Source organism: Eulemur rufifrons, chromosome 8 (genome assembly GCF_041146395.1).
Source record: "Eulemur rufifrons isolate Redbay chromosome 8, OSU_ERuf_1, whole genome shotgun sequence".
NCBI classification, from domain to species: Eukaryota; Metazoa; Chordata; class Mammalia; order Primates; family Lemuridae; genus Eulemur; species Eulemur rufifrons.
Genome location: NC_090990.1, coordinates 93,588,638 through 93,876,995, shown reverse-complemented (window position 1 = coordinate 93,876,995; position 288,358 = coordinate 93,588,638). Strand labels below are relative to the sequence as shown.

The 288,358-nt window shown below is 40.7% G+C and overlaps 2 protein-coding genes across 3 annotated transcripts; both read left to right on the top strand.

Moving 5' to 3' along the window:
* Nucleotides 1–54,108: 54,108 nt before the first annotated feature.
* Nucleotides 54,109–184,213, top strand: DDR2 (discoidin domain receptor tyrosine kinase 2). The gene is made up of 17 exons (XM_069478408.1): nucleotides 54,109–54,137; nucleotides 127,236–127,344; nucleotides 149,245–149,347; nucleotides 150,462–150,693; nucleotides 151,000–151,147; nucleotides 151,512–151,617; nucleotides 155,957–156,140; nucleotides 161,754–161,997; nucleotides 168,353–168,415; nucleotides 169,245–169,375; nucleotides 172,654–172,864; nucleotides 174,362–174,585; nucleotides 175,815–175,942; nucleotides 177,956–178,147; nucleotides 178,443–178,677; nucleotides 181,327–181,476; nucleotides 184,079–184,213. The coding sequence occupies exons 2-17, from the start codon at nucleotides 127,263–127,265 to the stop codon at nucleotides 184,211–184,213; spliced, it is 2,568 nt and encodes an 855-aa protein (XP_069334509.1). The 5' UTR covers nucleotides 54,109–54,137; nucleotides 127,236–127,262.
* Nucleotides 184,214–192,878: 8,665 nt separating this feature from the next.
* HSD17B7 (hydroxysteroid 17-beta dehydrogenase 7) lies at nucleotides 192,879–212,457 on the top strand. 2 transcript variants are annotated; one of them, XM_069478407.1, is made up of 9 exons: nucleotides 192,879–192,981; nucleotides 194,831–195,034; nucleotides 198,506–198,598; nucleotides 199,667–199,781; nucleotides 201,402–201,596; nucleotides 204,940–205,044; nucleotides 206,128–206,184; nucleotides 206,906–207,004; nucleotides 210,996–212,457. In XM_069478407.1, the coding sequence occupies exons 1-9, from the start codon at nucleotides 192,947–192,949 to the stop codon at nucleotides 211,095–211,097; spliced, it is 1,005 nt and encodes a 334-aa protein (XP_069334508.1). In that variant the 5' UTR covers nucleotides 192,879–192,946; the 3' UTR covers nucleotides 211,098–212,457. The 2 variants fall into 2 exon arrangements, with proteins under 2 accessions (XP_069334508.1, XP_069334507.1); XM_069478406.1 differs by having other exon boundaries at nucleotides 192,889–192,981; nucleotides 194,903–195,034.
* The last annotated feature ends 75,901 nt before the right edge of the window (nucleotides 212,458–288,358 follow it).

Genomic DNA, 288,358 nt, shown 5'->3' with positions numbered 1-288,358 from the left:
ACTGAATTACTTTAAAATTAATTCTATTAATACATGTAGGATGTAATACCTCCGTGTATATCTGAGAGATAAAATTCTTATGTATAGATAGATAGATATAACCACAGTATCTTTAAAACATTAATACTTAACAATAATTCCTTAATATCATCTAATATCCATCCAGGGTTCAAACTTCCTCAAGTGTCTTATAAATATCTTTCTAATATTGGCTTGTTTGAATCAGGTTCTAAAGTCTATTTATTGCCTTTGGCTAATATGTCTTTTAAATGTTCTCTTAGGTGTTTTTTAATCTGTATAGATTCTCCTCCCTCTTCTATTAGGATATTTATTTTTTTGGAAAAAAATCTTGTTATTTTTCCTATAGAATTTGGCAGATTTTGAATTTTATTTCCATGGTGTCGTTTTTTTTGTTTTTTTTTTTTTTTTTGAGACAGAGTCTCACTCTGTTGCCTGGGCTAGAGTGCTGTGGTGTCAGCCTAGCTCACAGCAACCTCAAACTCCTGGGCTCAAGCGATCCTCCTGCCTCAGCCTCCCCAGTAGCTGGGACTACAGGCATGCGCCACCATGCCTAGCTAATTTTCTCTATATATATTTTTAGCTGTCCAGCTAATAGAGATGGGGTCTTGCTCTTGCTCAGGCTGGTCTCGAACTCCTGAGCTCAAACGATCCACCCTCCTTGGCCTCCCAGAGTGCTAGGATTACAGGCGTGAGCCACCACGCCCGGCCCCATGGTGTCCTTTAATACACTTTTTCATTGCCCGTATTTCCTGAAAACTGTAGTTAGTTATAGCTGAGGTTTGATCAAATTCAGGCTCAATATTTTTTATTCAAAATATTTCATAGATGGTGCTACATACATTCTACTGAATCTCCATTAGAAGGCACATAAATTCAGTTATTTAACGAAGCCTAAAAACATGTCCTGCATAAAAAGCAAAACCTGTTTAAAAGCATCAAATTGTTTCCAAGTAACTTAATGGTCTCTATTTTATTTTATTTTTTATTTTATTTTTTTTCTGTATGATATTTCTTTTTTTTTATATTTCAGCTTATTATGGGGGTACAAAAGTTCAGGTTATATATATTGCCCATGCCCCCCCAACCCCCTGAGTCAGAACTTCAAGCGTGTCAATTCCCCAGACAGTGCGCATCGCACTCATCATGTAGGTATACACCCATCCCCTCCCCCCACCCCCCACCTTTGTCTGATACCCAATTGGTGTTATTCCCAAATGTGCACTTAGGTGATGATCAGGGAAACCAATTTGCTGGTGAGTACATGTGGTGCTTATTTTTCCATTCTTGGGATACTTCACTTAATAGAAAGGGTTCCAACTCTCTCCAGGAGAACAAAAGAGATGCCATATCACCGTTATTTCTTATAGCTGAGTAATACTCCATGGTATACATATATCACATTTTACTGATCCATTCATGAATTGGTGGGCATTTGGGTTGTTTCCACATCTTTGCAATTGTGAACTGTGCTGCTATAAACATTCGGGTATAGGTGTCTTTTTTATAGAATGACTTTTGTTCTTCTGGGCAGATGCCCAATAATGGAATTGCTGGATTGAATGGCAGGTCTACTTGAATCTGTTTAAGGTATCTCCATATTGCTTTTCACAGGGGTTGCACTAGTTTACAGTCCCACCAGCAGTGCATGAGTGTTCCTGTGTCTCCGCATCCATGCCAACATGTATTGTTTTGGAATTTTTTGATAAAGGCCATTCTCACTGGAGTTAAGTGATATCTCATTGTGGTTTTGATTTGCATTTCCCTGATGATTAGAGATGTTGAACATTTTTTCATATGTTTGTTGGCCATTCTTATATCTTCTTTTGAAAAATTTCTCTTCATGTCCTTTGCCCACTTTCTGATAGGGTTCTTTGATTTTTTCTTACTGATTTTCCTGAGTTCTAAATAGATTCTTGTTATCAGTCCTTTATCTGATGTGTAGTATGCAAAAATTTTTTCCCATTCTGTAGGTTGTCTGTTTACTCTCGTGACTGTTTCTTTGGCTGCGCAGAAGCTTTTTAATTTAATCAGGTCCCATTTATTTATTTTTATGGTTGCTGTGATTGCATTAGGGGTCTTCTTCATAAATTCTTTGCCTAGGCCATGTATGGAACCAGAGAAGACCTCATTTAGCAAAAGCAATTTTAAGCAATAAAAACAAAATGGGAGGTATTAATTTGCCAGACTTCAAACTATACTACAAGGCTGTGATTATTAAAACTGCTTGGTATTGGCACAAGTGCAGAGACACAGACCAGTGGAACAGAACAGAAAATCCAAATATAAAACCATCCTCATATAGCTATCTAATCTTTGACAAAACAGACAAAAACATACTCTGGGGAAAAGATCCCTTATTCAATAAATGGTGCTGGGAAAACCAGATAGCCACATGTAGAAGACTGAAACAGGACCCACAGCTTTCACCTCTCACAAAAATCAAATCACGGTGGATAACAGACTTAAACCTTAGGTGTGAAACTATTAGAATTCTAGAAGAAAATGTAGGAAAGACTCTTATTTTATTTTTTTTATTGCTGAATAACATCACATTTTTTTTTACACTGTTTTTGAGGATTAGGAATCTAGGAGCGGCTTACCTGGATTGTTCAGTCTCAGGTTCTCCCACGAGGTTGTGGTCAAGCCATCAGCCAAGGTGGCAATCATCTGAAGACTCGCCTGGGGCTGGAGAATCTGATCCCAAGCTCACTTATGAGGCTGTTCACCAAAGGCCTCAATCCGTTCCTTGGCCAGGTGGGCCTCTCCACAGGGCTGCTCATGACATGGAAGCTGGCTTTCTCCAGCGCAAGTGATCCGAGCAAGAGAGAGAGCAACAAGATGGAGGGCACAGTGTCTTTTATAACTAATCCCAGAAATGACACAGCATCACTCCCAGAATACTGTATTGGTGAACTACTGTACAATAAGGAACTATTCAAGGATATATACACCAGGAGGCAGGAATCATAGGGACCCATCTTAGAGGCAGGCTATAACAAAGGTGTAAAATCCTATTTTTATTATCATTTCAAAATATTATAGGGGTACAAATGGTTTTGGTTACATGGATAGTTTTGTTATGCTTCAGTCAGGGTTGTAAGTGTGCCTGTCACCCAGCTAGTGTTCATTGTACTCATTAGGTAGGTGTTCATCCATCCTCTCCTCTCCCCTCCCCCCTGCTTGATTTCCACTGAGTTTAACTTCCCTCTGTGCACATGTGTGCTCACTGGTTAGTTCCAATTTAATAGTGAGTACATGTGGTTTTTGTTTGTCCACTCTTTAGATACTTCACTTAGGATGATGGTCTCCAGTTCCATCCAAATTGTTGCAAAAGGCCTTAATTCATGGTTATGTAGTATTCCATAGTATAGATATACCAAATTTTATTAATCCACTCATGAACTGATAGGTACTTAATTTGATTCCACATCTTTGCAATTGTGAATTGTATTGCATTAAACATTCAAGTGCAGGTGTCTTTTTGATAAACTGATTATTTTCCTTTGGGTAAATACCCAGTAATAGGCTTGCTGGGTCAATGGTAGATCTACTTTTAGTTCTTTGAAGAATCCCCATAGCATTTTCCATAGAGGTTGTACCTATTTGAAGTCCCACCAATTGTGTATAAGCATTCCTTTCTCTCTGCATCCACACCAGTATCTATTGTTTGTGGACTTTTTAATAAAAGCCATTCTAACTGGGGTAAGGTGATATCTCATTGTAATTTTAATTTTCATTTCCCTGATGATTAGTGATATTGAACATTTTTTTTATATGTTTATCAGTCATTAGCCTCTTGAAAAGCCTTGTCTTTTGCCTACTTTTTAATGGGGTTGTTTGTTTGTTTGTTTTTGCTGATTTGCTTGAGTTTTTTGCAGATTCTAGTTGTTAGCCCTTTATTGGATGTATAGCTTGCAAATATTTTCTCCCATTCTGTAGTTAAACATAAATTTAACATATTGCCTAGTAATAATATAGGAAGAAAGAAGCCAGACACAAGAGTACACACTATATTATTCTGTATGTAATGGTCAAGAGTTAGCAAAACTAATCTATGGAGGAAAAGGTCAGAACAGTAAAGTCCTATGGAAGGGATATCTGTAGAATGAAGAGCAAAAGGGAGCCTGCCGAGTACTGGAAATATCCACATATTGACCAGCAGTGATTACAGATACATTTGTAAAAATTCATCAAGCTGAACACTTAAGATTTGTTTGCTTTCCTCTTTGAAGTAATACCTTAATTAAAGAAAAAGATATCTTTCTCCCCCATGCATTTTGAAGTTTTAGAATACATTTTAAAATAAGTCAGTGGTCAAAGAAATAACTGACCTAAGATTTCATAACTAGCACATGGCAGAGTAGGGATTAAAATCCAGGTCTGTCTGGCTCTGCTTTTAATTATTTTAAATTAATTTAATTATTATTTTTACCTGCTTTATTTACTTTGCTGTGCTGCTTCCTTCCACATCGTCACCTAATCCCAACAACATGCTAAAAAATTCTATTTGCACCAACTATAGCTTTTGAAAGAGTAAAGGAATGAAATAGTTGTGCTTTATAATTTTTAAGCTATCAGAGTGGAAGAATGGAAAAAACTAATCATGAAGAGAAAGCACTGTTCTCAGTGAAGTTCACGATTAGCAGTTTGAGGGAGAGGCAAGTTGGTAAAACACAGGTTCAGCCTGCAGTCTTAAGGGAGAAAGGGTCATAAGCACAAAAATAGAGAGGGCCAGATGATGATCAGGGCCAGATGGCGGTCACCAAGGCCACACTCAAGCTAGTGTGAAATAAGGACAATCACAGCAAGGTTATTCAACACCACCAGCCCCAAACCAATTACTGTTCTTGGACTTGGGCTACATTTCCTCTTTATTTATAGGAAAGTGTATGTTTGTTTATGTGTGTGTTTGTGTGAGAGTGTGTGTATGCACGTGGTTGCAGGGAACAGCATAGAGTAGTTCTGGGAATAACTGATCAACATTTGAGAGTAGAATTGGGCTATAATTAGGTGAGCATAATTGTTTTAGTGGAAAAGCTTTTTCTCACACTCTTTCCCTTCCTTTTATTATATTCTCAGAACATACTGAAGGGCAGTGCATTTGGCAGACTGAATTGGGCACTGGTCAGATAGTCTTAGTAGAGAAAAGTGCCTGAGGATACTAAATTCTATTCAATCCCGTTTACTGAGCTGTGGGGAAATGGAATCATGATAACTTGCTTGTAGAGGGTGAGAAGCAAAAATCCACGACCTACAATTTGTGCCTCGGGTTGCAGGTGAAGTTGAAAACTCTACCTTTGCACAGAACAAAGTTGTCAGACTAACTGCTTTTTTTATTGGCTTATTCTCACAGAGAGACAAGAATATCCAAAAGGCTTTCAAATCAAAGGCCCATAGTACTCTTTCAATTAACATTTATTAGTAAAGAGCTATTTTTGCCTCATCCTTGTATCGAAATATTGTTGGACTTCCAACAATCACACTTCAGGGGTCTTGTTTCAGGAGCTGTCTGGAGTTCTCTGGAATGTGCCAGCAGCCCTTGGTTCCACTGCTTGTCCTACCCTAATGTTGCTCTGCTATTGGGGGGCTGGCATAAGCAAAACTTGAGGGTAGTGATGAGGTAATATCTGAAGCCCTGGGGAAGAATGTATTTGCTTAAGCAGTTTTTTATGGCTTGATTTTTCACTTATTTTCTGAGTGTACTATAGGCTAGTTCCTGTGAGTCAGCTCCCGCCCTGGGGGCCTCATACCGGCTGGCCATGCTTACTGGAGTCCTTTATAACCTTCCCAGCAGGAATATTTCTGTGCAGTAGAGGGTAGTATTTTCAAATGCTCGGGCACTAGCTCCCCAGCTGTAGGAGAACCTGGAACTAGAGGCTCTAGAATGTGGAGATAAACATATGGAGGCCTGACATTTACTCTCAATATTTGACAGATATTTCGACAGGGTAGAGAATTTTAAATGTAAAACAATTTTTCTTCAGAATTTTGATGGTCTTGCTTCACTGTCTCCAAACATTCATTATTGTTAATGAAGAGCTTGATGCCAATCTGATTCTTATTTGTAGATAAATTAGTTTTTCCTTCTCTGGAAAGCTTAAGAATCTTCTCTGTATTCTGGGAGATATGAAATTTCACAACGATATGCTTAACAGAGGGTGTGCATGTATTTTGATAGCTTCTCCCCCTTTTTTGGCAGACTCTTTAAAAATTAATTATTTTTAAATTTTTTATTATGGAAAATTTAAAACACATACAAAAGTAGAGAAAATATTTTAATAGTATAATGAACTTACATATATTCCTGTATCATCCATCCTGCCTCGACAATGATCAATTTATTGCCAATCTTCTTTTATCTGGACCACCCCAAATTCCCCAACCCAAGTATTTTGAAGCAAATATAAAACATTTTATTCACAAATAATTCATTATATTTCTCCAAAATATAACAGATTGGGCCAAGTACAGTTGCTCATACCAATAATTGTAGCACTTTGGGAGGTCGAGGCAGGAGGATTGCTTGAGGCCAGGAGTTCAAGACCAGCCTGAGCAACATAGTGAGACCCCATCTCTACAAAAAAAAAAAAAAAATCAAAAAGTTAGCCAGTTGTGGTGGCTTGTGCCTGTAGTCCCAGCTATTTGGAAGGCTGAGGCAGGAGGATTGCTTGAGCCCAGGGGCTGGAGGTTGCAGTGAGTGAGCTATAATGATGCCACTGCACTCTAGCCTGGGCAACAGAGTGAGATCCTGTCTCAAAAAAAAAAAAAAAAAAAAAGAAAAGAAAAGAAAAAAGAAAAGAAAGAAAAAAAGATAAGACATTAAAAAAAACATAAACCATACTAATCATAATCCTTAGCATCATCAAATATCTAGTGTATGTTAACATTCTTTTGATTTGCTTTTTTGTGTGTGTGATTTCGATCTTATTCCAATCAGGATTCAAATAAAACCCTTATATTGCAACAAATTTATATGTCTCTTAAGCCTAATTTAATCTATGAACTTCCTCTCTCTGTTTCTCTGTCTTTCTCTCTCTCTTTACTTCCTTTGCAATTTATTTTTTTAAGAACATGTGGGAGATGTTTCCATAGTTTGGCTCTTCTTGATTGCATCCCCATGTAACAAATTCCTTTGTTTCTTGTATTTTCTGGGAATTAGAGTTAGCTGTAGAGGTGTGATTAAATTCAGACTTGATTTTTTCGGGGTCAGAATATGTCATGGATTGTGTCTGTATGTAAAATCTAGTTGTCTTTTTTTGGGTGACATTAGTGGCTATTGCTGAACATTGTGCTGCTAGGATTTTTTAATTTGAATATGTGCTGGGGGATATTCTTGTATTATTTATGTGGTAATTCCTTTCCTCTAATTCCTTGCTCTATCTTTCTGGAATGCCTTTTAGTTAGATGTTTTCCCTTGTGGACTTTGGATTCTTTTAAATATTCTCTTATTTTCTGTCTCTTTGACTTTTTGCTTTGTGTTCAGTTTTCTTTTTTCTTTCTTTCTTTCTTTCCTTTTTTTTTTTTTTTTTTTTTTTTTGAGACATAGTCTCACTCTGTTGCCTTGGCCAGAGTGCCATGGCATCAGCCTAGCTCACAGCAACCTCAAACTCTTGGGCTCAAGTGATCCTCCTGCCTCAGCCTCCCGAGTAGCTGGGACTACAGGCATGCATCACCATGCCCGGCTAATTTTTTCTATATATATTTTTAGTTGTCCAGATAATTTCTTTCTATTTTTAGTAGAGATGGGGTCTCGCTCTTGCTCAGGCTGGTCTCGAACTCCTGACTTGGAGCAATCCACCCACCTCGGCCTCCCAGAGTGCTAGGATTACAGGCTGTGAGCCACCATGCCCAGCCCTGTGTTCAGTTTTCTTAACTTTATTGTCTACAGAGTTCTATTGAACACAGTTCTCCTCCGTTCTTTTTTCATGGAGTCCTATTCTTATTTTATTGGATGCAATATCTTCTCATATCTCTCTTGAATTTCCATTTTTTTAAAAAAAACTCTCTTTTATTTTCCAAATTATATTGGATATTCTGGGATCAGCCTTTCTGTATGTTTGACTTGATCCTTTTCTTTCATGCTGCAGATATTTCTCAAATGCTGTTAGCTCGTGGCTATTGATTTATATTTAAGGGGAGGCAAACCATAGCTGCCATGGAGCTCTGTGATTGTTTCTTTCCCTTGGCAGGCTTCACTTCAGTGTGGATGGACAAGAAACAAGCTATTATCATAGTGCCTCCCAACTGCCAGAACATGGAAGGCTGTGTTGATTACTGTAGCTTTGTAGTAAGTTGTGAAATCAGAAAGTGTGAGTCTTTTAACTTTGTTCTTCTTTTTCAAGATTGTTTTGGCTGTTCTGGGTCTCTTGCATTTCCACTGAATTTAAGGATCAGTTTGTCAATTTTTGAAAATTAAAAAATACTGCTGGGAATTTGATAGGAATTGCTTTGAATTTGTGTGTATCATTTTGGGGAGTATTGCCATCTTAGCAGTATTATTATGATCCATGTACATGAAATATCTTTCTTTTATTTAAGCCTTTTAATTTTTTCGACAATGATTCACAATTTTCTTTGTAAAAGTCTTATATTTCTTTTGTTAAATTTATTCTTAAGTATTTTGTTCTTTTTCTTTTTTTTCTTCAATTGCAATGACTTTATTTTAGTGGCCTTTCAAGCCCCAGAGAGTCTCTTTTGATGAGGCTGTGACCCAGTCAACCATTTTCACTGTGGAGTCCTAATCACTGATTCTGTTTCGTAGATCACAAACATTCCTTCAGATGATCTCTTTTCCATTCTTCATATTAGGTTACACGTTCTGAAAGTATATCCATCTTTCTCTAATACCCTGAGGTGGCATATTCTGGTTCCTCCATTGTGTTCAACCCAGTTTGTTTCTTCTCCGTCATCATTAATGCTTTCATTATCTTCTTATTTCTCTTCGCACAGTCAGGGCATAACATATTATCTTCCATGCCTGGAGATGGGAAATGGCAGGCTGGTAACAGGAAGAGAGAAATCATCTTCCTGAGCGTGGCAGGCACCCAGGCCTGACCCGCATGAAACTGCAGGCGAACCCAACCCTTTGTGTCCGCCGGGAGGGCTTCCCCATGGACCACACACCACCTGACGCCAAAGGCTTGTGTCAAAAAGGCCTCAGCAGAAGCGGGAATAGAACATGAATTTGCAGCCTTTGGCTGCAGAGCTTTTGCAGCAATCCTTCCCCACGAAGCCAAGGAAGATTGCTGAGGTGACGATATCCCTTCAACAGCATGAGTCTGTTCTGGTCTCTCACTCATCCTGCAATTTTCCTTAAGCTTTGCTCTCTTATTTGCTGTCTTGTGTGTCTTGAATATGGCTGTAATCTGGCTTCCTTTGATGTTTTAGGAATTTATTATTTCTGCTCTGGGTATGCATACTGCTGAAGCCTCCAAAAAACTTCTGTTTTCTTCCCATCAGTACTCAAATTGAGTTGTTGGCACCAGTTCCGTAAAGTGTCTCTCAGTACACTATTAATGGAAGGCAAAATGGTTGGCAAAGGAAGAATTGGTGCTTTACGTATCACTTTTGGGGGAGCTTCGAATTGTTCATTTGTTGGAGGTAGATGAACTTCACAGTGTTTCCCAGGCTTGTTTGATTTTACATCAGAAGTTGAAGAAACTGTGGATTCTAAATGTTGTTCTGTATTTGATTCGTCCAATGGAACCAATGTCAGGATCACACTTTCCTCGTCAACTATTTCCTCCTCAGAGAAATTCTTCGTGCTGCTTTCGTGATGTGAGTCTGACATTTTCAGCAACACCTAGGGGAAGGCAAAGCCAGCAATATTCAGGATATATGCAGGTTATTTTTTTTTCCTTTTTTCTTTTCTTTTCTTTCTTTCTTTCTTTTTTTTAGATGACCCTGCTGTGCGCCGGTGGACCCGCCTGCCGCCGGCTAGCGAGACAGAGCACCCAGGGCCAAATTACTTCTTTTAATCTGATTTTGTTCTTTTTGATATGATTATAAATAGAATTGTTTCATTAATTTTATTTTGGAATATACACGGTTCATGTATAGAACTACAGTTGATTTTTTAATGTTGATCTTATATTCTGCAATGTTGAAACTGTTTCTTAGTTCTAATAGATTTTTGTTGTTGTTGTTGTTTGTTTGTTTGTTTTTTTTTTTTTTTTTTTGGTGTGGACTCTTTAGGATTTTCTACATACAGGATCATAGAGAGAGGTTTTTTTCTTCTTCCTTACTAATCTGGATTCCTTTAATTTCTTTTTTCTTATCTAGTTGCCCAGACTAGTACCTTCAGTGCAATGATGAATTGAAGTGGCTAGAGGAGACATCCTTGTCTTGTTTCTGATCTTAAGGGAACAGCTTTCGGTCTTTCACCTTTGAATATGTTAGCTGTGGATTTTCATAATTGCCCTTTGTCAGATTGAGGAAGTTCCGTCTAGTCCTAGATTGTTTGATGTTTTCATCATGAAAGAGTGTTAGATTTTGTCAAATGCTTTTTCTTTATCAATTGAGATAATCATGTGTTTTTCACCTTCATTCTATTAATGTGGTATATTACATTGAATAATTATAAAAATACGTTTAATAACCCATGTAGTTCTAACAAAAATCTCACTTGATCATGGGATATATTTTTAATATACTGCTGTATTCAGTTTACTGGTATTTTGTTGAGGAGTTTTGTGTCTATATTCATAAGGGATATAATGTTTCTTTACTGTGATATCTTTGGTTTTAGTATAAAGGTAATGCTGGCTTTATCAAATCAGTTTGAAAGTAATTTCTTCTCTTCTGTTTTTTGGAAACATTTAAGAAAAATTGGTATACTAAGTGAAGTATCACAAGAATGGAAAAATAAGCACGACATGTACTCACCATCAAATTGGTATTAATTGATCAACACTTATATGCACATATAGTAGCAACATTCATTGGGTGTCAGGCAGGTGCTGGGGGGGGCGGGGGGGGGAGGAGATGATGGGTATATTCACACCTAACGGGTGCGGTATGCACCATCTGGGGGATGGACACACTTGAAGCTCTGACTCAAGTGGAGCAAAGGCAATATATATAACCTAAATATTTGTTCCCCCATTATATGCTGAAATAAAAAAATAAAATAATAAAAAATAAAATTAAAAAAACATTGGTATAAATGCTTCTTGAAATGTTTGGTGGACTTCATCATTGAAGCCATCTGGGCCTGGGCTTTTCTTTGTGGGTAGATTTTTGATTGGTAATTCAGTCTCGTATTATTGTAGGACTATACAGACTTTTGATTTGTTCTTCAGGCAGTTTAGGTACTTTTTGTTTTTTAGAAATTATCCATTTTATGTAGATTATCTAACTTGTTGGCATATAATTGTTTGTAGTATTTCCCTTATAGCTTTTTAAAAACATGTATTTTTAAATTTGCTATTAATATCCTTTCAATTCTGATTTTAGTAATTCAAGTCCTGCTTTCTTTCTCTTGGTCAGTCTAGCTAAAGGTTACCAATTTTCTTGATCTTTTAAAGACTCAAATTTTGGGTTTGTTGATTTTCTATATTATCTTTTATTTCTCTATTATATTTGTATCTGTTCTAATCTTTATTATTTACTTACTTTTGCTTGCTTTGTTTGCTCTTCTTTTTCTAATTTCTTAAGCTGAAGCTCAGGATATTGATTTGAGATATTTCTTTATTTTTAATATAGATATTTACAGCTACCACTTTTCTTCTGAGCACTGCCTTAGTTGAATCCCATAAGTTTTGGCATATTGTATTTTTATTTCTATTGAGCTCCCAGTATTTTCTAATTCCTCTGTGTTTTCTTTCTTGACCCATGAATTATTTTGGAATATATTATTTAATTTTCACGCTATATAAATATATCCAAATTTCCCTCTGTTATGGATTTCTAGTTTAATTCCATTGTGGTCAAAAACATATTTTGAATGATTTTAATTCTTTTGAATTTATTAAAGCTGGTTTTATGTTGTGATATATGATTTACCTTGGAGAATGTTCTATGTGCACTTGAGAAGAATGCATATTCTCCTGTTGTTGAGTGGACTGTTCTAGAGATGTTTGTTAGCCCTGGTTAGTTTATGGTGTTGTTTAGGTCTTCTATTTCCTTGTTAATTTTCTATCTAGTTGTTCTATCCATTATTGAAAGTGAAATACTAAAGTCTCTAGCTATTGTTCAATTGCCTATTTCTCCCTTCAACTCTGTCAGTTTTTGCTCTATGTATTTTGGGGGTCTGTTGTTAGGTGCATATATATTTATAATTATTATGTCTTCTTGATGGATTGGTTTTTTTATCATTACAAAATGTACTTATTTATCTTTAGTAACATTTTTGTCTCAAATTATATTTTGTTTGATGTTAATATAGCTACTCCAGCTCTCTTTTTGTTACTGTTTAAGTAATGTATCTTTTTCTGTCTTTGTACTTTCAACCTATTTGTGTGTTTGAATCTAAAGTGTATTTCTTGTAGATAGCATATAATTGGATCAGGTTTTTAAAATCCATTCCTCCAATCTCGGCTTTCTAGTTGGGATGTTTAATCCATTTACATTTAACACAGTTACTAATAATGTCAAATTTACATCTGCCATTTTTTCATTATTTTCTATATAGCTTGTGTTGTGTTTTTTTTTTGTTGTTGTTCTTCTTTTCCTACATTAATATTTTCTTTTATGTATAGGTATTTTTTAGTGTATCATTTTAATTCCCTTGCTTTTTATTTTACAATATAGTTTTTCAGTTATTTTTAAGTGGTTGTCCTGGGGATTACAATTAACATGTTAACTTAAAATAATCTACTCCAAATTAATACCAATTTAATTTTAATAGTATATAAAAATAGTATTCAATATAGCTCTGTTCCTTAATCTCTCCTTTCTGCTATTATTATCTATACAAATTATATCTTTATACATTATGAGCCCTTCAACACATTTTTCAATTATTGCTTTATGAAGTTGTTTTCCAAGCGAGTTAGGAGAAAAAAGGTCAAAACAAAAATACATTTATACTGTTTTTCACATGTACTTGTGTTATTACTTTTACTAGTGCTTTTTATTTCTTCATGTGGATTTGACTACTCACTGTCTAGGATCCTTTCATTTGAGCCCGAAGGACTCATTTTAGTATTTCTTGCATGGAATGTCTGCTAGCAATGAATTATTTCAGTTTTTAAAGTCTGGTGATATTTTAATTTCTTCTTTATTTTGAAGGATAGCTTTACTGGCATAGAATTGTGGATTGGCATTTTTTTTCTTTCAGCACCTTGAATATGTCATCCCATTGCTTTTTGACCTCCATGGTATCTGATTAGGAGTTAGTATTTATCCTTATTGGGGATCTTTTATGATGAGTGCTTTTTCTATTGATGCTTTAAAGATTATCTTTCAGTTTTGGACATCCAGTAGTTTAGCTATTATGAGTCTAGATGTAGATCTTTTAAATTTATTCTACTTAAAGTTCATTGAGCTCCTTGGATGTGAAGATTAATATTTTGGCCAAATATGCGATATTCTTGGGCATTATTCAGTCATATATTCTTGCTGCCCTTTTCTCTCTCCTCTTGTTCCAGGATTCTTATTATACATACACTGGTACACTTGATGGTATCCTATAGGCCACTGTTTATAATGGTTTTTAAGGTCTTTGACTAGTAAGTCTGTAATCCTAGCTTCCTCAGGGACAGTATTTATTAACTGTTCATTTGTTTTGTTTTGTTTTCTCTTATATGGGCCATACTTTCCTGGCTGTATGCATAGTTCATTTTTCTTTTGAACTGGACAATTAAAATAATGCAATGTGGCAACCCTGAAAATCAGTTTTCCTCTCTTCTCAGGGCTTGCTGTTATTACTGTGTGTATGCTTAGTGACCTTTCTTCAGTAATTTTGCAGTCTGTACTCTACATATGTGGCCACTGAAATCTCTCCTAGGTTAACTTAATGGTCAGCTAATGATTAAACAGACATTTCCTTAAAAACTTTGAACTAAACAGTCTCTACTCTTTTCTGAGGGGTTCTCTGTGTGTGTTGGGGTACCACCTTCAATACATTGGCTGGCAATTTACAACTTTTTCATAGTCTTCACCTTCTGCTTGCACAGATGCTAAAGGTCAGCCAGAGGTGAAAGTATAGGTCTTTTTCAGGTTTTTTCTGGACATGCTCACAGACTTGTGTTTGTTTTTATTCTTCTGGATTCCCAAGAATATGTTGAGGCTTTTCAAAGTTCTAAATGGACATATTACTCTCCAGATTTTCCTTTTCAGATTTTTGGCCAGCTTCTTGCTTACCCCAACTGGTATTGCTGCCTTAGGCCACTGAAATTTTAAGCCATAGCCATTGATTGTTTCTGATAAACATCTTAAGGGTAAGGTTTCTTGCTGAATGAGATCTGAGTCAAGTTAAATAAAGAATAGCCCTGGAATAGAGTTTTGTCAGAGAGCTACTAGACAGGTAAAATAGTGACAATTTTCTGGGGATGGTACTACTTTTTTGGGGAGCTTCAAACCCTCTTTTTTTCAATAAACTCTCCTCAGAATGTTGCAAGCCTTTTGTTAATTTTCAGAGTTCTGAATAAATTGATTTTGACAATTTTTCCAGTATTCTTGTTGTTTTACAGAGGAGAAGATTTTTGGAGATGCTTACTCCACCATCCTAGAAGTGCTTCTCCTTTTGCTGACATTTGAATGCAAATTCAGGTGAAAGGAGGTACAAGTGCATGTAGATATGTTATCTTGAAATGGTTAAATTGATTATTAAAAATTGAATTTAAATATTTCTTTTCTTCCCACAAGAACTGGCTACAACACATCTCACAGAGGCAAACTATTTTATAATCATGTTTCAAAGTTTGTGAACATGGAGTTTTAGCTTAAAAAAGAACACATCTCATGACTGGTCCAGCGACTTTAATTTTTTAAGAGAACTAAAGCTGGTGGATGGTGATGTACTCATATGCCTTATTTTTTTATTTTTCATTATTTTGAGTACCTAATAGTTGTATATCTTTCAAAGGTACATGTGATGTTTCGATACAGGCATACAATGTGAATTAATCAAATTAGGGTAATTGGGATATCCATTACCTCAGGCAGTTATCATTTTTTTTGTGTTAGGAATATTCCCATTCCACTGTTTTCATTATTTTAGAGTATACTCTACCTTGTTGATTAAAGTCATTTTGTTGTGCTATCAAATATTGTTCATTCTATTGAACTATCTGACTATATTTAACTATCTAACTATATTTTTGCACCCATTAACCATCCCCATTTTGTCCACCCCTCTGCAATACATTTCCCAGCCTCTGGTAACCATTCTATTCTCTGTCTCCACAAGATCAATTTTTTTTAACAATTAGCTCCCACACATGAGTGAGAACGTGTGAGATTTGTCTTTCTGTGCTTGGCTTATTTCACTTAACATAATGTTCTCCAGTTCCATCCATGTTGTTGAAAATGGCAAGATTTCATTCTTATTTATGGCTATATAATATTCCATTGTGTGTATGTACCACAATCCCTTTGTCCATTCATCTGTTCATTGACAATTAGGTTGATTCCAAATCTTGGTTATTGTGAATAGTGCTGCAATAGACATGGGAGTGCAGATATCTCTTCAATATACTGAATTCCCCTCCTTTGGATATACACCTAGCAGTGGGATTGCTGGGTCATATGGTAGTTCTAGTTTTAGTTTTTTGAGGAACCTCCATACTGTTCTCCATAGTGTTTGCACTAATTTACACTCCACTAACAGTGTTCGAGGGTTTCCCTTTCTCCACACCTTGCAAGCATTCATTATTGCCTGTCTTTTTGATAAAAGCAATCCATTTAACTGGGGTGAGATGATATTTCATGGTAGTTTTGATTTGAATCTCTCTGATGACTAATGATATTGAGCATTTTTTCATATACCTGTTGGCCCTTTGTATGTCTTCTTTTGAGAAATGTATATTCAGATCCTTTGCCCATTTTTAATTGGATTATTTGATTTTTTCCTATTGAGTAGTTCAAGCTCCTTACATATTGTAGTTATTAACCCTTGTCAGATGGGTAGTTTGAAAATATTTTCTCCCATTTTGTGGCTTCTATCTTCCCTTTAATTGTTACCTGTTTCCTATGCTGTGCAGAAGCTTTTCAGCCTGATGTGATCTCATTTGTCCAATTTTGCTTTGGTTGCCTGTGCTTTGGAGGTATTACTCAAGAAGTCCTTGCCCAGACCAATGTCCTTTTATCAATGTCTTATAGTTTTTGCTATAGAGATCTTTAATTTCTTCGGTTAAGTTTATTCCAAGGTATTTATTTTATTTGTAGCTATTGTAAATGGATTACATTCTTGGCTTCTTTCATATTGTTTACTATTGGCATATAGAAATACTACTGACTTTCGTACACTGATTTTGTATCCTGCAACTTTACCGAATTTTATTATCAGTTCTAATAGTTTTTGAGTGGAGTCTTTAGGTTTCTCTAGATATAAGATTATATTGTCTGCAAACAACGATAATTTGACTTTTTCCTTTCCAGTTCAGACACCCTTTATTTCTTTCTCTTTTTTGCTTGCTCTAGCTAGACCTTCCTGTATTATGTTGAATAACAGTGGTGAAAATGGGTATCCTTGTCTTGTTCTAGACATTAGAGCAAAGGATTTCAGTTTTTTTCCCATTCAGTATACTGTCTGTGGCTCTGTCATATATGGCTTTTATCATGTTGAGGTAAGTTCCTTCTATATCCAGTTTTTTGAGAGTTTTTTATCATAAAGGGATATTGGATTTTATCAAATCCTTTTTCAGCATTAATAGAAATGATCATTTAGCTTTTGTCCTTCATTCTGTTGAAATGATGTATCACATTGATTGATTTGTGTTAGTTGAACCATTGTTGCATCCCTGGGGTGAATCCCACTTGATCATGATGAATAAACTTTTTGACGTGCTGTTGAATTTGGTTTGCTAGTATTTTGTTCAGGATTTTTGCATCTATGTTCATAGAGATATTGGCCACAGTATTCTTTTTTTGTTTTGTCTGATTTTGGTATCAGCATGATACAGGCCTCATAGAATGAGTTTGGGAGTATTCCTTTCTCCTTGATTTTCTGGAATAGTTTAAGTAGGATTGGTATTAGTTCTTCTTTGAATGCTTGGTAGAAATGAGCAGTGATGCCATCTGGTTCTGGGCTTTTCTTTGATGGGAAACTTTTAATTACTATCTCTATCTTGTTACTTGTTATTGGTTTATTCAGATTTTGGATTTCTTTCTGGTTCAATTTTGGCAGGTTGTATGTGTCTAGGAATTTATCCAATTCTTCTAGGTTTTCTGATTTATTGGTATATAGTTTCTCATAGTAGTCTCTAATGATCCTTTGCATTTCTGCAGTATCAGTTGTAATGTATCCCTTTTCATCTCTGATTTTATTTATTTGGGTCTTCTCTCTTTTTTTCTTAGTTTGGCTAAAGGTGTGTCACTTTTGTTTATCTTTTAAAAAAAAACCCAATGTTTTGGTTCATTGACCTTTTGTATTTTTTTGTTTGTTTCAATTTCATTTATTTTTGCCTTGATCTTTATTATTTCTTTTCTTCTACTTATTTCACATTTATTTTGGTCTTGCTTTTCTAGTTCTTTGAGATGCATCATTTGTTGTTTATTTGAAGTTTTTCTAGTTTTTTGATGCAAGTACATACTTATATAAATTTTCCTCTTATTACTGCTTTTGCTGTATCCCATAGGTTTTGGTGTGTTATGTTTTCATTTTCATTTATTTTGAGAAATTTTTAAATTTCCTTCTTAATCTCCTCATTGACTCACTGGTCATTCAAGAGCATATTACTTAATTTCCATGTGTTTTTATAATTTTTGATATTCCTCTTATTGATTTCTAGTTTTATTCCATGGTGGCCAGAGAAAATACTTCATATAATTTTAATTTTTTGAATTTTTTAAGACTTGTTTTGTGGCCTAACATATGGTCTCTTCTTGAGAATGATCCATGAGCTGAGGAGAAGAATGTATATTCTGCAGCTACAGGATGAAACATTCTGTAAATATCTATTAGGTCTTTTTGGTCTATAGTGCAGATTAAGTCTAATGATTCTTTGTTGATTTTCTGTCTGGATGATATGTCTAATGCTGACAGTGGAGTGTTGAAGTATCCAATGATTATTGTATTGGAGTCTATCTCCTTAGCTGTGATAATACTTGGTTTAGATATCTGTGTGCTCCAGTGTTGGGTACACATATATTTAGAGTTGTTATATCCTCTTGCTGAATTGCCTCCTTTGTCATATATAATGACCTTCTTTGTCTCTTTTTATAATTTTTATCTTGAAATCTATTTTATCTGATGGAAGTATAGCTACTCTTACCCTTCTTTATTAATAGTTTCCATTTGCATGGATATCTTTTTCCATTTCTTTATTTTCAGTCTATGTGTGTCTCTATAGGTTAAGTGTGTTTCTTGCAGGCAACATGTAGTTGACTCTTGTTTTATCTATTCATCCATTGTATGTATTTTGATTGGAGAGTTTAGTTCATTCACATTTAATGTTATTGATATGTAAAGACTTACTACTGCCATGTTTTTATTTGATTTCTGGTTGTTTTGTGGTCTTCTCTTTCTTACTTCCATCCTGTCTTCTTTATTAAAAGTGATTTTCTCTGGTAGTGTGTTTTAATTTCCTTCTTTTATTTTTTACTTATCTGTTGTAGGTTTCTTTGATTTGAGGTTACCAAGATACTTGCAAAAAGCACTTTATAACCAATTATTTTGAACATATGACAACTCTGCTTGCAAATAAACAAACACACAAGCAAGGAGAAATCTAACAGAAATTCTACCCTTTAACTTCATCCCCTCACTTTTAAATTTTGTTATTTCTATCCATATCTTTTCCTATTATCTATTTCCCAAAAAGCTGTTGTAGTTATTTTTGCTAGGTTTGTCTTTTAGTCTTCCTACTCAACATATAAGTGGTTTATATACCACAATTACAGCAATAATGTATTCTGTATTTGTGTACTTACTGTCACCAGTGAGTTGTATACCTTCAGATGATTTCTTATTGTTCATTAATGTCCTTTTCTTCTATATGGAAGAACTTCTTTAGCATTTCTTCTAGACTAGGTCTAGCATTGATGAAATCTCTCAGATTTTGTTTGTCTGAAAAAGTCTTTATTTTTACTTCATATTTGAAGGATATTTTTGCAGACATAATATTCTAGAGTTAAGGTTTTTTTTTCTTCAGCACTTTGAATATGTCATGCTACTCTCTCCTGGTGTGTAAGGTTTCTACTGAGAAGTGTGTTGCCAGACATATCATAGCTCATTTAATGTTATATTTTTCTTTTTTCTTCCTTCCCTTAGAACTTTTTCTTTACCCATGACTTTTGGGAGCTTGCTTATTAAATACCTTGAGGTAGCCTTGATTGGGTTAAATCTACTTGGTGTTCTATGACTTTCTTGTATCTGAATATTGGTATCTTTCTCTAGGTTTGGAAAGTTCTGTTATTTATTTCTTTGAATAAAATTTCTACCCCTATATTTCTCCCTACCTCCTCCTTAGGGCCAATAACTCTTAGATATGTCCATTGAGGCTATTTCATAGATCTTATAGACATGCTTCATTCTTTTTTTAATCTTTTTTGTCTTCTGTGTATTTTCAAATAGCCTGTCTTCAAGCTCACTAATTCTTTCTACTGCTTGGTTAATTCTCCCGTTGAGAGATTCTGATGCATTTCTCAGTTTATGAATTGAATTCTTAAGCTCTAGAATTTCTGCTTGATTTTTCTTTTATTATTTCAATCTCTTTTTAAAATTTCTCTGACAGGCTTCTGAATTCCTTCTCTGTGTTTTCTTGAAGTTCACTGAGCTTCTCCAGGACAGGTATTTTGCATTCTTTGTCTAAAGGGTCACATATCTATATCACTCTAGAATTTGTCACTGGTTCCTTACTTAGTCCATTTGGTGAGGTCATGTTTTCTGGGTGTTCTTGATGCTTGTGGATGTTTGAAGGTGTCTGAGCATTGGAGAGTTAGGTATTTGTTTTAATCTTTGCAGTCTGTACTTATTTGAACCCATCCTTCTTGAGAAGGCTTTCCAGATATTCAAAGGGAATTAAGTGTTGTGATCTAAGTCTTTCTTCAATGCAACCATATTAGCACTGGGGGTACCCTAAGTCCAGTAATGTGAATCTTGCAGACTCCTGGTGGTACCTCCTTGGTGGACTTGGCTCAGAAATGGGAAAATTCCCTGGATTACCAGGCAAAGTCTCTTACTCTTTTCCCTCACTCTCTGTGCTTGGCTACTGGAGTTGGGGGAGGACTGATGTGGGCACTTCCTTGTGGCCACCAGCACCAGGTCACACCTGAAACCAGCCCAGTCTTACCCAAAGCCCATGGTGACTGTTGTCTGGCTACCTCTGATGTTTATCCAAAGCCCAAGGGCTCTTTAGTTAACAGGTGGTAAATCCTCAGGACTAGGTCCTTCCCTTTAGGGCTGCATGTTTCCTTCTGGCCCAGGGTGAGTCCAGAAATGCCTTTGAGGAACTAAGGCCTGGACTTAGGGGCTTCAGGTGTCCACTTCATACCTTATTTTCCTGTGGTTGAGTTTGTGCTTAAGTTGCAAAACAAAGTCCTCTGAGCTCTTCCCCTTCCATTCTTCAAGTGGAAGAAGACTCCCTGAGCCACACTGTTTGTAGTTGGGGGAGGGGAGTGACATAGGTACTGGCTTGGCCACTACTGCTGGTGTTTCACTGGGTCATGTGCACCCCAAGTCCGCTGGCTGTGAGCCAGCACAGCCTTAGGAATTACTCAAGGGCTGCATCCCTTGTGGCCAGACTGCCTTAAGAATGGAGTTCAGGCCCCAGGCAGGTTTTTGTCAGCTGGTGGTGGGGCTAGCCGGAACTAGGGATTTCTTTCTGGCTGTGCTCATCTAACTGCTTCCTCCATGAGTGCAGGCAGAATTCTCCCCTGTGCTGTGTTCCACTGTGACAGGGCAGCCCTGAGTTTTAATTCAAAGCCCACAGTCACTTCCCTTTCCCTCCCCAGGACACACAGATTTTCTCTCCACTCCACAGGCTGGTGTGGCACCTCTGGGGGAGGGGTGGTGCAGGCAGTGCAAGATTGTCTTTTCTGCCCTCTTCAGTGCCTTTTTCCTTGATATAATGTAAAAATCAGGTAGTATGATTACTTACCTAATTTTTGGTTCTTTCAAAGGTGCTTGTTTCAGCAGATAGTTGTTGAATTTGGTGTTCGTGTGGAGGGACCATCACTGGAGGTTTCTATTTGGCCATCTTGCTCCACCCCTCTCCCAATATGCCTTATTTTTAAAGGATGCCACTGAGCAGATACAAATATTTTTCTCCTTTGACAATTCTCTTCAACATGCACAGGAATCATTATTACAGGGTTATATTTATTGGTAGATAAACTGAAGCATCAAATTTTATGATTCAGATCAAATAACATATAGCCAATGGTTATCTAAGGCTGTGATTCTCTGAGCCTTTGTTCATCCTGCTTAATTAAGGGTAAATGAACCTAAAAAGATCTGGTAAGTGATGACATTGCATTCAGTAGCTTGCTACTGCTTCACAGGAATACAAGAGATGAGGCCCAGAGGCCTCAATTTCTGCTGTCTTTTAAAAGTCTCCTAACATATTCTGTCTTTTCTTACTCCCGAGAGTCTCCAGCATATTCTCTGCAGGAAAACACTGTTTAACTTATGGAGTGAAACCCTACCTAGTATTTACAAATCAACCCTTGACTGAACATATAATGAAAATATCAATTTTCAGTTGTCAGGCCAAATAAAGTTCTATTTTAGACATTTTTCCTTATTTTTCTTTCAAATGGGCAACTGGAATTATGATGATAGTTTCATGTTTCCATAATCTATTTCTTTTTTTTTATATATTGAGCCTGTCTAGGTCCCCAAACCCAGAATACCAATTTTATTTTCATTTGATTCTTCTTTTCTTCTGAAAACTGCAAATTAAGTCCCTTTATATTATTCCAAAAACAGGCTTCCTTTCTTTCCTCCACCCCTAGTTTCTCAAATAATTATTCCTTTGTGAAGAACTGAACAATAGCAAACCACTGGTAATCTGTTGCTGGTTTAAGTCCTATATTTAACCAGCAAGTTTTTTAATCAGAAACATAATCTGACCTATTGGTTAACCAAAATTTTGTTTAATATATCTGAGAGTAAGATATCTCCATGTCTGACTGAGACAGTCTCATTTAACTTCCCATATATAATAGAGACTTTTAAGTATAAAATAGGACACACCAAAATTATATCATTTGATAAAATTTGAAAGTGGAAAATTAAAACTTTAACCAATATTTCATTTTTATTTTTATCATTCACAGAAGGTTTTTGGAGTGGTCGCTTTTTCTACTTTTTCATTTTCCTTGAAGTACAGAGTTCTTCATTATTGTCAAATGTACATTTTGGATATGATTATGATTATATAATATTATGTTTCAAAATTGCTTTGTGAGTTGTTTCTAGAAACACTACCTTTCAAATTGATTCCAAAGTAGAAATAAAATTGCTGGAGAATTGAGCATGAGAGATAGGAGCCCAGGTGAGTGCATTGTTCCTCAGCAACCTTCGTCTCTTAACTTCTATGGGTTTCCCTCCTGTTCTTTTTACCCCTTGGTGAATCACTTCAGATTTTGGTCAACTTGTTGTTTCCTCTTTACAGCATTTTCTTTGAGAGGGTTGCTCCCAAATGGACTGGAAATCAAGGTAGATGGGTTCTCATCCTGCCTAGTTATTAACCAGTGTAGCTTGAGGCCAGTCATTTACTTTTTGAGCCTCAGTTTCCTTCTCTATAGAATGGAACCGGGAGTGTATGTGTGTTGGAGGTGGGTTGGACTTAGTGAGCTTCAAGACCTCTTCAGGCTCTTACTTTACAATTTTTTGTGACTCAAAGCAGAAATCTTTCTGGTTATGCAATCTAAGCCTTAATTATCCAGTGCTTTTGACTTTTCCTAATTTCCTGATAGTCATCATTTTTCTATGTATTTCCATATGTGTAAATATAATTAATATATGTGCACACACATACATGTGTATGTATATATATCGTGTCTTCTATATTCTAGTTAGTTAACATTCATTCAGTGGTTAGCATGAGGCAGCTACTATTGTAAATGCTTTACATTTATAAACTCATTTAATCCTCACAACAATCACCCAGGGTATGTATCAGGGAAACGAGGCACAGAGAGATTAAGTAACTTGCTCAAGATCACACTGACAGCCAGCAGCTGAACTAAGGTTCAAATTCAAGTGGCCAGGTGCCAGAATCATGTTCTTAACCTTTGCGCTGTACAACTTTTTATGTAAGAATTCTATGTTCCACTTTTGGAGAAGTCTTGACCAAATTCTCATGGTTAATAAGTGGCAGAACATGGATTAAAGTCCTGTAATTCTTACTCCTTACCATACTGCTCAGTTCCCTTTATTTCTTGCATTCTTCTTGATGCTGGTGAAGTAAGGAGACTTCTCAGTGCTACACAGCCACCAGCTTGCTTCCTCCCTCGTCAGGATGCAACACACGGCAGGTGGGACAGTGAAGTGAAGTTTTGGGAAGCAGAGAAGGCAGGGACAGAGGGTGTCGTGAGCCCCATTAAGGAAGTACTGAGGGTGTCGTGAGCCCCATTAAGGAAGTACTAGGACCGGGCTGGCCCTTAGTTTGGGTTCCTCCATCCACAGGAGTCTCAGTTACTGACCAAAGGAGGGCACTTCTTCAGTACTGCTGGGATTTAAGGCCCCACGAGCACCATGTTTTTCCTCAAGCCATCTTGACTCACCCTCTGGTGGTGGAGGCAGATCAGAGTCAAAAATGATTGCTGAAATTCTCCATTCCTCAATGTCAAAATCATATTCTCCCCACCCATGGAAGCACAACTTGCTTTGAGGCAAATATCAAAGCTCATTGCTAGCCTGAGCCTGGACTGGGGTTTCTGAAGGGATGGATGCCTTGATGCCTGCCAAGTTCCAAAGTTCCCATGCCCTCCACATCCTGATGCCACCCACATGTCCCCAGTTCATCTTCTAGCAATTTGTCTTTCTCTATTATGAGATTTTGGCACCCCATGTTGGATAAGCTACAGTGCTACCAGTTTATTGCAGTAAGAACTGCTGAGAGAGCTGAGTACCCTGCATCCCCTGTATTTTCCCCACTTTGTTCTTTTTAGTCCTCATTCCAGAATGGCCCTGAGAGCTCTAGGAGCTTTTGTGTTTGTCTCTTCCCAATTGACTCCCAAAGGTGACTTCCAAGACAGGCAAGGGATATTCTCTCTGGTCTCCTTTTGTCTTCTTTGTTTAGGACACAGACATTTCCAGCTTTCTCGGGTAGGTCTTATCTCAAGTATGTTCATTCATGCATTCATTCATCCAACATTAAACAAATATTTTATGAGTTCCTACTATATGCCAAGAACAGTTATAGACATTTGGAAATATGTTAGTAAACAAAAAGTGCTTACATTCTAGTGGGTATAAAGAAGTAAACTATATAGTGTGTTAATAAGCTCTAACATGAAAAAAATATGGGAAAGGGGAATAGAAAGTGGTAGTGGGGATAAAGTATTAAAAAGGGATGTCAGATTTCACTGGTAAGATGGCATTTGAGTAAAGCCCTTTAGGAAGTGAGGGAGCAAACGAGGCAGCTACATGGGGAAGAGGGAGTAGCTTGTGCAGAGGGAATAGCAAGTGCAAAGCCCTGGGGCTGATTGTCTGATTAAGGAGGCATATGGGCATAATCTGATTAGTAGGAGCTGGTTGGAGCTGCCTGAGAAGGACCATGGTTTAGGAATACTCTGTGGAGAGGAACTCATGCCTGGTACACTGTACCAGGCCTGGCAGTTGATAGAAGATTTAAATGGCATAGCAAAGCCTGGAATCTAAGGAGGGAAGACACATGTGGGTGGCAATCTGGGCAAGAGGTTGGTAATGCGTGGAGAGAGTGTGTCCAACAAGTGCATAGCAAGAGTGGTGGTCACTTCGTATTGTCTCTCCGCTGTAAATATCCTCCTGTGCTCTGCTCTGTGCTGTCAGAGCTGGGTCTCTGCAAACCACATTCAGAAATTCCTTTAACAGCTGGCTTCCTCTTCGGTTCTGCCAATAGAAGGCAGGAGACAGAGATTGAAAGGTGGGAGGAGGAGAGAAAAGAGTCATTTTCTGTTTCTTGATGTCGATGTCATTGCTGCGGAAGTACTTTGTCCCAACAGTGGCATTTCACACCACTGCGGCAGTTTGTTACAGCTTCTAGTTTCTTTCCTCATTTCCAGAAGCAGGCTTGCCTTATCTCCTCAGTGGTACCAGTGGAAGCCACACTAGAAACCACCACAAAGATCTGAGCTCTGGCTTTGTGGGGCCCACTTCTTTTAGCTCCTAAAGCTAAAGCCCTAACCCCTCCCATAGCCCCAACCCCTCCCATTTTGATCTCCCTACGTGAGGATGGTAACTGCTTTCTGTAGATAGTATTTCTGCTCAGCCAGCCCTCTATCACCTGTGTAACCAATTCTTTATATTTTTTTCTATTATAATACCTAGTGTAGTGTCTGTTTTCCTGATAAGATCCTGACTGATACAGAAGGAGAGCTCAGAGCACAGAACTCAAGAGGGAGGTATTACTCAGAAATCCAGGCAAGTAAGTAGTTGGTCAACTGGTAGCCAAAGAGTTACTGGGAACGCCAGTAACATAAATCTCTGAGCTGGTTTCCTTGTCTGTCACAAATGAATAACAGTACCCACCTTCTATTCTTGTTGAAATGCTAGTTAATTTACCAGAAGAGACACCTGAACAGAGACCTGGCAGGTGTCTGATTTCAAGTCACAGAAACTCACAAGATACAGTTTAAGTGACAAATGGAGATGTATTATAAGGATACAGAGTGTCATATGGAATCCAAGAGCAGGAAGAGCATCTTGACCCCAGGAAGAGCTTGAGACTGGGAACTAGAAAACTGTCGGATTTCTCCCTTGCCTTCGCATTTTCCTGCACATTGACTTTGTTCTTTTCTCCCTGCAGACTAGCTTTCTCTGCTTCCACAGTCCAGAGAAGATTGTCACTTGTGTTTTCAGGGTTGATATCTCCTCTTTCTAAGAAACTAGTCCAGACTGGACTTGCTCCATTTTCAAATTTTATAAAACAGAATTTCTTATAATCTATGAAACGAAATTCAAAGAACAGCTTGGGTCAGGTGTCTATTCTTGATTCCTTCATTTAGGGTTAAGGAAGGGGAGATTATGTAATCCAAGTGTGAATTCTGGTAGTCCAACCCGAGGGCAGAGGCCAGTACCAAGGTTACTGTGGACTGAGCAGAACTGCAAACATCTACTATTCTGGACGGAGCTTAGAACTGGGGCCAAGATCCAATGTAGGTTTTTCATCCCAGACAGACTAGCCATAACTGTACAGATCCTCCAACCTCAGGCTCAGAGCAATTCTAAGAAGGTGGGGGAGGGGGATGAGACAGGGTCTGCAGGGGAGGATCAGGGGCCTCTGCAGGAAGTGGGAGAGATGTGGACTCAGAACCTGTCTCTATGCACTCTGCCAGATCCCTCAAGTATATTCCAGATTTCTCATGAAAAAAAATCAATTTTCCCTCTAATCTTCATTCCATTGAAGAAAATGGGCTCCCATGGGCTAAGGAAAGAACAAGAGATTGCAGGTCTTGATCTGTGTTCTCGGTGACTTCTGACATCCCCGGGGGTGATCTTCTCCAGACTCCATTCTCCTCAAGCCTCTCCCCTAACCCTTGTTTGGTCTAGGGATACTTTACCTATTTTTTTTCCTATTTATTTTCTTGGCCTCAAATCTCTTAAATGTTTAAAATACAAACATTTTGTGCAACTGGGTTCTTCTCTGGGACATGAAGGGCCTTGGAGAATATAGATTCTACCCACAAAACTAACATCTGAGCCTTCCTAGAAGCAGACAAGGATGACATAGAATCTGGTCTTTATCTTGAAAGGCAATATGAGTGCTGCTGGACATCCCAAGCTGGAATTGTACATGGAAAAAATAACATTGGTACTATAAATTTCTTTCGGCTTTGAAATATGTTGTGTATTAGAAACAGAAAGGTGATGTTTATGGTGTAACTCAGGGCAATGAATAGAGTTATGCTTTAAGAACTGAACAATGTAACATTATGCAAACAAAGCATCTAATGTGAGATGTTTTAGAGCATAAAATAATTTTTAATAATTATGTAGATGTTTCCTTCCAATAAGCACTCACAGATATTAGCTTCTCAGACTTCCAGTGCCCTCCAGAGATAGATGAGAAAAGTATGGCCAGTCCCTAAATATAAAGTTCAAATAACTAAAAGTCCTTTGATATTCCAGACTTCTTGGATCAAGACAGTCAGTGGGGACTATGTTGTTTCCCTCACAGATCTGGAAAAAACCCCAGCCTGGAAGCAAGGCAAGCTGAGGGTCTTCAAGTTTCATAAGGAGGGTTTTCATTATGTATAAGATGATTGCTCCAAACTGAGCTCGGCATGGAAAATAGCACTGCTGCTCAAAGTCCACTCTGCTCTGCCATATAGGGGTATGAGGAGCTGGGAGATGGTTTCCCTAGCTGAGGGGGGTTTCCACTGAGAACAGATAAGGTAGAACTGGCAGCAGAAGAGATTCAGGATAGATAGAAAGCAGAACTTTGGCTGTGGAGAGATCCTGTTCTCTGGAGACCTTTAAAAGTAGGTTGCTTTCTTATCTGACAAGGATGGTTTAGGGTTCCAGACTGTAGCCTGGAGAAAGTTAATACCCTCCCCCCCCCCCCAGGATGATGATATGAAATACAGTGTTTTAAAGACTCTTTTTGTAGCCCTCACTCTCCTCAGGGAATCTAAAGCTGAGTTACAATTCTGAGTTTTCTGTGCCTATTTTTTCACACTTCATCTCAGAATTTCTGCCAAGGTGAGGAATGATTACTCTTTCTCCACAATGAGAAAGGAAATGAAAGAACAGCATCGCGGTGGGGAGACCAGATAAACTCATTCACTAGAATTAGGTGTGATTGAGAGTCCAGAGGGGCCCTGTGATTTGTTACTGTTGCCAAATGGGCAGAAGGAGCCCTGAGAGTCACAGGAACTGGATTCAAACTCAGATTCTGTCATTTACCAGTGAAAAAATGTCGAATAACTTACCAATTCCCTGGGTTTTCTTTTCCTTATTTGTAAAATGAAGATATAAATATCTGCACTGAGTACATATTGGGGCTATCTGAGGATCAGATGAAGTCATGTCTGTGAGAGCGCTCCTTCAACTGTGAAATACTATATGTGGCATTGTTAAAAACACAGGCAAATAGCAATCTTATTTTGGCCATTAACCTCAACTTCCTCTTTACTCAACTTTTTGGTTCATCCATGGGAGAATCATTAGACATGATTTGAATTTTCTTCTTTTGATTTCTTATTTCTTTCTGGTAGAAGTGAAAAGGAGCAGTGACAGAATCAATAAAGGGCTTCTGGAGAAAAAAGGATGGGAAGGAAAAGGACTTCGATGATTCTCCATCTGAACAAGACTCTGATCCCTGCAAAACTAAGAATTAACTATTTCCCAACTGCTCTGAAATTGTTCCTGTTCACCACATGAGCACACAACACTTTATTGTCAACACACACACACACACACACACACACACGTATTCTAGCTCCACCAGGTGTGATCTTGGACAAGTTAACTTCTCTTTGCATTAGTTTCCTCAAACAGACATCGGGGAAATAATAGTACCCACCCCACAAAATTCTTATGAGCATTAAATAAACTAATAGTGTTTAGAGTTAAAATTATCTTTGAAAGAAAGACTTTTTGATCACTCATAATGATAGTATCCATGCTTTTGTGGATACAGCTTCATGAGATGATTCTTAAACACACTAAGATTCGAAAATCATGAGCTAAATTCAGGAAGAAACCAAAGCAAAGTCTGTGTGCAGCTGTCTGGACAGACTATTCTGCTTTTAGGAAAACTAGAGTGTTTCTATTGTTTATAAGAGTTCTTACATAATGATTTTTTTTTAAAAATATTAACCCTTTATGCATTAATATATGTCAATGGATTTGTCTATATGGACAGATTAACCACTAACTAGGAGTCTTATTTTAAGAATTAGGTTCTAAAATTGGTGCTTAAGATAAATGTGTATGCAATGTTTTCTGGCTTTGTGTTCGTGAGGCATAATTTCTTTAAAATCCAGGGATTGTTTAGCTTGGTTAACTATTGGTGCAGCACAGAACTTGGGGGTGTCTTCTAATGTACAACACTTTTCTGAGAATTGACTCTCTTATGAATGTGAGCCCTTGGAGCCATATTCAAATCATGTGACCCATCACCCTCTACAGTTTAGAGGTAGAAGATGAATATATGAAACTCATCTGACCAATCAGATTCTTCATCTTTAGTAAAACCTGCCATTCTCCCATGTTCGCTTGATGTGAAGAGATATGAATTTGAGAGCAAAGGCACCATTTTAGGGCAACCACCTACAGTAATGTGTAAAAATAAGCAGAACAGCCTGGTTTGTTGAAAAAAGATAGGTTAAAGAAAGATGTGCAGAGACAGGAAGAGGAGAGAGAGAGAAGTGAGAAATGAATAAATGAGAGAGAGAGAAGAAATAAGAGAATGAGGAGAGAAGAAGAGAAGAGGATAGGAGAGAAGAGAAAACTGTTAACTAGATTACTGATAGTTAATTTCTGGTTTTAATTCCTTGTGAAGCTTAAACGTACCACATGAGTTGGTTTCTGTGAATATCCATATATCCTTTTAAGGGGTGTGTGTGTGTGTGTGTGTGTGTGTGTGTGTTTCTTAAACTAAGTTAGCTAAATTCCTTTTACTCCCATACTTTATTTTATTTCCTAAGACATCACAAATGTGCCTTGCTCTTAGCTATTTAGAGACAGAAATACTATAGTGATTTCAATTTTCAACTCTTATAAATTTACTTGAACCTTGGTTTATAGACAAGAAAAGATCCTGAAAAGTCATCTTGCACATTTCCTTACTTCTGATTAACAACTGCATCTTGACCAGTCCAGATGGAACTGTCCTATTTTTGGTAAAATCCCAGTAATGGAATTCTACGTTGTTTCTCAGTCATTCATTTTCAGTGTAAAACAGTCCTCGTAACTAGGATGTATTATTTCCTATGGAGCATAAATAATTCTGATTGTAATGACTCACGTTTCCCAAGCCAAACCAACCAGGGAGTAAAATCTATCCACAAGAGTAATAAAATGGTATTTCTCCACATCTGTCCCCACATTATAAGGAATTCTAGCCTTGCTCAAAACTCTATCAAATAGTTCTGAGAGTCCCTAGGAAATTTCTTCTGTGTGATCTATGAATTAATCCTTTCAGCTTTGAAGTACCTTTTGTCATTTTCTTTCTTTCCAGCTCTGGCTTCCTACAGGCTGAAGAAACACAGCTCTCCCCACCCAGCCGGAGCTGTCTTGGAAAACTGACACTCAAATATAATGATTTCTCCTAATGCTTGAAATATGTCTCCAATATTTTAGTAAAATATCACTTTCAGTTTTTTCTTGCGCATTTCTTGGTAGTACCTTCTTCCTGGAGTTCAAGATTAGACCCTGGCTGTGGCCGAGCATAGCCCGAGTGATAGAGATGGTATTTTGAGTGATAGACATAATATTTTCAGTGATAGACATGTTATTTTTCTTTGACACAGCTCAATTATACTTGGGACTGTCTTTTACCCCTCAGTTCTCTCTCTACTTAGCAAGTTCTTCCCCAGAAGTCTCCTTGGTCTGTGTACAAACAGACTCTTGACTTGGCTGCCCATTCTTCCTCAGACAAACCTAGGGGTGTCTGGGGTTTGGAGTCCACGTCACTGGCTCAAGCTGGAATCCTAGTTATACACATACCCAGATAAACAAACAACCCTGCCTATGGAATAGAACTACTTTAAATAATAAAAAGGAGGACACACACCTACACCTATATGTACCTGCCCTTTATGAGGTTCTGGTTTTATGAAGCCATTATACTGTTTTCCACAACTGACATGTAGTCTCACCAAATCTGTGAAATTATAGATCACATTTTTGGTACATTCTTTATAGTAATGCCAAAGGGGTAAAGTACTATAGGCCTAGATATTTGAGAAGGATTCTAGGGCTGTTTCTAAAACCAGACGTCTGTGGTTCTCTCCAGCGAGCACCCAGTTAAAGAGCCTGATAACTGCTCAATACATATTTATTGAATTACACTGAATGTACTGGCCTCAGTCACCCTCAGACCTTAGTTCAGATGCTGTAAGTTATTTGATGAGTCTTCTAATGGGTTTATCTCTGTAATCACCTTTCTCTTTGTGCAATAATCCTTGTTCTAGTTTTTTCTTGTTGGTCTTGTTTGCTGCCTTTAGTCATCTCCGTGGCTGCTCTCTGAAGAGTGCCAGTGTTCTCCATGTTCCCTTGTAGTGTGAAGCGCAGGTGTTAAAGGCTGCTTTCTGATGCTTGGATGAGTGCAGAGCTTATGAGCCTTTCGGGGACTTAACACTGGCAGTTTGCCTCTTAATTTTATGGCCACCCTGATTACCGATTTCTGTGCCTCCGATAACCTTTACGAAGCTTCTCCTGCTCCAAACTTGCTATGGGCATGTCCCTCCACGATCCCTTGCCAGCTTCCCTTTCCTGTTTGCTCACCTCTCTTGCTCATCTTGGAGGCTGTGCAATCCCAGATTGATGACAAGCAGAGAAGAGTCAGTGGCAGCTCAAGAGCTGGAGGAAAGAGGTCTCCTTACGGGAAGGTGAGCTGAGTCATTTTAGCCTCCCCTTTGCCATCTACCTTTCTCATGGATCTCCTGCCCTGCGAGCCCCTGACTGCCCTGCATCCCCCACATGCACAGTGAACCAGGACCTCTAGGGCAGCCCAGCCTGTGCTGCTTGGTCAGGATGACCCAGGCTCTGAAGGGTTAAGGCTAGGGCCCCATGGATGGAGAGGATTATTAGTTATCCTTTGGAGAACCCAGCAAGGCTTCCTCCCCTGTTGCCTATTTGCCCCTTTCACATGATCTCTGGCTGTAGCCACGGAAAGGGGGAGGAAAAAAAAGTTTACAAAATAATTTAGAAAGTCCTTGTAAATGCTTGTGTTTTCATTTAGCAGCATGAATCCGGGACAGCAACAGACCCTCAGAGGCAGCAGCCAACTGGGAGTTGAGTGGAAAAGAAAATAGGAATCCTGGACTCTGGAACTGTCCAGTTTTTTTTTGGCGGGGGAAGGGATTAAATCAAATCTTTTGGGGGAGGGCTCAGCTCTGGGCTTTCATGGCCAAAATACTAAAGATCAACTCCATGTGTGTGACCCAACTGTCCTGGAAGCTTCAATTGGAAGAAATTCCAAACTTTAAGTTGTGCTTATAGCTTCAGCCAAGTAAGAAAAATGAGGTGTGGGGCGGGCGGGGGAGTCACAGGATGGGGACCAAGTCTGAGATGGAGGGGGAGTGGGTGGGGGTGCATGCGGGTGGGGATAAGGCCGAAGGGAGCTATGTCTTTAAGTCTGTCCTATGGTTATACATATTTTTTTTTCTTCTATGAATGGGTTTTGCTGTAAATTATAGCTTTGCCCGTAGTCCCTTGGGTCAAAAGAAATAGTCTCTAAACAGAAAACAGCCCTGATTGGTGACTTTCCTTCTTCCCTCCCCAACCCCCTTCCTAATTGAAACCAAATGTGCAATATATTGGATGCTGGGATCCCTGGCGCTCTCCCAGGAATCCTCAGAATGTGAGGTTTCTCTCAAAGGCATCTTGCATCAGCCTGTGGATGTATGCCTAACACCGGGCTCCTTCACCGGCAAAGTGGTAAAAGAAGCGTTTCACTACAAATTCTTCTTTTTGGGTTGGGGGAACGCAGTGGATTATAGCTCTGTTTGCTTCTTTCCAAAACTGTGCACCCTTGGATGAAAGTAAGTTATATTGGTCTTTTCTTTTTCTTCTTCTTCTTCCTTTTTTTGCTTTTTCGAAAACGAAAGCTCTGAACATACTTTTCTTGGAGTCTCAGGAAAGTTCTAAAAGGGAGACGGGGGTTTCAAGTCAGGCAAGGAAGGAAAAGGAATGGGGCGCCACAGATTCGAGAAATCAGATCCCACGTTTTGGGGGTGGGGGTCTGGATTTACGTTCTGGAGGGAAGAATGAAGAGCACTAATAACCAAAGAAGGCTGAAGCAAAGTAAATGTATCCATAGCAGCCGCAAGATACAATAAACAGTGTTAGCAGAGTTTAAACTGTTGGCAGGCAAGACAGGCCGATTGCAGAGTCAGTTTCAGGATGGAGACGCTGGAGAAGGGGAGCTAAGGTTTTGGGCATTTGGTAGTGGTGTTCGAGGGTGCTGAGTTTTGGAGAGAACGTAGACCAAGGACTTTTTGCTTTTCAGGGGAGTTGCTGATTTAATTGTGAGGAGGGTGCCTCTGGACGGGGGGCGGCTCGCCCCAAGGTTTGGGGTGGCTGGGCGCGAGGCCGGGTGTATGGAGGATTTTTCAGTTGGCGGCGATGAAATACAGCTTCCCAGACCCATCTCCTCGCTGGCTTGGGGTGCCTTCCCCTTTGTTATCGAATGACTCGGGGCAGTTTTCAGTGGGGACCTCTGAGTCCTGGCCTAGGTGCAAGAGTCGCATCTAACGGGAAAGAGAATTTTTCCAAGTGACTGGGACTCTCAGGCCAGCCATTTGAGGCGAGAGTTCGCACTGCTCGAGCCAGTAGGGGGTTCAGCACCATTTTGCCGACTGTTTGCCTTCTGCATCCTGTTTGTAGAGGAACACAGGGTTAGAGTTCTGAACAGGGCCTTAGATGTCTCATCTGACCCCCGCATTTCGCAAATGTCAAAACTGACAGGAAAGGGACTGACCTGTTCAGGGTCTCACAGCCCATTAGTAGTGGGGCTAAAAATGAAATCGAAGCTCTCTCTACTGCTAATACAGTGCCTTTTCCACTCCGTACCTCTACTTTCTTGTTCCTTTTTAAGTTTATTCTGGCTGAGACAATAGAGACAGTTTAATTAACAAGTTACCCCAAGGACATTAGTTATCTGCAAAGAAGAGGCTAATGGTGGTTCGTCAGCTAATGGATCTGTGGTTGTCTTTGGGGATGTGTGCATACCATAAAAGAGAGCTAACGTTTGAATACATACTATCCAGCAGGCATCCTGCTCAGAGCTTTACACACGATTGGATTAGATTCTCAAGCTCTGTAAAGCATATTTCTATCTTTTAGCTAAGAATATTGAGAGAAATGAGTTGTTCAAGGAAATGCGGCTGATACATTTGAAACTCATGCACATCTGACTGTAAAACCTGTGCTGGGAATCGCTGCTCCACGCGTCCTCAGTTCTGTGTTTCACTTGGTGACCAGGAGGTGAAGACGTCAGCCTAGGAGAGCAGCATGAATTCTCCCTTGGAAGCCACTTCTGCCCTTGGATAAGCATTTATCTGAATATCAGATGTGGGCTAATTTCTGGGTGCTTGGTATATATTAATATTATACTTAGCCTTGTTGTGCAAAGAGCCTGGGATTTGCAGTCAGATGACCCAGGATAAGTTCTGGCTGTATGAATAGTTGATGTATGAATAGTTCTGTATGAATAGTTCTGGCTGTATGATAAGTTCTGGTTGTACCTTAGCAAAGTTGCTTTACCTTTCTGCACCTTGGCAGAAACACCTTCTGTGTTTATTATATGGGAATAATAGCAGTGTTTTTCAGTATTACTGTTTTAAGAGATATTGGACATGAATGCATTCTGAAGGCTAAGAAGGACTTAACCGTATCAGCTCTTATGGTTATGGTCACTAAACACCACAGTGTAATGCGAGGCAGCCTCTGCCATGCTGGGTCTGGCAGTCAGTGCTGATGCTGGCCAGCAGAGGACAGTTGGATTTGGCTGTGTGTGAAACTCTGAAACAGGCGGCCTCAGTCTTAGAGCCCATTCCTTTGCATGGGAACGATCCCTCCTTCATGGGGAACGTTCCCAGGTGTTCTATCTGAAACTTTCCTCTGGTGGCCTGGTTTGTCCATGATTCCTCCCCCAAAGCAGCAGAGGCTGAAGGACACTATTTAAGCACCCCCTATGTGGCTCTGCGCCATCCCCCAACAAGGAGGGTTTAGTCAGGACCAGTCCACCAGTTTCTTCTGCAAGAAGATTGACATCTGAGGAGCTTCATATCTAGCTGAGGACAGATCCTTGACCCAGGACCTTCTCATCACTGATGGGCATCTCTCCTCTCATCCTTTACCTCTGTGGCCCCCTACCCCTGGGCCGGGGACTGGTACTGGTTCCTGGCCTGTTAGGAACTGGGCCATACAGCAGAAGGTGAGTGGTGGGTAAGTGAGTGAAGCTTCATCTGTATTTACAGCTGCTCCCCATCACTTGCACCACCACATAAGCTCTGCTTCCTGTCCGATCAGTGGTGGCATTAGATTCTCACAGGAGCATGAACCCTACTGTAAACTGAGAATCTAATACCTGATGATCTGAGTTGGAGCTGTGGGAGTGATGCTAGTGTTGGGGAGCAGCTGCAAATACAGATTATAATTAGTAGAGAGGTTTGACTGCACAATATATATAATGAACTTGAATCATCCCCAAACCATCCCCCCACCCCCATCCATGGAAAAATTGTCTTCCATGAAATCGTTCCCTGGTGCCAAAAAGGTTGGGGACCTCTGCTTTATCTAACATTCCCCAATCTGTGCCTATAGTCAGAACATATGCCACTGCCCCTGGGGGTGGGAGTGGAGAGGCAGCACACTGCAGGGAGGCCCCCACCTCTGTTTCTGGCTAAGATCTATTTACTTTTTAAACCCCAAAGGTAAGGGAGGTAGGGAAGGTATTTCCAAAATGTCTTTTATTTAGAATCCTCAACAGTCTCTGTGTCCAAGCATAGAGTGGGAACAACATGCAAAGTAGCTTCCTCGCCTACCCATTCTCCCCTAGCCTCTCTGTGAACTCACTGTTTTCTTCCCTTCTCGTTTAGTCACTCCCCAGTCTTCAAGTCCTGTGAATTCTCTGTCACATACAATGCATTTAGTTCAAACCTTTCCATGTATTTGCATTTTTAAAAGACATGCTAAAATTTAGAGTGGCCACCCCCCATATATTAATGTCATACCATTTTAAATTAGCATTAACCCTGAGACATCCTTCTCAAGTTCCTTTACAAGATCCACTTTCAAGCACTTCACATCACTCGCACCTGAAACACACGTCTCGCAGGCATCCAGAAAGCAAACACCCGTCTAAAAACGGACTTCCACAGACATGCTAGGATTCTTGTGCCTGTCCACAACACAGACACACTAGATTCTTTATACCTCTTGCCCTGTTTGAAGTTGTGCAATGTATGAATTGATCTACTCTCTCCTAACAATGACTACTCAGTCCAGAAATGTGTCCAACATCCCTAGGTATTCCAGACCTTCTCTTAATTCAGCAACCATTCGTAATGAGGACTGCTCACCCGTAAGTTAGGAACGCAGTAAATTAGGAACTTAAGGTAGACCTTAAGGATTTCCAGATCAATAAATCAGAATATTTAAGAATGGGGAATGGGAATTAGTACTTTGAAGTGTTCCCCAGGTGATTCTAATATGAACCAGTGTTAAGTACCTCTGCTGATAAATCTCCAAGTGTGTTGCCTTAGGCAATTCAGTTCTATTCCATTTGATTAATTTTATTCAACAAGTATTAATTTACACTGTGCTTAAGAATTTTTGATAGCATGGCTTAGTAAAGGCAATGAGATGTCCAGATACCTGTCCAGGGATATTCATTGGAACACCAATTACCTAATGGCTAAAGTGATGATCTCTCTAAACTTTTTCTATCTCTTTTCATTGTATCCACATACATTTAAATACATTATGGTTAGCCTGCATTATTCATATATAACTTGGCTGAAAATAATTCTCTTATTTTGATTTCTTTTCTGATTTTTGCTTTCTGTTCTTACTGTTTTGCATAGAACTATTGCTGTTTCCTAATTTTGTAATTTTCCAAGCAATGGAGGATCCCAGCATTTGGCAAATCATGTATTTATTAGCTGGAATCTCACTTTGGCCTCTCAGTGCTGAAGAAGGTCAGTTCTGAGTCAGCCCAAGAATTGCTAAGGCCTAGAAGAGCAATGAAAAGGCAGACAAATTCTAAATGTTGGTTGAGAATTACTCCGTAGCTCCTGGGTTTAGCTGGGCTTCTCCTGCAGATCAGGCATTGCCTATAATGGATCCACTAATTCACTTGTCTTGTGGCTTATGTTTTGAGACCCCTGAGAAATCTTTGAGGAGCCCTTTGGACCTACTGCTCAGAGGTTAATACTGCCTGGTGCTCTGTAGTGTGAGTGAGAGGGAGAAGGCATGTGATAAATGGAACTTCATATGCATAATATAGTAAGAAGAACATATGGTGAGGTTTCTAGATTTTTGACCTCACAGGAGTCTTTTGTTTCCACACCTGTCTCCCTCATGAGTTTTAACATCTTTTTAGATTCAGAGAACATAATGTATAAGAAACTGGAAAGCACCATACCTATGAAGATGGTGGGGGGGGATGCCCTTTGGGGCTATTAGGTAGCTAATCCACCAGATTTTGCTGTAATGTAAGATTATCCCTAGGGTCTTAATGGCATAGGCAGCCAAAATAAATTGAAATGTGAGTTGGATTAAAAATGAGGACAAATAATCTAGTATCTTTTTTAATTTAAAAAAAATTTGAATGCATATGAATTCAGAAAACATGAAACAATAAAAATCTGAGTGAGCTCTTGTGTTTAAGATAGTTTCTCACTGAATTTTTCTTTCAAATGGTGCTGATTTTTTAAAAATCATAAGATGTATTTTTTATCCACTATGAATTGTATAGGATCCTGGTGAACTCTGTCATAATTTTGTTTTTGCTAAATTCACTTATTAATTCTGCAGCAAACAGATATTAGATGCCTATTCTCTGCCAGGCACTGTTCTAGGTTTTAGTGATTATGAAGACCAACAAGGTTGTGGACATTTATGATTATTCATTGCTTTAGACAATCATTAGTTTAGAATCTATGGCACATAATATGAATTTGACTGGAAAAAACTTGATTTAGAAAATTGGTATCCAGGATTGGGTTAATAAGATTTTGCTTTTTAAAGTTTGCTGCACTGTAATTTAGAAATAGTTCTCGTATGGTGATTGTCAGTAGAGCCAAGTGTTGTACAAAAAAATAAGAGCTCAAATTTTATATTTTATTTTCTATAACTTTTTAAAATTAATAGATTTTATATTTTAGAGCAGCTTTAACTTTATAGAAAAATTGAGAATAAAATACAGAGAGTTCTTATGTATTTCTCTACAAGTTGCACAGTTTCCCTATATTATCATCTTGCATTAGTATTATATTTTATTTGTTATTAATTACTCAATATGTATTTATTACATATCCATTGTATACCCTTTACTAGATATTATGGAGGTAGAAAAGAATAAATCATATATTTGCCTCTCAAATTATTTATGATGTTATATATCTACAGTGTGAGGTCTCTTATTCATTAAAAAAATTTGCTGTGCACTTAGTGCATACCTAACTCAGTGCTAGGGCTTAGTACAATATGTGGACATAGTAGACATTCAGTAAATATCTGCTGAATACATGAACAAATGAAAATGAAGGATCCAGAAATAAAAAACATAACCCTTGTCCTTAGGAACTTTGGAAACAGCAGACATATATAACAGTGACTAGAGAAAATTTCAAAAATACACAAAATATTACTAAATCTCTGATAAAGGAAATGTCAGTATAGACAAGTAAGGTATAAAATCGTCACCAATAGTTCCATCTTCTTTATTGGGCTTGTATTCCTTATCATCACCGTAGTCTTTGTTGCCATGGTCTTCATCATTATCATCATAATTGTGGCTATCCTTCTATGTCTAAATACAAGCATTAAGAAAAAAACTCCTACATCCCTATGGTAAGGTTGGAGAAGTATGTGTGTATATGTGCATGTGATTATGGTAATTTTAAAGTGCCATCACACCAATACATGCTAATGGCATGAACAAAATAAATTATTATATGGGCTTTGTAGAAAAAAATCACACTTTGAAAGTCTTCATGGGAACCATACCACAATGTCTTGCAGTACTGTAACTTCCCAAAGGTATATAAAAGTTGGTGGATTGGTGAAAGTTTCAAAGGCTGCTGGCAATTGTCCTTTAGGATGTACCCTCTTGAAATTCAGGGGAACAAATTGATCTAAAGAAGAAATAGTTAACTGTTCCTCAGACAGATGCAGCTCTAATTTTAGAGTGTGTACGTTAAATAGAGTTTTAAAATTGAAATAATAATGCTACAGTAGTATCAAAGGAAATTAAAAATAAATGCTAATATCAATCAAAATCTTAGAAAGTTAATTTGTGAATATTGGCAAATTGATGCTAAAGTTTCTATGGAAAGGCAAAAGACCAGACTAGCCAACTAAATATTGAAGGAGAAAAACAAAGTCAGGGGATTGACTCTACTTGACTTCAAGACTTATTTTTTTTTATTTCAGCATATTACAGGGGTACAAATATTTAGGTTACATATATTGCCTTTGTCCCACCTGAGTCAGAGTTTCAAGCATGTCCATCCCCTAGACAGTGAGCACTGCACCCATTAGGTGTGAATATACCCATCCTATCCTCCCCCGCCACCTGCCCAACTCTGCTGAATGTTACTACTATATGTGCACTTAAGTGTTGATCAATTAATACCAATTTGATGGTGAGTACATGTGGTGCTCGTTTTTCCATCCATCCTTATGATACTTCTCTTGGTAGAAGGGGCTCCAGCTCTATTCAGGATAATACAAGAGGTGCTAGATCACCATTGTTTTTTGTGGCTGGGTAGTACTCCATGCTATACATATACCACATTTTATTAATCCACTCATGTATTTATGGGCACTTGGGTTGTTTCCACATCTTTGTAATTGTAAGTTGTGCTGCTATAAACATTCTAGTGCAGATGTCTTTTTTATAGAATGTCTTTTGTTCCTTTGGGTAGATGCCCAGTGATAGGACTGCTGGATCAAATGGTAGTTCTACTTGTAGCTCTTTGAGGTATCTCCATATTACTTTCCGCAGAGGTTATACTAGTTTGCAGTCCCACCAGCAGTGTGTGAGTGTTCCTATCTCTCTGCATCCACTCCAACATTTATTGTTTTGGGACTTTTTGATAAAAGCCATTCTCACTGGAGTTCAGTGATATCTCATTGTGGTTTTGATTTGCATTGCCCTGATGATTAGAGATGTTGAGCATTTTTTCAGATGTTTATTGGCCATTAGTCTGTTGTCTTTTGAAAAGTTTCTGTTCATGTCCTTTGCCCACTTTCTGATAGGGTTGTTTGATTTTTTCTTGCTGATTTTCCTGAGTTCTATATAGATTCTAGTTATGAGCTCTTTATCAAATGTGTAGCAGGCAAATATTTTCTCCCATTCTGTAGGTTGTCTGTTTGCACTCGTGATAGTTTCCTTGGCTGTGCAGAAGCTTTTTAATTTGATCAGGTCCTATTTATTTATTTTTGTTGTTACTGTGATTAGCTTTGGGGTCTTCCTCATAAATTCTTTCTCTAGGCCAATGTCTATAACAGTTTATCCAACATTTTCTTCTAGAATTCTTATAGTTTCATGCCATAGGTATAAGTCTGTTATCCACCATGAGTTGATTTTCGTGAGAGGTGAGAGATGTGGATCCTGTTTCAGTCTTCTACACATGGCTATCCAGTTTTCCCAGCACCATTTATTGAGTAAGGATTCTTTTCCCCAGTGTATGTTTTTGTCTGATTTGTCAAAGATTCGATAGCTATGAGGATGGTTTTATTTCTGGGTTCTCATTTCTGTTCCATTGGTCTATGTCTTTGCTCTTGTGATGTTTTCATTACTACAGCCTGTAGTATAGCTTGAAGTCTGGTAAATTGATGCCTCCCAATTAATTTTTATTTTTTTTATTTTTTTTATTTTTTGCTTAAGATTGCTTTTGCTATACGGGGTCTTCTCTGGTTCCATATGAAGAGTAGAATTATTTTTTCTAGATCTGTGAGAAATGATATTGGAATTTTAATAGGAATTGCATTGCATCTGTAAATCACTTTGGGTAGGATAGACATTTTAACAATGTTGATTCTGCTGACCCATGAGCATGGTATGGTTTTCCATCTGTTTACATCCTCTGCTATTTCCTTCCTCAGTGTTTTGAAGTTCTCCCTGTAGAGGTCTTTCACCTCCTTAGTTAGATATATTCCTAGGTATTTTATTTTCTTTGTTGCTGTTGTGAAGGGTATTGAGTCTTTGATTTGGTTCTCAGTTTGACTGTTGTTGGCGTATAGGAGTACTACTGATTTGTGTACATTGATTTTGTAACCTGAGACTTTGCTGAATTTGTTTATCAACTCCAGTACTCTCATGGCAGAATCTTTGGGGCTTTCTAGGTATAAGATCATATTGTCAGTAAAGAGTGATAGTTTGAACTTTTCTGCCCCCATTTGGATGCCCTTGATTTCCTTCTCCTGTCTGATTGAGCTGGCTAGGACTTCCAGCACTATGTTGAATAGAAGTAGTGATGCAGGACAATGTTGTGTGGTTCTAGTTCTAAGTGGGAATGCTTTCAATTTTCCCCCTTCAGTATGAGGTTGGCTATGGGTTTGTCATATATGGCTTTTATCAGTTTCAGGTAAGTCCTATCTCTGCCTATTTTGTGAAGCATTCTTATCATAAAAGGGTGCTGGATTTTGTCGAATGCTTCTTCTGCATCTATTGAGAGGATCATATGGTCTTCGTTTTTACTTCCATTTATGTGCTCAATTACACTTCTAGATTTATGTATGTTGAACCATCCCTGCATCTCTGGGATGAAGCCCACTTGGTCAGGATGGATTATTTTTTTGATAAGCACCTGAATTTGGTTTGCTAGGATTTTGTGGAGAAGTTTTGCATCTATACTCATAAGGAATATTGGTTTGTAGTTTTCTTTTTTTGTCGTGTCCTTTCCTGGCTTTGGATTCAGGGTGATATTGGCTTCACAAAATGTTTTGGGGAAGATTTCTTCCTTCTCCAGGTTGTGTAATAATTTCTGCACGATAGGTACCAGTTCTTCTTTGTAGGTCTCGTAAAATTCAGGTGTGAAACCACTTGGTCTGGGACTTTTTTTAAGGGAGGTTTTTTATTGCTGCTTCAATTTCAGTACTTGATATTGGCCTGTTCAGAAATTCTATTTTTTCCTGATGGAGCCTAGGAAAGCTGTGTGTTTCTAAGAATTTGTCTATTTTCTCCACATTTTCAAGTTTATGTGCATAGAGGTTTTTATAGTATTCATAGATGATATTTTGTATTTCCCTGGTATCAGTTGTAATTTCTCCTTTTTCATTCCTGATTGAGCTTTAATTAGAGTCCTTTCTTTTATGCTTCTCATTAAGCTAGCACGAGGTGTGTCAATTTTGTGTATTTTTTCAAGGAACCAACTTTTTGTCTTATTAATCTTCTATTTTTTTATTATCAATTTAATTTAGTTCTGCTCTGATCTTTCTTATTTCTTTTCTTCTGCTGGGTTTGGGGTCGGTTTGCTCATCCTTTTCCAATTCTTTGAGATGATTCATTAGATTGTTGATTTATGATCTTTCTGTCTTTTTGATGTAGGCATTATGGATTTAAATTTTCCTCTCAGGATGGCTTTAGCTGTGTCCCACAGATTTTGATAACTTGTGTCTCCATTGTTATTTAGTTCAAAGAATCTTTTGATTTCCATCTTAATTTCCTCCTTAACCCAATAATCATTCAGCAGAAGGTTGTTTAGTGTCCATGACTTTGTGTAGAGATGAGAGTTTCTGTTGCAGTTGAGTTCTAATTTTATTGCACTGTGGTCTGAGAAGATGCATGGTATAATTTCTATTTTTTTAATGTTGTTGAGACATGTTTTGTGGCCTAGGATATGGTCAGTCTTAGAGAATGTCCCATAAACTGATGAGAAAAATGTATATTCAGTGGTTTTTAAGTAGAATGTTCTATAAATATCAGTCAGGCCCATTTGTTCTAGTTTAAAGTTTAAACTAGTCTAGTGCAGTTTAAAGTTCTAGTAATCAATACAGTGTGGTATTGGTGAAAAAATAGACAGAACAATGAAACATGATAGAGAGTCCAAATAGACTCACATAAATGTAGTCAACTAATTTTTGACAAAGCAGCAAAGGTAATACAATGGAAAAAAAAGGTAGTATTTTCAAGAAATGGTGCAGGAACAACTGGACATTCACATGCAAAAATAGTGAATCTAGACACAGACCTTAGATGCTTCACAAAAATTAACTCAAAATACACATAGATCTAAATGTAAATGTTAAACTATAAAACTTATAAAAGATAACATAGGAGAAAATCTAAGTTATCTCAGGTATGGTGATATGTTTTTAGACACAGCACCAAGACACCATCCATGAGGAAAGTAATGGATAATGTGGACTTTATTAAAATTAAAAATTTCTACTCTGTGATAGATAATGTGAAGAGAATGAGAACACAAGCCACAGATTGAGAGAAAATACAGATGGCCCCCAACTTAAGATAGTTTGACTTACAATTTTTTGACTTATGATGGTGCAAAAGTGATATACATTCAGTAGAAACTGTACTTTGAATATTGAATTTCAATCAACAAAACTATGGAGACAGTAAAAAATATTAGTGGTTGCCAGGAATTGGTAGGGAGGGAGGGATGACTAAGCAGAGCAGAGAGGATTTTTAGGGCAATGAGACTACTCTGTATGATACTATTAATACAATAGTGGATACATGTTGTTATACATTTGTCAAAACTCATAGAATGTACAGTACCAAGAATGAATCTAATGTAAACTATGGACTTTGAGTGTCAATGATGTGTCAATGTAAGTTTATTGATTGTATTAAGTATACTACTCTGGTGAGGGATGTCAATGGTCAGGGAGGTTGTATGTACATGGGGACAGCGTATATATGGGAACAATCTGTATTTTCTGCTTAATTTTGCTATGGACCTAGAACTGCTCTAAAAAAAAATAAAGTTTAACTTAAAAAAAAATTCTCCCCTAAATCCCAAAATTTTAACACTTTGATTTCATCTTGGCTACTTCTTTCTTATTTGAAGGCAGAGATTGTAATACAGTTATAATCATGAGCATTTATACTTTAAAATGATTTCTTTTAAGTTTTACTATTATATTCTAAACTTGAATAATATTATTTTATTTAATAAAGGTCCCTGACACAGAAACTGTTAAAATTATTTAGAAAGACTAATTCAACAGATTAATAGCAGATATATGGGAAATGTTTTCCCATATCATTCAAATTACAACTGCAGTGGTCCCCAACCTTTTTGTCACCAGGGACCACTGATCACAGGGTATTAAAATACTTTCTTTTGAATAAATGAGTGTTAGATGACAGTGGTGACAAAGCATCAAGATAACTAGACCCATGTCATTTCCCGTTATCAGCAGGTATGTATGGGTATGTATCCAGAGGATGCGAAATCAGTATGTGGAAGGGGTGTCTGTACTCCCATGTTCACTGCAGCAATATTCACTGTAGTTAAGATGTGGAATCAACCTAAGTGTCCATCAAGGACAAAATGGATAAAGAAAATGTGGTGTCTATAAACACAGTAGAATGCTATCTAGCCTTTAAAAAGAAGGAGATGCTGTCATTTGTATTCCTCACAGACGAACTTGGAGGACATTATGTTAAGTGAAATAAGCCAGGCACAAAAAGACAAATATCACATGATCTCACTTATATGTAGAGTGTAAAAATGTTGAACTCATAGAAACAGAGAATAAAATGGTAGTTACCAGAGGCTGGGGGGTTGAGAGGACTGAATAAATGTTAGTCATAGGAAACAAAATTTCAGTTAGATGGTAGGAATAATTTACAAGAGGTGTATTGCACTTCATGGTCACTGCAGTTAATAACAATAGATGAAAATTGTTAAAAAAAATAAATTTTAGTTGTTCTCACAACAAAATAAGTATGTGAAGTAATGCGTATGTTAAATAGCATGATTTAGCCATTTCACAACATATGCATACATCATAGTATCATGTTGTAAACCATAACTATATACAATTTTTGTTAATTAAAAAAATTAATTAAAAAATAAAAAAAGAAATATGCAGTCCAGGCCTCACTCCAGACCTTCTCAATCAGTATCTGATGTAAATATTAAAGTTTAAGAAGCAGAACAAAATTAAACAAAAACAAAAACAACTCAATTTTTACCCCCACCACCAATCATACTCCTTAAGGCCTGGCAAATAGCTTTAGGTATAAGGTAAATGTTGTTCCACATTCAAAGAAGATACTCTCTTGATCCTCCCCTCCCCTACCCCAGTAACGGCTTTGCTAGTGGTTGTGTCAAGTGCATTGAAGTCTGTATGGAACGGACATGCTGCAGGGGAGGCTTGATCACAAGTTGCTGACGGGGCAGATTCTCTGTCACTCATCCTGGTGACCAGGCTGGGACAGGCTTCTTCAAGGAGACAATTGCTATTAGAAATTACATATCAGCTCTCAAAGAAACTCACTTGGGATTTTCCAATTTGATATTAAGCAAACCTGAATAATACATGGACCTATTTTATAGAAAAAATTTTTTTCAGCCCCTTAAGTGATTATTAGGATGATATAAAATATGCACAAACATAAAACTAGATATATACTTTTTATGCAACTGTAAAGCCAAAGCAAATTTTAAATAAAATAAAACATAACTATAAACTCAATAAAGTTTAAGTTAAAAACATTATTTTAATATGACAGGTGATGTGGTTTTGTTGAAACTAATCACTAACGTGAAAGTTAAAGACAGAGTGGAACCATGTATCCTCAGGGTCTGGTCTATATTTAATATGAGTCTGTTGTTTAAACATATTAATATACATGCAGAGAATGTCAGTTGGTGTAAGTATGTTGAAGAAATTGTTGTTAATAGCCTCAAAGTTCATAAGTTCAGGAAAATCAGGCCTTAACCAAAACTCTGTAGTAGGCAATCATTAAATGTCAGTTTTAATGAGGTATTATTTGATAATTTGTTAAATTGTCTACTCACTTGACGATAAGGTTGGCATTGTGGTGATATTGAAATTGATACTAAGTGGGTATCTAATCCAATTACTAATAGAATCAGGGACAGAACCATTCTGCTTTGTGTATTTACGACTCAGGTTTCTGCTTATAAACTGGTACGTGTCAGTATGTAAAATGTCAAAGTCCACATCACACATCTGCCTGCAGCATGGAGATGGCAGTGACTGCTATGACTAAGAAGATTAAACTGCCACATGTCATGCAATGACTCAGTTATCCCACCATTTCCTCTATTTCTAGACTGGTTCTTGACTTGAGCTGGCTTTCATTTGACATTTGTACAATCGTAAACACAAAAGAAAACTTAGGCACTGAAATGACATGATGGTTCTCAGTTAGCACTTGAATTAAAAATGTTAAATTATAGAATTGAAGTTACAAAATTTAAAAATTTCTAGAACTTTTGTGGACCACAAGAATACATTTACACTTTGAGACATTGCTTTAAAACTAAATTTGGGCTCCGTGTTTCTTAGGAGAACTTTTCTAATCTGCTCTCTGCCCTTTGACTTTTACTGATAATTTAAAATAACAATCATGATGACTTCCAAGTGATGAGTGTTTATTATGCACCAAGATTTAAATTAAGCATTTTACATACGTAATCTCATTGAAACCTTATACTTGTGTGGGGTGGATATCTCTCCTATTGACATATGAAGACACATGATCCTAAGAAAAGATCAATCACATGGGAAGTAAGTGGCAGCACTAGAATTTGAAGCTATTTCTTTCTCATTGCAACACCAGAGGCTTTACCCACCACTTAGTCTCCTTGTGCCCCCACCACACACTGTGAATATCTCTTTTACTGCAAGTAGGCACAACTGTTCTATAATTATCCCCCTATATGCTTGCCTTTGCCATTGGGTCAGTGGGTCTTACACTTTAGACTGAATCAGAATCACCTGTAGTGCTTTTTAAAAAATTCAGATCCCAGGCTCCACTCCAGACTTACTGAATAAGAAATTTTCTGTGCAATGTCCAGGGAACCTTATTTTCTAAAACAACCTCCCTTAGGTGATTCTGTTGCAGGTGTCCCTCTGACAACATTTTGAGTAAAACTATTCAACTGTGAGTGTCTCAAGAACCATGATTTTTTTTCTTGTGCCCATCCTTGTATCTCAAGGACTTGCTCACTAAATGTCAAAACTTTAAAAGAATGAATGAAAGAACAATTGTCAAGAGATAATGTGTTCTTGGGAAGAATAGTCTTTGGCCAGACCCTTGGAAAATTTGGAGATATGTGTTTAAAAATCACTTTATATAGTCTATCTACACTCTCTCTCCTGGAGGCTGAGTGTGACAAGGAGATGAAGAGAAGGTGGCAGAAAGCACAGCTCTGTCTATAAAAAGGAATGAAAATCCCCTGGGCCCTCCAGGATGAGATAGAATAAATCTTCCCCTTTCCTAAAACTAAGGTCAATTAAACTGGAAATATCTAAATGCCTTTGAAGACAAGGAAGAGTTAGTTTCCATAGTGTTTTGAAGACTTGAAATTTTCTGCTAAACTCATAATTCTAAGGTTAGTATGGATTAATTCCTTTATTTTGCAAGGTTTTTTTTTTTTTTTTTTTTTAGTACCTACTAAGTGCCTTGTACTTAATAACACATAATCCTTTCCCTTTCTGAGTTTATTATCAGTTAGAAAATCCAGGAAGCAGTAAAAGAGCAATGCAATTAAATGTGGGGCCAGTTGCTCAGCATCTGCAAGTGGAAGGGTGCATGGAAGGGTTTGTATAGTAAGGGACTGGTGCTGGATGCTGCAAATTGAGTAAGAATTGGAAGGAATTGAATAGGCAGGAAGCAAAGAGCAGTGTAGAGGCTTGGCACTGAGATTGCTATGGCTGGCTGGCTCACTTAATAGTGAGGTAAGGACATGAGCCTACGGGGTGGGAATTTGCCTGGGGGAGCACGGAGAAATAGCATTGCATAGGTGTGTTTTATGACATTAATGGGAGCTTTGGATGTCGTGGAGTCTTGAACATTTCCTTTATCTGAAAGCAGGTGAAGTGGCCGAAGATCAATGTGTCAGCAGCACGTAAGGTAAATTGCAGGTAAGAAGGGATCAAGTCAAAGAGACTCATTTCAGATGTGAGGCAATGCATTTCAGACCAGGGTGGTGGAATGTGCTAGGAAAAGCTCGAGTGGATATGGAAGGACACTGTTGAGATGGCATCACCACCAATGGTGGCAGAAGCAGAATGGAACTCGTACATCAGCTGGTATGGAGTGTATGAGAGCAAAAAACCGGATTTTCCCATAAGAACCTTTAGTGGGAGATGAGTGCCTTAAGCTTATAGTAAGGATCCCGAGTTGAAATTTCCCACATGGTTGTGGCAGCCTTTGTTGTTGGCAGAGCAGATGGCTCTGGAAAAGACCGGGACTACTTATTGTTTCTGTTCCTTCTCTCATCTCTCATCTCTCCCCCTCCTGGTCCCCACAGTGAGGACCACTTAGTAGTGACACATCTGCTTGGGACCTACAAAGGAAATCTCACTAATGAGACCTTGGTGCTTTTTCTCAAAGTATAATCCTTGGAAACCTGTGGATTTTTTTACTAGATAACAACAGGGCTGGGGAAAGTGTCAGAGTTCTGTGGTCAAATATGTTTGGACAATATTGTTAGAGAAATAAACAAGTTTTTTACTGCAGGACATCTCAAAGTCTTTAATGTGGTGATAGACATTTTGACTATCCCAGGGAGGGGTAGCTTACAGCATTCCACAAACTCATTGGACCATGGAGCTCTTCTTCAAGGAAGCACCTTGAGGGAGGAGGACTGCACACCATATATTTGGAGAAATTAGGGACTAGAAAGTTTGTCTTAAAAATAAGTCTCTTGCACTAAAGGTTGTTAGAAACAAAGTCTGGGATTTGGGTCCAGGCTCCACCACTAACTGTTGATCTTGGGCAAGTCACTGAATCTTTCTGAGCCTCAGTTTCCACAGGGGTTATACTAATACTAGATGAACTCTTCCGTTCTTTTCAGCTCCAAAAGTCTGTGATCACATGCATATTCAAAAGAAGAAAATAATCTGTGATTTCTTTCTACTCTGGTGGTGGAGGCAGGTGGTGGGGAAAGGGGCCGTAGAGGGGCTGTGACAATAAGATGAATAAGGTGTGGTTTGAACCCCTGAGCTGATTCAGTTGGGACAGTAACAGTGCTGGGCTGACGTAACAGAGATAAATGAAGTTTCAAGTTTGTTCTCAGGCTTCTCTGAATCCAACCATGTCATGTAGTACACATGTAACTATTCAGTTGCTAAGGCAATACAAATTCCCTGTGGTCACTTAATCCATCTACTATCAGTTTTGCTACTAGGAAGCTGGGAGGCCTTGGATAAATCAGTTAACTCTCTGGGTATGAGTTTTCTTCTTCTGCGAAATAAGGGAGTTGGGTTAGCTCTGAGATTCGTGATATTTTATGAGGAGGAATTATTTTTAAGTTGTCCTGTGTCTTAGCTGGAAGGTGGCAAAGGAAACAGAGATGTTCTCCTCCCACCCATACAATGCGGGTGCGCCCCAAGGTTCTGTCTTCAGTTTTCTCTTTCTTTTTCCCGGATCATCTCATCTGCCTTAGACTTTAATTATTGCCTTTATGTAGTTGAAGTTCAAATATGTATCTCTAACACCAAACTCTCCTGAATGCCTGACTCAAATTTCTACCTCTCTGCTGATGTGTCCATTTCCATTCTGAGGAAACCAAAATCCTTATGTTCAAAACCAAAGTCACTATCTTCCCTTGCAAACCAATTCCAGGGTTTAAAAAATAATTTTTTTTTTTTTTTTTTTTTTGTTGAGACAGAGTCTCACTTTGTTGCCCAGGCTAGAGTGAGTGCCGTGGCGTCAGCTTAGCTCACAGCAACCTCAGACTCCTCGGCTTAAGCGATCCTACTGCCTCAGCCTCCCGAGTAGCTGGGACTACAGGCATGCGCCACTATGCCCGGCTAATTTTTTCTATATAGATTTTTTTAGTTGTCCATATAATGTCTTTCTATTTTTAGTAGAGACGGGGTCTCGCTCAGGCTGGTCTCGAACTCCTGACCTTGAGCAATCCACCCGCCTCGGCCTCCCAGAGTGCTAGGATTACAGGCGTGAGCCACCGCGCCCGGCCAAAAAATAATTTTAAAAAATAGAGCTTCTGGTCACATGTAGGGTGGAAACCCAAGCTTCTTTGACTCCTTCCTTCTTGCCTCCTGCAGCTAGTCACTGCTCAATCCTCATTCTCCTCCGAATTTTTATTGTATCTCCACACTGTTTCTTTTCCCTTCCTGATGTTGTTATTGTGGGTCAGGTTCTCATTGGTCACTCTGGCCTGGTCTCTCCTCTAACGCACCCCACACGGAGCTTCCCTGAGTGTGCCAGCCCTTTCCCCCACAGCTTTTCCTGTATCTCCCATGCTCAGCCCTTGCCAGCACCCACAGCCCTGTGTTTTCCTGCCTCAACCATCTTGCAGCTGTATCTTCAGTCACCTCCATGCTCCTGTCCTCCAGCCAACTGTTTATGCATCTCCTCATCCCATAGCTTCCCTGTTCAAATTGCTCCCTTTTCTTAGACTTTCATCTTCACCCTTTCTACCTGGCCAAATCCTAGTGATATTTCAGGAGTCAGCTCAAATGATGCCTCCTCACTCCTTCAATGAGGCTTCACGGCACACTCAGCTGGCTTGATTTCTCCTTCTTTTAGCACCGTATTCTCTTCTATCTTATTACCGCCCCCCCAACCCAAAATATATATGTGGTTTTGTGTGTGTGTATATCTATAAAACCACATGTATAGTTATATTCACTATATCTTATGCACCATCTCTTATTTGAGGCTAAAGATGAACATGTTTTCTTCATCTTTATGTCAACTGTAGTACATATTACATACTAGGAGCTCAGAAACTCTGTTGTATAAATTACTATTAACTTTTTTTTTCTCCATTGCACTGGCATCATCTGCCATTTGCTGTTTCCTCCGAGAGGAAGGAAAGATTTCTTTTCTGAGACAGAGTCTCATTCTGTTGCCTTGAGTAGAGGGCAGTGGCATCATCACAGCTCACTGCAACTTCAAACTCCTGGGCTCAAGAGATCCTCCTGCCTCAGCCTCCCTAGTAGCTGGGACTACAGGCATGCGCCACCATGCCTGGCTAATTTTTCTATTTTTAGTAAAGACAGGCTCTTGCTCTTGCTCAGGCTGGTCTTGAACTCCTGAGCTCAAGCGATCCTCCTGCCTCAGCCTCCCAGAGTGCTAGGATTACAGATGTGAGCCATTGTGCCTGGCCTACTATTAAATTATTAAGCTATTAATCAAAACAACAATCTACAAATTGAAGTAATGTACTAATCTTAATAATTAATCTACTAATAAAATAGTAAGTAAATTTAAATTAAATAATGTACAATAATCCAAAATTAATAAAATCTTCATTTTGGTGTTTTACCATTCTACTTTTATGTCAAGTTCAGGAATAATTTTCTGAAGAGTTTTGATTTTGATTTCAGTTACAAAATTGGATTAGGGAAACCATCAACCTACAGTTAAGGACAATTTGTCTCTCTTGCGAAATCTCACCGTCTCCACGAAGCTGTCTGGCCTTGCTATGTCATGGCAGGGGCATATCCTTTCTGTCGTAGCTTCATAAGAGAATGTGGTTGAAAACATGGGCTTTGGAGGACAGACTTAGTTTCCAATTCTGACTCTGCCCTTGTTAGCAGTGCTGCTTGGGGAATTATTTAGTGTCTCTAAACTGTAGTTTCCTCATTTGCAAAGGAGGTAATGATTCATCTGTGCTGTAATTGTCACAGGTGCTGGTCTTCCTCCTGGACTGGTTCAAAAGGAAATCATCCTTTCCTGAGGGGCTCCTCCAAACCTGGGTAGATATTGTCTAGGTTCTATGGGCGGACACATGCAGACCACATTGGGCAATGTAATTTCAGAGGCAGATCGGAAAGCAGAAAGTAAATGCAGGCACTGTGGGTACCCATCTTCCTGGTGAGGTGGAAAAGGGAAAAGCAGACTTTTGCCTCTCATTTTCAATCAGGCAGATGAGAAACATTTCAGAAAATTCTTTTTTGGTTGGAAAAATTTTTTGCCATCTTTTCTTGCTCCAGTCTCCTGCAACTCCATATTTACTAAAAGACTGGACTGCCAGGGTGTCCTGAAAAACCAGCTGAGTCCAGGACATAAGATTAGTCCCACAGCTCATTTCTGTTCATAGACAATAAAGGGAGGAGACAAACAGTTACTGAGTGCCCAGTACTTAACCGTGTGGTAGGAACGTCTTATATAAAATTGCAATTATTCTTCTCAATAACTTTATGAGATAGGTATTGTCTCTATTTTGCAAGTGAGTAGAAGCTATAACCTCCTGAGATTGCTCAGCTAGTAATCTCAGAGTGAGGAAGTGAACCCAGATGGTTCACTTTTCGTGCTTGAGGCCTTTGATGTGATCAGACCAAATTATTAAATAGCTGTGTGGGGTGGGGTTTCCCTTAGTTTCTATGCCAGGCAAGCTGTGAAACAACAGGATGAACCTTTTTCACCTTACTACTGCAGGAAATAGCTTTCAAAAATGCTGTTTGGGGACATTTGGGCCCTGCTTTCTTTCCTGAAGATGATGTGACACTGATGATAGTGACTGTGTTTCAAGAATCCGGAGAGCCTGGTGTTTGTGAACATCCCTATGAACATTGGCTTAGAGATAGTTAATGCAAGTGTTTTGGAGTAGTGAGGCAAGCCCCAAGTGAACAGTGGAATGAGTATAGTAGAAGTGTGGGTGTTTTCTCAAATTTGGAAGACTTCTGCTGTGTGCCTTGTTAGGAAAGTAGAAGCCAGAGGAGAACGGTCCTAAGATACATAGCATTTGTTATTGCTCAGTGTGGCCACTTTATTCCCATGAAGTTCTGTGTCCTTCACTAGAGAAACAGCAGCCATTCAACAACCCTCCTGAACACTGTGGCACTGCGTATTGTCACATCTGTTCGGTGGAATGCAATAGATCAGTGGAAAGGAACGAACCAGGGAACTAAGTGTACTGAAATGGAACTATCTACCCCCAGCACGTATAACAGAAATGTAGGGTATGCTAATACTTGATTTCTTAAAATTAAAAAAAATCTATGCATCCACAGTTTTTTATATATGTGTAGGTATTTCTAGAAAGCTACTGAGTACATGATAACTAGTTACCTCTTAAGCAGGGAGATTCCCTGAGGAGCAGTGGTTCCCAGTGTTGTCTGGGATCCCTGGGAGTCCTTGAGACCCTTTCAGGGGACCCACAGATCAAAATTATTTTCATAGTAGTACTAAGCTATTTCTGCTTTTTTCACTGTCCTTCTCCTGTGAGTGTATGGTGGAGTTTTCCAGACGTTAAGTGACATGTTATACTGCAACAAATTGAATCCAGAAGCAGATATGATAATCCAACTGTGTTCAGTGAAGCCAAATATAAAAAAAATGTAAAACAATGTCACTCTTCTCACTAAATTTTTTTCAAAAGTTATTTTTTGATGAAAATTACTATTTATAATTACTATTATTTAGTGAACTCATATATGATAAATTTAAAATTCTCAGTTTTAATTTCTAACTGGGTAAATCTCAGTAGGTATAAACAGAAGCCCTTCAAGGTCCTCTGGGATGTGTCCGACTCCCTCAGTTCCCAGTGTGCTTGGAAGGCTTCTGTTGTATACAGTGGTGGATTGGAGTGCCAAGGAGGAAAGAAATGTGAATGAAGCAAAGGTTTGTAATAAAATATTGCTTTCCCCTTTTTCCCCTTCCATAAAGGGAGATCTACGAGTGGTCTGGGGTTCAATGCTCTAGAAAGTCCTAAGGCTTGTGGCTTGAATTATTTTAAAGAAGCTGAAATAATTGAAGAGAAGCAGAGGCGAGCTGTTTCTGAGGATCCTGCTCCACAGAGAATGTCCTGCACCCATTGACGTAAGTAGGGCCAGTCGCTGAAGCCCTGTCACTGCATGAGCTTGGGGGTGGTGGTAGAGAGGTATGGCTCCCCTGGAACCCTTCCCTCATCTTGGCTGGTGTCCCAGGGAAAGTTGAGCACTCAAATTCTGTGCCTAGAGCTGATATCAAATGAGGAGGCAATGTATTTGATCATATAAGAAACCTGATGTTGAATGTCAACTAACTCATTCTACTTCCATTGATCCAGTTGTGACAACCCTAGATTAGAGGGCAGTCCTGGGGTGTCTTCGCTCAGGGAATCTTATCCAGCTCTGAGTGAGCCAGGGTATCTGGCCTTGTTCTGGGACTTGTCTGTCCGTACAGGGCCCATTGGAATCTCTGGGGTTCCTGGATTGATACGTCTTCTAATATTACAATCGTATTTTAAAATGTTCTTTTATAAATTGCTTCCTTCTAGCAATAATTTGAGGTGATTTAGAGTAAAACATTAGTTAATAGAACCACTAAAACCAGGATCACAGAACAAGCATCCTATAATAAATTTCTGGGGGAGTTAAAAGTACAAGGAAACATAGCCCAGGGCTAATTACTGCAGATTAGTATAATACTTAGCTAGGAGTCAAGGCAAAAAGAGAAGCATGAACACTGCAGAACCTTTATTAGGAAACCAGGAAGCATTCCCACATACCAAGGTGGTCTGCTGTAGGTGGATTTTGATCTGAATGGAATTTCTTGGTTCATCCCTTTGGCGGGCTCAAATCCCACCAACAGATCTAGAACTGTAGCAATTTCATGGGTCTGAGACCTTCCTAGCCTAGAGCTGAGTAAAGGAAGAAGCCGTCCCTCCTTCATGCCTGCGTCGCCAGCATCTGACACATGGAAGATGCTCAGTGAGACCCCACTGATTTGATTTAGACTTTATTTCTCACAGCTTCTGGAATACTTGTTGAATGAATGAACGATTGAGTAAATAATGTGGACCTGTGAGTTCTTGGGAGTGAGGAAGGATTATAAGGATAAGGGCAGGGGGTAAAGTAGCATTTTCTCACAATCCCCAGAAGATTTCTTCTCACTGTCAAGGTGCTCCTTGTATTACATACTCTTTTCTGTTTACCATCTAGGGAGCTCCTTATGACTCCTCAGTCCCCTTGTGGTAATCATTCATAGTTTAATCTCTTGGGTTTCCTTCCCACAAATTGCATTGAAACCTGCCCTTCTGCGCCTCCTTCCTTCCTTCCTCCCTCCCTCCCTCCCTCCCTTCCTTCCTTCCTTCCCTCCTTCATGTTATGACAGACTCTTGGTACTCCAGAGAGCCTGGAGAGCTAAGAAGTCTTAACTGGAGCTTCCACGGTGTACATTTAGAATGAATAATTCATAGCTACACTTAACCACTAACCAGAAGTTATTACAGGGTTTCTCTATTACATTAGATTTCTCAAACATTATTTATCTATGAATCATTCTGCTTTACCTTTCAGAAACTATCATTGTGGTCTTTTCTTCCCCTGCCACGCGATCTTAAATAACTATTTCCAGAAATCATTATTTCAATATCTAAGGCAAGTGCTATATATAGCCTTGTCATATGAAGTCTGATTTGGGTGTCCTCCTGCACCCCCGCTATCACAGTATTATACCTGGAACTGTCTCAAGTACTTCAGCTTCTACAAGGAAGAGTCCTCTGGTCACTAATCCAGGCTCACTCTTTTTCTGAGAATGATCAGACTGAATATTTCAGTCTGTTTGGAAGTTTAATAAGTCTCAGTTTCTTGTGTTTCTTATTAATGGGAAGACCAAATAATTTAGCATCCAATCTGGAGTGCTTGTGAGGAAAAGGGGAAGTTATTAATAGGTAATCTAGACCATGAGGCTTAATCTGTATGTGTGGCCATCTAATTTTCAAAGATCTTGCATCTTCAGTGGGTACTGAGAGCAGAAAGGTAACCACAGCCTTTGGAGATTAACCCCCTGAATTCTGTTCAGTCATTTGGGGGCTAGGGAGCTCTGGCACAGATTGTGTAGCACTGAATATTAAGCCAGTGGGGAGCCTGTCCCCTCCTGGATGTTAGAGCTCCCAGAGGGAGAGAGTCATGATTGCCACAGCCCCAGTGGCCGATGACTGTGAGACCCAGCAGTACAGCCCGCCAGGCTTCCTCTGCCCTCGCCTCCCTTTTCCCCCTCCCCTCCCACTTCTCCCCTCCTTTTCTCCATCCTGCTCTGCTCCCTTCTCCTCATTCTCTCCATCCCACCTCCTTTTCCCTCTTTCTCCTGTTTTTTTCTCCTTTTGTCTCCCTCTCTTTCTCCTTGTTCTTCTCTCCATTTGTCACTCACACTCTTTTCCTTTCCTCCTTTCTCCTAAAATGACTCTTTCAAAATTGTTGGGGGGCAGCTCAAAAGAGCAACTCTGCCAGCATTAATTTCTCCTTTAAAGAAGAAAGTCCGTGTTTCCGATTGTCACTTGATTTTCTTCCATTACATAGAAGCTGTCTCTTTTCCACAGCAAGGGGCCTAGGAATGGTCTGTTTCTCATGAGTTTCTGATCGGAGCTTCTGGTTTCATATGTCCTGCCAGGCATGCTTTCCAGGGCGTGAAGACAGCACATCCTGGGTACTGGGGATGGGGGTGGCAGTGAGGATGGTGGAGGTTGGGGCTGTGACTGGAACAAGCCTGGGAGATGTCTGCTTGTCACTGAATGGATTGCAGCCAGAGACTCAGTGATCATGTTGCTGTGTAGACCTCAAGGTCTGAGATTTTGGAACATGGCTGTCCAGGATTATTTTAGAAAAGGTAAAGTCAAGATCAGTGCCTAACTAACCAGAGAGCCCACAGCTATTGTGGGTGTACCACCACCAGAGAGGGACAGAACCCATCAGAAATTGAGGAAAGAGCCCTTCAAAGCAAAATGGAGGGGAGGAGTTGAAGGTTAACCTAGACATTTCTGGATGAACAGGGCTCCAGAAACATTCTGAAAAGCATAAGCTGAGAGCAGACTTCAGCAACATGAGAAAAGAACTGGCTGAGAGAACAAGCTCCTTAATGCGTTCATGGGGTTCAAGAACTTCGGACAATATTTTTACTTACTAAATAATAACAAACTTTATTGAACAGCTATGATGCATAAGTGACTCTGGAAGTGGTTTGAAGGGATACAAATATAAATAAGAGATAATCCCAGCCTAAGTTTTTTATGAGCTAATAGGAGAGGAAAGAAACAAAAAAGAGAACTACACTTAGGGGGCTAAGTGTGAATCAACAGAGTGACCAGTGATCCCGGAAGGAGAGAACATTTGTAGCTGGGATGCTCAAGGAACAAATGCATTGGGCATAGGGGGTGTGGAGCTTGGGCCAAACCGTGAAGACTAGGAAGGAATTCAGTGTGTAGAAGGAAAGGTGTAGGGCACTCATTCTTGCTGGAGCTGACCTAGGCAACAAGGACCCAGAGTGACCTGGGGAACAAGGACTGTGCTGGGCATTGGGGTAGGGGGGAGAGAGGCAATAGTAATCTACTTGGAGCAGAGGGTTGGGTTGCAGAGTGGTGGAAAATGAAGCTGGAAAGAAGGGTAGCTGCCAGCTTGAGGAGAGCCCTGACTGTTGTCTGGGTTGAGACATCTGGATGCCATCTTAGGGATTCAGCATCTGTGTGGTACATGCTCTAGGAGGAAAGGATGGCTTCACTTTTGCAGATGTGCATTTCTAATGTTCCTCTTGCTGAGTGTGGGTGCTGTTCTGAATCATATTTAAGGTGTCAACAATAAATCATTTGGGGACCTAAAATACATATATGCATGATATACTTTGAGCCAGCATTTTCTAAGATCTCAACCTCTTGTTTTTGCTTTGCTCTTCATAGTTTATAAGGGTAGATTTAAGGGTCAACCACAAATTCTATTGCTCTCAGGGCAAATCTTGGGCTGCTAGCAAGAACCTTATTTTCATTGTTTCAATTCTCTTTATAATTTTTCATATTATACTAGATAGTTTAACCTCAAATTGTGGGCTTCAGGAATAATGTTGTTAAGTATTCCTGGCTGGCAGTGCTCACTGAATTGCCTTGTGAGCCTGAACCTGCTCCAAGTTCTTGCTTCTTGGGGCACAGAGCTCCTGCTTCCTCCTTGATGATGGTTGAGAAGGCTTAGATGTTTCCTTTCTATATGCATAGAAAAAAATGCATAGAAATTTTTGGGATTTCTCACTTACATATAATTGTCTTATAAGAAATATTGATACAATCTTTTCTATGATAAATACTTTATTTATAGGAGATTTTTTTCCCCATCAAAAATTATGATCCCCTCTTAGTTAAGGTCTGAGTCTCTGTCAGGTATTTTTTTTTTTTTTTTTTTTTTTGGCACAACATTTAGCATAGTATTTTATGTGCATTCTTTTGTTTGGGTGTAGAAGAACTAGGTAGGTGGTGGTGGCAGAACCGCTCCCATGTTCTACTCCAGCAGTGGGTTTTGTAGAGAATAGTCTAAAATAGATCTTTGCTATTTGAAGTATCATCAGCTGACAGCATCAATATCACCTAAGAGCTTGTTAAAAATGTGGGATCTCAGACCTCAGACTGCATCAGAATCTGGAATTTGATTAGTGTTTGAGACTTATTGATCTCCAGATGTAATGTATACGAATGACTTAGGGCTCATGTTAAGTGTGGATTCTGACATTATTCTAAGTTCCTTAGGTAATGATAGAACAACTAGGCCTCAAAATTGTCTTGTATCAAAGCATCAACTTCCTTTTTAAGAATGTCACTGGACACATTCTCTCTTCAGAGTGACACTCCTGCACAGAGCAAATGGTTTATGATGGGAGTTGGCAAAATATGACCTGCAGGCCAAATCCAGCCTGCCACCTGTTTTTGTAAACAAATTCTTATTAGATCACAGCTACGCTCATTTATTTACATATTGTATATGGCTGCTTTTGTGCTGTATCTGCTGAGTTGAATGGTTGTGACAGAAATGTATGGCCCGCAAAGACTCAAATGTCTGAGCTTTTATAGAAAAAAGTTTGCCGATCTCAGCTTATTAGATGGACCCTAAATACTTCCTTAAAGAAATGGAAGTAGCTATAATATTTTGCCCCAGTGGCAAAATCTGCAAGCCCCTCTCAATTCATCTCTATTCATGGAGAGGCTGAATCATAAATCATAATTCCCAAGTGGCCAAAAAAGGGTCTTGAACCCAAAATTGATCCAGGTAATGGTATCACAGAGTCTTTGACTTTCCAAAGCCCATTTAAGACCTCCTTTCTCAAAGGAATGGTCATAATTTTGTTGAGCTGATGACTGTCTCCTCCATAAATTAAATTCCATTCATTGCTCAAGGTAAGTTTGACTTTCCTCAAGAATTGGAAAGAGCCAAGAGGAAATTCTGATTAGAAATTTGTTTGGGGCCAAGGAAATAAAAAGCCTTATATGTGTTGGGTATAATCCACATTTTACTCCTAAAAAGGTAGGAGTAAATAGCCCACCTCTGGGCTATTCTCTGGGCAGGCAGACTCAGACAATGTGGGCTTGGAGTCCTTCTTTTAATTCCCCTGTAGAATCAAACCACCTGTCTCTTATTTGGGGTTTCTGAACTGTGAAATGATGGCACACTCAGATTCCAAGAACAGCTGACTGTGTAGGCCAAGCATACAGAGACAGAAGGCAGAGACTTGGGCCAAGAGCAGGAAATACAGAAGAGGGGCTGGCATGGAGCATCTGCCCCACAAACACAGTGGAGCCGGAGGTTGTGGGAGGAGAGGGGGGCCCATGCAATCACTTGAGGATGTGGGCACTCTGCTCCATCCTCCAAGTCTTGGAGATCCTGGCTCTCCTTCCAGAACCAAATTTCAGAGGAGGTGGGTGTAGGAGAATTGAGATTCTTTTTCCTTGTCCAGAGTTATCTGAAGCCAAAGTGTTTTCGTGTGGGCTTCTGTGGGAATCTGCTGTAGCTCTAGGAGCTTTATTCTAACTTAGTTCCTTTTCCCTTTGTCTGCGTAGCCCAGGACACTAAAAGGGTTTTTTTAAGAGCTGGGGTAGGCATATGTGGTGAATCTTGTTCTCAATTCTAGAGTCTATCTCACCTCCAACCAATTCTTGGAGATTGTAGGGGTAAATTAGGGTGCCGTATATTGAGAGCCACCTGCCCTGTGGCTGGGGAATCCTCCCTGGAATTGCCTAAGGTGCATTAGCTGATTAGCTCAGTTGTCAGAATGTGAGGGTTTTAAAGCCAAAGTTCCTGTTTAGACTGACATTTCAGCCATTCTCTCTGTTGGTAGAAGTACAATGTATTCATTCATTCATTCATTCAGTGAACAGCCACTGAAAACTTACTGTGTAGATGGTGGAATAACATGAACGAGAGAGTCAGACATACCTGAGTTCAAATTCTGGTTTCCCCATCTATGAGCTAACTCACTCCTCACTCAAGTTCCACTTTAGGTGTGTGATACTCACCCCTCCCTACCACACACACACCTTCCCTGAATCTTCCAGTTGGGTTGGTCCTTCTCTTTGCTTTTGTACCAAAATTATCCATGTAGATATCTGTCTCTGTCCCCAGATTGTAAAGTCATTGATGGAAGTCATATGTTTTTTTTTTTCTTAGTGGCTGGCACATATTAGAAATTAAACATAGGTTTATTACACTGAAAATGACCCGGTTGTGTGGCTTAACTTCCCTAAGCATGGTTTTCTTATCAGTAAAATGAAAGTGATTTAAAAAAACACACCTTGCGTGTTTTTTTGTGAAGATTAAATCAGATAATGTTCAGAAGAGTGTTTCATCAATATAAAGTGCTCACAGGTATTATTATGATTGTCCTAACATCTAGATTGATTAGGATTCAGTAGAAGATGAGTGCAAGAGAATCAAGATAATATGCGGAGAGGTCTTAAGTCCACTTTTCCTAGACCAAATGACTGAATGGGGGAGGATCTGGAGATTTGGGCTTGTGAGGCACAATTTGGCTGTGTGAGTTGACACTGGACAGGGGACACCCTCCAGCAAGCTCTGTGTCTCTGGCACTAGATTGTACACTCACAACAGCAGGGATATGTTTTATTAATTTCTGTGTCCCTTTAATGTCCTAAGCACAACTAAGAAAGTGAATAAGTAATAACCGTATTTTGATGAGCACTGCAAGGCCAAAATCTCCTGCCCCTCAAATCTCCCCATATCCCTTGCCTGTGTATGTCTTGTCTTGAGAACCTGGATCGTGGAACTATCAGATTGAAAACACAGATTTGGGGATAAAAGAGTGAGTTGAATTTGAAACATGTTGAGGGTGAGATCTGGCAGTCAAATATGCAGGACTGGAGTATTAAGAAGAGACAGAAGCTGGAGCCTTGTTATTTAACTTCTCACGAGCCTGTTTTAGGACACAGAGCTCATTGTACAGATTCCATAGTGCTTAATACTGTGGCTTACCCGTTAAAAAGCACATAGAGCTTGCTGGAGGGGTTCCCCTGTCTAGTGTCAACTTGATAAATAAATATGCATTGATTCATTGCAAAATATTGGACCTTTTTCCCACGTAGGTAATAAAGAAGCACTGCAGATGTTTGGGCAGAGTTGTAAGATGATATGAATTTTGCTCCAGGAAGACTTGAACTTGCTGCAGCGTATAAGTAAGATTGGAAGGGGAAGAAGCTGGGGATAGGGAGACGTGTTAGGAGGCCTAGCAAAGGAGCAGGTGAGCAGTGAAGGAGCCTGTGGCAGAGCCGTGCCAGGTGGAGCTATGCCAGGTAGAGCGGAGAGGACTTTGACTACACAGAGGCTGGCAACTTGGCTTGCTCCATAGTATCAGTCCCGGAGAAATCTCCTTGCTCTGGGAGGAGCAATGATTAGGCTCATGTGGCTTTGGAACAAAAGCCAAGGATTGCATTCAAGGGAAGATAATGAGAAACATAAAGGCCATGAAGATCAGGAAAGCACCATTAATCTTTTTGTTGAAAAACTTGACTTTCCAAGGCCCTAGCCAAGGGTGCAGAAGCCTCAGCACATGGACTTGTGCCCTGTACTAGGAAATGCAGAATGGAATCTCCCTTAATAAATCGCAGAACTGATAAGCCAGGAATCTGAAAGGCCAGAAGAGTAAGGGGTGCGGTAGGTTGTGAGGCAAAGGGAGGAGCTGTAGTACTGATTAGAAGACAGGGGAAAGCAACAACATAAAAAGTGGTCGAGGAGAGAGTGGACATTAAATCTAATCTTCAGCCCCTTTTATAGATAATAAAGCACTCTCTCAGCTGTGAAAAAATATTAAATCTTAAATTATATATTTATTAAATAAAATGACACAAATTTATTAAAATTTTAATTGTAATAAATTTAATTTAATTTAATGTTTTCCCTCTACAAACTAATTTTCTGGAGATTTCTCTTTTTTCCAAATATGAAATATATTGACTAATGTAAAGCTATTAAAACAGGAGAAACTACTTTCATTCAATAAAAACTAGTAATTTTCCCCAACCCCAGAACTGTGTACACATTTTTTAAACCTATTAAGTAGTAAAAAATAAAAATCAATCAGATAAAATGTATGAATGACCTAAAAAATATCCATACTATTTGATCTAGGGATTTGACTTTTATGAATCTACTCTAAGGAATAGCCTGAAAGGGACAAAATTTATACAAAAAGACATTTATTACAGAATTATGTATATGTATGGAAAAAAGTCCTAAATGCCCAGCCTTAAGGGTATGGTTAAGTCTTTAGGTTATAAGCTTTTAGAATGATGGGTTTTGAGATTTTGAGATAACACAGAAGGTATTTATGGTATTGTATTAAGTGAAAATAGAAGTCACAAAATGTATAAAGATATGAAATCAATTATGCAAAAGTGCATAGGGAAAACACTCAAATGAAAATATGCCAAAATGTTAACTATGTTTGCCTTTAGGTGAGGAGAATTTTGGTTCTTTATACAATTGAAAGGTCATAAATGCACATGTATTACTTTTATATCAGAAGAAGAAAGAAAAGAAAGTATATAATTTTTTTTTAAAAAGGACAATATTATAAAGGAGTATTTATTGCTTTTAGAGTAAGATAATCTTTCTTCCCTGGGATTCTGAGTTTTTTTTTTTTACTCTCAGTAAGATCTTTTCTTGCCCCTACTTAAATTATTTTCATGTCAGTCTGTTCATGGGGACAAAAAATAGCAAGTTTGCTATTTGACCTCTGCTTAAACATATGGAGTAGTTCTCTGTTACCTACACGGAAAACAAGGTCCAAACCACTTGATCTGATATACAAGGTCTTTCTGAATCAAATCCCAACTGATCTTTCTACTTCACTTCCCTTAGTTCTCTACATATATTTTCTACTCAAATCAAAAGCCCTTTCAGATTTGCTATTTCTTGTACATGTACATAACTTCCCTTTTCTGAACCTCTACTTGTTCATGGGGACAGCATGTTCACAGAGCATGTATTAAACATCACAAAGTGGTGGAGGATCCTCTTTCAACATGAGCAGGGTGGTATAGCTGTGTGGTCTTGGCAAGTCAGTTCACCTCTCTGGACCTCAGATGGCACACCTGTAAAGCGAGGTACTGTAACAGGTGGTTGCCAAAGTTCCTTGTAGCTCTGTGGCTTGGTGAGCCTCATTCCCTCAGTGTCTCAGGTGTGCTCATTCATCTGTCTGTTCATCTTTGCAGCTCTTTTGGAATGAAGTATGGTGCTAAGCCCAGGGTAGGCATTCAGTAAGTACTTATGGAATGAATGAATGAGCAAATGAAGGACAGACATAGCTTTGATGGCAATAGAGGCAGTGTGAACTGTGGCAAGAGTCTGGAGTTGTAGTCAGAGAGGATGTTGGGACATTGCTCGGGTTCTGACTGCTGCCATTAGGGGCCCCTCCCCTGTCCCCCATCAAATTCTACACTTTCTACCTCATGTTCCATTTCCTTCATAAGGCTGTCCTCAGTGGTTCTGATTAACAGGGACTTGCATGTGTGAATCTTTTGGCTACTCATACATGCTGTCTTTTATCAAAACTATGGCACGTGCCAGGGATATAACAGATATTATCATTTGAACAAAAATTCAACTCCATAGGAAGAAAAAAATACTACTTAAGGGGGCTTTAGAGACAAAGGGACACACTTCTCTAAATTCTTCATTTATGGTCTAATAGAGCCCAATCTGTGATCCCCAGATAGGTAAGGGGACAGGGACATAGAAACCATTTACAATATTTCCAAAAAGCCTAAGAAAAGTCACACGTACTTCCATAGTAAGTCTGCCTTTCTTTATTCTGAGTCAGAGGATTTTCTTCTTCTAGAGCCAGTGTATAAATGTGAACTTTACAGCACCTACCAGAGAGTACTTTCACCTTCTAACAATCCTTGGTTTAGCCTTCATTTCTTGAATAACTCCAGAGCCCATCTCTCCCTTCAAATTACTACAAATACATTGCTTCCCTTTTTTCTCGTTACCACTCAGATGTCCACGTTGAACAAAAACAGTGGAAGAGGTTGAGAAAGCTGAGTGTGTACCCAAGTGCTGAGAGTGTCGTTGCTGTTGTCCGGCACAGAGGGCACTGTTCAAAGGAGGTGATCAGAGTCATCTTCTGACTCAACCTCACAAGAGTAGCCAGGGCAGATGGACGGTTCCCAGTTGTTTACTCTCTCTCTCTCTCTCTCTCTCTCTGGAGCATTTTTTTTCCTTCTGTTTCTTATTAACAGGACAAAAGACCTTGAACAGCTTAAGGACAGAAATCTTGCCTTGTTCATCTTTGCAGCTCTTTTTGGAATGAAGTATGGTGTTAAACCCAGGGTAGACATTCAGTAAGTATGTGTGGAATGAATGAATGAGCAAATGAAGGACAGACGTAGCTTTGATGGCAGTAGGGGCAATGTGAACTGTGGCAAGAGTCTGGAGTTGTAGTCAGAGAGGATGTTGGGACACTCCTCTGACTTGCTAGTTATGTAACCTTGAGCAAGCCTTTTTATCACTGTGGGATTAGTTCCCCCAGCTGTTGAAAAAATGTGTATAGTGGGGAGATTGTGATTAAAAAGGTGTGCCCTAAGGAGAGTATAAAACCATCTGGCTCATGGTTGCAGCTGAAGAGCTGGCATTTATGTGGTGTTTTTATTCCCTTAATTTTTTAAAAAATTAAAAACCTGAAAATCACTAAGTAATATTAATCCCTAATCCCACCACTTAAGAATTATATAAAATAAGAAGTAAAATTTCCCTTCCTAGCCATCTCTTCTAATGCTCCAGAGACAACTAATTTCCTCAACATTTAGGTTTGATGCTTATCCTTCCTGACATTTTCCCAAAGTTGCTTAGATGGATCTATATGCACATACACCATTTACAAAATGGAACTATTCACATCTGTTTATTTATCCATTGATCATCTTCAAATCAATTATTTTTTGAATGAAAGCAGAATTACTCATTGTTTGAATATACCAGAATTTGCCACTGGTCTCCCAGTTCTGGTGTTTTGTGATTATAAACGATACTGTAATGTATCTCCTTGTACACACGTATCTATAAGCTTTTGTGTAGCACTTACTTTAGTACCAAGGCACTTGAATGCTTATTATTCTCTTGACTCATAACCACCATGAGAAGGAAGGGCACACATTGTTACTCCATTTTACAACAGAAAAGGGAGGGTGAAAGGAGCCAAGTGGCCTGCCCAGAGACACACACAGACAGACTGGCGGAGCCTGCATTTCCTAGTGGCTTGAAAGGCTTCCAGAGCTCCTCCTGTTGCACTGCAATAGAGTGGGAGTCAAGAGGGAACATCTACAACCAGGCAGAGAGGGGTGGATCAGTGAGCGAGCAGTTGCATTAAATTATACTAAAACACACACACATACAAACAAAAAACTCAAGGCCAAGCACATTTAAAAAATAGTTTGGAAGAAATACACTGGTGGTGAGTAAGGGACCAGCATAAGATGAGTTGCCCTTTAATTAGCCACCATTTCTTTTGTAATGTTTTTAATATGATATCCAAATGGCGGGGATGGCTTAGGTTGCATAAATGTGGCAGAATTACAAAGGACATCCCAACAATCCCAACAATGATACTACCCCTCTCCCCCAAGGGAGTGTCTAGGGAGGGCCTGTCTGTTGGCATCTGGTTAGGATTGGCCTTAATCGACATCTTCCTCAATTATCTGCAGGAAATATCAGCTATGTTATTAAAATTCACAGATGCAATCAATTGTCAGAGTCACTGGAGACCAAGAATTATTACTCAGAGCATTGGAGAGAGGCTGGCAGGAAAGAGAACAATTCAGCCTGGAAAAATGCAAACTAATGGATACAGCAGGAAAAATCTTAGAGGGACGGGGCTGGGACTGGGGTGAGGCAGTGAGGCACTTGCCTGAGATACAAACTTTAAGGGAGTGCCAGAAAATTCAATGATCAAGATAAATGATATTTTAGTGCAATACTTAAAAAATCAAATTGGCAAACTACAGCCCCTGGGCCAGCTGCCTGTTTAGAAATAAGATTTTAATGCAAGCCACTGAAAGTAAAGGTACAGCAGCACGGGTGATCTAAGCTAATTCTCTGACATATGAAAATCCTGGTTAAGCATGTGAATGTTAGGCATGTCAGACCTTAGCTTATGACTTACGGGAAAGATACTGCTGCAGAAAAAGAATAATAGATTTGATTATTTCTATTAGTTTCCTAGGGCTACTTTAACAAATGACTACCAACTGAGTGGCTTAAGATAACAGAAATTTATTGTATCACAGTTCTGGAGTCTGGAAGTCCAAAATCAAGATGTCAGAAGCATTGTGCTCCATCTTAGCGTTCTAAAGAAGCATCTTTCCTCGACTTTTCTAGTTTCTGATGGCTCCTGTGATCACTCCCATCTTTGCCTTGGTGGTTACATGGCCTTCTTCCCATGTATGTCTCCCTATGTCCACATCCCTATTTCCTCTGTTTTCTCTTATGAAGGTACCAGTCATTGGATGGCACCCTAATCCAGAGGATCTTACCTTAGCTTGAGAGCATCTGCAAAGACCCTGTTTCCAAGTAAGATCACTTTCATAGATAATGGGGTTTAGGACACAATTCAATCCCCACCTCTATATACTGTTAAACGGGGGGGATTTAATTTAGATGCAGCAGAAACATTATTCCCAGGAATCTGGCAATAGAGTGAGGGGCAATCCCCTACCATGATTTAAATACCTAAGGAAACATTTAAGGAAATGCAGTGTAGTTCCTTTGGGGTGCATGTTATAATCTTTGCTAATGGACATGGTGACAAATAGGTGCAAGATTTTTAAGGGTAGTCCTGATTTCAGATATTCAAATGATAGTGACTAGAAAATACTTTGCCAAATTTTATATTCCTTTTGTTGATATTCTTCTCAATAGAAACAATTTACTAAATTATTACTAATCCCCAGGAAGCCACTGTCAGTAAAAAATAAAAAAAAATAAATAAAAAAAAAAATAAATAAATTATTACTAATATTACTGAATGTGATAACTTTTAGAGATTTTTTCACATAAATTCACCAACTAAGGGGAAAATGCTGTTTGTCAAATCTGGCACCCTGAATTTTAGTTCATGAAATATAGCTATCGTGCTCTGGGTCCTGCTGAAAGGCTGTGAAAAAAAAAATGGGGATTATTGAATACCATTAGAACTTTAAATAAATTGAGATTATTACTGAACCAAACTGGGGTCTGCTCACCCAGCATAGCAAAGCCAGAAGTCAAGAGTTGCAGCAGGAGAACAGGGGCATTTTTATTACATGGTGCCAAGCAAGGAGTACAGGCAGCTAAAACTTAAGACCCAAACTCTTCAATAGCTTACAGCCAGGGTTTTTAGGGCCAGGGGTCCATTTTAGGCAGGCCAAATTGTAAATCAATACATGGAGGTTACATATTGGTCTGGCCCCCAAGGGCAGGATATCCTGAATTGGGAGTGCCTGTAAAGTCATAGGTGGATTTAGAGATTCTTGGATTAGCAGAAAGGAATGTTAAAATGGGTGTGACTCCCTCCAGGCCCCCCAGGGGGAAATTGAGAACAAAGAACAGTTGTCAGAATTCATTTCTCAGTTCCCTCTTGTCTGCATTTTCCATCCAGTGGGGGTTTCTGAAAAACAATTCAAGAACATATGTTAAGATGCCATCCTTTGGTTTCCATGGGGAACCGAAACACCTCATGACTCTGACTTGCTTGGAGGGCCTTTGTTATTTCCATTCACTTTTCAAGGCTAGCTAGGTGGCTGGAATTTCCCCTAAAGGGACTCAAGATTTTTCTTTATTTTCATGCTTGAGGGGCTCTGCAGGCCCCTCCGAGGGGTCCTTGCTTCATCTCAAAATGTAAATGGAAACCAAATCTATTTTCTCCCATTTTCCAAATGCATCACAGCCAAGTTCTCAAACCTGAATGTCTTTAGTGAACATTAGTGAACTTCAGTGAACATTAGTGAACTTTAGTGAACAAAAAAAGTCTTTTAGTGAACATTGTTGTTATAGACATGCTTGTGTAGGTACAATTAATTGTATCACCGATAATAATAATGTTAGTTATTTTATTTCTAATCCATAATTACTAATTAATAAATGTATACTTTTAAGTTAATAATTCAATAATAATAGCAATATTTATTGAGTGCTTATGTGCTAGGCAGAGGGATTGATCCTTTTATGTGCATTATTCATTTACTAATGCAGTAATTCTTTCCATATTAGTAAATGAGATTCTGTTTACTTGGGTTTGAAATGACCCACATTTTTTCTGCTTTTGGTTAGGGTCACCAGCCCATTCAGAGAGAGAGGCTGTATCTTTTTGTACCTGGGCTATTTTCTGCATGATTGCACTAGGTCTAACAGCAAGAAACATGGCCAGCAAGGGCTGCTAGCGCAAAGTGAAGGGGCCCTGATGTCATGAACATGATCATTCTTGGTACATACATTAAACTAATAACACGCTTTTCTAAGGTCCTGAAAATAGTTTGCTTTCTAAAGGTTAAAAAGGTTTCTTGTTTATATAAATGACTTGCTCTGCAAACATTTTTTTTTTACAATAGAAAGGTTAAATTGAATTTATTTTAGTTTAATTCAGCTTATCCCTTATTAGAAACTAAAACTGAGTAGAATCTAAATAAATATGTGGCTTTAGAAAGTGTCTAAGGAATAAAGTCCAAGAATTTGGATGAGGTAGCTAAAGGAGTTCATGGATTTTCTATCCCTGTTGAAATTTTAAAGTTGTTTAAATGTCCAACATTTATCTACTTGCTGTAGGTATGGACTTGCCTAGAGGCAGCAAAATGGACTATAAAATACAGGTTCTTAAATCTGAGGTTCACACAAGAGTTTATGTAAATAGAATTGGTTAGAAGGGTATCCATGACCGTGAATAGGATAAAAGATTACATATTTTTTTTCTAAACTCTAACCAAATTTTAGCATTTCCTCTAATTAGCAAAAATTAAAGGTATTTCCATAGCACATTATAATTGTGGCAGCTATCTCAAAATATTGTACATATTCATTGCCACTTTGAAACTGTAGTAATTATTAGATTCTTGACTGGATCTTGATTATTTAGTGGATTAATAAGGTGCACATATATTACTGTACTATACATATTTTTTTTTCAGCTTATTATGGGGGTACAAAAGTTTAGGTTATGTGTATTGCAGAGCTTCAAGCGTGTCCATTCCCTAGACAGTGCGCATCGCATTCATCATGTAGGTATACACCCATCCCCTCCCCCCACCCCCCACATCTGCCTGACGCCCAATTGGTGTTATTCCCAAATGTGCACTTAGGTGATGATCAGGGAAACCAATTTGCTGGTGAGTACATGTAGTGCTTATTTTTCCATTCTTGGGATACTTCACTTAGTAGAATGGGTTCCAACTCTTTCCAGGAGAACATAAGAGATTCTATATCACCATTATTATAGCTGAGTAATACTCCATGGTATACATATACCACATTTTACTAATCCACTCATGTATTGTATTGATGGGCATTTGGGTTGTTTCCACATCTTTGTGATTGTCAATTGTGCTGCTATAAACATTCGGGTGCAGATGCCTTTGTTATAGAATGTCTTTTGTTCTTTTGGGTAGATAACCAATAATGGGATTGCTGGATCAAATGGTATCTGTTTAGGGTATCTCCATATTGCTTTCTACAGGGGTTGCACTAGTTTGCAGTCCCACCAGCAGTGCATGAGTGTTCCTGTCTCTCCACATTCATGCCAACATGTATTGTTTTGAGACTTTTTGATAAAGGCCATTCTCACTGGAGTTAAGTGATATCTCATTGTGGTTTTGATTTGCATTTCCCTGATGATTAGAGATGCTGAGCATTTTTTTCATATGTTTGTTGGCCATTCTTATATCTCCTTTTTTTTTTTTTTGAGACAGAGTCTTGCTCTGTTGCCCTGGCTAGAGTGAGTGCTGTGGCGTCAGCCTAGCTCACAACAACCTCAAACTCCTGGGCTTAAGCAATCCTACTGCCTCAGCCTCCTGGGTAGCTGGGACTACAGGCATGCGCCACCATGCCCAGCTAATTTTCTCTCTATATATTTTAGTTGGCCAGATAATTTCTTTCTATTTTAAGTAGAGAAGGGGTCTCGCTCTTGCTCAGGCTGGTCTCGAACTCCTGACCTCCAGCTATCCACCCACCTCGGCCTCCCAGAGTGCTAGGATTACAGGCATGAGCCACCGCACCTGGCCCTTGTATCTTCTTTTGAAAAATTTCTATTCATGTCTTTTGCCCACTTTTTGATAGGGTTGTTTGATTTCTTCTTGCTGATTTTCCTGAGTTCTAAATAGATTCTTGTTATCAGTCCTTTATCAGATGTGTAGCATGCGAAAATTTTTTCCCATTCTGTAGGTTGTCTGTTTACTCTCGTGACTGTTTCTTTGGCTATGCAGAAGCTTTTTAATATTTTAAAGTATTTTGACAACTATATTTCAATAAAATTGCTTTTCTTTGTACTCCTATGTTTTTTATTTTATGCATTTGTCAGCAGGAAAAAAAGCCAAACGCTGTGAAATAATTTTAAAGAGATTTACTCTGAGCCAAATTTGAGGACCATGACCCGGAGCCATGCCCAAGAAGCCCTAAGCAAGTGGACTCACTGTGGCTGGGTTACAGTTTGGTTTTACACATTTCAGGGAGACAGGGGTTACAGGTAAAGTCATAAATCAATACGTGGGAGGCATACATTGGTTTGGCCCGAAAAGGTGGGCCATCTCGAAGGGGGGGCAGGACTTACAGGTTATAGGTTGGTTTAAAGATTGTAATTGGTTAAAGACAGGAAGCTTTGTCTAAAGGCCTGGGGTGTTTTAACATAGGAGCTGTTTATCGGAGATAAGCCAGGGGGACATAGATTTGTTGTGTAAATTGAGGACCTGTAGGTTTGTCTTGCATAGCCTTAGGCCTGCTTATGGGTTACAAAGGATGTCTCCATAAAGAGGAGGGGCATGATGAGGCGTGTCTGCCCTCCCTCCTCCTGGCAGGCAATTTAGTTTTGGGATATTCCTTTGGCCACAGGGGGTCCATTCAGTCAGCTGGTGCGGGGGTGAACCTTAAAATTTTATTTTAGTTCACACATTTAAAATCATTATTCCTAGAAAGGGTTCAGAGGCTTCACCAGACTGCAGAAAGTATCCATGGCACAAAGTAAAGTTAAAACTTCTGGATTAGAGAAACGCTGTTGAGCCCTTCTCATTCGTTGATTCTGTCCATGAGAGCATGAGGGCCGGGGTGTGATGCCACATTGGGAGTGTGTGTGATAGCAGGGTGTGCTAGATGGATGGCTGCTGGATCAAGAGTAACAAAATGAAATGGACGTGAACTTTCCCACTGCCTGACTCCTCACTTTGGCCACCTTCACAAGGCTAGCAAGCCTCATCAAATGCATATTGACTTGGAGTCAGAGGGGCTGGGATAGGGCCTTCACTTTACTGCTTTCTAAATGTGTGGTTTTATCTAGTCAGTCAAGCCCTGGATCTCATCTGTAAAATGGGATGAATAGCATCTCTCCTCTCGCCTCTTGTGACCAATCTCTAATGAAGATGGAGTAGGCAAGAGAATGGAAGAGCTTCCCTATAAACTCTGAGGTGCCCTGTAGCGTAAGGGAGTCCTGTTGGCAGAAGAGTAATAGCTGCTGCTCTGGTCTGACCCCGCAGCCAAGCGCTATGGGACAGGCACAAAGAGCAAGTGGGCAGCTGCGCCTGGCAGCTCTTTGGGCAGGGGTGGCTGAGGGCAGAGGTATGTAGTGGGGAGGGGCAGGGGGCTGAGGGTAGGCTGAAGGAGGCTCTGCCCCTTCAAACCCCGAAAGATGCCCTCTTCCTAATCCATGGAACCTGTGAATACGCTACCTTCATGGTAAAAGGGACTTTGTAGATGTGAGTAGGCTGAGGACCTTGGGATGAAGAGATCATCCTGGACTATCCGGGTGGGTCTGATGTAACCACGGGAGTCCTCAAAAGAGTCAGGAGGATGAGAATTAAGAGACAGAGGTAAGGGTGGAAACAGAGGCCAGAGAAGAGAAAAGATGCTACGCTGCTGACCACGGGGCAAGGAATGTACCTGGCCTCTAGAAGCTGGAAAAGATGAGGAGATGGATTCTCTCTTAGAGCCTCCAGAAGGAACAGAGTCTTGCTGACACCCTGATTTTAGGACTTCTGTCTTCCAGATAATTTGTATTGTTCTGAGCCACCGAGTTTGTGATAATTCGTTATAGCACCAACAGAAAGCCAATCCAGGGCTGCCAAGTGTTGTGACTATGGCAGAGTGCTACGGGCTGGTACAGGGCCTTTCCTGCCACAGGGCTGCTGGTTACCCCCCAGTTTTTAACTGTGATAGATACATTTTTGGCAATTATTGTCTTTTCCTTGTTTCTTTAGGCTGATATGGATAAACAGTGAGTTACTATAACAGCAAAATAGTATTTTTCTGACTTTGTCTGCATCCCCAATTAGAGAAACCCCACCTCTTTCTCTTGCATGGCATCAGAATCCCTTCCAACTGCTCCAGGACTCTTTAGGGATATCTCTCACGTGGCGCAGAGCTTGGCCCTCTCACCTACCCCAAGGCAGCTGCCGTTTCTCTCTTCTTCTTCCCTGGGTCAGGCTCTGGCTCCCGTGGTGCTATTTGCTGGTGAGGCTCCTGATGCCAGTCCAGTCCCGGGAAGGTGCCTGCTGCAGCCGCCGCCACCATTCCCATGACAGCCTCACTTCCCAGCCCCGCCAGCCCAGGCCGTCACCCACACACATCCAGCCCAGACAGCCACCAAAGCCACACTGGAACAGCTCTGCTGTGCCTGAGCTGCCAAGTCTCGCCAAGCCCTGATCCTCTTAATGCCACTGTCTGGGTTTTCCAATGAAAAGGATTCCACTTTAATGCTATGGTACAGTTCGGTTTGGTGTTTTCAGTGCCTTGCAGAGAATATAAATTTTTATATATATATTTTAACCTGCTTTCGTTAAAATATATATATATATATATATATATTTTTTTTTTTTTTAATGCAAGCAGGTTTTTCCAGTCTTTCTTGAGGATCCGCCTCCTGAGTGCTGGGATAACCAGGTGTGTCAGCAGGGGCTGGCCTGAGTGAGAGGCACTGTGCTGAACTCACCGTCACCCTCCCCATCAACACTGAGCGAGGCAGGTTAATTGGCCCAAACTTGTAGCCTTGATTTTCTCTTTTTTTAAGACAAATAATTTCCTTGGAAGCTCCTGAGTTCCTCATCAGATAGACTTCTAGAAAGTTCCATCTCAGAAGCCCTCCATGCATGCTGGCACATGTCTGAATCCCACAGTGAACTCATGTAGGCTGCACTGCATGTCTGCAGTGTGGAGTCCCAGCTGGACCTCTGTTTCATATGGAAAATCCTTGGGAGGGCCCAAAGATCATTTGACACATATTGGAATGGTTGTTCTTCTGTTCTTCCTAATTTGCTTGTTTCAAATTTTTTGGGTTCCAATCAAATATCCTCAAACTTGTAACCTCTAAAATATATGCTCTCTTTGAGGCTAAAAAATATCCACCTTTGCAGCATGTTTTGCCCACTCCAACTGTGTGGAGGGGTGAAGGGGACATAGAAGGGGAGGTATATGGCTGGAATGAAGGTTTCCAAGATATGGGCTGGGCCTGGTGGTGGAGGAGAGAAAGTCTGTCTTCAGGACCTTGTTTTCCCTTTGGGTGCCTTCATCATTTGTGACTTATGACCTACTTCTCTGATTCCCTGTGCTACCCTCTCCTCACTTCACTGCTTAGAAACTCGCTGTTTTTATAGCATTCTTCCCTCATCTTAGAAAAAACTGCGAAGATTTCACTTCTGTAACGTGAATGCTATTTCCTTATTACCGTTAGAATTAACATACAGGATAATTGGGAAAGGGTAATTCCAATGCTGCATATGCATTGAACAGGGTTTGGGGTAACCTCCAGTACCTGAAGGCAAGGGTTTCAGGCTGGGGAGGGAGGAGCCCCCGTGGGGCACTCGTTCATCACCAGGTGCAGGCACCTGCGCCCTTTTGTATCTCCGCTACCTGGGACAGCTCATGGCACCTAGTAAACATTCAGAAATGGTTTAATGAATGGATGTAGCCACGCAGAGGCTATTCTTGTTTGTATTAGTCAGGGTTTAACCAGAGAAGCAGAACTCTTAGGAGATACATATGAAGAGGTCTATGGCGAGGACTTGGCCTAGGTGATTGTGGGGGCTGATAGGCAGGCCCAAAATCCATAGGGCAGGCTTGCAGGAAGGGCAGGCTGGAACTCCTGGGCACGGCCTGAAGCTGCGGTCCATGTTGTTCAGGCATGCTGTCTTCTTCTTTAGGGAAGTCTCCGTTCTGTGCTTTTTTTTTTAACATTGAAAGGATAAATTTTAATAGTGTGCTATCAAATATGGGATATTCAGCTCTGCTTTTTAAGGCTTTGTAATTAATTGATTGAGTCAGGCCCATCCAGATTATCAAAGATAACCTCCCTGACTTAAAGTCAACCCATTATGGATTTTAAACACATCTGCAAAATGGCTTCACAGTAACACCTCGATCAATGTTTGAACAACTAGGGACTGTAGCCTAGCCAAGTTGACAGATCAAAAAGACCATGACACTGATGATTAAAGAACCCATTGCCCTCTAATTTCCTTTTGGGCATTCATAGTTTGGGTTATATAAACTTTTAGCTAATATAATACTTTGGGTAATAGTCACTAAATTCAGCTTTGCTGAAGCCTCCAACTTCAGTTACTTTAACCAAGTGCAAACCTCTAGTTGCTTCTGTTGTCTGTTGATGCCCACAGGCTCATGTGATCTGGAATGGTAAGTGGCTTCTCTCTGATTTGCCAAGAACAAGTGGTTATGTTAGTTGAGGAGCCAGAACACTAATTTCAGTGATTTGATTCTGGTACAAGTTCTGTGGGGTGGGATGCTGCTTTTTCTTTCATCCTGGTAAACATTGCAGGCTTGTTATGATGGTTGAAATGCTGGATTTAATCTTTTCTTCATATGCCAGGAGGTTCACAGTAAATGAGGGGTGTGGTCTGTTGGGGAAAAGTGGCTGTGGCTTGGCCTCTCTGCACCCTGTCAGGACACACACACACACACACACACACACACAGGTGCATGTGCAGTAGCATGTGACTGCATCATGTAGGGGTTCATTACTGAGCTGCAGGGGCTGCCCCTGAGAAGCTGTGGACAGTGGTTTGGGGGAGGTCATGGGGCATATTAGAAACAGCACTGGTCTGGGAATGAGTTCCTACTACTAACTCCTCACCAACTCAGTTTCTCTAATCTTCTACCCATTCCTTTTTTACTCAGGACATATTTGTTTAGTGCTAGACTAAGCACAAGGCTTTCAGGATTTGGTAGTGATCAAGACAGATAGTACCCTTGTCCTTTCAGAGCTTACTGTTGAGCAGTTTTAATAAATAGCAGTGATTACATCATTAGCATTTACAGAAGGTTACCATGTCCCAAGCATGTGATTTATGATAGAGGAAGTGGGGGTTAGTCTAGGTTAGGGTCAGGAAGCTTCTGGGAGGTGATGACTAATTACTAATACCTTTCCTACTTTGGAGTCATGTCCTTTCTGTGACCCCCTTCCCTTCTTCTGGGTGTCCATTCCCTCAGCCTTCTCAGGCTGCCCCTGTCTTTGGTCTCCTCTCTTCACAGACTCCTCTCGGACCATCCTCTCCAGTCGGATCACTCATTCCAGCTCTTGTTTTGCATCTGCAGCTGCCTGCTGGGTCGCTCCTCATGGAAGCCTGCAGGGATTTGAAAGGCACATCTGTGAAGAACTCAACTCCTCCATTGTATTCTTCCTTCCCTTTTTCTGGCCCTGATAATTTTATCACAATTCTTTTTGTCATTTAGGTCAACAACGTAGTCGTCTGTGGCCTCCCTTCTCTACCATGCCTGCCAGTCTCAGCCCTACTGGGAGGGTGTCTTTCCTCTCTCCCTTCCATCGTGTGCTACCCTCAGTGCCGAGTCACGCTGTCTCGGCCACTTCCCTGGGCAATTGCTATAGCTTCCTGCTTATAGTTTTCCCTCAACCTTAGTCCATCCTCTTTAGAGCTACCAGAGCATGTATTCTTGGTAGATCTTCTCGTGCCGCTCTGTTGCTCCAAGCCTTCAGTGGATCACTGCCAGGCTCTGCAGCCGCACACCTGGGTTCTAAACTCGACTGCCTCTGACCAGCTGGGTTACCCTGGGCAAGTTATGAACCACTCTGTGCTGTTGTTATTTCATCTATACAACAACTATGTCCATCTCATAGGGCTGTGATGGATAGTCCAATGGGTCAACATATGTGTAGTGCTCATAAAAGTGTCCGACAATATCAGTGTTCCAATCCAGTAGGACCTCTGGCTCCTTGTTCCTCCACATTTTCCCTCTTGTATCTTGACTTTTTGCTTTTCTAACTCTTATTGTCTGTTATATTTCTGAATTGTTGTTTTGCAAAATAGTATACACACTAGTGGCTGGACCCACATGAATTACATGATGAATGATATACTTGTTTTTCTTCACATTCCCCTGAAAACTATATATAGTAAGGCTACAAATAAAAACTATACATGTATATACATACATGTCTATATGCTAAGGAAAACATATACACACATAGATTCATATATACTCTATTGTTTCTTAGTTGATTGGCTCAATGTTTTGATGATGCTTCTAAATGAAAAAAAAAAAAACTTAGGCAAACCCCTACCCATAGTGTCATGGTGAAAGATAAATTTTTGAAAACTGTCTAGAGAATAGCTTTTCATCACATTAATCATGAGATATAGTTTTGTTTTGTTTTGTTTTGTTTTCAATGTACTGGTTATTCCTTTAAGGGTGGGCTGTGCTGACTGGTGTTAGTGAACATTACCAGTGGGCATGTTCTCAGGGCCTCTCTGTCCCCATGCAAAGTACCCACTCACAGACATGGAAAACCTCTGAGATGAGCTCATGCAAATGATTTCTGGGATGAAAATAGCAACATGAGGTAGTGCCAGGAACTTCAGGTTCACAGAGTATAATCAGGATTTTTTTCAAATCATTGCACACTGTAATTTCATCATTACATACATTCTTTAATTGTGGGCTCTAATTGCCCATTTTAGTTCTTTAATTAGATATAAAGACATTAATTTTGTCGATATAACAATCAGCTTAAATGAACTTCCAGATTCTTTCCCCTACCCTGCCTTTCAAGGAAAATTAATACATCATTAAAAAGTTTGTGCACAGAATGAACCTCCCGGAGGCCAGCTTTTGGGAGCCAGGAAGCATTTTCTCAAGAGGAGCCCTGGTTCAGAAAGGATGTGGGAACAACACCCGCCTATATTCCCCATAGACTGCGTGGCTTCATGTCAGATAGACCCTGCTGAGTGTAGAGCAGGGAAGAACCCCCTTAATTCGTATAACACCAATTTCTCTCAATTGTAAAATTTAAAGGTGACATCAATGCTTAATGAGTCATGGGAGAGGAAAGAATTAATGTTAGGATAACACTGGCTTTTTATTTCTCTTGTGACTTAAAAAGATAAGAAGATGAGGCATTGTAGACTCATGGGGTTTGTATTTTTTATTTGTGTATGGGCAGCTGATTATCTATCATTAGCCTGTCACTATCTGTTCGTGAGTGTATGTGTAAGAGAGAAAGAGATTGCTAGAATTAACTTTATAAGAACTCTTATTAATTCAGATTTCTTTTCATTTTTTTTTTCTCTGTAGCACTCTACTTAAAACAAAGCAAAACAAAACACAGACTAACTCCCAGTTAGTTTTTCCCCAGAGACCATGCTATGTTCATTCATCCTGCATATTTTACATGTGTATCTATTTGCCCCCATTTATCAGTCTAAGCAAAAACAGGTAGTTTGATAGAGTAGAAAGAGCCTTAGTAAGGTTCCTGCCACTTTTATCTCCTCTTTTTACACACACACTCCCTATTTGTAATCTCACTAGTCTCAGGTTTTAAATGCTAGCTATATGTTCCTGTTCCTCAAATTTGTCTCTGGCCAAGGCCTCATCTCTGAGATCCAGATTTAGATAACAATCAGAACTCCTGATATTTCCACTTGGATGACTCCGAGGTATTTTAAGCTTGATGTGTCCAAAAATGGATTTACTATTCCTCCAAACGTATTGCCCTTCTAGTCTTCCCAAACTTAATAAATGGCAACACTACGCAGGTATTCAAGCCAAGCCATCCTTGGTCATTCCTCTCTCCACACACAAGCCGGCAGCAAGGCTTGGTTCGTTCTCCAGAACGTGTCTATGATCTGCCCTCCTCGCTCTTTCTCCAGTGCTACTGCTCGGTGCAGGCTGCCTTCACTGCTCATCTACCTAACTTCTTGTTTTTTCCTCTTCAGTACTTGCCTCTGTCCATCCTCCTCCCCAAGGCCAGCAAGAGAAATTGTTATAAAAAATAAATTAGTTCATGTCACTCTCTTGCTTAAAACTTCTCATCAACTTCCTTTGAATAAAGCTCAAACTTCTCATCATGGTGCATCGGTCTGCTAGGACTGCCATAATAAAATGCCACAGATTGCACAGCTCAAACAACAGAAATTTATTTCCTCACTGTTCTAGGGACTGGGAAGTCCAAGATCAAGGTCCAGCAAGGTTTGGTTTCTGGTGAGGGATCTTTTCCTGGCTTGCAGATGGCCTCTTGTGGTCCTCATATGACAGGGGGTAGGTGGGGGGAGAGAGAGGGAGTGAGCTTTCTGGTTCCTCTTCTTTTCATTTAAGGACACTAATCCTATCATACTGGAGCTCCACCCTTATGACCTCACTTAACTTTGATTACCTCCTTACAAGCTTTATCCCCAAATACAGTAACATTGGGAGTTAGGGCTTTAACATATGCATTTTGGGTACTCTCTTTGGCTAATCTTTACTCCCCCAGGTCACCCCAGGTCATCTCCAAAAGAGTCACTCTGGAAAATTTCTGGTTCCTTGAACAGTTCAATGCTTTTCTCTTTCAGAATCTTCATGCAAGCTGTTTTGTCTGGAACAACCAATTCCAGACTCATTTCTTCCTCCTGACCTTTCTCATGGTGACTCCTCTTCATCCTTCCAGTCTGAGCTTTCACCTTCCCAGGGAAGGCTTCCCTATCTGCAGATCTCCTTATTACTCTTCATCCCTGTGTCCTGTTCATCTCAGCATGCCTTGCAATTGTTCATTTACTTATTTTCCCAATATATTGTAAGTTCTACCAGGATAGCAATTTGTGTACTCTTAATTCACTGATAGATTACCCAGCAGATATATTTGGTACTAAATAATATACTCTGATGAATGAAAGGACAACAGAAACCCTACCTCCTTGGATTTAACAATACAGAGGAGGATTAACCTGCTTTCATAGGTAACTAACGAACAGCCTAAAGTGTGACTTTTATGACTTGGTGATAGGAGACCATCTCTTTTTCTTTACTGTTTCACCAACAAATCTCTCTTTTGTTTTTATCAGTTCTTTCGAATACACAAGTTAGTCAGAAGTTTGAGTTTGAGTTTTCTGCCACTTGCTAGTATAAAGATCAACTGGTGCAGAATACCATACAAAGATTATTTATTATTTGCTACAATGTTGAAAAGCCTCCCTTAGAGTTTCCTCTCTAGGATCACTTTAAAAAGTGCACAGAGAAGTTTTCATGATTGGGGTCAGAGGAGAAACATTGCTTCACCTAGCAAGTACTTCCTAAGAAGTTTCCATGGTCCAGGGACCATGCAGGATGCTGGGCATGTGGAATGACAGCATTACAGGGCAGTGGGGATGGCATACAAGCCAGTGAGTGGCAGGAAGGGATACGGATGCTGGCACTGACACAGCATTCACCACAGGGCTAAAGGGACCACAGAGGACATGTGGTCAAGTCTATGGGGCATGATGGTGGGAAAGGGAAGGGTGGTGATCACGCCCCTGTAGATGGCTGGTTTACCAGTCAAGAGCGATGGATGTGCAAAGGCCTGGAGCCTGGAGAAGGCTTGGGGCTTCTAAGGAACCACACACATGTTGTCTGACCTGCCAAAGCACATGTCTCAGAGAGAATGTGCATGGCCCAAAGACTTGCACATAGTAGGCACTTAGCTATTATTTGTTCAATAAATGAATGAGTGGATAAAGGTGACAGGAAGGAGGCTGAGATGTTGGGAGAGGCAAGAGCATGGAGGGCCTTGTACATCATGCTAGGGTAGGTGGAGCAAGAAGGGTGGTCGGTGGAGTTTTCTTTAAGCAGGAAAGAGACCCGATCAGATTGAGTTTTAGAAAAATTCCTTTGGCTGCAGAACAGAGGATGGATTGGTAGAAATGAGACTGAAGCCATGAGCAGAGACAGGAAGGGTAACTGAGTATTTGGAAGGAGCCGAAAGTATAGACAGGAAGTGTATTCAGAGATTGTTACAGTAATTCAGGGAGAAGTCCTGGGCCTGGCCTAGCAGTATAGAGAGCCAGCGACAGACAGGCAGGTGAGGGATTGGAATGTACAAGTGAGCATGATTAAGTTGAACATGCTTGCAAGTGTGCAGCCAGTGAGCTGAAAACTCTGTGGGTGTGTGTGTGCACTTGAGTTGAATGTGTTTGGGTATGTGTGTGCAAGTGATTTGGAGAGAGTGCGTGTGTGGTATGTGTTGGGATGCAATGTGTGCTGGTGCATTGGAACGTGTGTGTGTGTGTGTTTGCATGACTGCAAGTGAACAACAATCAAGAATGATAGCTAACATTTACCTATTTGGCCTGAAGGGTCATAAAACACTCCTTCTGCCTTACTCCTGATCACATGCTCTAAGTCACATGCAGAAATGGGCAGAACATCTCAGCCCTGTAATTCCAGCCTGACTCACACTGAGCTATTTCCAACCAAGTGAATTAATTGCTCCCTCCTTATGCTCATACAGCATTTTTCTCTGTAAAACTTGTCACGCCCCTATAGTTATTAGTTTTTATAGAAATCCTTTCCCTTTGCTAGGCTGTGAAATCGTTAAGGAGAAGAAAGCATGTCATGTATCTTTTTTTTCCTTCAGAGTCTAACTTATTCAGGCACATATTAGGTTCTCAGTTAATGTGTGTTGAATACACGGAAAGAATAGCCACACTTTTTAAATTTATTAAGCCCAGACATAAAGCCCCCAAAGCAAAATCTTGTTATTGCCTCCTGCACCTTTTGGAAACAACAGCAGTAACAATTAAGGACCTACTGTGTGCTAGGCACAGTACCAAGTACATTATGTCCAACGCTTTTTTTATTGTCATTTACTTTTTAATTTAATTTAATTTTTTAATATAGTCATTAGTTCTGAATAGGTCCAATGTTTTTACAAGTCCTTGGAGTTTAAGAAATCCTAGGAGGTACATATTATCAACTGCCTTCTACCCATGACAAAAAGGGAGGCTCACTGAGGTTACATAACTTGCCAAGTCACACAGCTAGAAAGCAGAGGATAACATCAAAACTCCAAACCTGTGATGCTAGCAAGTGTGCTCTCAGTCTTCCATTCCCCATGATGCCCCATGCCCAGCTTTCTAGTTCCTGCACAAATGGAAAAGTTGTTGCCCTTCCTGTGAGAAATAAAAGGGTTTAATCTGGTCAAAAGGAAACACTGTTTCCTCTGTGCTCAAGAGGGTTGGCCAATCACAGAAAATGAACCAAAAACAATATTATCCCAGAGATGTGGCCAGTTTGGGTTCACTCCAGCTTTGGATGCTGTGAGCTGGCTCCCAGGAGTCCACGAGGAAAAACAATAATAGCTTACTTGAGATCCAAGCCCATGGTGGGTTGAGGATAGATTCCCCTTCCCGTGAACTACTGTGTTTTTCTTTTCTTCCCTAAGGATCCAGGCAGGATGCTTTCTACCCCAGGGGGAGCTACTTCCAAATGCTGCTCTGTTATTGGGTGGAAAACTTCAAATTTGTTGAGGGTTTGCTCTTTCCAACTCTGTGCTACTACTATGGAGGACTTAACCAAAAGGGCAAGGGCCCTCTCTGTCCAGGTTGCCTTGTGCATGGTTAGCATTCAATTAATATTTTCTTGGTTGATGGGCTCTGATTGGCTGGTTTACATTTTGCAATGCTCTATTTATGGATAAATCACAGTTGATCCTCCCAAGCTCCTTTTGTCTTCTCCCAGGGGGTTTCTCATTGTCATGGGTAACCCCTGGAAGGAGGCAAAGCACAGAGGAGCCTCTCCTACATGAATAGGTGGGGGCATCCAAGGGAGATCTTCTAGCTTTTCTTCCTTCTGACTTTTCTACACCCTCCAAGTGGGATGACTCATCCACATGGTCTTTCTATTTAGCATCTTGGAACTGAACAGCATCTCCCAAGCAGCCATCAACCCTGGGAACCAGGCAGAAATGAGTGAAAATTGCGGCGAGGGCATGAATTTCAGGGCAGTCAATGATTTCAGGGATCCAAGACAGTATCCTACTTCCTAAACCTCTCCTCCCATCTGCTGGATATGAATTTCACTCTCTCAGCTTTTGGCTTTCATATCTACTTTAAATACAACTCTTCATTGCCTCTCCCATTTTATATTATTTATACCTATGTATCGGGGCTTGAGCAAAGGTGTTTTTTAAAAATTTTTAATCTTTTTTTTTTTTTTTTTTTTTTGAGACAGAGTCTCACTCTGTTGCCCAGGCTAGAGTGCCGTGGCGTCAGCCTAGCTCACAGCAACCTCAAACTCCTGGGCTCAAGCAATCCTACTGCCTCAGCCTTCCGAGTCGCTGGGACTACAGGCATGTGCCACCATGCCCGGCTAATTTTTTCTATATATATTTTTAGTTGTCCAGATAATTTCTTTCTATTTTTAGTAGAGACGGGGTCTCGCTCTTGCTCAGGCTGGTCTCGAACTCCTGACCTCGAGCAATCCACCCGCCTCGGCCTCCCAGAGTGCTAGGATTATAGAGCCACTGCGCCCAGCCTAATTTTTAATCCTTATAGGAAGAAGGCCATGAATTTGGGCAACTTGTAGGGAGGAAGTAGAATGAATTTGGTGAAACCTAAAGTCAATAAAGGTCACTTATTGGGGAGACACTGAGTTCTGCAGACAGACTTTCAACATGTAATAGCAGTTAAGCACATGGCTCTAGAGCCTAAATGGCTGAGTTCAAGAGTTGTTTCTGCTACCTATTCATTGTGTGACCTTGGGCAGGTTAAGTAGCTTCTCTGAACCTTACTTTATTCATATGTAAATTGGTGATCATAATAATTCCTACCTCATAGGGTTGCTGGGAGGATTAAGTGAGGCAATGTATGTAGGGTGCTGAGAACAGTGTATGACACATAGTAAACACTCATTGAAATTAGCTATTATTATATTATATTAACATTATTAATATTTGGTTACTAAAGGTCTGTCCTACCTGATGTATCAACCTCTTTCCAATAAATGCTCTTGGATTTAACATTAGAAACCTAGACTTGCAGAAAGTTAGAGCTGAAAGGAACCCTAGAGATCATCTAATCCAAAGTCCTCTTTTCTAGATGAGGAAACATAGGCTCACTGTCATGGAACAAGTCACTGAGGGATTGGAAAGCAGTTTCTAGTCTGTTGCCCAGGACACATTCCTTTCCACAAGGCTGCCCATGCTTGTCCTGGAGGGCAGGTAGGCTAGGCCTTCAGAGATAATCTCATATCTTCCTGTAAAGCCATCTCCTCTCAAACAGTGCTGTCATTTCTACGAGAGTCCCTCGGATAACAGAGTAGGTTGTGTTCAAAAACCAGTGAGGTGGAGAAACTGCCCAGCCACTGATCTCTAGGTTAGACCTGATGACAACAGCTCAGTGGAGTCTGAGAGTTCTAAAGACCTATGGTTCAAGGAGAGGGTCCTAAGATAAGTTGACATGGAAAGAGAACATGCAGATTTTCAGAGACACGATGAACATGTCATGTTTAAGTCAAGAACTCAGATATATTTTTGTCAGGATGGTTCCTACAATGCTTAGACATGTTCTTAACAAGAGCAGCACTCATTAGTTCACTTCTTTCTTGTTGAAGGCTTCCATTCAGTGGCCTTAGACATATTTAGAATGGTACCAGGAAAATGGACTGAATGGAATTCTTGTACAAAAAAGGTATAAAAATTAATATAACCAAAACTTCTCTAAGTTTATAAGCTTATAAAGATTTTTTTGTTGTTGTGGTTTTCTGCAGAGAGGAGAAGAGGTCTTTACTCATAATCCTATCACTGAACACATTCCAGTCTTTTTCTATAAACACACCATTTTTTATAAAATTGAAATTATAAAGCTAAGACATTTCTAAGAAAACTCAAGTTCAGTCAGGGACTTGCTGATTATCCTCAGGGAAGTTAGTCTGGCTTCTTTTTGGAGAGGAGGATTGTGTCCTTACCAACGTGAGCATCTGTGTTTTTGTGAAGGAGTACGGTAGAGTGAAGAGAACATTGTCCAGAGCCCAGAGATCCAGATTGAAACCAGACTTTAAGCCTGGGCTCTGCTTCCCCTTTTGCTGGATGACCTTGAGAAAGTGTCTTAACCTTCCTGGACCTGTTTTCTAGCTTTTATAAAATAGATTACTGGCATATCAGCTTGTTTAACATGTACTGTGCTCAGCCTTGACACACAGGCAAAAGGTTTCCAGGGACTCAGGGTTAAAATTTCATCTATATGGTCTTGATTGCAATGTGGTTGATGGATTTATATAATTTACAATTGTGGATTGATTGAGAGTCTTTTGCTATACTTCTTTTTTTATGCTGGTTTCCCAGGTCTTCTCCTCTCTGTGGTGACTGGGGTCATTTACCAGGTCATCTTGTCCTCTTTTCATTAATTTGTTCACTCAAGTCCACCCAAATCTCAAGAGACCAAGTGTGGATGATGAGGGGTGGTAGATAGTGTCCTAGTCTGTTTGGCCACTTATCACAAACTACCATACACTGGGTGACTTATAAATAACATATTTATTTCTCATAATTCTGAGAATGGGAAGTCCTAGATCAAAGTACCAAAAGATTTGGTGTCTGCTGAGGCTTGCTTCCTGATTCATACACACCTTCCTGACTTCTTGCTGAGTCCTCACATGGTAGAAGAGGGGAGGGAACTCTCTGGGGTCCTTTGTATAGTCCACTAATCACATTCATGGGGATTCCACCCTCATAACCAAATCACCTCCCAAAGGTCCCGGCTCCAAATATCATCACTTTGTGAGTTAGGTTTCAACATAAATTTTAGGGGAACACAAACATTCACTCTATAGCAGAGAATGAATGTTAGCAGCACAAGAATTTTTATAGCTGCAGGGAGTCCTGAGTTGTGTGTAGACTTTCACTCCTCTGCTCTGAGTCATCTTATAAGCTGCTTCATTCAAGGGAAGAATTTAAATTTTGAGTCCCTCCTGGGAACATTTAGGTGACTCCTGCTAAATACAGAATAGCCTTGTGCTATAACCTCATGAGGTCTCTGGTCAGGTCTATGTGTCTGCTTTGGACCAGACCCAAGGAACTGCCCTGTGTCCTATCCAGGCCCTTCCCACCTTTTTCTTGGAGAAGCCAGTACTGAAGGTGGAAGGTGGGGGTCAATGTTTATCTTGCTGGGCCTCACTTGAGCTGGACACTGCTGCTTTGTTTGCCCAGGCTGAAGTTTGGTCTTCCTTTTTGAATTGGCCAGGTACTCTCCCTCAGTCACTTGGCCTGCCAGTGATTTTGGCCCCAGCTGGGATCATAAGGGTCTGCCCAAACCTAGCAGCAACAGCAGCTAGTCATGACTGGCATGCACAGCTGCAAGTCCTATCAGGCCAAAGACCCAACCAGTGAATTGGAGCTTCAATTCTCTCCTAAGTGGAGTTGGAATTCACTGAGTAGGTGAACCTGTTAAAATAGGTACAGCCTGTGCCAAACTTAACTCTAGTGGTAAGGATGAGGCTAGCCCAGGCTGGTAAAGCATAGTGGATGCAAACAAAAATGCCAGAGCCAGACTGGGTTCAAACTCTAATTCCATTGCTTCCTCGATATGCTAACTTAGGCAAATAGTTTTTACTTCTCTGTGTCTCAGTTTCATGCTCATTCACAAAATGTGCATATTTTAAGGGTTTTGGGGATTTTGTTTTGAGGATTAAATGAACTAATACATTAGATGGAAACACATGTAATTGCTGGTATTTAATTAATTTGAACCTATAAAAATGACAAAGATTAGCAGAGTGCTTTAAAAACATGACCCAACTATATGCTGTCTATAAGAAGTTCCCTTTAAATATAAAGATATAGGCATGCTGAAACAAAAAGGATTTAAAAAGCTATATCATACAAATATTAATCAAAAGAAAACAGGAATATCTATATTAATAGATGTGAAAATCCTCAACAAAATATTAACAAATTGAATATAATCATGTACAAAAAGAATTACATATCACATCAAGAGAGGTTTATTCCAACTATGCAAGACTGATTCAAAATAAAAAAGTATGTGATCATATTAATTGATACAGAAAATCATTTGACAAAACTCAGCACACATTCATGATAAAAACTCTCAGCAAATTAGGAATTGGGGAGAATTACCTCAACTTGATGAAGAGCATCTGTAAAACATCTGCAGCTAACATCATACTTAGTGATGAAAGACTAGATGCTTTCTCCCTAAGACTGGGATCAAGGCAAGGGTGTCTGCTCCTGCTGCTCTTTTTCAACATAGTATTGGAAGTTCTAGCCATTTCAAAAAAGAAATTAAAGGCATATAGATTGGAGACAAGGAAATAAAACTATATTTGAAGATGACATGGTTGCCTACATAGAAAATCCTAAGACATCTATAAAAAAAATCTCTCCTAAAACTAATCAGTGGGCTCTGCATGATCACAGGATACAAAAATCAATTGTATTTCCATGAACATGTATTGAACATGTGGACACCAAAATTAAAAATACAATACTATTTATAATCATTCAAAAATTACTAAGTGCAAATATAACAAAGCATGCACAGTACTTGTATGCTAAAAATTATAAACCCTGATGAAAAAATCAAAAGAAGATCTAAATAAATGGAGAGACACTATGTTCATGAAATTAACTCCACATAGTAAAGACACAACATAGCAAAGATGTCAATTTTTCTTAAACTGACATATAGGTTTAATGTAATTCCTGTCAAAATCTTAGTGATGTTGTAGGTTTTTTATAGATATAAACAGGATTTTTCTAAAATTTAGATGAAAAGGCCAAAGAACAGTAATAGCTAAAAAATTTCACAAAGGAAGAATGAAGTGGTACAAACTAGCCTGCCCTCTTTGAAGACTTATTATACAGCCATAGTAATCAAGACTGTGTGGGCATTGATAGGACAGACACATAGGTCAAAGGAACACAATGAAGAATCCAGAAATAGACTCACACAAATAAACCTCTGGGTGGCTTTATTTTTCAAAAAAGCTCTAGACTCAGCATCAGGAAGCCAGAGTTTAGGTCCCAGGACTACTACTCACTTACTATGTGGCCTTGGACAAGTGACTTCTTCCAGTTCTAAAACTCTTCGATTCTCTGCATCTAAATCACTTAACTTCTTCTGCCTTAGTTTCCACGTCTATTTAAGGAGACATGCTGTCCTCATACTTCCAAGCCTTTATTTAACAAGGATGACAAAATAGTTTTCTTTTTTAAGTGTAAGAAATTATACAAACTAAGAGAATTACTACTTTGTTTGATATTAATATAATAATACACCTCAACACCATCAGAACTTGACTCTATATACCTGAAGTCCAATGCTGAGAACTTTAGTGTAACTTGTTAATTTGGTTTCTTTCTTCCCAACTCACACCACCAGTTCTTCATTCGGACTTCTTAAGAAGTGTGAGAAATGGGACTCATCTTTGCAGAGCTGTTTTTAGAGTTTTCTAAACCCCAAGGTTCAGGGTTTGGCTATGTGAACTTCTGAAAATGTCTGTGATCAAGAGATTTTATAGCAATTAAAGAGAGATTCAAAGATACTTGCTCTGTTTCCCAGTAGAATACTTCTGCTTGTGTGGGCAGAAAAATCTTGAAATGATTCAAATCAACCAACAACCAACCATCCAAAGAGGATTATATGTAAATTCATGTTCTATGGGTCCTGGGAGCTTAGAAAACTACATACATGGAACACAGAATGAAAACACACACACACACACACACACACACACACACGCGCGCACATACCCCCCCCACACGCACAGACTAGTAGCATCCTTAGCTTCCTAATGTGATTAGGGTTTGGTACCATAAATACCAACAGTTAAAAACAAGCAAACAAATTTGAAATCTGTAGATGCAGAGAACACCCACAAGAACTTTTCCCTTTCAAGCTGGTGAAGCAGTACAGCAGAATGGTTAGAAGTGTGAATTCCGGAGACAGATTGAGTTTAAATCACAACTTCACCTTTTATTAACTGTGATCCTAGACATGTAATTCAACTATTTTGTGCCTTGATTTATCCTTCAGTATGATTGGATTAGTTATAATACCTATCTCATAGTATTGCTGTGAGGATTTGAGGAAATCATTTATACTAAGCTTTTATGCATGAAAAACATTGAGAACAGAGTGAAGCAGAAATGTCTGTGTTCTTTCATATAATGTATGAATGGAGTGAGACAGTGGGGTCCACTGCCTTAAAATACTACCTCCATATATCTTGTACTGATGCTATTGCCACAATACTCCCATTATTATTCATTTCTTTATTTGGGTCACTGACACACAAACATGTTTTGAGGAGAGTCAGCAGAGTGATTTACAAACTAGCTGATTAGACTGAGAGGCAGATTGGAGACCTCGGTTGGGGGCCTGGGTCTAATCTCAGCGCTCCTGTTTACAAGGTATGTAATTGTGGACAAGTCAACTGGTGTCCCTGAACCTCATTCTCATCTGTACACTGGGTGATCTCTGAGGTCCTTTCTGGCTCTACATCCAAAGAGGCAGGATGCTGCTAAGGTGTATCAACATATATGCTATGGAAGTTACTAATGCCAGTATTGATCGAGCACTTTCTCTGTAGCAGCCACTTTTCTAAGCCCTTTGACCTACTTAACCCTTGCAGCAATCCTCTAAAGAAGCCTTTTTCATCATCCCATTTTGTAGGTAAGGAAACTGCCGCAGAGAGGAGCTAAGCAATTTGGCCAAAGGCTACATGGCTCTTAAGTGGCAGAGCTGGAATTCATATCCAGATAAAGTAGGGCACACATGCCAGGAATTCTGTTCAGCACCAGGCAGTGCTAGGTAGAGGATAACAAAAGAAGAGGGACTGTGCCCTACTCGTCTTTTCCACCACAGTCCCGTAAGAGTATCTGGAGCTTCTTATAGGTCTTCAAAAGATACTTATTCTTATTATTGACAACGAAGATAAAAATTTGTTGGAATAAATTGATTTCAGCCTCCTGGGTTACTAAGAATGTGGCAAAGATGACCATGTTAAGTTTCCTTTTCTGTTGTTAACATTACCCACACAAGGTGAAGGTTTGGTTAGAGGCACAGGAAGGGCCCTGACCGAGTAGAAAGTGGGAAGATCCAGAACAAGGGGAAGACAGCAAGGCTTCTAGGCTTTGGGCTACCCTGGCCTCTCCTCTGCCTGCCACTTGCCTGCCACTGTCTTCATCTTGTGCCTGGTAAAGTGGTCTTGCTTTGTTCCTATGAGGTGGAGTTGCACCTCTCTGATTTCCCTCGAGGGTGCCCTAGATGTGGCAGAAGGAAGGGAGGCATGGCAATACCTGGACCAGATATGCTGACAAGTGGTTTGCTCTTTCTTGTGTGACCAGTGGCCTCATCTTAAACCTAGGAATAAGTGTGGCCAACCATGGCCATGAAATGCCCCACTACCTGACTGGCTTTCACTGACCTCTGTAAGTTCCATGCAAATTATATAGACTCTCCTGAGCCATGTTGAGAGCTCACTTATTATTTTCAGAAGTGACCATGGCAGATTAGAAATGTTGTTTTGATGGTTTTTTTGTTTCTTTTCTTTTTTCTTAGTTCTATACATTATTGAAAGGACGTGATATTTAGAGGTTCTTTTTCAGCTGTCTTCGGAAAATAGCTCTGATGTTGGAGCTAGTAGCCCTGCGTGTTTTAGTTGCAACTTTGGTTATAACTGACTGTAATATTGTAATGATATTCTGAACTGTGGTCCTCTTATGACTGAGATTTCTGGTGGGGATGGAGAAGACACTTGACGAACTGAACCAGAGAGATGTTACCTGAGCCAGGTTGGGGACAGGGGATAGGGTGAGTTCTAAGATATTACCTCATCAATTCTGGCCCCAAGGTGCTTACACCTGATCCCAGAATGAATAATGAGTATTTAGGGTATAGGCACCAAGCATTGATGGGGTAATGGGTGAATCATTCTTCTGGTACAATTAGAGAAGCAAGATGTGATGTAGATGAGTATGGGATGTTTGAAACTGCTACCTGGTCAACTAAAAGTTTCCAGGCTGACTCAGTCCAAAGGTGATTGTTCTGGAAACCTTGAATGAGAGTGGTTGGGCAACTTGCAGCATTATGCAAGTAGAGGGATGGGGGCAGTTGAAAGAGCCCTTGCTTTGGACATGTTCTAAGTGACTTTTACCCATGGGAATATGTGAACATGCATTAAGAATAAAGCAAGAGAGACCAGCGTATGTCTTCAGTCCAAGCACCAGCACACACAAATAGACACAACTGTGGGGAGTTAGCTACACTCCCCGCAAAGAGGTTTTCTCTTTCCGGTCGGGTCTCTCAGGCAGGGGTCGTCACAAAGGATGAAAAAATAGTAGGAAACAGAAATAAAATAATAATAATAATACACAGAGCCAAAGATATAGTTTATAAAGTAAAGGTTTATGAAGATAGACAAAGGGAGGGTGTCCAGATGGACGTATTTCTTCCCGTGGAAATATATCAAAGACTGAAACTCCACACAGGTATTTTATAGGGTAGATACAGGATTTACATACTAACAGACAGTTTGGTTTAGGGTCAAAGTCTTCTAAAAGGCTACTACAGATCCTTTAACTAACTCTATCTAGGGGAACAGTGAGTTACAAAATCTTCTTAGGGCAAACTTCTAAGTTTTATGATAAGACTAGTATTTTAGCAAAAAACAGAGACATCTTGGCTCCGGTGATTGTGTTCTTGGAGACAGAGAGGATCTCAGAAGTCAACATGAGCTGTGCCTTGTGTTAATTATTTTAACCACATGGTTCCATCTGGGCCCTGGTTGGGCATTAGCATATCTATTTGATCAGCTCTCATCTCCAGTGGGGTCTTTGTTGGTCAGCTCTGGCAACTTATGGCCCTAGGTGAAGCCTGTCTTGTCTTTCAAAACAGGTGAGAACCATAGGCCCAGTTTACAGCTGTCTCTTTGAAATGCAGCTGTTACTGACCAATGAGAAGCCCTCCTGAGGCGAGGCAGCTTTTGAACTAACATATTTATTTTTTCTTTAAGGCAAAGCCTTATTTGCCTTCTGAAATCAAATCTTGTCTCCAAAAATACAGGGGGCATTTCTGTAACTCAGTATTCTTAGGCTCAACACACAACGTTTTGTCCTGTTCAGCATGAGACTTCTCCATGGCTCCTGTCTCTTCATTTGCACAGGTCCATTTACCACCTGGTTTAAGTGATATGCTAGTCACGGCTAGCCTGTGTTAGGTGCTTACTATTATCTGGGTACATCCCAAGTATTTTATACATGTTAACTCATTTCCTGTCATGGAGCCATGTGCAGTAGGAATAATTGTTATATTTTGCTGAGAAGGAAACTGAGGCACAGAGACGCTAAGTATTTTGCCCAAGCTAAATAAGTGGTTCAGCCAAGATTTGAACTTGGGCAGCACCTAGCTCTAGAGTCTAAGCTCTTAATCACAACACTACACTGACTCTATAAAACCTACAAGTTTATTGATGTTAAGCTCTGCTAGTTGAAGAACATTTATAAACTATCTCTATTAAAAATTCAAGCTGTGTGAGGATTGTGAATTTGCCCATCAAGAAGACAGCCATGACTCACAGAGGAGAGGCACCTGGAGTGCGTCAGGAGACGTGACAGTCCAGCAGCTGTCCCGGGTTGAACTGGGCTGTGCTCTGCCAGAACACTGGCGGGAGGAGGTCCCGGAAAGTACCAAGGGGTAATGAGGTAACCCAGGAGTGTTCAGCTCTCAGTGCATCCCTTGGCACCTGCCAATGGCAGCTTGGCTGGATCTAGCTGTGGGTCTGGTCCTCCCCAGACTTTTGTCAGTGGGTTGGTACCTTGGTGCTTTGTTTTCACTGATGATGAAGACACGGGCCCCTGGATCCGCTTACAATGTTCTACTGGAAAATTGCCCACACTTTTGTTATGTGCCTTGGGTTCCTTAATTCAGGCTGGTTGACATGGGACTTGGTTCCAATAATCGGTGTTGGCTTTTTCTATTCTTGTGTGTCTCTTTAGGCTGGTGCAGAGATGCACTGTGGATTGGACTGTGGCTGTGGTGTCAGTTGCAACCCATCTTCAAGGATAGCCAATGGCAAGACAACAATACTCTGTCATGTAGTTGAATTTGTGGAAACTCATGTGAATTCACAGGAATGTCTATTATGTGAGGTGATGGCTGATACTTGTTGGTATTTGCATTTTGAGCAAAGTGCCAGGCACTGTGTAGTCTTCACCACAGCCTTACATGGTAGGTGCAGTTATTAACCCATTTTAAAATTAAGGAAGCATTAACACAGAGAGGAAAATAACTTTCCCCAGGCCATACAATAAACAAATAGAGGAACTGGGATTTAAACCTCAGCAGTTAAGGCCTGACATCCGTGCTCTTAGCTACCAGGCTATCTCACCTGTCTCTTGCCAGGCTTTATAGGGAAAAAAATGAGCAATATAGGACCTTCCTCAAAGACTGTCTTGTTGGTCTCACTTACTTAAGTGGTAGTCTTTGGGCTTACTTTAAGTTTATAGACTACTGGAAAAAATGTAAAGTGTCATTTAAAAATAATGCATCAAAGTTTTATCTCAGGTTAATTTTTCAAAGGGCTTACTAAGAACACAGAAGACAAAATGCTGAGCCATTAGGGACTAAGTTTATTTGGTTCTATCTTATCATTTGTGGTATAGGAACAATGGCCATTGTGTATTGGGCACATCCTGTGAGCTGGGCACTTTCTAAACACTTTAATGTGTTTCCCCACTGTATGCTCATAACTGCTTTCTGGGAGCTAGACTATGATTATTCCCATTTTATGGAAGGGGGATTGATGTTCAGGGTTGTTATATAACCTACTCACAGTCACACAGCTAATACATGGTGGGGGTGGCATACAGGCCCAGGAAGTCTGGCTCCTGAGTCTGTGTTCTTAATTAACCACCACTCGAGGGTGCAAAGATCACTGGGTCTGAGGTTAGGACACTCATGCCAGCTCTGCCAAAATGTCAACATGTGTAACACTGGCCAAGTCACCTCTCCTCTCCAGTTCTCACTGACTCATTCATTTATTCATTCAACAGCTATCGGTAGCATACCTACTATGTGCTAGTCATTGTTAGTGCTGGACCCATACTGGTGAATAAGGCAGGTTTGGTCCATAGTTTTGTAGAGTTTACAGATGAATGTTCAGTTGCCTCATCTGTAAAAGATGAGAATTAAAACATATGAATATTTCTCATTTTTGAAAACCTCATCTCTTTTTATAAACATAAAAAGTTATGCCTTCTCTAATGTCCTTTGAAATTTCCAAATAAGTGAATTGCCATGACTAAAAATAAATTAAAGCAGTTATAATATTGAATAATTTTTGTTTGAATCACACAGGCCCTCATGCCCGTTCTTGAGGAGATTCTCATACAACCCTGGGCATTCTTCCGGTTAAGAATCACTGGGATGGTATTCTTGCTCTAAAAATGGGATCTACAGCTAAATTTTTCATTGCTTTGAAATGTTGGGGTTGTGTCTATTTAATTTATGTTCATTCTTTCACCAAGCTTGGCTCTTGGGCTCCTGTGGCAAATAAAACTTCACTCATTCCTTTCACTGAAAACCCCTTCCCCCCAGGGCATTGTTGTTGTGAGGCAAGAGCGCTCTCACCATCTGATGTTTCCCCATCCTGTTTTTGGAGGGAACACCAAGGGACGTGCCTTGTGTCTGACACAGTGGGCCCACAGCTTCCTCATGTAGTGGCCTTGTGAGTTAGATGGGCTTTTGGCTCTAGGAAGTGCCTGGGCTGCTTCTGCTCTGAGATTTTCATGGGAAAGGGTGATTCACAGACCTCTTAGGAACACCGACAGGAACAGCAATGTGTCTGAGGACTAAGCACCGGAAGAATCGGCTTCTCTAACATGCTGCCTTGCACTCGATGGTACATTACCCCTTGTTAGTCTTTAAATGCTTTATGGATTCACTTGTATCCTCTGAGGGATGGCATCACTGTGCATAATATTAATAAATGAATGCAACATACTTGCCAGTTGTACTGATGGAGGAGAGAGCAGGATTCTCATAATTATTATTAGAAGAATTTATTTACCTGGAGTCCTAAAAGGAATGATGGGTGTTATGCACAAAACCAATTTAATTCAACAACATTGCTGACGTTATGCTCAGTCACAGGCATGTAGAAATGAACAAGACCAGTATCTAGTGATGTGCTGGCAAATGTTTAACAACTGGCTCTGTCGGTGAGGGTGGGGAGCCTCGATTTGTAGCTTTTGCTGATCCCCATTGTGTAAATACTCTTACCATGGTTGATTTCAGACTATCAGCATGATGTCAACTGGCTTGCTGAATTCCCGAAAATTTAATAATCAACTTTTATGAGCCTGTACAAGCTGGTCCTGCCCTCTTCTGTCAATGTCTGCTTTCAGAGTTGTCACTTTAGACGGGAGTATATATATAAATAGCAATGCAGCATGATAAGGGCAGAGACAGAAGTATGTGGAAGGTAGAAAACTATCTCAAGGGACAGTGATTCAATTCTGTGGTGGGCATAGCCACACGCTAAGCTGCAAGGGAAGACAGGAAAGATAGGTAAGGAAGGCCAACAGGTAGGTGGGGACAGGAACCTTCAGAGCATCCTCATTGCCTTCAGGTCACAGGGAAATGGCTTGGCCTGGCTTTAAGGTCCCTAGCAGTGTAGCTCACCTTACCTAGCTAAGCTTTTCTCCCACATTTACAGCACAGAAACCTTCCACCCTAGCGAGTCTGGCCCAGTGGCTCCGCAGTCCTGGGGACACGCCCCTGCCTTGACTCGTACTATTCTCCCTCTTTGGAAAGTGCTTTCCCTTTGCCTCCATTTCCCTGCTTTACTCGTCCTCCTTTGTGAATGCTTCCTAAAACAGCTCCAAGGCACAGAAGGCACTACCATAAAGGGAAAGATTGGTAAAGTGGATTACATTACAGTTAAGAATTTATGTTTATCAAAAGTCATTGTTGAGAAAGGGAAAGGCAAACAATGGAGTCAGAGAAAATATTTGGAGCACTTAAAACCAATAAAGGGTTTGTATTCAGAACATATATAAAGAACCCTCACAAATCAATAAGAAAAAGACAGAAAATGGGAAAGAGACTTGAACAGGAACTTCACAAGAGCGGACAGACAAATGGCACGTAGGAAAAAAGCTTGCCTTCACTCCATCTTCACTTCAGTCAACAGGGAAATGAGATACCCGCGCACACTCACCAAAATGGCTACAACTACTAAGTATTGTTGAGGATTTGGAACAGTGGAAAATATTATATATTGTAGGTGAGAGTCAAAATCAGTACAACCACTTTGAAAAACATTTTGGCAATATTTATTAAAATTGGGCCGGGCGCGGTGGCTCACGCCTGTAATCCTAGCACTCTGGGAGGCGGAGGCGGGTGGATCGCTCAAGGTCAGGAGTTCGAGACCAGCCTGAGCAACAGCGAGACCCCCATCTCTACTAAAAATAGAAAGAAATTATCTGGCCAACTAAAATATATATAGAAAAAATTAGCCGGGCATGTTGGCACATGCCTGTAGTCCCAGCTACTCAAGAGGCTGAGGCGGTAGGATCGCTTAAGCCCAGGAGTTTGAGGTTGCTGTGAGCTAGGCTGACGCCATGGCACTCACTCTAGCCTGGGCAACAGAGTGAGACTCTGTCTCAAAAAAAAAAAAAAAAAAAAAATTGAATATATGCATACTCTGTGACCAGCAGTTACTTGCCTAGATATATATCTAACGAGAATGCACCCACATATTTACTGAAAGGTATGCACTGGAAAGTTTATAAAGCATCATTAGTTATGGCTCCAAATAGGAAACACCCAGATGTTCATCAATACCAGAAAATAAGTGATAGACTATTTATGAAGTGGAATCCTATACAGCTATGGTAAACCGTGAAGTGTTGCTCCATATAACAACATAGATGAATCTCATAAACCTAATTTTGAATGAAAGGGGCCAAACACAAAAGAATACAAGTGGAATTATTACATTTATATAATGTTCAAAAACAGGCAAGACTATGTAAGGGATTAGAAGTCAGTTAACTAGATACCTCAAGGAGGGTAGTGACTGGGGGTGGTTGGGTTGCTGTTGGAGATTTCTGGGTTGCTGAGGATGTTATATTTCTTGTCCTGAGTGGTGATAACATGACTGTGTTCATTTTGTTATAATTCATTGAGCTACATGTGTGCTTTGTTTACCTTTCTGCATATCTTATCTTTTCATTAGCCAAAAAGCAAATGAACTTCTCAACGAAAGTGTTAGAAATGTGGGTGTGTATTTTTCTGGAACACCTTTGTGTTCCTCTTTTGATGCTTTCTATCTTCGTGAATGTACTCATCACACAAAGATATATTGAGAGTGACCACATGCCAAGAACTATTTTAGATACTGAGCATGACGCAGTGAACATAATAGAACAAATTGCTGCTCTCACAGTGCTTCCATTCTCGTGGGGACAGAAGACAATTGAACAAATACATAAAATACCAGGGGATGACAAATGCTCTGAAGTAATATTGGGGAGTCAGAAGAGAGAGAATAATGGAGACGGGGAGAGGGTTTGGGCACTGATCAGGTGTTATTTTATTTAAGGGGGTTGAGGAAGACCTCTGAACAGGCAGCCTGTGAGCAGGAGCCTGAACCAAGTGGGAGCATGGGCCTGGGAGGGATGTGGGGGAAGTGCATCCCAGGCAGACAGAATCGTAAGTGCAAAGGCCCTGCGCTGGCACCCCAGCCTCTGAAGCAAGAAACTCAGGCCTCATTCCTGGCTTTTCCCTTTCTTCTTCACCCTCATATTTGAACCAAATTATGATCTGTTTGATCTCATACCCAGGTCTCTCTTTGTCCACTTTGTCTCCATCCCCACCATTATTGCCTATTGGGCAACAGTTTCTTAACTCTGCCTTCCCATTTCTCATTTTTCCTCCTCTGATTTTAAGTTACTCATCAGATCTGCCCCTCCTTTGCCTAAAAGCCCTCCAGCAGCTCCCGTTGTTGTCAGAGTAAATGCCCTGCAAGACTGCCGCTTTCCTCTCCACTCCCAGGTGGTGCTGCCATGTGCCCTCCACTCCACGCTTGCGCCGCACCAAAGTGCTTCCATTTCCCCAGACTCCCTCTCTGCAAAGCCCCCTAGTCTCTTGGCTTCCTCACGAGGGTGCTTCTGCTTACTCATCTCATGTTTTGCACACCCCTTAGGTCTCAACTTAGATGTTGTTTAGTCTGAGAAGCTTTTCCTGCCCTTAAACCTTGGCTGGGTGTTTTTCCAAGGGGCTCCAGAGCACCCCGTGTTCTCCCCGTCATTGCACTCCCATGTCATTCTGCCACTGGCTGGTATTTTTCTGAACCTCCCACTAAACTCTGACACACAAGTGGGAAGTAACTGTCTGTATTCTCAGTACATAGAACAGTTCTTGACGTTTAGAGATTTCTCAATGCATTAAATGGATGAATGCATGTTGAGCTAGGTCTCTATGGAATGACAAGAGTCTAGAGGTATTTTTATTAGTAACTGATAGCACTCTCTTACAGTCAAAACAATATTCATCAGTTCACAAAGACCAGACCAGCTGTGTGTTTCAGTTTTTATTCCTGGTAGTTTTGTGTCCCATAATTTCTCAAACACAGAGATTTTATCTTTCAAATTTTAATATTAGCTTATCTCACTCAGCCACATGTAACATTTTAGTCACAGAACTTTGAATGTGTCTGTGAAAAAATTCACATGGAGATATTCAAATATCTTGCACTAGCTGCAGAGCATATCATTATTGTGACTTGTTTCTAGAGTTTAGACTTAATTGCTAGGAAGAAAATTCTGAGTTATGCTTTATTAGTTTTGTCAAGTTTTTGGCATGCTCGGAGGACATTCTTTCCAATCTGTTACAGCCCCTTCATATAGAAATGAAAGCTTTTAACATGATGAGAGAGTTGGAGAGACAAGCAAGAAGGAGAAAGCAGCTCTGCGAAGCCAATGCTTCGTACCAACGTGAGCAGTGGTGCTATTGATTATTGATCCCTGCTAGGCGTCCGGATAAGAAGAGAGTTAAGCAGAGGCTTAAAATGGGGATGTGGACCACTGTGACAAAGTCTCTCAAACTGACTTTTAAAAATTATTTTAACAGCATTATTTAGAGAATTATAAATGTTTGAGCATCAGATACACTCATAGCTACCATATAATGGGCACTTGCTAAATGCCAGGCACCATGATAATGGCTTTAAATAGACAATTTTATTTCATTCTAACAACAGTCATATGGGATTGATACCATTATCCTCACTTTACAGATGAGAAAATTAAGGCTCAGGAAAGTTGAGTGACCTGTCCTAGGTAACACAGCAGGTTAGTGGTTGTGCTGAGCTGTGAACTCAGTCCCTCTGACTTGAAATGTGCAAGACTACTAATTACTAGGTTCTACTGCCTTCCACATTGAAAAATAACTCATTCTAGAGCTGAATGTGTCTTACTTTGAGTTATCTATTGCTGTGGATTATCCATGACAGGACCCACCCATTATGTTCCAGTATTGGTTAAAGGGTAGGAGAGGAGTGACAGCAAATTTCATGGGTACAGTGGAGCATCTGACCTACAGAAGACACTGAAACATTTTTTTCCACCAAATAACGCTCAAATAAGCTTCGCCAAGCAAGGTTCATAAAAGCAGCTCTCTAAGTTGCTGGTGGGGCAGGTGAGTATAGTCAGCAAAGAGTCTTTCCTCTCTGAGGAAACTGTGACCCAGGACAGGAAGAGAGTGGGAACAGCTGGCCATCTTTCCCTGCTGGGCCCATGGCAAGCACTGTTCTAAGTATTAACTCATTTACTCCTCAAGATGGTCCTCTTGGAGAGTACTGCTATTAGCATCCCATTCTTCTGGGAAAAAACTGAGGCATGAGTGTTAAGTAACTTACTAGTAAAGGTCAGCATTGAGATTTAAAGACAGGCACTCTGGTTGCAGAGCCTGTGGCTCAACTATTGACCTGTACTGCTTGTTAGAGTTGTTGAAGGAGTGATCGTAGAATTAGTGGGCTGGGGTTCTCCCTTACTATCCCTGAGAATCTATAGTTATCTGTAGTTATTTAATCTGCCAGTTAAATAAATTCTCTCTGAGACTGAGGATAGAATCTGCTAGTTTGTTGGTCACTGATGTTTTCAGTATATCTGCCTGTCTATCTGTACTAGAACTGCCTTCTTGGAACCCTTTGCTGGATGAAATTGAACACAGACCGCCAACTGAAAGGAAAACGGAGCAGGTGGGATGGTTCAGAAGGGAGAAAGATTAGACAGACAGCAAAGCTCTCTGGGATTCTGTGTCCAAGCAGAGCAGTCAAGTGAATCGATTCACAGAAGCTGTCCAGGTAGATGCCCAGCTTACCAGAGTGGGCTAGCCCCTTGCTGTGTGCACATTTGAGGTTGTTCAAAGCACCAGGAGACGCATGGTCTATGCGCATTCAAGATTGCTAATCTCCCTGCTACTTCTAGGCCTGCCTGGTACAGAGAATATATTTAATATACCCTTCCTTTTTCTTTATTTTCACTTCTGGGTGGGCCGTGGTGATTAATTTTCAGGGGACAGGGGGAGTATTTCTCATCTCAAGCCAAGTTGAAGTCCAGCCCTATGACTAGGGTTGGGCTATCCTCTGCCCGCTTCTCCTCTTGCTCCTGCCCTGTATGAATGGGCATGTCTCAAGCATCATCAGGGCTGGGAGAAGGTCACATTAGGAATGTTTTCTCCGACAGAAACTGACTGCTAAGAGGCTTATAGGCACCTTGCAATGCGCCCTCTACGCAGCAATCTGAGGAGCTATTCCTAGGATTTCTCCTGATCATTCCCCTTGCTAGATTTGGAGGTCTTCTCCCATAATTCATAACCTCTTAACAATATGCTTTATTCCTAAAGGCCTGTTCTGGGGGTTTTCAAGGAAAAGGAGGGAAGATCGGTATGCTTTCCCAAGCCTGAAATTACTCTGACTCATATAGCAAGGGGTTTTAAAATCTGTAATCCTTTTGGGGTTTTCTGTACTATGAGGATATTATCTAGGACACCCCTCTCCAGATCCTTATTTAACCAGAATTATCTGCAACAGGAAACTCCCATGACAGGATATACAGGAGAAGGCTAGCACAGAGTGCTACCTTATATCAGTGCTCCACGATGCCCATGAACATGGGGAAAGGACAAGGAGATTTTGAGAACTGACAAGAGATATTTAGATTTCTCAATGCCTTCTCAAAAACTGTGTGCTGAATTGAATAGAAACTATCTCCTTAGCATTATAATTCTATTAATAAACATTGGCCTTGCTAGGCCACAATGATTTAATGATTGCCTTTAAATGACCTATGTTAGTTCCACTCGCATTCATGCGTATCTCGTTTTTCCAATTCTATGTTGTCTCTGGACACTTCTCCTACCTCCCAATATCACTTGTTTAAGGACTAAAACCTACCTTGTCTTGCACTGCACACCCAGATTTCTGTGAACAACTAACTCTAGTAGTTGCTCTAATTTAGGATTGCTTACTTTGATGAACATTGGTTTTGAAGAGTATAGAGTATTGCTGGAGAACAGTTTGAGGTTACATGTGGTTATGTGATCTGGCTCCTACAAACTGTCCCCCACTGGTTGGATGCTGCTATGCCATTCTCTGCTTTTTGCTTGTTCCAATCAAAGCATGGAAAAATAAAAGCAAAATGTAGAGTATCTTCAATGAATTCAACTTCTCTTAAGTTTATTTTGATTTCCTTTCTATAAGAATCACTCATTTCTGCAAATGCCATCAATTTTATCCAAGTGAAAACGTTTTAGTTGCAAAACACACAGATATATTAATAAAAACAAGAACCAAAGTTCTATAGTAACATTCTTAGACATAAATGCCAAGATTTTTGGATTTTCAAATAAATAGTTTAGATGACAGTTAGAAAGATCTTTTCCTCCTAATTAATTAGCTTCCGTTCTCACCTTGTCCTATATATCAATTGGTATGTGGCTCAAATAGTTAGGAAAGTGATGTCCCACACATGCCCTAACTATAATCATAAGCATCTGCCACTCTATTTTCTTTCTTTCTTTTTTTTTTTTTTTTCCAGACAGAGTCTCACTCTGTTGCCTGGGCTAGAGTGCCATGGCATGAGCCTAGCTCACAGCAACCTCAAACTCCTGGGCTCAAGCAATCCTCCTGCCTCAGCGTCCTGAGTAGCTGGGACTACAGGCATGTGCCACCATGCCTGGCTAATTTTTTCTATATATTTTTAGCTGTCCAGATCATTTCTTTCTATTTTTAGTAGAGACAGGGTCTTGCTCTTGCTCAGGCTGGTCTCAAACTCCTGACCTCGAGCGATCCTGCCGCCTCAGCCTCCCAGAGTGCTAGGATTACAGGTGTGAGCCACCATGCCGGCCTGCCACTCTATTTTCAAACAAAGGTGGTTACACATGAGAGATCTTTAAACTGTGATGGACCACACAGAAGTGGGCATCTAGCACATTTGCAGTCACCGTGACTTTGCCCTAAGCCTATTTCTCCCTGAGTTTCTTGTTTGCAATGTTGTAGGATTCTAACCAACGATTTGCTTTCTCTTTGTCAGCCTTAGCTCACCCCTCACTTGATGTTCAGTAACAACATCCTGGCTTCTGCCGGCAACACTATCTCCTGCCACTTTGGGCAAATGCACCCCTTATCAGCCCCGGCTCCTGCCCAGGCTTGGGACCTTGTGAGTGCTGTGTCTATTGGGCTGTGTGGACCCCATGACTGTGACCTAGATGCTCACTTCCATATTCCACTTGTCTTTCCAGGGAGCTAGGTGAAGGACATCACACAACTTGAAGACTTACACCCAGGGGAATATTTTGTTCTCAGGCAGCCTGAGACTCTGAGTCTCCAAGACAGTATGGAGTGCGCTGAGCCTTCAGGATTTTTATCGCATGATTTCAGCCTTGGGAATTTGGCATACATGCAGACCTCTATACAAGAGGCAGTATTTGCATAGAAGTATGAGCGTGCTGGCATTGGGTCATCCTTTTATTAAACACATTAAAATGTCCATTCTAACCAAAATTTTGGAAGCAATGGGACTCTAGGACTCTAATATTTGGGACTTGGGGCCATGGCAAGCCACTGGAGGAAGTATTACTGAGAAGATACATCTATGAGGTGTTATTGAGAGTCATTAATCTATGGCAGTACGGGGAATAGGCCTTCAAATTTCATGTAGCTACTGGCTGCAACAGAAAAGGAAACTATATGCTGTGTAATTAAACCAATGTTTTATTTTTCATATTCTGTCTTCAGAATGCAAAAATTTCATGACGCTGAGCAATGTTCAAGAGAAACACTAAGCAGTGTTGGTTTATATTTCAATGTTATTTAACACTCTGTTAAATAATGTAGGATTTGGGGAGATCAAGACATGGGAAGAAGAACTGAAAAAACAGAGGTAATTCACCAATGTATGTTTGTAGGTTAAAACACTTGAATAAGTAGGATTTTATAGCTGACCACAATAGATCTAATTATTCTTTACAACCATTAATTGGAATTAAATAAGTTGACCATATTCTCTTAGAAAAGTGATCAGTTTTGCCCTCCAGATCTCTGACTGAAGCACAAAGTTGATTTAAACAATTTAGCTATGGAAGAGCAAAGCCTGATATACCAGTTTTGGCACAGAACCTGGGCCAGATGGCATACGCAGAAAATGGAAGGTAACATGAGCATGGGAGAGTGTTCTTATGTCTACAAGCCATATGACTCTTGACCATAAGCTATGGTTGTATAAGGCTTCAAATCTATGTCAGTATAAATAAGGTAATTCTTTCAGCTCATGAGTACCCATCTGTCTTCTGTGTCAGTCTGATGCCAGGTTACTCTGGTTTTGCACTCTCATGAATAGACACATAGGTTATTAAAATTGTAATGGATTTTAAAGGTAATCTAGCCCAGTATCCTGTGTAGAGAAGGCTCCTTTCTATAGCCTCCCAAATAAGATGATTACCTAGCCTTTACTTGAACACTTCCAGTAATGGGGAGCTCATACCCTTACAAAGGAGCACACCTCATTTTTGGATCTCTAACTTTTGGGATGTTTCCCTTTATTTTTGGTTGAATCTGCATCTTCCTTAGTCATGACTTCAGCGCTCTACTATATGATCTGAATCCTTCTATTTCAGGATAGTGAGTCACATATTTGGAGACTATCATCAAGTCCTAGTGAAGTCTTCTTTCTTCTGCATGAAACATTCCAAAGTCTTTCAATAAATTCTCTTGTTTTTTTGGTAAGGGGTCATTCATCACCACTTTTTTCTTCCCACTGGAGCTATAATAAGCTCCTTGAATCTTTGGCATTGGAGATATAGCTTCCTTGTCACAAGGTCCAATTCACCCTCTCTGAGAAGAGTTTCATTGTTTTTGTTAGTCCCAGTTGTATAGTTCTGGGTTCTTCTCTTTCTCTTATTTTTCTTCCCAGTGTCCTTATCACACAGCATTATTGTGCATAAAGTACCTAATCACATTCGTAATCTTTCTTCTTTGCAATTATTGTCACTCTGCCTTCCTTCTTGGATTATTTCTTCCATTTTCCATGAAAAACTTTTAACTTCTCCCATTAGCTGGAGAAAAGAGCTGGAGAAAAAAAGTTCCTCTGGCTTATACCTATTATACAAGCAGCTTACACTTATAGCCCATGGAAGCAATGAGTTTGGAAAAATCAAGAACAATGTAATGTCTTACATTGTTTACTCTTGTTTTGTGTGGATATTGTCTATCCAACCAGATTCATGTGTGTGACTGTTGAGTATTGGTCATTCATTGAATGTCTGTCACTACTAGAGTCTCTGAGTATGTGGTCTGTTGATGTAGGCATAGAGATGTTGCTTTTACATGCAGTTTAAATGTGACCTTCTAATTATTTTAGCCTCATGCCTCTCATTCTTCTTTCAATAGCTATAGCATTTTTATTCTCTACCATAGCATCTAATCACTTAGGCTTTGGTACTGCTCGTTGTCCCGAAGGAACAGAATATGAGGAAGGCTATGTTGTTGTTGGTCCTCCCCTATGTTTTACGGATTAAGAAACAGAGACTTGGGGAATATTTAGCTCATCCAAGGTTACAGCATTAGTTGAGCAGCTGGTCAGATGCTGTTTCCACTAAACCACTCAGCTAGCTAACTCCCTTGGTTTTAATAGAGAAAGAGGCTTAAACTGTGGCATTTCTGGTCTTCTATACTCTCTCTCTCTGTGTGTGTGTGTGTGTGTGTGTGTGTGTACATTTTTTTCCTCTTTTTCACTTAACACATTGTCTAGTACATAGTAAGTTCTCAGTAAATGCTGGTTAATAAATATTTCAAACCATTTGTTTTCCTTTTGAAAGTTGGGAAGATGTTTAAGGGCAAAAAACTCAATTGAGTTGTGAAGCATAAAGTGTAACTAGGGAGGTCATAGCATGGGATAGAGAGTATGTTAAGTTTGTTCAGAAATTATATATATAAAGCATTGTTCTAGGTGCCATGGTGCCTACAAAGCATGTATAACCCAGTGTCTGAGCTCAGTGAGTTTATAATGAGATAAATACAGTTGGCACTATATAAATGAGATAAAAATAGAGACAAAACTGAATCATATGGGAAAAATAAACTTCTAGTCCAAGAGAATCTTCCCAACATCACCGAAGAGTTCAGAGGAGGGACGATAACAGAGAACCTGCTGTTATGTTGCTCTTCACATTGGAAGAGGAGTTTGCGGGAGGAAGGGAGGCCAGAGGGAAGGTGAGAAGAGGGCATGTTCCAGAGCAGTGCTGTCCATTTAGTACCAGCCCCATGTGGCAGACAGGCCACATGCCTACAATGGGCTTAAGTTCCCAAGAGAGAAGAAGTTAAGAATGTAGAAAAGGGAGGGAAAGTTTACTGAGCACCTGCTGTACATTAATTCAGCAAAGATTTCCTGATCCCCTGCTTGTGGCAGGCACTATGTGAGATGTAAGAGAACCAGTGGGTGATAAAGAGAGATAATGTCCCTACCTTCATGGAATGTAAATTCAAAGGCAAGCCAGGCAGTGTGCGAGGAACGTGCAAAAGCCATCTCAGCAAGGAGGTGCTGAAGTCACACAGGCTCCCTTTATGTGGTTATTCCAGGTTCTGATTTTCTTTTTTTTTTTTTTTTGGGACAGAGTCTTGCTCTTTTGCCCTGGCTAGAGTGCCATGGTGTCAGCCTAGCTCACAGCAACCTCAAACTCCTGGGCTTAAGCAATCCTTCTGCCTCAGCCTCTTGAGTAGCTGAGACTACAGGCATGCATCACCATGCCTGGCTAATTTTTTCTATATATTTTTAGTTGTCCAGATAATTTCTTTCTTTTCAGTAGAGACGGGGGTCTCACTCTTGTTCAGGCTGGTCTCGAACTGCTGAGCTCAAGCGATCCTCCCGCTTCGGCCTCCCAGAGTGCTAGGATTACAGGTGTGAGCCACCGTGCCTGGCTAGGTTCTGGTTTTCATATCTAATAGATTTCTCAGTAGCTTCTCTCCCTCCATGCAACCCCAGTTTTTTCCTGAGTCTCTCTCTTTTCAAAGCTAGTGCTATACTCTGTGAGCATGCCAGATCCCCATGGGACTGGCGACATCATACACCACTGGATCCTGCTGCTATAATGCACAGTCCTGCAGCTAATACCAAGCAGATCCTGGTAGAAGAAGCTCAATCCTTTATTTGACTTTAGACCTTCAATCTCCCTTTTAAAAATCCAACTGACATGATTATTGAGAAGCCATATCCTGCAAAGAACCTAAAGCTTAGCAAAGAGATGTCCATGTGTCTTTGTTGTCAAATAAAAATTATTGACAAATCTCTTATCAGCTTTCTGTTTTGGTGGGAATACTACTTACTATGGGGCAGACAGAGTACAGAAAGAACATCTCCTTCCCCCTAACCCCTGCCTATCCTGAGATAAATACCTGTTGCATTCCCTAATCACTGGGGAATGCCTTATTCCCTGGAGTAAAGTAGCCTGAGTGACAAAAGGGCAGAGGAGCCACTTTTGCAGAGCTTGCCTAGGAGCCTTATTCATCGTCTATGTGGAGAATTGCTTAACGTGCATGCCTTGCTCCCTGATTTGACACATACCAGCATCAAATAACTGTCTATCCTGGTCCATTTGGATGCTATAACTAAATACCATAAGCTAGTGGCTTATAAACAACAGAAATGTGTTTCTCGCAGTTCTGGAGGCTGGGAAGTCCAAGATCAAGGTGTCTGCAGACTCCATGTCTGATGAGAGCCCACTTCCTGGTTTGTAGCTGGTGCCTTCTTGCTGTGTTGTCACTTGGTGGAAGGGGTGGGGGTCTTTCTGTGGTCTCTTTTACAAAGGCACTAATCCCATTCATGAGGTCTATGTCCTTATGATCTAATCACCTGCCAAAGCCCCACCTCCTAAGACCATCACCTTGGGAGTTAGGATTTTAACATATAAATTTTGGGGGAGCACAAACATTCAGTCTATAGCACTATGTGATAAGGCTTCCGAACAGTCATGGACACTCTTACAGAATATGAGTTTACTAAGGACTCTCAGGACTCTGTGTGGAGAGCTGAACAGCATAGTTCTTGCATCAAGGAGCTCTCCCTGGAGGCTCTGCCGGGCTCCCCTGAAGGTTTGCCCTTTGCTTTAGGGGAAGCACGGAGGGAGAAAGTGCCCAGCTCTAGTCCTTTCCACACACTCACCGACTCCTCCCCTTCTGATTAGTACTTATCATTCTGCCTTGCACATGCCTCCCAGGACCCAGAGGGGGACTGGAGCCTCATTTCTGTGGAGACCTTTGGCTGGACTCTCCTGGCTCTCCCAGAGGTGAGAGGCCGTGGTACCCATAGCCTCAGGCTTGGCATCAGCTCATCTCTGGTGGATCCAAGATCCAGATCTCCAATCTCACTACAGCCAGGGCCTCTTTGTCCCAGAGTGACCTCGCGGGCTCTCCCTTTGACTGGCTCTTAACAGTGCCTGCCTTTGGTGATTTTCATTCCAGCTACAAGCCAGTGAATTCCTGAAAGGGACTGTGTGGGCTTCTCATGCCATCGCGCTCTGACCTCAGTCTGGCGGTATGCTCCTCTGTGGTCTGGATGGGGATGATGAACTCGGGCTGCCTGTTGTTTTTGTTTTGTGATATTTAAAGCGCCACAACTCTCATTGCTATAACACAATATGTGTCTGGGCTGTCCAGCATCCCTCCTGGGTCAGGGGGCAGCTCTGCTGTGTTGCAGTGAGCACCAGAGCATTTGGAATCATGGCTGACAGAATTTGGAGTGCCAAGGTGGAGAGGGGCCTTGGAGCACCTCCATTCTTATTCACCCTGACCCCATGTTTGAATGAAGAGGGAGCTGAGCCCATTCAGGGTACAGGATGGCTGTTCAGGCCCTAGAGTGATTGGTGGCAGAGCTGGGGCTAGAATTCAGGCCCAGAGGTGGGTTTAGTATCAGCTGGTGAAGTTTCTGCTTCTGCTCTCCTTGTTGGCTCAAAATCCTTCTGAGTCCCCGAAATAAATATGGAAAATGTATGCATAGCCTAGCACACTGCCTGGTGTATAGTAAGTGTTCCATAAATGTTTATCATTACCCTCATGAACCCCAAGAGATGCAACATATTCTTGCCCTTTAGGGGCTTATGGTCTTGTTGAGGAAATAAGTTTTTCACACACGTACACAAACACAGTTAGGAAGAAACATCAGTGACTGTAAGATTATCTGCTGAGTTACGGGGTACAGTGCAATGGGTCAGGCTAGAGATGAGCCAGATTATTATGGCCTGGAAGAAGATGGAAAACATAAGAGCACACTGGAAGAAGCCAGTGCACTCCATCTTCTCAAGCCTTGGCAGTGAGATGAGCAGGTCAGCAGCCGTCCTAGACACTGCAGACCCTCAGGTCATCCGTCCTCTACCCAGTGCATTCACTGCTCATCCCCTCACTCTGTGCTCTGTACTGGGAATCCAAAGACGACCGTGACAGGGCCCCTCCCTCCAGGAGCTCACAGCCTCACCAGGGAGTTGGGCATGCATAGTGGTATTACCACTGACAAATTCCACATTCATGTATATATTTATATCCCCAAAGCAATTATCTGAGCCCAAAGGTGGGTGGGGCAAGTCAGATAGAAGCTCAGAACAAGAGTGAGGAGGAAAGCATGGATATACCTGGTGAAAAGGGGCAAAGCAAAAGCCATGTGCTCTTGTCCAAGGGAGCTGGTAAGTGTGTCTTTCTGCAGAAGAGACGAGCTTGTTGGGAGATTAGACCTAAGCAAGAGGTCTGAGACTGGGATTGAGAAGCCTTTGAGGCCAGCACTGGGTGAGCCCTTGGTCTTGCACTCAGCCCTGCCAATGTGGCGTCTTTGAGGTGGGCCAGAAAATGGAGAGGAGTGGGCCTGGCAGGGTGGAGAGAGGGGGGCTCTTTACTCAGCAGGATTAAGCTCCAGGCGATGGTGACTCAATGGGGAAACTTCCTGAATGGAGATGGAGGCTGCAGATGTTTAATTACCTTAAACAAACTTATATTTTCTGCACTGCTTGGATCAGAGGCTGCCAGTTAAAGTAACGTAGAAGAGAATAGTTAGCCAGCAGTGTGAAGGAAGCATGAAATGGAAAGAGTTAGAGGCTGAACTTCTCTTAATCAATGACATTATTATTTTGGCAAGGATTGCAGAAGCTGCAGGTGCTGAGAGAGTGACTTGTTTGGAGTAAAGGGTAGGGACCAGGAAAGGAATCCCAGAACACTTGGTCCTAACCCAATTGCTGCATGAGGCTTTCAGTCTCTGGGATTCAGGCAGAAATCCCTGGGCCATTTCCCTCCAAAGGAGTAGGGCCCATTAGTCTTCACTCTTAGTATCTATATGTCACTGGGCCATGTGTATAGCATTCCATCTTCCACTTTGCTGTACCATCCCTAGAATCAGGGGGAAATGGGCAGATTAAGTTTATAGATACTGCCCTATGTCTTCATCCTGCTTGGTTTTGCTAAGACTTTTGAGCCTTAGCAGGCCTTCTAAGTCCCTGAGAGGGTCTATAGCTGTCAGGGGTTGGTGGGGATGGTAAGCCGATCAGTTCTGAATCCAACTCTCTCTCTTACTCTCTTTCAATCTTGAAGGTCTTCCTGAGTCTTTTGCCTCTTCCATCAGCCAGGATGTCGAAACTATGCAATTTTTTTATGATGTCTTGTTTCCTTCTTTGTCCTTCCTAAAGTCTACTATTTATCCAGGTCCACTTACATATCTCCTGCTCTATTATACCAATCCTACAACCATGACATGGCATGAACATGCTCACCCATTGTCTTGTTTATTTTTCCAGATGTTCACATGTGCCAGTCATGTAAGTTTCCTCCTGGCAAGAAAAATGGTTGATATTTTTTTGTTGTTTTGCTTCCAGGTGACTCAGCCTGTGCTGGGCTCACAATAGACACCCTATATATAATTTCCACCTTGACTGCTGACCTTCTTTTTCTTCCTATGATCCATTCTGTTCATAATACCACTATTTCAAAATTAAATATTAATAAGCACTTACTGTCTCCCAGGAACTGTGCTATAATTCCTTTATATGCATCATCCTATTTGATTTTACTAGTGACACCATTTTCTACTTTTACACATATCTCATACTTTCCACATTTATAGGAAATTGTCCCTCAACCCAAAGACTAATTAGTACCTGGCTGTTTTAGAAGTGCCTGACCTGTAACATTTCTGAGTTATCACCACAGAATATGGTTGCAAAGCCCTAGGAGGTCAAATGCTCTCTGCCTTCTTCAGCTGATGGTCTCAGAGAAGGTGGGAGGTCTCCTGTCTCTTGATGGCAGGAGCACCTGGGCAAGCCCTAATTACCTGGCTCCTGAATATGTTTAGAGAAAGACACTTGGATTGCTTTACTGAAAGGGCAGACACACACCCTTGCTGGTGTCTGGGAAAGTGGGTCCGAGTCTCTCTCCAAGGAGGGCCTCCTGCAGGGATCAGGAAGCAGGGTTCATTGGCATCACCATAGTTTCTTCTGAGTTCATGAGGGTTTCCTACGGCTAGATGAGATAGAACTTACTCATGTCTCAGAGATGCTGTGAGCCCATTGCGATTGGACCTGTGCTAAAATGAAGCAGGCCTTCAGAGTCATGTGTTAAGAAGCAGCACAGCCATAGACTGCAAGTGTAGGGCAGTACCGGTGAAAATGGCACAGCTAAAACAAGCTCCTGGGCCTTGTGGCTTTGGGTGGCTGGATTGGAAGATTGTTGGGGTGTGTGCACTTTCACACTCGGGTAGAATAGTACTGGATCAAGCGGTGTGAGCTCATCACTGCCCCCACAGATGTGGCCACCATCCAGTTCCCCTGGCCCCAGGCTGATTTCTGCTGTGCTGATTCACAGTTAAGCACATGAGTCTTTCATAACTGCTGAAGCTGGAGTCACTTTGTCCAGAGGCAGCATCACTCACAGGATGCACCCAGCAAAGTTGAGGGTGCTGGTCAAAGACAAGGAGTTTATATTGTTGTCCTTGCCTATTTAATTACCATTTAAATGACCTACCAATCAACCAATCAACTATGCACATGTTAGGTGATACAAAAAAAGAGATGTGACTAGAGGAGGCATGCTTTTTTGCCCCTAACTTACAAATTTATTTTGTCAGGTTACAGTAAAAGTAAAATAGGAATACAAATAAACGCTAACATTTATGAGCCAGGCACTGTTCTAAGCACTTCTTATGTCTTAACTCATTTTATCCTCACAACATTCCTAGGGGCGGGTGCCATTATCATCCTCATTTTTACAGATGAGAAAACAGAGGTTCCAAGGTTCAGGTGTGTGCCCAGGTGCTTACAGCTGGTGAGAGGTGGAGAGAGGATTCCTACCCGGCAAGTCTGGCCCTGGGCTAGCTGATTCAGAGAGAGCAGTCAGGCCGGTGGGAGGCCGAGCACCCAGTGCAGGGGCACGGGGCGGGGGGGGGGGGGGGGGGGCGGTGCACAGAGGAAGTGGCAAAAACTGTCAGATGCTGCGTCCGGGTTCCCTATGAGCCCCCAAGGAAAGGCATCTTACACTTAGACGCTGTTTGTCCTCAAACTCACTTCTGGGATTAAGGAAAGAGACACATCTCTTGCTTGCCACTATTTCCCATTTGGCCCCTGTATCATATGCCCAAGGCCTCATTCTGGGCTCCCTGGCAGTGGACAGGTTAGTGATAAGTCAAAACTAGACAACACTCAAAAACCAATACTTAGGTTTGTGGGAGGTGCTGCCTTACTCAAGGAAGTTGTTCCAGTTATTTCTTGCTGTGTAATAAATCACTTCAAAATTTAGTGGCTTAAAACAACAGCAATCACTTTTTATGCCTCATGCTCTGAGGTGACTGGGCTCAGCTAGGCTGTTCTTGCTCAGATGCTCCCAGGGGACGCAGGCAGAGAGTAGCTAGGACTGGGGTCACCTCGAGGGCCTCCTCCCTTACAGTGGGAAAGTTGATATTGCTGTCTGGTGAGACCTCAGCTCAGAATGTCGACAGGAACACCTGCACTTGGCTTCCCCGTGCAGTCTGGGCTCCCTCACAGCATGGCAGCTCTGTTTCTGGGGCGGCTATCCTAACGGAGAGAAGCAGGTGCTGTCCCTTTTGCTGCATTCATTTTGTCTGAGGGGAGTCAGTTAAGTCTGTGTTCAAATGGAAGGAAAATAGCTCCCAGGGGGAGAGTGTCAAAAAATTTGTGGACACACTTTAAAACCACCCCAGAGATTTTCCAAGTAACTCCACTTTGGTTTAAAGAAACCAGTTATCTGAGACAGATAGGGCCTGAAGAAAGTATGGCTCAGGGTATCAAGAAGGGAAAACAGGAAGGTGGGCCAAAAAAGGCGGTACAATAAGAGAACGAGCACCGGGACGGATGACCAGGGAGAGGCCTGGCCCTGCCTCTCACCAGCTGCTGCCCCTGGGGAGGTCCCTCTGCTTTTTGGGCTGCTTTACTCTTCTCACCGATAACTAGAGAGGGGTGGGAAATGTGAGCCTTCAGATCCCTTCGAGCTTTCACTGTCGTGATCCTGTGATTTTGAGGGCTAGCATGTTTCTTTGGTCACTTCCAAAATCCTCTGACTACAGTCCCTCAGGCTAACCCCGTTGTGCCCCACAGCGTGGACAGATGACCCTCTGCTCGTCAGCACAGGCTGAGGAGCCTGGGACAGAGGGTGAGACGGGGAAAGAGAATGAGAAGGGCTGGTTGGGAAAGATGCCCATGTGTGGAATAATTTTCAGCTATTTGGAAGTCAGAGGTGGGACTAAAAGATCCGAATGAAGAGCCAGGGATTGCTAGAGCTCAGCCAGATTGAATGACTTGTCCAAAGTCTTAGCAGGCTGAGGGATACTGGATTGTAGAGCTCCCAATACATCATCATTTTGTGTTGGGAAAATGCTCTGTCTTCACTTCATCCTCCTTCCTCACAGAAATCACACAAAAACATGAGATTTGCCATTCCTAGTGTATATAGTACAGAAAGGGAAATAGGTGTGTGGTGCTACACAGTCAATGTGCTGTGACTCCGTTCTGCCCCTAGAATGGGGGTGTCTTCTGTAGCAGTGATTTTACCCAGCATCCTCTCCTTTTTCTAGAAGGAGAGTGACAGAATGAGGTAGCTGTCAGGCACTTCTCCTGTTCTCCTCTTTTGTACACTCTACTTGTCTCCATTTTACAAAAGAAAAGACTGAGGTAGAGGGAAACCGATGGTCTTCTAAAAAAGGCAGAAGCAGAGCTTTCTGTTCCATCCCTCCTCTAGGCAGTGTGGGTCACTCCAGGTCACCTGGGGCACATCCCATTTGTCCAAACACTTACTGATTGGGTCATCTGGGCCTTTGGCTCAGCACTGAGGCATTGCATTTTGAAAAGCACGAGGTTGGTACTCCCAGAGGAAAGTTGGGAGTGGGGAAAATTTCAACAAATCCTTAGAAATCAAGATAGAACATGAGGATGTTTGGGACAGCACTGTTGTTTGTGTGTGTGTGTGTGTGTGTGTGTGTGTATGTGTTTGGGGGCCCATCTCTTGCCAAAACCAAGTTCATTTCTGCATACTTGTTTGCTGAATATGAAATACTCCAAAGATTGCTCTTCATAGTTGTTGAATCTGAAATGAAAATGACTCAGCAGAGAGGAAAAACAAGTTTTAAATGCCCTGAATGGCCCCTGAATTAAAATATATGGCCCCAAATCATGTGGGTTTTCTTCTCCCCACCAAACCCTAATCTTCAACACACACAAATGCAAGGGCCACACACAATCATTTGCACGCGCGTGCACACACACATACACACACACACGGAGTACACCTGCCCCAATTTGACCTAAGTGCCTTGTCTCATTTCCCCTTTGCACTCCAACCTTTCCAGGGCCCCACCCTTTCCTGCAGGGAAGGCCTATCTGTGCTTGGGTAGAGGGATTTGGACTGGACTGCAGGCCATAGCTGATTTCCCAGCAGGGCCAGCACTTCCTCTATGGCCCATGTCACAGGCTAAGTGTCAAGATCCCTGAGGGAAATCTGTGAAGTTTTATTCTTCAGTAAAGTCAAGGTCACTTCAGTTTGTCCCTAGCTTTTGGATCTGGAAAGATGGACTATCTGGGAAGAATGACCACCTGCCAAATCAAACATGCCCTGTTTTATACACAAGCTGTATTCCTGAAAAGTTGGGTATCACCTGGATTTTGGTATATCCAAATCATATTTTGAATGTGCTGAAAGGATCCATTAGTCAAAGGAACCCAGCACTGAATCCTTTTGTAAAGTGAAGAATTATTTTGTAATGTGGCTACTCACTCAATGCTTTATGAGTTTGGTAAGTAGATGGAACATTTTTTGTATACTGAATGTTATTTTAAATGTACTGTGTGCGATTTGTTATTCAAAGTTACCCAGCATTGAATCCTTTTGCAAAGAACTATTCTGTAGTCTGGAAAAACATTTCATGATTTATGAGTTTGGTAAGTATAGGCATTTATTAAAGTGGGATATACCTTTAATTCTGCTTCAGAGAAAAAGATGCTTTTTGCTAATATCCAGACTTGTGAAAAAAGAGGGCTCTACCATACATGAGTTATGGTCACTCCTAAGGGGCATGGGAAGAACAGAGGTGCTCCAACATCCCATTTTGTTAGGGTCAAAGACCCCATGAGTGGCCTGCTTTGCTTACTTTCCATATTATCACAGGGTGGAAATGATGAACCTGTTTTTCCAAATAAATATAGTTAGTGATTATAGCTACATCTGTAAAGATGTTTCTCTTTTTATCTATATGTACAGCATCTAAATCTCTATATATCTATCCTCTTCATCTGTGGTCTACCATCCATCTGTCCTGTGTATTCAGTTCTATAGTAATAAACAAGCATTGCAGTAGGTCTTATGTTTTGGACCACAAAGGGCTGCTGTTTACACCGTACAGAGAGCTGGACCTTGCTCTGAGATCACTGGGAGTGTAAACCAGGGGAGGGGGAGACCTTAACTTCCTGTTCATTTTTTCTCACTTAGCAACTCAAAAATCTTTTCAGTACTTGCCTCCCAAGGTTCCTTGAGGTATCCCCACTTACTATCCTGCTTGAGTGCTAGTGTGAAGCTTGTTACTAGGGAAATGGTCTGACTAGTTAAAGCAGTTGGAAAAGAGGAGTGTGGCCTCAGGAACGTCTAACCCAGAGCTGCAGGAGACCCAGGACTGACCAGGAGCAAGCCCTACCTGCTAGAACCCTCCAGAGAACGGGACAGTGTAAGGCAGAATGCGCTCGTGCTTTCACTGTGACGTGGCCCTGACTGTTTCAGAAAGAAGCTTTTGTAATAATAGTGACAGTAATAATTTGTGAGAAGTTTGACTTCTCAGACTCGTTTTTTTTTTCATTCCTGGAGAGTTGCTGATTTCTTGCTGTGGCTGCCACACTCCTGTCGGCCTGATCTTGCATTTTACTTTATGGTCTCCTGGTGGCTTGACCCACAGCCTGTCCAGACCCTGGTGTGGGCCGTCCTGAGACAGACAGTCAACCATCTCCCATCAGATCTGGAAGGTCCTGAGCTATGGCTGCCTTTGAAGTCAACTTGGAATGTTCATCCAGCTTGGCTAGGGAAGGGGATTCTGACTATGGTGAGGGAAGTGGGTTTTTTACTACAAAGGACCTATTGTCTCTGAGCCACATATTCACTGATGTTCCTTGAAAAACACTGGGCTGTGGGCATAGAAACACTGGCCTTGGAGTCAGAGGAACTGGAATAGAGTCCTAACTCAGTCTCTTTCTAACTTTGTGACCCAGGAGAGTAAAAACTAATCTCATTTTGATGTAGAGAAAAGCAAGATCTCTCTCTGACCTTACCTGACTCATGGTCTGGCTTGGGAGAAAGACAGGTAAAAAAGTTAACTGTAACTCTGTGATGAATGGGAAACAGCAGCCAGACCAGGTAAAACCACGCAGGCTGTGCCTGAGGGGACTTAGGGCCTTACTTTCCTACGTTGTAAAAAGGTGATGGCAATTTCCCTCCACAGGACTGTTGTGAGGCTCAATGATATAATGTAAGTACCTAATAAAGTGCGGAGCATTCTAAAAAAGATATGAGTGGCAGTTCTCAACTGTTTCCTGCTTCCACTTTATTCACATACAAGGTGTACTAATTAATAACACCTCTGAACAGCAGAAGTGATTTTCAAGGTACAGAAGATGTTTCCTCCATACACCTCCAATCCTGGGATCTGCGTGGTTAGTTGGAAAGCACCTTTGATTTCTGATAGCCTGTCCCCAGGAAAAAATGATTTGTTTTCTTTTGTTTTGTCAGAAAAGCCAATATAAATGACATTAACAAGGAACACATTTTCCTTGTTAAAAATCAAAATGTTACAAATAAGGCTACACTCTCCTTTTGGTCACCGTTTGCAATCTCTCCTGACAAACATTGCAGTCCGTCTCCGGACTTCATCTCTGAGGGAACCCTTGTTACCAGCATGGTGTCTAACCTTCCAGATCTTTTATGTGTATAAATGTATATGACTGTGTGTGTATATCCATAAAAATATATAGCATGCTTTACATATACTTTGCAACCTGTTTGTTCACTAAGAACATGCTATGGATACCATACCCTGTAAATACGTGTAGCTCTAACTCATTCTTTTTCACTATGATGTAGTATTTCACAGTAGGAATATACCATAGTTTATAGAGTTCTCCTATTGATAGATACTTTTCCAAGTTTTTGTTATTTTAAAAATATGCTGCAAAGCACTTTTTTGTGCATACCTCATTGTGTATACACACAAGTCTTTCTATAGGGTAAACAGTAATTTAATGATGGACTATATGGTTCATGAAGTATATGCATTTGTATTTGAATTATCTTCTAATTTATATGTCCGATGACAGAGTATAGAAGTATACATTTCCCCAAATTATTGCCAAATTTCATATTATCACACTTTAAAATTTTGCCAATCTGATGGGTAAAATTGGTATTCAGCTACTGCTTTAATATTGGTCTTTCTGACTACTAGTGAGGTTGAATACTTGTAGATGTTCACTAGCATTATGTTATCTCTTCTGTTAAATTCTTTTTATTTACTTGGCTCATTTTTTTAATGGCTTTTACAAAATGATTTACAGAGATTATTTATACCTAAAGGTATTTTGTTATATAATTTCTAATATTTAGCTTAGCCTGTTGCTTGCCTGTTATGTTTATGATGTCTTTTTGTCTCAAAGAATTTTGAATTTTGGTGGAAAAATTTATCATTCTTTTCATTTCTGGATTTTTCTTTCCATGTCTTATTTATGTGGGCCTTGTTTATCTTTAGCTCACAAACTCTCCTAGATTTTCTAAACATACTTTTATGGTTCTATCTTTACATTTTGGGCTCCTTATTTTTTTATTTTATTTTTTTTTAAGACAAAGTCTTGCTTTGTTGCCCGGGCTAGAGTGAGTGCCGTGGCGTCAGCCTAGCTCACAGCAACCTCAAACTCCTGGGCTTAAATGATCCTACTGCCTCAGCCTCCCGAGTAGCTGGGACTACAGGCATGAGCCACCATGCCCGGCTAATTTTTTCTATATATATTTTAGTTGTCCATATAATTTGTTTCTATTTTTAGAAGAAACGGGTATCTCGCTCTTGCTCAGGCTGGTCTCAAACTCCTGACCTCAAGTGATCCACCCGCCTCGGCCTCCCAGAGTGCTAGGATTACAGGCATGAGCCACCGCGCCAGGCCTGGGCTCCTTATTTTTGTGAGGTGTGAATATATCTCTATTTGCTTTTGAAAAGGATATTGAACTATCTGAAACTTAATCACTGATTTTAATTACCCCTTCTATCATGTAGTGCAATCCCATTTATTCATGAGTCTGTTCTGGTTTGCCCGTTCTCTTCTTTATCCTGCTTATGTGTTTCTGTGCCAAATGCGTCCCAGAGAAGCCTTCTCTGGCCACCTTCCCTGGAATAGCTCTCATTCACTATCACATTACTCTATTTTATTTTCTTCATCGTACATATATCTCTTTAAAGTTCCTTATTTGTTTGCTTATATACTATAAGCTCCATAATGACAGGGATCTTCTCTGACTTTTTTACTAATGTGTTTGTCACCTGTAATAGCACCTAATAAACATTACCAAATAGTTCCTAAGTGAATGAATGAAGGCCAATGACTTGACCAGGGATATTTGCATTTTCAAGTTTTATTTTTTAAGGCTTGAATAAATTGTTTGTCAAAGGAATTTGTACTGTTAACTAAAGAACTGTGTAGAGAAGGGCCTTTCCAGCTCCTTGATGTGCTTCTATGTATGCTTTTGGGTTCTGTTCACATGTCACATTGTTTAACACATTGACAACCACACAAAAAAATAAGAAACTTTTGCTTGTTTTTTTTTTGTTTTTTGTTTTTTTTTTGTTATGAAAATAGAATAAAAACTTCAAGTGTAAATTAAAGGTAAACATAAATAGAAAAATAAAATTTATTGACTTCTATTTATTTAATCCACATTTTTAGAATTAAATTGTCAATATTAATTGTAACAATAAGAACTAAACAGGGTTTTATATATGCTTCATGCAGCCCTGGGGTCAAAACTAGAGTGAGTTAAATACAACTCTCATGGCAGTTAATGTGTTAAATATTGAACCATTTGAAAGACTCATTCAAAGGGGCAGAAAAGGGTGATGTTTGTTCATAATAAGCTTTGGGGATACCTACTTTTAGGGTATGAAGTTTAGAATGACCAGCTAGAATCACTGAATATGTAGCTCACGGCAATCATTAATTCACTCTGCAGATACTTATCGAGCACTCTGTTGAGAATACAATAGTGAATAAAATAAACATGGAGCTTATGGCAGGGACACAAATTAAACAATCACAGCATTGAATATATAATTAGAAACTATGATCATTTCTATATAGAAAAATTATAAGATGTTTTAGTGTACATAACAGTCAAGGGGTCAGGGAACATTTCACTGAGAAAGTGACCATTGAATGGAAATTCGAATTGGACAAAGAGAGGAAAGAAACTTCTAGATGGAAGTCCTTAGGCAAAAGAAAATGGAGGAAGGAAGCAAAAGAAGCCCAGTGTGACTGACGTGGAAACGTTCATCAGCAGAGTAGCTCTGGTGAGGTAGGCAGAGGCCAGATCAAAAGATAGTATAGTATGACGACAAACAAAAGCAAAGACAAAAGGAACAACAACAACAAAACCTCACGTGGATTTTGGAGTAATACAAACCCTAGGTTCACATAGGAGTTTTGTCCCCTATCAACTGCAGAACCTGATCTTCCTCCTCAGCTCCCTTATGGACGAAAACCTCATTGAGTTACTGTGAATATTGTATGAGATCGTCCCTGATACATGTTAGATATATATAGTGTAAGTATAGTCCTTCTAGGTGTTTTATGGTCCTTCTGTGTTTGTTAGCTGCTGGTCACCTTAATTTTAAGCAAAACGGAAGTATAATCACTGGTTTTGGATATTCATAGCCTGAAACTAAGCAACAGTTTCAAAAGGAAATTAGTCAACATTTTTCGACCACCTGGGAAATTTGGCTTATTTCAGTTAAAAACCACTTTTGAGCACAAATTCTGTACAGGATATAAAGTATTATTTTGGCAATACAAGAATGAGCCATTTTGAAGCTAGTGATGAAATGGATTATTTTATAATATAATAGTGTTATGGAGGATCAAATAGAGGTAAATTCAGTATGAGTTTTAGTTAGGGAAAGAAAGAGAACGAGGTGTAGGAGACATTCTTGGTAGAAGGAACCATTAGGGCAGGTTATGGAGGGGAGAACGTTATGGCCAGGTACCCATGAGGAAGGTACCACAAGAGAGAATTATCGGATTCTTCTGAAAAAGACTGGTAGGAGAGAGTAGTTAACCAAGGCAGTCTTGGGCCTCAGCACTGTTAACTAAAAAAGAAATTAATGAAGTTTATACTTTGGAAAAAAGCTTTATTTCTCATAAAGGGTAGCAACCTGCTGGGCTGCTATTCCAACACGTTGGGAAGCACAGCCCCAGCCAGAAGCCAGGCACACATGCTTCAAAGCAGAGAGAACAGGGAACAGGATTTTATACTCAGCAAGCTGGTCAAATATACAATATTTAACAGGCTATAGGATGATTCATGTATATTTATAAAGGGAAATCATACGTATGTAACTGTGCTTTATCTTTCCCGTCCTGTCATGGCTGGGAACTCAGTTTTAAGGTGTTCTGAGGTCTCCTTGGCCGTGAAAAGTCCATTCAGTTAGCAGAGGGCTTAGGATTATATTTTTAGTTCACAGTCCCCTGTTTTGGCCAAGATATGCCAGAAGCAGTTGCAATGGCCAAACTTTATTTTGTTCCATTATTGATGGGGTAGAGTGGCTACTTGCCTTAGGTCCATCTAGGTCTTCAGCGGGACCCTTATGACTCAGGAGAGGTTTAGAGCCATAGAAGCTTACATCCAATTAGGCACTCATTAATCCCTTAAAACCTTTTAAGCAATATAGTTGGAAACCAAAAGCCAAAAACATAGGTATAAAATTAACTTATCTATAAATATCAAGCTACTGTAGTCTAAGTTTTAGTTACAGACCTGTAGCAATTACTTATATAAACATAAGTATTTTGTTAAGACTATTTTGTCCCTTAAACTGGTCCTTACTGGTCCCATAGTCCTCTGACCTAGAGGGAGGAAGGTCTGTCTGTATAATACCAGGGCATTAGCAATGGAAAGCAAACCAGGCCCAGTGGCATTTTAGATTGGGCAGTTTTGTAGGCTTCGGGATGTCATGACTCTGGTTTTCTTTGAAGTAAAATGAGAGAAAAACAACATTAATAATTTGACAATTAAAGAATTTGGTCACCAAAATGGAAAAAGGAGTCTATTCTGTTAGGGAGTCAAATAAAAATGTCATGAAGAAAATTATAACGTGTATTTTTTGTTTTTTTAGTCAAGAAATAGCCAGGTGTTAGTCCAAACTTTGGACAAATAATAAAAAACTTAAAAAAAAAAAAAAAAGGACAAGGCTAGGATTTAATAATGGGCCTTTTCTTTTTTTCTGAAACATTTTCTCTCTCTAGTTTCTCATTTTTATTAAAGGCAAATCATAGTAGGACCAACTTAATTTGTAAATAGATTTAAGTATACTTGGTTTGATTATTTGCATAAAGTACGATAAGAATAGTCATTGGCCATAGGCTTTCTTTTTCAAAATTGACTTTGCTGGAACACTCTCCCCTCTCTGCTTTTTAAGCAATTTCAGGTTACTTGAAGGTCTCTTGAGCCAACCCAAGGATTTAACTGCCTGTAGATACCTTTATGAATTGTGAAATTCCTTTTCTTCGAGGTCCCAAAGTAACGTGAGATTTCTGGACCTGTTAGAAAGTGACATTCTTTACTTACCACAGACCAGGAAATGTCATAGATGAGGTATCAGGTCAGGTTTTTTTTTCCCCCCAAAGGGCTTTTATTGGCCTTATAAAAGTCAATCTGATTCCTCAAAGCAGTCTGTCTGGTCATATTCGAAAATATGCCATTCCATTCAAAGCCTTGGTAAAATAACCAGTATCTCTAATTCTTCCCTGTTATAAAAGAAAAACAGATTCTTACGGAACTATGCAAATAACTATAGTGCCATGAAATAAGAATACTTATGAATAGTTTCCAAATTCTGGACAAATCAAGTAGAGAGAAAAATAAATGTTTCAAATTGTTCATAAAATATACTTTACCAATTTGTTGTAAGCTATAAATTAAAAAAGGAAAAAAAGTTTTCTTGTCTTCTGGAAAACAAAACATAAACGAATTAGCAATGTTTTAAACAAATGGTTAAAAAAATTAGTTCAGTCCCATGTAACTAATTCTTATCTTGCTTGAGGTTAGATTAGCAATGATAATGAATGCATCAGTTGTTTTTTTTTTTTTTTTTAGTAAAATAAGCCAGACTCTTTGGAGGGCATCTAGCTGAGGTGTCTAGATGTTAAACTCGAGGCACCTTCAGTTAAAGTGGAAGTAGCTTTCATATAGAAAAGCAAATATTAATATTTGGAGCACTGTATCTTGATAGAATTTGTATGTCACAAGGTGTAGGAGCTCAGGAAATAAAAGGGAGTGGCATTTCATTGAGTCCAAGTCAGAAAAATGGAAGAAGAATTTGAAAACATTATTTGCAGACTTGTAGCCAGAAAAGAATTCAGGATTCAGTCTCGCTCATATGATCTCTAAAGTTATTAGAAAACCACTTTTGAGAAGAACTAAAGTAACATAATAATTACTTATGGATGACAAAAAGTCTTAGAATACCACTAGTTAAAGAAACAATTGACAAAGAAAATTTGGTTATTTCTGTGGCATATAACAATTTAACATAATAACCATGATTATTATTGATAACATATGTTAAAGCATATCAGAATTTTAGGAATCTCAATATTAATAACATATTTATATAAGTGTAACCTAAAGAAAGTTAAACACCATTTCATATTTGGCAATGCTTCCTGTGTAGCTGTAATATACTGAATAAGTCAAATGGATTTCTCTGAGGTTTTCAGTGGCTCTAATATTTAGAAAGCTAGTCTGAGTCCAAAAAGACAGTTTAAAAATTTTGATTTTGGAAAGTTTGTCAAATATCAAAGGTTTAAAAAACACTTTTGTCATAAAACAGGATTACAGGTTACTATAAAACAATCATTTAGCCCAAGTGATAATTTGAAAGATTTTAAAAGCAAGATTTTTTTTTTTTCCAAAAAAACCCTTGTATCCAATTTTTTCATATTTTATATATAGAATTGTTCTCTTGTAGTTTCAACTACATATATTAATTATAATGTTAACTCTTAGTAACCCTTATTTTTGATGAAAAATCTAAAATATTAAAGTAACTTTGAGCTGTAATCAGTTCCCAATTTTTATGAGCATATCTAAATATCTTTAGTTTTTTTATATCATATAAAAATAAGTTGTCAAATTATACAAACTCAAACCTATGTCCAACAATTGTTTTAGTATTCTAACTTACTTATAAATAACTCAGATGTTTTATTATCTTCTTTAATTCAACATAATATGACCTTAAGATTTTAAATTACTGAAAATTTTTATTGGTTAGAAAAACAATTGTTTAGGAGCAGAGATGGAAAGAGAGGTAAGAAAGAAGAGTTGACTAAATATTTTGAATGTACCATTATTTTTTTTTTTTGGAGTCTCTTTTAACTTTAAATCCCCCGCTTTAAGGGAGGCTAGAGAGATTTTTGATCCCATTTGGAAAACTTGGAACATCAATTATAGCATTATCTTCATTGTTTTGGAAGGTTTGATGGCCTCTTTGTTTTAATTGAGTGCACAGATAAACTAGAGGTCTCCTAAGATTTTATTGTGGCCTGCAAAGCTTTAAATCATTTAGGTTAGATTTTGAACATTTACAAGAATTTTATATAGTTTTTTAAGCATGTCAGTTACTAGTGTCTCTGATGGTAGGGGAGCAGAGACCATTTTCTTGGAACTAAAGTTTTTATAGCTGCACTTAGCTTTACGAGAGTGTCCTCACAAACCCTTATGGACCAGCTAAATCCAACTAGATCCCCCCGCCAAACCCAGGACCTATAAAAACATTTTCTCCCAGGGCCAGAATGGAAAGAACCAGAGAAACTGGGGTAATCACCCCCCCCACCCGCTGCCAAAACCTGGGGCCAACAAAGACATTTCCTTTGGGATTGGGAATGGAGGCAACTGGAACTGGGGAGAAATGAAGGGAAGGGGTGGAGAGAAGTAAAGTCTCTGAGATCTTTATCCTAAAAGTGGGAGATGTTGCATCCAGGGGCGTTTACCTGAGTTCCCCCCAGTGAGGTCAGGGAGACAACTGAGCTACTAATGGGTTTGTGCAGATGTCAGTGTGTTGCCCTCCAATCAGACTGGGGGATACTGGGGGTCTCCCTGGGTCCCTTCGCAGTTGCCATTTGTTAACTGAAAAAAAAAATGATGAGGTTTACTTTGGAAAAAAGCTTTATTTCTCATAAAGGGTAGCAACCTGCTGGGCTGCTATTCCAACAGGTTGGGAAACAGAGCCAGCCCAGAAGCCAGGTACACATGCTTCAAAGAAGAGAGAACAGGGAACAGGATTTTATACTGAGCAGGGTGATCAAACATACATATTCAACATGCTATAGGATGATTCATGAATATTTACAAAGGGAAATCATACACATGTAATTGTGCTTTATCTCTCCCATCCTGTCATGGCTGGGAACTCAGTTTTAAGGTATTTCTGGGGTCCCCGTGGCCAAGAGGGGTCCATTCAGGTAGCAGAGGGCTTAGGATTTTATTTTTAGTTCAAGCACTGGCTGAATGGCTGCTCACAAAGAGCTCTGGTCTTTGTGGAAAGACATCCTGGATCATGGTCCTGAGCTAGTGCTAGACTATAGCCAAGACCAATGTCTCCAAGATCTACCTGTGTATTTCTTCTCCTGGGCATGTTTATTTGGGCACGTTTATGGAAACACAGTGTTCTTGCTGCTGGAGAAGACTAGGCACCCTAAGACCTGTATTTTATCCCATCCAAATCAATGCCATGAAACCGTGGTCATCTCCCTCTGTGGATCACCTACCCCCTACTCCCCACGATGGGACCACTTGAGTCTTCTGTGTTTGATTTGCTTTGGCTCTATCCTCTTTAATAAAAATCAACTGAATTTTCAATCTGACTTTTTTTTTGTTTTACCACTTTGGGTGGGTAAGTATTTTGCTTAGAAATTATCATAGAATGCTTCTGTTTCCCAGAAAAAGTAACTTCTCCATGTCATTCTCTTACTCCATCCCCATTATTGCCTGTTAAAATCTTTCCCATCCTTCACGAACCTGATTAGATGCTTATTTCTCCAGGAAGCCGTCCCTAATCACCGTAGCTTAAAGAAATTTCTTCTCTTCATTGATTATTAACACCAAGCTCCCTTGGTGTTACCTGGAGGGAACTTTTTGGTAAATAAACTTTTTATTCAAGTTTTATTAAATAATTTTATGTTTATAAAATCATTATGAAGATAGTGCATAGAATTCCTGTATACACCACACCCAGTTCCCCCTATCATTAACATCTTATGTTAGTATAGTGCATTTGTCAAAATGAATGAATGGATATTGACACATTAACTAAAGTCTATACTTTATTCTGATTTCCTCAGTTTTCCCCTAATGTCCTTTTTCTGTTCTAAGATCCCATCCAGGATGTAACATTACATTTAGTCATTGTGTCTCCTCGGGCTCTCTTATCTGTGATAGTTTCTCAGACTTTCTTGTTTTTGATGACCTTGACAGTTTTGAGGATTACTCATCAGGAATTTTGTAGAATTTCCCTCAATTGGTATTTGTCTGATGATTTTCTCATGAGTAGACTGGAGCAATAGGTTTTGGGGAGGAAATCCACAGAGGTAAATTGCCACTCTCATCACATCATATCAAGGACACATACTATCAATACAACTTATCAACGTTGGTGTTAACCTTGATCACCTGACTTGAGGAAATGTTTGTCAGAGTTCTCCACTGAAAAGTGACACTTTTTTTCTGTCTCCATTTCCATATTGTACTCTTCGGGAGAAAGTTATGTGCAGCTTACACTTAAGGAATTGGGGGAAGGGCGGTAGTAATGCTTCATCTCCTTAAGAGCAGATCATCTACATAAATTATTTGGAATTCTTCTGCATGGGAAATATGTCTGTTCTACCCATTCATTTATTCAATCATTTATTTACGTCATCATGGACTCATGGATATTTATTTTATACTTTGGGTTATAATCTAATACCACGTTATTTTCTTGCTCAAATTATTCCAGCTTTGGTTATTGGGAGCTCTTTCAGTCAGTTCCCGTGTCCCTTTTACACACCCCATCATCTTTTAGTGTATATACTTTCTCAATTTCTGGCACTAAATGATACTCCAGGCTTATCTTGTGTATTTCCTGTCCCAGACCCATAATCAGCCATTTTTCTAAGGAACTCTGGTTCCTTTTATTGTCAAATGGTATTAGAAACCAAGATCTGGGCATTAGGTTTGCTCACCGCTACTGGGGTATCATAGCTTCTAGGCCCCTCAGCTGATAAAATATATGTGTGCACACTCACCCATGTATATATGCATATCTATAAATATTTCTATATGTAACTATCTGTATATCTGTTAAGCTAAACATGAGTCTGCTGTCTCCATATCTAATCTATTTTCACATACATCATTCTGGGGAAACGTAAAAATACAGAATCTGAAGTACCACTTCAGAATCTCAAGTATCACTTTAAGACAAAATTCAGAGATAACAAATCAGGATAAATATTGAACTTATATATTTTGAAAGGCAAACACATTAAAATTATTGAATGCTTTTCTTGGTTGAATACTGGAATCAATATCAAAATTATGAAAATATCAATTGACATAGTAAATATAAGTTTTACTTTACCACTGTTCACCATTTGAGTATTTATGTTAGCAAAATTTTGTCATCTGACTATAGTTTTGCTAATTTTAATTCCATAAGTGTATGATCTAATAGAGTTTGAAAATTCTTATATTAGGAGATTATTGAATGTACCATTCAACTCCCAAAGTACTCCAAATATAGAAATAAACACTGTGAGAACACAAAATTAACTGTGAAAATTGTGTTCATTCATGTTGGTGGTATCTGCCTCACTCATGTCTTCTCTTTCTGTTTTCTTGCATGGTTGGTGGGCTGCAGACTCCAGTTCTGACACCACCTACTGCGATGATCCTGGTTCCCAGAATGCCCTTGGTGCTCCTCCTGCTGCTGCCTATCTTGAGTTCTGCAAAAGCTCAGGTTAATCCAGGTAAGGCCGCCCTTATTCAGCGCCATGCTAGAAGACCAGTTGAATGTGTTTAAGCCCATCAATGTTCGTCTTGGGAAAAGCCCTGACAAAAGGGCCCAAAAGCTCTTTTAAAAAAAAAACAACAAAACTCCATGGTGAAACATGGGCAAACCAAGAACAGAAACTAATATACTTTTTATATGTATACATTATATGTAACCTGTTGAATATTGTGAAACATTTTCTGACACCGAGCCGGTGGAGTAAGAGGGCATTTTTTTTAAATGGGAGGTGGAAGAAGCAACCATTTGCTTCTGCATCTTCTGGGAAAAATAGAAGAGAATTTTTAGGTGCTTTAGAGAACTTCTGCAGGTTGGTTTACCAGTTGTTTCTGGCTGGCTTCCACCTGGATTTTACTTGGATGTCCTGTTATGCTTTTGGGACCCAGGTCCTGTGGGATCTCAGGTAGGTTCTCTTTCCAACAGGGTGTGGCCATGCTCAAAATGGATGTGTTAGGAGAATCTTTTAAGCCAAAATTTGTGGGCTTTTTTTTTTTTTTGTATTACATGTATTTTTAAACTTTAAATTGAAGTATGTAATTTTGTCATTTATCTATTATACATATTGCTTCTTAACATCCTATCCAAAGCTCAATGCCTTAAAACAAGCATTTATTTTGTTCATGGCCAGGCTCAGTTGAACTGCTCTCTGGTTTGTCTTGATTCACTTGTGTATCTGGGAGTCAGGTGGCTATTGGTTCATCTAGGATGGCCCAGGCTCTGATGACTGGGACAACATGGTCATGCTCTGTTTCATCCTCTAGCAGACTAGCATGGGTATGTTCTCATGGAAACTTCACAGGAATAGAGTGGAAGTGGGAACCTTCAAGCATTTTTCAAGCCATTGTTGGAGTCATGTTTGCTAAGTCTCATTGGCTAAAGAAATCATGTGGCCAACCCCAGTGTCAGAGTGGGAAAGCATAAAAAAATTACCTGGTAAACTCTGGGTACAGGGATGGGTGAAGAACTGGAGTTTTTTCATTCTGCCACAAATGTAAATACAGAAAAGCATATATAGCTTAAGTGTTCAATTTGATGAATTTTACAAACTGAATATATCCATGTAAACAGTACCTAGATTGAGAAACAGAACTGTACCAGCACTTCAGAAGCTCTCTTCTTGCTCTTCCCAGTTACTTCTCCTCAGCCACACCCCAAAGGTAACCATTATCCTGCTTTCAACAACATAGACTAGTTTTGCCTGATTTCATACTTTACATAATTGGAATCATATGATGCATCAATACTCTGTGTCTGGCTTCTTTAACTCATCATTTTGTTTATGATATTCCTCCTAGTGTTGCATGCAATTGTCAATTGTTCATTCTTATTGTTGTGTAGTATTACTTTGTTTGAATATTTTATTTAGCCAGTCTACTATAGAGGGGAATTTGGATGGTTTCCAGTTTGGGCCTATTATGAATTAAAACTCTTGTAATCATTCTTGCATACAACTTTTGGTAGAGATATATACTCAGTTCTCTTGGGTATATACCTAGAAGAAGAATTTCTGGTTCCTACATAGCATAGGATCTACCATTCTGCATGATGAAAAGAATTTTCCAAAGTGATTTACCAATTTACTATCCCATGTCAGTATATGAGATTTTCAGTTATTACACTGGATTTGGATTCTTGAGGGTGCTTTCATTTTGTCCTCATAGCATAAGGATACATTTGTGAAAAATGCTGACTCTACTCCCTTCACAAAATTTTCATGTCCATGGGATATTCTTTATCCCCACAATAGGAAATAATGATCAAAGCTCCTTAAAAATCAAAGAATTATTGGTTGAATGAGTCCAGTGCCTTGTTACTACTTTCTCATAATAAACTCAGCTGGTGCATCTCAGATCTGAACTTGGACACCATTTTTTTCTTTGTTTGGTCTATATTCCTCTCACCCAATTGTTGAGGTTTGGTTGCCTCGTACTACATTCTCCATAACCTGAGCTCCAGAAAGAGTGCTGTGTGTGGATAGAATGGTAGGGTGTTTTGGTGTTAGGCATGCTCATGAAGACTAGCATGCCATGAGGACATTGAAATGACTAAACCAAGAGAGCTGGCCTTCCATGTTAGAGTACACACTGTAGCCCTGGAGCAGGAAATGGGCTGTTTGAAGACAGCAAATAGTCATCTTAATATTTTTTTTTTCTATATCTAGTGTCAGGTATTTCTGTTGGCTCTTTCTGCCAGGGAAAAAGAAATAGAGGTCTTGGTTTGCAAAGATCTTTATAGGAACACAAAACATGTTGAAGGCTAATCCTTCTCTTTTCCATTTCTTCCTATTATACAAGGTAAACCAGAGATAGGAATTTGAGGCAGATGAGAAATTTTCATTCATCATCAGTGTTAAAGGGTCTCGTCATGAAATTTGGGGCTCCTGGAATCTTATGGCTTGCATATTGTTAAACAAATAGTAGGTATATATAATGATAAATGCATGTTGATTTACGGATGACTCTTCAGCAGTCTTTACTGGTGTCTACTGAAAGACTGAGTAAATTCTTGGTCAGTTAGGTTTTCCCCAGAAGTTGGCCACATGGTATAACAAATGTGTAAGCCAGGAGACCTGGATTATAAGCAAAGCTGATATATAGCCAATTTTTAAAATACTGAAATATATTTTAATTGATTATTGGATATAAAATATTTGTTGGCAAATAGTAACTGGGGTAAGCATTAAATTCAATTAATAATATAGAATAAAACAAACTCATTAGTTTAAGCTCATTGCTGAAGACTTTACAATGACTATTGGTCAATAAGCCTTCAGTATTAGCATGACTTAGTTGATAATAGAGATTCATGTCTCAGAAGATGCCAAGAGGGGATGAATAATCTTTATATTTAAAGAAATTTTCTACTGTTCGAGACCATAAGTGTCCTACAAGTGTCATTCCGTGGAGGCTGCAAAGTAGTGGTATTGTGATACAGATCGCTGGCTAAGGCATGAAGGCCGCAGAACTGTTGGCTCACTGCCCTAAAGCAACTGAATTTTGGCAAAGCAGGCGGTGAGTCAGGTGGTGTTTGTGGCATTTCCAGTAATGGCAATGTCAAAGGTGGCATTGTCAGTGGGGACTGCAGTATAGACTAAGCAGGTCTACATGGAAAATACTGACTTGTAGGTGTGTATACGCAGTCCTGAAGTGTGTGCAGTGTGCTTAGCTATCTTCCAGCTGCAACAGTGCACCAGGAGCTGGAACCTAATGATTGTCAATCCCATGGAGAAGCTATTGGAAGAATTTGACACAGTTTCTTATGTCCAAATCATGGGTCAGAAGTATCATTTAGCTGGTGACATCCACATCAAACAATCATATCCACAATTTCTGAAAATCATTTCTACAAATCACCAAATGATTTTGATATTATTAGAATACTTTGATGAATGATTTGAAGTTAATTCAGAAAAAAGTATTTGGTTTACTTATTATTGAGTGACAACCCTTATCATTATCCTGGCTTGGTCATAAATCAGGTGTGTGACACTGAGCAAGTTGTTATATGTCTCTTTGTACTTTTTTAATCTTTTCACCTATAGGAAGATGAAGTTGAATTAGATAATCTATGAGATGCTTTCTTCTGCAAAGTTGCTGTGATTTCACTGTGTGGGAGCTTCATTGTTCATACTGGAAAATTTGATAGGCTTTGAGCTTAGAAGCATAGCCCCTGAACTTGCATGGCTGTTCTTTGTAAGAAAGACCACTTGTCCCCAACTCCCTGACACTTCCCAGGCTCAGGGATCTGAAGTCTAAACTTCAGGAGAATCTTGCCTTTGGGGCTAAACATATAGGGATAGCAGATATATATATATATATATATATATATATATATATATATATATTTTTTTTTTTTAAATTTAAGCCCTAAACCTCTACCTTATGGAAGGTGAGTGCAGAAACCCTGTCCCAGCCTAAACCAGGAGCTTTATAGTACCAGAAGACATTCTGCTCCAGGGCATTTTTTTCTCTAGAAGTGGGGCCAAGAAGAGGCATTTCAGACAGAAGAAATAGCATGTGCAATGTCTAGGAGGAGGGAGAGGTGATGAGTTGGTTGGGGTGTAATGAGGTGGGTGGAGGGTAATGAGTGAGAGACTCAGAAGGGCTGTGTAGGGGACCCATTCACCTGGAGGGTCCTTGGGTCAACTTTTCCCTCATTTCCAACTTGGGCTAGAGCTGCCAGACTTGACAGGAAAACTAAAGGCATCTCCATGGGAAAGGGAAGTCTTTAGACTCCACAGTCACATGCAAGAATACACTGGGCTGTAGTGTTTGTTTGACCAGACACCAGGCTCAGGCTTCTCTAGGAGTCATAAAAGCAATGTTTCAGTGGCCAGTGGGGGACCAGCACCTTATGTAGGAGGGTAAATAGAAGTATCTTGATTATCCTGAAAACCTAGCCCAGGAGTCTGAAGTACCGGAGATCCACCTAGTCAACTAGAGGACTGTTGTGTATAAATAAAGAGCACAGGGGCAGTTGGCCTCGTCCTCCTGACTTGGCCTGTGACAGCTGCCTGTGCTTGAGAAAGGGAGAAACATTCCTTCGCCCCAGCAGGCAGACCAGGCATTTAGGTCCATGGCACAGAGCCAGGGTAGGACAGTGCTGGGACTTCCCATTTTCATACGTCACTTTTCCCTAATAGGAAGCAAGCAACTTGCTACCAGATCAGAGCCTTAGGGAGGGGAAGGTGGTCCTCCTTTAGTATCCAGAATGTGTTCACTTTGAAAAAGAGTGGCAAAGATATTCAGAGTTTGGGATTCAGAGAGGAGGAGCTCTGCTCCTCCTGGCCCCAAATTTGTTTTAGGTTCACCACTGTGGTCTTGCTCTTTCCAGCATCAATCCCACATGCCAGTGAGTTCTTAGGGTCTAGGCAACTAGTATTCTAGACTATGCATGTTAAAATGAACTTTAGAGATATCTAAGACCCTCTTCCTCATTTTACAGATGAGGGAACTGGGAGTCAAAGCAGGTGAGTGATTTGCCAATGCTTACACATTTAGCTGATGGTAAAGCTAGGACAGGGACCCAGGGGTGCTAGGCTCCCAACCCCAGGTTTATTCTACTATACTACCTGGCCCCTCAAGAAGCAAGGTGAGGAAACGATCTGTATCTAAAAATCATGTATCACTGTACAGCCTCATAGTTTCCTTTCTGCAACTTCTAATGTACATTTCTGGGGTAATAGGTAATTGAAGCTTGAGGGGCAGCCCAAAGCCAAAGAATAGAGTAAGACTAACGGGGTCATATACAGCTCATACCTGGACAATTAGTCTCGTTATCATGTTGAATGAGGAAGGTGGACCTAGAAGCCCCTTAGCCCTTACAAAGAAATTGCAGCACTAGGGATGTTTTGGCTCCCATCTACACCAAGTTGTCCCTTTATCCTCACCCTTTCCCCCGCAAAAGGCTGATACATGTGACTTCACCTATGCACATTTCCAAAATGAAAGGTCATTTTTGTTTTCCTGGGTTCTTATCATTCGTGTCCCTGGAGCTGTGCTGAGAGGGCTTATGTGGCCTCATCCGTTAATGAGAATGTGGTGCTGGTTTCCAGTTTCTGAAACTAGGCCTGTGGTGCTAATGCTGTATGCGTGTGTGCTCATGTGTGCATGTGTGCATGTGTGCATGCATGTGTATGTTAGGTGGCCTGAGCAGGGCCCTGGGAGGGAGATAAAAGGCTGGGAAGAGACCTCCCTGGTAGAATTTCTCTTAAGTGAGCAATGCTAGATGCTGCCCAGATTGGCTCTCTCTTGCTTGTATGTTTGTTTGTCGAGTCTAGCCTGAGGGTGGCATTTGGTATCCTTACTGCCAGTAAAAGGATCGTTCTCTGTGAAAAACTGAAACTCAACTGCCCCTTAAGCCCCCTAGTTGTGCCAAATAGGGAAAAGAGAACGTAAAACTCAAATAAAAGCACCAATTAATATTCAATGAACACTTAATATAGTCCGGGTACCATTTTAAGTGGTATCAACAATTTAATCTTTGCCATAATCTTGTGAGTGAGTATTATCATTATTTTAGTTCCACAGAGGAGAAATTGAGGCCCCCAGACATTGGGTAAGTCACTCAAGGTTACAGGTGCAGCTCTTGCCCTCTGCCCTGTGCCTCCTGTGCAGGGTGAGATGCCCAGACACAGGAACCTCAGATCATGGGCCAGCTATGAATGGGTTCTAGGGGCCTGTGAGCCCCCTACAGTTGAACCCCCGACTTAATGTGTGGAGGCAAAAGTGCATTTTCCAAAGGAGAAGTTCTCTATTATCAGATACTCAAAGGATTCTGTTACCAGTTCCAGAAAAGGCTAAGAATGATTGATTTAATCCAATCTTCTACAAATGGGAAAATCGGTTCAGGAAGATAGGGTGATAGGAGGAAACATGTTTGGAAAGACTATGACCAGACCTGACTTTGAATCGAGCCTCTGCCACCTACTAGCTGGGTGAGTTTGGCCAGGTTTTTAGCTTCTTTGAATCTCTCAGTCTTCTCATCTATTACTGATCACTACCGTAAGGGCTCTTATGAAGAGGATATACGTAAAGTACCTAGCATAGTTTCAAGCATACAGAATGTGATTAATAATAAAGGCTGAATCTTCTGTCCTTTTCCTTAATTTTATATATTGTGCTGTGATAATGGCAGACTACGTTAGTCTTTTCATTATTCTATACTGTCTTCTATATTTTAACTTAATTATTTAGACTATACCTTAAAAAATATTTTCTTTTCTTAAAGGGCAGAATTTTCACACTTCTTGGTCCTTACATCTTAGGATAAAAGGTTCCAAATGTATCTATTGCATAAACACAGCTTTCCATCCAAAGTAGCCAGCTGAATTCCCTGTCCCTACTCTAAAACTTTGTCTTCACCTTGTTGTTTTGCACTCTGAGGCCTAGATTCCTAGCTCGTAAAAGGTGGTCAGATGAATTGAAAGTAATACAAGAAAGGACAGAGCTCTACTTTCCTGTGGTCAGTAGGGACGGGGGCCGGGGAGACCTAGTCTCCTTGAGTCTAAACCTCTGGGCCAGTAGCAAACTCCTGGGGCTGCAGGAAGAACACCACACAAAGGCCCTTTCTTGCACCTCTCAGTTTTCACCCCTACCTGCAGAGCTCAGGCTTGCTCAGGACTTCCATGTAGAAAGACCAGGAATTTGCAGGAGAACCAACAATGTTGGCAGGAACAGACAAGGAGCCAGCGACCCTGGTTACTGCTGAGTCCTGGCATGGGAGCCACTGGGGCCATATGTTACCACTGCTTCACATACTTGTTTGTTGTTATCTTTCCTAACAGCTGACTATAACTCTACAGGCTTGAGGACCATAGATCAAGATATACAATATAGGGATATAAGTATATAATATACATAGATTGATACAGATATAAAGTAGAATAAGGATACAAAATAAGATAAATATTGCATATATTTATATGTATTGATTTATTTATATTCATGGGTTACCCAACCAGGTCAAATCTCCAGAGTCATGCTAGTTGAAATCCTGAAAGTATAAGAGTGAGCTAGAGCCAAAGGAATTTGCAAGGCCAGGTGAAAAGAGGAAGGGAATGGAGTGTAAGAAAAGGCACAGAGATACAAATAGAAAAACAGGAGGAAGGCATTGTCATTGAGGGGTCATGATGTGTTAGTAAGCACAAAATCTTGGGATCCTCAGTATGTGGTAAATACTTTATGATCAAAGGCCTTGTCTTCACCCAGTGTGAACAAAATGCAGTGCCATGTTCTCCTTCCCAGAGTGCGGTTTCCACTTACTATCATATTTCCACAAATCCTGGGACCAGGATGTTCTAAACTTTAGATGGGCAATAATCCTCCCTCTGTGCCCTCTGTCCATGTTGTTCTCCCACTTGGTCATTCTTGACCCCTGGGGTCACACTACTGACATTGTGTGTGCCAACAGCAGGGTATGATAAAAGCATGGTATGGTGACTAGATCATGGCAGTAGAAATCAAGAAGAGATCTAGATTCTAGTTCCAGCTCTGTCACTACCTAGCTTTGGGACTGTAGGCAAATTTCTGTACCTCACTGTGCTTGCTTAAAAAATGGGGATAATAATTTTGCTCTTTGAACTTCACAGGGTTAGTGTGAAGTAATGGAAGTGGATGGGCTTTGGAGAGTTATATGCAAATATCAAGGGTTGCGATTTGTTACTGTTGGAAGAGAAGCAAATTAAAAGAACCCAAGCACCACAAAATAATAGTTTCTATCAAGCAGATGATGGGGCAGGAAAGAGAAAAAAGGGCACATTAGTGACCATTATGGTCTCTTGTGGTCCCCACGAGTCAAGTTGCCTTTGGGGAATGGGGCTTCTAACAGTCCTGAACTCTGGCCATCCTGACTCCAAGGGAAGGCAGGGCTCTCCGCCTGGGCCAAGTATATCCACTACAATGTATTTTTTTCTGGGGAAAATAGTGTGATTGTTGACTTAGTGCTTGATCTCAGCCAGCAGGTCTCTGAAGAGCGTGGATGTGGCAAGATAGGCCTCCCAGAATTTTTTGGTGGTTTGGACACATACACAATAAAATAAAGGAAAAGTTAAGACATTCAAATCAGTGAGAATTTTTTTTTATAGGCTTAAGTGGGAGATGATGAGCTGTTGAAAAAAATATGCAACTTTATTTTTCCTGCTTCAGAGATTTTTATGACTTTGGTCTTTGTCATATTTGGTGTAGTGATGATCTCTTGTGTACCTATGACCAGTACCTATTACAGTGCTTGGCTTATATAGGCAATCAATAAATGTTTGAGGAACAAGGAGAGGGAGGGAAGAAAGAAAGTCAAGGAACTCCCAGGCTTTTCTGTATTTTTCTGCAAAAAAAGATCTAAATGATGCCATGTGAGACTTGATCTCAGAAAGATATTGGGAAGCTGAGAGGGAACCCCTAGGAATATCACCCCTTTAGATGATGGGGATGCTAAGTTTGGAGTGAATCAGACCTATAGCTACTAATGTGAAGTATCAGGGATCGAGTCTTCTGGTGTTGGAGGACTGGGAGTGCCCATCCCCTTGCAGAGCTAGAGTAACTCCAGGGTGTGGGGAAGGGGGAGGTCTCTGTGCTTATTCCTAAGTGCCTGAGGCCTCCCTGCTGTAGTATATAGGCAGAGCATTTTGATGGTTATTAATAAAGGAAAATGTGTGTAAATTTACCCAAATATGTATAAATCTCTTATTTTTAGTGTTTCAAGGGAGGAATTCAAATTCAATCTTTCAGGTACTATGACCTGTATTAAAGTTATAAGGTATCCTGTGAAGTGTGTCTACTATGTACAAACATTGCTAACTTGAGAAATGATTTGTCTTGGCATGGGAGGAGCCCTGGCTATGGGAATAGGATCAATCCACCTTGGGAAAGCTATAATTTTAGTTTGTTTGTTTATTTTTAGTAGTTTAGACAAACATTTAGGACTTTGTCATAGTTTTTCTTGTTGAGGAACTAGCTCAATAGTAATTGATAGCCATACCAATAATAACAATAACAACAACTACATGACATATCTTTGGTTATTCTTGTGTTTCTTGATCAAATAAAACTAATCCCTAATATCTCTTATGAGGATGAATCATTTTTTAAGTTGGCAATGCTTGCACACAGAAGGTACATGTCCTTGTTAGACCTTATATCTTGACTATAGGTTATAGAACTCGAAAGACAAAATATAAATTCCTCCCTTGAAATGCCAAGAACAAGGAACTTACACATATTTGGGTAAATTTAAGCACTTTTTTTCTTTATTTCTAGCCACTAAAATACCCAGCCTGTGGGTGGAAACTGGCTTGGCTCACTTCCCTGTGAAGCTGGGGTGGTCTTCTCTTGGAGAATATATTTGGATCTTCAGCCTTCTTAAAACAATATGAACCTAGCGTCCAGATTGGCCAACAGTTAGAGCAGTTGGATAGATCTGTCCTAACTTGGCAGAGCAGAATATCTTCACTCTGGGTAGTTGGTAGGGTATAAGTTTTAACTCTCGGTCATTCAATGCGTCTTAAAAACTCCCATGTGTTCTCTCTCCCTGGCAGATCTTAAACTCTAAACTTGGTTTTATAAGACTCCCAAAAACTTAGCTTGGCTTTTCAGAGAGTTTCTCCTTAGGTTTTTACATTCCACCTCCACACAGCCCCAGCATTTGGCACACGTGCTGAGCAAGACCAAATGCTGCATGCTTAAGGGATCCCAAGTCTCCTTCAAATGCTCTGCTGATTTTGTCCTGTATTGACCTCTACTAGGGCCAAGCCCAGAGTCAGCCTCTTGCCCTTGTTCCAAATTGGTAAATGGCTAACAGTGGCTGCAGAAGTTCCCTCATCTCTCTGAGATTCTCCCTACTTTGATGTCTTAGTCTCTCCATTCTCATTGCTTCAGCAGCTATCAGATTCCTCCAAATAGATGACTTATGAATTTTATCAAGCTCTTCCAGTTACTCTTGGGGAAGTGCTGATTACTGCAAGCTACTCCATCCCACCTGGAAACAAAAATAAAAAAGCAACTTTTGCTTTGTTGCCAATGTGATTCATGTTAATTGATTATGTTTCATTTTTTGAATTGACTGCTAGGAAGCTCAGAGCCAAAGTGGAAACCCATCACCAGTCAATACTATAGAACCAAATGTAATATATTTTATATATTAATCTTAGCTCTAGCTTATTTTATTGTTCCTATTCTCTTTTCCCCTTATCTATATTTCATCACTTATTTATTTTTAATTTTTTAACTTATGCAACTTTGGAAACCAAACTCCAATCTTTAATGAATGAGTCAGAGTAAAAATAATTTAAAATAAATAATATCTAACCTTTATTAAACATCAGTACTCTAAGTGCTTGGCATATTAACTCATATTCCCTATAGCATTCCTACAAAGAAGTACCATTATTACCCTTAAACTGAGAGGCTGAAAGCTTGAGGAATCTTTCTAAGGTCATAAAACCTCTAAATTTCTTAAGAGAGAGTGAATATAATATTTAAAACAGATAATACTCTCTTCTCCTCCTCCTAGACATCGAGCCCCATTACTTTCCATAATGTATGCTAAATTCTTTGTATATATTATATTAAATCTCTACAACAATCCTACTTGGCAGGATTACTAAAGACAAGAAAGTTGAAGTTCACAGAGGTCTGGTAACTAGTTTTGGAGTCTCACATTTGGAAGTGGAAGAATCAAATTTTAAGTATAAACCTATCATGATTCCAAACCATGACCCAGTTTTCTTCTCAACTTCTGACCTTCACAGCAACCCAGCTGTCTCTTAAACTTGTTGGAGGAGAGGATATACCACTTTACTGTGAAGGTTTCACTGACTTTGTTAACCAGGAAGAAGAACACATTGTCTGATTCATACCTTGTACCCTGAAACCCACTACAGCTTGGGGACTGCTCTCCTGGAGCTCTGCAATAATTGTTTCTGGGAAATATTTTGGGCTTTCAGGAAACCTTCAATCCTGAAGGGCTATTCCTAAGGGGAATTTCAACTTGGGCAAAAGAGGTCTTGGTGAAATAGCTCCATTGTACCTAAAGAATAACCCTGTAGACTGAAGAAAAAAACACAAACAATCTATCTTGGCCCCTCCCCCCCACCGGTGCAATCCCGTTGTGTCGATACACTTATCTGCACAGTGAACCAGTTGGAAGTAGCCGGCTACGAGGAGCTTGTGGGGAGCAGGGCTCTGGCGACAGCTTCTTTAACTGGACTACCTTGTCATTTGTTCATGGTAGCCTGGGGTTGAAGAAGAAAGAACCAGGGATCAGGACACGTGAATTTCAATCCTGGTTACACTAGTCATCTGTGTGTCCTTGAGTAAGTCAGTTCACCTTTGTTGGCCCCAGAGGTTCTGATAAAGCCACTAGAGAGGTTGCTTTCTTAAATTCCCTTCCTGGCTGTAAAGTTTTGTGATTGCAAATGTTCCTTTAGACCATAGATTGGCTTGGGGCCCCCAGTTAACCCCAATTGTGCCCTCCTGTGAGTCTTCTCTCCCTTGTGTCCAGAAAGGCCCAGGTGTCAGATCTCCGTGCCTCAGGCCTCACATGTGTCGTGTGTGTGTTTTCCTGGAAGCCACATATAGGACACTCATTGACGAGGAGCCCGTGGTCTGGAGCTAGTAGTGAGACGGTAAACATCATGAAACAAGCGGCCCTTTCAGGCTCTCGGCCTTGGCAGGATAGTATGAAAAATAATTCTTGGGAAGCTGGGCCCTGGTGGCAGCTGCTTCTCCTCAGCCTGCCTGCCAGGCCCTGCCAGAGCTTGGATAGCTGGGGCTCCCTGCTGGGTGCGCAGCAGCCTGTGCTGGTAGTTTTCCACTCTGGGAAACTGGAAAGTGAATTGGTTTCTCTGTCCAGGAGATTGGTGGGTAGTGGAAGCATCAGGAAACCATTAAGACAACTCAGCAGGCAAAATACTTATTTGCTGCAGGGGCTCTTGCTTCCCTGGCTATTCCCTATGTTTTCATGCTTCTTTACATTTTATAATGTAAGGAAGACAGATGGTTGGGCTCTGATGAACACAGAAGTGGACTTGGGGAAAGTGAGGGGACCTGACATCTAGGGCATGGGCCAACGTGGCAGTTCTGAGTCTTCACTATTGGCTGGGATCCTGTCCACAGAAGGAGTGTACCCAAAATAGGAATATTCAATGGGAAAACCACACTGGTACTGCTGAGAAGTGCCACGTTGATTGCCCTGGGCTTCTGCTGGTTCCAAAGATCCAGTGGGATGAGAAAGGCCATCCAAGATCAACTTGTCCATTTTCCTGGGCCCTTTCTCTGAGGCTCCTGGGAGTACAGGTTTACCAAGAAACTTTGCCTATTTTGTTACTATGATTATTGCTGACTTACTGGTTCTTATCTTTGAATTCCCTATCCTCATCCTTATATTGCTTTGTCCCTATTGCTGGGCCTCCAGTCTAACTTTCATTGTCTGAAGGAAGTTTGTAATACTTGTAGTCCTCCCTGCCTTTTTGTCTACTTATTTATTTGCCAAATGTGTGTTAAGCCCATAATGGGTGCTGTGTGCTGGCAGGTACTGAGGGGGAAAAGGAAGAACCTGACATGATTATTGTTCTCAAAATTGCCTACAATTTGAATGAAGAGGTAAACAAGCACAAGTTCTATGTTAAAGGTTGTTACTTAAAAGAGCCCCACCCCCACTGCTTTTATCCCCATTCCATGTTTTAGTATTTTCCATAGCTTTGTCACACTACTTGAATAGTAACAGCCAGTAACAGCTATTGTCAAATAGACAAAGTGTGTCTATTTGATTATTGAAAATCTATTGTCTTTTGTCCATCTCCCTTACTGGAATGAAAGGTCCATGAGATAAGTTATTTTATCTGTCTTATTTACTAGTATATCTTCAGAACAATACCTGACACACAGCAGAGACTTATGTATTAAATAAATATATGAACATTCATTAAAGAAATACATTTGTTAACTAAATACATGAAGGGAAAGATAGAATACAATAAGGCATGTGGTGACTCAGGCTTATAAGGAAACCTCATATATCTGCTGCCTCATTAGTCAAGGTTACCATTGACCAAATTCCCAGAACTTTGTTTTTAAACCCTGTAATAATGCACAACAGAAAACTCTTTCATCACTTTTCAACAGGTATTTATGGAACACTCAGTTAATGCCAGACACCCTACTAGAAATTGGAGATACAACAGAGAGAAGGATAGACATGATCCTTGCTCTCTTAACACATACTGTTTAGTGGGAAGACCAAAATTAAACAAATCATTATTTATATTACAAGTGTGAAAAGTGCTATAAAGGAAAACCAGTGTGTTAGAAGAGTAGATAACAGAGATTCCTAACTGGGGAGGTCGGGTGGGGGTGTGGCTGGGAGGAATTCCCAGAGGGAGTGACAGGCTGAGAGCTGGAGGATGAGGTGGTGGGTGAAGGAGAGAAGACCAGCATCCTGGGTAAAGGGAGCATCACATGCAGAGGCCGTGAGGCTGGAGGTACTTTGTGCATTTAGGAATGGAAATAAGGCCAGTGTGCTGGGATATGGAAAGCAAAGATCAGAGCAGGGATCGGGGCAGGCAGAGATAAGGCCAGAGAGTAGGCTGAGGCCTGATCCTGCAAACCTCATAGGTCACATTTTCTTAAGAAGAGTGGAAAACTATTAGACAGTTCATGTCAGAATAAAGTTTTAGGAAGCTCACTTAGAGGGACAATAGGGGACTGAAGAAGAAGAGCTAGAAGGCATTGCAGTGGTCCAGATGGGAGGTTGGGGGCTGGGTGCTGCATTGAGGAGTGGAGAAGGAGAGAAATAGCTGAACTTAAGAAGTTTGAAGAATGTAGAATTTGTAGGACTTGCTAAAAGACTGGGTGATTCTCAAAGACCAAGTTTACTTCTCATCCTTTAGCTGCCTCCCAGCAAGAAAAACATCACCTACCATTCCTGAACTTTTCTTCTCCAAGAATTCTGTATTGTTCTCCAGGCAGAAGTTGACTCAGGGAGAGCCCTTCCGATTTTCATCAGTGCTATTGCCACACTGCCGTCTGCACCCAGCTGGCTTAAAGCCCTCTGCATGATGGAAGTGCTGGATGGATGAGGAGAAAGGACACTGATGCATTTAACATGTTCTTTGTGCAGAGAATTGACGCCTCACTTCCCTTCCCCCACCCCAGTTGCTCTAGTTCTCAAGCTTGAATCACCTAGACGGCTGGTTAAAACACTGTTTGCTGCCTTCTCCCCCTAACCAGAGTTTCTGATTCAATAGATCAACCTGAGGCTGAGAATTTGTGTTACTGATGAGTTCCCAGGTGATGCTGCTGCTACTGCTGCTGGAAGCACACTTTGAGGACCACAGCTCTAACACAATGACAGCTGAAATGCACTCACAGTAAGGAGATCCAAGAGCCTTCTGGAAGGGAACTGGCACTCCTCTGATCCCACATAGCAGAGTATCCTATGTGGATCTGCCCCCATCCTCCCACCTCTGCACTTTATATCTCTTTTACTTCATTTTTCTCATCTGTTAAGTAGGGAAAGTTACTGGATGGATTTAGTTAGGATACAAAATACAAAGGATTTCTAAGTCCAGGATACATAATCCAGCTGAAATGTGTCATAGAGGCAGCTGCAGCAGCAGCAGCAACAGCTCTATTACAACTTCTTGGTTGATGTTCCCAGAATGAGCTGTGCTCTGGTAGGGAAATCATTTGCAACAATATCATGATTCACCCTGTGTGACCCTCATTCTTCATTTCTGGTTTACTTTGGATGTTCCAAGAAGCAGAAGTTCTCATTGCATCCGCAGCCCAGTGTCTGGAGGCACATGATAGCTGGGAATGAAAACCCAGTGGGACTGTGAATGTGAATTTCTCTGACTTCCAGCATGGCCCCAGAGAATCATCATGTGTCCAGGCTGGAAAAGACCCAGGAGTAGTGGTTCCCAACCCTGGCCATGCAGCAGAACTTGGTGACTTTAGAAATATTCAGGTTCTTGGGCTCAGCTTCAGATATACCAAACCAAAATCTCTAAGAGAGGCTCACAAATATGTATTCTAAAACTTCTCCAGGTAGTTCTGGAACAATTGGCCCATGGACTGACTTTTAGGGACCACTGCCTTAAAGAAAGACTAATTGCACTCCCTCGCTTTCCACAGGAGGAAACTGAGCGTCAGGAACTTGCTCAGATCTCGCATAGTATAAGTGGTAGAGCCAGGAGTGGATTTGAAGTCTTTATTTTCAGAGGTCATGTAGCTCAGTGGTATCACAGGCTTTAGAGTCAGATTCTGAGTTAGTATTTACTCAATAAATGCCTTTGTGCAGTTACAACTCCTAATGCAGAATGTGTGATCAATGGGAAACATGAAATATTGAGTGAGGAAATACTTATCATAGTGCCTAACACTTGATAAATTCTTCTAAGTGGATGCTATTATTACTGTCTTTCATTGAATTTAAGAAATTGCCGACTCTACGATGCATCATTACTTGATGAGCTTCTAAGAAGAAAACCCTGCTGCCAGTTAAACTATGACACTATTTACTTGTTAAGTGCATCCAGATTTCAGAGATGTTATTATAATATGTGAAAAATGGGAACTATGATATTCTTCTCTTTCCTTAACCCTATGAAGATTCTTATATTACTGAATTAGATACTTAGCAGTAAATTCAAAATCCTGAAGAAGAATATACTTACTGTGTTTGAGGAACAGCAGGGAAGCTAGTGTGGCTGACAGAGACAGTGGGGTGGGGATGAGGTGCGAGACAGCCAGGGGACAGGTTATGCAGGTCCCTGGAGGAATAACTGGAATTTTATTATGAGTGAGATGGGAAGTTACTGAAGGGCAGAAGGGTTTCGAGCAGAAGAGTTTTGTGATCTGACTTACATTTTAAAAGATGCATGGGGAAAAGCAGACAAAGGGAGAGCAGTTAGGAAATGGTTGTATTATTTCTGGTGATGGGAGACAGTGAACTGGCTTACAGTGGTAGTAAAACGTGTGGGAAGAAGTAGGTGGAACATGGAGATGATTTTAGGGTAACCACCAGGATTTCCTATCAGCTGATGAACTGGATATGGGGTACTAAAGGCATCAAGGATGGCCCAAGACTTTTGGCTTGAGTCTTTGGAAAAGCAAAGTTGGCTGAAATGGAAGAGACTGGAGGATGAGGTTTCGAGGGAGTTTACATTTTATTCAACATTATTCCTACTCCACATGGGTATCTTTCTCCAAAGTTTGCCTCCTTTTTTCAATAAATATTTTGAGCACCTATTCTCTCCCCAAATGAGAAATAAAAATGAACAATATACAGTGCCTTCCCCCTACCTCAAAGATTGCCATCTGTAGGGGAGATGGGACATCACACAAATAGTTATATTACAAAGCAGCATATATCTAATGCTACAAGAGAGTTATTAAAAAATGTAGTTTGGAAAGCAGTGGTGGGGCTGGAGACAGAATTGGATTCTGAACAAAGCTTTAGTTTCAGAAAAGAATGTGCTGGAGAGCAGCTCTCTTGCTAATCTGCAGTGTTTCTCTGGCAGCCTGGCATCTTGGAAGACACAGCTTGCAGGAGGACACTCTTGGTTAAAGTAGAGGGGACATTCTGGTGTATTGTGACAAACTGGATTGGGACACAAATATGATCTGGGTCAAACCCCTACTACTTAGTAATAACTGTGGGCCTTGGGCTGTTGTCCTCATACAGGTTGAACATCCGTTATTCCAAATGCTTGGGACCAGAAGTGTTTTGGATTTCAGATTTTTTTGAATTTTGGAATATTTGCATTATATGTATGCTTACTCAGCTGAGCATCCAAGATTGGAAAATCTGAAATCTGAAATGCTCCAATGAGCATTTCCTTTGAGCATCATGTTGGTGCTCAAGAAGTTTTGGATTTTTGGAGAGTTTTGGATTTTGGACTTTCAGATTGGGGATGCAAACCTGCACATATTTTGAAAGTAATAATGTGTGCCCTGCCTGACACATAAGCCTAATGTAAAGGTTAAAAAAAAAAAAAAAAAGGTAAGCAATGGAATGGCACTTTGCAACTTGTTAAGAACTCTATTTTCAGAGTCAGGATGGCATTTGGGGGCACTGTATGACATGGATTATAGCCACAGGAGCCAGGAGTGCCTGCCTTACACAGCCAGGTCTCCTCCCCAGGAGGTCCCTGAGGGAGATACATACACAGGGGACAGTGACAAAGAGAAAGCAAAGTTCTATGTTATTAGTAGCTGGGCTTGGGTCCCAAATGCCAAAGCAAGTGCTCTGGTAAACTGAACTGGAGCATGTAGCCCAGGTTAAAGATTTCCAAAAGCCTCTCCTTGTTCATTAAGTAACTGGTGCCAAGGATTAAAGCACTTAGCACACTCAGTGATATACAGGATCAACATCTAGGAGGGATCAGAGCAGGCCCCTGAGACAGCCATTTTCTGGGTGTGGTTTTTAAAATGTGCATCGACCTCACCCATTGATAATGCTGGCTCCATTGGCATCCTGTATTAGTGTTTCCTCATCCTTACTATTCCCTTCAATTTCACTTCTCAGAGAATGGAATTTGAGAAATTGTTGCTTCATTCCAAAAGAGTTCAGGTTTGCCCTTAAGATTTGAGCATAAGGATTATCCGTGGAACACATCACCTCAGATGGAGAAATTATACTTTTGGTAAGAATAGGCAAAATGATATTAGCTTCCCATGTTCATTTCTTGAGAAAAATCTGACCTGGAAAATGCAGTAGATAGTGAACATAGAAGCGTTCCAGTTGAGTATATGGTCATGTTTCTTGCCAAAGCTGCCTGCATATGATTTTGCTTAACCACAGTTTTTGGAAGTATCAGCTAGTCCTGGGTCCAGAACCATCTTTCCCTTTCCTGGGGTCAGATAAGAATCCAGGAGCTTTACTTGGTATGCCACAGGCAGAAGGTCCCTCTTGCCTTCAGTTCATCATGGCTGCAGTGTATGTCCTCGTTCTCTGAGTCCGTGATGTTCCTTAAGGACAGCAGTTCTGCTGTGTCTGTGCCAAGCCTGGGCATTATGTTGCTCACGTGAAACCTGTTCCCCTGATGTTCACCACCTCTCCAGAGCACTTCCAGGAAATGGGGCTTGGAACCTATTAATACTGTAATTTGCCTACCTCTGTCCCCTTCCAAGCCTAGGGAAGTTGCACCATTCTCTTTGCCACCTCTACTCCACCCTACCATCCCTTAATGAGGCAGGCTTTCTAGGAAGCCTTTTGTCAAGCAGTTTCTTATTTCTGCCCTGTAAACATAAATCTTTCATGGGGTGAAGAATCATGATGGCCTGGCTACCTGCTTTGGAAAGGGGAGTGTAAATATACAAACTAAAATCTCAATGCATTATTTTGCTCCAGAGATGATTATTTTAAAAATAGTTTTATTGAAATATGATTGAGATACAATAAACTACACACATTAAAAATGTGCAACTTGATCAGTTTTGATATGTGTATAAACTCATGAAATCATCAGCATAATCAAGATAATGACCATATCCAAAGTTTCTTTGTGGCCCTTTGTAATTCCTCTGGCCACTCCTGCCTCCCCCTGGAAACCACTGATCTGCTTGCTGTCACTATAGATTGACTTGTTTGCATTTTCTAGAGTTATATATAAACAGAAGCATAAAATGTGCACTCTTTTTGTCTGACTTCTTTCACTCAGCATAATTGTTTTAAAATTTATCCATGTTGTAGCGTGCATAAAAAACTCATTCCTGTTTGTTACTGAATAGCAGGGCTGAGTCCAGGGTAAGGCAAGTGAAGTGAGTAAGATGCAAAATGTAATCAGTTCTTTATTATTATTGTTATTATTACCAGAACACTTAATATGAGATCTGCACTCTTAACAAATTTTTAAGTGTAACATATGGTATTGTTAATTATAGGCACAGTGTTGTATGTCAGATCTCTAGAACTTACTCATCTTGCATGACAGGAACTTATATCCCTCGAATGGGAACTCCCCATTTCTCCCTCCTCCCAGTACCTGGCAACCATCCTTCTATTTTCTCCTTATATGAGATTGGATATTTTAGATAACTCATATAAATGGAATCATGCAGTATTTGTCTGTCCGTGACTGGCTTATTTCACTTAGCATAATGTCCTCCAGGATCATCTATGTTGTTGCAAATGGCAGAATTTCCTTCTGTTGTAATACTGAATAATATTCCATTGTATGTGTATCTCACATGTTCTTTATTCATCTGCCCATGGACATTTGGGTTGTTTCTATGTCTTGGTTATTGTGAATAGTGCTGCAATGAACATAGGAATGGAGACATTGCTTTGAGATCCTGATGTAGATTCTTTTGGGTATAAACCCAGAAGTAGGATTTCTGGATCATATAGTAGTTCTACTTTTAACATTTTGAAGAACCCCCATACTGCTTTCCAGAGCAGCTACCCCATTTTACATTCCCACCAACAGTGTACAAGTGTTCCAATTTCTCTACATCCTCACCAACATTTGTTATCTTTTGTTTTTGCTGATAATAACCATCCTGACAGGTGTGAGGTTCTATCTCATTGTGGTTTGATTCGCATTTCTCTAACGATGACTGATGTTGAGCATCTTTTCATATAACTGTTGGGCATTTGTATGTCTTCTTTGAAGAAATGTCTATTCAAGTTCTTTGCCCATTTTTAAATCAGGTTATCTTTTTTCCCTATTGAGTTGTATGAGTTCCTTATATATTTTGGATATTAACCCCTTATCAAATATGTGGTTTGCAAGTATTTTTTCCCATTTCCAAGGTTGTCTTTTCACTTTGTTCATTGTTTCTTTTGCTGTGCAAAAGTTTTTTAGTTCAATGTAGTTCCACCTATTGTTGCTTGTGCTGTTGGTGTCATATCCAAGAATTTATTACCTAGACCAATGTCATTAATATTTTCCCCTATGTTTTCTTCAAGGAGTCTTACAGTTTTAGGCTTTAAATTTAAATCTTTAATTCATTTTGGGCAATTTTTGTGTATGATGTGTGATAAGAGTCTAATTTTATTCTTTTGCATGTGACTATCCAGTTTTTCCAGCACCATTTGTTGAAAAGACTACTTTTTATGCATTGCGTATTTTTGGCACCCTTGACGAAGATCAGTTGACCTTGTATGTGTGAGTCATTTCTGGGCTCTCTAGTCTGTTCTATTGGTCTATATGTCTGTTTTTATTCAAGTACCATACTATTTAAAGTAGCTGTGTAATATATTTTAATCTGGAAGTGTGATATGTCCAACTTTGTTCTTCTTTTCAAAATTGCTTTGGCTATTTGGGGAGTTTTGTGATTTCATATGAATTTTAAAATTGTTTTTAAATTTCTGTGACAAATGGCATTGGGATTTTGAAATGCAATCAGTTCTGAATTGGTTTCATTTTCTTTTTTTCTTCTCACAATGGATTCTATTTTCCTGCTTCTTAGCATATCTGGTCATTTTTTATTGTATGGGACATACACTGAAAATTCTTTTGTTGTTTATCTGAAATTAAAATTTAACTAGGTATAATGAATTCTATCTGGCAGCTCAATGTCCTGAGAACTCCAGCCCCCTTGACCTCTCCGGACACTTATCTTTGTCTCCTTATCTCAGAAAATTCTCCGGGCCCTGCCTGAGTTCTCATAGCCTAGACACATTCTCATGGCAGTAAGCTGGTGCAATTGTAGGGCTCATTTTTATTTCCTGACTCGCAGAGATTGCTGTCGTTTGTTGTCTGATGTTCCTCATCTTAAAAACCTAAATTTTCACATATTTTGTCCTTTTTGGTTGTTTAACACAGAGGGGCAAATCTGGTCCCTGTTACTCTGTCTTTGGTTGAAAAGAGAAGTCCATACTCAGAAGTTATTATTTGTAGCCAGGGGCCAGAACATGGTGCTAATTGGGGCCAAAATAGCATGTTCATCATCGGAGAGTTTATTGGCTTGCTTTGTAGTTTCATGCAATTAGGTACCTAACAAAATAATTCTATGGACCATAAGGGTACCTGGTGATTGCAAGGATGACTCATTACTGTTGGGAAATTGATTAGAAGTGCACATCTGCTAATAAGAGAATGGGGATGGGCCATTAGGGTGATATCAGATACCAAGCATAAATCGGCATACCACATTATATCACATTACTTGTTAGAGTTTGGACAAAAGGACAAGTTTGACTAAGGTCCAGTCTTGGAGGCCTAAATTGTACTTGGAGTAAGGGCCAGGAAGATAAGTCTGGTACAATCAGGGTGGTCAAACTGGGCTCATAGACGGACTTAGGAAGATTTAAGTTCTCTTATTCCCTGTTCAGTAATCAATGATATTCTTCCTAGGGGGCTCTGGAAATCAAAATAAAAGCATGTACTCTCCTCTCTCTTTGGTTTCTCTTGGTCCAGCTATATGCCGCTATCCTCTGGGCATGTCAGGAGGTCACATTCCAGATGAGGACATCACAGCTTCCAGTCAGTGGTCAGAGTCTACAGCTGCCAAGTATGGAAGGTGAGGATGAATGCTTCAGGAAAGCCTTCATTCTGGGTTGGACAGATTTCCTAGACCCAGAGCCCTGACACAGAGGGGTGGTACTGGCAGGAGCCGGTGAGAGTCAAGGAAGGACATCAAGTGGGCCTGCCCTGCTCTGTATGTATTCAGGGAGAGAATTCGGGGTTTGGCCACATGTGCTGGTCTTGCAACCCCATTCCAACTACAGAGGCCCCAGAGCCACACCACCCACAGCAAATAGGTTCATTGATATGCAGTGGATGTGCTTTAGCTGACTTCTGTCCATGAGCTGCTGCAGGAGGTGGGCCAAAATGGCAGCTGGGGGAAGGGGCAGATTATGTAGGATGCTGGGAGTTAGTGTCCATGCCTCTTCTCAGTGGGTGTCTGTGAAACCTCACTCACTGTAAAGCACTGATGGTTGGCGGGGTTGGAAAGGAGCAACAAAGGTGTGGGTAGCATCTGTGAGAAAAGGGAGCATTCCAGGGAGAGGGAAAGTGGTAAGAGGTTCTCAGAATAAACCTTATAATGATTTCACAATTTTGCTCAGTGGTAGCCTGGCCTGGAGGTAATAAAATGAAACCAGATTATTTGCTACTCCCCTGAGTTGCTCTTACCCTCGCCCTCACCTCACCCTTCCATGGCTGTTTGCTGGGCTGCCATGTCCATCGTGCCTCACTGAAGGCCTACCCTCCCTCCCTCCCCACTCCCACTGCTAGAGAGCCAAGCAAGAAGTGGCAGCTTTGTTAAGCTGAGTCTGAAAGTGGGAGGGGAGATGTGAAATGACTCCAAAGGGGAACAGAGGGTAAGAAGGGTTTTCTTTCCCTCAAGGTCTCTAAATCAGGATGGGAAATAAAGGTGACATGTGATCTAAGGCCTCCATCTCCCTGGTAGTGACTGTCTCTCTGAGTTTCATGGTGCTCTAGGGAGAGGGACCTGACCACAAATGGGTACTGTGGTGGCAGTCAGACCTGTGGGGAAAACCCAAAAAGTTTATCTGGATTGGGCTCCCAGCCTGCCCTCTCCCCACAGCACCAGGCAGCTTCTTGCTGTGAACTGGTAAACAACTCTGTGGTTTCATGGTTTCTCCCTCTCTCCCCAACCCTCACCTCTCAAGGCTGGACTCAGAAGAAGGGGATGGAGCCTGGTGCCCTGAGATTCCAGTGGAACCTGATGACCTGAAGGAATTTCTGCAGATTGATTTACACACCCTACATTTCATAACTCTGGTGGGGACCCAGGGGCGCCATGCAGGGGGTCATGGCATTGAGTTTGCCCCTATGTACAAGATCAATTACAGTCGGGATGGCACTCGCTGGATCTCTTGGCGGAACCGGCATGGGAAACAGGTAGAAAGAAGAAACATCCAGACCCTGGGATGTCCAAGACCATATTTTGACTTAGGCTAGAAGAAGAAGAGTACAAGTTGTCTGTGTAGATTGGTGTGTCCACAGACCCAGCATGCCCTTGTCAATGTGCAGCCTGGGGTGAGGGACGGTGGGAAGTGGGCACAGAGAGGATTATCAAGGCTGCTGGGAAAGCTGAGTAGATATTTCTGCTCCCTGAATTAAAAGAAGAGGATCCATCAAAAGGGTGATGAGGCGTGAAGAAAAGTGAGGATGATTTAATACCATCTCTTCACTTTCTCTCCTCAGGTGCTGGATGGAAACAGTAACCCCTATGACATTTTCCTAAAGGACTTGGAACCACCCATCGTGGCCAGATTTGTCCGGTTCATTCCAGTCACTGACCACTCCATGAATGTGTGCATGAGGGTGGAGCTTTATGGTTGTGTCTGGCTAGGTAGGTCTCTAGCACAGGGAGCTTATAGATCTTATTCAAAACCTCAATTCCTGGAACATAAAGGCAATCAAATCAGAAAGGGATGGGATCAGTTGCCTCTGAAATGAAGTGATTCCCTCGTGGGTAGAGCAGAGAAAGGAGCATTGCTCATTAACCCATGGCTTGGTGCCCCATGCTTGGAGGCACTCTGCTGACTGCCACTGAGGAATGCTCCTCAGTAGTGCTCCCTGTGTGCCCAGATTGAGTCCTGGTGGACATGCTGTGGAAGCTTGCTCCCTTGAAACCTCACATAGCTCCCACTGGTCTGAGGAGCAGGCACATCTTTTCCCCAAAGGCACTGACACAGCTGTGTTTCCTTTGGCAGATGGCTTGGTGTCTTACAGTGCTCCCGCTGGGCAGCAGTTTGTACTCCCTGGAGGCTCCATCATTTACCTGAATGATTCTGTCTATGATGGAGCTGTTGGGTACAGGTAAATTATGAGAAACTTTGATTATCAGAATGGGAAAATGGCCATTAAGAAAGAAGAAGATTTTATCATGGCTTGGGAGCAATAATCAATCAATCAACTAACTAGTATTTATTTAGTCCCTATCCTAGGCATTTTGAGATAACTTAGACGGAGTATACATGATCTTTATTTCCAAGGAAATTAAAGCCTAGTTTGGGAGGACAAGGGAATCACACAGAAAACAACAATAAATTACAAAATAAGGGCAAAGGGTATAGCTCTAAGTATGGTAGCCATATTTTTGACTCTCAAAGCAGGACATATGGTCTGACATAAATATTGGTCTACTTATAGAAACACAGGGCCAGGAAATTAAAGTAATAAGTATAATAAATTGGGCAGGTCAAGAAGTTTAGAAAGAATGGACTCCATAAATATAATAGCTTTAGAAATTGTGAAAAGAGGGAGACTATTAAGGCTTATGATAGACAAGGAAAGTTTCCAGGATGAGATGAAGACTGGAGTGGAGGAAGGTAGGTAGAAGAGAGGGAAAGAGGCAGGGCTGAGGACAGGAATGGCCTGTCTCTAGCAGAAGCTGGAGCTGAGAACAGCAGAACAGACCAGTGAGTAGGCCTGGCATAGATCAATGGAGGGCCATGGTGGAGATGTACCATCAGATATAGGAGGAATTTAAGGTTGGATGAAAGATGGTCTTACCTATCCCACTTCACCATTATTCTTCTAGTCCACTCCAATACTTTTCTCTCCTAGCTCGGTCTTTATCTGCAAAGACTGAGCCTGAGAGAATGGTCAGACCATAATAAAGTCCACACCAGATGATGGAGGTTGATAGCAGTTAAGAGAGGAAGATATTAGTGAGTCTCAGGAAGGTGAGTGTGGAATTGCAGCTTTCCATTGGCTTAGGTGTGAAGAATAAACTATTACCCCCAGCTGCTATTCCCTGGATGAAGGCCTGAGTCATTCAGTCTTCTACTCCTAGTCGTTTCCTTTCCATCTCTATAGTCACTGTTCTTCCCCATTTGCTTAAACTCCCTTGGCATTCTTTCACTCAGCCACACTCCAGCAGGCATAGACTCAAGGCATTGAGGAAATCAGAGATTAATTGAATTCCATTTAGTTTAATAAATCTTTGTTAACTGCTACTGCAAGGAATTTGGCTAGGCATGGTAGATATTGAAAGATATTGAAGGCATTGATTTTACCTTTGAGGAGCTCACAATTTGGAATGAAGTTAAAACAGGGTATACATTACTACCATACAAGGATATGAGTAGGAGATAGCCTATGTTTGCTCTGGGGTCAGAGGAAAGAGTAAGCTACAGTAGGAAAGCACAAGATTGGGAGTGATAACACCTGGATTCATGTAATAAAAGTTACTTTTGTTTGCTATGAGGCTTAAGGGATTGAAAATGTATAATAAAAGTATTTTGTAAAGGTAAAGTGCTATACACATGTAAGTTATTACCTGATTAGAGGATCAGTAAAGACATGAGAGAATAAATGAAATCTGAATTGAGCCCCAAAGGATGGGTAGAACTTTCACAGGTAGAGAACATTGAAATGGAATTTTTAGGCAAAGGGAATAGCAGGAGGAAAAAACACACTATGGATGTAAAGTTTAAGGGAATGTCTGGGAAAAATGAACAGTTTAGTTAACCACGGGCCATATTTATGTAGCAAAGAAGTAGGTGAGAAACATAACAAGGAAGATTATGCCATATTTTGGAGGAACTTGAAATCAAGGCCGGGAGGAACAAGAAGAGGAGGAGAAGGGACAGGAGTTGTTCTTCATGAACATTATCATCAACATTAGGAGTCATTGAAGATTTTGAAAACCAAGGCAGGACATGATTGGAGCTGTACTTCAAACAGATTAATCAAGCAGCATGGAAAGCTTAGATTTGAGTGGAATGAGGAGGTAATAAGGGACATTTTTTAATTACAAATTTTGTCAGGTGAAAAGAATTAATGACCAAGGCCATAATTATGACTGTGGGAATGGGAACGAGGATAATTTAGGGGACATTTGCCATCTGATTGAATGTAGGGATCAAGACAGTAATAGGGTGAGAAAGTGAGTCAGATGCAGCCTGAGTGTCTAAGTGGCTAAAACAATGGGGATGTCATTTATTCATTTAACAACTAGATTTTGAGTCTTTATTGTCTACCAGGTACTTTAGCAGGGCTAGGGCGGGGCACAGTGGCTCACGCCTGTAATTCTAGCACTCTGGGAGGCCGAGGCAGGTGGATTGTTTGAGCTCAGGAGTTCGAGACCAGCCTGAGCAAGAGTGAGACCCTGTCTCTACTAAAAATAGAAAGAAATTATATGGACAGCTAAAAATATATATAGAAAAAATTAGCCGGGCATAGTGGCGCATGCCTGTAGTTCCAGCTACTTGGGAGGTGGAGGCAGAAGGATTGCTTAAGCCCAGGAGTTTGAGGTTGCTGTGAGCTAGGCTGACACCATGGCACTCTAGCCTGGGTAACAGAGCGAGACTCTGTCTCAAAAAAAAAAAAAAAAAAAAAAAAAAAAAAAATCCAGACCAGGTACTTTAGCAGGGGATGATGATGGATTTAGTTTACAATATAAGCTTAAGGGACCAACAGGACATTCAAATACGGAAACAAGAAAAGTAGCTGGAAATATGGTTCTGGACTCCAGAGGAAAGATAAAAATTAATTGAAGAAATTTAGGCACAATGGGCTTCTACTTAATAATCAAGGTAGTAAAATATCTGGTTGAGCTGGCTGAGTGATGAGATCCAAGCTACCAAAGTCAGGGTCTCAGGAATAGGTAGTCATAGTAGCAAAAGTGACTTTGTTAATTAAAAAATTTCAAGAGTAATATATACTTGTGGTATTAATAGTAATTCTCATAATTCTAAAGTATATAAAGTAAGCGTGGAAAGTTTCCTTTCTTTTCCCTTCTCCATTTGATTTAGTATTAACCAAGGAAAAACTAAACAAGCATTCATTTTAATTTGTGTTGCTTTTCATAAGACTTTCATAGCATTTATTTTTCTGTGGCTAATAGGAAATATATTTTTTGCAAGTAAACTTATGTTCTCCTAGCCTTCTGATGTGTAGAGAGAAGAAAAAGATGGCAAAACCTTGGAAGGGAGATCCAGGCTCTGGTCACTTTGGATAAGGCCAGTCAAATTTTATAATTTGCCAAACATTTTTCAATGAATAAATATATTTAAAAATGTAGCTGTCAGGCTGGCATGATTACTCTTAGTTTTTTTTTTTTTTTTTTTTTTTTGCAATTCATAAATTTTACCTATCATTGAGTTGTCTATAAACCCCAAGGGTCACATCTCTTATTGCTTGAGAGTGAATATCCTAATCTCTTCATTTGGGAGACCCAGGACATGTCTTCCAGAGCTTGAAATGCAGAGCTTGAGGAGAGAAAAGTTCCACATGATGGATTTTTCCTCTGTCTCTCCACAAATATAAGGAAGAAGGCCTCTTTTGTGTCCTTCAACTAGTCAAATTAACATAAATATACTTACATCCCATCAAGAAGTCAGGCTTCTGGCAAACTCAGTCATTCAAAACAGAGCCTCACACTCAGAAGTTAAAAAAAAACAGCTGCCAAGTTAGAACACAAAACTAAATCCAATACCTGAGACTCTCATGAAATACATACATTTTACTCCATGGTCTAGTATTCTACAAATTTAATTAAAATTAAATATAAATTAGATTTGCATTTTGGGATTACATTTCCCCCCTCTAGTTTGATATCAAATTCAGTTATTGGAACTGTGGGGTAGAAGAGGGTGTGACTGGTTTCTCTGAAATTGATTCACTGAACAATGACAACATACGGTCAAGGGGGGGGTCAGAAAAATTTCCAGCAAGCTCTGAGAACATTTATTGGGTGATGGGGCAAGTGCTGCTATTTACTGTAGTATTCATTCTATGCATTTATTCATTCCTGTATTCAATGAATTAATTCATCAAAGGCATTTGATAATATTGAGTCATCATATTAAGACTTATATTCAGTCTAAAAGAATAGGCATGGCACAATAGATTATAGAAAGACTTTTATATAAAATGATAACATATTGTTTAAAAGTTTTGCTACTAAAGCATCAAGTATTTTGTAAAATTTATTTATATGAAATTCTTAGTTCTCCATTAATGCAAGATAAGTGAGTCAATATTATAATATACATTGGATTATTTATAATCCTTTAATTCTGAGATAATAAGCTCTTATAAAATCTAAGATAAAAATCTCTTATAAGAAGCTAGGTAAAAGTTCTTGCATGAATGTGTGATTAACTCAGGTTCCTCTCTTCTTTTTCTCCTCCTCTTGTGGCCTAAGCAGCATGACTGAGGGGCTGGGCCAGTTGACAGATGGAGTGTCTGGCCTGGACGATTTCACGCAGACGCATGAATACCACGTGTGGCCCGGCTATGACTACGTGGGCTGGCGGAACGAGAGTGCCACCAATGGCTACATTGAGATCATGTTTGAATTTGACCGCATCAGGAATTTCACTACCATGAAGGTCAGTGGAATCAGGTGTGGTGGAACTTCTTGAAGGGGCTCAAATCATAGTGTGGTAGAGAAAAGGCATGCTAGCAAGAACCCTGATGCCAGCAAATACATTCAAATACATATTCTGCTACTAACTAGCTACACGCATCTCACAGGTCACTTCACCTCTAAGGGCTTGTTTTTGAATAAGGAAGTTAGAATAGGTCAGTAGGATTCTCAAATTTTTTTTTTTGGTCCCAACACCAGAGCTGACATATCCATTAGACACAGTAGGCACAGTGCCCACAATAGTTTTAAGGCCTATGAAAATGTTTTAATTTCCTTTTAATGTCAGAAGAATATATATATATATATATATATATATGCACACACTCACATACACACACATGTACATACACACACACACACACACACACACACATATATATATATATATATATAAAATGGAGGAAGTGTCCCACAAAGGCAAAAGTGACTAGGGCCTCTAAAACTCATTATATGGCCCTGCCCAACACTCCTAGGGATGTGACACAGTCTTATCAGTAAGAGTGGCTCATTGCAAGTCTGATTCTCAATGGAAGAGGGATTTCAACCATTCCCCACCCCTAGAGTGTGTCTTCCACCCCCACTGCACTGAGAAATCATAATAGAAAACTCCATACTCTTCTGTGCCCAGACTTTCTTGTTTTCTTTTCTGTTACCATACATCTCTTGTCAGTTAGCCGTGTATGTGTCTGATTCTCTTACTAGACCTCAAGCTTCTCCAAGGTAGTGACTCAGCTTTCTGATCTCTGTATCCTAGTGCCTGGCACTTGATATATGCTAGCTTAATAAATGTTTGTGAATGAACAAATGCTATCCTTGATTGCCTACCCTAACCATTCCTAGTCATAAATATCTCTACTGCCTTGGGTAGAAAAAGGAGGAGATATGTTAGGTAGGAATAAGACATTGGTAAATTGTATTTTCTTAACTATAAACAGAAACTTGAAGAAGAATCTGGGGCCAGGGAGGCCCTGGTTACTCCTGACTGGACCAATTTCAGGATTCTAGACCTGAAGCCCAGGGTATCAATTCTGTCTTCTTTACAGTATCTCAGTGACTCTGTTCAGTCCAAGGAGTTAGAAGGGGCTGGGGTGTAGGGTTAACCCAAGGCCTAAAATGTAAATTATTAGATTTTTTTTGGAGGGGGGCTAAAATACAAAAACCCAAAAGTCTGTATTAAAATATAAGCACTTTACATGGGGGAGAGTAAAATATTAAAAAATTAATATCTTCAGTGTAAGAACAGAAGTTATGTTACTGGCTTATTATCACAGGGCAGTGAGGAGGGAAGAGGTGACCTTTATTGAAGGGTGTGGTGGAAGCCAGGAGGCTTGGGAAAGGTCTAGAGGCTGGGTCTGTGATGGAACATGGTAAATGCAGACACCTGAGAAGAGCTGGGGTGTGGGACTTAAGGTCTGATTTTCATTCTCTCTGCAGCAGGCCTGCACAGGAGAGCCCAGCCTTAATGTAAGGGTGAGGACATCTCTCTTAATAAAATGGGTTTTCTAGTTCCTCACTCAAATAATTATTGTCCTTTTCCCTTACTCGATCTCAAGTCTGTTTCTGAGAGAAAGGAATGGAGGGGAAGAAAAGTCCATATAAAAAGTGACCAGAATGGATGCTAAACCTGAATTCTAGGCTTGAGGAAAACTAGGACTTAAGGGTGAAACAGAAAGGCCTTTTGCTGTCTGTAAGAAAGAGGCCCCAGGAGCTTAAGTGGTTTGCATATAACTCTTACTGGTTTATGAAGGAGCATGAGAAGACTGTAGTGTAAGCCCCAGGAAAGAGAGTGGGCCAGTGAATTTGAGCCACACATGGAGCCCTGTTTATCTGTTCTTTTTTTTTCTTTTAAATTTTTTTTTTTTTTTTTTGACAGAGCCTCACTCTGTTGCCTAGGCTAGAGTGCTGTGGCATCAGCCTAGCTCACAGCAACCTCAAACTCCTGGGCTCAAGTGATCCTCCTGCCTCAGCCTCCCAAGTAGCTGGGCCTACAGGCATGTGCCACCATGCCTGGCTAATTTTTTCTATATATATTTTTAGCTGTCCATATAATTTCTTTCTATTTTTAGTAGAGACGGGGTCTTGCTCTTGCTCAGGCTGGTATTGAACTCCTGAGTTCAAACAATCTGCCCTCCTCGGCCTCCCAGAGTGCTAGGATTACAGGCATGAGCCACCGCGCCCGGCCTTATATGTTCTTTATCCCTGTGAATAGTTGAGTGCAGAATACTAGTGGCCAAAACTTTGGAGACTCTACCTCTGTTTGCATTCAGGCCTCGTTTCAGTATTTGTTACCTAAATTCATCCATTCTTCTATTTATCTGTGTTACTAATTTATCAACAGTATTTGGTACTATGCAAGATTCTGGAAATAAACAGATGTATATATAAGAAAAGGTCCCTACTTTGGGACAATTTGCAATTCAACAGGGAAGGTACTGTTTATTTGCAAAAGGAGGTATATAGGATGATGTGGGACATAGAATAAGGAAATCTGTGTTATCATTAAGGGTTCTTTGTAAATCAAAATTTGTTATTCTTTATACAAACTGGGAATCAAAAAGAAATGCATGTCGATTATATTATTCCCAGATGTTAATGTTCTAATATTTCCTGATTGGATTAATAGCTATGAGTTAAATGAACAAACATTTAAGATGAGAACAGAAGGATCAACACATGCTCAGTCTGCTAATTTATTGTTCAAGGGTGGCTCTTTGACAATTGTAAAACATAAGTGTGTGTAACACATTCTTCACGGTTTTTGGGGGGAGGATATCCATAGTAACAAAAATACGCTTTATGAGAAATTTTATTTGTATTTCTGAAAAATGTGTATATGTACCTGTGAACATGTATATACATTCACAATTATATACCTTTGGGAGAATTTCTAGTCCCACAAACAATGAAATGTATTTTAAACTCTCCATAAAGCTATACTATGTAATCAACAGACTTTGATTTTCCTGATTCCTCAGCAGCTCCTGTGTGACTAGTTTATCACAGGTTAAAATTATTCAAAAGCATATTCTGCAATGAAAAGGTACCAGAAACTTCTAAGAAGCTTACTCATGGCAAGTCTTCTCAAGGCCAAACAAATCTCCAGCATATTTTAATTTTTATGAGACAAATAGAAAGTAAGGAATGACTTTCAGAGCACCGGTGTCTTCTAGAGAGTAGTCATCACTTCTGATGCAAATTACTGTCCATTTTCCTCCACTGAAGTATAGTTAGACTACACCATTACGATATGCTAATGCATTTGAAAACTGTGCTGTATTTATTAAATAATTATGTACATTCACATGGGAATGAAATCCTATGCTATTTATTTGCATTCTAGGAGAACTCCCAAAACATCTGTAGGAGAGATTATTACCTCCCCCACAGGATACTTATTCAATGCTTTGCAGATTTCAAAGCATCTGAAAAATCTATTGAAACTGTACATGGTTTTTCTTTGATTTTTTTCTTAGCCTTGTTCTGTTGACTTTTGTTCAATAAACTGTAACAGTTAATTCATCCCACGGAAGATATTAACAACACATGTTTTCATCATTAAAACATTTAAAGGAAAAGCCAAATGGAAAAGTTAACATGCTTTGCTCCATTTCTGTGTGGCATAGTATGTGGAAAGAGCACTGGACTAGGAGTCCAGGGCTCTAGACCCAGTTCTGTTACTGACTGATCATGGGCCAAGTCAACCCTCTGATCCCCAGTACCTCATTAGTAAATAGAGACTAGGACTAGATGAATTTTACAATCCTTGTTCCTCTAATATTCTATTCTTAGAGTGTCTCTGCTTTATTTCTTTAGTCATTAAAATTCTATAATCATTGCTGTTGCTCCTTCAGCTAAAAACAAGTTCTGAATGGTAGTCCTGTGTTGATGGTCCAGAAACCAGAGGAGGGGTGACAACAGGTAAAGAGTTACAACTGAGGGCCTAAGCAAGACATTAAAACAGAAACAGGAAATACATTCCTAGAATGACAGTGATGTTTTTCCAACCTGTGAAGTCTTTAAATTCAGGGGATGGCGGCCAAGAAAGCTCCATTTCCCACGTCAGACTGAGCCAGAGGAGGTGTTACTGAACTATCACTTGAGTTGGTTACAAGTATGCACATTCTGTTTTTGAGGGTTGTTAAACACAGCAAGGTTCTACAGGGGGACTATTGTGTAATCTTTGTTCTTGATGATCCTTAAAAGCCTTACAAATATCCTGGTAAAAGGGTCATGGCATTAGGCAAGAGGATACACGTTAATTTCCAACAGAATTTTTTTTCTCATCTCAGAAATATCTGTGCAGAGGATTTGATAGCGTCATCAGAATGGTTTTACCTCAACTGAATTTAATTAAAAGAGATGATTAAGTCTGTGTCTCTGGCTGAAAAAGGCTAATACATGGCACTTGAAATGAGATCACTCACTTCTGAGGTGGCTCATGCCTTAATTCTAGCACTCTGGGAGGCCGAGGCAGGAGGATTGCTTGAGGTCAGGAGTTCGAGACCAGCCTGAGCAAGAGCGAGACCCCGTCTCTACTAAAAAATAGAAAGAAATTAACCGGAAAACTAAAAATATATAGAAAAAGTTAGCCGGGCATGGTGGCACGTGCCTGTAGTCCCAGCTACTCGGGAGGCTGAGGCAGGAGGATCACTTGACCCCAGGAGTTTGAGGTTGCTGTGAGCTAGGCTGACGCCACAGCACTCTAGCCCAGACAACAGAGTGAGACTCTGTCTGAAAAAAAATAAAAAATAAAAAGAAATGAGATTGCTATGAAAGAAAGATAAAATTGTTTCAGGTATATATTATTTCAGGTTTTTCACCTAACCCTGTTGAAAAGAAATGGACTGGCCTTGAAATGTGTTTAGGAGGAAGTGGGATGTCAGTTTTCTTCTTACCTCAGTTCAGAATAGCTTGAATCTGGATAGACAACACTGTGGTTGAAAGGATTATAGATTAACACATTAACTGCCAGGCAAAAAAACCAGAAACTTGTCCTTGGGGCCAAAGTGTTTTATTATAAAAATAGAATAAAAACTTCAAGTGTCATTTGAAGGTAAACATAAATAGAAAAACGAAATGTATTGGCTTCTCTTCATTTAATCCATGTTTTTTAGAATTAAATTGTCAATATTAATTGTAACAATAAGAACATCAACAAGGTTTTATATATGCTTCACGGGGCCCCGGGGGCAAAAATAGCGTGAGTTAAATAGAACTCTCAGGGCAGTTAATATGTTAAAGAGAGTTCAGTGCAAGGAAGGACCCGAGAGGATGCTGGTCCAGCCCTCATCTAACAGATGAGAAAACCGTTGTCCAGCAACATGAAATGAGGTGGGCAGGGGCAGACAGGGCATGGAGGTGACTAAAGTTGCAGCCTACATTTTATATGGCCTGATCAACATATCACTGTCACTGTGAAGTTCCTAGAAGGGAAAACCCAGAAGACTGCAGAACACCAACTGCTCACTAAGGGTGGTGCTTAGAGACACAGGAATCTTACTGAATTGGCTTTCACTGTGTCCCCATGCAACTCAGCAGTGCCAGTCTGTCATTCACATCCCTCTTCCTCTGCCAGGTCCACTGCAACAACATGTTTGCCAAAGGTGTGAAGATCTTTAAGGAGGTACAGTGCTACTTCCGCTCTGACGCCAATGAGTGGGAGCCTAATGCTGTTTCCTTCCCCCTTGTCCTGGATGACGTCAACCCAAGTGCTCGGTTTGTCACGGTGCCCCTTCACCACCGAATGGCCAGTGCCATCAAGTGCCAGTACCACTTTGCTGACACCTGGATGATGTTCAGTGAGATCACCTTCCAATCAGGTGGGGAACTCAGGGTCCCTTGGGGAAGTGGGAGCAGTGTGATGAAGGAGGAAGGCCCCTGCCCAGAACTTCTCATTGGTGGGTCTCTGGGAGATGTAGGGTTGTACAGGCGGCTTCTCATTGGTGGAGAGAAGGAATAGTTGTGTGACTAGTTTTAGTTGTGGAGGCATGGGGATGAGAATGGAGCTGAACAGAGTATTTACTTGACTCTTGAATAGTAAAAAAAAAATTAAACTGAGAGTACAACATGTTAAAAACTTTATATAAATTAAGGCAGTTAACAAATGTGCTGTTAAGAGGAAGCACATGTAAACATTATTAAAATATTGAAATGAAGATGTCTAAATATACACAAAAGTAAAGAGAACAATAAGCCTCCAACCATCACTCAGCCTTACTAACCATTGATATTTTGCCATACTTGTTTCATCTAGTCCTTTCTTTTTTGCTGTAGTATTTTAAAGCAAATCTGACATATTATTTGACTTCATTACTAAAATTTTTAGAATGCATCCAAGAAAATAGCATCATTTTTGTAAGCATGATACCATTATATCATCTAACACTTACTATTAAATAATTCCTTAATATTACCTAATAGTCTGTCCATATTCAAGTATCCCTGATTGTCTAATAATGTCTTACTATAGTTAGCTTGATCCAGTCAGGATCCAAATAAGGCCCTCTCGGTGTATTTCTTTGTTCTCTCTCCTCAATATCTCTTTTAATCTTTTTTTTTTTTATTTCATCTTGTTATGGGGGATACAGAATTGCAGGTTACATACGTTGCTCCTGTACCGCCTTTCCCCCCAAGTCAGAGCTCCAGGCGTGTCTGTTCCCCAGGTCGTGCGCCTTGCACCCATCGTGTAGGTATATATCCCTCCCTTCCCCACCCCCCCTTCCCGAGTCAGCACCTTCAAGTGTTACCACTCCCCAAACGGTGCGCAATGCACTCATTGTGTAGGCATACCCCCATCCCCTCCCCCACCCCCCACCTCACTCTGATATCCAATTGGTGTCGTTCCCAGATTTGTATTTAGGTGATGATCAGGGAAACCAATTTTCTGGTGAGTACATGTGATGCTTGTTTTTCCATTCTTGGGATACTTCACTTAATATAATAGGTTCCAACTCTCTCCAGGAGAACCATAGAGATGTTGTATCTTCATCATTCCTTATAGCTGAGTAATATTCCATGGTATACATATACCACAGCTTACTAATCCAATCATGTATTGATGGGCACTTGGGTTGTTTCCACATCTTTGCTATTGTGAATTGTGCTGCTATAAACATTCGGGTACATGTGTCTTTGTTACAGAATGACCTTTTTTCCTTTGGGTATATGCCCAGTAATGGGATTGCTGGGTCAAATGGCAGGTCTACTTGAATCTGTTTAAGATACCTCCATAATGCTTTCCACAGGGGTTGCACTAGTTTGCAGTCCCACCAGCAGTGTATTAGTGTTCCTGTCTCTCCACACCCACGCCAACATGTGTTGTTTGGGGTTTTTTTAATAAAGGCCATTCTCATTGGAGTTAAGTGATATCTCATTGTGGTTTTGATTTGCATTTCTCTGATGATTAGGGATGTTGAGCATTTTTTCATATGTTTGTTAGCCATTCTTATATCTTCTTTCGAGAAGTTTCTATTCATGTCATTTGCCCACTTTTTGATAGGGTTGCTTGATTTTTTCTTGCTGATTTTCCTGAGTTCTAAATAGATTCTTGTTATCAGTCCTTTATCTGATGTGTAGTATGCAAAAATTTTTTCCCATTCTGTAGGTGGTCTGTTTATTCTCTTGACTGTTTCTTTGGCTGTGCAGAAGCTTTTTAATTTAATCATGTCCCATTCATTTATTTTTGTTGCTGCTGTGATTGCCTTGGGGGTCTTCTTCATAAATTCTTTGCCTAGGCCAATGTCTGTAAGAGTCTTTACTACATTTTCTTCTAGAATTCTGATTGTATCACGCCTAAGGTTTAGGTCTGTTATCCACCGTGATTTGATTTTTGTGAGAGGTGAAAGCTGTGGGTCCTGTTTCAGTCTTCTACAAGTGGCTTACCAATTCTCCCAGCACCATTTATTGAATAGGGATTCTTGTCCCCAGAGTATATTCTTTCCCGCTTTGTCAAAAATTAGGTGACTATATGAGGATGGTTCTACATTTGGATTTTCTGTTGTGTTCCACTGGTCTGTGTCCCTGCACTTGTGCCAGTACCAGGCTGTTTTAAGAACCACGGCCTTGTAGTATAGTTTGAGGTCTGGCAAATTAATACCTCCCATTTTGTTTTTGTTGCTGAAAATTGCTTTTGCTATACGGGGTCTTCTTTGATTCCATACAAAGTGTATAATTATTTTCTCTATGTCTGTAAAGAATGATGTTGGTAATTTAATAGGGATTGCATTGAATCTGTAGATCACTTTGGGTAGTATAGACATTTTAACAATGTTGATTCTTCCGATCCACGAGCATGGTATATTTTTCCATCTATTTGCAAGTTCTGCTATTTCTTTTCTCAGTGTTTCATAGTTTTCCTTATAGAGGTCCTTTACCTCTTTAGTTAGATATATACCTAGATATTTTATTTTCTTTGTTGCTATTTTGAAGGGTATTGAGTCTTTAATTTGGTTTTCCGATTGACTGTTATCGGCATATATAAATGCCTCTGATTTGTGTATATTAATTTTGTAGCCTGAGACTTTGCTATATTCGTTAATCAATTCCAGGAGTCTCATGGTTGAATCCTGGGAGTTTTCCAGATATAACATCATATCATCAGCAAAAAGTGAGAGTTTGATCTCTTCCTTCCCTATTTGGACTCCCTTGATTCTGCTCTCTTGCCTGATAGCTCTCGCAAGGACTTCCAATACTATGTTGAAAAGTAATGGAGACAATGGGCAGCCCTGTCTGGTTCCATCTTTTAATCTAAAACAGCTCCTTCCTTTGTTTTTAAAATTTGATTCTGGTTTAGCTGACTGCTTTCTATGGTGTCATTTTACTCAGACTTCTGTCCTCTGTCATTCCTGCTGACTGGAGGTTATATCCATAGGTTAAATTGACTAAAGTTCAACATTTATATTTGTCAAGAATTCTTCATAGATAATGTTGTATACTTTATGTTGAACCTCATCATTGGGACATCACCTTGGATCCTCTCACTTTTAGTGACACTAAAATGGATTTCTGGTTTTAGGAAAGTTCCACATGTTTCCCATGAACTTTTACCTCAGGTTCTACCTTCCATTGACAACGATTGTTTGAATGGTTTATTTTATTAAGGGTTGCTAAATGGTGGTTTTCTAATTCTTTTATTTCTCCTTCATTTCTTGGCTGAATTTCTTCTAAATAGATGAATATTCTTCATGCACTTGCTTACTCTGAAATGCAGTTCATATTGGAAGAGCCAATGGAAGGCTCTTGACTAACTTTTTCCCTTTAACTATCAATTCTACATGACAATTTTTTCCCTTTTCATGACTAATTTTTTCACTTTAATTATCCGTTTTCAGAGTAATGAATTGATGCCTTGATGCCCTAGCAATCTTCAATGATGTCTAATCAGTTTTGTTTTTTACCCTTGGTGGGTTTTCTTGGTATCATTATACACTCATTGCTTTTTACAAATTCAATGTTCTATTGCAGTTATTCTTTTTGGTACTCAAGTTGTCCTATCTTTGGCCAAAGTCTGCATCTTTAAGCTGCCTCTTTGTTCTTTGGATCTGTCCCCATAAGCCTTTGGTAACTTTCTTGTTTTCTGAAAGAAAAAGATGTTCCAAGCTAATCTTGGGCATTTACTGCCCCAGACATAGAATCAACCATTTCTTCAAGAAATCTTGATTTCTTTTAGTAAGAAATGGTATTTAGATACCACAAATTGGGCCAGAGTAATGCTCATTGTTATTGGGTTGTCATCATTTCTAGGATTTTTCAGTAGAAAAAGCAAGGAAACATGTATACTTAAAAAGGAAAAAAAAAATCATGAGTTTATATTGTTACTTCTAATTCAAATTAAAGATAATAAGGTTTTTATTTAAATTTGATTTCATACTTGGATCTCTGTTTTTAATGCTAAATATCACATTTCCTAACAATGTTAACAGCATTTGCTTCATCATGCTGTTAAAAATAACAATACTGATATTATTAGTAGTAACGTAACTATTGAATGAGCTTTAGGATTTCTTTGCAATTCTCTTTTCTTTGTCCTGAGAATATATCCTAAGAATGTGCAATTAAAATATTATGTTCTAATATCAGTTGGAATAACAGTAGGATAATTCTTTTCTCTGTGTATATCAAACAACATGAAACACAGTTAGGTTCAATTTATTCAGTTTTTTTTCCCCTAAATTTTAGGGATTCGTTTTAAGGTCGAAGCACTGTTTGTGATTAAAAAACAACAGCAGGCCGGGCGCAGTGGCTCACGCCTGTAATCCTAGCACTCTGGGAGGCCGAGGTGGGCGGATCGTTTGAGCTCAGGAGTTCGAGACCAGCCTGAGCAAGAGCGAGACCCCATCTCTACTACAAATAGAAAGAAATTATATGGACAGCTAAAAATATATATAGAAAAAATTAGCCGGGCATGGTGGCGCATGCCTGTAGTCCCAGCTACTCGGGAGGCTGAGACAGGAGGATCCTTTGAGCTCAGGAGTTTGAGGTTGCTGTGAGCTAGGCTGACGCCACGGCACTCACTCTAGCCTGGGCAACAGAGTGAGACTCTGTCTCAAAAAAAAAAAAAAAAAAACAACAGCAGAAAATAGTGATTGAGTTTACTAGAGCCAGATACTATGTTGAATCTTCAAAAGCTAAAATGCAATTTATATAAAGTTTTTGACACATTGCACTCTCATTTTTAAAAATCCCTTACCACACAAGAAGAGTCAAGTAAATATTCTATTCATTTCTGTTCTCATCACTACCCTTCCAAAATCAAAACTAGTCACACAAAGGATTCCTTCTATTCATACCATTAAGTTTTAGCTAGGGAGAGGAGACCTATATAATGATTTAAAAAAAAAAAATGTTCAAAGCAGTACCAACAATAAGTTGTCAGAAGAAAAGGGGCACTAGAGTGGGTTTGTAATGGATAGCATACAAGGGGACTTGTACTGGGCTTAGAAAAAAGATCAGGAGTAAATAACATAAGAGAAGAAGAGAGACTGACTTAAAGATAAACAAGAAGACCCTATCCTTTCTGATTTGAGGTTTAAAAGAAGAAAATTTCAGGATGATCTGCTCATTAAGGTGCACTGACAGGAAAATAGAGCGTATTTTTGAAAATCAGTTTTGGTGCCTAAATGTCTTCTGTGCTAGTGATTTAAACTAGGAGTAAATAATTTTGTATAAGTATTTTTATATAAGTATCTATTTTATTATTTTATATAAGTACCTATTGAAAACAGAAATCGAGATGCTCAAAAGCCTTGCCATTTATACTGTAAGTGTTCACTGGAAGACAAAATGATTTGCACCCATCCTCAGGAATTCTCATGGCAGAGTAATTGGTACACTATCTTATTATAGTTAATTATAGCTATGGACTGTGGTTTTCGACTCCTCAGGTCTCTTGAAATTTAAATCCAATGTTATGACAATATTAGTTTTGCCTGGAGCCTAAGGACCCAATTCAGAGAGTTCATGTATATGCCAAATACCTCCCTATTTGTATATTAATGTTAAGAAGAAGAAAAATTAGGATTTTTGGAAGAAACATCTCTTAGAAGGGAAATCTGTATTCTAATTCTTGACCTTCTTGATTATACAAATTAGAGGGAAAAATTAGTCACCAACATAAACTGGCAAATACAGTTTTGGGGTTTAGTCTCAGAAGCTGCAACATCATAGCAAAAGGACACCCCAATGTCAGTAATCTATCTATGAAGATGAAGCCTTTATTTATAAATTAAAGGGCTAGCCAATGAGGCATCGTGGAAACCCTTTTATAAAACAATTTCATTTCTGTGAAGGAAAGAGCACCTTAGCATTATGTCTGTCCCATGCCCACTTACCCACTGTATCCTCTCTATGTTTTGCTGACTCTAGGTCGGCTTCCTATGCTTGATGGTAATGTGTGGTCACAGCACCTGGAACCACTGTTTCTTAAACTTTTTGGACTGTGACCCCTAGTATATAATATTTGAAGCAAAAATTTTGCAAGAAAAAAGTTGTCCTCGCTATAATATACAGATGAATAGTGAGATTTTAATTTAACATATTTATAATTTTATTTTCTAAAAAGGCTGGTGGCAACCCACTAAATTGAGTTCGCAATGTGCTAGGTCACCACCTGCCTTGAGAAAAACCTCTAGCTATCTGTCTTCTCCCCAGCTCTGATTCACCCTTGTTTTGTAACAGATGCTGCCATGTACAACAACTCTGGAGCTCTGCCCACCTCCCCTATGGCACCTACAACCTATGGTATGTGTGATTCCTAATTACAAAATTAAGTTGAAGGGACCTCCTGGAGGATGAAGAAGGGTGGTGATTTGCAAAGGCCAGACTATCTGTGTGGGAGGCTTTACACCAGGTGGCTTTGGATGAAGAGTAGCCCTGGAAAGGTAGGACAGTCCACCTCAAAGTTAAGGTCTCAAATTCACTCTCTTCACTACTGATTTATTGATTCTTCAGCTGAGGCAGAGTCTGGAGTTGTCTCAAATTGCTCCATGAAAATTTGGGAAACTTGGAGCAAGAACAGGGAAAGGTACATTCCTAGGTGAGACTCATAGTGGGGATCTTAATGAATGGGTGAAAGTCTATGAAACTGCCGGTCTCTCTAACTGGAAATAAATATGCAAAAGTGCATTCATTGCTCCAGACAGTCACTGGCCATACCAGCCAGCAATCTGGGAAACGTGTGATTGAATGTCTCCAAAGAGCACTCTCAGCTACCTTGGCATGTCTCAAAGAATGCAGAGAGTGAAACTAGTTCCTCATCTGTTTTACATGAGGTGTGATTAGGAGACCCAGGCCATGCTAATACAGGGACAAAATTTGGAGAAGAATGGAAAAACTCTCCATTATCTAGTCTGAGACATGTGGGAGGGGAGGCTACTATTCCATGGATGAGGAGTGGAGAATATAGGAGCAAAATAATAAAACAGTAGCATGGGCAAGAATAAGCAGAAGTATTAAGGTAGGATCTTCTGCAATTATCCTCCTGAACAGGGTCTACCTCCAGTCCAGTCCCTCATGCTTTTTCTTGCCCCAGGAGATGATTATATTCTCTGCTTTCTCTTCCTGGTCACAGACCCAATGCTTAAAGTCGATGACAGCAACACTCGGATCCTGATTGGCTGCTTGGTGGCCATCATCTTCATCCTCTTGGCCATCATTGTCATCATCCTCTGGAGGCAGTTCTGGCAGAAAATGCTGGAGAAGGTGAGACAGTGCTGGATGGGCAGGACTTGAGAAGCTTCTCTGTCCTTTCCTGAGCCACTAATGCCCCAGGAGTGAAAGGCAAATTACAAGACTTGATAAAGGGTTAGAGTTAACAGGGAATACCAAGAAGCATAGGAATGGGGCAGATTGTTGTTGAAAGGATCCAGAAATGAATTAGCTAACACTATTTTCTCATTTTTAGAATGGAGACATTAGAACACTCAGAATACTCTCCCTAATACACCAAATCTCAAGTCAGATGTTTTCCTTAAAAATTCTGATTCACTGGTTTGGGGTGGAGTGCAGGCATCTTTATGTTTTTTTAATTTAACAGTGATTCTGATGCATATCCAAGGTTGAAAATCACTCTCCTAAATGTCTAGATAAAATTTCTTAAAATGCTTTTGAAGTTCCTTCTCTTCTTTTTCTGTTTGTTTGCTTGTTTTGGGGGGGGGGGGGTGTGCGTGTATGTGTAGAAAAACATTCAAGCCAAGTTTCTCACAATTCTATTCATTTTGAGTCCTTCCTGAGATTCTTTCTATCTAAGCCAAAATGATCTGAATAACTTTCACTACATTTATCTAACACTTTATACTCCACAAAGACATTTTTCTCATGTATGATTTTATTTGAACCTCATCGAGTAATAATGAGATGGGCGTAGTTATATTGAGCTATTTTTCTGATGAGAAAATGTGATGTGCTCAAGGTCATGCAACTAGTATTCAATCTTCTATGTTCTTTCCAATTGTTAATATTGAAATATGCTGATTTCTTTCTTCTAAAATATATATATTCCATCAAAGATGGAATAGCTGTGACTTTTCTTGGTTTCTTGGACCAGATAGTAACTCCCTGGGAACTGCTGCTAAGTGTCTGATTCTCTTGGAGTCAGCTGATGAGTATGTGTTTCTGCCTTTGATCAAAGTCAATGAGTTCTACCTGATAGACATGGACTGTGAGAGGTCATAGAAACTCTGAGCTGTGGGGCTTTGAGCTGCTTATTGAGGGCAGGGAACAGGAAGGAAGATATAGCCTGATTGATTGATCTCTGTGTTTAGGGGCGGTCTCTCAGAGGAGACCAATGCCTGCGTAGAGTATATTACAGAGGAGGGGAAGGGCACCGTGAGATTGGGCTTGAATCTCCAGAACTCTGGATAGGACAGGACAAAGGGGGCTCAAATCAGAGAAGTGAAGGAGTCACCCAAATGAGTAGCCCGCAGTTCCTTCTGACCCGTTCCACATTCAGGTCCCTGAGATGGTTATTTTAAGGTTGTTAGATAGGAACATTTCACAGGAGATAGAATCTCCTTGCTTCCTACAAGGACCTCTACCATCAGTCTGAAAACACTTTACCTAGATTCAAGCTTTCAATTCATATATAGTGACTAGACTAAAAGGCAGAATGTACAGACTCACTTATTGGCATGACTATGTTTTGAGGCATCAATGGGGGATATCAGAACCTGTCCTCTTTTAGACGGCTGGGACACACTGGTACCTAGGTGAGACACTCCAGGGTGGTGGGGGAAGCTGGTGGGCTGAAGGTTCATTGGATAGCTTAAAGTGGATGTGTGTCTTTCTGGAATAGTCTGTTAGGACTACATTTTAGCTGGGGGAGAAGGATCTGTGTTTTCTTTTTTTTTTTTGAGACAGAGTCTCGCTTTGTTTCCCGGGCTAGAGTGAGTGCCGTGGCTTCAGCCTAGCTCACAGCAACCTCAAACTCCCGGGCTTAAGCGATCCTACTGCCTCAGCCTCCCGAGTAGCTGGGACTACAGGCATGAGCCACCATGCCCGGCTAATTTTTTCGATATATATTTTATGTTGGCCAGATAATTTCTTTCTATTTTTAGTAGAGACGGGGTCTCCCTCTTGCTCAGGCTGGTCTCAAACTCCTGACCTTGAGTGATCCACCCGCCTCGGCCTCCCAGAGTGCTAGGATTACAGGCGTGAGCCACCGCACCCGGCCAAGGATCTGTGTTTTCTATCAACTTTTTGTCTTTATTTGAGCCAGAATTTACCACACTTCTTTGGGTCTTTCTTCTGAGGCCTGTTGGAATATCTTCATGGGCTTCATTTTGGATTGGAGATTCTCCAGGCAAAAGGGAGAGCAACAATTTTGCCCTTGAATATTTAACTTGGTCCTTCAAGAAACTCTTTCTAGCCTTGTATATCCTGAGTAAGAGAGCTCAAACTGCTCTGGAATGACACTCAGGATTTCTTCCTGGGGACATAATTTTATATGGAAAATCTTTAAGCGCACACATATATTCTAAGAACACTACTTAATGTAGTTTTAGGCTGTAGCCTTATTTGTAGGATACTTTTGATGGTACTCCCTCTTTGAGATATAAAACCCACGTTTATTGAGTATCTACTATGTGCTGGGCTGCATGCTCAGTACTGGGGATATCACAGCAAAAAAGAACCTTTCAGTCTAGTGGAAAAGCCCACATCTAAGTTCCTCCATCGAACACCCACACTGTTTGTTAAAGTGCAGCATTTTACATGTTTAAATCCAAATACTCACACACATTTAGATGCTGGCATTTTCCTCTTGATGAAGCAGGCAGATTATATTGAATCAGATGCCACAACATTTAGTTGTTTTGTTGTTCTTCTTGCTGGATTAGGTGTAATTCACTTTGGTATCCCCAGACACCTAGGGATTTCCTGTCCCATTTTGTAGCCGTTTTATTTTTGGTTAGTAAAAATGTGGGGTCGGAGGTATTATAATATTTTACCTACAGTGCCAGGATGCTCAGATGAACTGTTGATTCATCACATTACAGGACATTTGTTAAATTAATGAGCATTTTAATTTATGTCCACATAAAGTCAAAGCAGTTAAAGGATAAGCCAGCAAAACCTATTGTTAAATAGAACATAGAAAACTCTATAAGATCAAGAAGATCTTTGGCTACTGATAGGTTCTTACAGCATCATGTAAATGACGCTTATAAGTACTTCAAGTACTTCAGAATGTTAATGTGTGTGGGCAGCACAGAAATTAGGAGGTCAAATTCTGTCTTGAAGAAATGAAGGATTATTCTAAATTATTCTAAGTTCCTACATCACAGGCATTTGTGGAACCAGACTGCACCCCTGTCACTTGCTGTGTTTCTGGGTTTTAAGAGTAGTAAAGGATTATTTCATTTCATCTGAGTGGAAGAGTTAGGTTTAGGTTTAGGAAGGGGAGGAAGTGATGGTTTAGGAAGAGGAGGAAGTGATAGTCCCCTTTGTGCCAACGTGCCCTTCTACCCGATCTTCTCTTCCAGGCCTCCCGGAGGATGCTGGATGACGAAATGACAGTCAGCCTTTCTCTGCCAAGTGATTCCAGCATGTTCAACAATAATCGCTCCTCATCGCCAAGCGAACAGGAGTCCAACTCCACTTACGATCGCATCTTTCCCCTTCGCCCTGACTACCAAGAGCCATCCAGGCTCATACGAAAACTCCCAGAATTTGCTCCAGGGGAGGAGGAGTCAGGTGCGGATGACGCGGTGGGCAGGGGGTTGGGGGAGAAGCCTTGCCAAGCATCTGATAGGGATCACACTCCTGCTCCGGGTTAACTACATCTATTTTTAGTTTATGCTGATCTCCGGAGAAATCCACATTCTCTTTCTAGATTTGGTCTGCTGCTGCTAGCCTTGTTCGGGCACCTCTCCTTTGCTAGGGAACGTAAGATATTTAGAGTGACTCATATGTCAAAAGAGGAAATTTAAGAAAAGGTGTTACTAAGGTGACAACAACAAAAGAAACTAAACTATCCAATTAGTCTAACCTCATTTTACATGTGAGAAAAGGGAGAAGGCCTAGATACAGTACTCACCCAGCACCAAACTTCATGAGGGGTAAATTCAGGATAGAATTTCACCTGGAGAAAAAAAAATAAATGAATGAAGCTAATGGCATTCTAAAATTTCCAGTTTTGTAGCCATCTAGATAATTGAGTTATCTTATTTTGGTTAACTTCTCTTTGGTAAATATTGATTAGGATAATACAAGATTTTATCATGAAAGTAAATGTTTCTTGCCATTTCTTAATAAAAGCATTGAGGTAAAACAGTACAACAGGTGAAATATTGATTGTCAATTGAGTGTCAATTGATTCAAATCCCAATGTCTTTTTAAAAATGCTGCAGAGTGACATGAGAAGGGAAGCTGGGGTCATCTTTGAAGCTCTGAGCAGCTTTTCTGTAAGGTCTTCAATTTAACAGTGACCCAAGTCAGAAGAAGAGGACTTGTGTTAGGAGAAAGAAGCATGGCCTGAGCTGGATGCAGAGACAGGCAGGACTAAATATGACAGCATAGGGTTTTTAAGGAAGGGGTCTTTTGTTTTGTTTTGTTTTGTTTGTTTGTTTGTTTTTTTGAGGAAAGGAAGATAACATCTATTTTATCACTCAACAAATAGAAAATATTGAGAGAGCACACTAAACTCAGGTAACTTCACAGAGAGAGCAAGAATAAAGAATATAAACCAACTTATTTCTGAGACTGAACTGAAGTAATTTATCTATTTTCTGAAGGCTAAAACATCCTGCATCTCACATTTTAACATTTAAAGTGAAGATACATTTTAAACTAGATCATATAAATTTAATCTGAAAGTTTTAAATCCCCAAGATAGGGATTAAAACAATGACAGTACCTTAAAATTTAGGAAATATGTAACTAAACCTTAAACCTTTACTATTCCCCACCGTGATACACCATCAGCTTTCCTATAGCTTCGCCATACAATTCCACAGGATTAGCTAAGGAAGTTGTTAATAGTCATGTATTATGAGGAGAAGAATGAGAGATAAAATGGTCTGAAGGTCACAAGAAAGCCTCTAGAGGAAGGAAAACCATTTTACAAGTAAGTGAAATGAAGTGGATTAGGCTGTCATGGGGTGTGTTCCAGCCCTCCTCTCAGATTTTCATCCTTGAAGAGATCTCCAAAGATGCCCCCTGGTACGAGACTGGTTGTCCTTGTCTTCCCAGGCTGCAGTGGCATTGTGAAGCCAGTCCAGCCCAGCGGCCCTGAGGGGGTGCCCCACTATGCAGAGGCCGACATAGTGAACCTCCAGGGAGTGACAGGCGGCAACACCTACTCAGTGCCTGCTGTCACCATGGACCTGCTCTCAGGGAAAGACGTGGCAGTGGAAGAATTCCCCAGGAAACTCTTAACTTTCAAGGAGAAGCTGGGAGAAGGCCAATTTGGGGAGGTGAGTTGATCCTTTGACTGGGGTCTCGGGTCCTTGATAGCTCAGAGGAAGTGGTTGGATAAAAATGGTCAGTAGAATAAAGTGTCCCTTCCGGAAGTGGATTCACAACTGAATGTCTCCTCCACTGGTCTCTCCTTGCATTATCCTCTGGAAGACTAGTGTTGGGTCAGCCTCAACTTTGTCAGGTAGCTGTGGAGTTCCTGAGACGTCTGATTTTTCTACAGGAATTTTTAAGGAGGTCAAGTCACTAGACTTCAGATACCCTGAAAAACATTCAATATTTTCAAAAATTTCTGCAATAGGTTACAGAGGGTGGGGCCCACAAATGTGGTCATCTTTTATGAACTGTCCAGGAACACCCTGCTGCTTGAGAGCCACTTTGTTTTTTCCTTTTAATGGGAATTAAATATAAAATGGTCAAAAACAACCTCGCCCCTGCCTTTGGTCCCAGAATCAGCCACCAGGGAATGAATCAACCACTAAGATAAGGAGGAGTACTCTTCTCCGTTGCCCTCAGAGTGATGCATGAAATATTAAACGTTTCGCTCTTGCATCAGTCACATGAACCTTCTGAGAACTCAAAGCAATGTTTTAAGTTGTGATAGGAACTCTGCAACTCTGCTATCTAAATTTCAGATATAATACTTTGTTTCATAAGAATGTGTTATTGGTTTTCAGTGTAGGTCCCATGTTGTCTTCTTGGGTAGGTCTGTTGTTAGAGGAGGTAGAGAGGTCCACAGCGTTTGTTCATGGTGTTATATGTACCCATGGTTGAAAACTCACACTTGTTATACTGTTACTAATATACAGGAGTTACTTATAATGTTACACCCCATCATAAGGAATTACCTTAGGAAATTGCCTTATGTTTTGCGGATCCAATAACCAACAAATCAAAGTTCAAGCATTTATACTAAATAACATTTTATAGTGGGCTATGCTGTAATAAAATGTTGTTATTAATTTATTCATTCACTTATTCAATATTCCAATCAATGTCTATTTCTTTTATAACGCAGGCATGTATTGTATTAGCTGGGTACTTTATTATTGTTTTTTATTTTATCAATTATTTGAATCAAAGATATGTTGTACATATCGTCTTATCAGTCTTTTGGTTATTTTGCCTCAGTTGTGAGAGTTAGTTTATCTCCAGGAAATGCCCAGCAAGAGTACTGAGACATCTTCAGGAGAAATGATGATGCTGAGACTAGATGACTTTTGTCTAGGTTCATCTCTGTGAAGTGGAGGGAATGGAAAAGTTCAAAGACAAAGATTTTGCCCTAGATGTCAGTCCCAACCAGCCTGTCCTGGTGGCCGTGAAAATGCTCCGAGCAGATGCCAACAAGAATGCCAGGTCTGTGGTCTGCATTTTGAATTTTCCTTTATGTATACTTCATCTTTAGGACCAAGAATACTCCTGGATACTTCTGAGCAATTTTTTCTTTTGAGCTGGAAGGTCTGTGAGCTGCCTCACATTTCCATTGTTACGCTTTTTTGTTCTGATGGGGTCTGCAGTCCTCATCTTTTTCTCCATCTCTCTCAAACAAAAATGCATATTTTCCATTGTATTTGTCACATATTTACTTCCCCACACCTTTGCACAGCACTGTATTTACCAACATATACGTAGTTGTGTACTTCTTTAATCACTGTACACAGAATACTCCTGAATGCGATTACCTGCTCTCGACAGACTTTTCACACTCACACACATCTTTCTTGCCAAGCCTCTTCCATTCTCCTTTTTTCACATCTCTATTTACTTTCTTATCTCCTTTTTTCTCTTTTATGCTCCTTTTCTTCTATGTTCAGCAACCCCCAAAATGAGAAGCTACCTCTACTTGGAAAAATAGCCATGGAACTCAAAGCAAAAGGATCCACAGTCCTTTAGCAGTTTTCCAAACTGGCTAATAGATCCTTTACCACATAAATGGCAGCTTCTAGCCATACTCCGTGGTCTGACAGCCTTTCCATTACAGTGATGGTGAGTTAATCCTCACCCAGAGGGGCATGCTGGTTGAAAGTTGGTTGTATGTGTCCCAGAGAAATCTGCACATCTGGATAATAAATGCATTTTCCCATTCCTGTTGTCTTGATTTGTCTCACTGATATTCATAGTGAGAGAAAGTTTATTATTTCTATTACTCAAGTTTTTATAAATTCCAAGAATGGTGATAGGTTTCATTAAAAGTCATGCAACTGACAGGATGTGGAAGAAGAAAGAAAGGTGAGGTAACAAAACTATGGAGGTTTTAGAATTTTAACTGAGAATTTCAATCTTAAGGATATTGGTATGAATGAAAAGTGACATTCTCTCAGCCCCATGGAGAGATGGAGTATTCCTCATATTAACCTTAGCACATTATTAGAGAGAGTGGCAAGGAGAAAAACAAACCACAGGATAAGACAAAGCCTTTCTCCATTGTTTGTTGTGCCTCCACCGGTGCCCACTCCCATTTAACAGTGATGGATGGCCTCAGCTCTGGACCCTCCCAAGCCATGGAAACCCCAGGTTTGGGTTGAAGAAAGGATGAAAGAGGGGAGGTATTGAACTAGGACTACATTGATCCCAAGGGCTTCCTATTGACATAGTATCACTTCTAGTCTTGGGTTCCTACAACACTCACAGTAGACTTATGACTGGTTTGCACCTATAGTGTTGGGAATGTGGGCTAGTAGCTTCACTAACCTAAATATTCCTACTTTATAATTCAAGGGTGACTGTCACCATGTACTCAAACAATTATTAGCCTTGGCCAAGGTAGTACATTTTTTGAAATGACCCCACTTTACCACCATGGCCTTTAAACAGCTCTATTTTGAACAGGCTGCTAAAGGTATGTTCTGACTGACTGCTGGTGCATAATGTATTAAGAAAAGCCATTGTGAGAAAATAAAGAATTATCAGATAAACCAAAGGGTGGTTGTTCACTTTATAAAAAGTTTTACTTTATTAATAGAGTGACTTCAAGGCTTTTTAAAAAGGTAAATACCTTAGCGCACTTGGGCTATGACTTTCAGTGAAAACTCTCATTTTGAAGAGTAGTTTTTAGTAGCCTATGTTTGGTTCAGCAAATATTAATCACTTTCTATGCGGCAGGCATTTTGTTAGATTCTAGGGATGCAAAGGTGAATAACTCATGGATCTCATTCTCAAAAACATTATGGTTGAATAAGGGTCCAGCATATTCCAGGAGAAGTAGAACGAGACCATTTCCAGTGCCAATTTCTCTGTCCTCTCAAAGGTTATCCAAAGGGAAACAAGACTTGGTGTATTGGGTAGGAATAGATTTTGTTGTGCATTCTTCCCCTTTTTAATTCTGATTCTGGCAACCTCTGGGTTTATCTATGTCTATGTCCTCCAAAGGAATGATTTTCTTAAGGAGATAAAGATCATGTCCCGGCTCAAGGACCCAAACATCATCCGTCTCCTAGCTGTGTGTATCACCGACGACCCTCTCTGCATGATCACTGAGTACATGGAGAATGGAGATCTCAATCAGTTTCTTTCCCGCCATGAACCCCCAAATTCTTCCTCCAGCAACATACCCACTGTAAGGTAAACAAGCCAGATCTTTTATGTCTTCCCTGTGGTCATGAAAGCAACCTGGCATCTGAAAAACAGGGAGCAGGGAGCCTTAGAGTTCATCTTTGTTCTGGGATGGTGGGGGTGAGTGGTGTGTGGGGAATAATGGAACAGCTGGCCTTTGGGGAAATGCAGAGGGGTTCATTAAGAGTAGAGAAGGGTTGTTAGGGTTTAAACTCTGGTTTGTTGGTATCAACTTTAGAATGTGAGCCTTTCATGGCTTCCTGTTTCCACAGGCTACCTTCTCTCTTCTTGTCTATTTCCTTAGTTACACCAATCTGAAGTTTATGGCTACCCAGATTGCCTCTGGCATGAAGTACCTTTCCTCTCTTAATTTTGTCCATCGAGATCTGGCCACACGAAACTGCTTAGTGGGTAAAAACTACACCATCAAGATCGCTGACTTTGGAATGAGCAGAAACCTGTACAGTGGTGACTATTACCGGATCCAGGGCCGGGCCGTGCTCCCTATCCGCTGGATGTCTTGGGAGAGCATCTTGCTAGTGAGTCCCCAGCTATTATTAAGCCCGTCCCTAGCAAGTGACATGTGAGCAGGCACACATGACATGTGAGGGCAAACCTGAGAAAGCAGGAGGCCAGCTCAATAGACCATGATATTTTCTCTGACTTGAGATGATTTTCTTTGCATGCTAATTATTGTTATTATTGTTTGCCTATTTCAGCTAGAAAAAGTAACAAGGTCATTATAGAAAATTTAGAGGGAAAATTTAAAAGTATAAGGGATTTAATATCATTTTTTTTCTCTCTACCCTTTTCATCTACTGATTGGCCTTAGTTTAGGGTATTAAAAACCTTACCATTTAAAGAAATGTTATCTACACAGAATATTTTTCTCCTACATTAATTTCATAAACATATTTCTCATTAATTGTTTAGACTATCTGTATTTTTTAATAATTTCCAATATTTACTTTTTAAGTTCATCATTCTTTGCTTTATAATTTGTATTCAATTTTTAGTATTCTGCACCATGAGTGAATAATTTTTTCCAAATGTCTCTCTTGGAGATATATTTTCTGAACATGCATATCTGAGTCTTTTTATTATTGATTTTATAACCACTTAGCTGATTTATAGAATTATTAGACTATGAACTTTTACTTTCTACAATGCTGTATACATGCTATTTTGTCTTTTTTTTTTTTTTTTTTTTTTTTTTTTGAGACAGAGTCTCACTCTGTTGCCCAGGCTAGAGTGAGTGCCGTGGCGTCAGCCTAGCTCACAGCAACCTCAAACTCCTGAGCTCAAGGGATCCTCCTGTCTCAGCCTCCCGAGTAGCTGGGACAACAGGCATGCACCACCATGCCCGGCTAATTTTTTCTATATATATTTTTAGCTGTCCATATAATTTCTTTCTATTTGTAGTAGAGATGGGGTCTCGCTCTTGCTCAGGCTGGTCTCGAACTCCTGAGCTCAAACGATCCGCCCACCTCGGCCTCCCAGAGTGCTAGGATTACAGGCGTGAGCCACCACGCCCGGCCTATTTTGTCTTTTGTCTTCTATAATATTGCAGAGAAAAGCCTGAGACCAATTTGGTTTTGTTCATTCGTAAACTGCTTTTTCCTGCTTGTATTCTTATAGAATTCATGAATTAATTTTGAAATGAAAAAATGTACAGTTATTACCTTCCATTCACCAAGATAAGTACTATTAATGTTTTGGTATATTTTCTTTGAGGATTTTTTTCTATGCATGTATTTCTATATATGTATGTATGCATATTCATATATATAATTTATATTACATAATTGGGATAACACCATGCCATACAGTTCTCTATCTTTATTTTTTACTTAACATTTTATTATTTCCAATGTCATTAAATATTGTTAAAAAACATGATTTTAATGGCTGCATAATATCCCATCATGTGAATGTATCCCATAATTTAATGTCTGTATAATTTGATATTTAAATACTTTCCAATTTCCTGCTATTATGAATGATGCTGTGATATACACCAGTTCACATAAATCCTCATAAAGACCTTTTTATCTATATGGATGAATCATTATGTTTTACCCATTTCTAATGTGATAACTAAGCATTGCTCTTTCTAAAGACATTGTATGGTATTAAAAACAATGTATTAGACTAATATACAGAGGATCTGTGTATTAGAATCTGTATATTAGAATCTCAGTTTTTCCATTACTAATGGTCTTATTCACCGGGAGTAAACCTCTCCTGTCTCATTTTTCTGATTTAAAAAATAAGGATAGGCCGGGCGCGGTAGCTCACGCCTGTAATCCTAGCACTTGGGAGGCCGAGGCGGGCGGATCCTTTGAGCTCAGGAGTTCGAGACCAGCCTGAGCAAGAGCGAGACCCCATCTCTACTAAAAATAGAAAGAAATTATATGGACAACTAAAAATATATATAGAAAAAATTAGCCGGGCATGGTGGCTCATGCCTGTAGTCCCAGCTACTCGGGAGGCTGAGGCAGAAGGATCGCTTGAGCCCAGGAGTTTGAGGTTGCTGTGAGCTAGGAGGATGCCACGGCACTCACTCTACCCCGGGCAACAGAGCGAGACTCTGTTTCAAAAAAAAAAAATAAATAAAAAAATAAGGATAAATAATATCATCTACTTCACAATGTTGTAAGTATTCAATGCATGCTAATTACACCTGAGTCTCATTGCTGTCACCTGTTAAAGTCTATCTTTCCAGACTGTGGATTTCAACTGAACTGGGAAGTGAGGGTCCTGGACTCACCCAGGAAAGTACTCCATGCACTTAAACGAGATTCCTCTCTGTGTGACATGAAAACAACTGACCTCCCGTTTAAATTTTGCCTTTCTCAAGGGCATTTTCCCAAGGCTATTCTAGAACCTAAAGGTTGACCTTCTGACACTCAGTGGGAGAGTCAAATAGCTTATGGCTGCATTTCTCTCAGCTCTTGGACTCATCTCCAGGGGAGCAGAACTAAGCTGAGATCACGAGGAAAAGAGAATAGCCTGTTTCTTGACAAATTTGTGTTGTCGTTTCTAGATCCTCCATGTATATACCTTGGCAATTTCAACGTTTGTTCCCCTTGGTAGGGGAAGGGGAAAAATTCCAGATTATGAAGTCTAACCTGCTCTTGTTTGTACACAGGTTATGCTGATTTTCCCTTCTTTTCCTTACTTTATAGGGCAAATTCACTACAGCAAGTGATGTGTGGGCCTTTGGGGTTACTCTGTGGGAGACTTTCACCTTTTGCCAGGAGCAGCCCTATTCCCAGCTGTCGGATGAACAGGTTATTGAGAATACTGGGGAGTTCTTCCGAGATCAGGGGAGGCAGGTAAGAACTGTTAGGGATGAATGCATGTGGACTTGTGTGCTCTGAAAGGAGGGAGAAAGGAGAGTCTTGACTTAGCAGGAGAGGCTTGAGCTGAAAGAGGCACTATCTGGGTAAGAATATTGTAAGCCTTTGTAGTCTCCCTCAACTTCTTATTCAGTGACTGAAATCTTATAGGGAAAAATATTTTTTTTAGCATGGGGCAAAAATGGACCAGCAGCCATTCAACAAAAGAAAGCCATGCCTTCCCATCCCTCTTCATGTCCGCTGTCTGCTTTGCACTAAAAATATTCTTGATATTATAGACCTTTTTAACTTAGCATTAAAAAATTACATATTGATTATTTTAATGTTATGTTATTCAATTTTGTAAGAAAATTTCTTTTTATCATTTGGTGGAAGTTTTAATTTCTAATAATTTCTGGGATTTTATTTTTTTAATTATTTTTTTAAAGTCACTTTTAAAGGGTCCACCATTTTTACCTTCACTAGATACTAATGGTGTACCAAATACATATTAAACTGACTAACAAATGGTCAAGTAGTAAAGTCAAATACTTGATGGAAGCCAAGGACAAACCCAATAATACCATTATATGCTTAGTAAACATCTCACTTATAAGTGTAAAGTTTTAATAAAAAATACTAAATTTAATGAATTAACTTATTAAAATAATTTATTTAATTTGCATTTTATTACATTTTGCTAATGTAAAAAAATTTCATTACTATTAAATTTTTTATTTAAATTTCAATATTCAAATTTTCAGAGTTTGACATTGGAGCGTAGGGATAATAATTTCTCAACATCAGCAGCTAGATGGATTCTATGGTCACTAGACTACACATGTGTGATCTAACTCATTTTCAAGTGGCTTGACTAACTTACTGAGCATAGCAGATCTAATGCAGAAGAAAAATTTCAGTAACATGAATTGTAGAAGGAATTTTATACCTAAGATTCATAGTTTAGGAAAATCTTAAATCCTTTGTCTTCAATTGCAAGTACTTGGAAGTCTACAGTAATAATTTCAATAATTAAAAAATATATTTGACATTTTTCTTTCAATTTAGCTTCACAAAATGTGATGAATTCCCAGATAGCACTTTTCTTGAAAGCTCATGGTCTAAATGAAATTAAATAACCAAAAATTAAATATAAGTTTAAAACTCTATTTTGTTTAATGTTGTAAAATGTAACAAAATTCTACAAATATATTATGAATTATTATGAAATGTCACTTCTATTATTTGTCAAGTTTATAAGATTTTGAAAAGGGCAGCCTGAATAATTTAAATTATTTATTATTTCAATTTTATTGACATCCATTGGCTCAAAATGGATATACTGTTTTTTCTAAAGTTAACTAATGAACATCCTAGAAAGTTTTAAATTTCACCAGTAATATAAGGGAGTGTTTGTTATCCTGTAACCTTATTTATATTGATATTTCCTTTTAAATTCTTAGTATTTGATAGCCATAGTCATTTGTAACATGCTGAGTTAAGGCTTGTTAGATGTCATTAGAATTCCAGTAGAAGTCACAGATATTTGCCCTTTTACTTGTGAACTAAAACATCACCAAACTTCTAAATAAAGACCTGAAATACATCTAATATTAAAATTGAAATAAATGTGAGCTATAAATATATTTAAGAGAGAGTACTATAGACAATAAGATAATTATTTACCCAATTACTACCGCTGAGGGCTGTGGGTGGCCAGAGTCCATCCCAGCAAGTCAGGCCATGGGGGTGGGAACCAGCCCTGGACAGGACGCTACCCCATCACACCCACTCACACCCATACCTGTACTCACTCAGACAATTTAGGCACTCCAGTTCGCCTCATGTGTGCATCTCTGGGATATGGGAAGAAACTGGAGTACCCAGGGAAAAATCATACAGACATGGAAAAAACATGCAAACGCCACGCAGACAGTGGCCCAGGCCAGATTATTATTATGTTTTTCTCATCAACAAAATGTTATCCGAGGACCTACTCTAGAGCCCTAGGCTGGAATTCAGGGCAAGGCTATTGACAGGCTAAATGCAGGGATGTTGGTGCATGCTGTACAGCAGAAATCCAATCTCCTCTAGATGGGGCCAATACATGGGGTGGGGGGCAGGGGGTGGGGATGGGCAGCGCAGAGGACATTATGGCTGGGAGCTACATGGACACATCCTGCATCCCGGTTTCTGCATCTGGCTAAGATTTTTATTCTGGTTGAGAAGCTAAGGCTACAAATATATTTTTGGCTTCTGTCATGATTGGATCGCCAAGGTAAACCTCAACATGAACGAGCCATAAACAGAAGATTTGATCTCTTTTTGCTTCAGTTTCATCTTTTGCATGAAGGTAGAGACCACAGAATGGCCCATCTGGAAATCCTGCTCCAGAGAACTGGAGAAGGCAAAAGAAATAGGAAAGGGACTGATATGATTTAGAACTCTTGTGAGTAGGAAAAATAGACACCGTACCCATTTCAGGTCTCAAGTTCAAGAAAGGGGGGATGGGGCAAATCAAACCATGATGCAAAGACTCTTTTTCCCTTTCTTCTTAATATTCTCTCTCTCTCTCTTTTTTAAATTTTTGTTTTCAAAGACTTACCTTCCTCAACCAGCCATTTGCCCTGACTCTGTGTATAAGCTGATGCTTAGCTGCTGGAGAAGAGATACCAAGCACCGCCCCTCGTTCCAAGAGATCCACCTTCTGCTCCTTCAACAAGGGGATGAGTGATGCCACCCACACCTGGCAACATTCCGAACTCCCAGGACCTTCTCACAAGACCTACCACTCACCCACACCTAAGCCACTCCATCTGGACGTATATGAACCTGAGAGGCAGAGGCTTGTTTGCTTTGCTCTCTCTGTTCCTCACCTCCTCCCCCTGCACTCCCCCACTCCCTACCCCTAACTCATATATACTTTTTTTTTTTACATTAAAGAACTAAAAATGAAAAAAAAAAAGCCTAGGGCAGATAAAATCTAGTAAAAGAAATCTTATTTGATATACCAAAGTGTTAGATAACAAAGGCTAGAAAATTCAGTTAATTTATAAAGGTTAAATATGCTTGTGTTTATAAATGTGCAGATTCTAGAATATTTTTTCCATGTCACTTTTCAAAAAATATCTTCAGAAAGAACTTGAAGAATACTGATGTCTTCAGAACCATGACATTAGGCATAGGGAAAACACTTGGTAGATGTGGAGAATCTGAGGACTCAGCATTAAGCAACCAATCACAGATGGTTTTCTAATTTGGCTTCTGGACATGTCCCACTCTCTGTATTTGCCTCTCTTGTCAAAGTGGATGACACATTCTTGGAAACCCCCAGTTTCTTGGAATGGGTGTTTTGGTCATTCATGGACAGGGGTCAGGGTTAAAGTTCATATATAAAACAACAGGGGATGCAGATAGGAAAGAATGCCTGCTACAGGGCTATATGAAGGGGAGTTGTCATATTAGAAAAAGAACCTTATGCATAGAAGGATTCTTGAGTAGATAATGGACATAGGAAAGCAGGTCTGTGGAGATGGAGGACAAGTAACAGGTGCACCATCTATCCATTATTCATTGGCGATTTCTGCAGAGGGTTCTCCTCTTTGTTTTGTTCAGACATTTTTGTGTTTCATGTGTGTTTTAGTGAGAACCTGATTTTTTTGAATCTGTAAAAACTAGTGTTGTGATATCTTGATAGGAAGACCTTTGGTTCATCTTGTCCAAATCTTCCAGCTCTTTTAATGGATGAAGCCTCTATGGGACCTTTGGGCTGGAGGCTGAATTTCTCAGGCATAAATTCCTAAAGGCCGTGTATAACAGGGAATAATAGATCTGTTCTAAGTGTCCCCAAAAGGCTGACCTAGGACCAATGAGGAGAAGTTATAGGGAGACGGATTGCCACTCTTTATTAGGGAAAACATACAAGGATGAATGGGTCGCCTCCAGAGATGTCACTGAAGAGGTTCAGATGTAGGCTGAAGAACTGTGCAAGAAAGATGGAGTCCTTCTAACCTGAGAGTCCTTGATTTCAGAACAGCACAGAGTGAGTGTCCATTGCTGCTGGTAGTACATACGCTCTTGCCTCTGAGAGGGTGTGGCCAGCAGAGAAAAAAGCATGAGGCTCTGGCTTCAGAATTCATGGAAGTGAATACAGTGTCAAGGAGGAGTCCCCTCAGCACGCATTCTGTGTTTTCACACTCCACAAATCCTCAGATTCAGTGGGAAGCTGGAAACAGGAACCCTTAATTCCCATTGAGGAGAAACAAAAAAACATTATAGAATAAGTTTCCCAAGCTGACAAGAAACAGTCTTGACCCCTTGAGTCTGTCTCTGTTGCCCTCACCAGGCCACCTTCTGTGCAGTTTCTCAGGAACGTATTTCCCCTGTTCAGCCTTCGGCATTGTTCCAGGCCAGAGCAGAAGCATAAATCCCACGTCCCAAAGATCCATTTTGCAGGTCTTCTTCTGACCCTAGCAAATGCCCTTTCCCCATAGTTGTCCTATGACTGTAGGCTTTAGTCTCTCCCAGGACTCACTTTGGAGCGATCATTGGTTTGAGAGCTTTGATCATGTTTCTGACTCAAGCCAAGTGTGTCCTCCTGAGTAAATCACTTTGTTTCTCTGCATTTTGTTTCCTTATATATAAAATGAGGAAATTGGATTAGATGGTCTTGAAGTTCCTTCTGGTTCTGGTATGTCCAGTACTTGTTGGATAACTGGATTTATAACTGATGTGGATTCAGTAGTTTGGTCATCCCTACTATGAAAATTGTAGAAATTACAATTTTCAGAGTTAGAGTTACTATTATTGCTGTAATGTCAGTAACAGTAACACCTGCCATTTGTACAGTGCTTTGGTTTGCCTGGCTCCACATACATTATCATATTTGATATGTGCAGGGCCAGACATGTTCTCTTTACCTTGGGAACTGCCACACCCTGCTTTCAATGTAAGTGTTAACTTCATTAGAATTAAAGGGACTTGAAATCAGGACTTATTCTCCTTTATCCACATGCCTCTGGTAGGGCTATATCCAGACGATGTCATGACTTTTTACATAGCACGATAAAATAATATTAGTTTGCTTTCCTTTACCTAACATCTCTCCACTTATTTCTTCTTATGACTCTTCCCCAATTCACTGGTTATTCTATGATCCCATTTTTTTTTTTTTAAATCATGTTTAAAATGAACTTACTGTGTCAGGATTTTCCTGAATTGCATCATAGAAGTAATCTGTTTCAGGTGGCTTCCAAATATGTATTATCATATAATACATTTATATATCCTTTTCTGAGATGAGGAAAGCTTCATCTTCTGGCACTGACACCTTTTTATTACAGACACAGCTTTAACTTGTAGCTTAGTCAAGCCTGCAGAGATTAGTAGCACAAATCTAAGGGATCCACAGAGTACATGGCAAAGGCTTAGTATATAGAATTTAAAAGTAGCTTGAATCTAAATGCGAAGAATGAAACTAGGACTTATCTGGAAAAGGAGACAGAAAAAAATGATGAGATGCTGTGGGGCATAAATTAGACAAGATTAAATCTTATCTGATATTCACACAAAAAGGTATGTGCCATGCTGGAAACGTGTTTTTCTAGTCCCATCCAGGCTTCCCAGAGGAAAGCCATGATGTGCGGCTAAGCCATGTGTTTTGAGTAAAGGAGAAGAAAGGAAGGGAAGTGTTTGAAAGAGGGAAAGAGATGAGGATGTTCCAAGTAAATATACTAAAAAAGAACAGCATCTGTTTTGCCCAAAACTAAAAAAAAAAAAAAAAAAAATTTAAGAAAATTACAATATATGGCTATTAAGTCTTTGATCGTAAGCCAAATTTATAGACCTGAAATTTTCCATCTTAGTCTTTTCAATAAGACTTCTGTCCTCTGGCAGTGCATATGGTAGGTCCTAATGTTCTTGCATCTCCAGGAAGATGCAGATCCTAATTTTTGTTGGAAAATCCTTCTGAATTGAAATTTAACATTTTTATAGAAACAGATGAATGTCTTTTCTGCTTGGTAAAAGTTTTGGAGTGCTGAACTGAGAGGGAAAGAGACTGGGGTGGATAATGGTGATTTGGTTTCTGGCATTTCTAGTTCTCTGCTACAATTAGCTGCATTGCTCGGTAGCAAAGGAGTAATGGATAATCATTTAGTTGGTGTATCCTTTTAAAAAACTTGTTATTTTGAAATAATTTAAGATTCACAAGAAGTTGCAACAATAGTAGAGTGGCTTCCCTAGACCTAGCTTTCCCCATTGATAATATTTTACATAGTCTCTTTTCAACTGCGGTCTATTTTCAGAACCAGAAAATTGACATTGGGATAAAACTATTTAACTAAACTACAGACTTTATTTGGATTTCACCAGTTTTTCCACATGTACTCATTTAGTTGCTAGATACTTTTAATTCTTGCTGATTTATAATCTGGCCTTGTCTGGATACAGAAGGAAAGACAACATCTGGATATAATTCTACAAATTTGAAGAGAATATAACAAGTTAATCTTTTCCTTTATCAATGAGAAATATCCTGCCTACACTGCTTCTAAATTTTCTGATTAGTTTGGTTGTTTGGCACCTGAAACAATCCAAGAAAAATTTAAAAGGATTAGGCAACACAAATGACAGTAAGGCCTGTCCACAGCTTGTTGGTTAGAGAACCAGGTATAGAAGGATATGTTAGATGGTTCCTGCAGTTTCTATGAGTAGGATTTGTAGTGGACTTTAGAGTAACTAGTATTTTGGTCAAGAGTTAGGTGGCACTTAGCTAATGGCACTAGGGATTGCTTGTGGAAGAAATATAATACAGTGGTATAAGACTCTAGTGTGTGATAAAATATTATTTTCAGAGTGGTAGAGAAGTTTTCTTTGCCTAAATATCTATTCTCGAATAACAACTACATTGGACCAAACTAAATGCAAACATAGGAACAGCCTGGGGAGAAGGTGAACCTCCAGTTTTGTGGATTATAGCTTTGAGTTTTGTGATGACATTTTTAAGTGCCCCATTAATGGTCACAAGATTATAACAGTATGTGTCTTGTAAAGTTCCTAGGACATTGTGAGCACTTGATAAACATTTTTCAAATGTTGTTTTTAGAATGAATAAAAGATGGAAACAAAAACTTGTCATCCAGCATAATTAGGGTGAATTTAGGGAGAATTGCTTGGCTGTAACATAGAGTGTTTATTTTCAAATGAGGAAAGAGGAAAAAATACCCAGACTTGTACCTGGTGAAGTACATCCTCCATTTGTACACCTTCTGATAGTGAAATCAATCTATGGAAATGCTTCATTCTTTGAGGTATTTAGGCCGCAATGAAAGGTAATTCTCTACACAGCACTGGACCAAAGACAGAGACCAGACTCTGGCCTCAACACAGGACATTTGAAACAAGCTATCTAGTTTCTCCTGCAGACACCTTGTCAACAACATCATGTGCCTCTGTAGGAGAATGAGGAGTCCCATGCTAGCCTATACTCATCCACAATCACAATTGTGTGTCCAGGAAGGATTTGGAGAGACTCAAGGGAAAGCACCATGGGGTAAGGTGATCACTTTCAGTGAAAAACTGTTTTCTTGAAAAGAGGCTTGGAAACAATTGAAAGTTGGGAGGATTCCTGCAAACACACCAAGAATCTGTAATCTAGCCTATCCCTTTTATGTCCTTTATTATTCATGATATCCTATTTCTTCCATCCTATTGTCTGGTAACTTTTCCTGAGGACTGAGTTTCTGCAGCAATGTGGTACACTCTTCTTATGACGCGGAAACATCTGGGCCTTATTCTGAAGGCTTTGGAAGATGCTGTGTCTTGTCAAGGGATAAATAGCCAACAGATTTAATTTCTGCTTAAAACTATCATAGTCATTCCAAAATAAAATACATAAACATTCTCTGTATTAAAAAAAGAAACGTGATACCAATTGTATATTTTCTTTTCTTTATTTATTCTCTGTAAGTCTGTCAGATGATAAATTGTAAATAACAATGATTAAAGAGTCATGCTACTGATGGATCCTCCTTTCTGTGTAAACAGCACAGGTTCTGGGCTCTGTTACCTTTCTCTTTACATCCTTACATTATTTCTGGAGAAGTGGTGGGGCGTGGGGACAGAGCTGGGTCCATATGATGCGGACACCTGCTTGCTGGGGCCACCCAACAGAGGGTCACCTACACAGGCCTCTAACACATTAGCTGACCACTGAAAGGAAAGCATCTTGGTCTCTGACATATCCAAACACACTAGAGACTGGGATTTTATGTCCTCACGTGAATTACTTCAGTTCTGGGAAATCCAGTCTAGAATTAAGTGGTAATCTTTTATTGTTATTATCACAGAGTTCTCTTGTTTGAGACACAGAAATCCCTTCTAAATCCACATATAAGCAGCCTGCCCATGCATGCACAAAGCAACAAAAACTATGAACAACCCAAAAGCTGACTCAGTCTTCATAATAGAGATTTGAATGAAACCACACAAAACAATACATATTTTACCTGGTCCCTGAAGAATAAGCTGTACTTTTAGTTTTCCGAGAATATTTCTCAGAATATTTCTGAGTTCTCTGAGCATATTTTTTCAGCAATGGTCATGGTAGATAAGGGACTAGATATACATTATCAGAGGATAACCAGAGGACCCATGAATGCACATTCTGACCCCACATTCTGGTTCGACTCCAGGACTAGGAGCCAGGAATTCAAGCAGCTGTGTGGTGGGAGTGGGGGTGGAGGGAAGTAGAAAAAAGGAAATAAGGACAGCAGAGATGTTCAAAGAGGTACCATTCTATTGTCAACATCTATTGCCAAGGTTTAAAGGTAGATATATGTGATATATACGTGTGCATATGTGATATGGCATAGACATGCTATGCATGTATCTGAATATGTAAGTCTTTACTGAGGACAGATTATGTCTCCTCTTATGTTTTAACTAACAACTTGAAGGACTTTGTATTTTGTTAAGTGTTGAGGGCTTGCAAACTGATTTATTTGCATTTATAATTTTATGTTCATTTCATATTCGAAAAAGAAGTATACACACTTATATCTTCTGGGCTTTGAGTCCTACAAAACACTGATTTCTTAGATACAGACAGCACATGACCTCTTACCATGTAATGAATTGTGTAAAATCCCACTTCTGAAGTAGTTTTGACCCAGGCTGGATGTATAAGGATTTGAAGGGAATAGGGATGAAACATACATCCAAGAGAAGCTATTTGGCTCAGTTCTTTTCCCCCTATTTACAAACTAGAGGCAAGTTAGTTCTGGAGAGGTTTATAAGGACTGTAAATAGAGCTTTGTTATGGGGTTAAAGTTACCTTTACACATCCTTGTCTACCTAAGGACCAGTTCATTTACCACAAAAAGAACCAGAGCTCTATTTCAGGGCTTAGGGTAGAGGCAAATTTATTATATGAAGTAGTAAATAGACATTCAAAGTGGTAGTTACTATATTTACTATTCCAATTATGGGGCAAGGTTTGTGAGGGATAGATGGGATGGATCATTGTTTGTTTGGTTTCCAGGAAAACAGAATGAGCCCATGAACACCACAAACTGAAGATGAATAGCTTGGCATGATAAAAACCATACCTATCCATTCACCTAGCAATAAAAATAATTACAACTGTTACTGAGCTGTGTCCTACATGTGATAAAGTATTTTGAAAATACAAAATTAAATGATATCTGTTGTGAACAGAGTTCTCTTCTCCTGGTCTCTCTGGCACCTCTAGTAATTCAGCCCATCGTCTGAAGGTCACAACACCTCGAAAGCAGTGCCTTTAGTTGAAAAAAGGAAGAAGAGACCAAAGTTTCCTCACTTGACTTGGATTGAAACCATGGTAAAAGGAGAGACTGTTGGTCTGGCTCTGAAGTCTTCTGGCCTTTGCTTATTTCAGTCTGTCCTACCCTAGTGGTTATCCCAAGATTGTGGTGATGCTGATGAACCTCTAAAGTCTAGGTCCTCCCCCTTCTTTGTACGAATGAGTTTTTCTATGGAATAGCCATGTAACTCTATCTCCCCTCTCACTCCTTTTACACATCACCTCTGAGTTCCAGGTCATTTTAAGAGGAACCCTTGGGTCTAGACTCTCAAGGTTAGGCTAATTTTATTCCAGGATTTTCAGAAAATACTGTTAAATTGTGGTCTTAAACAGTTGAAAACAGGGTAAGGATAGGAGGTGAATTCCACCTCCATGATAAAGAAATTTTATTTAGGAATGTAATGTTCAAATAATCAGATTTGTTCTTTCAATCTAATTTTCCTTGGTATAGGACAAATGATTACTAAACTAGTTGGCATCGTTAGTCAAAACCTCTAAAATCAAAAGTCAAGATAGATTATCTCGGTCTTTTGGGGATCATTGCTGTTTATAAATAATTAAAACCTTGAAAGAGGCCACGGAATAAAGTATGTTCAGTAGAGTTTGATATATGATGTACAGTTTTACTCAGCATGAGCTGGGGCTGGTAACAGTCCTGTCACTGATCTACTATAAATACAGGAACCTAGAGGAAGCATTGGAAACTTGTATAGCATTTTGGCAGAGTACTTTTTATGTGTTTAATCTAATAAAGAAAAATTGGGGCTTGTATTTTGTATGCCTTTTGCTTTTTATTTTTCTAGTTTATTGATTGATTGAATTTTCCAAAAGTACCCACCTGGGATGGCTTGAAAACACAAAACAGCTCCTTCACCACATAGAGTTTGAGAGGCACTGTTGTGGATTACAGTACATTCTCAGCATAGCAGAGAATGAAGTTCTGAGATTGTATGATTCCTGCCATATTCCAAGTTTTGAAGGTGGGTAATTCATGTATGATTCAACATAGTATCTTTAATAAAATCAATGTTCATTTTCCTAAAGAAGATTCTTTAGAGAGAGAGGAGGTCTGGGACCAGAAGCTGTGCTGCAAAGTGGCACAGTGTCGGGATCTACGCATCAAAAAAGGAGTGGAAAACCAAGTACATAATAATCGCCGAACTTTAGCTCCTACACCCAAACCTTTCCTCTAACATGAGCACCGGTGAAAACAGCCTGAGGCCTTCCGCTATTCAAGTGAAAACCTGAGGCCACAGGGCCCAGATCCAGCGCGTGCCAAAGCTGGAGCCCCCGAGCGCTTGGCTGGGGGCCTGAGCTCAGCGGGTCGCGACCGAAGAGGACAGCTGTGCCGCGGGCTGGGGCGCCGAGAGCCTGCATTGGCTCGGGCCTCTGCGAAACGCGACTCCGCCCCTCGGCCTATCTCACCCCACCCGGGCCCCGGCGCTGCGTGCGGACGGCGGACTGCGATTGGACGCCCCAGCGCGCAGTCGATGACGCAAAGGGAGGCAGCGCCTGGTCGCGCTCTGATTGGTGGGGGTGCGCGAGGGCTTGGCCGGAGATCGTGGGCTTAGGGCGTTTGAGAGCGGTGGTGGGTTCCTGCTTTACTGCCTGGCCTGGTTTGCGAAGATGCGGAAGGTGGTTTTGATCACCGGGGCGAGCAGGTGAGGCCTACTTTGGGCTGGCAGAGGCGGCGGCGGAGCAGGGGTCAGCGACCCGCCAGGAACCGAGCCTGGGAGCGCCCACCCCTGACCGTGGCTAGGCTGGGACTCCGGCGGAGACCCTGCCCTCCTATTCCCTGGGTGCCCCACTGCAGGAGGTGTGGGGCATGCTGGCTCTTGAGGTGCCCAGGAGCTGGTGCTTTAAATTAAACATGACAGACAGTGGAAAGGAAAACTAGAGCGCCAGTAAGTGATGAGCGTCTCAGTGATGATCCTGTGGTTATCTAGGGAAAGGAGCTTCCCTCGCGGACCCCCATCCCCTTCCCCATCTTTGACCTACTCTTTAGTATTTACAGTCCAGCGGTTTGCTCCTTACCACGTGGGCACGTCTTATATGCTAACCCTCAGCCAAATTTGAGCATCCGTGAGCATTAGGACGATGGGGAAAAAACATTTCATTCCATCTAGCTCAGTGCTAGAGAGCTAACATGTGCTCTTCAGAAACCCAGAGAGAATTAACTTTTCTTGTTAAGGCATGGTTGGGGTGCAGAATAACCAGTTCATAAATATTCCAGAGTTGCTCATTTGATCTTTCAGCCTCTTCTGTTGCCTATTTAACTCCTCATTTGCTTTTCCATAAAGAATGTGTGGAGGATGAAACCAACCAAACCATTATTCTGTTAGTTGCACTTAGCATTTTTGAGAGATTAAAACAGAGGATATGTTAAATGTCGTATAAAATTGGTCCCCTTTCAGTTATTTAACCATTTCCTATGAATTAAGCCAGTTTGGTAGGTATCTGCAATTAATTGGCAGTTTTTTTAGTGTGTCCTCTCTTATGTGACTTTCACAACCAATGAATTGCTTCTGATGTGCAAGATCTCAAATAAGTTAGAATTGATTTCGTGTGTTTCTTTTTACATATATTATGATATATGCCATTGTATATTTACATTAAAGGCCTACTATTACCGAGTGAAGATGAATAAACAGATGTTTTTGATGTTTTATTGGCAGGGTTTACAGATTACTGATGTTTCCAGGCTCTCTTTGGGGTTCTGACTGTATTTGCCTAAAGTCAGCTTAAGTGTTGGAAGAGAACTTATCACCCAGGTTTTCATTGCTTTCTACCAAGCTGGTCTGACTGCTGTCCCTGTCTCCTGTGCAGTTTCACAATGCTCTTTCTGAAGTAGCTTATTTGTCTTTGCTTCCCTTTCTTAGTCTTCATCTAATATTTATTCTGTTCCTACCTTCTACTTAATCATGCTGAGTTCCTTCTTTCTTTTGGTTATTCAATCACAGTAGTTGAGAGGGATTTGTACCTCCTGCCATGTTACCAATGCCTCTTCCTAAAAGATTCATCTGTTCCCTTATCAGAGATTTCTGGTGCTCCTTATAGAGGCGATGGTAGAGGCTTTGCCACTGAGAAACCTAGACAGCAAAATAAAACATGCACATAGGAAACAATTAATGAGATGCTCTTTTCAACCCTTGCTGGTGATGTATTAAATCACTTTCATGAGTGGCATAAAAAGTACAAAATGAAAACCACTGGCAGTATAAACTCTGTATTAATAGAAAGGCCAAAGGACAACTCTCATTTTCAGTCCAGTTATTGTGCCATGGAACTTTTTCAGAATGAGACAAACACAAACTGGACAACATCCTGAGCAAGTGACTGTTATAATGGAGGATTCCTCCCTTCTTTAAGTAATTTTTGAGTCTTTTCTCTCTGCCTGGGCTCCTCATTGGAGCTCAAGTTGACACAATCAGTTTTCTGAACGGGAAACAAATGCCTCTACCAGGAGCCATCCCAAATAACGCAGATCCTGTGTCTGAATTGTCCTCCCAGTGGCATTGGCCTGGCCCTCTGCAAGCGGCTGCTGATGGAAGATGATGACCTTCACCTGTGTTTGGCATGCAGGAACATGAGCAAAGCAGAAGCTGTCCGTGCCACTCTGCTGGCCTCTCATCCCACCGCCGAGGTCACCATTGTGCAGGTGGATGTCAGCAACCTGCAGTCAGTGTTCCAGGCCTCCAATGAACTTAAGCAAAGGTATGTTTCTTGCTGATGGATTTTCTCTTATATGATTATGCAGCATAACATTTAATAAAATATGAAAAGAAGTGAAAACCTAAAAAGAAACAGGTTCAGTATAAGAAGAAGTTATGCTAAGGACATCTGTTAAAGAGTAACCCATTATGTCTCAGGACTACATTTTCATTCTCAGTCATGATCACAATTATCACATAAAGACTAATTTATGAGTACACCCCTACGTGTTGTTAATTGTACTGTCTTACATTAAAGTAACTCCTTTGATAGTTGAATTCCTTTTTTACATCTTTCCTCCACACAATGAATTCATTAAGTAGGTGGGGCAGGTACTGATACTTAACAAGTGAAGAAACTAAGACACAGACATAAGAGTACTGTGTCAGAGAAGGTTGTGTGAACTTACATTGGTTGGGTTAGTCCCAGAACCCAGGTCTCCTCCCTGCTTCCTCAGGGGTAATTTTCACCAGGCCAGTACAGATTTTTTCATACCTGCACAATAATTGGCATGTAATAGGCATTTGATAAATATTTGGTGTGTGAAGGAATAGGTTGCCTGGATATATAACTCCCCTGAAAGTGAGCACAAAATTGCATATAGGTGCACAGTGCATTTTTCTGGGGAAAGAAGGCATGCTTTTTTAAAAAAAAAAATTCTAGGCCGGGCGCGGTGGCTCACGCCTGTAATCCTAGCACTCTGGGAGGCCGAGGTGGGCGGATCGTTTGAGCTCAGGAGTTCGAGACCAGCCTGAGCAAGAGCGAGACCCCACCTCTACTAAAAATAGAAAGAAATTATATGGACAGCTAAAAATATATATAGAAAAAATTAGCCGGGCATGGTGGCGCATGCCTGTAGTCCCAGCTACTCGGGAGGCTGAGACAGGAGGATCGCTTGAGCTCAGGAGTTTGAGGTTGCTGTGAGCTAGGCTGACGCCACAGCACTCACTCTAGCCTGGGCAACAGAGTGAGACTCTGTCTCAAAAAAAAAAAAAAAAAATTCTAGGAGGAATTTATGATCAAAAAAGGTCAAGAACCCTACACTAGTCCATCCTGCCCTAGGGCTATCTGGAATAATTAATTTTCAAATACCTTTATATTTGGAGCCCCTAAGAAACAAGAAACTACTTTATTTTCTTGAACAATAAAATGAAATATATTAGGAGCAAGGAAGGCCTTCTTGATAAGCACATTTGCTGATGAAGAATACTTTGCATTTTATTTATGTGAATTGAAAGTCATTGGCATTTCCCTGTTCCGAATGCACAAATTGCAAAGCAAACGCTGGTTTTCTTCACTTCTCTTCTCATTGTGGCCTTAGCCCTTTGTAAATATGGTTTCTCTCTCCTCTACTGCTGAGCTCTTAGACTTTTCTGCCACATTATCTTTCTAAAAAAACCAAGATTTTCTAGGTTTCATTTTCAAAGAAATTGTGATGTGTTCCACATCCGTTACTCCTCTGTAAATTAAAAGTCTCCAAGGCCATGAAACATAAATGTCCTTGTAGAGTTAAATACCATAAAGTCAGAAGAGAAGTACAAGTTTAAAATCATGTTTACATTCTTTCCCCAAACCTTCTTAGCTACCTGCCTTCTTACCTGTTTTGTAGAAATTTAGTTATATTTTCTTATTTGGCAAAAAAGATCCTTCATTCCCCGTTAATAATAGCCCATTCTAATACAGTTGACTTTTGAGACTTAAAGTTTTAACATTTATAGCTCTGACTATTCTCAGTTGCCTCTAAAGTTTCAAGATATTTAGTACTTTATCACAAATTTGGTCATTTAGTATTTAGAAAGATACTTAGTAATTTAGCACAAATTCAAGTCAGTGAGGCTGTAGGGCAGAAGGGAGCACTTTAGGTAATAAATGCATTGTCCCAGCTGCTGTCCTCACCATTTTAGTGCAGCTTTGATTTGTTTATTTACTTCACAAAACAGCTTTCTTTGAGATGGGTGGTATTATCCAAATTTAGGAAATGATAGTTGTGATGATATTCACAAATTTGGAAATATGTAAAGGTGTACAGGGAGATCCCTCAGGCTCTACTGCAATGGCCCAAATGGTTCTCTTTGATTCTAGATCTGAAGTAAATTAGAGCTGAAGAGAGCGTGAGAAGGATGCCTTCCAATGGATAAAGCAGCAGCATCGTCCCTGACACCTGGTCTTTTCATCTGTAATACTCTGTTCTATGGATAGATAAAAACCAATAAGAAATAGTAAAACTAATAAGAAATAGTGATTCTCTTTTATCTAGGAGAGAGCAATTGTGTAAATTAGTTCATCTTTGAGAGTAGTATGTCATTTTACTGAAGCCAGAGCTTGATTTGGTGTCTTTGCTAAATATTTCCTCTCCATTCCTAGCAAAATATGTTAATATTCTTGATGAAAGTTTGCAAATTAGATAATGGAACAACCAACAATGGATGGACCCACACTGTCTTTGTGGCACTTAAATGATTAATTGATGGTAACAATATCCGCATCTTAAACAGTACATTTACTAATTAGAGAGAGTCATTTGGCAGTTAATTATTTATAGGATGATTCAAGAAGTGTTTGTGTGTGAGCTGTATTGGTAACCATGTATATATTTCAAGGTCCTAGCTTTAGTAGCCTTGGCCCTTATCCTGGGTTATACAGAGGACAGCAAGACAGTCCTATAATGCGTTGAATTCTAGGAGATATTCTGAATATTTATGGTGTCTACATTATGAAAGTAGGCTCTGCCTGTCTTGAACCTAGTTTGAAAGGGGAACACCTAGATTAAGGCTTATGTAGGCTTAAAAATAAAAAAGTTTTCTCAAGTCAGCATTTCACAATTCCTTCCATGACAAGTGTTCCGGAAGGAGCCTACCAAGAATACCTTATCCCATTCACCTTTTATAATCTCATTGTATTCTTGTGCATTCTCATTTTATGATACATAGCACCTGTCCATGAATATTGAAAGGTTTCTACATGGATCTTTTGTTTTAGTAGATATCTTAGCATTCGGATTTCAGCATTGATAGATCAGGTCCGGAGAATATTAATATTATATAAATTTTAGTTGTCACCTAGGGGAGATGTGAATTGAAGCAAAAAGCAAAAACTTTCTAAGAGCAGAAGGAGAGCAGGTTTAACAGACAGAGGGTTACTGCAGTGCCTGATTGGGAGGACAAATCTAGAAGGAATTATTAATTAGAGATTTGACTTCAAAATCCTTTATGGCACCCCAAATTCTCTTGGAAGGAAAAGAATAAGAATACTAAAATATTTACTGTGGCTAAAGAAAAATTGTTGAAAAAGAAATATTGTAACCCTTATGTATTATAAATTCTTTGTCGCTCGTTGTGGCCATCTTATTGGTTGAGAAAGCTTTTTCTGTCTCTTAAGCTTTCTTTCTCCTCATTGCTCTGGAGATAGAATACACAGTCTTGTCTGGGTGTTTTCCTTGCAATTCACAATCTTGTTTTGGTGTTTCATTTTCAGGTTTCAGAGATTGGACTTTGTATATCTAAACGCTGGGATCATGCCTAATCCACAGCTAAATATCAGAGCACTTTTCTCTGGCCTCTTTTCAAGGTAACTTCCACTTTCTAGATGAATTGATTGGAATGAAGGTGTTCATTTTTCTGCCTAGTTTTGCCCTCAGTGTGTTAAGTTAGGGGATGAAAGGTAAGGGGGTGTTGAGAAGGATGAAGACATGGAAAGGAGGCATGGCAACCTTGCCGTGAAAGAAAAACATTCCTCTTTTGTGGGGAACACTGCAAGTCCTGGTTCTTATGGTGCTCTAGGTCTCCAGGACGTTCTAAGTGGTTGGATGTTTTGGAAGGTCAATTTTTGGTCTGCCTGAATGTACCTATTAGCAAGAAGATTTCTAAATTAGAATTCTCAGAGAGATTCCAATACCTAGGAAAGCTACTTTGGACCAATTTCCCAGTTGTATGTAAGGTGTTCTGAGCAGTAGGTTGGAGAAATGTAGAGGACTAATGTCTTCCTGGAAGACTCTACACTACACATTAGTGTAGTGGCCTTCAGAAATATTGAACCACAACCTAGAGTAAGAAATACATTTTATCTGGCAATGCACCGCTCCTTTTGCTTTACCTCTCTTCCAGTAAAACACACACACACAAACTCCACACTTGTCTTGACATACTACTAAACTGATCTCACAGCAGAACACCATATTAATATGTTCGATGCTTTAAGAATTTCCAGTAAAACAAAACAAAACAAAAAACAACAAAAAACCTGTTTCAGCAATTAAACATACTGTGCAAGGGAAGACTTTTTCCCCTTAGTGTAGCTATTATTCTCCCAGAACATTTTACCATTTTACCTGTAACTGATTTGGAAAGAGGTGAGGAGAGTTTTAACAGCAAGCTTTTGAGAGACTCAGCGTCCTGTTGGTAGTGTAAGCTACAAGTACGTAAGTACTTCTGTAAATTGGAGGAAAGGAAGCATTTTTGCATGTCGTTTAATACAACAGCCCAGTCTGAGAAATAGAAATTTTTATTCCTGTCCTTATAGAATCAAGAAAGGTGTAGTTTGTGTATGGGGATGGGTCAGAGTATCTCTGCATTATCAGTTAAAGAAGGTTTAAAAAGTCATACAATTTGTCTTCACAATTGTCTTCTGCTGTTTCAGAAAAGTGATTCATATGTTCTCCACAGCTGAAGGACTGCTGACCCAGGTTGACAAGATCACTGCCGATGGGCTCCAGGAGGTGTTTGAAACCAATGTCTTTGGCCACTTTATTCTGGTAAAAAGGCTTTGGACTTAATAAGCCAAAACTTAGATAATGAGTGTAAAGTTCCAGGCACAGTGCATTATTATAGTTGAGGAACCAATTAACTGATTCTATCTCATGTTTTTGAGTTTTCTTGATTGCTTTTGGCTTATTGTTCATTACAAGCATGGAGCACATTTAGAAGCTTTCCTAGTAGGTTTTTCTTTAAGAAACTTATTGTTTTAGAATAGTTTTAGATTTACAGAATTATTGCAAAGATAGCGTAGAGAGTTTCTGTATACCCTACATCCAGTTTCCCCTCTTACTGACTTCTTGCATTAGTATGGTACATTTATCAAAATAAACGAACCAGTACTGATACATTATTAGTAACTAAAGTCTATGCTCTATTCAGTTTCTCAGTTTTTGCCTAATGTCCTTTTTCAGAGTCCCATCCAAAACAGCACAGTACATTTAGCAATCAAGTCTCCTTAGGCTTTTCTGGGTTATAACAGTTTCTCAGACTTTCCTTGTTTTTGATGACCTTGACAGTTTTGAGGATTACTGCTCAAGTATTTTGTAGACTCCCACAGTTGGGATTTGTCTGATACTTTTCTCATGGTTAGACTAGAGAAGGGTTTTTGGGAGGAAGACGACCAAGGTAAAGTGCCACTCTCATGATGTCATAACAAGAGCGTATACTATCAACATAACTTAGTAGTGTTCATATTAACCTTGATCACCTGGCTTGAGGTGGTATTTGTCAGATTTCTCCATTCTGAAGCTACTCTTTCTTCCTTTTCATACTGTACTCTTTGGAAGAAAGTTACTGTGTGTAGCCTACATTTATGGGATTATGCCCTGCCTCCTTAAGGGTGGATTATCTATAGAAATTATTTGGAATTTTTCTGCAAGGGAATTTGTCTATTCTCCATTTATTTCTTTATTCAATTTATTATATCCATGTGGACTCATGGATATGTATTTTCTACTTTGAAGTCACAAATACTACTTTATTTTTTTGCTCAAATTGTTCCAGGTTTGGCCACTGGGAGCTCATTCAGTTGGCTTCTGTATCTCTTTGACATATGCCCCATCATTATGGTTTCTGTTTTTGTTTTAGCTTTTGTTTTGAGTACTTTCTTACTATCTGATACTGCACAATGCTTCAGACTTATCTTGTATATTTCCTGCCTCGGTCCTAACATTATGCTTTTTTCTAAGGAGTCCTGGTTCCTTTTATTGGAGAATAGTTATTAGAAACCAGAATCTGGGTGCTTGTTGCAATTGAGATATCAGTTTCTAGGCCCTCTCAACTAAAAGACCAAGAAGATATATATGTGCATACTAACTCATGTATGTGTACATGTATGTAAATATTTTTATGTGTAACTAACTTGTATCTCTATTAAGCTACACATAAATTCATACTGATGTCTCTAACCCTAATCTATGACCACATGGCTCATTCTAGCCTCCTCTCCTTGCTTGTCTGTGGTGTCCCACTTCAACAGTGACAAACCTGGCTTCTGTCATCCTCCAGCTCTTTACTTAATTATTCAATTTTAGTATACATGTATAGTGGTTTCAGAATCATTATTTAATCTGCCTGCATATTCTGATACTTTTTGTTGTTTTTTTTCTTTTACTCAGATTCGGGAACTGGAACCTCTTCTCTGTCACAGCGACAATCCATCTCAGCTCATCTGGACGTCATCTCGCAACGCAAAGAAATCTCTTTTCAGCCTTGAGGACTTCCAGCACAGCAAAGGCCAGGAACCCTACAGCTCTTCCAAATATGCCGCTGACCTTCTGAATGTGGCGTTGAATAGGAACTTCAACCAGCGGGTAAGGCCTTTCTCAGTGATACGGAAATGGCAGGGCAGGGGTCTCTTAATGAACTACAATTGATTTCCTACTAACTTAGCTGGCTTCCCACTACCTGCTGTAGTTTAGATTGATGGTTGGTGTATATAAAAGTTTTAGGGGAGAGATAACTAGTTCTTAACCTTTTGGATATATGTAGTTAGTTCACCATTCTGTTGTTCTCCAGGAATTCTAATTTATAGTAAAAGAATGACACTACTAAAAATAACAATAGCTACTGTTTAAGTACTTGCTATGTTTCAGGTGCTGTACTCTTTATCTGTGTATGTTATTTAATACTTTCCTTGTTATAGTGAGATGGGTCTGAGTATTCCCTTTTTCGAATGAGGACACTAAAGCTCAGAGAAGTGAGGTCACTTACCTGAAGATCATATAACTTGTAAATGGTAGAGCTTATAATTGAGTCCAAGGCTGTCTGACTTTATGACTTGGACTTTTTCCACTAACCCACGCTGCCTCCTAGTCAGATGTCTATAGAATAGTCAGTAGTTTTAAAGCCTCCTGGATAGTGGTGATTTTAGGTAAGACTCCAGAACTCTATCTCTATGAGGATCTGGGTTTAGAGGGTGTTTCTTTGGAGAAGGTGACCCTTGTTAGTCATGCTGGCTCCTTGTGGCCATCGTGCTCTGTAATTTACTGCTTCTTTGTATGTCTCTGGTGCCCAGGTATAAATCTTAACTGAAAATCTCCAGGCTTTCCCAAGGGCATTTTCTTTTGTTTGCTTTGACTATCTATGTTGTATGAGTATGGGGCTCTGGAGCAATTTAATTCCATTAACATTTATGAAAGACCTACCATGTTTAGGGCACTGGGCCAGGCTTAGGGTTGAGGAGGAAGGTGAAATAAAAAGATGATCAAGAAACTGTGTCTTCCTTCAAGGGAGCTTTTTCAATCATGAATTAGACATAGAAATCTAAACCTTATGTGAGTCTAGACCCTGCTTATTCTGGAATGGAGACCTTTATCAGACGAAATTCTTTTGTGGTCATGCCTCTTAGCAAAGAGGGTGGTATAAAGTAGAAGCTAAGAGCTAGATTGAATTCTAGAACTGGATTTGAATCTTGGCTCTGTCACTAGCTTTTAACCTTAGGAAAATTATTTAATCTCCCTATGCCTCAGTTTCCTCATCTGAAAATTGGGGATATATTAGTGCCTGCCTCACAGATTTGTCGGGAGGATTGAATGAGGAAATCAATATGAAACAGTCACAGCAGTGCTTTGTGCTCAGAATGTGTGTGTGCATGTATGTGTGGGTGACTGTATGTATGGGTTTTGTGGGTGTGTGGACATGTGTAAAATGTGAGTATATATGTAGGGTGTGTTCATGTGGTCTGCACATGTGTGTGCATGTTCTCATGTATGTTCATATGGTGGCTATTATAGCTTGGGCTCAGTGTGTAGGCTCCTTCTGAAGTTTCTTGAGATGTTTAAAAACTTGTCTCAATAGCTTCCTGGTACTCTGGAAACTTTCTTTTAGGGAACAAAGTCAGAGTGGATTAACTTCTCCTTTCATAAAAAGCCATGGGATTTTATTTTAAGTTTTGCTTGTCAAATAAAGTTTGGGATTTCACCTTTTATAAAAAAGGGAGATTTAGCAAGTGCTGCTAAAATCTGTTGGGATTGGTTCTTCAACCTATTGGCTTTTGTGAGGATATAAAGCAGCTTAAAAAGAAGTACACTGGGGGATTCCTTTAGAAGCCTTGTATTACTAGAAATGTGATCAGGTTCTATATAGTTTATATAGTCTACCTGCTAGATTTTAATCATTGTTAATATTCCCCCGCAGAAGCCATATAGAAGGAAATACTTGGGATCATCATGATTAATTCCCTGTAATTAATTTATTTTATTTATTTTAGTTTTAGTTTAGTTTTAGTTTTTATGGGTACATATAAATAGTTGTATATCTTTATAGGGTACATGTAATGTTTTGATACAGGCATACAATGTGGGTTAATCAAATCAGGGTAATTCGGGTATATATCATTCTAGGCATTTATCATTTCTTTGTGTTAGGAACATTCCAATTCTACTCTTTTAGTTATTTTAAAGTGTACCTTAACTTATTGTTGACTATGGTCACTTTTGTTATGCTATCAAATATTGTTCATTCTATCTAACTAATTATATTTGTGCACCTATTAACCATCTCTACTTTATTCCCCCTCCCTGCTACCCTTTCCAGCCTCTGGTAACCATCAGTCTATCTCTGTCTCCATGAGATCAATTGTTTTTAATATTTAGCTCCCACGTATAGGAAAGAACATGTGAGATTTGTCTTTCTGTGCTTGGCTTATTTCACTTAACATAATGTTCTCCAGTTCCATCCATGTTGTTATAAATGTAACAACATTTTTATATAAATATAAAAAAGTGTTCATTATAAAGATCTTTCACTTCTTTGGTTAAATTTATTCCTACGTATTTTATTTTATTTGTAGCTATTTTAAATCAGATTACTTTCTTGGTGTCTTTATCGCATTATTTACTGTTGGCATATAAAAATGCTAACAGTAATTGATATTTGTGTATTGATTTTGTATTACTGAATTTATTTATCAGTTCTAACAGGTTTTTGTGGAGTCTTTAGGTTTCTCTAGATATAAGATCATAAAGTCTTCAAAGGAGGATAATTTGACTTCTTCCTTTCTAACTTTGATGCCCTTTGTTTCTTTCTCCTATCTGATTGCTCTAGCTAGAACTTCCAGTACTATGTTGAATAACATTGGTAAAAGTGGGCATCCTTGTCTTGTTCCTGATCTAAGAGGACAGGCTTTCGGTTTTTTCCCATTTGGTATGATGCTTGCTCTGACTGTCTTAATGTAGCTTTCAGGCCAGAGGTATGGGTCTTATGCATGGAAATAGACACCTAAGTTTAGATTTAGTTGTCTGTTTATTAGATCAGAAATTTCTTAAAGGCAGGGATACATATTTTTATTTTATGTGTTCATTGCGATTGATAAACTGATCTTCAAATAAGCCAACAACATGGAAAACTCAGGTAATCAGGCCCTACTTTTCTCCCCTCGTTTTAAGATTGGTTATTCTTTATATTGCAAGTTTCTTGAGAATAGAGACTTTGTCTTACTAATTTTTACACTCTGAGTGCCTTTTCTAGTGAGTTCTTAGTACCTGATTCCTAAATTGAAATGATCTATCCAACTTCAAGGATAACTCAGAGCATAAATTCTTCATCTCCTGGTTTCCTGGCTTGTATGTGTACCTCTTATTATTAGCATGTAGCTGGACTGCGTCAATATACATTGAATTAATATCTTATTGCTACCCCTCTGTGTGCTCCCAGGGTCTATATTCCAGTGTGGTGTGCCCAGGTACAGTACTGACCAATTTGACATACGGAATTCTACCTCCTTTTATATGGACACTGCTGATGCCAATCATATGGCTGGTGAGTAATGAATGCATCTTTTCTTAGTTTACAAACTCTCTTTAATTTGGGACCTAGTAGATGTGTTTAGGGGTTGGGAAATGATTTTAGAAACTGAACCTGAAATCCATTTAACTCGAGGTTTTTGAAGTTGCCTAATATGTAGCCTCTGTTTCATACTATTGGGTGTTACCACTGTACCACCATCTGAGTGCCCACTTCTCTTCGAAGGAATGTTTCATTGATCGTGCACCATAGATCCTAAGAGTTCTGTAATCATGTAATTTTGGGAAATGTAGCAGTGTTAAACTGGACTTCTCTGAGTTTTCAGTGTGGTCATGTGCATTAAAAGTTCTCAAGAAGTGGCTGATTGTGCATTGCATGACCATAGAACCACGTTTTGGTTTCTTTGTTTTATTTTGTGTTTTGAGCATCTTGCAGAACTACTATTCCTCCAGCACGCATTAGAAAATGCTACTTTTACAAAATGTCTCTCCTTGTAGGGCTCAAGAAGAAATGTCCCTTCATTGTGGTGGGCATAGAAAAAAGATTAGAAGTAAATATGCCTTCATGTCAAAACTGTTTCAGGCCAGGCGCGGTGGCTCATGCCTATAATCCTAGCACTCTGGGAGGCTGAGGTGGGTAGATTGTTTGAGCTCAGGAGTTCGAGACCAGCCTGAGCAAGAACAAGATCCCATCTCTACTAAAAATAGAAAGAAATTAGCCAAACAACTAAAAATAGAAAAAATTAGCCGAGCATGGTGGCGCGTGCCTGTATTCCCAGCTACCCGGGAGGCTGAGGCAGAAGGATTGCCTGAGCCCAGGAGTCTGAGATTGCTGTGAGCGAGGCTGATGCCATGGCACTCTAGCCTGGGCAACAGAGTGAGACTGTGTCTCAAAAAAAAAAAAAAAAAAAAAAATCTGTTTCACTTAGAGTGATGAAGATTAAGTGATATTTCTTTTTTGACTTCTTTATTTTTTGATAACTTAAAAATGTTCTATAGTCAGAAATACAGGTTTTCTTTTTTTAGTAATTAAATGAATAATTCTTTTGTGATTCTGTTGCAAACCACCTCAAAATGACTGTTGTTTTCTTTTCCTCAGCTTCGCTTTTTTGCAAATGCTTTCACCTTGACACCGTATAATGGAACAGAAGTACTGGTATGTTACTGTAGTTTTCATACCTTGTATAATGGCTTAGCAGATGTGAATTTTAAGTTCACTGGTAGTAGAAACAATTTCGACAGAAAAGATGTAATAGGAAACCAGTGGATTTCCTTAAATGACACATGGCAAAGGTATTGCATGGGTTTCCTCATCAATGGCGACATTACTATTAGATCATAATACTCTTTTCTTCTGTACACAAGTGATGTCTCTGAATATTTTTCAACCCAGAGCTCCAAAGGCGGCCTTTACTAATGGATCAGAATTGTCATACATTGAAAGCCCGCTGTATCAGAGCCAGTTCTTTGCGTGTTTGTCTCCGTCACTCCATTGGGCTCCTTCGTGGAGTGATGCTGTTCGTCTTGGAAACTTGAGGGCCTATTACTGTAGTTCCTATACTTAGATTATTAAATCTTGACTAAATTGAAATTAACTAAGGAAAATATTAATGGAATTGACTTGATGCTTTTGTTTTGGTAAATGTTGCAGAAATAAATGCATTTATTATAGAGACACAAATTGATTATAGGAGCAAGTGCTTTTAAATTATATTTTAATTAGTTCTTAATATATTTGCCAAATTGTTAACTGATGATACTTGAGAGGAATTTTAGAATCTGTTTGGGAGCTCTGTGAAGTGCTGATTATACATCCCCACCAGCCTCCCTCACCTTGGCCGGAAGGTACAAATCCTTGACACACTCTTCTGTTTTAGGTATGGCTTTTCCACCAAAAGCCTGAGTCTCTCAATCCTCTGACCAAATATCTGAGTGCCACCACTGGCTTTGGAAGAAATTACGTAACAACCCAGAAGGTAAATCTGCTTGCACTGTTACTTTGAAGATACTTGCTGTGGGGCTAATGAATTAGGTCCCATGTTCCTGACCAGCCCCCAGCCTCCCTTACCTGGGTCTTTACTCTGTTCACGGGCATCACACATCACAGGATTTCATTTCCTCCTGTTCTCTTCTGACTCTGAGCCTTTGTACATCTCGTTCTCTAGACTTGAGCTGTTCTTACCCTTCTTTCACCTGAGTGATTTCTGCTTACCTTTCAGATCAGCCTATAGCCCAGCCATAGGTGACCCTTTAGACCAGCCCAGGTGCCTCTATCATAGGCTTTCTTGACATCTTGTAGCTGTTTTGTGGAGCACTTGTTCACTCTTGGATTCCTCATCAGAATATAAGCTCCATGACGAGAGGGATCATATACCTGCCTTTCTTAGCACATTGTCTTGTACATGGTCGGGACTCAGTAAATATGTTGCAAGTTGTATGAAATATGAAATGTCTTTCTGTGTGAAGTTAAATTCTCTTTGAGTATTCAATTCTGGTTGTGACAACAAGTTTGATAGATTGGTGTTTTGAAGGGGCAGGTGGTAGAGTACAGGAAAAAAATCAGATTCGTATTGTGTTTTTTGTACTCCATAATCTTCTAAAAAGAAATTAAATGTAGAGTTACATACTGGGGAATGAGAAAATTTATTGTGAACTGTACAGTTCAAATTCCCCAGTATGTTATACTTTTATCGTGAGTAGGGTTTATTTCAGCCTTCCATTTTTCACTGCCTAGCCTATTATGAAGAGGCATTGGCATAAAATAAAACTAGATTGAGGCTAATAAGTTATCTCAAGTAAGTCAAGTAAGTGGCACTAATCTTAGTCTACATGTCAGTAGCATGAGGGCCAAGGGAAACCGTACTCTGTGCTTCCCATGCTATCTTCTTACTAAACACGAACCTTCTGAGTTTTTCAAAATATGTTCTGTGGGATACTAGTACCTTGAGAAGATTTGCAAGAAGTGATTTCTCAGGCAGGTAAAATTGAATAATGTTTCATATTATATTCCGCTCTCTCAAAGACTTGGACAACGTACATCAGCCCACTAAAGGCTTACAGAAGTTGAAATAGTTAAGAAGTATGTGTGAAATGTTTAATCCTGGTGTTTCCAAATTGTTCTTGACTACATGAATTTTTGTTTTCATATTTTACATAATCCTTAACATCAGTTTGGAAAATTCTGTTGTAAACTAATAAGCTTAATTTAGGCTCACAGAGTTCATTTGAACTTACTATCTATTAACTTAGAGGGAATGATTTGTTTATGAAGGAGGAAACATGTTTAATTCTACAAACCAAAGTAAAACTCAGAATGATTTGTTTATCAAGGGGAAAACATGTTTAATTCTACAAACCAAAGTACTTCATTAGTATTTTATGGAATTGCATTGAAGAAAGTAGCTTGTCTGAATTTTTGTTTGTTTGTTTTGAGACAGGATCTCACTCTATTGTCTGGGCTAGAGTATAGTGGGACCATCACAGCTCACTGTAACCTCTAACTCCTGGGCTCGCGCGATCCTCCTGCCTCAGCCTCCTAAGTAGCTGGGACTACAGGCATGTGCCACCATGCCCAGCTAATTTTTAAATTTTTTTGTAGAGACGGGGTCTCACTCTTGCTCAGGCTGGTTTCAAACTCCTGACCTCAAATGAGCCTCCTGCCTTGGCCTCCCAAAGTGCTAGTATTACTGCCTGAAGAAAGTGTTTTAACCTTTGATCAATTTGGAGAAGTCAACTTTCTCCTCTGTTAAAAGGTGGGGTTGAACTAGAAGAGATCTCCACTGCTTCTTCCAGTTCCAATATAGAAAATCTCTAAGGTGATTGAATAAATATTAATGTTGTTTCCAAACTGTTAAAAAGTTTCTTTTGTTTTTGTTTTTTTTTTGTGTTTTTTTTTTTTATGTTTTGTTTGTTTTTCAGCTCATTAAGGGGGTACAAAAGATCAGGCTATAAACATTGCCCATGCCTCCCCATCCCCCCGAGTCTGAGCTTTAGTTGTGTCCATTCCCTAGACAGTGCACATCACTCTCATCATGTAGGTGTGCACTCCTCCCCTCCCCCCACCCCATCCCCCCCAGTCAGAACTTCAATCATGTCCATTCCCCAGGCAGTGCGCATCGCACTCATCAAGTAGGTATACACCCATCCCTTCCACCCAGCCCCGACCTCTGTCCAATACTGAATTGGTGTGAATCCCAAATGTGCACTCAGGGAAACCAGTTTGCTGGTGAGTACATGTGGTGCTTGCTTTTCCATTCTTGGGATACTTCACTTAATAGAATGGGTTCCAGCTCACTCCAGGAGAACCAAAGAGATGCCATATCGCCATCATTTCTAATAGCTGAGTAATATTCCATGGTATACATATACCACATTTTGCTAATCCATTCATGAATCGATGGGCATTTGGGTTGTTTCCACATCTTTGCGATTGTGAATTGTGCTGCTATAAACATTCGGGTGCAGGTGTCTTTTTTATAGAATGACTTTTGTTCTTCTGGGTAGATGCCCAGTAATGGGATTGCTGGATCGAATGGAAGGTCTACTTGAATCTGTTTAAGGTATTTCCACATTGCTTTCCACAGGGGCTGCACTAGTTTACAGTCCCACCAGCAGTGTATGAGAGTACCTGTCTCTCCACACCCACGCCAACATGTATAGTTTTGGGACTTTTTGATAAAGGCCGTTCTCACTGGAGTTAAGTGATATCTCATTGTGGTTTTGATTTGCATTTCCCTGATGATTAGAGATGTTGAACACTTTTTCATATGTTTGTTAGCCATTTTTATATCTTCTTTTGAAAAATTTCTATTCATGTCCTTTGCCCACTTTTTGATAGGGTTGTTCAATTTTTTTCTTACTGATTTTCCTGAGTTCTAAATAGATTCTTGTTATCAGTCCTTTATCTGATGTATAGTATGCGAAAATTTTTTCCCATTCTGTAGGTTGTCTATTTACTCTTGTGACTGTTTCTTTGGCTGTGCAGAAGCTTTTTAATTTGATCAGGTCCCATTTATTTATTTTTGTTGCTGCTGTGATTGCCTTAGGGGTCTTCCTCATAAATTCTTTGCCTAGGCCAATGTCTGTAAGAGTCTTTCCTACGTTTTCTTCTAGAATTCTAATAGTTTCTGACCTAAGGTTTAAGTCTGTTAACCTTTCAGTTTTGTGAAGAAAGAGCCTGTTTTTTTCTGCATGAAATACAAGAATGTGAAATAACAGTGGATTAAACCAGATAGAATCTTAGATTTCTTACATGTAAAAACAGTTAGGAGAGAGGCAGCCTCAGGCTGGCATGGCAGATCCACAAATTGTCAGGCACTCAGGTTCCTTGCAGTCATGGCCCCACTGTCCTTAGCGTGTGGCCCTCATCCTTATGGCTCAAGAAAGCAGTATGGAGGAAGGGAGAATGGGATGCCTTATTCCTTTTAGAGACACTCTGGCTAATATTTACATTTCGGTGGTCAGAACATAGTCACATGGCACCCATAGCTTCAATGGAGGCTGGGAATGTAGTCTTTTATCGAGAGGGCAGTGAGCCTAGCTAAAAACAGGGCTCTTTTACTAAATACGAATATTAGGTGGTGATTAGCTATTAGAAATTCACAAAACTCTTGACTTTTCTCTTTTGTCCTTTTATATCACAGTTGATTGGTATCTTCTGTTCCTGGATACATAGGAGTTAGGGAAGATAGCAAAAGTCAGATTTTTCAGTGTTCCTATTTAAGGGAAGCATTAGTAGGTTTAGTGAGTTGAACTAAAAGTTATTGTATCCTCAGACTCTCAGAGTTTCCCAACAGCCCTCATGTGGCTGCCACCACGGCCCTTTCCTACAGGCTCCTTTCTCTTTTATTTTTTATTTATTTATTTTTCTTCAGTCCTCTTACATACGTTGAATGCCTTTCTTTTATACAAATACTATTCATCTTAATTTTTCCTTTCTAGTCATCCCTATTTTTATTTCTTTTCCAGATGGACCTAGATGAAGACACTGCTGAAAAATTTTATCAAAATTTACTGGAACTCGAAAAGCATGTTAGGGTCAGCATTCAAAAAAGAGATAACCAGAGCTGATGGTGACACTCTTGAACATCTCGTATCTTGTGTGCACTCAGGGGCACGTGAATTTCCATTGACTTGGCTGTTATGCATTTATATAAGACATGAACTATGAGTACCTCTCTTCCTTTCTTTCAGAATTATGTCTAAGACTATATATGTGAGCATGTGTGAATGCACATGAGAAAAAGATTGATAAAGTATAAATATCAATTAGATATTCTTCAGAATGGTGTCACATCAAAATTATTAGAGTCACTCAACACAGTAACTGTCTATATTCTGCCAACTGGAGCCCAAGCTGAGCTCCAAGGGATAAAGTGTGGACTTGAATAATTGTGACACAGGCACACACTGGTCCTTTTTTTGGCCCGTCCACAGCAAGAAGTACCGCCCACTTTCTGAGTGACGGTCTTAGCTTTGCTCCTTTCCTTGTGAGCAGTTTTCTTAGGAAGATTTCTGTTGCCTCATTTCTTCCTCCATGTGCCACAAACATATGAAGGAAGAAATCCTAACAATCCTAATATGGGTGCCCATGTGGTTAGTAACAGAACAAAAATATATATGTGTTTAGGTCACTTGAATTATTTCTTTTAAAAAATATCTTTTATTGATATTAAGGTAATTCATGCTAATATTGGACCTGACCCTTAATACCCTTTCCAAATTTGTTCATTAGTGACCAACACATTTTCATGATCATATTTTAATAGATATAAACTTGCAGCAAAAAATTATTCACTCACCTTAAGTTTCAATAAAAATTTCTAATTGAATAGCTGCTGGTAGGATATTTGCCAGTGTAAGGTCCACTACAGTAGTGGAGGAAAAGGATTAGGACTTACTTTACATGTGTCAGATAAGTAAGCAAAACTTTTTCTTTATAAATCCTAAACGGACCACACCTCAGGCCTCATTTGATATAAAGAAAAATGCTAAAATACCTCAAAGGTTTTTACCATAAATATAACCCATATAACACCTGGAATATAATAAAGTCAGTACAATTTTGAATGAGTTAACAAACATGAAAAGCAATATATAATTTCTCCACAGTTTAATATATGAATTTTTTAGCTAAAATTTCTCTAATTTTGTTGTTAAAGATTTTTTGTAAAGATAAGCATTCCATAAGTGGAAATAAGGGCTGCACACCCTGGACATCCTCCACTGTCTTGAGAGAGAAGGTGAAGTTGGAGAGCTGAGAGCAGAGCTGTTTTTCGTGTTTCCATTTGCTCACACTCAGTTTGGAAGAAGTTCTTTGTCTATTGTGTATCTCAAGTTCCTCATACGTAAAGTGGAGTAATTACCTCTCTGCTTCCTCTACTCATGAGTATGGAGTGAGGATTCAATGCAATAATATGTGTGAATGAATAAAGAGCTTTTGCTTGAGAATGATAACAGCTTTTATTAGAGATTGACAGAAGTCATGTAAACACAGCACTGTTGTACAGCACTGAGTGGCCACTTCGCATCTGACTGAGAGTTGGTTCAGTTTCCAAGTGTTACCCAGGAGGCAGCATCTGGCCAAGTGGGAGGGTGGCTGGGGAGAGGTATGGGCTCCGGGGCTGGGTGAACATTGGATCAAATTTGGGTTTAGCTAATTAGCTGTGTGACTTTGAGCAAGTTACTAATTTATACTTCAATTTAATTACATAAAACATCGCTATCAATGTGAGATTATATCCTAGTAGATGCACAGTCAATACAAACTTACTAAATTCTATTCTATATTAAGTACACCAAAGGAGGCTTTAAACATGAACTAAATCCTGATTTCGTGTCACTGATGGTGTGTTACTATGTTGGTGCTTTACATACATTCTGAGCCATTTTATCCAATTTCCTCAAAATAGAGAGCAAGTCATAGCCCTTCTCCCCACGTTCCCAAGCAGTATACCTCAACAATTGGTTCCTGTCACTAAATAACCCCAGATTTCACTATTTTTGTATGTGAAGTTGGCTACTAGGTTGAAGATTCAACTGGTAGGAAGTTGGGCTCCAGGAGACACTTGATTTTTGCCTTGACCTGGTGGATTTATTTTGATTTTCATGATAGGTTCAACATATATAATTCATTTTTCCCACAGATATGTTTTGAAGCTTTGACTATATGCCAGGCACTGTTGGGTTTTGAGGATATAGAAGTTAACATGCAGATGATAGATTGAGACATCTCAAAATGTTTCTAATACACATTCCAGAAGGAGAGAATTGGGAAAATGGGAAAGAAGCAATATTGCCATTATCATCAGATTTGGGAAAAATGACAAGTCCCAAATCGACACAGATCAAAACCTTTATGTAGTGAAACTGCAGAGAAGCAAAGAAACTAACTTGCAAGAACAATCAGAGATTACTAATAAAAGTTCACAAGTAGACTAATAGCAGACTTCTAGTGTTTCTGTGGAGAAGTAAATAACTTCAAAGTACTGAGTGAAAAACTCATGTAAACTATAATCCAAGAGTGAGGGTGAAATAAAATTTTCAGACACACTGAACCAACTCTTGGTCAGATAGGAAGGCAAACTCTGCCTTTTTTGAAAAAGACTGCTAGAGATGTACTTGAAGGAGAAAATTGAACCACATAAGGGAGAAGTGAGGTGCAAAAAGGAAGAAGAAGTAGAGAAATTTGCAATATGTAGGCAAGTTTTAAATATTTACTTTATAAAACAGTAATAAAAATGAATAGTTTCAAGAGAAAAACAAGGCAGAGTTATTAGAGTTAAGACATCCTAAGTATTCAGAAGGAAGATAGATATATTAACTTACCTGATATACTTACTAAATTTTTAATTGTAACTTTATGATGCAGAAACAAAATATATGGTTTTCAAACTAGCAGAAGTTAAAAAAGAGAATAAAACCCAAGAAAAGAATAGAAAAAGGGAGGAGGGGGAGGATACCCAGAAAAAAACATAAATAAAAATTCCTAAACTAAATTTTAAAAATACATTTGAATGAATCAAAATGAATATAAAGGGAATAAATAAACTAGTGAAAAGGCTGATTACCAGAATGGGGTTAAAAAATCTTTTTTTTTTCTAGCCAGAACAACTATTAAAACAAAATGACACATAAAGGTTGAAAGTAAAAGGATGAGAAAATATATACCCACTAAATACCAATGAAAAGAAAGCTAATAAGGTAGTGTAGCTGTATTAATACTAGATAAAACAGACTTTAAAGCAAAAGCATTTTAAGGAATAGGGAATCTATACTTAAAGACTAGGTAAATCACTATGAAGGTGTTACAGTTGTAAACTTTAGGTACCTTTATTGTTTAAAACATAAAAAGCAAAAGTTTACAGAATTACACAAAGAAATTGATAAATCCACAATTCTAACAGTCATCACTTAGTGATTTATTATCACACAAAAATTAGTAAGAATTTGGAAAATAAGAAGACAATAAGCTTGATATGATGAGTATGTATACAGAACCCACTAACTGGAGAACCATATTCTTTTCAAATTTATCTGCGACAATTTAGGAACTAATCAAATACAAGACTTCAAAGTAAATCTCAACAAATATTTAAAAATGTATTACATAGACCATGTTTCCTAACCACAATGAATTTATAAAAAAGTAAGCAAAACTCAATAATAAAGAAAACTTGTGTTTTACTTTTAAACTAACAAGTCAAGGAAGAACTCACATTGAAATTTAGAAAATATTTACGATTAAGCAACAATTAAAATGCTACATATCAATATGAGTGAAACTCATGAGAATTACTAAGAAAGTTATAGGTTAATAGATAAAAAAGAAAAAATGAAAATGAGTTACATATTTTCTCAAGAAGTTAGAGGGAAAATGAACAAATCCAAAGAAAGTAAGAAGGAAGGAAAAGATAAAAGCAGAAAATAATGAATTAAAAACAAAAATACTATAGAGAACAAATAAAAGATATGTTTTTGGAGATTTGTAATATTTTATTAAAAGATACAACTTGGCAAATAAGGATTTTCACCTGAAAATGTATTTTGCCAGATGATAAAGCTGATTCTTTAAAAAAAAAAAATAGGTGAACTTCTGATGAGATGGATGTATGAAAAAAAGAATAGGCACTAATAACAGTATTAGGACCAAATTGGGGGGGGGGGTGTGGTACAACTATAGAAGTAGAGATTTTTAAAATGAGAGGAAACTATTAAAACTTTAAACTGATTTGAAATATTTGGCAAAATGATTCCTAGAAAAAAAAAATGAACTTTACCCAAAAGGACACAAGCAGAAATAGAAAACCTGAACAGATCTATAACCATTAAAGAAATATTATGCATTAAGAAGACACCCTTTCCCTCCGTGTGGTTATAAAAGAGCAACACAAGGGACTCTGTGGTTACGGGACTGGTGTGTGTTTTGATGACGGTGGTGGATACACAAACTCACAAATGTGACAAATTGCAGAGAACGAAGCACACATAAACACAGGCACATATAAATGAGTACAAGTGAAACAGGAAATTGAAACAGATGGTATCAATATCAATATCTTGAGTCAATATTGTATTATAGCTTCGCAGGATATTACCAGTGGGGAAACTGGTTAAAGGGTACATGGGATCACTCTGTATTATTTCATACCCTGAATATGAACCTACAATGATCTCAATAAGAATTTCAATTAGGCCAGGCGTAGTGGCTCACACCTATAATCCTAGCACTCTGGGAGGCTGAGGCTGGTGGATTGTTTGAGCTCAGGAGTTCGAGACCGGCCTGAGCAAGAGCGAGAGACCCCGTCTCTACTAAAAATAGAAATTATATGGACAGCTAAAAATATATATAGAAAAAATTAGCCAGGCATGGTGGCGCATGCCTGTAGTCCCAGCTACTTGAGAGGCTGAAGCAGGAGGATTGCTTGAGCCCAGGAGTTTGAGGTTGCTGTGAGCTAGGCTGACGCTACGACACCCTAGCCCGGGCAACAGAGTGAGACTCTGTCTCAAAAAAAAAAAAAAAAAGAATTTCGATTAAAAAATATACACCGTCTCCAAATGCTCAGTTTGGAGGAACTGATGACTTCCTCCAAATACCAAAAAAACAGATTATCCCAATCATTTACAAACTGTTCCAGATATTTGAAAAGGCAGGCCTATTTCCAAGATCATTTATGAAGCTAGCATAACATTTATATCAAAACCAGACAAGGGCAATACTTTAAAGGAAAATTATAAGCTAAATTTATCCATCTAGATACAAAGATCTTAAAACTGAATATATCAATATATTAATAAACAAACTAAACATGACCAAGTTAAAGAAACAAAATGTGTGTGTTTGTTATCCCCATTTCTTTTCAAACTTTTACTAGAAGCTCCAGCAAGAAGAGTAAAACAAAACAAAGAAATACAATGTCCAAGGATCGAAAGGAAGAAATAAAATAGTTATTATTTACAGATGACATGATTGTCTATAGTGAAAATTATGATAATCAACAAGGTAGGGTTACAAAATTAATTTTTTTAAACTCAATTGCATTTTTGTACATCAGAAGGAGACAGTTAAGTGACCATTAAGAAGAGAATAGATGGTCAAGCCATAAAATTCTATATAGCAGTTTAAAATTGATGACCTAGAATAAAGACAAGTTTCAGAAGAATGCACACAGTTTGAATGTGCTCATAGTTTAGGAATATATTCACACGTAGAAAAGTAAAATTTATAGAAGAGATAAACATCAAATTAAGGATATTGTTTATGCTTGAATGTGAGGTCAGAGAAAACAGTAAAGGGCCATGACAGAGGGTTTTGCAATGGTATCTGTATGGTTTTATTTCTTATGCTGGATTGTGCACACATGTGTGTAGTTCCATGAAACTCGATCCCATGCATAGCTTCACATAACCCCCACCACAATCAAGATACAGGACTGTTCCATCACCACAAAGGAAATCCCTCTTGCTACTCCTTTATATAATATTAATAGTAGCACCCCCACACCCACCCCAGTCCTGTCCCTTGGAAACCGTTAATTTGTTCTTTGTTTCTAAAGTTTTGTCATTTTGAGACTATTATATGAATGGAATCATAATGCTTAAGAGTGGGATTTTTGGGTCATAACAAAGTGCATATTTAGTTTTTTAAGAAACTGCCAAAACTTTTTCAGAGTGGGTATTTCAATTTACATTCCCACCAGCAACATATATGATAATCAATTTCTCTGCATCCTCCCCAGTATTTGGTATTATCACATTTAAAAAAATTTAGCCATTCTAATAGATGTGTAGTTATCTGTCATTGTGGTTTTAATTTGCATTTCCCTGATAGCTAATGTTGTTGAACATCTTTTCATGTGCATATTTGCCATCCTTATGTCTTTTCTGGAGAAATGTCTGTTCCTAGTTTTTGCCTATATTCTATTGGAAAGTTAGTTTTTTACTCTTGAGTTCTGAGAGTATTTTATATCGTGTAGATACTAATCCTTTGTTGGATATGTGGTTTGTAAATATTTTTTCACTGTAACATATTTTTTGAATTTTTTGGATAAGTCTTTCACAGAAAAAATTAAATACTTTTTCTTTTAGGGATTGTGTTTTTGGTGTCATGCCTAAGAACCTTCACATAGCCCCAGGTCATGGAGATTTTCTCGTATGTTTTCTTCTAAAAGTTCTACAGTGTTACATGTTATAATTAAATCCATGATCAGTTAATATGATCATAAGATTTTTCATCTTTAGCTTCTTGATGTGGTGGATTACATTGATTAATTTTCAAATGTTGACCCAGTGTTGCACAACTGCAATAAATCCCACTTGACTGTGGCATATAATTTTTTTATACATTATTGTATCTGTTTTGGTAATATTTTATAGAGAATTTATGTGTCTAAGTTCATGAGAGATATTTGTCTGGACTTTTCTTTTGTGTACTATTTTCGTCTGGTTGCTTATCAGGGAAATGACCTCATAAAATGAGTTGAAAATTATTTCTTTATCTTCTACATTCTGGAAGAGATTATATAAAATTGGTGTTAATTCTTCTTTAAATATTTGGTATAATTTAGCAGTGAAACCAGCTAGGCCTGGAGATTTATAGATTTTTAAAATCGTGCATTTAATTTTTTAATGTTTATAGAACTATTCAGATTTCCTATTTTATCTTTTTCTATTTGTGGATTTTGAGGAATTGGTCCATTTTTTCTAAGTTTTCAAATTTATTAGGATAGAGTTGTTCATAGTATTGTCTTACTATCTTTTTAATGGCTGCAGAATCTGTAATGATGTTCTCCATTTAATTCTTGATATTGAGACAGGGAACTGGCAGGCACTGCTTCAGGCCCTGCTCCAGGCATTGCTTAATTGTGCAGGCATTGCTTAACTAAGTCAGGAAGTCTCTAAGTAGAGTTTCAAGCTACTCTGATCAAAACAAGATGGAGGTAGGACAAATTCCAACAAGTTAGAACCAAGATGGTGGAGGAATTGGCCACTTCTTGACCTTACAGCTTCATTGTACACTTCATTACTATAAAAGTTTCTAAGGAAACCTCCCACTCCCATCAGGCACCTGATACCATGACACTTCCTATTTGACCATATTTAGCCAAAGGAGGGCCTCACCCTAATTCCAGGAAAACACTGTCCTTTTCCAAGAAATAACCTGAATATTTCTCCCCTTGTTTAGCTTATAATTAAGCTGTTGTTTAAATAGAGGGGCTAAAGGAACCAGGGGGGCCGGTTCTCCATAGACAGAACTAGCCTCTACTCTGTGGAGTGGATTTTCTATACTTTCTGAGTCAGACTTGCCTTCGCTTTACACTGTTGGCTTGCTCCTGAATTCTTTCTTGTGTAAAGCCAAGGACCCACTTGGACTTCAAGTGATTCCCAGCATTGGGAGTCAGTTTCCTGTGTCAATATTGGTGTTTTCTCTTTTTTAATTTTGTCAGTCTTACTAGGAGTTTTTCAATTTTATTGATATTTTCCAAGAATCAACTTTTGGTTTCACAGATTTTATCAATTATTTTCCTATTATCAATTTTATTAATTTTAGCTCAGATCTTTTTAATTTCCTTCTTTCTGCTTGCTTTGGATTTATTTTCCTCTTCTTTTCCTTCTTTCTTGCAATAAAAACTGAAGTTATTGATTTGAAACTCTTTTTTATCGTAAGCAGTTAGTGCCATACATTTCCTCCTCAGCACTATTTCAGCTGCATCACACATTTCTTGACACATTATCTTTTTTATTCAGTTCTATATATTTTTATTAATTTTCCCTGAGACCTCCTCTTTCCTATGAATTATTTAGAGGTGTTTAATGTCCAGGTTTTTAGAGATTTAAAAAAATTTTGTGATTTATTTCTAGTTGTAATATTTTGTTATTGACGTCTAGTGTTATTCCACTACAGTCAGAGAACACATTCTGTCTGCTTTCTATTCTTTTACATTTATTGAGGTTCATCTTATAGCTCAGATATGGTCCACTTTGGTTAATGTTTCCTGCACTCTCCACCTCAATATGCCCGATGTTGTTACCTGAATACTCAGGTAATTATTTTATATTTGGTTTTTGTATTTTGTGTAGGAGGGGTACACTGCTATATCAAAAGCAAGACTTTTCTGCACATTTTAGTTCAGTCTTCATTTCTGATATGATTTTACTCTTTCCTGAGTTCAATTTTTGCCTTATTTCTTCCTGTTCTTTGTCCATCTCTTAGTTTTGAATTTTTGATAGATGGTATTTTTTTACATTTCCAAATACTTGTTTAAGGATATTAATTCAGTTTCATTGTGCTAGTTTTCTCTTCTCCCTTAGAATTTCTTCCTTGGTGTTGGGAGTTGGTGGTTATTGTAGTTGTTAACTGAAGCTTTTTTTTTTTTTTTTCTCATTTGTTTCCTTTACTTCTCAGCAAAGTCTTTTCTAGTCACCTAATCTAAAATTTCATTCCGCCCCTCAAATTTTCTCATCCACTTTTTTCTTTTTTACCTTCTATTACTAACATATGTATTTTACTTATTTATCTTATTTATTGCCTTTTAACCTGCCAAAGTATAAGCTCCAATAAGGTTAGAATTTTTTAAAAAATTTTATCCCCAATGTTAAATTAAATCCTGGCACATAGTAGCTCTTGATTAATACTTGATTCTTGCTGCATAAATAAATATATGAAAAACTGATTAAACAAAAGTTTGTTTGAATTATGGTATTATGCTCTTTGATATTTATCACTTTAATCAAATTTTTTTTCACTCTTAATTTGGAATGATGTTGGGAGTACCAAGTCAGAGTCTATTGAGGCTCTGTCTCTGGTTACTGGCATGTAAGAATGTTGCTTTTGCTGATACATAAAATTCCTTCTCGTGGGAAACAATTTAAAAAGTACTAAGAACAATGAGAATGTACAGTGAGTCTTATTACTAGTAATGAAACTCCACAAAGCAATCTGTGTTTCTTATCTGGCATCTGAAAATCTAATAATTTCCATTATCTAACAAGTCTTATTTATCTATTTTTTTACACCATGACAATATAGATAAGGGCCAGTTGAAATGGACAGGAAACCACTGGATTAAAGAGTGTTCATCTCACTTTTGTTGGAGGTTATGGCTCACTGTCTTATTGACTCTTGTTTCAAAGACAGGAATTCTAGTAGGTGTTATAGGGGTTGGTAGTGGAAAAGAAAAACCCCAGAGACTCGGGATGTTCAAGAAACACAGATTTTTTATTTTTTTTGATCAGTGACCCATAAATAAGTTTAAATGTGGGTAGATGACATAGATACTACTTTAGATATAGGTTATGTGTAGATTTATTTTCTTTCTTAGGCTAGGAGGGAACTCCATCTCACTCTGCTCCATTTAACAGCCAGAATCATGCTATATTCTTTATATTTTTGGGTTACAAAGTGATCTTCATTAATAACTATCATTTATATTCTATATTTTAAAAAAGTATGTTCACAAGCACCCATTTTCTAACTTCTGAGACTTTCAGAAAGGAAAAAATGATTCCCTATTTGTGACCTATGTGTAAGAATTCATTATTTATCATTTACAACAATATAAAAAAATCCCACACATTAGTTCTGAGCTAGGCTGTGTATATGGGGATTTGTAAAGAATAGATACGGATAATAGGAGGAAAAGAAAAGGAAGGGAGGGAATCTTTGATATCAAAGCAGCACTTCTTTCTCCCTGCTTGAAACTGGAGGCAAGTTTACTCCAGAGAGATTCATAGAGAAGTAGAAGTTCTCTGTTATAAGGGGCTAAAAATAACTCATTTGACTCTTGGCCACCTACAACTTTGTTCAGGCAAAGTTGGGAATCAAAGCTAGATTTTAAAATTCAGGGTAGAAATGGATGAAAAAATAGCAAATAATCTGCTACAGATAAAGCCGTCAGATTATTATAGAGTGAATGGATCAATGGCTGTCCAGGAATAGGGTCATCATGACCAGGTTGTGCTTCTGTATTTCCAAAAACTAAAATATCTACACCAACAAAACAAAAACCAAGGTGAAAATATTGGAATTATTGAAAGTATGCATAGAGACATCAAAATAATATCATGAAGATTACCCTATACATAATGCATTTTAACAACTTAAATGTTCTCTTGGGTCATCTCAAGTGCTGTTATTTCATCAGTACAACCAGTTGTTCAAAGGTTGCAACAGCTTGAGAGAAAATTCTTGAGTTGAAAAGTGCCAGATGTCTGGAGATATAAGCACCTAGGTTTTTCCTTCCCTGGTTCAGATGGAAGTGATGGTGGGAGGGAGAGGCTGCTGGCCTCGCTCCAAAGTCTTCAAGCTTCCCTGGAGGTCACAGTTTTGCTCTAGGTTTCCATTCCCAGCTTTTAATGAACACTGAACCTTCAAGATCTAGGCCCTTCCCTCATTTCCACAGGGTGAACCCTTCATGGGATAGCCACACACCTGAGTATTCACTCACTTTCTGTTCTTACATGCGAACTCTGAGCCCAGAACCTTTCACATAGAGCCTATGGGTCTTGCCCATGAATGGGACTATTCTTACATCTAGAGTTAGAGTTGTGAAATACTGATCTCTTGTTCTTAAAAGAGTTGGAGTGAGAGAAGGAAGAAGGGAGAAGGGCCGAGTTTCTTTCAAATCGTGAACATTTCTGAATTATCCAGAAATCTAAATTTCAAACAACCAAAGAAATTGGTAGTATCAGTGATTTACTCAAAATAATTTTGGGACAACTGGCTAATAACCTGGCAAAAATAATTTGGAGCCTTACTTCATTGCTGTAGTAGGCAGAATTTAAAATGTCCTTCATAATCTTTGCCCAGTGTTACTTTAGTGATTTCATTGTTATGTGGCACAGCTGACCTTAAAATAGGGAGATTATCCTGGATTATTCAAGTGGGCCAATGTAATCATATGAACCCTTAAAAGCAGGAGAGAAGTAGCAGAAATCGACTAGAGAGATCTGAAGCTACAGCAGATACTCTCCTGTGGACCCTGAAAGAGCAAACTACCTTGGCCACATGCCAGAGGATGGTGGTTGACCTCTAAAAACTGAGACTGCTATCCCCTGCCAGTTGATAAACAGCAAGAAAATGGAGACCTTTGACCTGCCGTGGAGAGGAGAGCTGGTTTCTACTAGGGGCCTGTGTGAAATTGGAAGCAGATTCCACCTAAAGCCTCCTTAGTTTTAGCCCAGTGAGACCCTGAGCACAGAAACCAGTCAGGCTTTGTAGGGCTTCTGACCTACAGAACTGAGAGATAATAAATTTGTATTGTATTAAGCTGCTAAATTTGTTACAGCAGCAATACAATTCCTTACACTAAAAGGAATTCCATATGTATCAATGATGAATAAAGGTGATTACAAAAAAGTTAAAACTTTACGCATAATAAATTATCATAAATATAATAAAAATAAAAATACAAGCAACAAACTGGGGAAAATATTTGTGATACATATGAAAGCCAATTGGGAAATCAACCCGATATTTAAAGAATAAGCACAATTAATAGTAAATTTTAAAGATGCTTAATCTCACCCACAACAAAATGAAATCAAACTAAAAGTACATGAGTTTTCATCTTTTTGCTTATTGTATTCAAACATCGAAATGTTTTGTTCTGTGTGTGAAAGAACAAGGACTTTCATTTAGTATTGTTTGTGATGTAAATTATTTATCTTTGAAAAACAATTTGACTATACTTATCAAAATTTAAAATGCACATACTTTTAGCAACTGTACTTTTTGAAGTTTTATCCAAAAGGTAAATGCATAAATATGTACATATTTATTCTGTATAAAAATATTTATACAGAACCACCATCATTTTTCCAAAACCCTTAATGCTGAATGTGCTTCAGAACTTAAAATTGCCTGGATTTTAGAAAGCTAAGTTGGTGCATACAATATACTACGTTTTGTAACAACTCTAGTGGGAGCTGGGATAACAATTTGTAATCAGATCTAGTTATATGTCAGCAAAAAAGATACATGAATTCACATTAAGTAGTATAAAGACTATAAATAGCTTCACATCAGTTCAGCTATAGTTTAGCTGCCAAATGGTGTGCCAAAAATTTGAAAAGACTTTCAGTTTTCTTAGCTGTTTGGACTTTGGAATTGCAGATAAGGGATTTTAGATCCGTTCAAGAATAGTCACTGTAGCATTTTTTTTTTTTTTTTCTGTGACAGCAAAAGAGTAGAAATAACTTAAACATCTTTATCTAGCCTCTAGGGTACTGGATAAAGAATTGTGTCATATCCATAAAATACAATAAAAAGTATTCCAAGTAATAAAAGTACTCAAAAGAGTGAAGTTAAAAAAATAAAGTAGGTATATATGGATTGTGGATGAAGTTAATAAAAACAAGATGCTGCTAACTCTGTATATTTTGTTTTCATTTCCATTATGCACAGACACTATATACGTATGCAGAGCATCTGTGAAAGGACCTACAAGAAACCTGGGTTTTGTGACAATGACAGTCGTGGCTCTGGGAAGATGAACTAGCCAGGAGGAGCACTACATGGGCTTTTCCTTGCATTCTTCTTGTACTAAATTTGAGGATTATATATTTTATTCTATTTTTGATTGTTATGTATTACTAAAAAAAAAAAATCTCTAGGACATTAAATGGCTGGTTCCAATTTAGTTCTGTCTCCAGGCCTCCTACTTTGGGGTTGCCACCTCCCCCTAGGGTGGATATTTGGAAAGGCGGCCCTGAGAAACAGAGGAAAAGAGAGAGAAAAATCGACTGAAATCATTTATAGCGGTAGATTTTAAGTGTAGGCAGTTGAAGTGGACGACCTCTTCTACACCATAAAATTATGTTATACAGTGATCGTACATACAATTCCTTACCAAAACTCAGATTATTTTCCACTTCAGCCTGTAAACAAAGAAATCAAGACAAATGAAGAGTTTTCTCATAGCTGATGGCAATTAGGAGTGTAATGGTAAAGCATGGAGAGATGAGACACTGGAAAGTGCACCCAAAAATGACACAGTGGTTCCATTTTTACATTAAAAAAAAATATATGGAATAATGATTCAAAATTTTAGCCTTTATGCAACATGTTCTAGAACAGCTCCAGTTTGTGGTGGATGCACGTGGAAGTGAAGGGGCAACCAGTGTGGAACCACGTAGAGTTTAGGACGACGGATGGCGCTTCTGGGCCAGCAGAGGTCCCCCTGGCCCTGCTGCCGCCCGGGCTGCTGGCACACCCCTCGGTGCTCTGGTGCGGGGGTGGGGGAGGCGGAAGGACGGTGGCTGAGCCATGGGAAGGGTGAGGGGCTGCTGGACCAATCCCGGGTAGAAATAAACTATCTTGGGGAAACTGCCGAGGTCTCTGCTGCTTGCGTGCTCTGGTTTCGTGCTCACCACGCTGATGGTGAGGAAAGTGGTTCTGGTCACGGGGTGAGCAGGTGAGCGGCTCCCCGCAGACCCCAACAGACTGAGTGTGGGACCCACGGCTTGAAGCCCCAGAGATGTGCATTCCTTAGCAGGGCGGAGACCCATTCAGATCGCCACTCCTCCCACCGCCCCCAGCCCAAGGGAGCTCAGGGAATGCGCAGTTCAATCAAGTGTGACTTCAGGGACCTGAGTCCTGCAGTCTCACAGATCCTCGCATCATCCAGTGTGACTGGCAAGAGCAGAGGACTGTCCCTGACTCTGCTCAGCGCTGGTGGTCCCGATTTGGTGTGGTCTTGCTTTGGTTTCCAGTTGTTTCATGTGTGTAAAGCTTCTCTCCCAACTAGATCTAATTAACAAGCAGAAGAGGAACTGGGAGAGCATAAATGGATTCCGCACTCCTTAGATCTTGTGCAGAGCACCTAGCAGTACCTATCAATTCTCATTTAATGACTAAACCATTGAAGGAAAAAATCATGTACCGGTTGAAAATGTAAAGGATTAAAGACAACCAGACTGCTTGGTGCCTCATCCTGTAGGCTCTTCCAGCTTCTGAATGTTTGACTTATTTGCATTTCCAGTGCAGGGGCATAAAAAACAAAAGCAAACCCAAAAACAAAACAACTGGCTATAGACATTAACCAATCCATTTTTCTACTTTTGAAATCTGCATCTGTAGTCTATGCTAGTGCTAGATTAAAAGTCTCAGTTAAAATTACACAGTGGTTAGCATATTTACTTACACTCCCTATTAATTGAAACAGATTTTTAGGTGCTTGAGTGTACCTTTGCCATGTCCAGCAAATCATCCCCACTTTCTTCTCCCCACCTTCCTTAACAACTCCTAAAATGCCTTCCACCCAGCAGTGCCTAAATTACGCATACAGTCAAGATAGATTCTTGTTATACAACTATATTAAACAATTAAATAGCATTAAGCTGGTGCCAGGCACTGTTCTAAGTACATTATGTATTTTTTTCATGTAATTTTCATGCTGTAGCATAGGCACCATTATTATCCTTATTATAAAGATGGGGCAAAAAGGTTAAGTAACTTGCCCAAGGTACAGAGATAGGGAGCCACAGGCAGAACTCAGATGTACCCAGTCTAGTGCCAGAGTTTATGCTCAGAACTACTAAACTAAATTGTTTCTCACAAGATCACAACATGTGCATTCTTTCTCTCTCTGAGTGTGTGTGTGTGTGTGTGTGAATGTACATAAAAATAAGTCAGGGCTTATTTTTTCTCAGTGAAGGAAAATACACAGTGAAGGTGTTTGGTTCTGTGCTTACCAGTACAGCTGCTTAAGGGCATGTTTTCTAATGAGCTTTAGAACATGCGTGAACCATTCCCCATGGGACAAATGGAGGGAGATGGAGAAGATATATTTAATAACAGGTCAATGCAGGGACACAAGAAACACGAAAAGGCAAGGAAACATGGCACCACCAAAGAAACACAATAATTTTCCAGCAACTGAAAATAAATGCAAATTTACAAATTGCCTGGAAAGGAATTCAAAATGATGATCTTAAGGAAACTCAGCAAGATATAAGAGAATACAAATGGACTCGTTCCACAGAGAGGGTAAGCAGAAGGTGGCAGGGGCTATGAAAACTTCTGAGCAATGTCGTGGAGCCCTTGGAAACTTCAACTATATACATGTGAGAGAGAAGAGTGAAAAAGGCAGTAATGTATTATTATGAAAGTAGTTTTGACCTCATGGGAGCCCTGAAAGAGTTTCCTAGATCAAACTTTAATACCAGTGATTGTTTCTTTATATTTTCTCAGGGCTCACCAGAACTTTTGCTCCCAGAACATTCTGCACTGGGTCAGAACAGTTCATTAATGAGATTGACTCTAAGGTCACACTCAACTTAGAATAAAAATTCACTCTCAAATCTCTTTTCTCATTCTCTAATTGTCTGTCCTATTGTCCAGTATAGCGCTCCACAGATGAAGCAGGGAGCTTAAATGACAACAGAAATACCCAGTACCAGCAATATACACAATCCCTAAATCTGAACAGTATGCATATCACCTCATTCTAAAATTTCCTGGGAAAAATTAAGGTCCCAAGATTAAACATCCTTTCCTTTATAGGTTAAAGTTTCAATATGTTTAAGTCCTGAAATCTCCCTGCTTCATTTTCTTTGTCCACTTTAGCCATCTCACTCAGGTGTTTAGGGTGAGTCTTTCTCTAGCATCTGTAACTGAGCTGCCTTTTCCTGGAGTAGCCATTGTTCCTTTTAAACTCTGTGGTTAAGTTAATCAAAACCCATTATCTCTTGGCCGGGCGCGGTGGCTCACGCCTGTAATCCTAGCACTCTGGGAGGCCGAGGTGGGCGGATCGTTTGAGCTCAGGAGTTCGAGACCAGCCTGAGCAAGAGCGAGACCCCACCTCTACTAAAAAAAATAGAAAGAAATTATATGGACAGCTAAAAATATATATAGAAAAAATTAGCCGGGCATGGTGGCGCATGCCTGTAGTCCCAGCTACTCGGGAGGCTGAGACAGGAGGATCGCTTGAGCTCAGGAGTTTGAGGTTGCTGTGAGCTAGGCTGACGCCACGGCACTCACTCTAGCCTGGGCAACAGAGTGAGACTCTGTCTCAAAAAAAAAAAAAAAAAAAAAACCCATTATCTCATCATCTTTTCTGTAACGAAACTATAAATGAATGAATAGGACAAATAAGATTATCCCGGAACTAGCCCCACACTCCAAACATTTAGAAACCACAGACAAGTCCTGAGTCCCCATAACAATCATCCCAGGCAAACTCCAGCACACCACGTGCTACACGCGTCTACCTCGCACACCACACACCACGTGCTACAGACGCATCCCGTGTGATGCAGAGACCACCTGCTACACGCGCATCCCGTGCGCTCAGCGCACCACCTGCTACATGTACATAGCGAGCTCTGCACACCACCTGGTACACGCGCATACCGCGCACTCTGCATACCACCTCTACACGCCCATACCACACGCTCAGTGCACCATTCACGCTACACACACATACCACACACTTCGCACACCACCTGCTACACGCGCATAGTACTCACTCCATACACCATGTGCTACACGCACATACTGCATGCTCCTCACACCACCTCTACACGTGCATACCGCGCTATACGTGCACCTCACACTACACATGCATACTGCACGGTCCATGCACTACGCACATACTGAGCGCTCCACGCACCATGTGCTACACACATAGCACACGCTCCACGCACCACCTTCTACACACACATACCATGCTCTCCACACACCATGCGTGCTACACATACCTCGCACTACAGGCTCATACTGCGTGCTCGGTGCACCGTGGGTTTCACGCACATAACACATGCTACACACGCATTCTGGGCACTCCATGCACCACCTCCTACACGCACATTCGGGTGCTCCATGCACCACCTGCTACATGCACATACTGCACACTCCACGCACCTAGCGCTACATGCGCATACTGCATGCTCTGTGGATCTAGCACTACACACGCATACGGCGCGCTCCTCACACCACGAGCTACATACATATATCTCACACCACCTGCTACACGCAAATACCACACACTCCCCACACCATGTGCTACACGTGCATACCGCGCACTCTACGAACCACACTCTACACGCACATAACTCGCACTTTCTGCATCACACACTACACGCCCATACCGAGCACCAGCTGCTACGCGCACATACTAAACACTCCAGACACCACCTGTTACACACGCATACCGTGCACTCTGGACACCACCTGCTACAAGAGCATACCATGCGCTCCGCACACCACACACCACACGCACATAGCGCACGCTCTGCACAACGTGCACTACACGCACATACTGCTCATTCTGCGCACCGCAAGCTACACACCATGCTGAGCACTCCGCGCACCGCATCCTACAGGTGCATATGATGTGGTCTGCACACCACTTGATAAACGCGCAAACGTGCAAACTATGTGCTACACGCACATACCACATATCACATGCAACACACGCATACAACACTTTGCACACCACGTGCTACACCTGCATACCACACACTCAGCACACCACGTGCTACATGTGACTCCACACATCACGTGTTACACACACATGCCACGCACTCCACACACCACATACTACACGCGCATACCCCACACTTGGCACACCACGTGCTACACAGGCCTAAAGCTAACCTAACCCTAGCCTGAACCCTAAACCTAGCCCTAGCCCTGACCCTAACCCTAACCCCTAATTCTAACCATAACCCCTAACCCTCACCCTAATGCTTAAGACTAACCCCTAACCCTAATCCCATTCCATAACCCTAACCCCCCCAACTCCTAACCCTAACCCCTAACCACTAACTCTAACCCCTAAGCCTTAATCCTAACTCCAACCCTAACCCTAAACCACTAACCCTAACCCTAAGTCTAACAACCCTAACACTGACCCTAACCCATCACCCAACCCCTAACCCTAACCCTGACCCAAACACTAACCCTGAAACCTAAAATTAACCCTAACCCTACAAACCACCCGCAGATAGTTTTTTTCTCCAATTGACTGTAAGTGCTCCTGTATATGACTCCTTTCTGGCTAAGAGTTATCCCCTTCCTATGAAATGAATTCTCTATTAAGTGTGTTTGACAGGAAACTCTCACACTTCTTCAATTCTCAGAGTTAAGCAAGCCTACAATCCATCCCCTCATAGTTGCTTTCTCTAAATGAATGTAAGCATTCCTATATATGACTTCTTTGTGCCAAATACTTATCCTCTTCCTACTAAAAGACTTCTTTCCTAAGTGTGTTTGACAGGAACTCTAACACATCTTCCATTATATGAGTAAGTAACCTAAAATCCAACCCCCGATAGTGCGTTTTGCTCAGTGAATGTAAGCATTCCCATATATGACTCTAGTACTTCTTCCAAATTAGAGTTTAGCAAGCCAACAAAGCAGCTCCTGATAGTTGCTTTCTCTAAGAAAATGTAAGCATTCCTATATATGGCCTTTGCACTTTTTCCAAATTAGAGTTTAGCAAGCCTACAAGGCACCCCCCCGATAGTTGATTTCTCTAGTGAATGTAAGCGTTCCTCAATGACTGGCACATTTCTTCCAAACTACAGTTCAGCAAGCCTAAAAACCACCCCGATACTTGCTTTCACTGAGTGAATGTTAACGTTCCTCTATATGACTCTCGCATTTCTTCCAAACTAGAGTTTAGCAAGCCTACAAACCACCACCCAACAGTTGTTCCTCTCAGTCAATGTAAGTGTTCCTATCATGAATCCCATCTGGCTAAGAGGTATCCACTTTTTACATAATGACTTCATCCTTAACAGTGTTTCACAGGAAACTCACACTTCTTCCAACGTCAGAGTTAGGAAAGCCTACAACACCCCCCCCCCCCGTTAGTTGATTTTTCTCAGTGAATGTAAACGTTCCTATACATGAATCCTTTCGACTAAGAGCTCTCCTCTTCCTACAGAATGATTTCTTTCTTAATTAATTATACTTGACAGGAATCTCACACTTCTTCAAATCTCAGAGTTTCGCAATCCTGCAAAACACCCCACTAGAGTTGCTTTCACTACATGAATGTAAGCCTTCCCATATATTTTTCTCGTACTTCTTCAAATCTAGAGTTTTGCAAGGCTACACACCACCCCCAATAGTTGCTTTCTCTAAGTGGCTGTAATTGTCCCTATATATTACTCTCGCACTTCTTCCAAACCAGATTTTGGCAAGACCACAAACCACCCCCCGATAGTTGCTTTCTCTAATTGAATGTAAGCATTCCTGTATATGACTTTAGCAGTTCTTTCAAACTGGAGTTCAGCAAGCCTAAAGACTACCCCTCGATGCTTGCTTTCTCTAAGTGAATGTAATCATTCCTATGTATGACTATCGCACTTGTTCCAAACTAGAGTTTAGCAAGCCTACAAACTGCCCTCCCCCCAATAGTTGCTTTCTCTAACTGAAGATAAGCATTCCTATATATGACTCTCATACTTTTCCAAACTAGACTTTAGCAAGCCTACAAACCACCCTCTAGAGTGTAAGTAAGCGTTCTCTATATGACTCCTTTCTGATAATAGTTATCCTCTCCTAGGAAATTACACTTGCTTTAGTGTGCTTAATGAGAAAGAATCACACTTCTTCCATTCTCAGAGTTCAGCAAGCCTACAATCCACTCACCAACAGTTGCTGTTTCTCAGTGATTGGAAGCGTTCCCACAAATGACTCCTTTCTCACTAAGAGCTATCCTCTTCCTATGTAAAGACTTCTTACTTAAGTGTTTTTGACAGAAAACTCCCCTTTCTTCCAATCTCAGAGTAGAGCAATCCTACCAAACTCCCCCACCCACCCCGATAGATGCTGTCACTAAGTGAATGGAAGCGATCCTAGCTATATCGTTCACACTTTTTAAATTCTAGACTTTAGTAAGAGCCTAGGCACCCCCCCCCCCCAATAGTTGGTTCCTCTCAGTGAGTGTAAGCATTCCAATACATGACTCTTTTCGGGCGAAGAGCTATCCTCTTCCTTTGTAATGACTTTTTCTAAATTGTGTTTGACAGGAAACTCCCACAATTCTTCCATTCTCAGGGTTTCAACCTTAAAAATTCATGCCCAGATAGTTCATATTTCTCAGTGAATGGAAGCGTTCCTATACATGACTCCTTCTGGCTAAGAGCTCTCCTCTTGCTATGGAATGACTTCTTTCTTAACTATGTTTGACAGGAATCTCACACTTCTTCCAATCTCAGAGGTTAGCAATCCTGCAAAACACCCCGCTAGAGTTGCTTTCACTATGAGAATGTAAGCCCTCCCATATATTTTTCTCGTCCTTCTTTGAATCTAGAGTTTTGAAAGCGTACACATGACCCCCAATAGTTTCGTTCTCTAAGTAGCTGTGAATATCCCTATATATTACTCTCGAACTTCTTCCAAACTAGAGTTTAGCAAGATGAAAAAACACCCCTCCATATTTGCTTTCACAAAGTGAAGGTAAGAATTCCTATATATGACTCTCACACTTCTTCCCAACTAGAGTTTAGCCACCCTAAAAGGCTTTCATTGAGTGAATGTAAGTGATCCTATATATGACTCTTGCACTTCTTCAAACTATAGTTTAGCAAGCCTACAAGGCACCCGCCGATGGTTGCTTTCTCTAAGTGAATGTAAGCGTTCCCAAATGACTCTCACATTTCTTCCAAACTAGAGTTCAGCAAGCCTAAAAACCACTCCTTGATAGTTGCTTTCACTGAGTGAATGTTAACGTTCCTCTATATGACTCTTGCATTTCTTCCAAACTAGAGTTTAGCAAGCCTACAAACCACCCCTTGAGAGTTCCTTTCTGTAAGTGAATGTAAGCATTCCTATACATGACTCTTACACTTCCTCCAAACGAGAGTTTAGCTACAAATTACCCCCCAATAGTTTCTTTCTTTAAGTGAATGTAAGCGTTCCTATATAGGACTCTTACACTTCCCCCAAACTAGAGTTTAGCAAGACTACACACCACCCTGAATAGTTGCTTTATCTAAGTGAAAGTAAGCGGTCCCATACAGGACTCCTTTCTGGCTAAGAGCTAACCTCTTCATACATAATGACTTCTTTCTTAAGTGATTTGGACAGGAAACTCTCACACTTCTTCCAATCTCAGTGTTTAATAGTGCTACAAAGCACCCCACGATAGTTGCTTTCTCTCCGTGAATGTAAGCATTCCTACAGATGACTGTCTCGCACGTATTCCATTCTAGACTTTAGCAAGCCTACAAAGCACCCCTTGATAGTTGCTTTCTCTCAGTCAATGTAAACCTTCCTGTATATGACGCTTGCACATCTTCCGAACTGGAGTTTAGCTGCAAATTACCCACTGATAATTTCTTTCTTTAAGTGAATGTAAGATTTCCTATCTAGGACTCCAACACTTCTTCCAAACTAGAGTTAACAAGGCAACACGCCACCCCCCCGACAGTTGCTTTATCTAAGGGAATAGAAGTGTTCCCATCCATCACTCCTTTCTGGCTAAGAGCTATCCTCTTGCTACATGATGACTTCTTTCTTAAGTGTGTTTGAGACATAAATTTCACACTTCTCCTAATCTTAGAGTTTACTAGTGCTACAAAGCGCCCCACGATAGTTGCTTTCTCTTGGGGAATGTAAGCGTTCTTATCTATGACACTCTCACACTTCTTCCATTCTAGAGTTTAGCAGCCTACAGGCCACCACCTGATAGTTGCTCTCTCTAAGTTAATTTAAGTGTCCCTATGCAGGAATGCTTACTGCTAAGAGCTATCCTCTTCCAACATAATGACTTCTTTCTTACGTGTGATTGACAGGAAAGTCACACTTCCTCCAATGTCAGAGTTTAGCAATTTTCCACTGCACCCCACTATACTTGCTTTCATTAAGTGAGTGGACGACTTCCTGTATATGGCTCTTGCATTACTTCCGGTAAGGACTTTTGCAAGCCTGCAAACCACTCTGCGACAGTTCCTTTCTTGAAGTAAATGAAAGCGTTCCCATATAAGTCTCACACTTCCTCCAAACTAGAGACTAGAAGCCTAAAAATCACCCGCCGACAGTTGCTTTCCTTAAGTGAATTAAACCTTGCTCTGTATGACTCTCGCACTTCTTCCAAACTATAGTTTGGAAATACTACAAACCGCCCCTTATAGTTGTTTTCCGTAAGTGAATGTAAGCATTCCTATATATGACTCTCGCCCTTCTTCAAACTAGAGTTTAACAAACCTACAAAGCACCACCAAACAGTTGCTCTCTCTAAGTCAACGTAACTGTTCCTATCATGACTGCCGTCTGGCTAAGAGCTGTCCACTTTTTACATAATGACTTCATCTTTACGTGTGTTTCAAAGGAAGGTCACACTTCTTCCAGTCTCAGAGGTAGGAAAGCCTACAATCCACCCCTGATACTTGATTTTTCTCAGTGAATGTAAATTTTCCTATACATCACTCGTTTCGGCTAAGAGCTCCCTTCCTGTTATTTATTGACTTCTTTCTTTATTATGTTTGACAGGAATCTCACACTTCCTCAAATATCACAGGTTAGCCATCATGCAGAACACCCCACTAGAGTGGCTTTCACTGTGTAAAGGTAAGCCCTCCCATATGTTTTTCTCGTACTTCCAATCTAGAGTTTTACAAGCATACACACCACCCACAAAGGTTGCTTTTTCTAAGTGGTTGTAAATGTCCCAATATATTACTCTCGAACTTCTTCCAAACTGGAGTTTCACAAGGCGACACACCACCCCTCCATATTTGCTTTCACTAAGTGAAGGTAAGAATTCCTATATATGACTGTCACACTTCTTCCAAACTAGAGTTTAGCAACCCTAAAAGGCATCCCACGACAGTTGGTTTCACGGAGTGAATGTAAGTGATCCTATATATGACTCTTCCACTTCTTCGACACTACACTTTAGCAAGCCTACAAGGCACCCACCGATAGTTGCTTTCGCTAAGTGAATGTAAGCTTTCCCAGAGGAATCTCACATTTCTTCCAAACTAGAATTCAGTAAGCCTAAAAACCACTCTTTGATAGTGGCTTTCTCCAGGCCAAAGTAAGCATTCTTATATATGACTCTCAAAGTTCTTCTGACCTAGAGTTTAGCTACAAATTACACCCGGATAGTTTCTTTAAGTGACTGTAAGAGATCCCATACATGACTCGTTTCTGGCAAAGAACTCTTCTCTTCCTACATAATGACTTCTTAAGTGTCTTTGAGAGGAAACCTCTCACACTTCTTCCAATCTCAGTATTTACCAGTGCTACCCATGATAGTGGCTTTCTCTCAGTGAATGTAAGCATTCCTATAGATGACACTCTCGCACGTCTTCCATTCTAGAGTTTAGCAAGCCTACAAAGCACCCCTTGATAGTTGCTTTCTCTCAGTGAATGTAAACCTTCCTGTATATGACGCTTGCACATCGTCCACACTGGAATTTAGCTGCAAATTACCCATGGATAATTTCTTTCTTTAAGTGAATGTAAGATTTCCTATATAGGACTCCAACACTTTTTCCAAACTAGAGTTAACAAGGCAATACGCCACCCCCCCAAGAGTTGCTTTCTCTAAGGGAATAGAAGCGTTCCCATCCATAACTTTATTCTGGCTAAGAGCTATCCTCTTGCTACATGATGACTTCTTTCATAAGTGTGTTTGAGACGTAAATCTCACACGTCACCTAATCTCAGAATTGACCAGTGCTACAAAGCGCCCGACGATAGTTGCTCTCTCTAGGAGAATGTAAGCGTTCTTATCTATGGCGCTCTCACACTTCTTCCATTCTAGAGTTTAGCAGCCTACAGGCCACCACCTGATAGTTGCTCTCTCTAAGTTAATTTTAGTACCCTTATGCAGTACTCCTTAATGCTAAGAGCTATCCTCTTCCAACTTAATGACTTAATTCTTACATGTGTTTGACAGGAAATTCACACTTCTTCGAACGTCAGAGTTTAGCAATTTTCCACTGCACCCGATATACTTGCTTTCATTAAGTGAATGGACGCCTTCCTGTATATGGCTCCCGCAATCCATTCCGGTAATGAGTTTTGAAAGCCTACAAACCACTCTGCGACAGTTCCTTTCTTGAAGTAAATGTAAGCGTTCCCGTATATGTCTCACACTTCCTCCAAACTAGAGACTAGAAGCCTAAAAATCACCCGCCGACAGTTGCTTTCTTTAAGTGAATTTAAGCCTCGCTCTGTATGACTCTCGCACTTCTTCCAAACTATAGTTTGGCAATCCTACAAACCGCCCTTTATACTTTTTTCCGTAAGTCAATGTAAGCATTCCTATATATGACTCTCGCCCTTCTTCAAACTAGAGTTTAACAAACCTTCAACCCACCACCAAACAGTTGCTCTCTCTCAGTCAACGTAACTGTTCCTATCATGAATCCCGTCTGGCTAAGAGTTGTCCACTTGTTACATAATGACTTCGTCTTTACGTGTGTTTCACAGGAACCTCACACTTCTTCCAGTCTCAGAGGCAGGAAAGCCTACAATCCACCCCTGATACTTGATTTTTCTCAGTGAATGTAAATTTTCCTATACATGACTCGTTTCAGCTAAGAGCTCTCCTCCTGCTATTTAATGACTTCTTTCTTTATTATGTTTGACGGGACTCTCCAACTTCCTCAAATATCAGAGGTTAGCCATCTTGCAGAACACCCCACTAGAGTGGCTTTCACTGTGTCAAGGTAAGCCCTCCCAGATATTTTTCTCGTACTTCCAATCTAGAGTTCTACAAGCATACACACCACCCCCAAAGGTTGCTTTCCCTAAGTGGTTGGAAAGGTCCCAATATATTACTCTCGAACTTCTTCCAAACTGGAAATTCCAAAGGCGACACACCACCCCTCCATATTTGCTTTCATTAAGTGAAGGTAAGAATTCCTATATATGACTGTCACACTTCTTCCAAACTAGAGTTTAGCAACCCTAAAAGGCATCCCCCGACAGTTGGTTTCACGGAGTGAATGTAAGTGATCCTATATATGACTCTTCCCCTTGTTCGACACTACACTTTAGCAAGCCTACAAGGCACCCACCGATAGTTGCTTTCTCTAAGTGAGTGTAAGCTTTCCCGGAGGAATCTCACATGTCTTCCAAACTAGAGTTCAGTAAGCCTGAAACCCACTCTTTGATAGTGGCTTTCTCCAGGAGAAAGTAAGCATTCTTATATGGGACTCTCAAAGTTCTTCTAACCTAGAGTTTAGCTACAAATTACACCCGGATATTTTCTTTAAGTGACTGTAAGTGATCCCATACATGACTCCTTTCTGGCAAAGAACTGTACTCTTCCTACATAATGACTTCTTTCTTAAGTGTCTTTCAGAGGAACCTCTCACACTTCTTCCAATCTCAGTATTTACCAGTGCTACAAAGCACCCCACGATAGTTGCTTTCTCTCCGTGAATGTAAGCGTTCCTATAGATGACTGTCTCGCACGTCTTCCATATTAGACTTTAGCAAGCCTACAAAGCACCCCTTGATAGTTGCTTTCTCTCAGTGAATGTAAACCTTCCTGTATATGACGCTTGCACATCTTCCGAACTGGAGTTTAGCTGCAAATTACCCACGGATAATTTCTTTCTTTAAGTGAAGGTAAGATTTCCTATCTAGGACTCCCACACTTCTTCCAAACTAGAGTAAACAAGGCAACACGCCACCCCCCGACAGTTGCTTTCTCTAAGGGAATGGAAGCGTTCCCATCCATAACTCCTTCCTGGCTAAGAGCTATCCGCTTGCTACATGATGACTTCTTCCTTAAGTGTGTTTGAGACGTAAATCTCACACTTCTCCTAATCTCAGAGTTTATTAGTGCTACAAAGCACCCCACGATAGTTGCTTTCTCTTGGGGAATGTAAGCGTTCTTCTCTATGACACTCCCACACTTCTTCCATTCTAGAGCTTAGCAGCCTACAGGCCACCACCTGATAGTTGCTCTCTCTAAGTTAATTTAAGTGTCCCTATGCAGGACTGCTTACTGCTAAGAGCTATCCTCTTCCGTACGTAATCACTTCTTTCTTAACTGAATATGACCGGAAATTCACACTTCTTCCAACGTCAGAGTTTAGCAATTTTCCACTGCACCCCACTCTACTTGCTTTCATTAAGTGAATGGACGCCTTCCTGTATATGGCTCTCGCACTACTTCCAGTAAGGAGTTTTGCAAGCCCACAAACCACTCTGCGACAGTTCCTTTCTTGAAGTAAATGTAAGCGTTCCCGTATATGTCTCACACTTCCTCCAAACTAGAGACTAGAAGCCTAAAAATCACCCGCCGACAGTTGCTTTCTTTAAGTGAATTTAAGCCTCGCTCTGTATGACTCTCGCACTTCTTCCAAACTATAGTTTGGCAATCCTACAAACCGCCCTTTATACTTTTTTCCGTAAGTCAATGTAAGCATTCCTATATATGACTCTCGCCCTTCTTCAAACTAGAGTTTAACAAACCTTCAACCCACCACCAAACAGTTGCTCTCTCTCAGTCAACGTAACTGTTCCTATCATGAATCCCGTCTGGCTAAGAGTTGTCCACTTGTTACATAATGACTTCGTCTTTACGTGTGTTTAACAGGAACCTCACACTTCTTCCAGTCTCAGAGGCAGGAAAGCCTACAATCCACCCCTGATACTTGATTTTTCTCAGTGAATGTAAATTTTCCTATACATGACTCGTTTCGGCTAAGAGCTCCCCTCCTGCTATTTAATGACTTCTTTCTTTATTATGTTTGACGGGACTCTCCAACTTCCTCAAATATCAGAGGTTAGCCATCTTGCAGAACACCCCACTAGAGTGGCTTTCACTGTGTCAAGGTAAGCCCTCCCAGATATTTTTCTCGTACTTCCAATCTAGAGTTCTACAAGCATACACACCACCCCCAAAGGTTGCTTTCCCTAAGTGGTTGGAAAGGTCCCAATATATTACTCTCGAACTTCTTCCAAACTGGAAATTCCAAAGGCGACACACCACCCCTCCATATTTGCTTTCACTAAGTGAAGGTAAGAATTCCTATATATGACTGTCACACTTCTTCCAAACTAGAGTTTAGCAACCCTAAAAGGCATCCCCCGACAGTTGGTTTCACGGAGTGAATGTAAGTGATCCTATATATGACTCTTCCCCTTGTTCGACACTACACTTTAGCAAGCCTACAAGGCACCCACCGATAGTTGCTTTCTCTAAGTGAGTGTAAGCTTTCCCGGAGGAATCTCACATGTCTTCCAAACTAGAGTTCAGTAAGCCTGAAACCCACTCTTTGATAGTGGCTTTCTCCAGGAGAAAGTAAGCATTCTTATATGGGACTCTCAAAGTTCTTCTAACCTAGAGTTTAGCTACAAATTACACCCGGATATTTTCTTTAAGTGACTGTAAGTGATCCCATACATGACTCCTTTCTGGCAAAGAACTGTACTCTTCCTACATAATGACTTCTTTCTTAAGTGTCTTTCAGAGGAACCTCTCACACTTCTTCCAATCTCAGTATTTACCAGTGCTACAAAGCACCCCACGATAGTTGCTTTCTCTCCGTGAATGTAAGCGTTCCTATAGATGACTGTCTCGCACGTCTTCCATATTAGACTTTAGCAAGCCTACAAAGCACCCCTTGATAGTTGCTTTCTCTCAGTGAATGTAAACCTTCCTGTATATGACGCTTGCACATCTTCCGAACTGGAGTTTAGCTGCAAATTACCCACGGATAATTTCTTTCTTTAAGTGAAGGTAAGATTTCCTATCTAGGACTCCCACACTTCTTCCAAACTAGAGTAAACAAGGCAACACGCCACCCCCCGACAGTTGCTTTCTCTAAGGGAATGGAAGCGTTCCCATCCATAACTCCTTCCTGGCTAAGAGCTATCCGCTTGCTACATGATGACTTCTTCCTTAAGTGTGTTTGAGACGTAAATCTCACACTTCTCCTAATCTCAGAGTTTATTAGTGCTACAAAGCACCCCACGATAGTTGCTTTCTCTTGGGGAATGTAAGCGTTCTTCTCTATGACACTCCCACACTTCTTCCATTCTAGAGCTTAGCAGCCTACAGGCCACCACCTGATAGTTGCTCTCTCTAAGTTAATTTAAGTGTCCCTATGCAGGACTGCTTACTGCTAAGAGCTATCCTCTTCCGTACGTAATCACTTCTTTCTTAACTGAATATGACCGGAAATTCACACTTCTTCCAACGTCAGAGTTTAGCAATTTTCCACTGCACCCCACTCTACTTGCTTTCATTAAGTGAATGGACGCCTTCCTGTATATGGCTCTCGCACTACTTCCAGTAAGGAGTTTTGCAAGCCCACAAACCACTCTGCGACAGTTCCTTTCTTGAAGTAAATGTAAGCGTTCCCGTATATGTCTCACACTTCCTCCAAACTAGAGACTAGAAGCCTAAAAAACACGCGCCAATAGTTACTTTCTTTAAGTGAATTTAAGCCTCGCTCTGTATGACTCTCGCACTTCTTCCAAACTATAGTTTGGCAATCCTACAAACCGCCCTTTATACTTGTTTTCCGTAAGTGAATGTAAGCATTCCTATCTATGACTCTCGCCCTTCTTCAAACTAGAGTTGAACAAACCTTCAACCCACCACCAAACAGTTGCTCTCTCTCAGTCAACGTAACTGTTCCTATCATGAATCCCGTCTGGCTAAGAGTTGTCCACTTGTTACGTAATGACTTCGTCTTCACGTGTGTCTCACAGGAACCTCACACTTCTTCCAGTCTCAGAGGTAGGAAAGCCTACAATCCACCCCTGATACTTGATTTTTCTCAGCGAATGTAAATTTTCCTATATGTGACTCGTTTCGGCTAAGAGCTCCCCTCCTGCTATTTAATGACTTCTTTCTTTATTATGTTTGACGGGACTCTCCAACTTCCTCAAATATCAGAGGTTAGCCATCTTGCAGAACACCCCACTAGAGTGGCTTTCACTGTGTCAAGGTAAGCCCTCCCAGATATTTTTCTCGTACTTCCAATCTAGAGTTCTACAAGCATACACACCACCCCCAAAGGTTGCTTTCCCTAAGTGGTTGGAAAGGTCCCAATATATTACTCTCGAACTTCTTCCAAACTGGAAATTCCAAAGGCGACACACCACCCCTCCATATTTGCTTTCACTAAGTGAAGGTAAGAATTCCTATATATGACTGTCACACTTCTTCCAAACTAGAGTTTAGCAACCCTAAAAGGCATCCCCCAACAGTTGGTTTCACGGAGTGAATGTAAGTGATCCTATATATGACTCTTCCCCTTGTTCGACACTACACTTTAGCAAGCCTACAAGGCACCCACCGATAGTTGCTTTCTCTAAGTGAGTGTAAGCTTTCCCGGAGGAATCTCACACGTCTTCCAAACTAGAGTTCAGTAAGCCTGAAACCCACTCTTTGATGGTGGCTTTCTCCAGGTGAAAGTAAGCATTCTTATATGGGACTCTCCAAGTTCTTCTAACCTAGAGTTTAGCTACAAATTGCACCCGGATACTTTCTTTAAGTGACTGTAAGCGATCCCATACATGACTCCTTTCTGGCAAAGAACTGTACTCTTCCTACATAATGACTTCTTTCTTAAGTGTCTTTCAGAGGAACCTCTCACACTTCTTCCAATCTCAGTATTTACCAGTGCTACAAAGCACCCCACGATAGTTGCTTTCTCTCCGTGAATGTAAGTGTTCCTATGGATGACTCTCTCGCACGTCTTCCATACTAGACTTTAGCAAGCCTACAAAGCACCCCTTGATAGTTGCTTTCTCTCAGTGAATGTGAACCTTCCTGTATATGACGCTTGCACATCTTCCGAACTGGAGTTTAGCTGCAAATTACCCATGGATAATTTCTTTCTTTAAGTGAAGGTAAGATTTCCTATCTAGGACTCCCACACTTCTTCCAAACTAGAGTAAACAAGGCAACACGCCACCCCCCGACAGTTGCTTTCTCTAAGGGAATGGAAGCGTTCCCATCCATAACGCCTTCCTGGCTAAGAGCTATCCGCTTGCTACATGATGACTTCTTTCTTAAGTGTGTTTGAGACGTAAATCTCACACTTCTCCTAATCTCAGAGTTTATTAGTGCTACAAAGCACCCCACGATAGTTGCTTTCTCTTGGGGAATGTAAGCGTTCTTCTCTACGACACTCTCACACTTCTTCCATTCTAGAGTTTAGCAGCCTACAGGCCACCACCTGATAGTTGCTCTCTCTAAGTTAATTTAAGTGTCCCTATGCAGGACTGCTTACTGCTAAGAGCTATCCTCTTCCGTACGTAATCACTTCTTTCTTAACTGAATATGACCGGAAATTCACACTTCTTCCAACGTCAGAGTTTAGCAATTTTCCACTGCACCCCACTCTACTTGCTTTCATTAAGTGAATGGACGCCTTCCTGTATATGGCTCTCGCACTACTTCCAGTAAGGAGTTTTGCAAGCCCACAAACCACTCTGCGACAGTTCCTTTCTTGAAGTAAATGTAAGCGTTCCCGTATATGTCTCACACTTCCTCCAAACTAGAGACTAGAAGCCTAAAAAACACGCGCCAATAGTTACTTTCTTTAAGTGAATTTAAGCCTCGCTCTGTATGACTCTCGCACTTCTTCCAAACTATAGTTTGGCAATCCTACAAACCGCCCTTTATACTTGTTTTCCGTAAGTGAATGTAAGCATTCCTATCTATGACTCTCGCCCTTCTTCAAACTAGAGTTGAACAAACCTTCAACCCACCACCAAACAGTTGCTCTCTCTCAGTCAACGTAACTGTTATTATCATGAATCCCGTCTGGCTAAGAGTTGTCCACTTGTTACGTAATGACTTCGTCTTCACGTGTGTCTCACAGGAACCTCACACTTCTTCCAGTCTGAGAGGTAGGAAAGACTACAATCCACCCCTGATACTTGAATTTTCTCAGTGAATGTAAATTTTCCTATACGTGACTCGTTTCGGCTAAGAGCTCCCCTCCTGCTATTTAATGACTTATTTCTTTATTATGTTTGACGGGACTCTCCAACTTCCTCAAATATCAGAGGTTAGCCATCTTGCAGAACACCCCACTAGAGTGGCTTTCACTGTGTCAAGGTAAGCCCTCCCAGATATTTTTCTCGTACTTCCAATCTAGAGTTCTACAAGCATACACACCACCCCCAAAGGTTGCTTTCCCTAAGTGGTTGGAAAGGTCCCAATATATTATTCTCGAACTTCTTCCAAACTGGAAATTCGAAAGGCGACACACCACCCCTCCATATTTGCTTTCACTAAGTGAAGGTAAGAATTCCTATATATGACTGTCACACTTCTTCCAAACTAGAGTTTAGCAACCCTAAAAGGCATCCCCCGACAGTTGGTTTCACGGAGTGAATGTAAGTGATCCTATATATGACTCTTCCCCTTGTTCGACACTACACTTTAGCAAGCCTAAAAGGCACCCACCGAGTAAGCTTTCCCGGAGGAATCTCACATGTCTTCCAAACTAGAGTTCAGTAAGCCTGAAACCCACTCTTTGATGGTGGCTTTCTCCAGGTGAAAGTAAGCATTCTTATATGGGACTCTCCAAGTTCTTCTAACCTAGAGTTTAGCTACAAATTGCACCCGGATACTTTCTTTAAGTGACTGTAAGCGATCCCATACATGACTCCTTTCTGGCAAAGAACTCTCCTCTTCCTACCTAATGACTTCTTTTTTAAGTGTCTTTCAGAGGAACCTCTCACACTTCTTCCAATCTCAGTATTTACCAGTGCTACAAAGCACCCCACGATAGTTGCTTTCTCTCCGTGAATGTAAGCGTTCCTATAGATGACTGTCTCGCACGTCTTCCATATTAGACTTTAGCAAGCCTACAAAGCACCCCTTGATAGTTGCTTTCTCTCAGTGAATGTCAACCTTCCTGTATATGACGCTTGCACATCTTCCGAACTGGAGTTTAGCTGCAAATTACCCACGGATAATTTCTTTCTTTAAGTGAAGGTAAGATTTCCTATCTAGGACTCCCACACTTCTTCCAAACTAGAGTAAACAAGGCAACACGCCACCCCCCGACAGTTGCTTTCTCTAAGGGAATGGAAGCGTTCCCATCCATAACTCCTTCCTGGCTAAGAGCTATCCGCTTGCTACATGATGACTTCTTTCTTAAGTGTGTTTGAGACGTAAATCTCACACTTCTCCTAATCTCAGAGTTTATTAGTGCTACAAAGCACCCCACGATAGTTGCTTTCTCTTGGGGAATGTAAGCGTTCTTCTCTATGACACTCTCACACTTCTTCCATTCTAGAGTTTAGCAGCCTACAGGCCACCACCTGATAGTTGCTCTCTCTAAGTTAATTTAAGTGTCCCTATGCAGGACTGCTTACTGCTAAGAGCTATCCTCTTCCGTACGTAATCACTTCTTTCTTAACTGAATATGACCGGAAATTCACACTTCTTCCAACGTCAGAGTTTAGCAATTTTCCACTGCACCCCACTCTACTTGCTTTCATTAAGTGAATGGACGCCTTCCTGTATATGGCTCTCGCACTACTTCCAGTAAGGAGTTTTGCAAGCCCACAAACCACTCTGCGACAGTTCCTTTCTTGAAGTAAATGTAAGCGTTCCCGTATATGTCTCACACTTCCTCCAAACTAGAGACTAGAAGCCTAAAAAACACGCGCCAATAGTTACTTTCTTTAAGTGAATTTAAGCCTCGCTCTGTATGACTCTCGCACTTCTTCCAAACTATAGTTTGGCAATCCTACAAACCGCCCTTTATACTTGTTTTCCGTAAGTGAATGTAAGCATTCCCATCTATGACTCTCGCCCTTCTTCAAACTAGAGTTGCACAAACCTTCAACCCACCACCAAACAGTTGCTCTCTCTCAGTCAACGTAACTGTTCCTATCATGAATCCCGTCTGGCTAAGAGTTGTCCACTTGTTACGTAATGACTTCGTCTTCACGTGTGTTTCACAGGAACCTCACACTTCTTCCAGTCTCAGAGGTAGGAAAGCCTAAAATCCACCCCTGATACTTGATTTTTCTCAGTGAATGTAAATTTTCCTATACGTGACTCGTCTCGGCTAAGAGCTCCCCTCCTGCTATTTAATGACTTCTTTCTTTATTATGTTTGACGGGACTCTCCAACTTCCTCAAATATCAGAGGTTAGCCATCTTGCAGAACACCCCACTAGAGTGGCTTTCACTGTGTCAAGGTAAGCCCTCCCAGATATTTTTCTCGTACTTCCAATCTAGAGTTCTACAAGCATACACACCACCCCCAAAGGTTGCTTTCCCTAAGTGGTTGGAAAGGTCCCAATATATTACTCTCGAACTTCTTCCAAACTGGAAATTTGAAAGGCCACACACCACCCCTCCATATTTGCTTTCACTAAGTGAAGGTAAGAATTCCTATATATGACTGTCACACTTCTTCCAAACTAGAGTTTAGCAACCCTAAAAGGCATCCCCCGACAGTTGGTTTCACGGAGTGAATGTAAGTGATCCTATATATGACTCTTCCCCTTGTTCGACACTACACTTTAGCAAGCCTACAAGGCACCCACCGATAGTTGCTTTCTCTAAGTGAGTGTAAGCTTTCCCGGAGGAATCTCACACGTCTTCCAAACTAGAGTTCAGTAAGCCTGAAACCCACTCTTTGATGGTGGCTTTCTCCAGGAGAAAGTAAGCATTCTTATATGGGACTCTCCAAGTTCTTCTAACCTAGAGTTTAGCTACAAATTGCACCCGGATACTTTCTTTAAGTGACTGTAAGCGATCCCATACATGACTCCTTTCTGGCAAAGAACTCTCCTCTTCCTACCTAATGACTTCTTTCTTAAGTGTCTTTCAGAGGAACCTCTCACACTTCTTCCAATCTCAGTATTTACCAGTGCTACAAAGCACCCCACGATAGTTGCTTTCTCTCCGTGAATGTAAGCGTTCCTATAGATGACTGTCTCGCACGTCTTCCATATTAGACTTTAGCAAGCCTACAAAGCACCCCTTGATAGTTGCTTTCTCTCAGTGAATGTAAACCTTCCTGTATATGACGCTTGCACATCTTCCGAACTGGAGTTTAGCTGCAAATTACCCACGGATAATTTCTTTCTTTAAGTGAAGGTAAGACTTCCTATCTAGGACTCCCACACTTCTTCCAAACTAGAGTAAACCAGGCAACACGCCACCCCCCGACAGTTGCTTTCTCTAAGGGAATGGAAGCGTTCCCATCCATAGCTCCTTCCTGGCCAAGAGCTATCCGCTTGCTACATGATGACTTCTTTCTTAAGTGTGTTTGAGACGTAAGTCTCACACTTCTCCTAATCTAAGATTTTATTAGTGCTACAAAGCACCCCACGATAGTTGCTTTCTCTTGGGGAATGTAAGCGTTCTTCTCTACGACACTCTCACACTTCTTCCATTCTAGAGTTTAGCAGCCTACAGGCCACCACCTGATAGTTGCTCTCTCTAAGTTAATTTAAGTGTCCCTATGCAGGACTGCTTACTGCTAAGAGCTATCCTCTTCCGTACGTAATCACTTCTTTCTTAACTGAATATGACCGGAAATTCACACTTCTTCCAACGTCAGAGTTTAGCAATTTTCCACTGCACCCCACTCTACTTGCTTTCATTAAGTGAATGGACGCCTTCCTGTATATGGCTCTCGCACTACTTCCAGTAAGGAGTTTTGCAAGCCCACAAACCACTCTGCGACAGTTCCTTTCTTGAGGTAAATGTAAGCGTTCCCGTATATGTCTCACACTTCCTCCAAACTAGAGACTAGAAGCCTAAAAAACACGCGCCAGTAGTTACTTTCTTTAAGTGAATTTAAGCCTCGCTCTGTATGACTCTCGCACTTCTTCCAAACTATAGTTTGGCAATCCTACAAACCGCCCTTTATACTTGTTTTCCGTAAGTGAATGTAAGCATTCCTATCTATGACTCTCGCCCTTCTTCAAACTAGAGTTGAACAAACCTTCAACCCACCACCAAACAGTTGCTCTCTCTCAGTCAACGTAACTGTTCCTATCATGAATCCCGTCTGGCTAAGAGTTGTCTACTTGTTACGTAATGACTTCGTCTTCACGTGTGTTTCACAGGAACCTCACACTTCTTCCAGTCTCAGAGGTAGGAAAGCCTACAATCCACCCCTGATACTTGATTTTTCTCAGCGAATGTAAATTATCCTATACGTGACTCGTCTCGGCTAACAGCTCCCCTCCTGCAATTTAATGACTTCTTTCTTTATTATGTTTGACGGGACTCTCCAACTTCCTCAAATATCAGAGGTTAGCCATCTTGCAGAACACCCCACTAGAGTGGCTTTCACTGTGTCAAGGTAAGCCCTCCCAGATATTTTTCTCGTACTTCCAATCTAGAGTTCTACAAGCATACACACCACCCCCAAAGGTTGCTTTCCCTAAGTGGTTGGAAAGGTCCCAATATATTACTCTCGAACTTCTTCCAAACTGGAAATTCGAAAGGCGACACACCACCCCTCCATATTTGCTTTCACTAAGTGAAGGTAAGAATTCCTATATATGACTGTCACACTTCTTCCAAACTAGAGTTTAGCAACCCTAAAAGGCATCCCCCGACAGTTGGTTTCACGGAGTGAATGTAAGTGATCCTATATATGACTCTTCCCCTTGTTCGACACTACACTTTAGCAAGCCTACAAGGCACCCACCGATAGTTACTTTCTCTAAGTGAGTGTAAGCTTTCCTGGAGGAATCTCACACGTCTTCCAAACTAGAGTTCAGTAAGCCTGAAACCCACTCTTTGATGGTGGCTTTCTCCAGGTGAAAGTAAGCATTCTTATATGGGACTCTCCAAGTTCTTCTAACCTAGAGTTTAGCTACAAATTGCACCCGGATACTTTCTTTAAGTGACTGTAAGCGATCCCATACATGACTCCTTTCTGGCAAAGAACTCTCCTCTTCCTACCTAATGACTTCTTTCTTAAGTGTCTTTCAGAGGACCCGCTCACACTTCTTCCAATCTCAGTATTTACCAGTGCTACAAAGCACCCCACGATAGTTGCTTTCTCTCAGTGAATGTAAGCGTTCCTATAGATGACTGTCTCACACGTTTTCCATACTAGACTTTAGCAAGCCTACAAAGCACCCCTTGATAGTTGCTTTCTCTCAGTGAATGTAAATCTTCCTGTATATGACGCTTGCACATCTTCCGAACTGGAGTTTAGCTGCAAATTACCCACGGATAATTTCTTTCTTTAAGTGAAGGTAAGATTTCCTATCTAGGACTCCCACACTTCTTCCAAACTAGAGTAAACAAGGCAACACGCTACCCCCCGACAGTTGCTTTCTCTAAGGGAATGGAAGCGTTCCCATCCATAACTCCTTCCTGGCTAAGAGCTATCCGCTTGCTACATGATGACTTCTTTCTTAAGTGTGTTTGAGACGTAAATCTCACACTTCTCCTAATCTCAGAGTTTATTAGTGCTACAAAGCACCCCACGATAGTTGCTTTCTCTTGGGGAATGTAAGCGTTCTTCTCTATGACACTCCCACACTTCTTCCATTCTAGAGTTTAGCACCCTACAGGCCACCACCTGATAGTTGCTCTCTCTAAGTTAATTTAAGTGTCCCTATGCAGGACTGCTTACTGCTAAGAGCTATCCTCTTCCGTACGTAATCACTTCTTTCTTAACTGAATATGACCGGAAATTCACACTTCTTCCAACGTCAGAGTTTAGCAATTTTCCACTGCACCCCACTCTACTTGCTTTCATTAAGTCAATGGACACCTTCCTGTATATGGCTCTCGCACTACTTCCAGTAAGGAGTTTTGCAAGCCCACAAACCACTCTGCGACAGTTCCTTTCTTGAAGTAAATGTAAGCGTTCCCGTATATGTCTCACACTTCCTCCAAACTAGAGACTAGAAGCCTAAAAAACACGCGCCAATAGTTACTTTCTTTAAGTGAATTTAAGCCTCGCTCTGTATGACTCTTGCACTTCTTCCAAACTCTAGATTGGCAATCCTACAAACCGCCCTTTATACTTGTTTTCCGTAAGTGAATGTAAGCATTCCTATCTATGACTCTCGCCCTTCTTCAAACTAGAGTTGAACAAACCTTCAACCCACCACCAAACAGCTGCTCTCTCTCAGTCAACGTAACTGTTCCTATCATGAATCCTGTCTGGCTAAGAGTTGTCCACTTGTTACGTAATGACTTCGTCTTCACGTGTGTTTCACAGGAACCTCACACTTCTTCCAGTCTCAGAGGTAGGAAAGACTACAATCCACCCCTGATACTTGATTTTTCTCAGTGAATGTAAATTTTCCTATACATGACTCGTTTCGGCTAAGAGCTCCCCTCCTGCTATTTAATGACTTCTTTCTTTATTATGTTTGACGGGACTCTCAAAATTCCTCAAATATCAGAGGTTAGCCATCTTGCAGAACACCCCACTAGAGTGGCTTTCACTGTGTCAAGGTAAGCCCTCCCAGATATTTTTCTCGTACTTCCAATCTAGAGTTCTACAAGCATACACACCACCCCCAAAGGTTGCTTTCCCTAAGTGGTTGGAAAGGTCCCAATATATTACTCTTGAACTTCTTCCAAACTGGAAATTCGAAAGGCGACACACAACCCCTCCATATTTGCTTTCACTAAGTGAAGGTAAGAATTCCTATATATGACTGTCACACTTCTTCCAAACTAGAGTTTAGCAACCCTAAAAGGCATCCCCCGACAGTTGGTTTCACGGAGTGAATGTAAGTGATCCTATATATGACTCTTCCCCTTGTTCGACACTACACTTTAGCAAGTCTACAAGGCACCCACCGATAGTTGCTTTCTCTAAGTGAGTGTAAGCTTTCCCGGAGGAATCTCACATGTCTTCCAAACTAGAGTTCAGTAAGCCTGAAACCCACTCTTTGATGGTGGCTTTCTCCAGGTGAAAGTAAGCATTCTTATATGGGACTCTCCAAGTTCTTCTAACCTAGAGTTTAGCTACAAATTGCACCCGGATACTTTCTTTAAGTGACTGTAAGCGATCCCATGCATAACTCCTTTCTGGCAAAGAACTCTCCTCTTCCTACCTAATGACTTCTTTTTTAAGTGTCTTTCAGAGGAATCTCTCACACTTCTTCCAATCTCAGTATTTACCAGTGCTACAAAGCACCCCACGATAGCTGCTTTCTCTCAGTGAATGCAGGCGTACCTGTAGAAGACTGTCTGGCACTTCCTCCATTCTAGCGTTTAGCCAGCCTACAGAGCACCACCTGCTAGTTGCTCTCTCTAAGTTCGTTTAAGCGTCCCTATACATGACTCCTTACTGCTGGGAGCTCTCCCCGTCCTACGTGATGACTTCTTTCTCAAGTGTGTTTGACAGGAAGGTCACACTTCTTCCAATCTCAGACTTTAGCAATTCTCCAATGCATCCCACTATAGTTGCTTTCATTAAGTAAATGTACGCCTTCCTGTATATGCCTCTCGCACTTCTTCCGTTCAGAAGTCTTGCAAGCCTAAAAACCACTCCGCGACACTTGCTTTCTGGAAGTGAATGTAAGCGTTCCCATGTATGTCTCACACTTCATCCAAACCAGAGGCTAGAAAGCCTAAAAATCACCCGCCGACAGTTGCTTTCTCTAAGGGAATTTAAGCATTGCTATGCATGACTCTCGCACTTCTTGCAAACTGCGGTGTAGCAATCCTGCAAACCACCGCTGATCGCTGCTTTCTGGAAGTGAATGTAAGCATTCCTATAAAGGATTCTCGCACTTCTTCCAAACTGGACTTTAGCAAACCTACAACCCACCACCCAACAATTGCTTTCTCTCAGTCAGTGTATGTGTTCCTATGGTGACTCCCGTCTGGCTAAGAAGTATCCAGCTTTTACATAGTGACTTCATCCTTCAGTGTGATTCACAAGAAACTCACACTTGTTCCAATCTCAACGTTTAGCCATCTGGCAATACACCCCACGAGAGTTGCTTTCTCTATCCGAATGTAAGCCTCCCCCGTATATTTTTCTTGTCCTTCTTTGAATGTAGTTTTGTAACCCTGCGCACCACCCCTGAGAGCTACTTTCTCTAAGTGGCTGTAAATATCCCTATGAATACATACTCTCGCACATCTTCCAAACTGGAGTTCAGCAAGACGACAAGCCACCGCTCCATAGGTGCTTTCACTAAGTCAAGGTAAGCATTCCTATATATGACTCTCACACTTCCTACCAACTAGAGTTTAGACACCCTAAAAGGCAGCCCGCGACAGTTGCTTTCACTGAGTGAATTTAAGTGATCCTCTATATGACTCTTGCCCTTCCTGGAAACTAGAGTTTAGCAAGCCTACAAGGCGTCCGCCGATACTGGCTTTCTAGCTAAGTGATTGTAAGCCTTCCTGGATAACTCGGACATGTCTTCCAAACTAGAGTTCAGCAAGCCTAAATACCACCCCCCTCCCCGAGAGTTGCTCTCACTAACTGAAGGTTAACGTCCCTCTATAGGACTCTCGCATTTCGTCAACACTAGAGTTTAGCAAGCCTACAAACCACTCCTTCTTCGTACTTGCTTTCCCTAAGTGAATGCAAGCCTTCCTATATAGGACTCTCACAGTTCTTCTAGAGTTTATAACAAATTACCCCCCGATAGTTTCTTGAAGTGAATGTAAGCCTTCCCATGCATAGAAAGCGTCCTCCCTTTCTAGCCGAGAACTCTCCTCTTCCTACATAATGACTTCTTTCTTAAGTGCGTTGGACAGGAAACTCTCACACTTCTTCCAATCTCAGAGTTTACCAGTGTAACAAAACGCCCAACTTAGTCTCTTTCTCTCAGTGAATGTAAGCGTTAATATAGAAGACCGTCTGGCACTTCCTCCATTCTAGCGTTTAGCCAGCCTACAGAGCACCACCTGCTAGTTGCTCTCTCTAAGTTAGTTTAAGCGTCCCTATACATGACTCCTTACTGCTGGGAGCTCTCCCCGTCCTACGTGATGACTTCTTTCTCAAGTGTGTTTGACAGGAAGGTCACACTTCTTCCAATCTCAGACTTTAGCAATTCTCCAATGCATCCCACCATAGTTGCTTTCATTAAGTAAATGTACGCCTTCCTGTATATGCCTCTCGCACTTCTTCCGTTCAGAAGTCTTGCAAGCCTAAAAACCACTCCGCGACACTTGCTTTCTGGAAGTGAATGTAAGCGTTCCCATGTATGTCTCACACTTCATCCAAACCAGAGGCTAGAAAGCCTAAAAATCACCCGCCGACAGTTGCTTTCTCTAAGGGAATTTAAACATTGCTATGCATGACTCTCGCACTTCTTGCAAACTGCGGTGTAGCAATCCTGCAAACCACCGCTGATCGCTGCTTTCTGGAAGTGAATGTAAGCATTCCTATAAAGGATTCTCGCACTTCTCCAAACTGGACTTTAGCAAACCTACAACCCACCACCCAACAATTGCTTTCTCTCAGTCAGTGTATGTGTTCCTATGGTGACTCCCGTCTGGCTAAGAAGTATCCAGCTTTTACATAGTGACTTCATCCTTCAGTGTGATTCACAAGAAACTCACACTTGTTCCAATCTCAACGTTTAGCCATCTGGCAATACACCCCACGAGAGTTGCTTTCTCTATCCGAATGTAAGCCTCCCCCGTATATTTCTTGTCCTTCTGTGAATGTAGTTTTGTAACCCTGTGCACCAGCCCTGAGAGCTACTTTCTCTAAGTGGCTGTAAATAACCCTATGAATACATACTCTCGCACATCTTCCAAAATGGAGTTCAGCAAGACGACAAGCCACCGCTCCATAGGTGCTTTCACTAAGTCAAGGTAAGAATTCCTATATATGACTCTCACACTTCCTTCCAACTAGAGTTTTGCCACCCTAAAAGGCAGCCCGTGACAGTTGCTTTCACTGAGTGAATTTAAGCGATCCTCTATATGACTCTTGCCCTTCCTGGAAACTAGAGTTTAGCAAGCCTACAAGGCGACCGCCGATACTGGCTTTCTAGCTAAGTGATTGTAAGCCTTCCTGGATAACTCGGACATGTCTTCCAAACTAGAGTTCAGCAATCCTAAATACCACCCACCCGAGAGTTGCTCTCACTAACTGAAGGTTAACGTCCCTCTATAGGACTCTCGCATTTCGTCAACACTAGAGTTTAGCAAGCCTACAAACCACTCCTTCTTCGTACTTGCTTTCCCTAAGTGAATGCAAGCCTTCCTATATAGGACTGTCACAGTTCTTCTAGAGTTTAACTACAAATTACCCCCCGATAGTTTCTTGAAGTGAATGTAAGCGTTCCCATACATAGAAAGCGTCCTCCCTTTCTAGCCGAGAACTCTCCTCTTCCTACATAATGACTTCTTTCTTAAGTGCGTTGGACAGGAAACTCTCACACTTCTTCCAATCTCAGAGTTTACCAGTGTAACAAAGCGTCCAACATAGTCTCTTTCTCTCAGTGAATGTAAGCGTTAATATAGAAGACCGTCTGGCACTTCCTCCATTCTAGCGTTTAGCCAGCCTACAGAGCACCACCTGCTAGTTGCTCTCTCTAAGTTCGTTTAAGCGTCCCTATACATGACTCCTTACTGCTGGGAGCTCTCCCCGTCCTACGTGATGACTTCTTTCTCAAGTGTGTTTGACAGGAAGGTCACACTTCTTCCAATCTCAGACTTTAGCAATTCTCCAATGCATCCCACCATAGTTGCTTTCATTAAGTAAATGTACGCCTTCCTGTATATGCCTCTCGCACTTCTTCCGTTCAGAAGTCTTGCAAGCCTAAAAACCACTCCGCGACACTTGCTTTCTGGAAGTGAATGTAAGTGTTCCCATGTATGTCTCACACTTCATCCAAACCAGAGGCTAGAAAGCCTAAAAATCACCCGCCGACAGTTGCTTTCTCTAAGGGAATTTAAGCATTGCTATGCACGACTCTCGCACTTCTTGCAAACTGCGGTGTAGCAATCCTGCAAACCACCGCTGATCGCTGCTTTCTGGAAGTGAATGTAAGCATTCCTATAAAGGATTCTCGCACTTCTTCCAAACTGGACTTTAGCAAACCTACAACCCACCACCCAACAATTGCTTTCTCTCAGTCAGTGTATGTGTTCCTATGGTGACTCCCGTCTGGCTAAGAAGTATCCAGCTTTTACATAGTGACTTCATCCTTCAGTGTGATTCACAAGAAACTCACACTTGTTCGAATCTCAACATTTAGCCATCTGGCAATACACCCCACGAGAGTTGCTTTCTCTACCCGAATGTAAGCCTCCGCCGTATATTTCTTGTCCTTCTTTGAATGTAGTTTTGTAAACCTGCGCACCAGCCCTGAGAGCTACTTTCTCTAAGTGGCTGTAAATATCCCTATGAATACATACTCTCGCACATCTTCCAAACTGGAGTTCAGCAAGACGACAAGCCACCGCTCCATAGGTGCTTTCACTAAGTCAAGGTAAGAATTCCTATATATGACTCTCACACTTCTTCCAACTAGAGTTTTGCCACCCTAAAAGGCAGCCCGTGACAGTTGCTTTCACTGAGTGAATTTAAGTGATCCTCCATATGACTCTTGCCCTTCCTGGAAACTAGAGTTTAGCAAGCCTACAAGGCGACCGCCGATACTGGCTTTCTAGCTAAGTGATTGTAAGCCTTCCTGGATAACTCGGACATGTCTTCCAAACTAGAGTTCAGCAAGCCTAAATACCACCCACCCGAGAGTTGCTCTCACTAACTGAAGGTTAACGTCCCTCTATAGGACTCTCGCATTTCGTCAACACTAGAGTATAGCAAGCCTACAAACCACTCCTTCTTCGTACTTGCTTTCCCTAAGTGAATGCAAGCCTTCCTATATAGGACTGTCACAGTTCTTCTAGAGTTTAACTACAAATTACCCCCCGATAGTTTCTTGAAGTGAATGTAAGCGTTCCCATACATAGAAAGCGTCCTCCCTTTCTAGCCGAGAACTCTCCTCTTCCTACATAATGACTTCTTTCTTAAGTGCGTTGGACAGGAAACTCTCACACTTCTTCCAATCTCAGAGTTTACCAGTGTAACAAAACGCCCAACATAGTCTCTTTCTCTCAGTGAATGTAAGCGTTAATATAGAAGACCGTCTGGCACTTCCTCCATTCTAGCGTTTAGCCAGCCTACAGAGCACCACCTGCTAGTTGCTCTGTCTAAGTTAGTTTAAGCGTCCCTATACATGACTCCTTACTGCTGGGAGCTCTCCCCATCCTACGTGATGACTTCTTTCTCAAGTGTGTTTGACAGGAAGGTCACACTTCTTCCAATCTCAGACTTTAGCAATTCTCCAATGCATCCCACTATAGTTGCTTTCATTAAGTAAATGTACGCCTTCCTGTATATGCCTCTCGCACTTCTTCCGTTCAGAAGTCTTGCAAGCCTAAAAACCACTCCGCGACACTTGCTTTCTGGAAGTGAATGTAAGCGTTCCCATGTATGTCTCACACTTCATCCAAACCAGAGGCTAGAAAGCCTAAAAATCACCCGCCGACAGTTGCTTTCTCTAAGGGAATTTAAGCATTGCTATGCATGACTCTCGCACTTCTTGCAAACTGCGGTGTAGCAATCCTGCAAACCACCGCTGATCGCTGCTTTCTGGAAGTGAATGTAAGCATTCCTATAAAGGATTCTCGCACTTCTTCCAAACTGGACTTTAGCAAACCTACAACCCACCACCCAACAATTGCTTTCTCTCAGTCAGTGTATGTGTTCCTATCGTGACTCCCGTCTGGCTAAGAAGTATCCAGCTTTTACATAGTGACTTCATCCTTCAGTGTGATTCACAAGAAACTCACACTTGTTCCAATCTCAACGTTTAGCCATCTGGCAATACACCCCACGAGAGCTGCTTTCTCTACCCGAATGTAAGCCTCCCCCGTATATTTTTCTTGTCCTTCTTTGAATGTAGTTTTGTAACCCTGCGCACCACCCCTGAGAGCTACTTTCTCTAAGTGGCTGTAAATATCCCTATGAATACATACTCTCGCACATCTTCCAAACTGGAGTTCAGCAAGACGACAAGCCACCGCTCCATAGGTGCTTTCACTAAGTCAAGGTAAGAATTCCTATATATGACTCTCACACTTCTTTCCAACTAGAGTTTAGCCACCCTGAAAGGCAGCCCGTGACAGTTGCTTTCACTGAGTGAATTTAAGTGATCCTCTATATGACTCTTGCCCTTCCTGGAAACTAGAGTTTAGCAAGCCTACAAGGCGACCGCCGATACTGGCTTTCTAGCTAAGTGATTGTAAGCCTTCCTGGATAACTCGGACATGTCTTCCAAACTAGAGTTCAGCAAGCCTAAATACCACCCCCCACCCCGAGAGTTGCGATCACTAACTCAATGTTAACGTCCCTCTATAGGACTCTCGCATTTCGTCAACACTAGAGTTTAGCAAGCCTACAAACCACTCCTTCTTCGTACTTGCTTTCCCTAAGTGAATGCAAGCCTTCCTATATAGGACTCTCACAGTTCTTCTAGAGTTTAACTACAAATTACCCCTCGATAGTTTCTTGAAGTGAATGTAAGCGTTCCCATACATAGAAAGCGTCCTCCCTTTCTAGCCGAGAACTCTCCTCTTCCTACATAATGACTTCTTTCTTAAGTGCGTTGGACAGGAAACTCTCACACTTCTTCCAATCTCAGAGTTTACCAGTGTAACAAAGCGCCCAACATAGTCTCTTTCTCTCAGTGAATGTAAGCGTTAATATAGAAGACCGTCTGGCACTTCCTCCATTCTAGCGTTTAGCCAGCCTACAGAGCACCACCTGCTAGTTGCTCTCTCTAAGTTAGTTTAAGCGTCCCTATACATGACTCCTTACTGCTGGGAGCTCTCCCCGTCCTACGTGATGACTTCTTTCTCAAGTGTGTTTGACAGGAAGGTCACACTTCTTCCAATCTCAGACTTTAGCAATTCTCCAATGCATCCCACTATAGTTGCTTTCATTAAGTAAATGTACGCCTTCCTGTATATGCCTCTCGCACTTCTTCCGTTCAGAAGTCTTGCAAGCCTAAAAACCACTCCGCGACACTTGCTTTCTGGAAGGGAATGTAAGCGTTCCCATGTATGTCTCACACTTCATCCAAACCAGAGGCTAGAAAGCCTAAAAATCACCCGCCGACAGTTGCTTTCTCTAAGGGAATTTAAGCATTGCTATGCATGACTCTCGCACTTCTTGCAAACTGCGGTGTAGCAATCCTGCAAACCACCGCTGATCGCTGCTTTCTGGAAGTGAATGTAAGCATTCCTATAAAGGATTCTCGCACTTCTTCCAAACTGGACTTTAGCAAACCTACAACCCACCACCCAACAATTGCTTTCTCTCAGTCAGTGTATGTGTTCCTATGGTGACTCCCGTCTGGCTAAGAAGTATCCAGCTTTTACATAGTGACTTCATCCTTCAGTGTGATTCACAAGAAACTCACACTTGTTCCAATCTCAACGTTTAGCCATCTGGCAATACACCCCACGAGAGTTGCTTTCTCTATCCGAATGTAAGCCTCCCCCGTATATTTCTTGTCCTTCTTTGAATGTAGTTTTGTAACCCGGCGCACCAGCCCTGAGAGCTACTTTCTCTAAGTGGCTGTAAATATCCCTATGAATACATACTCTCGCACATCTTCCAAACTGGAGTTCAGCAAGACGACAAGCCACCGCTCCATAGGTGCTTTCACTAAGTCAAGGTAAGAATTCCTATATATGACTCTCACACTTCTTTCCAACTAGAGTTTAGCCACCCTGAAAGACAGCCCTCGACAGTTGCTTTCACTGAGTGAATTTAAGTGATCCTCTATATGACTCTTGCCCTTCCTGGAAACTAGAGTTTAGCAAGCCTACAAGGCGACCGCCGATACTGGCTTTCTAGCTAAGTGATTGTAAGCCTTCCTCGATAACTCGGACATGTCTTCCAAACTAGAGTTCAGCAAGCCTAAATACCACCCCCCACCCCGAGAGTTGCGATCACTAACTCAATGTTAACGTCCCTCTATAGGACTCTCGCATTTCGTCAACACTAGAGTTTAGCAAGCCTACAAACCACTCCTTCTTCGTACTTGCTTTCCCTAAGTGAATGCAAGCCTTCCTATATAGGACTCTCACAGTTCTTCTAGAGTTTAACTACAAATTACCCCCCGATAGTTTCTTGAAGTGAATGTAAGCGTTCCCATACATAGAAAGCGTCCTCCCTTTCTAGCCGAGAACTCTCCTCTTCCTACATAATGACTTCTTTCTTAAGTGCGTTGGACAGGAAACTCTCACACTTCTTCCAATCTCAGAGTTTACCAGTGTAACAAAGCGCCCAACATAGTCTCTTTCTCTCAGTGAATGTAAGCGTTAATATAGAAGACCGTCTGGCACTTCCTCCATTCTAGCGTTTAGCCAGCCTACAGAGCACCACCTGCTAGTTGCTCTGTCTAAGTTAGTTTAAGCGTCCCTATACATGACTCCTTACTGCTGGGAGCTCTCCCCGTCCTACGTGATGACTTCTTTCTCAAGTGTGTTTGACAGGAACGTCACACTTCTTCCAATCTCAGACTTTAGCAATTCTCCAATGCATCCCACTATAGTTGCTTTCATTAAGTAAATGTACGCCTTCCTGTATATGCCTCTCGCACTTCTTCCGTTCAGAAGTCTTGCAAGCCTAAAAACCACTCCGCGACACTTGCTTTCTGGAAGTGAATGTAAGCGTTCCCATGTATGTCTCACACTTCATCCAAACCAGAGGCTAGAAAGCCTAAAAATCACCCGCCGACAGTTGCTTTCTCTAAGGGAATTTAAGCATTGCTATGCATGACTCTCGCACTTCTTGCAAACTGCGGTGTAGCAATCCTGCAAACCACCGCTGATCGCTGCTTTCTGGAAGTGAATGTAAGCATTCCTATAAAGGATTCTCGCACTTCTTCCAAACTGGACTTTAGCAAACCTACAACCCACCACCCAACAATTGCTTTCTCTCAGTCAGTGTATGTGTTCCTATCGTGACTCCCGTCTGGCTAAGAAGTATCCAGCTTTTACATAGTGACTTCATCCTTCAGTGTGATTCACAAGAAACTCACACTTGTTCCAATCTCAACGTTTAGCCATCTGGCAATACACCCCACGAGAGCTGCTTTCTCTACCCGAATGTAAGCCTCCCCCGTATATTTTTCTTGTCCTTCTTTGAATGTAGTTTTGTAACCCTGCGCACCACGCCTGAGAGCTACTTTCTCTAAGTGGCTGTAAATATCCCTATGAATACATACTCTCGCACATCTTCCAAACTGGAGTTCAGCAAGACGACAAGCCACCGCTCCATAGGTGCTTTCACTAAGTCAAGGTAAGAATTCCTATATATGACTCTCACACTTCTTTCCAACTAGAGTTTAGCCACCCTGAAAGGTAGCCCGCGACAGTTGCTTTCACTGAGTGAATTGAAGTGATCCTCTATATGACTCTTGCCCTTCCTGGAAACTAGAGTTTAGCAAGCCTACAAGGCGACCGCCGATACTGGCTTTCTAGCTAAGTGATTGTAAGCCTTCCTGGATAACTCGGACATGTCTTCCAAACTAGAGTTCAGCAAGCCTAAATACCACCCCCCACCCCGAGAGTTGCGATCACTAACTCAATGTTAACGTCCCTCTATAGGACTCTCGCATTTCGTCAACACTAGAGTTTAGCAAGCCTACAAACCACTCCTTCTTCGTACTTGCTTTCCCTAAGTGAATGCAAGCCTTCCTATATAGGACTCTCACAGTTCTTCTAGAGTTTAACTACAAATTACCCCCCGATAGTTTCTTGAAGTGAATGTAAGCGTTCCCATACATAGAAAGCGTCCTCCCTTTCTAGCCGAGAACTCTCCTCTTCCTACATAATGACTTCTTTCTTAAGTGCGTTGGACAGGAAACTCTCACACTTCTTCCAATCTCAGAGTTTACCAGTGTAACAAAGCGCCCAACATAGTCTCTTTCTCTCAGTGAATGTAAGCGTTAATATAGAAGACCGTCTGGCACTTCCTCCATTCTAGCGTTTAGCCAGCCTACAGAGCACCACCTGCTAGTTGCTCTCTCTAAGTTAGTTTAAGCGTCCCTATACATGACTCCTTACTGCTGGGAGCTCTCCCCGTCCTACGTGATGACTTCTTTCTCAAGTGTGTTTCACAGGAAGGTCACACTTCTTCCAATCTCAGACTTTAGCAATTCTCCAATGCATCCCACTATAGTTGCTTTCATTAAGTAAATGTACGCCTTCCTGTATATGCCTCTCGCACTTCTTCCGTTCAGAAGTCTTGCAAGCCTAAAAACCACTCCGCGACACTTGCTTTCTGGAAGTGAATGTAAGCGTTCCCATGTATGTCTCACACTTCATCCAAACCAGAGGCTAGAAAGCCTAAAAATCACCCGCCGACAGTTGCTTTCTCTAAGGGAATTTAAGCATTGCTATGCATGACTCTCGCACTTCTTGCAAACTGCGGTGTAGCAATCCTGCAAACCACCGCTGATCGCTGCTTTCTGGAAGTGAATGTAAGCATTCCTATAAAGGATTCTTGCACTTCTTCCAAACTGGACTTTAGCAAACCTACAACCCACCACCCAACAATTGCTTTCTCTCAGTCAGTGTATGTGTTCCTATGGTGACTCCCGTCTGGCTAAGAAGTATCCAGCTTTTACATAGTGACTTCATCCTTCAGTGTGATTCACAAGAAACTCACACTTGTTCCAATCTCAACGTTTAGCCATCTGGCAATACACCCCACGAGAGTTGCTTTCTCTATCCGAATGTAAGCCTCCCCCGTATATTTCTTGTCCTTCTTTGAATGTAGTTTTGTAACCCTGCGCACCACCCCTGAGAGCTACTTTCTCTAAGTGGCTGTAAATATCCCTATGAATACATACTCTCGCACATCTTCCAAACTGGAGTTCAGCAAGACGACAAGCCACCGCTCCATAGGTGCTTTCACTAAGTCAAGGTAAGAATTCCTATATATGACTCTCACACTTCTTTCCAACTAGAGTTTAGCCACCCTGAAAGACAGCCCTCGACAGTTGCTTTCACTGAGTGAATTTAAGTGATCCTCTATATGACTCTTGCCCTTCCTGGAAACTAGAGTTTAGCAAGCCTACAAGGCGACCGCCGATACTGGCTTTCTAGCTAAGTGATTGTAAGCCTTCCTGGATAACTCGGACATGTCTTCCAAACTAGAGTTCAGCAAGCCTAAATACCACCCCCCACCCCGAGAGTTGCTCTCACTAACTGAAGGTTAACGTCCCTCTATAGGACTCTCGCATTTCGTCAACACTAGAGTTTAGCAAGCCTACAAACCACTCCTTCTTCGTACTTGCTTTCCCTAAGTGAATGCAAGCCTTCCTATATAGGACTCTCACAGTTCTTCTAGAGTTTAACTACAAATTACCCCCCGATAGTTTCTTGAAGTGAATGTAAGCGTTCCCATACATAGAAAGCGTCCTCCCTTTCTAGCCGAGAACTCTCCTCTTCCTACATAATGACTTCTTTCTTAAGTGCGTTGGACAGGAAACTCTCACACTTCTTCCAATCTCAGAGTTTACCAGTGTAACAAAACGCCCAACATAGTCTCTTTCTCTCAGTGAATGTAAGCGTTAATATAGAAGACCGTCTGGCACTTCCTCCATTCTAGCGTTTAGCCAGCCTACAGAGCACCACCTGCTAGTTGCTCTGTCTAAGTTAGTTTAAGCGTCCCTATACATGACTCCTTACTGCTGGGAGCTCTCCCCGTCCTACGTGATGACTTCTTTCTCAAGTGTGTTTGACAGGAACGTCACACTTCTTCCAATCTCAGACTTTAGCAATTCTCCAATGCATCCCACTATAGTTGCTTTCATTAAGTAAATGTACGCCTTCCTGTATATGACTCTCGCACTTCTTCCGTTCAGAAGTCTTGCAAGCCTAAAAACCACTCCGCGACACTTGCTTTCTGGAAGTGAATGTAAGCGTTCCCATGTATGTCTCACACTTCATCCAAACCAGAGGCTAGAAAGCCTAAAAATCACCCGCCGACAGTTGCTTTCTCTAAGGGAATTTAAGCATTGCTATGCATGACTCTCGCACTTCTTGCAAACTGCGGTGTAGCAATCCTGCAAACCACCGCTGATCGCTGCTTTCTGGAAGTGAATGTAAGCATTCCTATAAAGGATTCTCGCACTTCTTCCAAACTGGACTTTAGCAAACCTACAACCCACCACCCAACAATTGCTTTCTCTCAGTCAGTGTATGTGTTCCTATCGTGACTCCCGTCTGGCTAAGAAGTATCCAGCTTTTACATAGTGACTTCATCCTTCAGTGTGATTCACAAGAAACTCACACTTGTTCCAATCTCAACGTTTAGCCATCTGGCAATACACCCCACGAGAGCTGCTTTCTCTACCCGAATGTAAGCCTCCCCCGTATATTTTTCTTGTCCTTCTTTGAATGTAGTTTTGTAACCCTGCGCACCACGCCTGAGAGCTACTTTCTCTAAGTGGCTGTAAATATCCCTATGAATACATACTCTCGCACATCTTCCAAACTGGAGTTCAGCAAGACGACAAGCCACCGCTCCATAGGTGCTTTCACTAAGTCAAGGTAAGAATTCCTATATATGACTCTCACACTTCTTTCCAACTAGAGTTTAGCCACCCTGAAAGGTAGCCCGCGACAGTTGCTTTCACTGAGTGAATTGAAGTGATCCTCTATATGACTCTTGCCCTTCCTGGAAACTAGAGTTTAGCAAGCCTACAAGGCGACCGCCGATACTGGCTTTCTAGCTAAGTGATTGTAAGCCTTCCTGGATAACTCGGACATGTCTTCCAAACTAGAGTTCAGCAAGCCTAAATACCACCCCCCACCCCGAGAGTTGCGATCACTAACTCAATGTTAACGTCCCTCTATAGGACTCTCGCATTTCGTCAACACTAGAGTTTAGCAAGCCTACAAACCACTCCTTCTTCGTACTTGCTTTCCCTAAGTGAATGCAAGCCTTCCTATATAGGACTCTCACAGTTCTTCTAGAGTTTAACTACAAATTACCCCCCGATAGTTTCTTGAAGTGAATGTAAGCGTTCCCATACATAGAAAGCGTCCTCCCTTTCTAGCCGAGAACTCTCCTCTTCCTACATAATGACTTCTTTCTTAAGTGCGTTGGACAGGAAACTCTCACACTTCTTCCAATCTCAGAGTTTACCAGTGTAACAAAGCGCCCAACATAGTCTCTTTCTCTCAGTGAATGTAAGCGTTAATATAGAAGACCGTCTGGCACTTCCTCCATTCTAGCGTTTAGCCAGCCTACAGAGCACCACCTGCTAGTTGCTCTCTCTAAGTTAGTTTAAGCGTCCCTATACATGACTCCTTACTGCTGGGAGCTCTCCCCGTCCTACGTGATGACTTCTTTCTCAAGTGTGTTTCACAGGAAGGTCACACTTCTTCCAATCTCAGACTTTAGCAATTCTCCAATGCATCCCACTATAGTTGCTTTCATTAAGTAAATGTACGCCTTCCTGTATATGCCTCTCGCACTTCTTCCGTTCAGAAGTCTTGCAAGCCTAAAAACCACTCCGCGACACTTGCTTTCTGGAAGGGAATGTAAGCGTTCCCATGTATGTCTCACACTTCATCCAAACCAGAGGCTAGAAAGCCTAAAAATCACCCGCCGACAGTTGCTTTCTCTAAGGGAATTTAAGCATTGCTATGCATGACTCTCGCACTTCTTGCAAACTGCGGTGTAGCAATCCTGCAAACCACCGCTGATCGCTGCTTTCTGGAAGTGAATGTAAGCATTCCTATAAAGGATTCTTGCACTTCTTCCAAACTGGACTTTAGCAAACCTACAACCCACCACCCAACAATTGCTTTCTCTCAGTCAGTGTATGTGTTCCTATGGTGACTCCCGTCTGGCTAAGAAGTATCCAGCTTTTACATAGTGACTTCATCCTTCAGTGTGATTCACAAGAAACTCACACTTGTTCCAATCTCAACGTTTAGCCATCTGGCAATACACCCCACGAGAGTTGCTTTCTCTATCCGAATGTAAGCCTCCCCCGTATATTTCTTGTCCTTCTTTGAATGTAGTTTTGTAACCCTGCGCACCACCCCTGAGAGCTACTTTCTCTAAGTGGCTGTAAATATCCCTATGAATACATACTCTCGCACATCTTCCAAACTGGAGTTCAGCAAGACGACAAGCCACCGCTCCATAGGTGCTTTCACTAAGTCAAGGTAAGAATTCCTATATATGACTCTCACACTTCTTTCCAACTAGAGTTTAGCCACCCTGAAAGACAGCCCTCGACAGTTGCTTTCACTGAGTGAATTTAAGTGATCCTCTATATGACTCTTGCCCTTCCTGGAAACTAGAGTTTAGCAAGCCTACAAGGCGACCGCCGATACTGGCTTTCTAGCTAAGTGATTGTAAGCCTTCCTGGATAACTCGGACATGTCTTCCAAACTAGAGTTCAGCAAGCCTAAATACCACCCCCCACCCCGAGAGTTGCTCTCACTAACTGAAGGTTAACGTCCCTCTATAGGACTCTCGCATTTCGTCAACACTAGAGTTTAGCAAGCCTACAAACCACTCCTTCTTCGTACTTGCTTTCCCTAAGTGAATGCAAGCCTTCCTATATAGGACTCTCACAGTTCTTCTAGAGTTTAACTACAAATTACCCCCCGATAGTTTCTTGAAGTGAATGTAAGCGTTCCCATACATAGAAAGCGTCCTCCCTTTCTAGCCGAGAACTCTCCTCTTCCTACATAATGACTTCTTTCTTAAGTGCGTTGGACAGGAAACTCTCACACTTCTTCCAATCTCAGAGTTTACCAGTGTAACAAAGCGCCCAACATAGTCTCTTTCTCTCAGTGAATGTAAGCGTTAATATAGAAGACCGTCTGACACTTCCTCCATTCTAGCGTTTAGCCAGCCTACAGAGCACCACCTGCTAGTTGCTCTGTCTAAGTTAGTTTAAGCGTCCCTATACATGACTCCTTACTGCTGGGAGCTCTCCCCGTCCTACGTGATGACTTCTTTCTCAAGTGTGTTTGACAGGAAGGTCACACTTCTTCCAATCTCAGACTTTAGCAATTCTCCAATGCATCCCACTATAGTTGCTTTCATTAAGTAAATGTACGCCTTCCTGTATATGCCTCTCGCACTTCTTCCGTTCAGAAGTCTTGCAAGCCTAAAAACCACTCCGCGACACTTGCTTTCTGGAAGTGAATGTAAGCGTTCCCATGTATGTCTCACACTTCATCCAAACCAGAGGCTAGAAAGCCTAAAAATCACCCGCCGACAGTTGCTTTCTCTAAGGGAATTTAAGCATTGCTATGCATGACTCTCGCACTTCTTGCAAACTGCGGTGTAGCAATCCTGCAAACCACCGCTGATCGCTGCTTTCTGGAAGTGAATGTAAGCATTCCTATAAAGGATTCTCGCACTTCTTCCAAACTGGACTTTAGCAAACCTACAACCCACCACCCAACAATTGCTTTCTCTCAGTCAGTGTATGTGTTCCTATCGTGACTCCCGTCTGGCTAAGAAGTATCCAGCTTTTACATAGTGACTTCATCCTTCAGTGTGATTCACAAGAAACTCACACTTGTTCCAATCTCAACGTTTAGCCATCTGGCAATACACCCCACGTGAGTTGCTTTCTCTATCCGAATGTAAGCCTCCCCCGTATATTTCTTGTCCTTCTTTGAATGTAGTTTTGTAACCCGGCGCACCAGCCCTGAGAGCTACTTTCTCTAAGTGGCTGTAAATATCCCTATGAATACATACTCTCGCACATCTTCCAAACTGGAGTTCAGCAAGACGACAAGCCACCGCTCCATAGGTGCTTTCACTAAGTCAAGGTAAGAATTCCTATATATGACTCTCACACTTCTTTCCAACTAGAGTTTAGCCAACCTGAAAGGCAGCCCGCGACAGTTGCTTTCACTGAGTGAATTTAAGTGATCCTCTATATGACTCTTGCCCTTCCTGGAAACTAGAGTTTAGCAAGCCTACAAGGCGACCGCCGATACTGGCTTTCTAGCTAAGTGATTGTAAGCCTTCCTGGATAACTCGGACATGTCTTCCAAACTAGAGTTCAGCAAGCCTAAATACCACCCCCCCCCGAGAGTTGCTCTCACTAACGGAAGGTTAATGTCCCTCTATAGGACTCTCGCATTTCGTCAACACTAGAGTTTAGCAAGCCTACAAACCACTCCTTCTTCGTACTTGCTTTTCCTAAGTGAATGCAAGCCTTCCTATATAGGACTCTCACAGTTCTTCTAGAGTTTAACCACAAATTACCCCCCGATAGTTTCTTGAAGTGAATGTAAGCCTTCCCATACATAGAAAGCGTCCTCCCTTTCTAGCCGAGAACTCTCCTCTTCCTACATAATGACTTCTTTCTTAAGTGCGTTGGACAGGAAACTCTCACACTTCTTCCAATCTCAGAGTTTACCAGCGTAACAAAGCGCCCAACATAGTCTCTTTCTCTCAGTGAATGTAAGCGTTAATATAGAAGACCGTCTGGCACTTCCTCCATTCTAGCGTTTAGCCAGCCTACAGAGCACCACCTGCTAGTTGCTCTCTCTAAGTTAGTTTAAGCGTCCCTATACATGACTCCTTACTGCTGGGAGCTCTCCCCGTCCTACGTGATGACTTCTTTCTCAAGTGTGTTTGACAGGAAGGTCACACCTCTTCCAATCTCAGACTTTAGCAATTCTCCAATGCATCCCACTATAGTTGCTTTCATTAAGTAAATGTACGCCTTCCTGTATATGCCCCTCGCACTTCTTCCGTTCAGAAGTCTTGCAAGCCTAAAAACCACTCCGCGACACTTGCTTTCTGGAAGTGAATGTAAGCGTTCCCATGTATGTCTCACACTTCATCCAAACCAGAGGCTAGAAAGCCTAAAAATCACCCGCCGACAGTTGCTTTCTCTAAGGGAATTTAAGCATTGCTATGCATGACTCTCGCACTTCTTGCAAACTGCGGTGTAGCAATCCTGCAAACCACCGCTGATCGCTGCTTTCTGGAAGTGAATGTAAGCATTCCTATAAAGGATTCTCGCACTTCTTCCAAACTGGACTTTAGCAAACCTACAACCCACCACCCAACAATTGCTTTCTCTCAGTCAGTGTATGTGTTCCTATCGTGACTCCCGTCTGGCTAAGAAGTATCCAGCTTTTACATAGTGACTTCATCCTTCAGTGTGATTCACAAGAAACTCACACTTGTTCCAATCTCAACGTTTAGCCATCTGGCAATACACCCCACGAGAGTTGCTTTCTCTATCCGAATGTAAGCCTCTCCCGTATATTTCTTGTCCTTCTTTGAATGTAGTTTTGTAACCCTGCGCACCACCCCTGAGAGCTACTTTCTCTAAGTGGCTGTAAATATCCCTATGAATACATACTCTCGCACATCTTCCAAACTGGAGTTCAGCAAGACGACAAGCCACCGCTCCATAGGTGCTTTCACTAAGTCAAGGTAAGAATTCCTACATATGAGTCTCACACTTCCTTCCAACTAGAGTTTAGCCACACTAAAAGGCAGCCCGTGACAGTTGCTTTCACTGAGTGAATTTAAGTGATCCTCTATATGACTCTTGCCCTTCCTGGAAACTAGAGTTTAGCAAGCCTACAAGGCGACCGCCGATACTGGCTTTCTAGCTAAGTGATTGTAAGCCTTCCTGGATAACTCGGACATGTCTTCCAAACTAGATTTCAGCAAGCCTAAATACCACCCCCCCCCCCCGAGAGTTACTCTCACTAACTGAAGGTTAACGTCCCTCTATAGGACTCTCGCATTTCGTCAACACTAGAGTTTAGCAAGCCTACAAACCACTCCTTCTTCGTACTTGCTTTCCCTAAGTGAATGCAAGCCTTCCTATATAGGACTCTCACAGTTCTTCTAGAGTTTAACTACAAATTACCCCCCGATAGTTTCTTGAAGTGAATGTAAGCGTTCCCATACATAGAAAGCGTCCTCGCTTTCTAGCCGAGAACTCTTCTCTTCCTACATAATGACTTCTTTCTTAAGTGCGTTGGACAGGAAACTCTCACACTTCTTCCAATCTCAGAGTTTACCAGTGTAACAAAGCGCCCAACATAGTCTCTTTCTCTCAGTGAATGTAAGCGTTATTATAAAAGACCGTCTGGCATTTCCTCCATTCTAGCGTTTAGCCAGCCTACAGAGCACCACCTGCTAGTTGCTCTCTCTAAGTTAGTTTAAGCGTCCCTATACATGTCTCCTTACTGCTGGGAGCTCTCCCCGTCCTACGTGATGACTTCTTTCTCAAGTGTGTTTGACAGGAAGGTCACACTTCTTCCAATCTCAGACTTTAGCAATTCTCCAATGCATCCCACTATAGTTGCTTTCATTAAGTAAATGTACGCCTTCCTGTATATGCCTCTCGCACTTCTTCCGTTCAGAAGTCTTGCAAGCCTAAAAACCACTCCGCGACACTTGCTTTCTGGAAGTGAATGTAAGCGTTCCCATGTGTGTCTCACACTTCATCCAAACCAGAGGCTAGAAATCCTAAAAATCACCCGTCGACACTTGCTTTCTCTAAGGGAATTTAAGCATTGCTATGCATGACTCTCGCACTTCTTGCAAACTGCGGTGTAGCAATCCTGCAAACCACTGCTGATCGCTGCTTTCTGGAAGTGAATGTAAGCATTCCTATAAAGGATTCTCGCACTTCTTCCAAACTGGACTTTAGCAAACCTACAACCCACCACCCAACAATTGCTTTCTCTCAGTCAGTGTATGTGTTCCTATGGTGACTCCCGTCTGGCTAAGAAGTATCCAGCTTTTACATAGTGACTTCATCCTTCAGTGTGATTCACAAGAAACTCACACTTGTTCCAATCTCAACGTTTAGCCATCTGGCAATACACCCCACGAGAGTTGCTTTCTCTACCCGAATGTAAGCCTCCCCCGTATATTTTTCTTGTCCTTCTTTGAATGTAGTTTTGTAACCCTGCGCACCACCCCTGAGAGCTACTTTCTCTAAGTGGCTGTAAATATCCCTATGAATACATACTCTCGCACATCTTCCAAACTGGAGTTCAGCAAGACGACAAGCCACCGCTCCATAGGTGCTTTCACTAAGTCAAGGTAAGAATTCCTACATATGAGTCTCACACTTCTTTCCAACTAGTGTTTAGCCACCCTAAAAGGCAGCCCGCGACAGTTGCTTTCACTGAGTGAATTTAAGTGATCCTCTATATGACTCTTGCCCTTCCTGGAAACTAGAGTTTAGCAAGCCTACAAGGCGACCGCCGATACTGGCTTTCTAGCTAAGTGATTGTAAGCCTTCCTGGATAACTCGGACATGTCTTCCAAACTAGAGTTCAGCAAGCCTAAATACCACCCCCCTCCCCGACAGTTGCTCTCACTAACTGAAGGTTAACGTCCCTCTATAGGACTCTCGCATTTCGTCAACACTTGAGTTTAGCAAGCCTACAAACCACTCCTTCTTCGTACTTGCTTTCCCTAAGTGAATGCAAGCCTTCCTATATAGGACTCTCACAGTTCTTCTAGAGTTTAACTACAAATTACCCCCCGATAGTTTCTTGAAGTGAATGTAAGCGTTCCCATACATAGAAAGCGTCCTCCCTTTCTAGCCGAGAACTCTCCTCTTCCTACATAATGACTTCTTTCTTAAGTGCGTTGGACAGGAAACTCTCACACTTCTTCCAATCTCAGAGTTTACCAGTGTAACAAAGCGCCCAACATAGTCTCTTTCTCTCAGTGAATGTAAGCGTTAATATAGAAGACCGTCTGGCACTTCCTCCATTCTAGCGTTTAGCCAGCCTACAGAGCACCACCTGCTAGTTGCTCTGTCTAAGTTAGTTTAAGCGTCCCTATACATGACTCCTTACTGCTGGGAGCTCTCCCCGTCCTACGTGATGACTTCTTTCTCAAGTGTGTTTGACAGGAACGTCACACTTCTTCCAATCTCAGACTTTAGCAATTCTCCAATGCATCCCACTATAGTTGCTTTCATTAAGTAAATGTACGCCTTCCTGTATATGCCTCTCGCACTTCTTCCGTTCAGAAGTCTTGCAAGCCTAAAAACCACTCCGCGACACTTGCTTTCTGGAAGGGAATGTAAGCGTTCCCATGTATGTCTCACACTTCATCCAAACCAGAGGCTAGAAAGCCTAAAAATCACCCGCCGACAGTTGCTTTCTCTAAGGGAATTTAAGCATTGCTATGCATGACTCTCCCACTTCTTGCAAACTGCGGTGTAGCAATCCTGCAAACCACCGCTGATCGCTGCTTTCTGGAAGTGAATGTAAGCATTCCTATGAAGGATTCTCGCACTTCTTCCAAACTGGACTTAAGCAAACCTACAACCCACCACCCAACAATTGCTTTCTCTCAGACAGTGTATGTGTTCCTATGGTGACTCCCGCTGGCTAAGAAGTATCCAGCTTTTACATAGTGACTTCATCCTTCAGTGTGATTCACAAGAAACTCACACTTGTTCCAATCTCAACGTTTAGCCATCTGGCAATACACCCCACGAGAGTTGCTTTCTCTACCCGAATGTAAGCCTCCCCCGTATATTTTTCTTGTCCTTCTTTGAATGTAGTTTTGTAACCCTGCGCACCACCCCTGAGAGCTACTTTCTCTAAGTGGCTGTAAATATCCCTATGAATACATACTCTCGCACATCTTCCAAACTGGATTTCAGCAAGACGACAAGCCACCGCTCCATAGGTGCTTTCACTAAGTCAAGGTAAGAATTCCTATATATGACTCTCACACTTCCTTCCAACTAGAGTTTAGCCACCCTAAAAGGCAGCCCGCGACAGTTGCTTTCACTGAGTGAATTTAAGTGATCCTCTATATGACTCTTGCCCTTCCTGGAAACTAGAGTTTAGCAAGCCTACAAGGCGACCGCTGATACTGACTTTCTAGCTAAGTGATTGTAAGCCTTCCTGGATAACTCGGACATGTCTTCCAAACTAGAGTTCAGCAAGCCTAAATACCACCCCCCTCCCCGAGAGTTGCTCTCACTAACTGAAGGTTAACGTCCCTCTATAGGACTCTCGCATTTCGTCAACACTAGAGTTTAGCAAGCCTACAAACCACTCCTTCTTCGTACTTGCTTTCCCTAAGTGAATGCAAGCCTTCCTATATAGGACTCTCACAGTTCTTCTAGAGTTTAACTACAAATTATCCCCCGATAGTTTCTTGAAGTGAATGTAAGCGTTCCCATACATAGAAAGCGTCCTCCCTTTCTAGCCGAGAACTCTCCTCTTCCTACATAATGACTTCTTTCTTAAGTGCGTTGGACAGGAAACTCTCACACTTCTTCCAATCTCAGAGTTTACCAGCGTAACAAAGCGCCCAACATAGTCTCTTTCTCTCAGTGAATGTAAGCGTTAATATAGAAGACCGTCTGGCACTTCCTCCATTCTAGCATTTAGCCAGCCTACAGAGCACCACCTGCTAGTTGCTCTGTCTAAGTTAGTTTAAGCGTCCCTATACATGACTCCTTACTGCTGGGAGCTCTCCCCGTCCTACGTGATGACTTCTTTCTCAAGTGTGTTTGACAGGAACGTCACACTTCTTCCAATCTCAGACTTTAGCAATTCTCCAATGAATCCCACTATAGTTGCTTTCATTAAGTAAATGTACGCCTTCCTGTATATGCCTCTCGCACTTCTTCCGTTCAGAAGTCTTGCAAGCCTAAAAACCACTCCGCGACACTTGCTTTCTGGAAGTGAATGTAAGCGTTCCCATGTATGTCTCACACTTCATCCAAACCAGAGGCTAGAAAGCCTAAAAATCACCCGCCTACAGTTGCTTTCAATAAGGGAATTTAAGCATTGCTATGCATGACTCTCGCACTTCTTGCAAACTGCGGTGTAGCAATCCTGCAAACCACCGCTGATCGCTGCTTTCTGGAAGTGAATGTAAGCATTCCTATAAAGGATTCTCGCAATTCTTCCAAACTGGACTTTAGCAAACCTACAGCCCACCACCCAACAATTGCTTTCTCTCAGTCAGTGTACGTGTTCCTATGGTGACTCCCGTCTGGCTAAGAAGTATCCAGCTTTTACATAGTGACTTCATCCTTCAGTGTGATTCACAAGAAACTCACACTTGTTCCAATCTCAACGTTTAGCCATCTGGCAATACACCCCACGAGAGTTGCTTTCTCTACCCGAATGTAAGCCTCCCCCGTATATTTTTCTTGTCCTTCTTTGAATGTAGTTTTGTAACCCTGCGCACCACCCCTGAGAGCTACTTTCTCTAAGTGGCTGTAAATATCCCTATGAATACATACTCTCGCACATCTTCCAAACTGGAGTTCAGCAAGACGACAAGCCACCGCTCCATAGGTGCTTTCACTAAGTCAAGGTAAGAATTCCTATATATGACTCTCACACTTCTTTCCAACTAGAGTTTAGCCACCCTAAAAGGCAGCCCGCGACAGTTGCTTTCACTGAGTGAATTTAAGTGATCCTCTATATGACTCTTGCCCTTCCTGGAAACTAGAGTTTAGCAAGCCTACAAGGCGACCGCCGATACTGGCTTTCTAGCTAAGTGATTGTAAGCCTTCCTGGATAACTCGGACATGTCTTCCAAACTAGAGTATAGCAAGCCTAAATACCACCCCCCTCCCCGAGAGTTGCTCTCACTAACTGAAGGTTAACGTCCCTCTATAGGACTCTCGCATTTCATCAACACTAGAGTTTAGCAAGCCTACAAACCACTCCTTCTTCGTACTTGCTTTCCCTAAGTGAATGCAAGCCTTCCTATATAGGACTCTCACAGTTCTTCTAGAGTTTAACTACAAATTACCCCCCGATAGTTTCTTGAAGTGAATGTAAGCGTTCCCATACATAGAAAGCGTCTTCCCTTTCTAGCCGAGAACTCTCCTCTTCCTACATAATGACTTCTTTCTTAAGTGCGTTGGACAGGAAACTCTCACACTTCTTCCAATCTCAGAGTTTACCAGCGTAACAAAACGCCCAACATAGTCTCTTTCTCTCAGTGAATGTAAGCGTTAATATAGAAGACCGTCTGGCACTTCCTCCATTCTAGCGTTTAGCCAGCCTACAGAGCACCACCTGCTAGTTGCTCTGTCTAAGTTAGTTTAAACGTCCCTATACATGACTCCTTACTGCTGGGAGCTCTCCCCGTCCTACGTGATGACTTCTTTCTCAAGTGTGTTTGACAGGAAAGTCACACTTCTTCCAATCTCAGACTTTAGCAATTCTCCAATGCATCCCACTATAGTTGCTTTCATTAAGTAAATGTACGCCTTCCTGTATATGCCTCTCGCACTTTTTCCGTTCAGAAGTCTTGCAAGCCTAAAAACCACTCCGCGACACTTGCTTTCTGGAAGTGAATGTAAGCGTTCCCATGTATGTCTCACACTTCATCCAAACCAGAGGCTAGAAAGCCTAAAAATCACCCGCCGACAGTTGCTTTCTCTAAGGGAATTTAAGCATTGCTATGCATGACTCTCGCACTTCTTGCAAACTGCGGTGTAGCAATCCTGCAAACCACCGCTGATCGCTGCTTTCTGGAAGTGAATGTAAGCATTCCTATAAAGGATTGTCACACTTCTTCCAAACTGGACTTTAGCAAACCTACAACCCACCACCCAACAATTGCTTTCTCTCAGTCAGTGTATGTGTTCCTATGGTGACTCCCGTCTGGCTAAGAAGTATCCAGCTTTTACATAGTGACTTCATCCTTCAGTGTGATTCACAAGAAACTCACACTTGTTCCAATCTCAACGTTTAGCCATCTGGCAATACACCCCACGAGAGTTGCTTTCTCTACCCGAATGTAAGCCTCCCCCGTATATTTTTCTTGTCCTTCTTTGAATGTAGTTTTGTAACCCTGCGCACCACCCCTGAGAGCTACTTTCTCTAAGTGGCTGTAAATATCCCTATGAATACATACTCTCGCACATCTTCCAAACTGGAGTTCAGCAAGACGACAAGCCACCGCTCCATAGGTGCTTTCAGTAAGTCAAGGTAAGAATTCCTATATATGACTCTCACACTTCCTTCCAACTAGAGTTTAGTCACCCTAAAAGGCAGCCCGTGACAGTTGCTTTCACTGAGTGAATTTAAGTGATCCTCCATATCACTCTTGCCCTTCCTGGAAACTAGAGTTTAGCAAGCCTACAAGGCGACCGCCGATACTGGCTTTCTAGCTAAGTGATTGTAAGCCTTCCTGGATAACTCGGACATGTCTTCCAAACTAGAGTTCAGCAAGCCTAAATACCACCCCCCTCCCCGAGAGTTGCTCTCACTAACTGAAGGTTAACGTCCCTCTATAGGACTCTCGCATTTCGTCAACACTAGAGTTTAGCAAGCCTACAAACCACTCCTTCTTCGTACTTGCTTTCCCTAAGTGAATGCAAGCCTTCCTATATAGGACTCTCACAGTTCTTCTAGAGTTTAACTACAAATTACCCCCCGATAGTTTCTTGAAGTGAATGTAAGCGTTCCCATACATAGAAAGCGTCCTCCCTTTCTAGCCGAGAACTCTCCTCTTCCTACATAATGACTTCTTTCTTAAGTGCGTTGGACAGGAAACTCTCACACTTCTTCCAATCTCAGAGTTTACCAGTGTAACAAAGCGCCCAACATAGTCTCTTTCTCTCAGTGAATGTAAGCGTTCATATAGAAGACCGTCTGGCACTTCCTCCATTCTAGCGTTTAGCCAGCCTACAGAGCACCACCTGCTAGTTGCTCTGTCTAAGTTAGTTTAAGCGTCCCTATACATGACTCCTTACTGCTGGGAGCTCTCCCCGTCCTGCGTGATGACTTCTTTCTCAAGTGTGTTTGACAGGAAGGTCACACTTCTTCCAATCTCAGACTTTAGCAATTCTCCAATGCATCCCACTATAGTTGCTTTCATTAAGTACATGTACGCCTTCCTGTATATGCCTCTCGCACTTCTTCCGTTCAGAAGTCTTGCAAGCCTAAAAACCACTCCGCGACACTTGCTTTCTGGAAGTGAATGTAAGCGTTCCCATGTATGTCTCACACTTCATCCAAACCAGAGGCTAGAAAGCCTAAAAATCACCCGCCGACAGTTGCTTTCTCTAAGGGAATTTAAGCATTGCTATGCATGACTCTCGCACTTCTTGCAAACTGCGGTGTAGCAATCCTGCAAACCACCGCTGATCGCTGCTTTCTGGAAGTGAATGTAAGCATTCCTATAAAGGATTCTCGCACTTCTTCCAAACTGGACTTTAGCAAACCTACAACCCACCACCCAACAATTGCTTTCTCTCAGTCAGTGTATGTGTTCCTATGGTGACTCCCGTCTGGCTAAGAAGTATCCAGCTTTTACATAGTGACTTCATCCTTCAGTGTGATTCACAAGAAACTCACACTTGTTCCAATCTCAACGTTTAGCCATCTGGCAATACACCCCACGAGAGTTGCTTTCTCTACCCGAATGTAAGCCTCCCCCGTATATTTTTCTTGTCCTTCTTTGAATGTAGTTTTGTAACCCTGCGCACCACCCCTGAGAGCTACTTTCTCTAAGTGGCTGTAAATATCCCTATGAATACATACTCTCGTACATCTTCCAAACTGGAGTTCAGCAAGACGAAAAGCCACCGCTCCATAGGTGCTTTCACTAAGTCAAGGTAAGAATTCCTATATATGACTCTCACACTTCCTTCCAACTAGAGTTTAGCCACCCTAAAAGGCAGCCCGCGACAGTTGCTTTCACTGAGTGAATTGAAGTGATCCTCTATATGACTCTTGCCCTCCCTGGAAACTAGAGTTTAGCAAGCCTACAAGGCGACCGCCGATACTGGCTTTCTAGCTAAGTGATTGTAAGCCTTCCTGGATAACTCGGACATGTCTTCCAAACTAGAGTTCAGCAAGCCTAAATACCACCCCCCCCCGAGAGTTGCTCTCACTAACTGAAGGTTAACATCCCTCTATAGGACTCTCGCATTTCGTCAACACTAGAGTATAGCAAGCCTACAAACCACTCCTTCTTCGTACTTGCTTTCCCTAAGTGAATGCAAGCCTTCCTATATAGGACTCTCACAGTTCTTCTAGAGTTTAACTACAAATTACCCCCCGATAGTTTCTTGAAGTGAATGTAAGCGTTCCCATACATAGAAAGCGTCCTCCCTTTCTAGCCGAGAACTCTCCTCTTCCTACATAATGACTTCTTTCTTACGTGCGTTGGACAGGAAACTCTCACACTTCTTAAAAATCTCAGAGTTTACCAGCGTAACAAAGCGCCCAACATAGTCTCTTTCTCTCAGTGAATGTAAGCGTTCATATAGAAGACCGTCTGGCACTTCCTCCATTCTAGCGTTTAGCCAGCCTACAGAGCACCACCTGCTAGTTGCTCTGTCTAAGTTAGTTTAAGCGTCCCTATACACGACTCCTTATTGCTGGGAGCTCTCCCCGTCCTACGTGATGACTTCTTTCTCAAGTGTGTTTGACAGGAAGGTCACACTTCTTCCAATCTCAGACTTTAGCAATTCTCCAATGCATCCCACTATAGTTGCTTTCATTAAGTAAATGTACGCCTTCCTGTATATGCCTCTCGCACTTCTTCCGTTCAGAAGTCTTGCAAGCCTAAAAACCACTCCGCGACACTTGCTTTCTGGAAGGGAATGTAAGCGTTCCCATGTATGTCTCACACTTCATCCAAACCAGAGGCTAGAAAGCCTAAAAATCACCCGCCGACAGTTGCTTTCTCTAAGGGAATTTAAGCATTGCTATGCATGACTCTCGCACTTCTTGCAAACTGCGGTGTAGCAATCCTGCAAACCACCGCTGATCGCTGCTTTCTGGAAGTGAATGTAAGCATTCCTATAAAGGATTCTCGCACTTCTTCCAAACTGGACTTTAGCAAACCTACAACCCACCACCCAACAATTGCTTTCTCTCAGTCAGTGTATGTGTTCCTATCGTGACTCCCGTCTGGCTAAGAAGTATCCAGCTTTTACATAGTGACTTCATCCTTCAGTGTGATTCACAAGAAACTCACACTTGTTCCAATCTCAACGTTTAGCCATCTGGCAATACACCCCACGAGAGTTGCTTTCTCTACCCGAATGTAAGCCTCCCCCGTATATTTTTCTTGTCCTTCTTTGAATGTAGTTTTGTAACCCTGCGCACCACCCCTGACAGCTACTTTCTCTAAGTGGCTGTAAATATCCCTATGAATACATACTCTCGCACATCTTCCAAACTGGAGTTCAGCAAGACGACAAGCCACCGCTCCATAGGTGCTTTCACTAAGTCAAGGTAAGAATTCCTATATATGACTCTCACACTTCCTCCCAACTAGAGTTTAGCCACCCTAAAAGGCAGCCCGCGACAGTTGCTTTCACTGAGTGAGTTTAAGTGATCCTCTATACGACTTTTGCCCTTCCTGGAAACTAGAGTTTAGCAAGCCTACAAGGCGACCGCCGATACTGGCTTTCTAGCTAAGTGATTGTAAGCCTTCCTGGATAACTCGGACATGTCTTCCAAACTAGAGTTCAGCAAGCCTAAATACCACCCCCCTCCCCGAGAGTTGCTCTCACTAACTGAAGGTTAACGTCCCTCTATAGGACTCTCGCATTTCGTCAACACTAGAGTTTAGCAAGCCTACAAACCACTCCTTCTTCGTACTTGCTTTCCCTAAGTGAATGCAAGCCTTCCTATATAGGACTCTCACAGTTCTTCTAGAGTTTAACTACAAATTACCCCCCGATAGTTTCTTGAAGTGAATGTAAGCGTTCCCATACATAGAAAGCGTCCTCCCTTTCTAGCCGAGAACTCTCCTCTTCCTACATAATGACTTCTTTCTTAAGTGCGTTGGACAGGAAACTCTCACACTTCTTCCAATCTCAGAGTTTACCAGTGTAACAAAGCGCCCAACATAGTCTCTTTCTCTCAGTGAATGTAAGCGTTAATATAGAAGACCGTCTGGCACTTCCTCCATTCTAGCGTTTAGCCAGCCTACAGAGCACCACCTGCTAGTTGCTCTGTCTAAGTTAGTTTAAGCGTCCCTATACATGACTCCTTACTGCTGGGAGCTCTCCCCGTCCTACGTGATGACTTCTTTCTCAAGTGTGTTTGACAGGAAGGTCACACTTCTTCCAATCTCAGACTTTAGCAATTCTCCAATGCATCCCACTATAGTTGCTTTCATTAAGTAAATGTACGCCTTCCTGTATATGCCTCTCGCACTTTTTCCGTTCAGAAGTCTTGCAAGCCTAAAAACCACTCCGCGACACTTGCTTTCTGGAAGTGAATGTAAGCGTTCCCATGTATGTCTCACACTTCATCCAAACCAGAGGCTAGAAAGCCTAAAAATCACCTGCCAACAGTTGCTTTCTCTAAGGGAATTTAAGCATTGCTATGCATGACTCTCGCACTTCTTGCAAACTGCGGTGTAGCAATCCTGCAAACCACCGCTGATCGCTGCTTTCTGGAAGTGAATGTAAGCATTCCTATAAAGGATTCTCGCACTTCTTCCAAACTGGACTTTAGCAAACCTACAACCCACCACCCAACAATTGCTTTCTCTCAGTCAGTGTATGTGTTCCTATGGTGACTCCCGTCTGGCTAAGAAGTATCCAGCTTTTACATAGTGACTTCATCCTTCAGTGTGATTCACAAGAAACTCACACTTGTTCCAATCTCAACGTTTAGCCATCTGGCAATACACCCCACGAGAGTTGCTTTCTCTACCCGAATGTAAGCCTCCCCCGTATATTTTTCTTGTCCTTCTTTGAATGTAGTTTTGTAACCCTGCGCACCAGCCCTGAGAGCTACTTTCTCTAAGTGGCTGTAAATATCCCTATGAATACATACTCTCGCACATCTTCCAAACTGGAGTTCAGCAAGACGACAAGCCACCGCTCCATAGGTGCTTTCACTAAGTCAAGGTAAGAATTCCTATATATGACTCTCACACTTCCTTCCAACTAGAGTTTAGCCACCCTAAAAGGCAGCCCGCGACAGTTGCTTTCACTAAGTGAATTTAAGTGATCCTCTATATGACTCTTGCCCTTCCTGGAAACTAGAGTTTAGCAAGCCTACAAGGCGACCGCCGATACTGGCTTTCTAGCTAAGTGATTGTAAGCCTTCCTGGATAACTCGGACATGTCTTCCAAACTAGAGTTCAGCAAGCCTAAATACCACCCCCCTCCCCGAGAGTTGCTCTCACTAACTGAAGGTTAACGTCCCTCTATAGGACTCTCGCATTTCGTCAACACTAGAGTTTAGCAAGCCTACAAACCACTCCTTCTTCGTACTTGCTTTCCCTAAGTGAATGCAAGCCTTCCTATATAGGACTCTCACAGTTCTTCTAGAGTTTAACTACAAATTACCCCCCGATAGTTTCTTGAAGTGAATGTAAGCGTTCCCATACATTGAAAGCGTCCTCCCTTTCTAGCCGAGAACTCTCCTCTTCCTACATAATGACTTCTTTCTTAAGTGCGTTGGACAGGAAACTCTCACACTTCTTCCAATCTCAGAGTTTACCAGTGTAACAAAGCGCCCAACATAGTCTCTTTCTCTCAGTCAATGTAAGCGTTAATATAGAAGACCGTCTGGCACTTCCTCCATTCTAGCGTTTAGCCAGCCTACAGAGCACCACCTGCTAGTTGCTCTGTCTAAGTTAGTTTAAGCGTCCCTATACATGACTCCTTACTGCTGGGAGCTCTCCCCGTCCTACGTGATGACTTCTTTCTCAAGTGTGTTTGACAGGAAGGTCACACTTCTTCCAATCTCAGACTTTAGCAATTCTCCAATGCATCCCACTATAGTTGCTTTCATTAAGTAAATGTACGACTTCCTGGATATGCCTCTCGCACTTCTTCCGTTCAGAAGTCTTGCAAGCCTAAAAACCACTCCGCGACACTTGCTTTCTGGAAGTGAATGTAAGCGTTCCCATGTATGTCTCACACTTCATCCAAACCAGAGGCTAGAAAGCCTAAAAATCACCCGCCGACAGTTGCTTTCTCTAAGGGAATTTAAGCATTGCTATGCATGACTCTCGCACTTCTTGCAAACTGCGGTGTAGCAATCCTGCAAACCACCGCTGATCGCTGCTTTCTGGAAGTGAATGTAAGCATTCCTATAAAGGATTCTCGCACTTCTTCCAAACTGGACTTTAGCAAACCTACAACCCACCACCCAACAATTGCTTTCTCTCAGTCAGTATATGTGTTCCTATGGTGACTCCCGTCTGGCTAAGAAGTATCCAGCTTTTACATAGTGACTTCATCCTTCAGTGTGATTCACAAGAAACTCACACTTGTTCCAATCTCAACGTTTAGCCATCTGGCAATATACCCCACGAGAGTTGCTTTCTCTACCCGAATGTAAGCCTCCCCCGTATATTTTTCTTGTCCTTCTTTGAATGTAGTTTTGTAACCCTGCGCACCACCCCTGAGAGCTACTTTCTCTAAGTGGCTGTAAATATCCCTATGAATACATACTCTCGCACATCTTCCAAACTGGAGTTCAGCAAGACGACAAGCCACCGCTCCATTGGTGCTTTCACTAAGTCAAGGTAAGAATTCCTATATATGACTCTCACACTTCCTTCCAACTAGAGTTTAGCCACCCTAAAAGGCAGCCCGCGACAGTTGCTTTCACTGAGTGAATTTAAGTGATCCTCTATATGACTCTTGCCCTTCCTGGAAACTAGAGTTTAGCAAGCCTACAAGGCGACCGCCGATACTGGCTTTCTAGCTAAGTGATTGTAAGCCTTCCTGGATAACTCGGACATGTCTTCCAAACTAGAGTTCAGCAAGCCTAAATACCACCCCCCTCCCCGAGAGTTGCTCTCACTAACTGAAGGTTAACGTCCCTCTATAGGACTCTCGCATTTCGTCAACACTAGAGTTTAGCAAGCCTACAAACCACTCCTTCTTCGTACTTGCTTTCCCTAAGTGAATGCAAGCCTTCCTATATAGGACTCTCACAGTTCTTCTAGAGTTTAACTACAAATTACCCCCCGATAGTTTCTTGAAGTGAATGTAAGCGTTCCCATACATAGAAAGCGTCCTCCCTTTCTAGCCGAGAACTCTCCTCTTCCTACATAATGACTTCTTTCTTAAGTGCGTTGGACAGGAAACTCTCACACTTCTTCCAATCTCAGAGTTTACCAGTGTAACAAAGCGCCCAACATAGTCTCTTTCTCTCAGTGAATGTAAGCGTTAATATAGAAGACCGTCTGGCACTTCCTCCATTCTAGCGTTTAGCCAGCCTACAGAGCACCACCTGCTAGTTGCTCTGTCTAAGTTAGTTTAAGCGTCCCTATACATGACTCCTTACTGCTGGGAGCTCTCCCCGTCCTGCGTGATGACTTCTTTCTCAAGTGTGTTTGACAGGAAGGTCACACTTCTTCCAATCTCAGACTTTAGCAATTCTCCAATGCATCCCACTATAGTTGCTTTCATTAAGTACATGTACGCCTTCCTGTATATGCCTCTCGCACTTCTTCCGTTCAGAAGTCTTGCAAGCCTAAAAACCACTCCGCGACACTTGCTTTCTGGAAGTGAATGTAAGCGTTCCCATGTATGTCTCACACTTCATCCAAACCAGAGGCTAGAAAGCCTAAAAATCACCCGCCGACAGTTGCTTTCTCTAAGGGAATTTAAGCATTGCTATGCATGACTCTCGCACTTCTTGCAAACTGCGGTGTAGCAATCCTGCAAACCACCGCTGATCGCTGCTTTCTGGAAGTGAATGTAAGCATTCCTATAAAGGATTCTCGCACTTCTTCCAAACTGGACTTTAGCAAACCTACAACCCACCACCCAACAATTGCTTTCTCTCAGACAGTGTATGTGTTCCTATGGTGACTCCCGTCTGGCTAAGAAGTATCCAGCTTTTACATAGTGACTTCATCCTTCAGTGTGATTCACAAGAAACTCACACTTGTTCCAATCTCAACGTTTAGCCATCTGGCAATACACCCCACGAGAGTTGCTTTCTCTACCCGAATGTAAGCCTCCCCCGTATATTTTTCTTGTCCTTCTTTGAATGTAGTTTTGTAACCCTGCGCACCACCCCTGAGAGCTACTTTCTCTAAGTGGCTGTAAATATCCCTATGAATACATACTCTCGTACATCTTCCAAACTGGAGTTCAGCAAGACGAAAAGCCACCGCTCCATAGGTGCTTTCACTAAGTCAAGGTAAGAATTCCTATATATGACTCTCACACTTCCTTCCAACTAGAGTTTAGCCACCCTAAAAGGCAGCCCGCGACAGTTGCTTTCACTGAGTGAATTGAAGTGATCCTCTATATGACTCTTGCCCTCCCTGGAAACTAGAGTTTAGCAAGCCTACAAGGCGACCGCCGATACTGGCTTTCTAGCTAAGTGATTGTAAGCCTTCCTGGATAACTCGGACATGTCTTCCAAACTAGAGTTCAGCAAGCCTAAATACCACCCCCCCCCCGAGAGTTGCTCTCACTAACTGAAGGTTAACATCCCTCTATAGGACTCTCGCATTTCGTCAACACTAGAGTATAGCAAGCCTACAAACCACTCCTTCTTCGTACTTGCTTTCCCTAAGTGAATGCAAGCCTTCCTATATAGGACTCTCACAGTTCTTCTAGAGTTTAACTACAAATTACCCCCCGATAGTTTCTTGAAGTGAATGTAAGCGTTCCCATACATAGAAAGCGTCCTCCCTTTCTAGCCGAGAACTCTCCTCTTCCTACATAATGACTTCTTTCTTACGTGCGTTGGACAGGAAACTCTCACACTTCTTAAAAATCTCAGAGTTTACCAGCGCAACAAAGCGCCCAACATAGTCTCTTTCTCTCAGTGAATGTAAGCGTTCATATAGAAGACCGTCTGGCACTTCCTCCATTCTAGCGTTTAGCCAGCCTACAGAGCACCACCTGCTAGTTGCTCTGTCTAAGTTAGTTTAAGCGTCCCTATACACGACTCCTTATTGCTGGGAGCTCTCCCCGTCCTACGTGATGACTTCTTTCTCAAGTGTGTTTGACAGGAAGGTCACACTTCTTCCAATCTCAGACTTTAGCAATTCTCCAATGCATCCCACTATAGTTGCTTTCATTAAGTAAATGTACGCCTTCCTGTATATGCCTCTCGCACTTCTTCCGTTCAGAAGTCTTGCAAGCCTAAAAACCACTCCGCGACACTTGCTTTCTGGAAGGGAATGTAAGCGTTCCCATGTATGTCTCACACTTCATCCAAACCAGAGGCTAGAAAGCCTAAAAATCACCCGCCGACAGTTGCTTTCTCTAAGGGAATTTAAGCATTGCTATGCATGACTCTCGCACTTCTTGCAAACTGCGGTGTAGCAATCCTGCAAACCACCGCTGATCGCTGCTTTCTGGAAGTGAATGTAAGCATTCCTATAAAGGATTCTCGCACTTCTTCCAAACTGGACTTTAGCAAACCTACAACCCACCACCCAACAATTGCTTTCTCTCAGTCAGTGTATGTGTTCCTATCGTGACTCCCGTCTGGCTAAGAAGTATCCAGCTTTTACATAGTGACTTCATCCTTCAGTGTGATTCACAAGAAACTCACACTTGTTCCAATCTCAACGTTTAGCCATCTGGCAATACACCCCACGAGAGTTGCTTTCTCTACCCGAATGTAAGCCTCCCCCGTATATTTTTCTTGTCCTTCTTTGAATGTAGTTTTGTAACCTTGCGCACCACCCCTGACAGCTACTTTCTCTAAGTGGCTGTAAATATCCCTATGAATACATACTCTCGCACATCTTCCAAACTGGAGTTCAGCAAGACGACAAGCCACCGCTCCATAGGTGCTTTCACTAAGTCAAGGTAAGAATTCCTATATATGACTCTCACACTTCCTCCCAACTAGAGTTTAGCCACCCTAAAAGGCAGCCCGCGACAGTTGCTTTCACTGAGTGAGTTTAAGTGATCCTCTATACGACTTTTGCCCTTCCTGGAAACTAGAGTTTAGCAAGCCTACAAGGCGACCGCCGATACTGGCTTTCTAGCTAAGTGATTGTAAGCCTTCCTGGATAACTCGGACATGTCTTCCAAACTAGAGTTCAGCAAGCCTAAATACCACCCCCCTCCCCGAGAGTTGCTCTCACTAACTGAAGGTTAACGTCCCTCTATAGGACTCTCGCATTTCGTCAACACTAGAGTTTAGCAAGCCTACAAACCACTCCTTCTTCGTACTTGCTTTCCCTAAGTGAATGCAAGCCTTCCTATATAGGACTCTCACAGTTCTTCTAGAGTTTAACTACAAATTACCCCCCGATAGTTTCTTGAAGTGAATGTAAGCGTTCCCATACATAGAAAGCGTCCTCCCTTTCTAGCCGAGAACTCTCCTCTTCCTACATAATGACTTCTTTCTTAAGTGCGTTGGACAGGAAACTCTCACACTTCTTCCAATCTCAGAGTTTACCAGTGTAACAAAGCGCCCAACATAGTCTCTTTCTCTCAGTGAATGTAAGCGTTAATATAGAAGACCGTCTGGCACTTCCTCCATTCTAGCGTTTAGCCAGCCTACAGAGCACCACCTGCTAGTTGCTCTGTCTAAGTTAGTTTAAGCGTCCCTATACATGACTCCTTACTGCTGGGAGCTCTCCCCGTCCTACGTGATGACTTCTTTCTCAAGTGTGTTTGACAGGAAGGTCACACTTCTTCCAATCTCAGACTTTAGCAATTCTCCAATGCATCCCACTATAGTTGCTTTCATTAAGTAAATGTACGCCTTCCTGTATATGCCTCTCGCACTTTTTCCGTTCAGAAGTCTTGCAAGCCTAAAAACCACTCCGCGACACTTGCTTTCTGGAAGTGAATGTAAGCGTTCCCATGTATGTCTCACACTTCATCCAAACCAGAGGCTAGAAAGCCTAAAAATCACCTGCCAACAGTTGCTTTCTCTAAGGGAATTTAAGCATTGCTATGCATGACTCTCGCACTTCTTGCAAACTGCGGTGTAGCAATCCTGCAAACCACCGCTGATCGCTGCTTTCTGGAAGTGAATGTAAGCATTCCTATAAAGGATTCTCGCACTTCTTCCAAACTGGACTTTAGCAAACCTACAACCCACCACCCAACAATTGCTTTCTCTCAGTCAGTGTATGTGTTCCTATGGTGACTCCCGTCTGGCTAAGAAGTATCCAGCTTTTACATAGTGACTTCATCCTTCAGTGTGATTCACAAGAAACTCACACTTGTTCCAATCTCAACGTTTAGCCATCTGGCAATACACCCCACGAGAGTTGCTTTCTCTACCCGAATGTAAGCCTCCCCCGTATATTTTTCTTGTCCTTCTTTGAATGTAGTTTTGTAACCCTGCGCACCAGCCCTGAGAGCTACTTTCTCTAAGTGGCTGTAAATATCCCTATGAATACATACTCTCGCACATCTTCCAAACTGGAGTTCAGCAAGACGACAAGCCACCGCTCCATAGGTGCTTTCACTAAGTCAAGGTAAGAATTCCTATATATGACTCTCACACTTCCTTCCAACTAGAGTTTAGCCACCCTAAAAGGCAGCCCGCGACAGTTGCTTTCACTAAGTGAATTTAAGTGATCCTCTATATGACTCTTGCCCTTCCTGGAAACTAGAGTTTAGCAAGCCTACAAGGCGACCGCCGATACTGGCTTTCTAGCTAAGTGATTGTAAGCCTTCCTGGATAACTCGGACATGTCTTCCAAACTAGAGTTCAGCAAGCCTAAATACCACCCCCCTCCCCGAGAGTTGCTCTCACTAACTGAAGGTTAACGTCCCTCTATAGGACTCTCGCATTTCGTCAACACTAGAGTTTAGCAAGCCTACAAACCACTCCTTCTTCGTACTTGCTTTCCCTAAGTGAATGCAAGCCTTCCTATATAGGACTCTCACAGTTCTTCTAGAGTTTAACTACAAATTACCCCCCGATAGTTTCTTGAAGTGAATGTAAGCGTTCCCATACATAGAAAGCGTCCTCCCTTTCTAGCCGAGAACTCTCCTCTTCCTACATAATGACTTCTTTCTTAAGTGCGTTGGACAGGAAACTCTCACACTTCTTCCAATCTCAGAGTTTACCAGTGTAACAAAGCGCCCAACATAGTCTCTTTCTCTCAGTGAATGTAAGCGTTAATATAGAAGACCGTCTGGCACTTCCTCCATTCTAGCGTTTAGCCAGCCTACAGAGCACCACCTGCTAGTTGCTCTGTCTAAGTTAGTTTAAGCGTCCCTATACATGACTCCTTACTGCTGGGAGCTCTCCCCGTCCTACGTGATGACTTCTTTCTCAAGTGTGTTTGACAGGAAGGTCACACTTCTTCCAATCTCAGACTTTAGCAATTCTCCAATGCATCCCACTATAGTTGCTTTCATTAAGTAAATGTACGCCTTCCTGTATATGCCTCTCGCACTTTTTCCGTTCAGAAGTCTTGCAAGCCTAAAAACCACTCCGCGACACTTGCTTTCTGGAAGTGAATGTAAGCGTTCCCATGTATGTCTCACACTTCATCCAAACCAGAGGCTAGAAAGCCTAAAAATCACCTGCCAACAGTTGCTTTCTCTAAGGGAATTTAAGCATTGCTATGCATGACTCTCGCACTTCTTGCAAACTGCGGTGTAGCAATCCTGCAAACCACCGCTGATCGCTGCTTTCTGGAAGTGAATGTAAGCATTCCTATAAAGGATTCTCGCACTTCTTCCAAACTGGACTTTAGCAAACCTACAACCCACCACCCAACAATTGCTTTCTCTCAGTCAGTGTATGTGTTCCTATGGTGACTCCCGTCTGGCTAAGAAGTATCCAGCTTTTACATAGTGACTTCATCCTTCAGTGTGATTCACAAGAAACTCACACTTGTTCCAATCTCAACGTTTAGCCATCTGGCAATACACCCCACGAGAGTTGCTTTCTCTACCCGAATGTAAGCCTCCCCCGTATATTTTTCTTGTCCTTCTTTGAATGTAGTTTTGTAACCCTGCGCACCAGCCCTGAGAGCTACTTTCTCTAAGTGGCTGTAAATATCCCTATGAATACATACTCTCGCACATCTTCCAAACTGGAGTTCAGCAAGACGACAAGCCACCGCTCCATAGGTGCTTTCACTAAGTCAAGGTAAGAATTCCTATATATGACTCTCACACTTCCTTCCAACTAGAGTTTAGCCACCCTAAAAGGCAGCCCGCGACAGTTGCTTTCACTAAGTGAATTTAAGTGATCCTCTATATGACTCTTGCCCTTCCTGGAAACTAGAGTTTAGCAAGCCTACAAGGCGACCGCCGATACTGGCTTTCTAGCTAAGTGATTGTAAGCCTTCCTGGATAACTCGGACATGTCTTCCAAACTAGAGTTCAGCAAGCCTAAATACCACCCCCCTCCCCGAGAGTTGCTCTCACTAACTGAAGGTTAACGTCCCTCTATAGGACTCTCGCATTTCGTCAACACTAGAGTTTAGCAAGCCTACAAACCACTCCTTCTTCGTACTTGCTTTCCCTAAGTGAATGCAAGCCTTCCTATATAGGACTCTCACAGTTCTTCTAGAGTTTAACTACAAATTACCCCCCGATAGTTTCTTGAAGTGAATGTAAGCGTTCCCATACATTGAAAGCGTCCTCCCTTTCTAGCCGAGAACTCTCCTCTTCCTACATAATGACTTCTTTCTTAAGTGCGTTGGACAGGAAACTCTCACACTTCTTCCAATCTCAGAGTTTACCAGTGTAACAAAGCGCCCAACATAGTCTCTTTCTCTCAGTCAATGTAAGCGTTAATATAGAAGACCGTCTGGCACTTCCTCCATTCTAGCGTTTAGCCAGCCTACAGAGCACCACCTGCTAGTTGCTCTGTCTAAGTTAGTTTAAGCGTCCCTATACATGACTCCTTACTGCTGGGAGCTCTCCCCGTCCTACGTGATGACTTCTTTCTCAAGTGTGTTTGACAGGAAGGTCACACTTCTTCCAATCTCAGACTTTAGCAATTCTCCAATGCATCCCACTATAGTTGCTTTCATTAAGTAAATGTACGACTTCCTGGATATGCCTCTCGCACTTCTTCCGTTCAGAAGTCTTGCAAGCCTAAAAACCACTCCGCGACACTTGCTTTCTGGAAGTGAATGTAAGCGTTCCCATGTATGTCTCACACTTCATCCAAACCAGAGGCTAGAAAGCCTAAAAATCACCCGCCGACAGTTGCTTTCTCTAAGGGAATTTAAGCATTGCTATGCATGACTCTCGCACTTCTTGCAAACTGCGGTGTAGCAATCCTGCAAACCACCGCTGATCGCTGCTTTCTGGAAGTGAATGTAAGCATTCCTATAAAGGATTCTCGCACTTCTTCCAAACTGGACTTTAGCAAACCTACAACCCACCACCCAACAATTGCTTTCTCTCAGTCAGTATATGTGTTCCTATGGTGACTCCCGTCTGGCTAAGAAGTATCCAGCTTTTACATAGTGACTTCATCCTTCAGTGTGATTCACAAGAAACTCACACTTGTTCCAATCTCAACGTTTAGCCATCTGGCAATACACCCCACGAGAGTTGCTTTCTCTACCCGAATGTAAGCCTCCCCCGTATATTTTTCTTGTCCTTCTTTGAATGTAGTTTTGTAACCCTGCGCACCAGCCCTGAGAGCTACTTTCTCTAAGTGGCTGTAAATATCCCTATGAATACATACTCTCGCACATCTTCCAAACTGGAGTTCAGCAAGACGACAAGCCACCGCTCCATAGGTGCTTTCACTAAGTCAAGGTAAGCATTCCTATATATGACTCTCACACTTCCTTCCAACTAGAGTTTAGCCACCCTAAAAGGCAGCCCGCGACAGTTGCTTTCACTGAGTGAATTTAAGTGATCCTCTATATGACTCTTGCCCTTCCTGGAAACTAGACTTTAGCAAGCCTACAAGGCGACCGCCGATACTGGCTTTCTAGCTAAGTGATTGTAAGCCTTCCTGGATAACTCGGACATGTCTTCCAAACTAGAGTTCAGCAAGCCTAAATACCACCCCCCCCCCGAGAGTTGCGATCACTAACTGAAGG

Excerpts from the sequence above, each read along its gene's own strand:
- DDR2 (XM_069478408.1), top strand. The coding sequence starts at position 127,263 with ATGATCCTGGTTCCCAGAATGCCCTTGGTGCTCCTCCTGCTGCTGCCT. Across the intron at positions 168,416-169,244 it reads TATGGCACCTACAACCTATG|ACCCAATGCTTAAAGTCGAT; the intron begins GTATGTGTGATT and ends TCCTGGTCACAG. Across the intron at positions 181,477-184,078 it reads TCCGAGATCAGGGGAGGCAG|ACTTACCTTCCTCAACCAGC; the intron begins GTAAGAACTGTT and ends TTGTTTTCAAAG.
- HSD17B7 (XM_069478407.1), top strand. The coding sequence starts at position 192,947 with ATGCGGAAGGTGGTTTTGATCACCGGGGCGAGCAG. Across the intron at positions 201,597-204,939 it reads ATAGGAACTTCAACCAGCGG|GGTCTATATTCCAGTGTGGT; the intron begins GTAAGGCCTTTC and ends GTGTGCTCCCAG. Across the intron at positions 206,185-206,905 it reads ATAATGGAACAGAAGTACTG|GTATGGCTTTTCCACCAAAA; the intron begins GTATGTTACTGT and ends CTTCTGTTTTAG.